Below are 280,810 nucleotides of genomic sequence, written 5' to 3' on the forward strand. Positions count from 1 at the left end.
CTTCTTGGCCCCCCTCCTTTTCTCCAGGGCGTAGAAGTGGGAGCCGCGATCCATCTCCCGAAGGAGGTGGATGCGGGATCGAACAAAAGCACCCCGGGCCCGATGGTCTTCGAGGGCCCGGAGCTCCTCCCGCTTCTCCCGGCATGCTCCGCAGAGAGATGGATCCTCGGGGTTGGCGGCCAGATGCCTCTCCAGCTCCAAGACCTCCCGCTCCAACTGCCTTATCGCCACATCCCGCCGTCGGCTGGCACCCCGAGTGCAGTCATGGCAGAAGAGCCGGGCGCGCACCTTCCCCAGATCCCACCACAGCCGCGCCGAGGAAAAGGCACGCCTCTGCCCTCGCCAGGCCAGCCAGAACTCCCGGAAGGACGCCACAAAGCCCGCATCCTCCAGCAAACTATTATTAAAGTGCCAATAGGCCGGCCCCGGCCTCTCCGCGCAGAGAGAGGCCGTCACGGTGGCAAGATGGTGATCCGAAAAGGGGGCCGGCCGAACGCTGGAGGAGTGGGCCCGTGAAAGGTGGAAACATGACAGGTAAATACGGTCCAGCCGGGAGTGGCGCGACCGATGGGCCTCCACCCGGACGAAGGTGAATGTCGAGACATCGTCAGGGTGGTGGTCACGCCAGACGTCCACCAGGGAGTGGCGGTCGACAATCTCCCGGAGGACGTCCACAGCTGCCGGGCACTGCTCGGTCCCCGAGCGGTCCCGTTCCTCGAGGGTGGTGTTAAAATCCCCTCCCAGGACCACTCATGAGGATCCAGGGAGCCGAGGAAGGCGAACGCCTGCTGATAAAAACGTAGCCTCTCCGGGCCCGATGTCAGGGCGTAAACATTGACGAGATTAAGCACAAGCCCCTCCATGCGGACCCGGAGGTGCAGCAGGTGACCCGGCACAGCCTCGGTGATCCCCAGCACCTTGGGCCATAGGTCGGGGGAGAACAGGGTCGCCACTCCAGCCGCGCAGACCGAAACGTGGCTAAAGTAGGCCCCGTCCCCCCACTCCAGCCGCCAGCTAGCTTCAGCAGCAGGATCCGTATGGGTCTCCTGCAGGAAAACCACAGAGTACCCCCCCTCCCGGAGGAAGGAGAACACCTGGCTCCTGCGGAGACCCATCCTACAGCCTCGGGTGTTTAAGGTGGCAAGGACGATCGGCGCCATGAGGAGGGCTGGAGGTGATCCTCGCTGGCAGACACGCCCACGGCCTCCGGCAGGCCACGCAGCAATCCGTGACCAACCCCGAAGGTGAGTAAGGAGTCACGGAAGACACGGACCCGCAGGTAGGCCGCGGCGGCCTGCTTCCCAGTCCTCTTACCCTCCCCCATGAGGGCCCTCGCGGCCCGGAGGACCTGATGGAAATCCCCCCACCGCTGGAGCGCAAGATGGACTTTGTTCCGGGAGCCACGGACGTCCTCGAGGAACTCCCGCAGCTCTTCCCTCAGCGCATGGGGGGCTGGGGTCACTGATCGATGACTGGCCCCCAGTGGGGCCCCCGTCACAGCCCCGTGGCCCACCAAGGTGGGTAGGCAGGGGGCAGATCCCCAACGTGGCAGCAGATGGACCAACGCCACACGACCCGCCCCGCCCCGCTCCCAGATTCAAGAAGGGGCGGTGGAAGGAGAACAGCAGCCCCTGGGGGGTCGGGACAGAAAAGAACTAGTGAACCCGCTCCCTGGGAGGGATTGCCAGGGGCGGCACTGGCATCACAGGAAGTGGGGGGGACAAGGACAGAGCCAACAGGAGTAGGGCGGGGATCAGGGAGAGAATCCGGGAAGGAGTTAGAGGCAGGATCCGGAGCCTCCATAGTTGAGACGCCGGACAGTGGCTCCTCCTGGCCAGGCTCAAGGATCTGGGAAGTGGGCAGGGGACCCATAACGATGCCGGCTCAGCCTCTGTGGCACGTGCAGCAGCCTCGGCATCCAGAGAGAGATGGTGGTCAATGGAGTCCCCGCTGAGGAAGGAGGGCGGGTCCTCCACACCCAAGAGGGACACCCCCTGGGAAGCGGGGCTCGGCAGCGGGGCACTGGCCGTCGCCCCAAGGGGCTCGGCGGCCGTCAACAGAGTGCCACCCGCAGCCAGGTCGATAGAACATTCCAGGGGACCCTCAGAGGTGGGAGCAGAAACAGCGGGTAGGGGAAGGGAACCCGGGGACAGGGGGGATGTAGGGAGGTCGCCCAGATCGAGGCCCGCTGGCAGAGGGTCGTCCTCCCCCTGCGTGACCGGGGTCAAGCCCAGGGCCTCGATCTCCGCGTAGATGGGAGGGAGATCACCGTCCACCACCCCAGGGCCCTCCCCGCAAGCACCCGAGGCGATACCCACCGCGGCACTCTCAGAGGCGTCAAGTGGGAAGGGGGCGAGAGAGGCTCCCTCGGGGGCTTCCACGGGAAGGGACCCCGGAGGAGGGGCGGTGTTACCTTCCGGTGCTGCCACAGCATCCCCAGCCAGCTCCACACAACGGGAGTCATCAGGGGGCAAGGCAGAAGACTCGTCATCGGTGCCCCCCTTCCTGCTCTTCCGGGGGGCCTCCGAATCCGAAGGATGTAAGGAAACTCGAGCCTTCCGCTTGCCCCGCTTCCCCTGCACTAAGGACCAGCCCTCCATGGCATCATCCGGGGGCCGGCTAACAGGGGTCGGCTCGGGGGGCAAGGGCAATGGCTCAGGGACTCGGGGAGGCAGTGGTGGGACAGCAGAAACCAGAGAGGATTCCCCCTGGGATGAGCCCTCTCCCACGTCCGGCGGTAGCCCCGCCACACCCTCCTCCACAGAGGTGGATCAAGAAGGAGGAGGAGGGGCAGCTTCGGGTGCTGGGCAGCCAGGGGCACCGGCGATGACAGGGCCGGCGCCTTGCCGGGGCTCGGGGGTCCCGGACACTCCTCCGTGCTGGGCCAAGGGACAGTCCCTCCGGACATGCCCCATCGCCCGGCAGAGGTAGCACCGGGCCTCCCCCGTTGAGTAATGCACCCGGTAGTGGGCTCCCTGGTAAGTGACCAGAAAGGACCCCTCGAGCGCCTCTCCGCCACGCGCCGCCGGCAGCAGTTGAAGCTGCACTTGCCGGCGGAATGAGAGAACATGACGGAGGGCGGGGTCCTTGCAGCCCAAGGGGAGAGGGCTGATGACGGAGATAGGGCGTCCCAGGGCAGAAAGGGCGGGCAGCAGGGCGGCATTGGGCAGGAAGGGAGGGACGGAGGTCAAGATTAAGCGGACCTCCAGGTCTTCCAACAGCTCCAGGGGGACGAACACGCCCCCCCACCGCCAGGCCCGTCTCTACCGCCTCCTGGGCGGCGGCCTCTGATGCCAGGAAGACGACCACCTTTCCGTACATTTTGGAGGCCACCACGATGGCCGTGGGCCCCACCACCCTCGCCAACGCCCGCACGTAGGTCTCCACGTGGGGCGAGGCGGGCACCAGGAGGCAACGGACGCCGTGCTTCCTGGTCAAAGTGGGAAAGGGGCCCCGGCCGCTGTAGATGCTGGCGGAAGCTGCAGTCGGAGGAGCAGCGGCAGGCGGGGGGGCCGCCGCCACCTGGGTGTACGCCCTGGGGGCCGGGAGAGGGACATCTGCAGTGCTGGTGGAGGGAACAGTGGGGAGGGATGCCGCAGCCGGTAGTGGGGCTGCGGCAGCAGGGGCAGTCTCTGCCATGGAGGGTCTGGTCTTTTTAGCGGGGCCCTTACCCTTCTTCCCACCCCGACCCTTCCCACCGGCTGGGGGGGCTCCCCCCGAATCAGAAGGGGCGAGAGACGTGGCAGCAACGGAGGTCTCCCCAGTACTCGCCGCCGCCGGTGCCCCAGCAGGGGCGGTGGTAGGTGGATCGGCAGCGGCGGTCGAGGTACAGGCTTGGGTAGTGGACACGGGGGCAGATGGAGGAGGGGCAGTGGGAGCATCGCGAGGGGTCTCCCCCGCCGCGTCCCTCGCCATAACGAGAGCGGGGAGGGGGACAAACAGCGAGGGGAGGGGAAGGAGAGGAGGCAGCCACCCCTCCCCGCTAGGCTGCAGGCAGGGGAGGAGGGCGCCAGAAGGGGAAGGCTCAAGGGGCGTGGGGAGCAACCAAGGACCTAAGGGAGGGAGGGTTTCAGGGCACCAATGCAGAGGGGGGGTTCCAGCTCCTCCAGTTGCGCTAGGAGATCAGGGGGGACAATGGCAGAGGGGGGAGTGCAGTGAACAAGGGGAAACCAAATGGGGAAGGGCACAAGCGCCTGGGAGGGGGCATGGGCACATGGGGGGGAACCGATCAGGGCTGGGGGAGCACTGGGTGGGGGGAAAGGGCGAGCTGGGATTGGGGTAGAGGGACCACGGGGACAGCTGCAGGGCTGGGGCAGAACTATCAGGCGGCAGAGGGAAATAGGTGGGGTGGACAAATGTGGCAAAGGGCAGGGGATCAGTCCAGGAGGAGGGGGGAGGTGGTGCACCCACAGGCACTTGTGCCAAAAAGTCAATGGTTGGCTGCTGCTGCTGCAGGCCCAAACGGTGGAAGTGGGCGTGGTGAGCCAGGCGAGCAGCTCAGACCCAGAGGCAGGAGTCCAAAGCAGAAGGAAAACAGCCAGCGGGATGGTGGAGGGGGCAACGATGGTGGTGGGGGCGAAGCGGGACACGGATGGATCGGGGGCAGGCTCCACGCCACACCCCCGGTGCCCCAGCAGACACAGTCCAAACCCCCACCACAAGAGCACAGTTCGAAAAAGACTCAGTCCAGAAAAGCCCCCTCCACAGTGGTCTTCACACAGTCTCCAGCAGCAGGTGGTTCTCTTCTACTCCTCCTCCTCCAGGCACCAACAGCTCCCCAGCAACAGCCACAGCAGCCCCAGCAGCTCCAGGTGGTGGTGGTCTGGCGTCCAGGCAGAAGGGACCCCACTCAGAGGGTGGTGTCCTCAGCAACAAGAGCCGGGGACCCTCATTCCCCTCCTCTCTGGGAAGCAGGCCAGCAGCCCCCCCCCCCAGGGGCTGTAGGTGGAATAACAGCAGTAACAGGTGGGGGGGAACCACCAGCCAGCCAGCAAACAGACAGCATAGAGAGGGGCTGGTGGTGGTGTCTAGCCCAGCCAGGGGAGCAGCAGGAGCAGGAACAGCAGCAGAAACAGCAGCAGCGAGGGCCCAGTGCCCAGCGGGAACAGCAGCAGCAGCAGCAGCAGCCCTCTCCCTCTTTCCTCTACAGCAGAGCAGTCAAAGGGAGAGCCAGTACTGGCCCCAGGAGAAGCAGGCTTCTGTTCTCTGAGGGACCAGAGCAGGGGCTGCACTAGAGCAATCAGGAACCTGCTAGGACCAATTCAGGCAGACAAGCTGATTAGAACACCTGCAGCCAATCAAGGCAGACTAATCATGGCACCTGGGTTTAAAAAGGAGCTCACTCCAGTTAGGGAGGGGGAAGCCAGAGGAGAGGAAGTGAGTGTGAGTAGCAGGGAGCAAGAGGCACAAGGAGCTGAGTGGGAGTGGTGCTGGAGGACTAAGGAGTACAAGTATTATCAGACACCAGGAGGAAGATCCTGTGGTGAGAATAAAGAAGGTGTTTGGAGGAGGCCATGGGGAAGTAGCCCAGGGAGGTGTAGTTGTCATGCAGCTGTTACAAGAGGTACTATAGACAGCTACAATCCACAGGGCCCTGGGCTGCAACCTGGAGTAGAGGGTGGGCTTGGGTTCCTCCCAACTCCTGATCAGACACAGGAGTTGACCCAGACTGTGGAGATCACTGAGGTGAGCAAATCTGCTAATAAGTGCAGGACCCACCAAGGTAGAGGAGACACTTTGTCACAGTAGCTACATGGGGAACAGAAACTTGATACAACAGCTCATCAATTTAGGAGACAAAGATATAACAGGATCCAATGGCTGGAAGCTGAAGCTAGACAAATTCAGAGTAGAAATAAGGCATACATTTGAAACAGTGAAGGTAATTAACCACAATTAACCATTGGAACAACTTTCAAAGGGTTGTTGCAGGTTCTCCATCATTGGAAATTTTAAAATCAAGATTGGATATTTTTCTAAAAGACATGCTCTAGTTTGGACAACAATCTAGTTCAGACAACAAAGTTTTTCTCTTTTGCCACAAAGGGCAGGACAAGAGGCAATGGGTTCACGCTACAGCAGGGGTTCTCAAACTGGGGGTTGGGACCCCTCAAAGGGTTGTGAGATTATTACATGGGGGGTCATGAGCTGTCAGCCTCCACCCCAAACCCCACTTTGCCTCCAGCATTTAAAATGGTGCTAAATATATATATTTAAAAAAGTGTGTTTAATTCATAAGGGTGGGGGGGTCAAACTCAGGCTTGCTATGTGAAAGGGGTCACCAGTACAAAAGTTTGAGAACCACTGCACTACAGCATAGCAGATTTAGATTAAATCTCAGGAAAAACTTCCTAACTGTAAGAAGAGTAGGACAATGGAACAGATGCCTCAGGAATTTGTAGAAGCTTCTTCAGTGGAGGTTTTCGAAAGGAGGCTGGCTTGCCACCTGTCTTGGATGGTTTAGACACAACAAATCCTGAATCTTGGCAGGGGGTTAGACTAGATGACCCTTGTGGTTCCCTCTAACCCTATAAGTCTGACAAACCCAGGGTGATCCTATGGCCTGTGTCATGCAGGAGGTTAGACTAGATTATCACAATATTCCCTTCTGATTTAATAACCTATGAAATTATGAATATCTGCTTGCCAATCAATCATCTAATGGTGTCCCCTCACTATCTCAGTTCTATTAAAAAAAAAAAAAAGTGCAAAGCCCTTCTATTGGCCATTCAGCTATAATTCCCAATATTTAGTGTGCCTCCAGCCATCTACTCCAGTTGGAGAGGGTCAGTCCCATTCTGGCAGGCATGTACAAGTATGTTTATGGAGGTATTTAAAGGAGGATGGAGGTTTTGGTGTTCCCTAGCTAGGTTGTGGCAGACAGGGAGATAACTGAAGAACACTAGAATAAGGGTATTGCCACAGAGCTCAATCAGCATGAAGCAACTCATGGACTGTGTGATACTGTACAGAAGAAATGATAACCAGCTGTATACTAATGTATCATCACAAATGTATCATTACTGTTACAATTGCTAATGTATCATCATTATGGCAAAATTGCACTAAGTCTGATACAAAGTATGTCTTGTAAGCATCAATAGAAAAGTTATAATTAAGGTTATGATTTTGTCATGGTTATTTTTAGTAAAAGTCAGGGACAGGTCTGGGCAATAAACAAAAATTCACAGGAGCCTGTGACCTGCCTGTGAGTTTCACTAAAAATAACTGGGGGTTCAAGGCTAGGCTAGGTAGGGGGAGGAATGACAGCTGGGATCCCATGAGGGGGACTGACAGGTCAAGCCCCTACACCCCCCCGGGTGAGCACAGCTCCCCCACTCTGGAACTGGCCACAGCTGCAGGGCAAGGGGAACACAGTCCCAGCTCTAACCCCTGGCCACAGCTGTGGGGTGGGGGTCACAGTCCTTGGAAACTGTGGAGCAGGGGCGCAGGGCCCTCGCTGCAGCCCCCTCCACAAGCCGTGGGGGAAGGGCGTACAGTCCCAGCTCCAGCACCCACCACAAGCTGCAGGGCAAGGGCGCATGGTCTTGGTTCCAGCCCCAGCTGTGGGACCGGGGAGCATAGCCCCAGCTCCAGCCCCAAATGCAGGGCAGGGGTGCACAGTCCACCTTCAGCCACTGACAGCTGAAGCCAAAGAAGTCATGGAGGTCTGGTAAAGTCACAGAATCCATGACTGCTGTGACCTCTGTGACAAACTCGTAGCCTTCATTAAGATTTGCTAAGATTTGCTTCATCAAGATTTGTTTACATGCATTATCATCTTTGTATCTGAAGTTATGAAAATTGACTATGTATTTGTATCTCAAACACGTGTTGTGTTCCTGGATGATATCCACCACACCGATTTACATGAGGGTTAGACAGCTATGAGTTGATGGGCCATTGATGACACTAAACACATCCAGTGAGCTTTTCCTAGAGATGTTTCACAAAGCACTGAGGCCCAGTGACTCATCATGGCATGTAAGGACACATGAAGAGGACGTGTGACCTAAGACTCCATCTTTTGCCAGCAATTTTCCATGCACCTGGGCTGAAAGTATAAGAGGAAACTGTGACATCACTACTTTGTCTTCATCATCTGCTTCACATCTTTGGACTGCATTTCTAACAAGAAAGCTTTGAACAAAGGGACTGAATGACCCCTCCAACCAGTCTGGGCAAGCCACAGACTTTTTACAAGCTAGCAGATTTACATCACTGCTATGATACTGACCTGCAATCTCTGAAAATCAACTGTAATGTATATGATCTTTTAACCACTCAATAACCTTTTTCTTTTTATATTAAACCTTTTTAGTTACTAAAGGATTAGTTCCGAGTGTGACTTTTGGGTGGGGGGAGTAAAATCTGAATTATATATTGACCTGGTGAATTGGCTGGTCCTTTGGGATTGGAAGAACTTTACATATGATGAATCTAGTTTTCAGTAACCTCTCATTATCAAGTCCAGTTGTCCAGGTGGTGAGCCCATGGCTGGAATGCCTAAAGAGACTGCATTTATGTAGCCAGAGGAATGGGATGGAAGAAAGGAGCTATAAGAGAGGGGAAATGATTTGAAGGAGGGGCAGGAGCTATGTGGGCGGGGGGGGAGGTACAGGGTTTGTTCAGGCAGGCTGCACAAGCTGCTGCTGTTGGAAAGCCTCCCACTCACACCTCAGGACCAGGGGGAGAGATTTTTTAATCATGACAAATGCAAAGTACTCCACTTTGGAAGGAATACTCAACTGCACAAATACAAAATGGGAAATGACTGCCTAGGAAGGAGTATTGCCAAAAAGGATAGTAGATCACAAACTAAATATCGTCTAACAATGTAACACTGTTAGGGCGGGGGGTGGGGAAGGAAATATCATTCTGGGATGTATTAGCATGAATGTTGTAAGCAAGACATAAGTTACTCTTCCACTCTATTCAGCACTGATAAGGCCTCAACTGGAGTATTCTGTCAAGTTTCTGACACCACACTTTAAGAAAAATGTGGGCAATTGGAGAAAGTCCAGAGGAGAGCAACAACATTACTAAGGGCTGGTCTACACTACAGGGGAAAATCGATCTTAGATACGCAACTTCAGCTACATGAATAACGTAGCTGAAGTCGAAGTATCTAAGATCAAATTACTCACCGTCCTTGGGGCGCGGGATTGATGTCCACGGCTCCCCCTCTCGATTCTGCAACTCCGTTCGGGTTGGTGGAGTTACGGTATCGATATAAGCGCGTTCGGGGATTGATATATCGCGTCTAGATGAGACACTATATCGATCCCCGAGCAATCGATTGCTACCAGCCGATACGGTGGGTAGTGAAGACATACCCTAAGTTCTAGAAAACATGACCTCAAGGAAAGACTGAAAAAAATGGGTTTGTTTAATCTGGAGAAGAGAAGACTGGGAGGGACATAATCTTAGAGTGCATAAAAAAGTGTCCTAAATCGGCTGGTGATCTTATCCACTAAGGACAGGTCAAGAAGTAATGGGCTTAAATTACAGCAGGGAGAGTTGGTGTAGAGATTAGGGAAAAACTTCCTAACTGTAAGGATAGTTAAGCACTGGAAAAAATTACCTGGGGAGGTTGTGGAATCTCCCTCATTTGAGGTTTTTAAGAACAAGTTAGACAAATACCTGTCAGGGATGGTTTAGATGGGGGTGCCCAACTTACAGCCTGTAAACCATGAACAGCCAACCAGAGCATTTCCTAAGGCTCCCGGTCTACTTCTACACAATATACTAACAGCCGATTCATTAGCATTTTGTCATCACATTTACATCATTTTAGTTTACACAAGTGTGTAAATATCCAATACTGTATATAGAAACAACCTAAATGCATACAAAACAAGCTGAACTTAAACTATAAATCAATACGTGTGACTTTAAATCCTATTAAAATATGTTGACTCTGTTTGGCTCACACAAGGTTGTGCTTACGTTTACGTGCCCCTCCTATGTAATAAGGTTGGGCACCAGTGCTCTAGGTAACACTTAGTTCTGCCGCAGTGCAGGGGACCGAACTACCTGACCTACCGCGATCCCTTCCAGGCCTACATTTGTACGATTCCATGATTCTGAGCATGCTGAGTTCCTAACCACACATACTGGAAGCCACCTGCTGACTTTTGACACCTGTCCCCCCACAGGTCTCTCCCTGCTGAACCATGAGGGGAAGGGAGGGGAGAGAAGAGGAGGGGAGTATCTGTGGGAAGGCGATGCTGCACCTGCAAGAAAGGGTGTTGTTTGGTCTCCCACACAGAGGGGCGATGGCGGCGCCTGCGAAGGGGCTTTCTCCAGGCCTAGAGCCGTGGCGGGACCCAACGGTTTAGTGAGATGGGAGCAGGTGGGGCACGGCACAGCTCCTGGGGCCTCGAGACCCTCTCTCCGGTTTCAGGTGCTTCTGTCACGGGTGTCGGGCTGCAGGGCTCCCCAACGGGCTGGGGCCAGCAGGGCTTAGCCCCGGCAGGATTTGGGTTACGGGTGTTTTCCTCCATCGCCTCCTCTCGCCCTTCCGAAAGGAGAACAGCCTGAGATTCCCTGGCGCGTCGGCCCAGCCTCCTGTCCCGCACCGGCCGCGAACAGGAAGGGAGAGGGAGGGGTAACGTCCCCCAGCCTGAGGCGGGCGCCTCCACCACAGGGCACGCAAGACGGTTTTGACGTCACGAAACGCTCGCTCTCGGAATTCACCGGCCCGCCACTCACGAGCGCCGCAAGGAAGGGGCGGGGTTTGTGCAGCCTGTGTCACCCGTTCGCGGAGGCTTGTGGGTAAGGGAGGCCGGCCGCGGAGCGAGAATGGGGGCTGCGGCGGGAGGCAGCGGCTTGCTGCACGAGGCGGCCGCGCCATGGACTGAGTGACACGGGGAGCCTCACGCTGCCAGGAATCGCTTTTCCCGCCCAGCGGCCGCCGGCGTGGGGAGCGGATCACAACGCAGCCGGGCCCTGCCTGCGCCTCCCAGAGGTGTGACGGGAGGCGGCGCTTGCCCAGACATGGAGTCGCAGCTCTAGGTGGGCGGCGGCCTGTAAGCAGCGTCCCGGGCCGCGAGAGGCTTGGCGCCGAGCGCTGGGCGGGGAGGAGAGGGGCCGAGCTAATATGGCCACCCCCGCCAAGGGGAAGAGCCTGAGGCCGCTGTACCCGGACACGCTGCGGGTGAGTGAGGGCGGGAAGTGGCTGGTGGCTGCGCGACGCCCCGGCCCAGTCGCTCTCCTGCTCCCCGACCTGCTGAGAGCGCGGGGCACACCTGAGATGGGGGCGATGTCCGGCTTTTTCCACGCGCAGTAAATGACACCCCCCCCCCAAACACACACCCGGGCCCCTGGAAAAGGAAGGATGCGGCGGCATTGGCGTTAAAAATCTGAGGCCATGTCTACATCTAAAATTTTGCAGCGCTGGTTGTTACAGCTGTATTAGTACAGCTGTATAGGGCCAGCGCTGCAGAGTGGCCACACTTACAGCAACCAGCGCTGCAAGTGGTGTTAGATGGGGCCACACTGCAGCGCTGTTGGGCGGCTTCAAGGGGGGTTCCGGGAACGCTAGAGCAAACCGGGAAAGGAGACCAGCTTCGCCGCGGTTTGCTCTCGCGTTCCCGGAGCCACCCAGCAAACCGCAGGCAAGGAGACCTGCTTGCTCGGGGTTCCGGGAACGAGAGAGCAAACCGGGAAAGGAGACCAGCTTCGCCGCGGTTTGCTCTCGCGTTCCCGGAGCCACCCAGCAAACCGCAGGGAAGGAGACCTGCTTGCTCGGGGTTCCGGGAACGAGAGAGCAAACCGGGAAAGGAGACCAGCTTCGCCGCGGTTTGCTCTCGCGTTCCCGGAGCCACCCAGCAAACCGCAGGGAAGGAGACCTGCTTGCTCGGGGTTCCGGGAACGAGAGAGCAAACCGGGAAAGGAGACCAGCTTCGCCGCGGTTTGCTCTCGCGTTCCCGGAGCCACCCAGCAAACCGCAGGGAAGGAGACCTGCTTGCTCGGGGTTCCGGGAACGAGAGAGCAAACCGGGAAAGGAGACCAGCTTCGCCGCGGTTTGCTCTCGCGTTCCCCGAACCACCCTGCAAACCGCAGGGAAGGAGACCTGCTTGCTCGGGGTTCCAGGAACGAGAGAGCAAACCAGGAAAGGAGACCAGCTTGATTACCAGAGGCTTCCTCCTTCCACGGAGGTCAAGAAAAGCGCTGGTAAGTGTCTACATTGGATTACCAGCGCTGGATTACCAGCGCTGGATTACCAGCGCTGGATCCTCTACACCCGAGACAAAACGGGAGTACGGCCAGCGCTGCAAACAGGGAGTTGCAGCGCTGGTGGTGCCCTGCAGATGTGTACACCTTCAAAGTTGCAGCGCTGTAACTCCCTCACCAGCGCTGCAACTTTCTGATGTAGACAAGCCCTGAGTTCCCCTTAAATGCGGCTTAAATGACGTAGAGGGGTAGGGCGGCTGCCCGCTGCTGAGTGCTCTGCGCTCTCCGGGCGCCTTGGCTGCTGCTGCAGATAAACCGCTTCTTTCTCCCCGGGTTTGCTCTCAAAGGGTCTGCTGCGCTGATGATGTAGTGGGGTACCCGGGAGTGTGATTTAAAAACAAAAACTGTTAATTCGGAAATAAAAAAGCTGTATCTGTTTCAACTGGTGTAGAGCTTTAAAAACTCATTTTTATAAATCCTAAAACTTGGGCTAAATTTGACTCGATGCGTTCTTTTCTGAATTTTTCATGGGTTGGTAGCTGGAAATTTTAGGTGTTTCACTGGGGAAACTTTGATAAATGCCCTTGTTTTGTGGCATTACTTCAAGAGAAGTAGCAGGAAAAAGAGGAAGGCCTTCCAGAATCACTGTTGCAATGCCATTGCTCAGAAAACATCCAGGGTTAATACAAAATCTGCTACTAGCATAATCTACCAGCCTGAGTTGAAGTCAAACTATTTGTGTTGTAATTATATTGACCTGTGTTCTAAATTATATAATCTATGTAATCGGACATCAAGAAGTGAAGGGAGAGATGATCAAGGCATCCATTAATGCTTTCTGTGCAATGACTATGTGAGGAGTGAACCTTTAGCTCAGCTAAGCAGGAACATTCTCTCTCCCACCTGTGTGCTTCATAGCAACTACCTGTGTGGATCACCAGTCCTTTATCACTCCTGATATCTGCAGTTGTGCTTGGAGTTGAGATTTGTGGGGTGTCTAGACTACTCACCCCTTCCACAAGTCTTTATGTTAATCCTACATGGCTCAAGTGCCTGTGTCTGCTATTGGTTGGGAAAGGTTTGAGCTGGAGCACAATGAAAACTAGCCCAGTTATCAGTTTCACTCTACAGAGTTTCAATCCTGGGAGTGAAATCTAACCAGGTGATTAAATTTTCCCTTGGTTACACTTATGTAAAGCTATGAACAGTAGAAAAAACACTGAAGCTGTCTGAAGATTTAAGACAACTTATTTAACAAAAGCTTCCATTCTACAGAAGGAAAGCTAACCTTTACTCAGGAAAGCTTCTTGTTTGCCATATGTATATTTCATGTCTTATACTCACCTTTTTTTGTGTGTGGTTTTGTTTTTTAGCCACCAAAAATCAACCTTAATATGGAAGATGAGGTACAATTTGTGGCAATGAGAAGTAAGTTCCTGAACTTCAGATTTAGAGATTTTTTTTCTCAAGGTTTATGCGGTTAGAGGAGGAGTTTGAATAAACTGCTGCTCTCTTCACAAACTTACTTCATGTATTTACCCAAAGAATGCCAGGCACTGTATACATACTTGCCTCCTTTTTTGTTTATAATCTGTATAAAACAGAGAGAAGGATGGCATGGAGCAAAGTCAGGCAGTTGAGCAAGCAATAATAATCAGCCCATCACTGACCATTTTGTTTTTCACTTCTGATCACTATAAGGAGATGGAGTATAAGTAGGGCCCTACCAAATTCCTGATCCATTTTGGTCAATTTCACAGTCATAGGACTTTTAAAATTGCGAATTTCATTATTTTAGGTATTTAAATCTGAAATGTCATGGTGATACAATTGTAGGGGTCCTGACCCAAAAAGGAGTTGTGGCGGGGATCACGGGGTTATTGTGAGGAGAGTTGGAGTACTGCTACCTTTACTTCTGCGCAGCTGCTGGTGGTGATGCTGCCTTCAGAGTGGGCAGCTGGAGAGTGATGGCTGCTGGCTGGGAGCCAAGCTCTGAAGGGAGAGGCGCCACTAGCAGCTGTGCAGAAGTAAAGATGGCATGGTATGGTATTGCCACCTTTACCTCTGTGCTGCAGCCTGCAGAGCTGGACCCTCTGTCAGCAGCCGCCACTCTTCGGCCGTCGAGCTCTGAAGGCAGCAGCACATAAGTAAGGGTGGCATGGTATAGTATTGCCAGCCGCATTACTTCTGTGCTGCTACTGGCGGGACGCTGCCTTCACAGCTGGGTGCCTGGCCAACAGCCGCCATTCTCCAGTTACCCAGCTCTGAAGGCAGTGCAGAAATAAGGATGGCAATAATGCGAGATGACCCCCCCAAATAACCTTGGGAAACCCCCGCCTTACAGAAGACATGCTGGAATGGAGCAGGGAAATGGGGCTACAGGCATATAAGGCCTGAGAGGAAAGGGATGACCAGTATGATCTGCAGTAGAACCCTGTTTATCCAGTCTAATTGGGACTGAACTGCCCTATCATATAATCAAAATTCCAGATAAACCAAAGAATGGGAAAATGTGATGCTGCAGCGCCATCTAGCCAGCCCTAGTAGAGATCACCTCTTTCTGCTTTATTTTGAAAACTTTGTTACATGCACTGCTTACTCTTTGTAGCAGATATCCCATTAATGTATACTTGGCTTTAAGTCTTGCATGTTTCAAAACAGTATTCTGAATTTATCCAGATAAACATAAGATTGAGTGAATTTTGAGCCTGTTTAGAGGCAGTTTTCACTAGTTATTAATATGAAATGATGCAAACTCCCAATTAATAAATCATCTAGCAAATTTAAGAACATAACGCCCATGCTAGGTCAGACCAATGGTCCACCTAGTCTAGTATCCTGACAGTGGCGAATGCCAAGTGCTTCAAAGGGAATGAACAGAATAGGCAAGCTTGGAGTGACCCAACTCCTGCAATCCACTCCCCACCTTTGGCAGTGAGAGGCTAGGGACACCCACAACTAATAGCAGGGGTGGGCAAATTATGGCCCAGAGGCCGCATCCACTTCTTAAGGCGTTTTAATCCATCTCTCAAACTCCTGCCGAGGAGCAGTCTGGGGCTTGCCTTGCTCTGCGTGTGCTGTGGCTCCCAAAAGAAGCGGCATGTCCCACCTCTGGCTCCTATGCATGGGGCAGATGGGGCTCCATATGCTGCCCATGCCCCAAGCACTGCCCTCACAGCTCCCATTGGCCGGGAACCATGGCCAATGGGAGCTGCAGGGGCGGCACCTGCGGACGGGGCAGTGCACAGAGCCACCTGGCCATGCCTCTGTGTAGGAGCCGGAGTAGAGACATGCTGCTGCTTCCAAGAGCTGCTTTTGAGGTGTGTGCCACCTGGATCTGTCTCCCACTCTCCAAACCCCTTGGTCCTAGCCCGAGCACCCTCCTGCACCTCCAACTCCTCAGCCCTAGCCCCACCCAAGAGCCCACATCTGCAGCAGGAGCCCTCACCCCTATTCCCAATTTCGTGAGCATTCATGACCCACCATACATTTTCCATACCCAGATGCGGTCCTCAGCCAAAAAGTTTGCTCACCCCTGACTAATAGCCATTGATGGATCTGTCCTCTATGAATGTATCTAATTCTTTTTTTTAACCCTGTTATAGTTTTGGCCTTCACATCATCCCTTGGCAATGAGTTCCACAGGTTAGCTGTAATGTGTAACGTAATATTTCCTTTTGTTTGTTTTAAATCTTGTTACCAGATTTGCCCTTTACTTTGAGGTATGCTCATTTATTAGGGCTACTCTTCTGGGGAGGAGGTTTCTATAATTCTATCAATGTACTGCTTGTGTCACGTGTGATTTCATATGGAGCTCTACTTCTCCCTTCTGCAAGTTCCCTCCCAATGGAGCTATCCTGTGTTCCCTAAGGCTTGAGCAAAGTCTGAGCAGACCAGGTCAGTCAGCACTTTCAAGCTGATCCCTTATATGTCCCTGGACTGGGCCAAGCAGCCCTTTCAAGCTGTCACCCTTATATTCCACAAGTACCGCACTGGAGTAGAGTAAGCCTTAGCAGGCTGGGTCAAACAGCACTTCCAGGCTTCCACCCTTATATGCCCCTGTATTCGGCGGACTGGGTCGAGCAGCACTTCCAAGCTGCTACCCTCATATGTCACAGGTTCAGCATGTCCCTATCCCCACTTTTACATCACAATTGTACTGGTAGTAACCCACTTGATAAGCAAACCCCACAGCATTTTTGGGTGCTACAGGGATCTTTGGTGTTGCTGAAGAGTAAATGGGGAAGCTAGAAACACAGAAGAGTTAAGTTCAGAGAGAGAGAGAGAGAGAGAGAGAGAAGCAACCAGCTTAACCATAAAAGTTATTTATTGAATAATAGTGATAACTACACAAGGAGAGCCTAAACCAATATAACAGTTACATTATTAAAGGTTAATACCTGAGGTAGAAAAGAAAACAGAGAGGGATCTCACCGCTTCGTGAAGCTTGAACTGGTTGGGGTTCCCAAGTCATGGTGGTAGCTCAGGGTCCTGAGTGCTGGAGACTGGCAGAGCCCCTAGCACGATCAGTCAGGAGAAGATGAAATCCCAGTGGAACTGATGCAGAGTTGATCCATGCATCAGAACACTTAAACATAGGTAGGGGTTTCTGTAGAGAAACAACAATGGTTCACGGGAGAACACTAGATTTGTTTCTGGGTAAACTGATGACTCTGGTTTTCTTTAGGCTAGACATAGGAGCTGATCACTCTTCACTATGGATGATGTTTTCTTCCAGGGAGCTCACAATGCAATTAGGCAGCATCAGTATTTTGAATATCAATCAAGGATTCATTACTAGAATTGGTCTGATAACTGCTGAGCTGGGTGTATGCAGGTGTGGGTTCGTTAACATCTGGAGCAGAGATCCACCATGATGCAGTGCTTCCCTACTTTTTTCTGGTCCCAGAGTTCAGTGTGGTTCTCTGTTCTCCATTCTGTATGCTAATAGAGATACCTTTCCCATCTTTCATGCAGATGAGTCTGGGAGAGTTGCCTTTGTTCTTGTCATCCTTGTCAGGAGGGGTCTAGGTGTGTCTCCCAACACCCTTTACTGCTCTCTGCAAATCTTTTCTCTGATGAGTTTTGGTTCAAGCAGAGATTGGTCGGGGGAGGCGGGTGTCTTTCATGAGTCAAACAGGCTGGATGCTGCGCCCTGGTTCCCCAAGAACACAAAGCTGACTGGTATCAATCTGTTCCCTATTAATTTCATTGGACGACCCCTGGTTCTTGTGTTATGTGAAGGAATAAATAACACTTCCTTATTCACCTTCTCCACACTATTCATGAGTTTATAGATCTCCATCATGTCCTCCTAAGTAATTTCTTTTCCAGGCTGAAAAGTCCTAGTCTTATTAATATCTCCTTGTATGGAAGCTGTTCCATATCCTTAATAATTTTTGTTGCTCTTCTCTGTACCTTTTCCAGCTTTAATATCTTTGAGATGGGGCAACCAGAACTTCCAGGTGTGGACATACAATGGTTTTATATAGTGACATTACGATATTTTCTGTCTTACTATCTATCCCTTTCCTGGTGGTTCCTAACATTCTGTAATTTTTTTTGACTGCTGCTGCACACTGAATGGATGTTTTCAGAGGACTATCCACAATGACTCCCAAGATCTTTCTTGAGTGGTAATAGCTAATTTAGACCCCATCATTTTATATATAGTTGAGTTTGTTTTCCAATGTGCATTTCTTTGCATTTATCAACACTGAATTTCATCTTGTTGCCCAGTCACCCAGTTTTGTGAGATCTTTGTCACTCTTTGCAGTCTGCTTTGGACTTAACTATCTTAAGTAATTTTGTATCATCTGTCAAATTTGCCACCACTGTTTACTCCTTTTTCCAGATCATTTATGAATATGTTGAACAGCACTGATCCCAGTACAGATCCCTGGTGCATCCCACTACCTGTCTTCATTGTGAAAACTGGCCATTTATTCCTACCCTTTGTTTTCTATCTTTTAACCAGTTACTGATCCATGAGAGGGCCTTCCCTTTTATCCCATGACTGCTTAATTTCCTTAAGAATCTTTAGTGGGAGACTTTGTCAAAGGCTTTGTGAAAGTCCAAGTACACTATAGCCACAGGTTCACTCTTTTCCACATGCCTGTTGACCTCCCCTCAAAGAATTTTAATAGATGGGTGAGATGTGATTTCCCTTTACAAAAGCCATGTTGACTCTTCCCCCAACAAATCATGTTCATCCATGTGCCTCACAATTCTGTTCTTTACTATAGTTTCAACCAATTTGCCTGGTACTGAAGTTGCCTATAATTGTAAGGATCCTTTTCTAAAAATTGGTGTCACATTCGCTATCCTCCAGTCATCTGGTGCAGAAGCTGATTTAAGTGATAGATTACATACCTCAATAGTTCTGCAGTTTCAAATTTGAGTTCCTTCAGAACTCTTGCGTGAATACCATCTGGCCCTGGGGGTTTATTACCATTTAATTTATCAATTTGTTTCAGAACCTCTTCTGACACATCAGCCTGGGACAATTCCTTAGATTTGTCACCTAAAAAGGTGTGGGAATCTCCCTTACGTCCTCTGCAGTGAAGACTGATGCAAATAATTCATTTAGTTTCTCCACAATGACCTTATCTTCCTTGAGTGCTCCCTTAGCACCTTGATCATCCAGTGACCCCACTGATTGTTTGGCAGGCTTTCTGCTTCTGCTGTACTTAAAATTTTTTTGGCTGTTTAGTTTAATTTGATGTGGTGACTGGATCTCTGCCGTTCTGATATATAAGATACACAACCTTACAGGAATGGTATAAATAACATACTATGAAGATGTCATGCAAACTAAAGACAGATGTGTCTCATTAATGCTGGAAAATTTCAGTTAAAAAATCTTAAGATTTATTAAGTCAGACCTGCAGCAGGCATAGTCTTAACTGAATCAGTAACAGACATTGGTAGTTTAATGGTACAAATTAAGGAATATATGGGACAAATTATGGTATGAGTTGCATGGCATGCAACTCAATTGAAGTTAGTGAGCTGTGGGGAATTTAGCCCATAGGTTTTAGTGGTTTGTTTGTTTGTTTTTATCAAATTTCAGATGCTCTTGGGCTGTAAAATCTGGACTGGAGTACACCCTATAGTGGTACAGTATTTGAAACTTCTGAACTATAGAGAGAACCAGTAAGAGAGCCTCTTAGGCCTATGGAGCGCCTTTAGTGTTTTACAGATAGACTGAGGAAGGTCTTGATTCCATATACTCTCAAAGGACTCTTGGGCCCATAGAGTCTCCTGTTGAACTCACTGAGAGTCTTCCTGCATGGATCCAATTACAGGATTGGGGATTTAGTTTGTTAGAATGATTCTGATGAGCCTAGCAAGCATTCTGCTGGGACTCCTTGGTTGTCTGGTTCTCAGTCTTGTAAGGTGTTATGCATCCTGGGGTTCAGAACATGCGGTATTTGAATGGAATATGTACTCTAATATTTCACATTCAAATAAAACATTTCCAGTTAAATTGCAAGGAATTAAAGACAGAGAAATGGCCAAGTATAAGAGTACCTAGCAGTTTCTCAGTGTCAGTCTTCAGAACTTTTGATAGCTGCATGTGCAATATCCTCGAGCTCTGCACTTTTGATGTCTAAACAAAACTTTAAGGGTAAAAACAAGTTCTGCTTGGAAACATATTTATGTGATTAATAACTGAATTGTTTTTAAACCATATTTCTATAAACTTAATCCAAGGATCAGAAATCATCTTAATAGTTTGCATAAGCTGGGTGTACACTAGGAGTGGTTCACTGGTATAGAAGTACTAGTATACTATACCAGCAAAGCACTCCTATTGTGGACACAGTTATACAAGCAAAGCTGTGCTACATATTGGTAATGTGCAATTTTGCTGGTATGGCTGCATCTACACTACAGACTTCTGGCATAAGTGTGACCCCTGACCAATATAGCTGTGCTAACAGTCATCTGCAGTGTAGACATAAGCTTAGTTTAAACAACCTTTCTCACAGTCAGAAGCCAAACATTTCCAAATTAATTCCACTTCCCCTAAACAAACAAACAAACAAAAAAATCACCTGAGAGAGACAGGTGGTTTTTTTTTAAATGCTTTCTGTAGTTTTCTGTGGTCAATGTCTGAATTAATCTTTCTTGAAAGATCAAAAGGCAGATGGAGTTCTTAAAAAGATTTTGTTCCTGATGTTTTGATTAAATGAAATGGAGGCGCAAATTAGCCAGTAATTGAATTTAAGTAAATTGTGGTAATTGATATTCATATAATTACAGCTGTTTGAAAACTGGGTGGTCTAGTTTACATTTTCCTTTGTGAACTTGTTAAATGGCTCCTATATGCAGACATAATAAGCAACTTTTAATTTTGTTATATTTAAGTGAGGGACCAGATGGCATAGGTAGGTGCCATTCAGACAGTCTTTTTATCTCTTGATTACAGGCTCGTAATTGGCAACAGGACTATTTTAAACAAAAGATATCATCATGGCTGTTTAGTAACCCACCAGTTTGTAAAATTACTTATACATATGTTCATATCACAGTTGATATCCTTGTTGGAAGTCTAATGTCAAGAATTTAAAAGGCGTGGAGGTACCTTTTTAACTTTCTAGATAAAACTTCTGCAAAGTAATTAAGGCATATTGGATGGACAGCTTTCTTTATGACTTGTACTGATATAGAACAAAACTCCAACCTCCTGTGCTAATGTAACACTTCTCATAAGCATTGTATATTGGAAAATTATGACAATGCTTTGAACAGAGCTCCAAGGGTTAATATTAAATGATACAATGTCAAACCTTTACAGAAACCCTGAAAGTCACAAAGCCTCGTTTTGATGCATCTCTGGTTTACCTGACCCGAAAATTCATGGATCTTGTCAAAACTGCTCCAGATGGTGTTCTTGATTTGAATGAAGTAGCAACAACTCTGGGGGTACGAAAACGAAGAGTATATGACATCACCAATGTGTTGGATGGAATCCACCTAATTCAGAAAAGATCTAAGAACCTTATCCAGTGGGTGTGAGTTGGCTTTGAAATTTCTAACTTACATTTGCAAAAATAATACGGATGCTTTGTGCGATGTAGTTTGAGCTAACTTTGACCTAATTGTGAACATGTGTTTTAGCTTCATTAGTGTTTTGTAGTAACTTTCATAAATGAGATGGTACGGCCTCTTAAATTGCACTGTATAATTAATACAGTATGCTTTTAACTTTTTAATATCAGGAAATGAAGCAATTGTGAAGATTTTTTTTTAACTGACTACAAGAAACTAAAAATAATAGTTTGACCAAAAAGCTTTCAACATTTTAGCTATGCTTTTTTTTAAAAGTTAGAAAATGTTTAAGTATTTTGCATTACAGTATAGACTTTATTTATAAATATAAGCTTTAAATGTTCTTGATAACTTTCATATTCTTTTAGAGGATCTGATCTCGATCAGATTGCTGGAAAGGCATCAGAGCAACAAAAGCTTAGAGATGAACTTTCTGATTTATCAGCAATGGAAGAAGCTCTGGATGAATTAATTAAAGACTGTGCTCACCAGTTGTTTGAATTAACAGATGATACAGAAAACACAAAATATCCTTTTAACTGCTGCACCAGTTACTTTGGCTACTGGCACCAAGCAGTTAGTGATGGAAATTTAGAATGGTAAGTACGAGGTGGGAGGGATAGCTCAGTGGTTTGAGCATTGGCCTGCTAAACCCAGGCTTGTGATTTCAGTCCCTGAGGGGGCCATTTAGGGATCTGGGGAAAAAATCTGTCTGAGGATTGGTCCTGCTTTGAGCAGGGGGTTGGACTAGATGAGGTCCTTAGGTCCCTTCAAACCCTGATATTCTATGATTCTTTGCCTTTTTCCTCATTCTTTAGTACAGGGCAAGTAAAAGAAACTTACATTTGCAGATATATGTCTATATAGAATAAACTGTAGAGGGTAAAAGTTGAAGGAGCAGTCTGAAAGAAACACTGTCACTATAGTAATTATGAATATTTACATTTAGTAGTCCTATCTCATAGGCAAACTTTGACAAATGACAAGTAGTTTTGTAATTGAGATACAAACACCAAACATGAAAATTGGGAATATCGCCCAAGATTCTCATTCTATGCTTGCCTCTAGGCAGAAGGCTAACTAGAAAAAAATCTGGTGCTTAAATAAATTCATTTTCAGACAATAACCAGTGAAACTTGTCCATTCCTTGAAAGAGATCAGAAAGTAATTATATCACATGTTAACAGCCATACCTTCTTCTTAAAACAGTTAACAGATTTCCTTATGGAATCCTTGACTTATGTGTACACTAGCTTATGTGACGTATCAAGATATTCATAGCATTAAGGCCTTTCAAGAACAGATTGTTATGGCAATCAAAGCTCCAGAAGAAACAAAACTAGAAATACCAGCTCCTAAAGAAGTAAGTATTGCTTTTCATCACTCTAAGGCAATTGCATTTTTAGAATTAGAGTTTGCAAGAAGAGCAGTTGATTTTTCACTTACAGAAATTAATATTGGTATTATATAATACTGGCATTCTTATCTGATACGTTTCATAAAACGAAGGTACTTGCTAAAATGTGTGGGGACAGCGTTTTCGCTTTTAAGATGGTGACTCTTATTGTCTAGACTAGGAAAATACTATATCATAGATTACCACTTGACTTTTGCTGGGGATGGAGGAGCATCTGTAACTGATGCCCAAGCTACCTCATTTGGCACTTGAGTTTGAGGGGGAATTGAATAAAGAAGCTTATACAGTACTTTGCAGGGTTTAGTACAAACTCCTAAGTATAAATAAATTGTAAAATCTAGGCAAGTGAGATCATTCTAGAATTTTGTCAGGAGAGGATTATTATATTTGCTAGTGAAAAGTGCCGGACATTTCACTCTGGTCGTTTACTGTCCTGTTATATAGAAAGTCAGACTAGATGATCATAATGGTTCCTTCTGGCCTAAAAAAGACTTAGTTTATTTTTGTTACAAACTGCAAAAATATTGTGACTTTGGGCATGTGTGTGTTTGCTGATTTCATCTGAAAATCCTTTATTCCAAGTTCTGAATAGAATAGACTATATGAAAGATGCATCTGTTTTTAACGGTGAAAAGGTGTAAAAAAGGAGCATTTGAAGCCCGAGTAGGGGAGAGAAAATTAAGGATGTAAAGTATAACTTGTACACAAAACTATGTTAAAAAAAGATTAAGATGGCAAAATCAAGCATTGTTAAGAATGGTTCCTTATACAGCCAGAATTTGGTCCCCTTGTGCATAAGTATTGTGATCTTTAATTGTATGATCACATACTATTTTTCTCCACAGTGTGTCTATCTCAATCAGTGCAAAGGATAGATGGTATTCACTTAAACCTTGCTCTGGAAACAGAATTATTAATTTTTCTGGGCTTTTCTAAGATGCTCATTGCTAAATTGCCTGAATGCCTCACAAATTAATTTATTTTAACAACATACCTTGAGATGAGGAGTCATAATTAACACCCCCCCCCCATTTTACAGATGGAGACCTGAGGCACAGAGATTAAGTTTACAAGCATACACTACTACCCAATTTGAGATTCCTAGACCTGGTTTAACTTAACACTATATAGATCTTTATATGTTCAAAGCACAGCTCCTGTTGGCTTGGGTTGCAGCTCTGAGTATGCTGCACTTAAGCAAATCAGATCTCAGGGTGTCAAGTCAGGCAATCAAAAAAGAGGAGAACACAGTTAGAGATGATCTCTGACAAGCTTGGTCTCACTAACTTGCTTAGCATCAGGGAGCTACAGCTTCTCAAAGAACGTATTGCTTTGGCTGTATTAAAAGTTTCTGGCAGTGTGTTTTTTCCCTACTTTCATTCTTGGAAACAGCTGTAAACTGCCTTGGCTGAAATTTTCCAAAATGATTCTTCCTGAGGTAGATGCCTAACATGGAAATTTTCAGCCTAAATGGTTGGTTAGGCACAGTTTTATAAGCAACTGAAAATGGGCTTATAATGGAAAGTTTCAGGCAACCTGACTAAGAGGTGCTAACAGCCCTGATTGAAATTGTTTAGAAAGCTAGAACAACATACGGTAAAATTTTCATGCATATTTGATTTTTTTCTATTACAATGCTCTTGTCTCTTTTGGGAAAAAATAGTTCTGGAACTTGTTTCCCTATAATGTTTATGCCTAATTCATTTTTTTGATTGATGTCTTGAGGTGATTTGGTGTCCTCTGCCTTTTGGTTCTTGAAAGCCCACTGCATTGCTGATATTATTTACTGGGGGCGTTGATATAGCAATGTATTAAATTTGTTCTGCCTTACTGATTGTGCTAGAAGTATAATTTGTGCCAGCACTGATTGTTTTGAGCTATTCAATTGTCACATTTACCCTAAACTCATCACTTTGGCGACCTCTGTTTTTAACAGTGTAATAAAATCCAGTCATTTGTCAATATGGCCTGTTGAACACGATCAGCTAAAGTAGTTCTTCACATTGGATAGACCCTTAACAAAACAAAATTCTTCTAATGCACAGAAATGTTCAGTTGCTTAATTACATTATTTAATCGATGTCATTCAATATGGCAGCTTCATAGGTAAACCTATCAATTTACCAGGAACTAAGGAACATTTAAATTGGCTTAATTAAAGTCTTTTAAAATTAAAATGTCCCTTCTATATCTGGACCTGTTCTTGTATGTTAGTTTGTGTTAAAATGTATGCAAAATACTTGAAGTAAAAATTAGTTTGGCTTAATCTATAAATTTCTTCTGATTTTCAATATATTAAATCTGTTTTACAGGATTGTATAGAAGTACGTATAAAGAGCACAAAGGGACCCATTGATGTATATTTATGTGAAGTGGAGCAAGATAACCCGGGTGCCAAAACTTTTGAAGATATGGATACTCTGACATCAGAAACTAAATCATCAGAACCTCTTGATGAAGGTATGAGAAATTTAAATGGAAGAAAGGCATTTATCAACATAAGACAAACTACTGTGAAATATGTATTGTATCATTCTGACAAATTGAGCAGGATAAACACTTCTAATCCCCCTGAAACTTGTGTAATTTTTAAAGTGGGCTAAATTCTCAGCATACAAAAAATATTTCAGAACCAACTTTAACCCTTGTTACTAGAGCTGGGCAAAATCTTTTGGATGAATAGTTTATTTGTTTTTTGTTGACTTGAAACTGTTTTTTCAAACTTGACACACATTAATTGAATAGTTAAGTCCGAAAAAGTTTTGAGCTAGCTTCACAAGGGAACGTAGGTCCCATTCAGAAAACTGCTGGCGGTGAGTTCCTCCTTAAAACTTTTAGCCCAATGCTTAGGCTATAATATATAATATATAATCTGGTGCTCTGTTCTGTGATTAGATGTAAAATGCCCTGCTACAGAATCTTACACAGTTGGCAAAACAGGAAAACTTGACAACTAACTCAATAGTTCACTTCAAGTGAGAGCATATATGTCTGGTCTGGTCTACACTACGCGTTTAAACCGATTTTAGCAGCATTAAACCGATTTAACGCTGCACCCGTCCACACTGAGGCCCTTTATATCGATATAAAGGGCTCTTTAAATCGGTTTCTGTACTCCTCCCCAACGAGAGGAGTAGCGCTAAAATTGGTATTACCATATCGGATTAGGATTAGTGTGGCCGCAAATCGACGGTATTGGCCTCCAGGCGGTATCCTACAGTACACCACTGTGACTGCTCTGGACAGCAATCTGAACTCGGATGCAGTGGCCAGGTAAACAGGAAAAGCCCCGCGAACTTTTGAATTACATTTCCTGTTTGGCCACCGTGGAGCTCTGATCAGCACGGGTGGCGATCCAGTCCCAAATCCAAAAAGAGCTCCAGCATGGACCGTACAGGAGATACTGGATCTAATCGCTGTATGGGGAGACATATCTGTTCTATCACAGCTCTGTTACAGAAGACAAAATGCCAAACCGTTTGAAAAAAATCTCCAGGCTACACAGTGCTGCGTGACAAGCGTAGCGGAAAGCCAAAGAATCAAATGGACGCTCATGGAGGGAGGGAAGGAGGGGGTACTGAGGACTCCAGCTATCCCACAGTCCCCAGCAGTCTCCGAAAAGTATCTGCATTCTTGGCTGAGCTCCCAATGCTTGTAGGTTCAAACGCATTGTCTGGCGTGGTTCAGGGAACAGCTCGTCAATTTACTCCCCCACCCCACGGGAAAGGAAAGGGAAAGAAATCGTTTCTTGACTTCTTTCAATATTACCCTATGTCTACGGAATGCTGCTGGTAGATGCGATGCTGCAGCAGTGAAGAGCAGTATCCACTCCTCTCCCCTGCCTAGTGGCAGATAGTGCAGTAGGACTGGTAGCTGTCCTTGTTATCAACCCGTGAGTGCTCCTGGCTGGTTTCAGGTGAGGCTGGCTGGAGGTGCCTGGGTGAAAATAGGAATGATTCTCAGTCATTCCCAGTAGATGGTACAGAACAGCTGGTAACCGCCCTCATCATAGCAACTGGGGGCTGAGCTCCATCAGCCCTCTCCCTTTCCTGTGTAAAGAAAAGATTCTGTCCTGCCTGGACTATCATAGCAGCAGCATGCTAGGCTCCTCTCCCCCGCACAGCTTAGTGTCCTGCCTGGACTATCATAGCACTTGGAGGCTGCCTCCCGCTCAATTTATCTCACTAACAACTCACTGTTTCTTATTCCTGCATTCTTTATAACTTCATGACACAAATGGGGGGGACACTGCCATGGTAGCCCAGGAAGGTTGGGGGAGGAGGGAAGCAACAGGTGAGGTTGTTGCAGGGGCAACCTTCATGAATGGCATGCAGCTCATCATTTCTGCAGGATCTAGCACAGAGCAGCTGTGCTCTCTGATACACTGGTTCTCTAGCACACTTGCCCCATATTCTAGGCAGGACTGACTCTATTTTTAGAAACCATAAAGGAGAGATTGACTCAGGGAGTCATTCCCATTTTTGCCTTTGCACCCCCAGCCAACCTCAGTCAGGGGAACCCATGATAGTAACAGACAGTACAGAATGACAGATAACCATCATCTTATTGCTAATTTACACTGGCAGCAGATAATACAGAACAACTGATAACCATCTCTGCTATCATGCAAAAGCAAATGAATGCTGCTGTGTAGCGCTGGAGTATCGCCTCTGTCAGCGGCATCCAGTACATATACGGTGACTGTAATTTAAAAAAAAAAAAAAAAGCTGAACGGGCTCCATGGTTGCCGTGCTATGGCGTCTGCCAGGGCAATCCAGGGAAAAAGGGCGCGAAATGATTGTCTGCCGTTGCTTTCCCAGAGGAAGGAATGACTGACATTTACCCAGAACCGCCTGTGACAATGATTTTAGCCCCATCAGCCACTGGGCTCTCAACCCAGAATTCTACGGGGCGGGGAGACTGCGGGAACTATGGGATAGCTACGGAATAGCTACCCACAGTGCAATGCTCCAGAAATCAACGCTAGCCTCGGACCATGGATGCACACCGTTGAATTAATGTGCTTAGTGTGGCCGCATGCACTCGACTTTATACAATCTGTTTTATAAAACCGGTTTATGAAAAATCGGAATAATCCCGTAGTGTAAACGTACCCTCTGTCTTCATCAGTAGAGATGCCAGATAACCAGTCATATGCAGGTTACTGCTGTCTGGAAGGAAACAAAACAGGATATGTAATTTGATGGTCTGGGGAGTAGTTAAGTGACTTATTTTCAGCAGTGCTACTTGAAAAGCAGTAGTTACCCTTCCCCGCTGTACACTTAGATTTTTGTTTTTGTGCCACTTGTGGAATAGCAACATGGTGATGTGATTAGTCCATTTCTGACAGTCTGTGTGTTGACATAATCCTAATGCAATAGTTTTTCCTTATAAAGTTACCTCCTGTGTTTAGTGGAGCTAATACTAGAGGGATGAGTTAACCCTTTCCAAAAGTCGTTGTAAAGAGGACATAAATTTGTAACTTACAGTTTGTAGTTATAGAAAATTAATTGTCTTCCACAGGGAGTGAAAATATTTTTAAAAATAAACGAGCCCAGGATTTCTGTAACTAGTGTGGGTATAAAACTGTGGATGACCCGTTCCTGTTTACTTGCCACAGCAATGCTCAATACAATCACTAACTTCCCTCAAAATTCTCATGTCTTGTACCTTTCTACGTACATTACTCTCAGATTTCTTCTTAGGTGCCAAGGAAAAGAGGAATTGTGGAGTATTTCTATTACAAGATAACTTAAATTATTAATCAGCCATTCAAATTTTTTTTCAATGAGAGAGGATTCTAAAGTACACTTCTGATTTCAACCATGGCAATACTTAGCAACACGTCCTATTAGAACAAAAAGACTAGCAGCAAGGATTTCTGGGCTTAATTCCCTCCTCTGCTACTCATTCAATGTGGTGTTGGGCAAATCATGTAATTGCTACCTTCATTTATCCATCTTGCAAAATGAGTACAATAACTGGTGTGATGAGACTAAATATTTTGAAATCTTTGAATATGACGTTAATATTTCTCTTTCTGTATCAAACATTTCTCAGTGAAGTTTGGGAAACCTCTCTCAGCAGTTTAAGCTGTAAAGCACAGCATGAATTAGTTCATTATTTTACTTACATAAGCAGTCATGCTTCATGTTAGCAGTTCTTGTGTAACTACTGCTTGTCTCTATAAACTGTTCAAATGTAGGAGCAGCTTTAACGAATAACACTTCTTGTATCTGCCTAGTTTGTTTTTCCCCCACTTCCTTGTTTTTGTGCCTATCAAGATTTACATGCTCTTTCATGTCACTTGACCACATCTTTTTTTTTATTTCACTGGTTTAAATACCACTATTCTAACACCTCCCCACTCTTTGTTTTTCAGTATCAAAGGAGTGATCTTAACAGTATGGGGCAGTAGAACCATTTTATACTGTCATTTGGTACCCTGGAAGTCTTACACCTGAATTTTTAAAGGGCATGTGTGTGAAGTTTCTAGATCAGTGAATAGCACAATAAGATCACATGTAGATGCAGTACTTTTTTTTTTTTTTTTTTTTTAATTCTACCATACCTTGGCTTTCATAAATATGAATGTTCCCTAAAAGAGAATAAATGTTTTGGTTATCTTTTTTTCACTTCCTTTCTAGAGTGAGATCCCCTAAATCAACTCGAAGGGTGAAGAACCATTAGAACGCCAAGTCCTGAGCAGATTATCATGAATATCTGTGCTGCAGAATTCCCTAAGAGAGCCACTTGGAACTATGAATATGCTGAACTTGTAATACTCTCAAATGTTTTTCAAACTTAAAATGGGAATAATTCAGTTGTTGAGTGCTTTCACACGATTATCTTCAATTGCTTCAGTCTAAAAGAAGGCAAATCAAGGAGCCGTTTTTAGGAGCTTTGTTTCTACACTTGTGCATAATCTGCAGTGTTTGGGGAAAATGGCCTTGTTTTTACTGTTTTTGTTAAATAATTTGAATGATAATAAATATGGACAAGAAATTACTTCAAAACATGAAGATTCTTTAAAGCTACATCTGGAACAAAACACCAAAACATGATCCTGCAAGAATATAGGTAATAAAGAAATGCACTTTTAATTCTGAAGCTGCACTGTCACTAAACAGGATTGTTAAATATAATATTAGAATCAAGAACTGGAGTACTGCAAGACTTTTCTTACCCATAAGGAGTATAAGACAAGTAAACATGAAAAAGTGAAGCTATGCCTTGCACTGTGTGGATGCTGTTTCTATCTAACTCAGTATGTAACTCTAGTGTGAACAATGAAGTTAAAGGCATGGCTTTTGTGTATGTATCTATATCTTGTTTAGATAGTCACTGATGGAGATTGACAGAATGAATTGCACTTCTGCCTTTGTACAGCAAAAACTGAAATAAACTTGTAAATATAAAAAGTGGTCAGTCTAACAGTGTTAGTTGAACTTCATCTTGGCTTTCTCTTTAACAGTAGAAATTCATTAGGTGACATTTATTAACAGTATGAAATTGTTGTGTAAAAACGACTCGTAAATTGACAAGTATAATATATTGAAACTGGGTCTGTTGATTAATTGCAGTTAACTGACGTGATTAACTCTCAAAGTAGTCATGAATTAAAAAATCACGATTAATCATTTTAATCGCACTGTTAAACAATAGAATACCAGTTGAAATTTATTAAAGATTTTGGATGTTTTTCTACATTTTCATATAGTATTCTGTGTTGTAATTGAGATCAAAGTATATTATTTTTTATTACAAATATTTGCACTGTAAAAATGATGAAAGAAATATTTTTCAATTCACCTCATACAAGTACTATAGTGCAATCTCTTTATTGTGAAAGTGCAACTTACAAATGTAGATTTATTTTTTTGTTCATAACTGCACTCAAACAAAACAATGTAAAACTTTAGAGGCTGTGAGTCCACTCTGCTACTTGTTCAGCCAATCACTAAGACAAACAAGTTTGTTTACATTTACAGGAGATAATGCTGCCTGCTTCTTATTTACAATGTCATCAGAAAGTGAGAACCAGTGTTCTCGTGGCACTTCTGTACATGCCAGATATGCTAAATATGCATATGCTCCTTCATGCTTTAGCCACCATTCCAGAAGACATGCTTCCATGCTGATGACACTCGTTAAAAAAATACTGCATTAATTAAACTTGTGACTGAACTCCTTGGGAGAGAATTGTATGTCCCTTGCTCTGTTTTTCCCCCTTCTGCCATATATTTCATGTTATAGCAATCTTGGATGATGACTCAGCACACGTTCGTTTTAAGAACACTTTCAATGCAGATTTGACAAAACGCAAAGAAGGTACCAATGTGAGATTTCTAAAGATAGTTACAGCACTCGATCCCAGGTTTAAGAATCTGAAGTCCCTTTCAAAATCAGAGGGACGAGGTGTGGAGCATGATTTCAAAAGTTAAAAGAGCAACACTCCGATTTGGAAACTACAGAACCCGAACCAGGAAAAAAAAAAAAAAATCAGCCTTCTGCTGGCGACATCTGACTCAGATAATGAAAATGAACATGCATCAGTCCGCACTGTTTTGGATTGTTATTGAGCAGAATCCATCATCAGCATGGACGCATGTCCTCTGCAATGGTGGTTGAAGCACGGAGGGGCATATGAATCTTTAGCGCATCTGGCAAATATCTTGTGATGCCGGCTACAACAGTGGCATGAGAAGACCTGTTCTCACTTTCAGGTGATATTGTAAACAAGAAGCGGGCAGCATTATCTCCTGCAAATGTAAATAAACCTGTTTGTTTGAGCGATTAGCTAAACAAGAAGTAGGATTGAGTGGACTTGCATTTTACATTGTTTTATTTTTGAATGCAGTTCTCTTTGTACATGATTCTACACTTGTAAGTTCAACTTTCATGATAAAGAGATTGCACTACAGTACTTACATTATGTGAACTGAAAAATACTAGTTCTTGTTTTTCTACAGTGCAGATACTTGTAATCAAAAATAAAGCGAGTACTGTACACTTTGTATTTTGCGCTGCACTTGAAATCAATGTATTTGAAAATATAGAAAACATCAAAATATTTAAATCGTATTCTATTATTGCAATTAATCATGTGATTTTTTTAATCGCTTGACAGCCTAATTGAAACATTTTATTGTACAGGCACACTAATGACATAGCATCTAATATCAGAAGTTATATATTGAGGCATCTTGACAGTGCTACATATCCAGTGATTGATGTGTAAATCTGTCATTAATGGTTGTTGCATATGTCTTGACCTTAACTGTAACATACTGCTTCAAAATAGTAGAGCTGTCTTTTCATAATTTTACCATGCAAAAAGTTGCCTAACTTGGAACTGTTCTTTCAGCTGTAGCTGCAGTTTCTCTTTTTTTCCTAAAACGTTTAACAAGGTACAAAATGTTTTACACTACTGTCCCTCTGGGACTAGTTTTCCAAATGAGTTCATCTGTGCTATCAACAACATAAGTGTGGGACTCCCTATTGTTTTGATATAGGATAGATTGTGCTTGCATATCAAGATTTTTCTTTAAAATTATGCATGGGCAAATTAAACTTCCATCTATGATAGACTTAGTGTAATCAGTTTCTCAATTCAAAGGAAGGTCAAAAATAGAACTACCACTATATTCTAACTGCTGAAATACTTTCCTATAGTTAAGTTCATTAAAACCAATGCAAACTGGAGACTTCAGATAATCAGAAATTTTAAATACTGATGTTTTATACAGCTATTTTTTAAAACAACTCAGCTTTCATTTTGTTAACAAACAGCAGAGAGTAGCCAACTCTAAATAGCTTCAATCCGACTAAATAAAGACCCCAAATTAATCCAACTATATATAGTTCACCTACTGGACAAAGTTATTAAGCAGACCAGTACTTGTTTCAAGCAGCACTCAGATGTGTTGTATGTGATCTATCAACTTCCAGATCTAGGGAGATGGCTTAGTGAATTCCAAACGGGACATCAGCATTATTGGTATCTCATTATCTTTCCTACTTGGTCTTCCTTTAGAACAGTGAACTGTACCATGGACTTCAATAGAAGCATTACTTAGGATTCATCTAAGGTTTAGAAAAAAATTGAGGTAAGCTTGCTGGCTTGGTTATAATATGGATTGGGAAGAAGCTTGTAAAAGGTCCGGAGCAAGCAAGTACTAAATGAGGCAAGAAATCCTAAAGCATCTGTGAGTAGAAAGATCATTATGTGGGTTTGGAGGAAGATATGCATTCTCAAGAAGTTGATCAGTAGACCTTAGATTAAATTGTTTGAGATGCAAGACCTGTGATGACAACTGGCAAAACATCCCTCCCTTTAGGTGGCAGACTTGTTTGCTTTTGGATGGAATAAGCAGTAATTTAATTAGCCTTTTCTAGGATCATTTCAACAGTTTGAACAATAGACTGTTTACTGTGAAATAAACACTTAAGATTTTATTAGCACAAGAGTGAGGTAACCTATATTTTGTGCAGTAGGATAGGGTCTTGAACTGGAGCTGTGCAGTCCTGTAACGTGGAATAATGAGCTGTAGAATATATTAAAGGGACACCATCTTACACACTTGTCAATATCTTTACCTGTTACAAGGAACATTGAAGATCATTATTAAAGGGGAAGTTTAGGAAGTTTTTCTTGTTATGCATTTAACAGCATTTTGTAGGTAGTTTCCTTTTTTCACCTTTTAGTGGGCCTTTCACACAGCAACAGATAGAGAAAAACATTTAAACATAAGAAAATGTGATAAAACAACAAAATTGTGAGGGAAGCCTCGGGCCAGATGTAAATATGAAACCGCTTAATTTGTTTTTACAATGGACTAGACTTGTCCCTGTATACTGACTTTAATGCATATTAAATATTTAAAAATAATGTGCACTCTAACCTCTATTGGTGGTTACACAGTACCTTTTTGTTAGTTGAATCTTTGTAACATTATCTAGTTATGCTAATGGAAGACCTTAACATATTGCAGATAATCATAGAGGTAAGCTAGCTAGTTGAATAAGCTTAGACTTGACAGTGCAGGAATAGATGTTCAATTATGTTCATCTTGAGTATTAGAAACTCTCATAAAAAGTAAATGTGTTGGGATACCTTAATAGAGGAAATAAAACTTTACTCCTGTGAGTATATATAATACAATGCATCTATTTGATTTTTCGTGTGTAAAGTGGTTATTGAAATTACTTTAGTCTTTTTATATAAAAATAAACCATTTTGCAACATGCGTGTCTCCATAATGTTCCTCCCTCAACTGTCTCCAGGTACTCTGCTTTCAATACATTAGGAACAGGTATGAGTTCTTTTACTCTTGCCTAAATTAGAATGATTGAGCATCTCTAATTGAAGTAGTCAGTGATAGCCATAACCAGAATTCATTATTATAAAATGTCCTGCTTCTGACTCCATAATTAGAGGAAGCCACATAACTGGCTAATTCAGACCTTATTTGGCATAATGAGAGAGAAGATAACTCCTGTGGAGTTTTGAATGTTTCAACACTTTTATTCACCAATAGGACCTGGTAGGGGGACAGTGTTTTGGAAGGTCTCTTTAAGGATGCAAGCTCTACATTTTGAATAAACTGTGTTTGCAAGGAGTTTATCCCACTTACAAAAAGGGTTGAGGTCAACTGGTATAAATCATGGCTTAGTTAGTCTATACTTGCAGTTTACAGTGGTGTAGTTATGCTGGGTGCCAGTTGTCAAATGTTCAATTGTGGCTAATCCTGAGTATGAACGAGGTCTGAGTTTCTTAGTAGCTTGAAACAGTTTTAAACTGTTTACATCTGAAATGAAGGTGCCCAGATCTGACACTATTAAAAAGGTATGTACTGTTACCTAAGCCATGATCTGCTATTCCTTTTTGGTCGCATATCTGATGTCTTAGCCAGTAATATATATATATTTTAAAATATGTTGAGGCCTAAATGACACAATATGGTATAGATACTGTATTGTTTCCATGTTGTGTACATAGTTTTCTAAACTTTCTAAGAGAAATCCTCCCTTCAACTGTGTATACTATCAAAATGTGGAACAGGAGGTCCTTTTACTTGCAAGGCATTGAAGTGAGGTAATTATATTTGTCACTTCAATTTAGATGAGAAAAATAGCTACATCTTTTGAAAAAAATGAAATGGCATAGTTCAGTACTTTTTTTAAAGAACTATTTGGGCCTTAGTTTCTACCTTCCTCACTTATAGGGAGAGCTTTAGCCCAAGCGCACACATACAAAGAGCTGTTCTAGCCCTTGGAAGACATACCATCTTACTAAACGCATGCAAATCCTGGAAAAGTGAGAGAGATTTTCAGTGGCACCTACATGAAGGAGGATTTTATGTGTTGGGTTAGGAGAGAGACAGGGATGTAGTAAAACCATTACTTTTAGTATTAGGCACATGAACTGTCGTGCTATAAACTGATAGTTATTTTCTGAAATTCTGGTTCTGAGAGTTGTAAGCTGTACTCTAGCTTTGTTTTCTAATATCTATTCAAAAGTGTCAAATAAATATTGCAAATGAGTTGACAGGATATTTTTTCTTTCTTTATATTTATCTCCCACTAAGGAAATGCTCCACCAAACCTTCCTGATCATTCAGAAGCCATGACAGTACTCATCTACGATGTTAGGCACTGTACAAACCATTGAACTGGCTGTCAGTGTGAGGTCTGTCTCTTAAGACTTGAACCAAAATTTCCATTAGTCATCATCAGTGGTAGCAGAACTTCCTGTTTGTGGGCCTTCAGGCACTAACAAAAGAAAATAACAGCCATACTATAGTTCCATCCGCTTTGCTGAAGAAGCATGCATAGAACTGAAGCCTGTAAGACTCAGGGTTTTTTCTATTTTTGAGTTTTACACTGATGCCACTCACCACAATTGCTATATGCCAAGTTAAAATCCCTGCAATTAATGGTGGTAACAAAGAATGCTGAGAAATAAAACTATTTTCAGCAAGATTCTGTACGCCTGACAGAGTGATTTGATCTTGAAGCTGCGAATCTCAGGAATAATGGTGTATTTCTACTGGAACTGTGTATCTGACATGGTTTCTCCATTGAGTGGCAGGAGATTGCTTTTGAGGCAAGTGCCTGATGTAGTCTCTAACCATTAAAAGATTGTGGCTTCACTACAGGAATAAATATATAACGTGCTCAAAGTGAGAAGTTACTGGAGCTGAAGATGTGCATTCTTAGCACATCTGAAGTTACAACAAGCACTTCTGAAGTAAAACAAACTGATCCTAGTCCAGCAGTCCTTAGGTGGGGAAAATCCCTCTCAAAGTCAATAGGAGGTTTGCCTTAATCCGAAAAGATTGTTTACTGTGACTAGATTAAAAAGTTTATTATAAATAACACAAGAAAACCATTTAGTTTGAAGCTCTGATCTACTTTATTAAATATATTATCAACAAAAAGAATCCTGGTAATGGTCCATTACTAGATGGAAATGTAGAATTATCAGTAGTAGTGCAGAAAAGGCAAAAGTATTCAATAAATATTTCTGTTGTATTTGGGGAGGAGGGGAAAGAGGATATAGTCTCCACATGGCAAAGATAACACTCTTTCCATTCCATTAGTAGCTCTGGAGGATGTTAAACTACTAAAGTTAGTAATTTTTAATTCAGCAGGTCCAGATAACTTGTATCCAAGAGTTTTAAAAGAATTGGCTGAGAATCTCTGTGATTTCCAATAAGTCTTGGAGCACTAAGGAAGTTCTAGAAGACTGGTAGAGAGCTGGTGTTAGCCAATTTTATTAAAACAAGGTAAATAGGCTATAATTACTCAGGTCATCCCATCAGCCTGGCATCCATCCTGGGCAAGATAATGAAGCAGCTGATACAGGACTTAATTAATAAAGAATTAAAGGAGGGTAATATAATTAATGTATATCAACATGGGTTTATGTAAAATGGAGCCTGTCAAACTAACATATCTTTTTTATGAGATTACAAGTTTGTTTGATAAAGGTAACAGTACGACTTCTGAAAGGCATTTGACTTGGTACTTAGTACTTTTTGTCTAAAAAGCTAGAATAATATAAAATTAACATGGCACACATTAAAAATTAAAAACTGGCTAACTGATAGACCTCAAAATGTAATTGTGAACAAGGAATCATTATCAAGCAGGTGTCCCACAGGGATCAGTTCTTGGCCATGTTATTTAACATTTATATCAATAACCTGGAAGAAAACAGAAAATCATCAGTGATAAAGTTTGCAGATGATACAAAAATTAGGGAAGTGGTAAATATTGAAGAGAATAGAACACTGATTCAGAGCAATCTGGATCGCTCAGTAAACTGGGTGCAAGCAAACAATATGTGTTTTAATACTGCTAAATGGAAATGTATACATCTAGGAACAAACAATGTAGGCCACAGTTACGGAATGGAGGACTCTATCCTCAGAAGCAGTGACTAAAAAATATTTGAGTTGAATATTTGAGTGGTGGATAATCAATTGAACATGAGCTCCCAGTGCAATACTGTGGCAAAAAGAGCTAATGCAATCCTGGGATGCATAAACAGGGGAGCTGGAGTAGGAATAGAGAGGTTATTTGGCACTGGTGCAACAGCTGCTGGAATACTGTGTCCAGTTCTGATGCTCACAATTCAAGAAGGATGTTGACAAACTGGAGCAGGTTCACAGAAGAGCCATGAGGATGATTAAACAATTATAAAATATGCCTTATAGTGATAGATTCAAAGAACTCAATCTATTTAGCTTAATAAAGAGAAAATTTCTGTCTATAAGTACCTACAGGGGGAACCAATATTTGATAATGGGCTTTTCAATGTAGCAGAGAAACATATAACAGGAACCAATGGCTGGAAGTTGAAGCTAGACAGATTCAGACTGGAAATAATGCGTAATTTTTTAATAGTAAGGGTAATTAGTTTTTAGAATAATTTAATAAGGGTTTCAGCCATGTTAGAAGAAGTGAGCTGTAGCCCACGAAAGCTTATGCTGAAATAAATGTTAGTCTCTAAGGTGCCACAAGTACTCCTGTTCTTTTTAATAAGGGTTGTGGTGGATTCTCCATCAATGGGAATTTTTCTATGGTCTGTGTTATGCAGGAGGTAGATGATCACAATGGTCCCTTCTAGCTTTGGAGTCTATGAAACTGTGAAGCTATTCTGTAATGACTTTACCATACAGTATTCTGTACCTTTGTGCTCTGTGATTAACTCAAATAACTTCTACTGCCTAGCACATGATCTCCCTCTTCTTTGAGTATCCAGCAAAGGGATATACTGTGCTAAACTCCAATTCAAATAACAGTAACTACAAAGGATATACAGTTCAGTACTCTTATCCTTCCAGTGCAGCCTCCTTCCCCACCCCACCCCACCCCCATTTTGGGTCTCGGTCCATGGGAGTTACAGCTGTAAAGCATCTCTTCGGATCAGACTTTTTGTCATCCCTTCCTTCCCTTCATTTAAGTTGGAGTCTGCTCCTGCAAGATGTGTTCCCTCCAGGTTTTGACTTCAATTACCATCTTGATTTCCATTGAAGACAGCTGTAGAACTCCTATTGACTTCAGTGGATCAGGATTGGGTATTGCAGGCACTCTGTACTTTGCCCAATTTGGCCTTTAAGTAGTAAGCGCCTCAGTACATGGGCCTGTTTTTGATTTGTCTTTAAAGTACCAGGAACACCAGTGGCCCTGCGTAAATAATAAATAGTACAGAATATTTCAAGAAAAATGAATGGTGATTATATGTTTTTGTTTTCCCTATTATGAAACCCTCCCACACTTTATCAGAGATTTATAGCATATTCAGTCTCCTGAAACATTCCACTTCTCCGATTTAGAAAAGTGTGTTGGGGTGGGGGGGAGGGAGAGCTGTATAAAATTTCACATAATTAAAATGGTCACTTAATGGAGTCTTCCAAATAAATTTCCATGTCCGGTGTTATAAATACTGTACCATTGTATATGGAGAAAGTCTAGCCTCCACCTGTATGCTGTTGTGTCTTAATACTATCAGACTCTACAAGGAGGAGAGAGAGGGGCTGTCCTTATGTGCTCCATATTCTATATATATATTTCTGGCATCTGTTGCCTGGAAATAAAAACAAGACCACAATAACTGATTATGTAGGACTGGCCTGAAAACACTGCACACATTTATGCTCCCTCTTCTACCTCTGCAGCAGCAATTAACAGACCCTACACCCAACATTGAAAAGCAGGAGCAATTTATGTGGGACAAGGAGCGGAAATCTGCAGAGCTATCTTCACATGTGGAAAGAAAATGTGATAAAACAGCAAACAAACCCTCTTCTTTTTCCTACCTCTGATATCACAAGTTGGGCAAGTTATCTGGTTTGCATTTAATTAATATTTTTTATCTCAGTTTATGTAAAAGTGATGTTCTTTCACTAAACCCAAATATTAAATCAGAAACGACTGTTCACCAGCGTGCCTGAATCAGAATGGCAATTGGTACTGACAATGACAGAGTAGGGTAGCATGTGAAAAGGGTATTTGGAGAATTGGGAGTGGTACTTGGAAATGGGTTGCTACAGAGTTTGTTTTCTCTAGTAAGTAAAGTCTTGTTTCTCAGGCAGTAAAGAGTCCGGTGAAGTGCTAATGGCAATACTATTAGGAGAGAATAGACTGAGATTCACAGTTTCGTTGCCAGAATAGGTAAGTCTAGGTAGTCCAACTCCATTTAGAGAGGAACCCCAGTGTTGGGGCTTCTGAAGGCGATTTTAAGTGGGGAAAGAGCACTATGCCTGACTCCCTGAAGTGAATCTGCTGGTACAAGAAGAACCAACAATGTGCTCCCTGAAGGCACTGCCATGGTGGATGGCATACCAGTGCATTGCTACCCAAGAAAAGACTGCCTTAGAGTGGCAAGTCTGCCTTAGAGTGGTGCCAGGGTCCCCAGGAAAAGAATTCTGTTCAAGGTACCTGAAATGTCTCCATTGACGTTTACCATTTGGCAAGTGCATGGCATCCTATAACAAATTAACCAGGGATCTAAGTCCAGTGCAACAAACACAAAAATCACCATTAAAATTATTATCTTTGTTCGCAGTCTCTTTGAAAAGCCAGCAAATGGAGGAACCTGAAAACTCATCTACTTTCCCTGGAAATAATTTCTGAACTTTTTTCAGGTCAGGTAGTGGCAGATATGTCATATGTAGTGCCAGAAAGATTACTTGGCTGCCTATGCAATGCCTGCTGTCTGGACAAAGAGTGAGTTCAAGCTCCCCTGTTGTCAGTCTTTTACTAGCACTATATTAGAACATAAATAATAGGTATAGCACAAAGTAAGATCTTGCACACAAGACAGACCAGTGGTACAAAGAAAAGAGTAACCTGCCTCTAGCAGTGACTGATATCTTATGTCCTGAAGCATAAGACCTGACTGGCCATATTCACTTGCAAAGCTGTAGATATTATTAATGGGAACTTACATAGTGAGAGAAATATGTGTTAACTAATGTTCTTATGCTAAACAATTTGTTCCACCTTGTTTTTAGTAGGCACTCTGAGTTAGTTTCTCAGACCTGAAGAAGAGCTCTGTGTACGTTTGAAAGCTTGTCTCTCACCAACAGAAGTTGGTATAATAAAAGATATTACCGCACCCACCTTGTCTCTCTAATAAAGTAATTCAGTTCTTTAAAATTCCTGTTTCAGTATTTGTGTTGATAGCCTTAGGCAGCAGTGACTTCCAAAGGCTGTATATATATGTATTTCCTTTTGTTTATTTTACATTGACTATCTTAGTTTAATTTCATGTCTCCTATTCCTATATCAGGAAGCAGGAACAATGCAGCATCTGATTCATTTTCAATATAACTCTCATAATTTGAATAATCTCAAAATTGTCTCCTCTCCACGCTAAATAATCTCTGGTTGTATGTAAACCTTAATTAGTTCTAATCAGTTTTCCTTCCCTTCTCTGAAGCTCCAGTACATCTTTCTTGTAGCAAGATGATCTCAGTACTGCAGATGAGGGCATGCCATTGTTTTGTACAATATTGTAACACTTTTCATATAATTTACTTCCTCTTTGCTTTTCTGATCACTGCTGTAAACTAGCCCGAAATCTTCATTGTGTGTATTGTCCTGGACATACATTTTGGTTTGGTGCCCTTATAGAACATAGGAATTGCCATACCTATGGGATCACTGGCTGCATCTAGTACAGTATTTTTTCTGATAGCAGATAGTACTCGATACTTAAGAAGAAAGAAACCCTAGCAGTCAACAATTATGGAATGAATGTGGAAACATTTCTTCCTAGTCTCCATTATCTAATGGTTGGCTTATGTCCTTAACATATTTTGTAAAGGCTATACATCTTTCTTATCTAATATGACTCTTCAGATTATCATAGAATCATAGAAATGTAGGGCTGGAAGTGTTCCTCAGGAGGGCATCAAGTACAGTCCCCTGTGCTGAGGCAGGCCCACATATAGGTTGTGTCTTTTGCTCTTTACACAACATATGTAATATGAAGAAATTGTTGGGTCCAAATACACATTGGACTCTGGCAGGATTCTCGTGGCTTTTAAAACATAAAAGATAGTAAGGGCCACCAGAGAGGTCACGAACTACTTAGAGGGACATTATCCAATTCCTATACACTACCTATGTCTAATCCTATTATTGAATCCTACTAAACTCTTCGTCTCAATTATATCTTGTGGCAGTGAGTTTCATATGTTAGCTATATACTGAGTGACAAGAGTATTTATTTTATCAGTTTTAAATTTGCTGCCAGAAGTGTTGGAATCAGAAGATCCTGAAAGATTCAGTTTCATTTTGGAGAAGCAGTTAGAAAAAGGCAGTTGAAAAGAGCAGGAGAAAGGTGTGGTTGCTGCAGGGGCACTTCACTGAAGAGGAAATAGGAATCAGTCAGGGCTGGGAAAACAGACCTTGTGAACAGGCAAAACAGCAGAGTTTATTAAACAGTTTTCAACAGTTTGTTCCAGCTGCATAGATCGGTCAAATCCACATTAATGTGTCAAACAGATTAATACATATGATTTAGATCAGGCAGCCTACTCTCCCCCCGAAACCTAAGATGAAGAACAGCTTTTTAAACTGGTTGAAAGTTGGAATTTCTGTTCAAGGAGGAATTCTAAAATTCTGAAAAAAAAAATTATAATTTCAGAATGAAAAGTCTAAATTTTGATATTTCCTGTGGAGGGGAAAATCTGAATAATTTCATTTAAAAATAATCAAAACATTTCATTTCCAAAATTTTAAAATGCAATTGAGTCTGAGAACCCAAGCTTCAAGACTCATAGCTAAGATGTGGCTAGCAGACTGATGGTGAACCAAGAGCTCTAATCCTAGAGCAGTTTGTATTGTGGGATTGACCCAGGGACATAAATCCTGAAAGCCAAGGCATCCCTATGATAGAGCTGCCTAGAAGCTTGGGATCCCCAACAGCTCATCCAGTGAGCTGGCAAGAAATCAGGCAAAAAACCATCAGAACCTTGCCTGGGTTTGGTGGAAGTTCACAGAAATCAATATGTTTCTGTGAAACATTTAGCTTAAGATGAATTCTCATTTTCTGACAAAAAACTATTCAGCCAGGAAATTCTTGACAGTCATATTTAGTAACAATTGTCAAGATTGATTGTTCAGGCTGCAGCCATAGGAACAGTGTAAGGGAAGTGTAAGTGTGCTGAAGGAAGAAAGAGGCAAAACAAAGAAAGCAGTACAACTAGAGAAAGTGGGAACTGAGAAAGAAAATCAGACTCAGAAATCCATGTAAAAAGAAAAACAGGATCTTAGTTATTCCATCTCTCTCTCTTTCTCTCTCTCTCTGTCGACTGTTCGAATTGCAGCCTGACTGGTCTGTTTAAATATAAATGGCATCATTCCTCGCAGTGAGTAAATTCTTATCTCTAAAGCCATGCAGACACTCAAACTTTTCAAGAACTCTGACTTAAAGCTATCCCTAACCCCACTCTCCAGGATGTGCTTTCCTCCTTAGAGGTGCAGCACAGAATCTGGCACATCAGCACCAGAAGAGGATTTACCATGAAACAAACCGTGCGGTGGCAAAGGACCCCCAATGACGGGGGGAGGGCGCCCAAAATGCAGGACAAATATCTGACAACCTGCTCGAGTCTAGGCCGGCGGCACAGCAGGACTCAGACAGGCAGGCTTCCTGCATGCCATGGACAGTGGCCCCACACTGCTCCCAGAAGCGGCTGGCTGCTGGCACATCTCTGTGTGCCCCTGATGGTGGTGGGCAGGGGCAGTGCACGGTGACCTGCTGTCCCAGCGCCCGAAAGGGTGTGCAGAGACGTGCCAGAAGTAGAGCTAAGGTGTCTCCCTGTCTGCTCTGCCTCCCTCCCTCCACACCGCTTCGCTTAAGAAAGTGGCTGGCATGTCCCTGAGGCCTCTGGGTGGGTGTGTCTCTGCACGCTGCCCCTGCTCTGAGCACCGACTCCACAGCTCCCATTGGCTGGGAACTGTGGCCAATGGGAGCTGTGGGGGTGGTGCCTGTGGGCAGCAGCACATGGAGACCCCCCCCTAATCCCCCCATCTAGGAGCTGCTGCCGCAGGGGTGTGTGTGCCAGTTGCTTTGGGGGCCTTGCCACCTGAGGTAAGCACCAGCTCCCTTCCCCCCAACCCCAGCCCAAAGCCTGCACCCTGCACCCAAACTTCCACCCAGAGATTTCACTCCTCAGCCCCTCCCATACCCCAACCCCCTGCCCCAGCCAAGAGCCCACCCCCCGTACTGCCTATTGCACCCCAACCCCCTGCCCCAAACAAGATACCTCACTTTATTTTCATTTACTTCCCATAACTCACAATATAAGAGGAGGATGAAGAAAAAAAGAATTAAAAACAGGGGGCAGATAAGAAAGAATGTTCTTTTTCTTGGGTGGGTCCTGATGGGGCCCCCAAAAATGAAGCTGCGCACAGGGCCCCACTAACTCTAAATCTGCCACTGACCAGCACTATGGATCCTTTTCAAGTAACCCAGGTATATATTTTTGCCACCTTCCCAGTGCCCCAAAGAAGCCAGCAGTGGCAATGTTGAGAGGCAGCTGGGGATATTTTATATATCTAATTAAATCAAATGCACAGAGAGAACCAGCCTCGCATTATCAAAAAATGTCCAGTCATCACCTAGACCACTTTGTGTGTTTTACCTCCTTTCATCTATCCTTTGGCATTTGTCTTTATAGATTGTAAACTTTTGCATAGCAGGGACTGTACCCTCCTATACGTATGTATACATCATATAGCACATTGTGGGTGCTACTAGAAACAGTAAGAAGAAATAATAACAAATCATACCTGTTCCAGATCCTGGAATGTCCTCTTTTACCTATATAGTTTAAAGTATAAAGCTAATTTATTTTGCTTAACATGTATTTGTTTGGGGTTGTATTTAACTATATATTTGATTTGCATGGTTTAATATTTTTATATCTGGCCTGTGTTAGTGATTGATAGTATTGGCACTCTTACTGAGGGTTGCTTTGGAAATGTATGGGTTTTGAAAATTATGTTGTCTTTAAGGCACCTTGGTGCAAAGCGACAGATGCTGTATAAATTAATGAAATAATACAGCATCAGGAAATTGTTTCTTCAGATCCTACCCAGCTATAACATTCAACCAACTAACACTGGAATAGGAAAATCACTGATTACTGACTTTGGCTAATTTTTTAACTTAATCATTTTAACATACTGAGCTCCTTTATTACCATCCAGAATATGGAGGTCCATAGCATATTCCTTCCTTTATGTGTTTGTGTTTTATTACCCAGGGCTGCCCGGGGGGCGGGGGGCGGAGTGTGGCAATTTGCCCCAGGCCCCAGGTCCCACAGAGGCCCCCACAAGAATATAGTATTCTATAGTATTGCAACTTTTTTTTTTATGGAAGGGGCCCCCAAAATTGCTTTCCCCAAGCCCCCTGAATCCTCTGGGAGGCCCTGTTATTACCTGGCACGTGTAAAATAGATCTTCATTAACCATGAAAATGAATTAAAATACCAACATATGCCAAAAGGAAAATAAGAAACAAACCTTTATTTCTGATTTTTCTGCATTTAGTATTTATGTATCTAAAAATAAAAATAGTCTGTTATGCTAATAAAGTAAAATTAAATGACTTATTTTTGGATAAAGAGTGTTGGTAATAATCTTTAAACCCCTGAATGGTCTGGGGCCTGTTTATCTTAGAAACCACCTCTTACCTTATTCTCCATCACAGCATGTAAGAGCTATCAGTTCCTAGGACTGAACTCTCCACGAGCATAGGGGGCCCGCAGCTTTTGACTTCATTAGCCTTGGTAATCCAACATGGATTGTGTTCGGTAGCTTTTGAGGCACAATACAAGGAATATTTATTTGGTTTAGCTTTTTGTTTTATTGTTTTTGCTTGCTTTATTGCCACTACTCATTTTTCAGTGTTGGTTGGAGGGGAATGATGTCTTAATTCAGACTTCCTCTGTGATCTGGGGCAAGTCACTTAACATTTCTGTGCCTCAGTGTCCCCATATATTAAATAAATATACTAATACTTCTCTACTGCATAGAGGTATTGTGAAGCTTAATTCATTAATGTTTTCAAAGAACTCTGAAATCCTTGGATTTCACCCTACAAAAAGTGATAAGAATGAACTAATCTATAATTGCAGTGAATCAGACTCCAAAACTGCCAGAAACAGGATAACACCAGAATTGTTCTTTCCTAGATAGTTGCCTCCCAGTAATTATTCACAGATCACTGCTACTTAATTAATGATCTATTTAGAAAAGAGAAGATCAGCTGCCAATTAGGCAAAATTTAAATTAAAACAGAGATGTGATGATATTGATTGAAACCTGACAATATTAAATTGCAGTATGCTATTAAAAAAACCACTATGTTCTGCCAACTGCATAGTTAGATCCTGATCTTGCAAATATGCACATAAGAAGACTTATTGAGCTAAGGATTGGCCACCTATCCCCTTACCAATGTATTATCAATGTAAACAAACAAATAGTATGTATATATAATTTTGCAATAAAACTATTGCAAAAGTATTTAAAATTGCATCGAAAAAAGAGTTAAAAGTTCATTCTCTACTTCTTACCAACAATAATGTTTCTGCTAAATTTCAGGAAAATTGCATGCAAAGGTTGTTTTATTGTTTGCAGCCTCAATAAAATATAAGATATAGATCAAGGAGAATAACCCAGTTGTTGTTTAGGGCACTGTACCACTGGAAGTGTTAATTTTTGTAAGAAAGATAAAACACAGGCTTTGACCACGCATATTTCTCAAGATATGGGTATTACCATTTAGCTTTGACTCCAGCTTTGACCAAGGAAAGTTCTTTCTCTTAACCTGTGTTCAAATCTGCAGCATCACTTGCCACACCACTGGAATCCACTTTTAATTCTCAATGTTACCAACAGTAGCTGACAATCTGATCCTCTACATATCTCCACTCACAGGGGTATCTGACCTATTCATTACTGCACTTAACACCATCCTTTCTGAGCCCCCAAATTAAGGAAATCAGGGCTAGGTGTATGCATGCTTATTGGAAAGGGCATAGTGAGCACAAGGCCTGGTTTTGTTAGCAGTGGATGTAAAATTTTCATGGGTGACTCAGTGTGGGCATCCATGGGGATTCTAGGTTGGGAATGCTGAGAACTGCTAGCCCAGAAAAACTGAAATTATAGTTAGTTATATAGATGCTATTGTATGATCACTAATTCATGTCTGTATCACACTTCCACTTTACATGTTCTGCATTTGCTGAACACACTATGGATCACCTTTCTCCTTCACTTCTGCTTTCTTCTTCTGTCAGTTTCTTCCCCTCCCTCTCTTTCATTCTGGGGACATGCATTCCCTCTTCTTTAATTATTTGTATAATTGTGTATCTATGGAAAATGCATTGCAAACTATTAATTAAAAATATAGTTTCTTTCTATACTGATTCAGTTTTGTGGGACGTGACAAGAGTGCATAAGTTGCTGTACTTAAGAGGACACTGTTGACTTGTAATATATTATAAAGAAATGTCTTTTTCCAGTTTACTAATAACACCTTAAATTAGTAAAAGTAAAATAACTTTTAAAAGTCTATTTATTTATCCCTATGCGCTTTGTTTACTTTTTCATATTTATCTTAGTGTGAACAATGAAAATTAGTGAAGTCAGTTTCAATTTTGTTACAACTGGTTTCACTTTCAGTTTCTCAGCGCTGCAATGTTTGGGTTTCAAGTAGTGCAGGTGAATGTTTTTAAATATTTGAAAAAATGTTTCATGACAAACGTTTCTACTTTATTTGTAAATGTTTGTTTTTATAAAATCTAAATTTTAGGCCAAATTATTTTCCCCTGTGTCCATTTAAAATGGGATAGAGCACTGGACTGGAACTTAGAAGACCTAGGTTCTATTCCCAACTCTGTCACCTCTGTGACCTTGGACAAGTCACTTTGCCTCCTTGTGCCTCAATTTCCCCACCTCTAAAATGGGGGTAATACCTCCTTTGTAAAGTATTTTGAGATCTATGGCTGAAAAGCACTATATACCTAATAAGTCTTATTATTTTAGTTAGAAAAGTAGAAAAAGCAGAATACACTTTTTTTCTTAATTCATATCACATTTGTTCCACTTACATGTCAAAAGAAAAATTTTCTGATTGCCAGCCCTGCAAACTCATGCTGGGATCTGACAGTCAAACTATGTCCTTTCTGTCACTTATAATCAAGAATAAATATTCTGCAGTTGGAACTTAGGTGATGATTTTGTTGATTCGTGAGCCAGAAGAGAGTTCAGATCACTCTACTATTGCTACATTGGCTCTACAATTTATTTTGTCAGTAAACAGATATGACAGATGGAACAGATGTATTGAGTAAGAACTTCAAGGAGGTACCGTTTCTACACAGTCACTTTTCAGACTAGAAATAAACTATATTCAAAAGTGGCTTTGTCATGCTTTGCTAATAATTTGTTATGAGTTTAAATGTTACCTTAAATGTCACAGAATCATAAAATCAGAGGGATAGCTGTGTTAGTCTGGGTCTGTAAAAAGTGACATAGAGTCCTGTGGCACCTTATAGACTAACAGAAGTATTGGAGCATAAGCTATTACGGTGACCAGATGTCCTGATTTCATAGGGACAGTCCTGATTTTTGGGTCTTTTTCTTATATAGGCTCCTATTACCCCCTACCGCCCTCATTTTTTACATTTGCTGTCTGGTCACCCTATAAGCTATTCACCCATGAAAGCTTATGCTCCAATACTTCTGTTAGTCTATAAGGTGCCATAGGACTCTTTGCCACTTTTTACACAATCATAAAAGTTAGAGGAAGTGATAAGAAGACTTAGCATTTATAAAGTGCTTTTCATCTGTAGATCTCAAAGTTCTTTACAAAAATTAATAAGTATAATGAAACAGAGGCACAGATACCCACCTTGACAAGTGGTATATGTCTACATAGCAAGCAGCAGCCTGTGGCAGTGAGTCTCACAGCCTGGGTCTACAGATTTGGGTTCACACTAGGGGGCTAAAAATATCTGGGCAGACATTTGGGCTTGGGTCCTGAAGCCTACTGAGGGGACTGGGCTTCAAAAGCCAACCTGAGCCTGAACAGATACAGTTGTTTTTAGTGCCATAATGTGAGCCCTGCAACCTGAGTCTATAGAGCCAGGCTCCGAGACTCACTGCTGTGGGCTGCAGCTTGCTGTGTAGACATACCCTGTGAATGCTCAGAATAGAGTCCAGGCTCTTGACTCTCAGTCTGGGGCATGATTCAAAGGCCACTGAAGTCAATAGAAATATTCCCACTGAATTTAATGGGCTCTGGATCAGACTTCTGATGTTCTAGACCAGGGGTAGGCAACCTATGGCACTTGTGCCAAAGGTGGCACGTGAGATTATTTTCAGTGGCACTCACACTGCCCGGGTCCTGGCCACCGGTCCGGGGGGTTCTGCATTTTAATTTAATTTTAAATGAAGTTTCTTAAACATTTAAAAAACTTTATTTACCTTACATACAACAATAGTTTAAGTTATATATTACAGACTTATAGAAAGAGACCTTTAAAAAATGTTACAATGTATTACTGGCACACGAAACCTTAGAGTGAATAAATGAAGACTTGGCACACCACTTCTGAAAAGTTGCCGACACCTGCTCTAGACTAACTGTTACAGACTTGTTCCCTACAATACATTTTTTAGTTATTTGTTCAACTAATTTTAAATCCCTTCTTAAAATACATTTCTGATGTGATGCCTACAGGAAGTCAGTCAACCAATTATGACTAGGCTGTGTAGTAGTTGGGAATGGCAGATTTATTTATTAAAAAAATCTTTCAGATGATTTATTGAACAGCTAACCTAGGTAACTTATTATTGTTACCCCATTATCCCTCCAACCCCTTCAGTCCTACTTTTCACACCTACTTGTTGTATCTTGTCTCAGATTAGATTTAAAGCTCTTTAAGCTAGAGACTATATCTTCACATGTGTTTCTGAACAGTACCCAGAACAATGGCTCTGGAGCCTAACTGCGGAGTGGGCATTACTCTAATATATTATTAAATAATAAATAATAAAATAATAAATTTCAATAAATATTTTTTCATGGATTTTGTCAAGGAGTTCTTTCACAATATTATAAAGGTGTTACAATTACATATGGGCTTGAACCATGAGATTTGGATTTTGATCTTCCACAAAGTTCAGAGGTTTTTTGTGTGAGAGATTCAGGATTTGGATCAGATTACTATAGAATCTATCAGTGAAATTCAGATCTGAACTTCCCCATAATCTGGGATTGTTTGGCTCCAGGGCTCTGACTTAGAATATTGTATAGGGTGATCTTATTCAAAACCATGCAAGTGACTCACAGATCTACTTGTCCATTCTGGGCCTGTCTCCTTCTGTCTAAATTAAAATATTACCCTGTCTTTCTGACATCATTTCATGGATACCCAGCTGTCAACCAAGCTCAGCATGACCAAAACTAGACTCTTGATCTTTCCCCACTAAGTTCTTCGACCTTTCTCAGTCACTGTGACCACTGACACTCATGACAGTAATATCAGCTTAGTCTTTATTTTGTCCCTTCCTCTAGATCTAATGCATCCAGGCTGTGTCTCAATCTTACCACTTCTTCCTACACATCATCTGTAAGATCCAATATTTCCTTTCTACCCACATAGCTAAAATTCTTACCCAGGCCCTCATTATCTCGCTTCCTGACTATAACCTCTTCTTTTCTTTTCTCCTCTAATGCCTTCTTAAATTCATACAAAATGCTGCTGCAAAAATCATCTTTCTGACTTGCTACATCACTTCCCTCTTTGTACCCGTCCATTGCTTCCCCTTATAGTACATCAAACACAGGCTACTGGTCTTCAATTTTAAGGCTCCTTACCGGCTATTCCATCCCTTACTTTAATCTCTTATTTAACACACTATGGAAATAACAACCTCTGCCTTTGTTTTGTCCAGGATGCCAGTCTGGAGTGTCCATCTGTCAAATTTCACCTTCGTGCTTTCTCCCACACTCACTCTTATATATGGGGAGAAGCTCCCTGTAAAAATCTGCAAGGCCACAACCATTTTTAAAACCCACCGATGCCATGATGATTACGCACCTGGTCTGCTGTGACCACCGCTTATATGATTGATCACAATTATCTTACTGTTATCTTGTGCTCCCCTCTCTATTTGTTTACTCTCATCTTATACATAGATTGACGGGGCATGGGCTGTCATTTTATGTGTATGCAGTGCCTGCCTAGTGCAATGGGGACAATCCTTGATTGGTGGCCTCAAGATCAGGGACAGTTCCAGGCACCAGCACAGCAAGCGTGTGCCTGGGGCGGCAAGCTGCAGGGGCGGCCTGCCGGTTGCCGTGAGGGTGGCAGTCAGGCTGCCTTTGGTGGCATGCCAGTGGGAGGTCCGCCAGTTCTGCGGCTTTGGCAGCAGGTACGCCGCAGGCGCGGGACTGGTGGACCTCCCGCAGGCATGCCGCCGAATCCGCATTACTGGCGGACCTACCGCAAGTATGCCACCGAAAGTCGCCTGACTGCCGTGCTTGGGGTGGCAAAATACTTAGAGCCATCCCTGCTCAGGATGCTAACACAATACAAATAAACAATAGGCCAGCTGTCCCAAACTTCCCCCTAGTTTGTGGTTGTTCAGTTCCCAACACATTCTGGCTCAGCCTACTCTATTCTCTTTAGATTTTTATACTATGTTCATTATTGCAGTATTTAAGAACCTTCCAATACTGCATTAAGCAACATGTTTACACATCTGTCACATTTGTTCTCTTATCCTTCCCTTGTGGAAGAAGTGTATGGAGAGGAGTATCTTGTTTTGATAAGGTTTTTTTGTGTGTTTTGGTTACATATACCTGTTGCTAGGAGTTTATAATAGAGAAGGCAAGGTAAAAGAAATGTGCCTTGCACATAGAAATGGAAAGTGGTGAGGGTTGTGATAGTTAGTTCCTAAGGAAGTTCATTCCACAATCTCAGATCAACTCTGGAGAAGTTTCCGTCTCTCACATAGAAGAGATTTACACTACAGCTACACTACAGCTTAAGTCGAGATAAATTATATCGCTCAGGGGTGTGAATTAGTCACCCCGCTGAGCGACATAATTTACGCTGACTTAAGCACTGGTGCGGACAGCATTATGTCGGCAGGGCAGCTTTTCCTGCTGACATAGCTACTGTCACTTGTGGGGATTGGAGTAATTAAGCTGACAGGAGGGCTCTCTCCCATCGGCTTAGAGCAGCTGCACAGAGTTTATAGCAGTGCAGCTGCATTAGTTAAACTGCGCCTCTGTAAGCTCTCTAGTGTAGCCATGGCCATATTGTTGACAGTTCCACTGTGCCAGATGAACAAAGTTATCAATTCTGGTCTTTGTCCTGGAGCAGGGGTGTGTGCCGGGGGGGCAAGCAGAGGCATCTCCCCTCAGTAATCATTGGGAGCACAGAACTTCTCAGGCCCCTGCATAGGCGCAGACTTCCCCTCTTTCCTCTGGGTGCTCGACACCCTCCTCTACTCCACCCCTTCCATGAGGCCCCCATTCCAACCCCTTTCCAAAGTCCCCGCCCCCTCCCTGCCTCTATTCCAACTCCTTCCCCAATTCCCCACCTCAGCCCCTCCTCCTCCCAAGCACGCCATGTTTCTGCTCCTCCCCTTCCCCCCTCCAGCATGCTAACCCTGCCAAACAACTGTTTGGCAGCGGCAGCTGGGTGGGAAGCACTGGGAGATAGGTGGAGGAGTGGGGACGCGGCGCACTCAGGGAAGGGGGGGGTGAGGAGCGGCGGGGCGGGGCAGGGCAGGGGGTGAGAGGAGGTTGTCTGCCAGGGCTGTGGGGAGGGGAGGGTGGTGGAGAAAGCGAGACAGTGAGCTTCTGTGCCCCCCAAAAGTGTTCATATTTAAATTCCTGCTCATGCCCCTCCCAGAGCTTTAACAGTCATTTAGGTATTGTGGGCCTGGGCCAGACAGTGCTTTGAAGATCAGGACTGAAATCTTAAACTTGATTGAAATTTAGATGGGAAGCCAGCATAGAGAGGACAGGTTTGATGCACTCACAATAGCCTGTGTTACTGAGGATATGCGCTGCTGACTTTTGTACTAGTTGGAGTTTCTTAAATATATGATTAGTTCTACACTAGGGATGAACTTCCATATGAGGAGAGATTAAAGATTGAGACTGTTCATTTTAGAAAAGAGATGACTAACGGGGGATATGAGAGAGGTCTATAAAATCATGACTGGTATGAACAAATTCATAGGGAAGTGTTATTTATCCCTTCACATAACACAAGAACTAAGGGTTACCTGATGAAATTGATAGACAACAGCTTTAAAACAAACAAACGGAAGTACTTCTTCACACAACACATGGTCAGCCTGTGGAACTTGCTACGATGGGATACTGTGAAGGCCAAAAGTATGGGTTAAAAAAAGAATTAGATAAATTCGCAGAAGATAGGTCCATCAATGGTTACTAGTCAAGATGGCCAGGGATGTAACTGCATGCTCTGCATGCGCTAGCCTGTTTGCTAGGAACTGGAAGTGGGTGACAGAGGATGGATCACTTGATAATTACCTGGTCTGTTAATTCCTTCTGAAGCACCTGATACTGGCCACTGTAGGAAAACAGGATACTGGGCTAGATGGACCATTGGTCCGAACCACTACACCTGCTCTTGGGTTCTTAACATCCATGAAATTTGGGAGCCGTCAGCTCCAGGTCAACCCCTTGCAGGGATGGCACCAGGTGCACAGTGGGCTCTTGAGCTGCACCTTGGGTGGGGGGGAGTTGGTTTGGAGTCACCACCCAACTATTATACAACACGTCTAGGGCTTTATAGTACCAAATGGTACATACACATACACGCCACCGAGGATGGGAAGCTTGTGCCCCCCTCACCGACCCCTCCACGTGCTAGGTTCGCCGCTTCCTTCACAAGCTGACTCAGCAGGAGGCGATGACGACACGGCGGGTCACCCTGCTATTTTGGCCGGGCTGAGGGCAGCCGGAGGCGGCCAGGCAACCTGCTCAGTGCCCGCTTTTGGGGGTGACCCAGCGCTGTCCCCGGGCTGCCTCTCGGCGCCACCCCCCGCCCCGCCAGCTGAGCCGAGGGGTATAGTTAGGCAATGAGCGAGCGCGGAGCTATGTGTCCTCTGCGCCGGGCGCCGTGTCCGGCCGCTCGGAGCGGAGGCTTGTGGGTAAGGGAGGCCGGCTGCTGGGTGTCAGGCTGAGGGGCGGGAGCCGGAGAATGGGGGCGGCGGGAGGCAGCGGCAGGGACAGTGACTCGCTGCGGGCGGCGGCCGCCCCGCGGACTGAGTGACACGGCGAGAGAGGGACAGCAGCGAGCCTCACGCCGCCGCCGGGAGTCGCTTCTCCCGCCCAGCCGCCGCCGCCGGAGGAGGAGGAGGAGGAGAGGAGCCGGCCTCGAGCGCCGCCCGCCGCTTTCCCTCCGCCGCGGCGGGTGTTTGGTTGGTGCAATGGCCAGGCCGGTGCCGGAGACCCGGCAGTGACTCGGTGCCCGCCCAGAGCCGTCCTGAGCGGGGTGGGGGAGTCGGGGCCGCCGCGGGAATCTCTCTCCCCCCGCCCCGGCCGCCGCTCCGCGCTGTTCATGCCTTTGCAGCTGAGAGGTGCCCAGGGGCGGAGCAGCCTCAGCAGCGCCCAGTCGGGGAGCTTCCCCTCTGCTCCCCGCCCTGCGCCTGAGACAGGGCCCAGACCCGGCCGGGAGCACCCAGCTTCTCCGCAGCGCTAGGCCCCGGAGCGGATACCGGGGCCGGCATCAGCGTGATATCCTCCTGCCCGGCCGCTCGCGGGGAGGGGGAGGATGAGCCAGCTTCAGACAGCGAAGATGTCCGCTCCCACCCCGCCTGCGCCCCTGGAGCCCGGGGAGGGGGTGACCACGAGCCGCCAGAGGAAGCTGGAGTCCATGATCCGAGACCCTCGGTCCCCAGTCAATGTGGAAAGTTTGCTGGTGAGTTAGACCCACCCCAGGCACAATAGGGGCCGCGGGAGCCTCCGCCTCCCAGGGATGGATGATCGATCGATGGACGGACAGACTGGCTGGGCGGGGTGATAAACGGCGCTCCCCTTGGCTTGTTCGGAGGGCAACGGTTCACTCAAACGTGGACGGGTTTTTGGTAGATGTCCCCTCTTAGCGGGGTGCATACTCACAGCCCCCTTGGCTGAGGGGTTGTGTGTGTGTGTTGGGGGAAGGAATGGGAACAGAGAGAGAGTAATTCTCCATGGGTGGGTTGAGGGGAGCTCTCACTTGATGTCTTTGAAAGGGATGGTGAGTGTTTTCCCTTTGAATGAATTTGGGAGGGTGTTGGTGCGATTCCCCCCTTGGGATCATGAGGGAAGACCATGATGGTGAAAATGTGCTCTTGATGGCTGGCTGGCGTTGGGCATGAGCGGGATGGGATAGTAGAGAGCTACCCCCCCCCCCCGGTGAACTTTGCCTATGTGTGTTGGAGGGGGTAGGGGCTGTGGAGTGCTTCCTGCTTGACTGGCTGGGGGTTGGCTGAGAGGGCTTCTTTCTTGGATGATGAGGGAAATGCCTTTGGACGGGGGCAGAGCGATCTTTTCCATTAGCTTTATTTGCACTTAAGTTACTCAATTGGTATTAAGCATGGACTCTTCACATTATTTTGAGACTTGGAAGCAAATACGTTTTCCCCCTATGTAGTGTCCAGGTGTGTGCTACCTCCTCCTCAGGGCCCCCAAACTAAACCACACTTAATTACTCTGAAGTTAAAAGATGAGACTTGCGGCCTGGAGCATGATGTAGAAACAGTGCAGGAAAAGAACACGCCTAGGAAAGAAATATATCTTGGGGATATAACAGGGACACTTATTTCCCGTTAGGGTGAATAAATGAATAAATGTCTCTCTGCCTTTTGTAATAGAGCATTTTTTTTTCCCTATCTGAGTATGAAGTGGTGTTTCTTTTCCGGGGAAACCCATGCCTCCAAGAAGGAGTGGAAAGGGAGTGTGATCTCCCCATTTGAAACATGTAAGCCTTATAAAGGTGGTGAGGGGGAGTCTCAGTGCTTTTACAGGCATCAGCTCTCCTCTGTCAGAACAGTGTTCTGAGGCAGAGAAGTCCTAGTGCCTGCAGCCTGAGTGAAAGGTTTGGATTTTTTGTTTCTTCTCTGTTCCAAGAGTTGTTCATTGCAGGCACTTATTCTGAGAGGCCATGGGAGTAGTTTGCAAAAAATGACTCAGCCCTGTTTGGCAAAAGTACAGGAACTGAGTGAACAGTGTGTGTGTGTATGTGTGTGTGTCTGTGCTGGGGGGTGGTGAGGGCGAGGATGCAGGGATCTCCTGTAATGTGTATTAAGTTCTTTTCATGCCTCTAGTTGTGCTATTCCTGTCATGGATACTCAGAGCCGGTGTACTGTCATCCATGATACTTGGTGGAGAGGGTGGGAAATACTGCTGCTGATTTCCCTGGGCTCTGATAGGGTTTAACCTAGGCCAAAGCAAAGAGAGCTGCCTCTGGGCTTCACTCCTAGCATTTTCATGTCGGTATTTCATTCGGAAAACTTTGACCTATGGCCAGAAAGAGTAGTTTAAAATAGTACCACAGATCTGAAAAACTCATCAGATTAATACTTAATGCTGGCTGATTTTTTTTTTCTTCTTCACACTTTTTCAGCTTTTAAACTCATTATTTTTTATCCTTGGACTTGGGAGGGTATATATTGTAAAAGTGCAGTTCTTAATGTGATCTTGAATAAAAATTGCGTGATGCAAAATTAAGACCAGTGTCTGCTTGACAATAGTTTAGCATAGTTTATACATTTTGTAACCTTACACCAGTATAATGTTAGATCAGCTTATGCAATAAATGAGACATCACCAGAACAAGGTAAGAGGTTTATTGAATAGACTATTAGGGCTTATTTTTTATAGTAAAGGGCATAATTTTTTCACATACATGCCCTCTTTCTAGAATAGATACAACTTAAATATTGTTTGGAATGAATAACAATGGATGAAATGGTATAATGCTTATACACAAAACAGTAAAATTTGATCGTCTCAGTTTCATACATCTGAAATAATCAGTTATTAAAGAATTTTGTTGTTGTATGTGAAAGCTGTAGTAATTTTCCTACAGATAGTTCCACTCTTAGAGTTTGATAGTGTAGCTTTGTGAAGTTTGGCCCGGTGTTCCATGCTTGTTTTCTCCTAGATTGAATATGATGTACTACATATGGAAACCTCACATTTAAGTAGAGAGGAAGGTTTCTTTATAAACAGCTGAGTTAAGGCAATTTATGCTGAAAGTAGAAATGTACTTAAAGTGGAAATACAGCGGCAGATATTGGAGATGGGGAAACAGTCTTTAAAAGACTAGTTACATTACAAAAAAGAATGTTACATTATTTTTAGGTTTTGAAATGGTAACTGATCATTGTCTGACTAGGAAGAGTTTAAAGCACAAACTATAGAATGGAATCTGAAGTGGAATCTGTTTCCTAATACAGTACATCTAATAAGTCATAAAACAGCTGCTGATCTGCATTTGTGAGAGTATTTTATTTTCGGTAAGCTGTAGAGAGGGAAAAATTGTTTTAATCTGCAGCACGTGGTGCAAATTTGAAAGAATTGAAAAGATGTGGTAAGAATGATCTTTCTCTGGATATCAGTTCCATTGCTTAGCACAGGCTATGCTATTCAGTAATTACTAAATGAAGAGATTTTTGCTCTTTGCAGTCTGGAACATGGCTAAATATTGATCGGTAGAGTCTAAGGAGCCCAGTACACAGATGCATAGAGTTTAAGGCCATCTAGTCTGGCCTCTTGTACATAAGAGGCCGTTACATTTCAACCAGCTACCTTTTATTGAGCTCAGTATCTTGTTTGATGGTAGCATATCTTCCACAAAGACATCCAGTTTTGATCTGAAGATATCAAGAGATGGAGAATTCACCACTTCCCTTGATAATTTGTTCTAAAGGTTAATCACCCTCACTGTTTTTGTTTGTAAAATGTGCCTTATTTCTAATTTGTCTGGCTTTAGCTTCCAGCCGTTGGTTCTTGTTATGCCTTTGTCTGCAATACTGAAGAGTCTTATAGTACCCATATTTTTTCCCTGTGAAGATACTTACATACTGCAATTAAGTCACCTTTGCCTTCTTTGTGATAAACTGAATACACTGAGCTCTTTAAATCTCATGTTTAAGGCATTTTCTCCAGCCATCATATTATTGCTGTGCCTCTTTTCTGCACCACTCCAATTTTTCAAGGTCCTTTTTAAAATATGCACCCCAGAAATGTATGCAGTATTGGTATTGGTCTCAGTGATGCCACAGACAGGCATAAAAACCCCAACGAGTTCGGTGGCACCTTAAAGGCTAATGAATTTATTTGGGCATAAGCTTTCATGGGTAAAAAAAACATGAACCTGAAGAAGTGGGTTTTTTACCCATGAAAATTTATGCTGAAATAAATCTGTTAGTGCCACCGGACTCCTCATGGTTTTTGTGAATACAGGCTAACACGGCTACCCCTCTGATAACAGACAGACATAAATTGCTTTCCTATTCTTACCTACTACTCCTCTTGTATATCTAAAGATTGCATTAGTTCTTTTTGCCACAGCATCACTCTTCAGTGGGAGCTCATGTTGACTTGCTTGTCCATTGTGATCCCTAATTCTTTTTCAGAATCACTGTTTTCCAGGACATAGTCATCTATTCTATAGGTACGGCCTGCATTTTCCCCCTTTAGATGTATGACCTAATGTTTGAGTGTATTAAAACATGTTTTGTTTGAGTGGGCCCAGCTTACTAAGTGATGCAGATTGCTCTGTAGGTCTCATCATTGTTTACCATTCTGTCAGTCTGTCATTCTCAAATTTATTGGAAGTGATTTTATATTTACTTCCAGATCATTGATTAAAATGTTGAATACACCGACCTAAGCACCAGTGTGGACAGTGTTATGTCCCCAGGAGAAAATCTCTACTGCCTCTTGTGGAGTTGGATTATTACGTAGAGCGTCTCTCCAGATGCGCTACAGCAGTTCATCTGCACCAGTGTAGCACGTCTAGTGTAGACTAGCCCTTAGTCAACGTCAGGGTTCCTAAATAATTCTGGTTTATCCCTCTCCATCTGCCTTTTTTTTTTTTTTTTTTTTTTGAATCTTTATAATTCCAGAAGTTTGATTAAGGAGCAAAAGTAGCTGAAAATATGAGCTTTTATAGCAGTAGAACTGCTTGACTTTTGTTGCTTGTTCATCATTTGCAAACAGTCTTAATAGTAGTCTTCCTAGTAGAGCTGACCAGAGGATGACAATTCTGTTTCATTGCAGATTTCTTGGTTTGAAAATCTGTTTCTATTCTGCATTGGAACAGAAACAAAACTTTTCATTTTGGCAAAAACGTTCCAATAAGTTCTTCTTCTTTAGGTCTTGTTGCTGCAAACTCATCCATGTGGGTGGACCCCTGTGCAGCCCCATTGACTTCTGCATAGGGACTGTCTGCTGTAAAGATCAGCATGAATCAGTGTACAAAATTGAGTCCTTAATTAGCACCTTTTCTCTTATCAGTAGCTGCAGTGATTTAAGGGAAAATGAACTATACAGTTTTGTGAATTAACTGTTTTTTCTAATTTAAAAAATGTAGATTGAAATAAATGTAGGGTGACTTGGTTAACCTTTCTCCCACCAAGTGGAGGATGAATGTATGTATTCATTAAAAAAAACTGTCTATAGTAAATCTAACTTCATGTTTTGAATTATGGAATATTCTTCTCTTAGCTACTATTATACTATACTATTATACTATACTATTTACTATTATAAATACAATCTGTATCAAAAATAATTGGTCTAATTGTTAGCTGAAGGTTTCCAGTCTATTGAATTCAAAACTTTGGTTACATTAAAAAAAAAAAAGACTTATCTCCACTGTTCTCTTAATACATATTGGGGCTTGCCAGTGTTTCATCTGTAGAAAGTAACAGTGACCATATCGCTTGCATGGAGAAGCTGTGTGTATATTTTAAGAATGTAAGTGATTGAGTCCTAAGAAATAGATTACATGGTAAAGAAAAAAAAATGGATTAAATTTTATTCTTACTCAAACTTTGCTTAAGCTGTTACCAAAACCACCAAATGTTTTTAGTAACAGATTTATTTAAAATACTTTTTTCAGTGGCATACAGCTTTAGTTAAGAACAAGAGTACTGTGTTTATTCTGGCAACCTTTATGAGGAATAAACCTTTTTAATTAGTCTGTAACTGTGTAAACAAAACACTGAAGTTAGTGCTTAGTTCCTAAGTCACATGTACTGTGTGTCAGGCCTTCCCTACACTAGGGAAATGTTAAAAAAAATTCCCACTATTATTTGGAGTCCTAGTGTAGATGGGATGTCAACTGCTTGTCCTGTTCCAAGCACTATATTCATTAGAACTGCCATGAGCAAGGTTATGTGACACAGTTCTTAAAATGGTGGAAGTGGCCACTAATGAATCTATACCATGGCTGGAATTTTACTAACAACATTGTTGCTATTTTGAGAAATTTTGGACAGAATTCTCTAGTGTAGGCAGGGCCTTATTCAATTACAGATGCTTGTTGGAAGCAGCTCTAACACTCTGGTTTTATATGTTCATGTGCTGTTGTGACAGTTACTGAAATAGTTTACATATTCAAAATATTTTTTCATAAAATGACATGCAACTAAAATGAAAATCATTCCGATTTTGACTTGGCTATTGCTATTACTATATTGTACTCCATGTCTCTTTCACATAGAAAACATAATTTACCATATATATATAGAGAGAGAGAGAGAGTAGGTGATTTATGCCTATTTAATTGGTGACTGACAGTTTAGTGCTGTTTTGATGCTGTAATGATCTCTGGTTAACATAACAGGAAAACAGAAAATTGCAATATCTTCAAGTTACTGCACATTAATATAAACATCTTAGGGGGTGGAGGGAGGGGGTTAGTACCAGTTCCCGCTATATTTAGCTTGTCTAATGCTTTTCCGTATGAAAAATTCTTGCAACTTTTATTTGAGATTCTCTACCATTTCCATTTCTTTTGTGGGGGGGAGGAAGGGGGAAACAATCCTTTGAAATTTGGCAGGGAGAAAACTCTGAGCCAGCCTCTCTCCCACCATGAAATTTGTTCAGGGTTTAGCTGAAAGAGAAACTTCTGAAAATTGCCATTTCTCTTCTGTTGCTTGTAGTGTTGCCAGAATAATAACCGAACGTAAACATTCTGATATAAGCCTGGACCCCTACTGTAGCAGCATTTAGACACTGCACTGGGATGGGAATCCTGGGAGTGGACATCCTCTCTGGAAGTGGGAGGATAGCTGAGCCAAGCTCCTCTCAACCCCTTCCCCGAAAATATAGCATATAGCCTTAGTGGTCCTTCTTTTCCCTCAAGATCCCCCCCGCCCCCAATCTATGTTGGCACCACGTGGGGAAGGAGCTCCGGCTACTGCTTTGGCAGGAGAGAAAGAGAGCTGGATTCCCACCGCCCTCCTATATATATATATACACCTTTTCTCTAACTTTTGAGTGCTTAACTTTTCAACTTAAATAATAATCTTGTAACTTGAGCTTTTAAAAAGTCTAATTTCTGAGAAATAATGTGTGATTGTGTAATACAACCCTATCATAGCAGTTCTGTCCAAGGGAGCAGAATTAATGTTGCACACACAGTCTAAACTTTTGAATTCTTTAGTATGGAACTTTAATGTTCACTTAATGCAATTTTTTTAGTGGAATATGTCTTCAGTTTGTAAAAAAAGTGTTTTGGGATGGAATCATTCACATTGACAGTGAAAAGTGATAGCTAAGAAAAATGAAGAGACTCTCAGGTAATCAAATGTTGTTTAAAGCTGCTGGCTTAGTGAAAATAAGGAGAGCATTTTAATGAACATTGTATACATACAACCCACTAATTCGTAGAGGCATTTTTGGGGTCCTGATCTTGCAGTGAATTCACCCATGTGGATCAGGGCGTTAACTTAAATATCTTAATATCAAGTCAGTTTGGCTTGGTAATTTATTTAGGCACGTATAAATTTGGACTGTAGGTTACTGACTCCCTTTTCTCCTTCTTTGACTGAAGACAACAACTCCTCGAATTACTCATGTATCAAGGTGGTGCTGACAGCTTGTTCTTGTAGTATAGTCACCAACATTTACTTTTTTGTTGTTCTTTAGTTAATAGTGTCTCCTGGAACCTCAGATCATTATGAAAATTTTTTTTTTGAGCGATACCCATATCAATGTGATAGTCACTTGAAACAGACCGGGGGTGAACTAGAAATAGAATGCTAGACAGTAAAGTTCTACCATACAAAAATATGGCAATGTGAAAATATGCAAACCCCAATAATATTTTCCTAGAAAGCCACAGTTACATTGAACTGTTGCTAAGGACTGGCATAGTGTTATTGTGAGGAGACTTCAGGACTGAATTTACTTATATTATGAATTATTAGCCTAAAAAACTAAAACCACAAAGCCTTTGTATTCTGCGTTCCTTGAACTTGCTGCAAAAACCACCCATTGATACAGAATCTTCTTCCAGAACTCAAACTTGTTTCTAGCTGTTATGTTTGCAAAGAAAATCTTCAAAATGTAAACTGAGTTATGCAGTGCTGTCTGCCTGAGTGTTTTGGTAGCCTGAAACGATAGGTTTGAGAGATGTGAATCGCTCAGTCCCTCTTTATGATGTGTTATCTCTGAAACCCAAAGAAGACCATTTAAATGTCAGCATTAACTATTTCACTTCTGTTCATTTTAGCAGAAATATCCGCTTACTATGCTTATCTCATGTGTGCTTTTCATGTTTTTTGGGGTGGCAGGTGCCCCAGTTATTTCCTCCTTAGCTGCCAGTGTCTAGCCAACAGTGCAGTTATGTATTATCAATACTAAAAACCTGTAACACGACAAACTGAAAATATGGAGACTGCAAAATAAACTGATGTTGTATAAATGTATTGTCATTTTTCTTATTCAATAAACTGTATTTTTAAAATGTACATTAATTTGCTCTCAGGCTTAGTTTACTATGTCAGAACAACACAGAATCCATGATGCCTTGTTAAAGGGCAGGCAGCTGACATTGTTTATGAATATGTTGAATAGCACTGGTTTCAGTACAGATCCTTGGGGGACCCTCTATTTACCTCTCTCCACTGTGAAAACTAACCATTTGCTTTTATCCTTTGTTTCTTATCTTTTAACCACTTACTGATCTGTGAGAGGACCTTTCCTCTTATCCATGACTGCTTAGCTTGCTTAAGTGCAGTGTAGTTGTGGTCTTGTTGGTCCCAGGATATTAGAAAGAAAAGGTGGGTGAGGTAATGTTTTATTAGATCAACTTCTGTTGGTGAGAGAGACAATCTTTTAAGCTTCTCCAGGGCTGGGAAAGGAACTCCCAGTGTCACGGCAAAATGTAAGGTGGATCACATTATTTAGCATTAGTAGTTAGAACGTATTGTAAGGACCTTTCCAGGTAGAGTGGACTGTTACACCTCTGCAGTCATAGGACAAAAAGAGGGAGTTTAGTGGGTTACAGATTATTGTAATAAGCCATAAATCCAGTGTCTCTGTTCAGTCCATGATTTTTGGTGTCTAGCAGAGTAATGAATTTAAGCTCCCAGGCTCATCTTTTTAAAGTGTTGTGCATGTTTCCTTTGAGGTTGAGGACTAATAGGTCAGATATAGAGTGATCACTTTGTGATAGGGTGTTTTTGTCTTTTATCATCTTCCTGTGTGAGTTCATTTGAGGACGTAGTGATTGTCTGGTTTCTCCCAAATAGTTGTTGTTGAGGCATTTAGTGTGCTGGATCAGATATACCACATTTGTAGTAGGCATGTGTAGGATCCGTAGATGTTAAAAGGTATGTTATGGAGGGTGTTGATCATTGTATCAGTGGAGATATGTCTGCAGGTTTTGTATGTGGTGTTCTGGCAGGGTCTGGTGCCGCTTTGAGTTGGTATAGCCTGGTCTGTGGGGGGCTTGCTTCTGATGATGAGCTTGGAGAGACTGGGGGGTTGTTTGAAGGTCAGAAGTGGGGGTTCAGAGAAGATTTCTTTCAGGATGAGGTCCCCATCAAATATGGGTTGTAGTTGTTTGATGATATCCCATATGGATTCTAAAGGTGTTAGAGGGGTTTTCATTTTTGTATCGAAGCAGGTTCTCTCAGGGTATTTGGGTGGCCTGTTCCATAATGTTATCTACTCTTCTTGCGGAGAGTTCTTGTTTGGTGAAGATGGTTTTAAGCATGTTAAGATATTTATCGCAGACTTTCTCCTTGAAGCATATTCTGTGGTATCTGAGTGCCAGGCTATAGATAACAGCTTTCTTGGTATGTTTGGGGTTGTCAATGGATTTTTGAAGGTAAGTGGTGTGATCTGTATGTTTCTTGTCTATGGCTGTCTGTCTCTAAGGTTCCATTGTTGAAGCTGATTGTGGTGAGCAGGAAGTTGATGCTAGTGTGGGAGTGTTCCAGAGAGAGTTCTGTGGAGGGGTGGTGGTGGTTGTGGAAATCTATGAGGGAGTTTAAGCTGTCAGTCCAGAGGATGAAAATATCGGCAATGTATCTCAGGTATATCATTGGTTTTGTGATACATTTGTCCAGACATTCTTCTTCAAGTCAGCCTGTCAAGGTTCCTTCCCCACTCTGAACTTTAGGGTACAGATGTGGGGACGTGCATGGACACTTCTAACTTAACTAAGCTTAACTACCAGCTTAGATCTGGTATTGCTGCCACCATTTACAAGCACTCCCTTCCTTGGGTAGCCTTGAGAAACTTCCCCAATTCCCTGGTGAACACAGATCCAAACCCCTTGGATCTTAAAACAAGGAGAAATTAACCATCCCCCTTCCTTTCTCCCACCAACTCCTGGTGGATTCAGATCCAAACCCCTTGGATCTAAAAAACAAGGAAAAATCAATCAGATATTAAGAAAAAAGGCTTTTACTTAAAAAAAAAGAAAGGTAAAAGAAAACCCTCTGGGAGAGATTAGCATACCAGCTACTCTCATGGACAACAGATTCAAAACACAGAGGATGTTCCTCTGGGCAAAAACTTTAATACACACAAGAATACCCAAATTTGATAATTCCCTTAATGGTACCAAGACAAGTTACAAAGAAAATAAACATAAAACTATTTATCCCTTTCTAAATCTTACTACTCTGATAAGAGGCTGGTTCCTTGATCTTTTCTACTCCAGCTGAAACTGAAACTGACTAAACAAAGGAAAACTTCCCTCCTTCCTTTTGAAACATCTTGTTCCCCCATTGGTTTCTCTGGTCAGGTGTCAGCTAGGTTAGGTGAACTTCTTAACCCTTTACAGGTAAAAGAGGCATTAACCCTTAACTATCTGTTTATGACACAGCCTGTGAAGAGATTGGCATATTGAGGAGCCATAGAATGATAGAATCATATGACTGGAAGGGATCCCGAGAGGTCATTGTAAGGTGAGTGCATAACTTACTGGATAACCGTATTCAGAGAGTAGTTATTAATGGAAAGGTATAACAAGTGGGGTTCCGCAGGGGTCTGTTTTGGAACTGGCTCTGTTCAATATCTTCATCAACGACTTAAATATTGGCATAGAAAGTATACTTATTTAAGTTTGCAGATGATACCAAACTGGGAGGGATTGCAACTGCTTTGAAGGATAGAGTCATAATTCAAAATGATCTGGACAAATTGGAGAAATGTTCTGAGGTAAACAGGATGAAGTTTCACAAAGACAAATGAAAGTGCTCCACTTAGGAAGGAACAAGACTGTGAAGGAAGGCTGAAAGAATTGGGTTTGTTTAGTTTGGAAAAGAGAAGACTGAGAAGGGACATGATAGCAGTTTTCAGGTATCTAAAAGGGTGTTATAAGGAGGAGGAGGGAGAAAACAACTTGTTCACCTTACCCTCTAAGGATAGAACAAGGATCAGTGAGCTTAAACTGCAGCAAAGGAGGTTTAGGTTGGACATTAGGAAAAAGTTCCTAACTGTCAGGGTGGTTAAACACTGGAATAAATTGCCTAGGGAGGTTGTGGAATCTCCATCTCTGGAGATATTTAAGAGTAGGTTAGATAAATGTCTATTAGGGATGGTCTAGACAGTATTTGGCCCTGCCAGGAGGGCAGGATTCTGGACTCGATGACCTCTCGACGTCCCTTCCAGTCCTAGAATCTATGAATCTAGTCCAGTCCCCTGCCCTCATGGCAGGACTAAGTAGACCATTTAGACCATCCGTGACAGGTGTTGGTCTAACTTGCGCTTAAAAATCTCCAATGGTGCAGATTCCACAACCTCCCTAGGCAATTTAGTCCAGTGTTTAACCACTGAGACATTTAGGAAATTTTCCCTAATGTCCAGCCTAAACTGCATTTCCTGCAATTTAAGCCCATTGCTTCTTATAGACTCATAGACTCTAGGACTGGAAGGGACCTCGAGAGGTCATCGAGTCCAGTCCCTTGCCTTCATGGCAGGACCAAATACTGTCTAGACCATCCCTAATAGACATTTATCTAACCTACTCTTAAATATCTCCAGAGATGGAGATTCCACAACCTCCCTAGGCAATTTATTCCAGTGTTTAACTACCCTGACAGTTAGGAACTTTTTCCTAATGTCCAGCCTAAATCTCCCTTGCTGCAGTTTAAGCCCGTTGCTTCTTGTTCTATCATTGGAGGCTAAGGTGAACAAGTTTTCTCCCTCCTCCTGATGACACTCTTTTAGATACCTGAAAACTGCTATCAGGTCCCCTCTCAGTCTTCTCTTTTCCAAACTAAACAAACCCAATTCCTTCAGCCTTCCTTCATAGGTCATGTTCTCAAGACCTTTAATCATTCTTGTTGCTCTTCTCTGGACCCTCTCCAATTTCTCCACATCTTTCTTGAAATGCGGTGCCCAGAACTGGACACAATACTCCAGTTGAGGCCTAACCAGCGCAGAGTAAAGCGGAAGAATGACTTCTCGTGTCTTATTCACAACACACCTGTTAATGCATCCCAGAATCACGTTTGCTTTTTTTGCAACAGTATCACACTGTTGACTCATATTAAGCTTGCAGTCTACTATGACCCCTAGATCTCTTTCTGCCATACTCCTTCCTAGACAGTCTGTTCCCATTCTGTATGTGCGAAACTGATTGTTCCTTCCTAGGTGGAGCACTTTGCATTTATCTTTATTGAACTTCATCCTGTTTACCTCAGACCATTTCTCCAATTTGTCCAGATCATTTTGAATTATGACCCTGTCCTCCAAAGCAGTTGCAATCCCTCCCAGTTTGGTATCGTCCGCAAACTTAATAAGCGTACTCTCTATGCCAACATCTAAATCGTTGATGAAGATATTGAACAGAACCGGTCCCAAAACAGACCCGTGCGGAACCCCACTTGTTATACCTTTCCAGCAGGATTGGGAGCCATTAACAACTACTCTCTGAGTACGGTTATCCAGCCAGTTGTGCACCCACCTTATAGTAGCCCCATCTACTTGTCCTATCCTCAGAGATTAAGGAGAACAATTTTTCTCCCTCCTCCTTGTAACCACCTTTTATGTACTTGAAAACTGTTTCAGGTCCCCTCTGTCTTCTCTTCTCCAGACTAAACAAACCCAATTTTTTCAATTTTCCCTCATACATCATGTTTTCTAGACCGTTATTTTTGTGTGCACGCTCCTTTCTGGACTTTCTTCAATTTTTTCACATCTTTCCTGAAATGTGGCACCCAGGGCTGAATACAATACTCCAGTTGAGGCCTAATCAGCCCAGAGTAGACCAGTAGAATTACTTCTTGTATCTTGGTTACAGTACTCTTGTTCATACATCAGAGAATGTGTTTTTTTTTGTTTGTTTTTTTGTTTTTTGCAACAGTGTTACCAGTTGACTTCTATTTAGCTTGTGATCCACTATGATCCCCCAAATCCCTTTCTGCAGTACTACTTCTTATGCAGTGATTTCCCATTTTGTATATATGCAACTGATTGATCCTTCCTAAGTGGAGTACATTGCATTTGTCCTTATTGCATTTCATCCTCTTTACTTCAGACCACTTTTCCAGTTTGTCCAGATCATTCTGAATTTTAATCAAAATCATTGATAAAGATACGGAACAGAACCAGACCCAGAACTGATCCCTCTGAGACTCCACTCGTTATGCTGTTCTACATGACCATGAACCACTGATAATTACTCTCTGGGAACAGTTTTCCAACCAGTTATGCACCCACCTTATGCATCCACAAGGCTTGTTACGCTGTCAAAGAAAGCTATTGGGTTGGTTTGACATGATTTGTTCATGACAAATCCATGCTGACTTTTACTTATCACCTTATTATCTTCTAGATGTTTGCAAATTAATTGTTTAATTATTTGCTCCATTATCTTTCTGGGTACAGAAGTTAAGCTGGCTGGACTGTAATTCCTCAGGTTGTCCTTGTTTCTCTTTTTATAGATTGGCACTATATTTGCCCTTGTCCAGTCTTCTGGGCTCTCTCCTGTCTTTCATGGCTTAAAAAAAAAAATTGTTAATAGCTCAGATATCTTCTCAATGAGTTCCTTGAGTATTCTAGTTTGCTTTTCATCAGCCTTAGTGACTTGAAGACATCTAATTTGTCTAAGTAATTTTTATGATGTTCTTTTCCTATTTTAGCCTCTGATCCTACCTCATTTTCATTGGCATTCGCTATGTTAGACGTCCAATCATCACCAACCTTCGTGGTGAAAACCGAAACAAAGAAGTCATTAAGCACCTCTGCCATTTCCACATCTTCTGTTATTGTCTCTCTCCTGCCTCCCCCCCCATTGAGTAATGGACCTACTCTGTTCTTAGTCTTCTCTCTTGCTTCTAATGTATTTGTAGAATGTTTTCTTGTTACCTATTATGTCTCTAGTTAGTTTAATCTCATTTTGTGACTTGGCCTTTCCGATTTTATTCATACATACTTAAGTTATTTGTTTATATTCATTCTTTGTAATTTGACGTAGTTTCCACTATTTTTGTAGGACTCTCTTTTGTGCTTCAGATATTTGAAGATCTCCTGGTTAAGCCTGTGTAGTCTCTTACCATACTTCCTATCTTTGGCATGAAGTGGGACAGTTTGCACTTGTGTCCTTAATAATGTCTCTTTGAAAAACTGCCAGCTGTTTTGAACTGTTTTTCCTCTTAACCTTGCTTCCTGTGGGATTTTACCTACCAATTACTGAAGTCTGCCCTCTTGAAATCCATTATTTTTATTGTGCTGTCTTCCCCTCCTACCATTCCTTCCAATCATGAACATTATCAGTTCATGATCTCTTTCACCTAAACTGCTTTCCAGTTTCCTATTCTTAACCAGTTCCTCCCTATTTAATCCTAATACCCAGGCCTGTTCCCATGTGTGGACAACGTGTATGTTGTTGAATGTAAAATTGTTATGGGTGAAGATGAAATGGATGAGTTTGGCAATATTTTGGGGGTAGATATCTGACGGTTGTCTTGCCTCAAAGATATTTGTGTCCTGGAGGAAGCTACTTCTTTGTGTGGTGAGTGATTTGAGGATGGTTTCTATAATTCCCAGTATTCCTTCACTAACAATGCTGTGGCCAGATATGATGTGTCTGCCCTGGTTTTCTTGTTTGTGTATCTTATGAAGAATGTAGAAGGTCTTTGGATGAGTTCATGGGGTATGAGTTTGTAGACTCTCTAGGAGTGGTTTGGGGAAGGATATGATACCCTTAAGTAACTGGGTAAATTGTGATGTGGGGTCTTCTTTGAATTCTTTATAGTAAGTGGTGTCAGAGAATTGTTGATTTGTCTCGTTAACTTAGTCATCACAGTTGATGACTACAATGAACTACTCTCTTGAATGAACTCACACAGGAAATTGGTAAAAGATAAAACTAGGGCTTTGGAGCAGAGTCTGGAGCTGGAGCACGGAACAGCTCCGGAGCAGTGGAGCTGCAGGTTTTTGCCTGGAGCTGGAGTGGAGCTGGAGTACAGCTCCAAAGCCCTGGATAAAACACCCTATCAGTCCTCATTCTTAAAGGAAACCTGCACAGTACTTTAAAAAGTCAAGCCTGGGAGTTAAATTCATTATTCTGCTAGATACCAAAATCATGTACTGAACAGAGATACTGGATTTTATGGTTTATTACAATAATCTTTAACCCATTAACCTCTCTTTTTGTCCTATGACTTCAGAGATGTTAATGGGCCACTGTACACCTCTTGATATAACGCGACCCGATATAACACGAATTCAGATATAACGCGGTAAAGCAGTACTCTGAGGGGGTGGGGTTGCGCGCTCCAGTGGATCAAAGCAAGTTCGATATAACGCAGTTTCACCTATAACACAGTAAGATTTCTTGGCTCTGGAGGACAGCGTTATATCGAGGTAGAGGTGTAGCTTGAATGGTCACTTAAAATATGCTAAACAATGTGTTCCACCTTGCATTTTGCTCTGACACTGGACATTCCTTTCCCAGACTTGAAGATGAACTCTGTGTGCTTTGAAAGTTTCTCACCAACAGAAGTTGGTCAAATAAAAGATACTACCTCACCGTCTTTATCTCTCTAGTTTGCTTAATAGCTTTTGGTGAGGGACTTGTTAAAGGCTTTCTGAAAGTCCAAGTATGCTGTATCCACTTGATCACCCTTCTCCATGTTTGTTGAAGGTCCTCACCCAAAATAATTCTAACAGATTGGTGAGGCATAATTTCCCTTTAAAAAAGCCATGTTGACTCTTCCCCAGCATATCATGTTCATCTGTGTGGCTGATAATTTTATTCTTTAGTATAGTTTCAACCAATTTGCCTGTTTAGAAGTTAGACTTACTGGCTTGTAATTGCCAGGATTGCCTCTGGAGCCTTTTTTTTTTTAAAATTGGCGCCTCATTAGCTATCCTCCAGTCATCTGGTACAGTGGCTGACTTAACAGGTTACATACTACAGTTAGCAATTTTGCAGTTTCATATTTGAGTTCCTTCAGAACTCTTGGGTGAATACCATCTGATCCTGGTGACTTATTACTGTTTAATTCATCAGTTTGTTCCAAAAGCTCCTCTATTGACACCTCATTGTGGGACAGTTTGTCAGATTTATAACCTGAAAAGAATGCCTTAAGTGTGGGAGTATCCCTCACATCCTCAGCCGTGAAGATTGGTGCAAAGAATTCATTGAGCTTCTTTGCAATGGTCTTCTTGGAGGGCTCCTTTAGCATCTCAGTCATCCAGTGGCCCCACTGATTGTTTTTCAGGCTTCCTACTTCTGGTGCACTTACAAAAATTAACATAAATTTTTTCAAATAATTTGCTAATTGATTTTCCAGTGCTTTTTTGGCCTGTGTAATTATACTTTTACAATTGACTTGCCAGAATCTATGCTCCTGTCTATTTTCCTCTGTTAGATTTGACTTCCAATTTTAAAAAGATGCCTTTTTGCCTCTAATGGCTTTCTTTACTCTGGTGTTTAGCCATGGTGGCATTTTTTGGGTCCTATTACTGTTTTTTAAAATTTAGGATATACATTTAATTTGAGCATCTATTGTGGTGTTTTTAAATAGCTTCCATGCAGTTTGCAGGCATTTCACTCAGGTGACTGTTCCTTTTAATTTCCATTTAAGTAGTCTCCTCATTTTTTGTGCAGTTCTCCCTTTTTGAAGTTAAATGCCACTGTGGTGGGTTTCTTTGGTATGTTTGCCGCCTGCAAGGGTGTTAAATTTAATTACATTGTGATAGCTATTACCGAGCAATTCATCTACATTCACCTCTTGGACCTGTGCGCCACTTAGAATTACATCAAGAATTACCTCTTCTGTTGTGAGTTCCAGGACTAGTTGCTCCAAAAAATCAGTCATTAATAATGTGTAGAAATTATCTCTGCACACTGTTCTGAGGTGAAATGTATGTTCCCAGTCAATATGGGGATAGTTGAAATCCCTCATTATTATTGAGTTTTCTGTTTTTGTAGCCTTTTTAAGCTTCCTGAGGATTTCACAATCACGATTACCATCACTGTCTTGGTCAGATGGTCAGTAGTTTATTTCCATTGCTGTACTCTTTTATTTTGCGAGCGTGAAATTTCTGTCCATAGAGATTGTGTGGTACAGTTTGATTTATTTAAGATTTTTACTATAATTAATGGTATGATTTCTATCACGTATAGTGCCACAGCCCCATCAGTGCAACCTACTCTGTCATTCCTGTGTATTTTGTACTCTGGTATTACCGTGTCCCATTGATTGTCATCGTTCTACCAAGTTTCTGTGATGTCTATTGTATCAGTATCCTTACTTAATACTAGGTTGTCAGAGTTCACTCATATTGCTATTTAAACTCCTACCTTGAAAGAGGAATGAAAGAAATAAAAACTAGGTCGGAAAGAATGAAATATACTACTTCTAAGAACTTGAAGGACATGGTGACCAGAAACAATCAGTTCAATACTATAAATCCAGATAATACTACTTTTGTTTAATAAATCAGGTAATTTTAAATGCAAAACATATTTTGAAGTGTTCTGGATACATAAGAAAAACATTTTTATTTAATTAAAGAACAATTTTAAAATACTGTTTTTGTGCATTTGGAATTGAATTTCAGTTTCCATCACATGTAAAAAAAAAAAAAATCTACAATTTACCATTTTTGTACCAAAAATGTAGAAATTAAAAATCTGAATAAATGTCTGTTAAGCTATAGAATGATTTAAATAAATGTATGTAGATAGTGTATATCCCCCTGCTTAGTAAAAAGAAGAACCAAAGATAGTATAAAGTAGATGTTTAGTTGCAAATTAACATGTTTTAATGGTAAGCAACCAATGAGAATCAAGACTTCTTTAGGAAAATAACTAAAAAGGACAAATGCAAAATAATATTAAATAAATAATTTAAATTAAAGTTTCCTGCTTGCTGATTTAAGTTATGATTAAAATAAGTAATTTAAGTCACTCCAACCTCCTCATTTATGAAATCAAATAATCCACAATGAGTCTTCCAGTCACAAGTGCAAATTAGTAAGTTACTACTGTACTAAAACAAAAAACAAAAAAACAAACCACCCAGATGTGAGCATCCTACCAATTAAGTAATGTACAAATAAAGTTTATATTTCTGACTGTCAACATGTTGCACAGAATGGATGCTGACTTTTAAGATTACATTATATGCAAACTATTGGACTTTTTCCAAGATAAAGTACTGTGCTGGGGTGCAGGATTGAAGAAGCAGAAAGCCTTATTTGTGCATTCTACCCCAGGATGTGACACCTAATCTTTTTCTATCTTGCTGCCAAGTCTGATTCCTAGGGCAAAAATATCCAGAAATAAAGTTTATGTGCATTATTGCTCTCTCCCCACCTCTGTTTTCTTGGAGTAAGGAAAATCTGCTGTCCTTGGAGTGTTTTTAATACAAAACAGAGAATGTTCTGTAGTACAGAATCAAATGAGGATTATTTTTACTATTGTATTTTTTTGTTAGAGATGAACAAAACTGGGGAGATTCTGTCCTAACATTATTTGTTTCATAGAAGAGGAAAATGCATTAGCAATATTGATACTGTGGTGACTGTTTTACTGGACCTGATGCAATGACATTGGAAGTATGTGAGGGATCAAGTGAGGATCGCTTTATTTTTTTCCCCCTCTTCAAAATATGGTTGATTATATATCAAGTATTGGGGAAAGTGATGTCCCTTAGAATGTAAAAAACAGAATGCAGTTTGGGTATAGCAGAGGGTAGGGCTTTGAAACATATATTTCCAATCTGTTAGGTCAGTTTTTGCTAGATTATCAGGCTAGTATCAGCTCTGTCAGAACAGGCCAGACTTCGCTGTGGGTTAGAATGTGGACAAATATATGGGAGGTAGGAACCAGAGGCTTATTTTTAAGATAGAAAGAGGCAGCCTGAAATCCCAGTGAAGGGGACCTGTTTTATCTGGGTTTCTACTGATTTAACATGCATATGTATGCATGTTAATATGCTGTCAAGACCAGAGTTTAATTATTTTGTTTTAAAAATATGTATTGCAGTTTAGGGTAGGGGTTGTTAAAAGTTTGACGTAGTGGACCATGTCTAAATCTCAAAATTAGTTGGTGTATCAGTATAATTGTGATGAATACTGTTCCTGATACTATGCTTTCAGCCAGGTCACAATCCGCTGGTGATTTGTATGGCACAGTTTGACAAACTTCTGGTGTAGAGGATTTCAACAAGAGTTAACTAGCTTGAGGTACCTTCTGGGTTTTTGCTGGATAAGAGAGGCAGAAAAAAAGAGAGGGAAATCTCCTGACAACAGAAGTTTTTGATACAGAAAAGGAAACCTAGGAAGCTTTTTATTTAAAGAATTTTGAACATAAGAATGGCCATATAGGGTCAGACCATTGGTACATCTAGCCTAGTATCATGTCTTCTGACAGTGGCCCATGCCCAGTATTTCAGAGGGAATAAACAGAACAGGTGATCAACAAGCAATCCATCACGTGTTGTCCATTCCCTGCTTCTGGCAAACAGAGGCTGAGGACGCTTCAGAGCATGGTTCTGCATCCTTGCCCTTCCTGGCTAATAGCCATTGATGGATCTATCCTCCATGAATTTATCTAGTTCTTTTTTTAACCCTGTTATAGTCTTGGCCTTCACAACATCCAGGGACTGCGGTGGGGAGAGAGGACCCTCCCTCCCGACCTCTTTCACTGCTGCAGCTTGGGGATGGGGGAGAGGCACCTCTCCCTGCTGGGGAAGCTCCGGGGCCAATGGGGAGGCGCATCTCCCTGGTTGCAGCAGCTCTGGGGCTGGAGCAGAGGCGTCTCTCCCCACCTGTGCGGCCCTTGAGACCCTGCTGTGTAGCTGCGCAGCTTAGAGGGACTGCTCCAAGAAGCAGTAATTTAAGGTGTCAAGAAACTTTAACTCTGTATCCCATCCCGAGGTGACATATACTCAGTCAATGTGGGGGTAGTTGAAATCCCTCATTATTATTACTCAGGGGTTTTGTGTTTTTTTTGTTTGTTTTTATATAGCCTCTCTAATCTTCCTGAGCATTTCACAGTCACTGTCACCATCCTATTCAGGTGGTCGGTAGTATATCCCTACTGCAATGTTCTTAGTATTCAAGCATGGCATTACTACCCATAGAGATTCTGTGGTACAGTTTGTTTCATTTAAGGTTTTTACTTCATTTGATTCTACACTTTCTTTCACATATAGTGCTACTCTTTCACCAGCATGACCTATTCTGTCCTTCTGATATATTTTGTACTCTGGTATTTGCTGTCCCATTGATGATCCTCATTCCACCAAGTTTCTGTGATGCCTATATTATCAATATCCTTATTTAATATGAGGCATTCAAGTTCAGCTGTCTTAGTATTTGGACGTATAGCATTAGTGTATATGAGCACTTAAAAAAATTGTCACTCTTTAGCTGTTTGCCATTATGTGATGTAATAACGTGTAATGTTATGTGAATGGAACTCCTTTTCATTTGACTGTTTCTCATCAGATCCTTCCCATATTTTATCATGTTCCATCTTCTCCTCCTTATTAAAATATAGAGAATCTCCATTAATAGATCTTCCCCTAAGGGATATCTCTATCTGAACCACTTGCTCCATTGCACCTGTTGGCTTTTCCCCCTCCCCAGCCCTTAATTTAAAAACTGCTCCACAACCTTCTTAATTTTATATGCCCGCAAACCGGTTCCACTTTGGTTTTGATGGAGCCCATCCTTCATGTATAAGCTCCCCCTTTCCCAAAAGTTTGCTCAGTTCTTAACAAAATGTAAGTGTGGCTCTTATATTATCTGACCCCTCTTCCCTCACACACACACAAAATTGCCCCATTTCATTGGTTGCCAGAAATAATTACTTTGGTTAAATATAAAGTTGGTTTCTTTGTCCTTGCCTCAAGGACAAATTGCTGATTTGATTTTGCATTTAAAATTCCGACTGTCAGCATGCTAAGGCTATGTCTACACTACAACATATGTTGACATAACTTATGTTGTTCAGGAGTGTGAATAAAGCACCCTTCTGAGCAACATAAGTTACACCGACATAAGCACAGGTGTGGACAGTGTTATGTTGGCGGGAGAACTTCTCCCGCTGACATAGCTACTGTAGCTCACAGGAGCTGGAGTAGTTAAACCAATGAGAGAGCTCTCTCCCAGTGGCTTAGAGCAGCTACGTTGGAGCTGCACCATTTTAAGGTCTCTAGTATAGCCATAGCCTCAAAAACAAACCTGAGAACTGGCATGTTATATCAGTTACTTTGGGAACATCACTGAATGATAGGAAAAGATGAAGGATTATGTACCTGCCCTATTTCTTTGCTCAATTCCTCCTCAATTCTACTTTCTGGGATTATGAGGTACACTTGGCTAATTATGTATACATTCTCAATGAAAGATAGTATGGTGCCTATTGCTGTTTGGTATTTACAAGGAACCTATGGTGGCTAGGCAGTGCTGCTGAATATGCAGCTGCAGGGAGCCCCAGCTCAGGAGGGCATCACTCCACCAGGAAGAGCTGAAATGCTAAGAAACTGGTCATATTCCATTGCTCTGTAATGGGGCATGTGAGCTCCTTTGAGTTAATTGAAAACTCTGTATCAGTACTTGAGCCTTCTGGGGAAATGGTGTACAAACAGAGTGTCCTCCTGTTTTAAAGGAAACGCAGTTATCTCCATTCACTGATGCCTTAACTCTTTCCAGAAATACTTCAGTTTTGATCACACACATCTGGCATGGCAGGGAAGTTTTGAGGTGGGTAAAGTAAAGATAGTTGCATACTGAATCTTTGAGTCTTGGAATTGGGTGAGGGGGATAGTAGCAGTGATGATTTCATAGAGGCTCCAGATATGCTTTATTTGGCGTGTTGTTCAGCCTGAATGGAGACTGAGGGGGTAAAAAACCTAGAAACTGGGACAAACTGAAGGATGGTCCATAGGAGACTAAGGCATGCTCTTTCAGGAGATATGTCTGCATTCTTATACCCCTAAATAACCAGTTGGTGCACATGGACTAACCACAGTGTACTCGATGCAAACGAGTTTGCTCTTTAAATGTAGGAGCTCTGGTACTCAACCACACACTTGAATAAATTGATTCCTGTGCCTTTTTTGGAACTGATCTGCTTGCCTGTGGACAGGCGAATAAAATTCGTCTTTGCCTACTAGAGAGCAGCTATGGCCAAATTAAAAAGAAGTTTAGATGTGATTGTATTTTCCCCTGGGAATGCTAATATTTTGCACTTACAGGGACGCAGCTTGACATCTAAACCTTTTTTTTTGTCAATTAAAGTAGTTTCAGATTCTACATCTGTATCTCCATTCCTGCCTTTTATTTTTTTGCTTTTACAATCACATTTTTTTTCCATTTAAAGATACATATTCCTTATATCACAGTTTCCCTGTGAAAAAACCTACAAAATCAACAGATGAAATTGACTATGAAGGGAGAAACACAAAGTAAACAAAATGAAAAAAAAAGTTTTTTTTATTTGCCTTTAGTTATGATAACTTTAGGAATTATTTATAACAATAAGTAAAGTAAATTTTAAACAAAAGTATGATTTTATTTTTTTAAAAAACTTCACTGTGTCCCATTAAAGGCATGCATACATGTCCCTTTATGAATAATCTAGTAACTGAGATGAGTTTTTGTTCGCAGTTGCTTCAGTCCAGTACTAAAACCTTCAAAACATCACCCCAGCTCACAACCTGCAGTGCTAGAATGCCTTTCCTTGTTGTATCTTTATCTCAAGAAAGATGATCGAAGATATATTAAACTATAGCAGTCTACTATCTTTTTTTGATGAGATTACAAGTTTGTTTAATAAAGTTAATTGTGTTAATGTAATCTAGTTAGATGTCTATAAGGCATTTGACTTGTTACTGCATGAAGTTTTGATTAAAAAACCTAGAACAATATACAATTAACATGTCATAGTAAATGGATTAAAAGTTGGTGACTGATAGGTCTCAATGTGTAATTGTAAACAAGGAATCATCACTGAGTGGGTCTGTTTCTAAGGGGATCCCATAGGGATTGGTTCTTGGCCCTACACTGTTTAACATTTTTAGCAATGAACTTTATGAAAACATAAAATTATTGCTGATAGAGTTTGCAGATGGCCCAAAAATTGTAGGAGTGATAAATAATGAAGAGGACAGGTCACTGATGCAGAGTGATCTGGATCACTTGGTAAACTGAGTGCAAGCAAACGATATACATTTAGCTGTATTAAAATGCATATGATGTAGGAACAAAGAATGTAGGCCATACTTATAGGATCAGGGACTTTATCCTGGGAAGCTGTGACTTCGAAAAAAGATTTGAAGGTTGTGGTGGATAATCAGCTGAACATGAGCTTCCTGTGTGGTGCTATGGCCAAAAGGGTTAATGTGATTGTTGAATGTATAAACAGGGGAATCTGTAGGAGGAGAAAAGTTATTTTACCTCTGTTTTTGGCACTGGTGGGACTTGTGCTGGAATATTGTGTCCAGTTCTGGTGTCCACAATTCAAGAAGGATGTTGATAAATTGGAGAAAATTCTGAGATCAGCCATGAAAATGATTAAAGAAAACGCCTTGTAGTGATAGATTCATAGTACATATCTACACTGCAATAACAGCTGTGGCATGGCTGCAGCTGGCCTGGGTCAGCTGACTTTAGCTCAATTTGTGGGGCTAAAAATTGCAGAATAGATGTTTGGGTTTCAGCTGGAGCCTGGGCTCTGAAACCCCATGAGGGGATAGGTCCTCAGATCCCAGGCTCCAATTGGAGCCCAAATGTCTACACTACAATTTTTAGCCCCACAACCTGAGCCCGAGTCGATCTGGTCTCTGAGACTCAGTGCCATATTTGTTTTTTTTTTAATATGCATTGTGGACATTTCCAAGGAGCTCAATCTGTTTAGCTTAAAAAAGAGGTTTAAGGGGTGATGATCACAGTCTGTAGATACATACATGGGGTAAACATATTTGATAATGGGATGTGCAATCTAGTAGACAAAATTGTAAAATGATCCAGTGGCTGGAAGTTGAAGCTAGACAAATTCAGTCTGGAAATAAGATGCGAGTTTTCAACAGTGAGGATCATTAACCATTGGGACACCTTATCTAGGGTTGTGGTGGATTCTCCATCACTGGGCATTTTAAAATCAAGACTGGATGTTTTTCTAAAATATATGTTCTAGGAATTATTTTGGTGAAGTTCTGTGGTCTGTGTTATGCAATAGATCAGACTAAATCAGTGGTTCTCAACCTATTTGTCATTGTGGGCCCAAAATGTGTTACCTGGGCTGCAGGTTGAGAACCACAGTGTGCCCTCCCATTGCCCCTCACAAACCCCTATGCCCAGCGCCTCCCGTCCAGAGACCCCTCCACAGGGTGGGACCAGGAGCAGAGCCCTGGGCAGGGGATCAGCAGCCCCGAACCTGGATCTGGTTGTGCAACCGGGTGGAAGTGTGGACCTTGACGCCAAGGGGCTGGTCAGCAGCCCTGGAATCCCGCCACACGGGGCTGACCGGCAGCCCTAGACCCTGTGGAATTGGCCGGAAGCCCAAACCCCTGACCCCATTTGGGCTGGGCATGCTGAGCCCCATGGCCTGGTAGCCTTTAACACATAGATGGGCTACAGTTATGTGCTAATTGGGTTGCATGAAGCCCGTGGGCCGCGGGTTCAGAACCGCTGGACTAGTTAATCAGAATGGTCCCTTGTGGCCTTGGAATTCTATGAAAAACCTGTAGAACTTCTTATCAAGTTCCTGAAAATGCTTGTCTATGAAAATCTTTTCATATGAGCCGTACAAAGGACCTTCAAAATTTCCTGCTATCTCTCTGGAACAGTTTATCCTAGATCCTAGACACGAATGAAAATACTAGCTTGAGATTTAAGAGCATCCTTAGAGTGGAGGAGTATATAAAACCCTCTTTTTTTTTTTTCTTTTTTTTTTTTTTTTTGCAGAGATGACTCCTAGAACTAGAAAGGCTGATTAATTGCAGACAGAAGCTTATTTGTGTCAAATGACTCTGGGACAGTGAAGCAGAAGTCAATACTGAAGCAGTATAAACTAGTTGGAGCAGAGAGCAATTGGACTAATCCTAAAACATGTCCAGTACCTTAAAAGGAAATAATACATGCTCACAAGGACAGAAAATGTGCTATGTCATGTACAAAAAAAGGTGTGCGTGAGATCTCCAAACCTACATAAGGAAGCAATATAGATTCTATCAAAGGCATAGAACCCAGATGATAAACGGAACTGTCAATCTGATTGGGTGTATAGTCATGTGCACACATCTTTGAAAATAGACAAGGTATATGAACGTAGAAGAATATAGACCAAAAGCTCCACCGTATATATATGCAAGTTTTTATTTTTGTAATGGACCAGATTGGCTACTTCATGGCTTAATGCCTTACAAATTTAGGAGAGAAACAACAGTTAGGTTCATGACTTAAAAAAATTAATATGTTGAAGCCATTCTTATTATTCTTGATAAATAGTCATTGCCAACTTCTACTGAATCTCTTTTGGGAGGCTAGTATATTTTGGTAAAGATGAGTGTTTCATTTTTGGTATAAATGCCAATTTATTAAAAATACATACAACACTGACAAAATGTACTTGCTTCTCAAAAAAGTATTACAGAAGTTGCAAAAGTTTAATTAATTATTACAGAGAAGCCAGAATGTTTTCAAGTTTTTTTTTTTAAAAAAAGTTTAGTGTTTCAGAGGAGTTCTGAAAAAGCCCTTACAAAATTTGTGTGCATGAAACTGAGTTTGGAAATCCTCAGACTTGTTATAAAAATATTTGTTAAATCACTCTAAATGTTACTCCTGTTTCAGAACTGGTTTTTAAACTACTAATGTTACAGGTAACACCTAAATTTTAGGGATATTAAAGATGTCTATATACTAAGGCTGTCAAATTATTAAAAAACTAATTGTGATTAATCATGAGATCAAAAATAATTGTGATTAATCACAGTTTTAATTGCACTGTTAATAGAATGCCATTTATTTAAATATTTTTGGGTGTTTTCTACATTTTCAAATTGATTTCAATTACAACACGGAATACAAAGTGCAATGCTCACTTTATATTATTTTTTATTACAGATATTTGTACTGTAAAAAAGATAAATGAAACAGTTTTCAATTCACCTCATGCAAGTACTGTAGTGCAATCTCTTTATCGTGAAAGTACAACTTACAAATGTAGAATTTTTTTATATAACTACACTCAAAACCAAAACAATGTAAAACTTTAGAGCCTGCAAGTCCACTCAGTCCTACTTCTTGTTCAGCCAATCACTAAGAAAAACAAGTATGTTTACATTTACGGGAGATAATGTTGCTCGCTTCTTATTTACAATGTCAGTGAAAGTGAGACCAGGCATTCGCATGGCACTTTTGTAGCCAGTATTGCAAAATATTTACGTGCCAGCTATGTTAAACATTCATATGCCCCTTCATGCTTTGGCCAGCATTCCAGAGGACATACTTCAATGCACACTGACGAATGTTCATTTTCATCATCTGAGTCAGATGCCACCAACAGAAGGTTGATTTTCTTTTTTGGTGGTTTGAGTTATGTAGTTTCTGCATGTTCCACCCTTCATTCGTCTCAGATTTTGGAAGGCAGTTCAGATTTTTAAACCTTGGGTTGAGTGATGTAGCTTGATTTAGAAATATCACATTAGTACCTTTTTTGCTTTTTGTTTAATCCATGGGTCCCCAACACGGTGCCCACAGGCGCCATGCACCCGTGTCCTGGCCGGTAGTCGAGCATCCGCTGAAATGCCGCCAAAATTTGGCGGCATTTCGGTGGCGACGCCTCTCGGTGACGCTGCTTGCCGCCAACAAGTGACGTCATTGAGAGGTGCCGCTGCCGAAATTTTGCGGCATTTCATTGGATGCTTGACCGCCACCACGGTCCTTCGTCTGGCGCCCACTGATCTAATCTGTAATTAAAGTGTTCTTAAATCAAACAACATGTCCTGGGTCATCATGCAAGTAAAACCACCGAGCAGGAGACATACAATTTTCCCCCAAGGAGTTCAGTCACAAATATAATTAACACTTTTTTTTTAATAAGCATCATCAGCATGGAAGCGTGTCCTCTGGAATGGTAGCTAAAGCAAGAAGGGACATATGAATATTTAGTATAGCTGGCATGTAAATAACTTGCAAAACTGGCTACAAAAGTGCCATGTGAAAGCCTGTTCTCACTTTCATTGATATTTTAAATAAGAAGCTAGCAGCATTATCTCCCAAAAAACCCTACTGCTGCCCAAGACCTCAGTCAGCTTTTGCGGATTTACATCATTCATCCTTCTTACTATTTGTCTTTCTTTCTGGGATGGGAAATAATGGAGTCGATTCAGTAAAGAGACTATTTGAAATGGAAAAGGGATGCTTATGCACATTTAAAGAACATGATAGTAAATGTAGAAACATTGGCATTATAATTTGAAATGCTACCCCACAGTATGATATGCTGTGTCTAATATTCGGCCGTGACTATGCTCAAAACTTCAAAGCGCTGCCGCGGGAGCGCTCCCGCAGCAGTGCTTTGAAGTGCAAGTGTGGTCGTGGTGCTAGCGCTGGTAGAGAGCTCTCCCAGCGCTGTGGGTATTCCACCTCCACGAGGGGATTAGCTTACAGCACTGGGAGCACGGCTCCCAACCACTGGGGTACTGTTTACACTGGCGCTTTACAGCTCTGTAACTTGCTACGCTCAGGGAGGTGTTTTTTCACACCCTTGAGCGAGAAAGTTGCAGTGTTGTAAAGCGCCAGTGTAGCCATAGCCTTAGGTCCAGTCTACATTAAGGAAATTCACACTGGTGTTACTTTGATACAGTTAGACCAGTGTAGACCCCCTAATGTAGGCTCATTGCACTAGCAGAAAATGGGGCTAATTTCATTGCAGCTTGATTTGGTATTTTACTGCATGAGGATGCACCAGTATTAGCTCCATTTCGTGCCAGTGCAGGACCATCTACAGCAATGCTGTTATAGTGAGTACTGATTTAGAATTCAAAGACGCAAATGAGAGAGCCTGTTTCTAGGCCCTTAAAGGGAAAGATGGATGCACATACCAAAAAACTGCAAGTCTGATATAACTATTTCCAATGTTTTATTGAAAATTCACTTTTAAATATGGTGTTTGGATTACTTTTTTATGGATGGTAAAAGAATAGTCCATTTTGAGTGGATAGAATATTTAAATTACTAAGGGAATATTTTGGTTACCTCTGTGATATCGTTTGTCTTTTTAAGCAGCGGTGGTGGGAAATATAATGAAGCATTTACTAAAGCTAAAGTGGAACTGGTACTCTCAATTCCTCACTTTAATAATCTTTCCAAAGTATGTCAAGTATGCTGTATAGAGGGAATTAGAGAGCTTTTTCAGTTGTACCACAATCTGTTTTACATTAATTTATTTCCTATTTGTAGCTTGGCATTAAACATTAAGCAATTCTGAGCACTGTTTTAATAAAAAAAAACCATGCAGATAAAAATACAAAGACAAAATATTTTTGAAGTATCAGAGTTCATGAGATGACAAAGCTTCACTGTCTATAGATACAGGATCTTGTGGTCAGACATACCAAAGAAAATAGTCATTCTCAGAAATATGTATACTAAGAAAATTCAAGGAGTTTAACAGATTCTTTTTAATAAATGTTACTTTTTAAAAACAAACATCAATGTAAAAATGGGAACAAATATAAAATATTCTACTTTCTATGTGTTCCCTAAACTTTCATTCTGTATCCATTTTAGAATATGAACTTGAAAAACATTTTTAAAAAGTGTGTGTGTGTGGGGGGGAAGCCGTTCATTCTGTCATACAGGCGCTTCCTATTGCTTCTCTGTGGGTTCTACCATATTTCTCATTACAAATTCCTGTCTAAGTATCCTTAGTCCTGCAGACACTTGCAAATATGCTTAACTTTAACCATGAGAGTAGTCCTGTCTACTTCATTGGGACTACTCATATATTTAAAGTCAAGCACATTCTTGTGTGTGTGTTTGCAGGATTGGGAATTTAGACAGCAGTTGGTGGCAAAATTTGCTATATGCAAAGATGTGACCTTTTGGTTTATGTCATCTTCTTGATTTGTGTGATGCTTCTAATAGCTATTCATTTAATAATAGATATTTTATATAATTTCTGTTTTTTTTAAATCTTCCTTGCCGCTGTTTAGAGCATGAAGGAGTAATTTAAGCAACAGTTGAGAAGCAACAACTAAGACCTATTATCCAATAAAAGTGTATGCTTTAATTGTTTTCCTGAAGTTTGGGTCTTAAAGTTTGGACGTTTTGTTTTCTTGTAATTGTGTAAGAGTCAGTTGTCTTGGATCCCTCCTCTTCCTTATCACTATTTTGAAATGAACAATTTTTCTTCTCTAGACCTTGGAACTACATTCATGCTGTTTCACTGGATTTCCTCACCTTGTTTCTCAGTTCTTTGGTTGCACTTGAGATTAGTATAGTAAATATCGGTTAAAACAGTTAACTGGTTAAACGATTAAAATTGTTTAAATGGTTAATTGTTAACCAGAGTTCCCTTGACTGGCCTGGCGCGGCTGGGGCTGGGGTTCCTCCGGCACACTGGTGCGGGACTGTAGGGGCTGGGGTACCGCTGATGCTGGGTCCACTCCAGCCACCCAGCTGGGCATGCCCCGGGCTGGGGTCCCTCTGGCCGGCCCAGCCTGACGCGGCCGGGGCTGCTTTGGCTGGCCTGGCCAGGGTTAATGGTTAAGGTCCAGTTAATGGTAAACCTAATGCTTACCAATTCAACCGTTTAACCTTTTACATCCCTATATAGTACATCTATGTCATGCTATATGAGGGAAAACTAAAGGTGGAGCAGATGTCCTGGACCTAGGCTGTAACACAGTGGTGGGCAACCTGTGGCCCATCAGGGTAATCCTCTGGCAGGCCGTGAGACAGTTTGTTTACACTGACCATCTGCAGGCACGACTGCCCGTAGCTCCCATTGTCCGAAAACAACAAACCATGGCCACTGGTTGCTGTTGGCGGCTGTGCCTGCGGATGGTCATGGTAAACAAAGTATCAGAGGGGTAGCTCTGTTAATCTGTATCCACAAAAGCAATGAGGAGTCCGGTGGCACTTTAAAGACTAACAGATTTATTTGGGCATAAGCTCTTGTAGGTAAAATAAAATAAAATAAACCTCACTTCTTCAGATGCATGGAGTGAAAATTACAGATACAGGCATAAATATATATTGGCACAGGAAGAGAAGGGAGTTACCTTACAAGTGGAGAACCAATGCTGAAGGCCAATTCAGTCAGGGTGGATGTGGTCCACACTCAATAATTGAGGAGGAGGTATCAATACCAAGAGAGGGAAAATTGTTTTTGTAGTGAGCCAGCAACTTCTAGTCCCTATTCAAGCCCAAATTGATGGTGTTAAGTTTGCAAATGAATTGTAGCTCAGCAGTTTCTCTTTGAAGTCTGTTTCTGAAGTCTTTTTTGTTGAAGAATGGCTACTTTAAAATCTGTTATTGAGTGTCCAGGGAGACTGAAGTATTCTTCAACTGATTTTTGAACGTTATAATTCTTGATGTCTGATTTGTGTCCATTTATTCTTTTGCGTAGAGACTGTCCGGTTTGGCCAATGTACATGGCAGAGGGGCATTGCTGGCACATGATGGCATATATCACAACAGCAGATGTGCAGGTGAATGAGCCGTAGTAGATGTGCAAGCATGGCTGGTGTGGTTGGGTCCTATGATGGTGGTGTTAGAGTAGATATGGGGACAGAGAAGGCAACAGGGATTGTTACAGGGATTGGTTCCTGGGTTAGTGTTTCTGTAGTGTGGTGTGTAGTTGATGGTTAGTATTTGCTTCAAGTTGGGGGGGCTATCTGTAAGCGAGGATTGGCCTGTGAGAGTGGGAGTCGTTTTCCAGGATAATCTGTAGACTGTGAGGCTCTGGAGAGGTTTGAGCTAGGGGTTATACGTGTTGGCCAGTGGTGTTCTGTTGTTTTCTTTGTTGGCCCTGTCCTGTAATAGGTGACTTCTGCGTACCTGTCTCACTCTGTCAGTCTGTTTCCTCACTTCCTGAAGTAGATATTGTAGTTGTAAGAATGCTTGATAGAGATCTTGTAGGCGTTTGTTTCTGTCTGAGGGATTGGGGCAAATGCAGTTGTATCTTAGAGCTTGGCTGTAGACAGTGGATTGTGTGATATGTCCTAGATGGAAGCTGAAGGCATGTAGGTAAGTATAGTGGTCAGTAGGTTTCTGGTATAGGATGGCGTTATGTGACCAACACTGTAGTGTCCAGGAAGTGGATCTCTTGTGTGGACTGGTCCAGGCTGAGGTTGATGGTGGGGTGGAAATTGTTGAAATCCAGGTGGAATTCTTCAAGGGCCTCCTTCCCGTGGATCCATGTGTTGAAGATGTCATTAATGTAGTATTAAGTACAGGAGGGGTGCTAGGGGACGAGAGCTGAGGAAGCATTGTTTTAAGTCAGCCATAAAAATGTTGGCATACTATGGGGCTGTGCGGGTACCCCTAGCAGTTCTGTTGACTTGAAGGTATAAGTTATCCCCAAATCTGAAATGGTTGTGGGTGAGGACAAAGTCACAAAACTCAGCCACTAGGTGTGCTCTGGCCTCATCGGGATACTGTTCCTGACAGCTTGTAGTCCATCCTCATGAGGAATGTTATTGTAAGGAGCTTCTATATTCATGGTGTCCAGGATGGTTGTAGAGGAGACTCACCCCTGCAGGCGCCTCCTGCTGGTCGTCCTTGGGAATTAGCTCACTTCCAGCCAGGAGTGCCCTCTGCAGGTCCTCTTGGCCCCCTGTGTCCCTCCCTGGACCCTGGTGCCCTTTTAACTGGGGTGCTGCCCCCTGGCAGTACCCCACCAATCTGGGTATTCCCTCCCTGGGGAACCCCCAACCCAGTATCTCCACTTTGCCTCAGTTTTAGCTATTGTCCTGTCTCCATCTAGCCCCCATTCACTGGGGCAGACTGCAGTATCAGCCACTCATCATAGGCAAAGGGGTTTGGACCTGCTGCCTTTGTCTACCACTGGGCTGCTCCCTGCAACCCCCAGTACCTGTTGGCCTTACCCTAGGCCGCGGCCTGGGGCTTTCTAGACAGGAGCTCCCCAGCTCCTCTGCCTTTCCCCAGCCCTGCTCCACTCTGGTACACTATGTCTAGCTCCCTGCAGCCAGGCCTTTCTCCCTCTACAACCAGAGAGAGACTGTTTGGGTTCCTGGCTCACAGCCTTTTATAGGGGCCAGCTGGGCCCGATTGGGACCTGGCTACAGCTGAGCCTGCTTTCTCCCAATCAGTCCATATTAACTGTAGTAAATGAATTGAACTAATTGTTTCTGGCCATTATATTCTTCAAGTTTCTACAACTAGCAGATTTCATCCTCTCCCACCTCACTTTTTTTCATAGATCAGAAGAGGAAAAAAAGTTTTCTGCTGTTTCTCCTCCCACTCAGTTTCTCAACTTTGGATGAACTAGTTGTGTCGGGTTGTCCCCCCTGCATCCCCCCGGGGTGCCACCTGATGTACTGGAGTCCCACTGAGCCTGCCTGTTCCACCAGCCTGGGCTCCCTCACCATATCCTGCTGTGCCAGGTTCTCAAACCTCCTCTAGTGCACGCACAGGTAGGGACACACCCAACTGCAGAGAGACAGAACTGAGATCAGTATTTGGATGGGAAGGCTTTCAGCTAAGGAATTGCCCAGCACTCAAGTGCACTCCCCTGCTGGAGAGTAAACCCAAAATTGTATTGTCTTCCCCTGCACCAGAACTGTAGAGTGTGAGCTAATTGAAATTCGTCCTCTCCTTCACTGTGGAGAGAGATGCAGAGCTTCCTCCGCCCCCCCAGTTATGAATTACACAAACTGGATTTAAAACAAAAACAAGTTTATTAAGTACAGGAGGTATATTTTAAGTGATTATAAGGGATAGCCAACAGATCAAGGCAGATTACCTTAGAAAATAAACAAAACTGCAAACTGATCTTAACACACTAAATAGGTAGGATATACATTAGCAAATTCTCACCCTCAGTGATAAAAAGGCTGGCAGACTCTTAAGGCACAAGTTACCTTGGCTTTCCCAGGTTTTCATACTCAGGCTGGGACCATCACTTCCCATTCTCAGGTGTTTCCAAGTGTGGTGTCGCAGGGAGAGTGAAGTTCCCCTTTTATATCTTCTTCCCACTTGCTGGAAATCTCTCTTGATGTAATCTGGGTCAAACAGTTCCTAGTGTGTAGTGTTATCTCTGAGAGGTTTCTGGTGTACACAGTTCCTGGGGTAATCCTTGTGTGTATTTCCTCAATATGCCAGTAGCATTGTTTGGCCTTTTTACTAATGCACCTAAAAGACTGTTTGTGGTTGCCTTCAACCTCACAGCATGTTTCAGTAACACACACACACACACACACACACACACACACACACACACACACACACACACACACACACACACACACTCTTCATAATTTCACATATGACAATGACACAGTCCAATGAGATATTAATGTCTAGCAGTTCAGGTCTTTTAGACTGATACCTCACAAAGCATACTTTGTGCAAAACTTATCCTAATAACATGACGGTGTTGAATATTGGGGTCCTATTGGCATCCAGTGGGGGTGGGCGGGCGAAGCCTGCCCACTTCTAAAGGACCTCCCCCCAGCCTAAGGGGAGGACCAACAGGTCTGGGACACCAAGTAATTACGGGGGACAACTAATGAAAAAACAGGATCGGGAGTGAGGTCATAGGGCTAAACGAAGGGAACCTGATGAGGACACGGAGCAGAGAACCCCGGACAACGCCCACTGCTCCTCGAAGGCGTCAAGGGAGCCAGTGGACACCGCCCAGAGGAACTCTGCCCGGATGCGTGAATATTGAGGTGTCAGGGTATCACACTAGTCCAAATAAAGAAAATATTCTCTTATCACCTGCACAAGAGGCTTCTGCTGTCAAAAGTTGTTCCAGGAGCTTAATCAGAGACTTCCCTCATTTCAATGGTTTGACTTTCTTTTAAAACTTCAGCAGCAAAAACATATCCTGCTTGAATGATTTACTCTTTAACCCTTCAATTTATTATGGTTGGCTCGGTTGTTGTCTGATTTTGATGTCCCTGACATAACAGTATCCTTTTCAGCAGTCAGATGTCTACCCTGGCAGTTTGTTGAGAAGATTGACAAGTAAATGAGGTGGACTAAGTGTTTGATCCATCCATTTCTTCACTGCCAGCAGTTTAACTTTGTTGTTGGATACTTCTCCAGTGTGTCTTGATGTTCTTTTAAAATTTGAGCAGCATCAGCAGTAGAGCAGCTTCTTGTTCTTCTCCTTCAATTTGTACAAAGCTGTAGAAATAATTCACAGTATTTTCAGAATGTCGTCTGTTTCTCCTCAGTCCAATGTCGACTGCTTTGGCTATAATAATTGCATTTATTTTGTCAGGATTTTCTACAAAAATTGTCATCAGGATAGGCCAGTCTTGAATAAATAGCTCAAAACAATCAGCCACTGAATTCAGTGGCTATATTGGGGGAGAACTAATTTTGATCATCCTTTCTTAATTGAAACTAAAGAAAAGTGGTTGTTACTGAAGTGCAGTAACTCCTCACTTAAAGTTGTCCCCGTTAATGTTGTTTCATTGTTAGTTGCTGATCAGTTAGGGAACATGATCATTTAAAGTTGTGCAATGCTCCCTTATAACATCGGTCGCCTGCTTTGTCAGCAGGTCCCTCCCCCCACTGCCATGTGCTGGTCCTGCACTCTGCCTTGGAGCTGCTCCTAAGAGCCTCCTGCTTACTGTGCAGCCAAGGGAGAGAGGGAGGCTAATGTCAGAGTATCCTGCTCCTGTACCCCACTTACCCCATCTCCATGGTGAGGAGGAAGACAGAACAGGGCTCAGGATGGAGGGAGCTTCTTGGGAGCAGCTGTTGTTTCAAATTGCTGATAAACTCAATAAGGCAGTTTACTCAGAGCCATGGTTCCCAAACTTTAACAACCTGTGAACCCCTTTCACTAAAATGTCAAGTCTTGTGGACGCACTCCTAAAAATTAATATTTGCAGGGATATTCTCCTTGACCTGGGTATAAATTATAAAAGCAATGATCCTTGGAAACATAAATGTTGTTTTTATGACATGCTTATTACACATTATTTATTATTAATTATCATTTATCGTGACAGTATTTTTATTACATTATGAAAATGGCAACACACTTTCAAGCTCTCACTTTCGTAGCTTGTGTAACTTTGAATAAGCTCTTGGAAGTCCAGGAGCTCTGCACTGCTGACCCCATGCTGCCCAGAGTCCCTACGGACAGCTCTGTCTGCCATTAGGGAATTTTTTCCCGAGAACCCCCCGCAACATTTTGCGAATCCTCAGGGGTTCATGAACCCCAGTTTGGGAACCACTGACTTAGAGTGAAGTCAGCATACTTAAAAGGGCAATGTGCATCTCTTCCTCTCACACAGGGTGTATGTCTCTGTCTGCCATGCTGTCTCCCCTCCCTCCATTCATGCTGCCTTGTAGAGTGTGAGGCAACACTGACAACAGTGGGTTAACCCTTGAGGGTTCAGCCAAAATCTAGTTCATCATTTAACAGTAAGGCATTCCTTGGGAAATATCCCACCCTCTTCCATCCTCTGACCTCACCACCTCAACAAAGCTTCACAATCATCATTGCTGTGTACAGTATTAAATTTTGTTTAAAACTTATACTCTGTGTGTGTGTGTGTGTGTGTGTGTGTGTGTAAAGAGAGAGAGAGAGAGTCTTTTATCTGATGAAAAAAAAATTTCCTGGATCCTAACCCTCCCCGTCTCCCCATTTACATTAATTCTCACGGGGAAATTGGATTCGCTTAACATCATTTCGCTTAAAGTCATGTTTTTCAGGAACTTAACTACAGTATTAAGCTAGGAATTACTGTGTTTTATAATTTCAGCAACATTTTCCTTTATTCCTGGAGTGCCTAAGTCTGTGGCCAAAAGATATATCAATGGAGCACTGTGTGCCCATGTTATAAGTTTTGGGTATACCTCGTTATCCTCGTCCTGAGTTCTTCTCATCTTAATTTCAGCATGTTGTTGGGGGTTTTTTATTTAAATGATTTTAAGAGATTATAAGAAGTTTTAAAGCTTTATGATAGGTTGTCATAATTTGAAATGTAATTTTAAAGAGCTTCATAGATTTTAAGGCCAGAAGGGACCATCATGATAATCTAGTCCAGTGGTTCCCAAACTGGGGTTTGTGAACCCCTGGGGGTTTATGAAATGTTACAGGGAGTTCTCGGAGAAAATATTCCCTAATGTCGTACAGAGCTGTCCCTGGGACCCCGGGCATCATGGGGCCAGCAGCCCGGAGCCCCTGGACTTCCAAGAGCTAAGAAGATCAAAGAAAGCGTATCTATCACACTGAGGAGATTTAAACTTCAAGACTCCTTATAAGAAATGAAAAGGGAGGTGGATATTTTTTGCTGTTTTTAAAATTAAATAGGCAGCTAGTATTGTTTTAAAAATTATTATGAAGAACAAGTTTAAGCTTTGTTGTAACGTGCGTTGTTTGCCTGGACTGTTCAAGACCTGAATACTTGTGTAGGAGGAACTCTTTGAGTTGGCTTCTTAAATACCTTCCTGCTGTTTCACATCTGATACTCTTTGATGAAACCTAGGAGCCTTGTCGTATAACAGGCTTATTCAAAGGGATACAAGCTATGAAAGTGAGATCTTGGAAGAGTGTTGCTGTTTTCAAAATGTAATAAAAATATTGTAATAATAAATAGTGTGTAATAAGCTTGTCATAAAAACAAACGTTATATTCCCCAGATCACTACTTTTTATAATTTATACTCAGGTAAAGGAGAAAATCCCTGGAAATATTCATTTTTAGGAGGAGGTTCATGAGACTTGACATTTTAGTGAAAGGGGTTTACAGTTTGGGACCACTGATCTAGTTGTTCAGGTTGTTACAGTTTGGGACCACTGATCTAGTTGACCTCATGCACATTGTGGGCCACAACTATTTCACATTTGGGGACAATGTATACCTTCATGTCAGCAGCACTGCTGTGGGTACCTGCATGGCCCCACAGTATGCCAACATTTTTATGGCTGACTTAGAATAATACTTCGTCAGCTCTTGTCCCCTAACGCTCCTACTCTACTTGGGCTACATTGACGACATCTTCATCATCTGGATTCATGGAAAAGAAGCCGTTGAGGAATTTCACTATGCTTTCAACCGTTTCCATCCCATCATCAGCCTCAGCCTAGACCAGTCCACACAAGAGATCCACTTCCTGGATACTAGAGTGCTAATAAGCGATGGTCACATAAACACCACCCTATCCTGGAAACCTGCTGATCACTGTACTTACCTATATGCCTCCAGCTTTCTTCCAGACCACATCACACGATCCATTGTCTACAGCCAAGCTCCAAGATACAACCACATTTGCTCCAATCCCTCAGACAGAGACAAACACCTACAAGATCTCTACCAAGCATTCTTACAACTAGAATACCCACCTGCTAAAGTGAAGAAACGGATTGACAGAGCCAGAAGAGTACCCAGAAGTCACTACAGGACCGGCCCAACAAATAAAGTAACAGAACGCCAGTAGCCGTCACCTTCAGCTTCCAGCTAAAACTGCTCCCAAGCATCTATGAAGATCTACAACCTATCCTGAAGAACGATCCATCACTCTCACAGATCTTGGGAGACAGGCCAGTCCTCACTGACAGACAGCCCCTTGTTTTTTTTTCTTTCCTCCTGCTGATAATAGCCCACCTTAATTGATTAGTCTTGTTATAGCTGGTATGGCAACACCCATTTTTTTGTGTTCTCTGTGTGTAAATATATCTTCTTACTGTATTTTCCACTGCATTCATCTGATAAAGTGAGTTTTAGCCCATGAAACTTATGCCCAAATAAATTTGTTAGTTTCGAAGGTGCCACAAGTACTCCTTGTTCTTTTTCCTCTGGCTGAGTTACTGTAGTTCTCAAATCATGATTTAAAGACTTCAAGTTACAGGAAATCTTCCATTTACTGTAGTTTAAACCTGCAAGTGACCCGTGCTGCAGAGGAGAGCAACCTTGCCCTCCCCCCCCCCGGCAGGTCTCTGCTAATCTGACCTGGGAGAAAATTCCTTCCTAATCCCAAATATGGCCATCAGTTGGACCCTGGGCATATCAGCAAGACCTACTAGTCAGATACCTGGAAAAGAATTTTCAGTAGTAACTCAGTGCCCTCCCTGTCTAGTGTCTCATCTTCAGCCATTGGGGATATTTGCTACTAGCAGTCACAGATGGATTACGTGCCATTGTAGGCAGTCTCATCATATCATCTCCTCCATAAATATACCAATTTCAGTCTTGAAACCAGTTTTTTGTCCCTACTGTCTAAACTTGTTGATGACCAGGTGATATCCATTTGTTCTTAAATAGGTTTATTTTTAAAAAAGAAAACCTATTTAATTTAAATTGGGAAATTATTTAAAAAAAAATTCAAATTTTACCCCCCCCATCTAGTAAAATATGTGCCTTATGTGCTATGAATTGTTTGTATTGGCACTCCAAATATTTTTTGGGTGTGGGTAGGGTCAGGGGATGTATTTGAGTGTGAAGCTCTCAATAAAAGAGAGTGCAATAACAGAGGAGTAATGTCACTGATGTCATCTTTTAAATAAGCTTTTGTTGAAAGAAAATAACTGGGTACCTTGAGTATGGAGCTGATGCTATTGAATAAAAACTACAGAGGTAAACAAAGTTGCACAGATAAAACTTTCAATATAAAATTCCAGCCCCCTCCTGGCTCTCTCCTCTCCCCACCCCCTTCAAAAAATCATTCAAATAACCCTAAAACAACATATGAACTGAATTCCAAAACCATGGAAATAACAGTGATACACAATGAGGTGCATATAGCATAAGGCTGCTCAGTCACCTGTTAAGAGTCGGTGTTCCAAAATCTCATCTCCCAATTTAGCTCACCAAATATCCATTGTTTCCATAAGAACAGAGTAGAAGAGCTTTTAACCAAGAGGCATCTAGCAAAGTTAATACAACCCATGTCAAGGATATTTTATCAACCCCACACTCGGCAAATGGGAGTTAACCAGTCATGTTGAGCCCAAGAGACCCCTACCCCCTCGTTACTGTTGCACCTGCTCCAAGTGCAGGGAGCAAATAAAAGGAAGATGAGTCAGCTCAGTCTGAGCTGGCTGAGGAGGATGATGTATGTATGCTGCTGGCTCCTGCTGAAGAACTGTCAGCCCTTCAGACTGCTGAGGTGGGTATTCGTGATTACACTATGGAGAACCCACTGGCTGTGGGGACACCAGGGTGCTGCCCAGAGAAGGCAGATCCGAAGTGAACTTAAGGGTTGGAAGTGACCAAGGGAATGTATTGGGAGCCAATACTTGAATCCCAGACAAGGAGGTTGCTGGCTTCACAGGTCCCTGGGTTGGAATCTGGTGGAGTAGTGTGGGACCAGATTCCCCTACCTTCCACCCCATGCTGGCGACCCTACATGGAGACTGTTAGTTTGCTCTGCTCTGCCTAGGGGGCTGGAGTCCCTGACTGTCTGGCTCAGCGGAGTGTCTTGAGGACTCTGTGACAGGATGTATCAAGCCTGCTCTGGGCTGCCGGGTGCACCCTTCCCTCTCCGCTCCCCAAATGCGCAGAGCCTTATGACAGTCCTCAATAGCACTTCTGTCAAATGTGCATTCATTTACTGAGTCTCTCAGCAAGTTGTTTATGCTTTGAATTTCACTCAGCAGTACTGCTTACTTGAAAATTTTCATTTTTCAGCTACTGAAACAAGAAATGTCTTTAAAGCTTACTGAAAATGAGATTAGCGTCACAAGCTTGATATTTTCAAATCAAAATAAAGTAGCAATATCATTCAAAGCGATGGATTTTTAAAATCTGTCACATTATGTGAGAATTAACAAAGTTGCTTTAGAGTTTGGCTCTTCAGTTTATCATGCACCTTGTCAAAACTATTACAGTCATATTACCAAGACATTAAATAGACTTAACTATGTAAAAAAAACAAAAACAAAAACACCTTCAGAGACACCTAACCTGTAAATAAGATGCTTATTGTTAAGGATGTTTCTCCCTCTCATCCCCTCAAGCCAGATTTAGACAGTAAAGTTGTGACATTTTGTTCATTGGAGAAAGCGGAAAAATAGCTAAAATGGGTGTTGACTCAGTTGGCTAAATAAGGCTAGTGATCTTCTAAAAAAAAAAAGATTGGGTAAGTGTTAACCAGTGGGATATCTGATGTGGATCAAGCATAGTGTATGGTCTTAAATGGTAGCCCTGACCCATGGATAATTAAAAATGTAATTTGATGCTCTCCATGGAATTAAGTTAACATGTCAACTTAATATAATGTAGCTAAAATTTTGTAGCAGTGGACTGTTCTGATCTGGCATTGCAGTCATGTATTTCATCTAGCATTGCAGTCAAACACTTGATGTTAATATTGTCCATTTAAACATTTTTTTTAAGCTACTGAGATGGTTTGAAATGACAGCAAGTTCACAGGAATACAATAGGGTCTTTTGATATCCAGGAGTTTTATTTGAAATGGAATGAAATTATGACTTTTCCATTCAGCAAAAAATGTCAATTGCGTTTCAACCTGAACCAATTACTTTTTTTGGAACTACCAGGGAACTGAAAAATCAGTTCTTTTCGAAGCCCAAAATCAAGGCTGTGCTTGATATTAGAAGAATAGGGATTCTGCATCTGTGATTTTTATTGATGTGATAAAGGCAACTTTCTATGCAACTCCTCTTTTGAATGGAGGAAAAGTTGGAAGATCTTGGAAAGTATTGTAGGAGAGAGCTGAAGGGAGACTTTTTTTTTTTTTTTAAAGGTTTTCTGCCCTGTGTTGAAAGATTAGGGAACACAAACAGGAGAAATTGACTTACACAATGATTCAAGAAGTACATATGCACATAACTGTAAGCACACGTATAGTTTCATGGAAGTCAGTGGAACTACTCATACTTAAAATCATATACCTTCCTAATCAGAGCCTTATTAGTTGTGCAGGAGGAAAATAGGAAAACTAACTACAGCCAAAGTACTGTATGTCAAAATTGAAAAATACAGCAAGGAATAAATTTCCCTATTTATCTTTTCAGTTAAAGTAATCTTAGGTGTTGAGGGTTGTGGGCAAAGTTTCATGAGTGTGTGCAAACGTGTGTCAGTGTCGAAGGGAGACAAGGTTAAAGTTAATTATGTCCCTTAATTCAGCGATTAATCTGATATGTAACCATTTTCTTTAGGGGTATTGTGCCCTCCCTCACAATACTCCCTTATATGGCCCATTCAAACCGTATGAAATAGTTCCAGGCCTGGAGAGTTTGCAAACAAAGATTTCCAAGGAATTTCCAGGTAGTTCAGGAAATGTTCACCTCTGTAGCCAGGGTGTGATTTGATGGATCTTGGAGCAGTGGGGACACCTCTCCCTTCCAAAACAGGGAGAGGGAAATATATCAAGTGGGAGTGGCTGAAACAGTGTTACGCACACTCCCCCAGATTTCCCCCTTGCTCTGCCAATGGCCTGCTCTGTGTGTGTGTGTGTGTATGATAGAGGGGGAAGGAGCTGCTGTTTTCTTGTCTCTTCCTCCCCTCCTATGCTGTATGTGTGGTGTTCTGTCTCTCATGGCATCCAGATACAGTCCTGGCATCTATCCTGCCCGCTTTGGTTGCCATGGAACAGCAGGCATCAGGATGGTTGGCTGTCACCTGCAAGGGGGCTGTGTTTCTGTTGACTACTAGTGAGTAACTGTTTTGGTTTCTGTTCCGAATTCTGTCCTTTCCCACCCGTATGTTGTATTCTGGATCTCTTACGATGTCGGGCTAGACTAATTGCCAAACTTGGTTTGGGGTCTGGAAGAGATTTTTCTCATATGCCAGAATTGGCAAACTACTGGGGTGGGGAAGGATTCATCTTCCACTTGGCATCCCAGAGGCCTGTTTTGGGGGGGTTAAATTGCATGTCTCAAGGTGGTGGATTTCAGTGTAGTTGATGGGTTAAAAAGGATCCAATGTGAGGTCCCTGCACATCCTGCTTGGGCATGAGCCCTGAGTATGATATGGTATGGGGAGGAGTACACCTCCCTGTCTTGTGCAGTATGTAGTTCCCCATATTTCATCTCTCGTGTGGAAGAGTGGAATGGATTGGGTCTCTGGCTTCCAGCCAGAGTCCCTGGGCAGGACTGAGACTGTAGTGAGGGTATTGCCTCATGCCTGCCCTCAGTTTTGAAGAACCTGGGACAGCGGTGAAATCCACACTGGAGTTGCCCTGCCAGGCAATTTGGGTAGTGGTTCCTCATTGGTTAATAATTTTAATGACATTGTGGACTCCACATTTACCAAACTATGGTGTATATTTCTCATTCTTTCTGTATCTGGATCAATGGTAATGACTGTGTTTGAGTCCTATAAACTATTCAGTTTGGGCTAATGTTGTTAGCAGGATTGCTTTATAGCTCAGATTCTGAAATACACATGTCTTTGCTTTGCTTTTCCAGGTCCCAGTTTACTGAGGAAAAAGTTTTAAAGAAAAAAGTTAATTTTCTTTTCCATCTTGACATAGACACACACAATAACAAACATAACATGCATTCCTTAGTCATGCTATTTTTCATCTCAGTTCAGATAATGTAAAATCTGGCTTCTACTCGTTTGAGAAAGTCTTTCTAAAGCTGTCTTTCAGTGAGTCTATTTGATGAGGCTTTCTTAAAGATTATTTGTCTGGGAGAAGTCTTTAGAGGTATTCATATTATCAGTCTGCCTCAGGTCAATTGCATTCTACTATATTTAATGATTGGCTATTGAAAGCACATTCAAAAATGAAAGCAGATTTTACAGTCATATGAAAAGTCAAAGAGGTTTTCTCAGTCTAGTTGGTGGCACAGAAAGGGATCCCTAGAACACAGCCGGTCTCTCCTTCATCTACATTTAGGTAAGTAAATGTCTCACCTTAATAAATGAAGTCTGTTGCAGATGAAAGGTTTTCCTCTTTTTTGCTGAAGATGAATCTTTGGTGGCTTGCAGTGAGTGGGCTGGAACTGGGGCCAGTAACCCAGAAAAACCAGAGACACATCAGGTTGAGATAATCATTGTAGATGGCTTCTGGTTAAGGAGAGATTGGCTCCTTTGTTTTCTAGTTATGTCTAGACCAGCATGGATACAAAAATTTGTATCTGCATCTGATTTGCGATCTGCAAAAATTGTTTGTGGATATCCATGGATTTGCAAAGCTGTACTAACAGCTCCACAGGTCTCTGTGCACCAGTGATGCAGGGCTGTGCCAAGCCCCCAAACATCCTCCAACTTCTCCCCAGAGACCTCCTGCCCTGCTGCCCGTTCCATCCCCACGTACCTCCTTTCCCGCTCTGGGTAGGGAGGATACAGTCCTGCACCCTTGTACGCAGCACTGCCCTCCCAATGCAGGGCTCAGACACCCCTGAGCAGCTGTGGCAGCTCTACCACACACACATCTGACTGGGACAGACAGCGGCAACAGCCACTTTTTTTTACAGCACCCACTGGTGCTGTCCACTAGTTTAAAGTGTAACCACACTTCTTTCAAAATGTCACTTGGCTTACTCCCTTATGGGAGATATAGTTTGCCTTCTCCATCCGAGCAAACTGGGGGACTGCAACTCCCAGAATGCCCAGTGGGCTATTTCCACATACCACAGCCTGCTGATTTGTGATTCAAAGAGCCAAGCTGGAGCCTGAGGGCTAAATGACAGCCACTCCATTCAGGTGAGAGTGTGAGCCAGACTCCTGCATGGATGCAAAACTTGTATCTGCATCCGAGCCACAAAAATGGTCGGCAGATAGCCACAGATTTGCAGAGGTCTAGTCATATCCTCACTGTGGACTGTTTCTCTCCCCCTTTACTTACTATATCAAGATCTCATCTGGCATCCAAGTATATCTAGTTTAAAAGTCACTGTTTAGAGGCTCAGCAACTAAAACTGTAACTTTGTGGTTATTCATTGGAACCTGCTCAAGTTCTTTTAAAATTTAGGAAAGTTTCTGTTTATGTTCCTCCAGTGCCTCCAGTGCTTTAATAACAAAAGTATCAATAGCTGTAGTTTTTGTGTGTCCTCAATTGCAGATGACATGTAATTTCCATAACTTAATTTTTATAAATGGAGTACTGAGCTGCCATAGCAATAGATGTAATACTGATGAAATAAGAAATGTAGACATTTTCTGTTTTGTGGTCACTAATGAATCTAGACTACATAGGAACTTTCTTTTTCTTCCTGACTGAGCTGACAAATTTCAACCAAGGCTGGTGAATGTTTTGGATTGTTTCTAATACTTTTAGTTCTGTTGACTTTCTTAAATACTCCCATCTGATTAATTGCTCTGAATTATGGTGTGAAAGATCTGCTCTTCCTCATCCATCTTGTAACCTGCACTCTACATATTGCCTGAAACCCATAGCTAGTAGAGAGTTGAATGCTTGATAAATGATAGATTAATTCTCTTGCCTCCTTTTTAGTTTATGGAAATTAATCACTGACCTTTGCATGCTGTGCAGCCATTACTGAAATGAAGTATACAAAACGTTGCAACCTCAATATTGAGGTTGAGCTAGAGGTCCTCAGAGCACAAAAAATGGAACAGCTAAATTTCCACGTGGACTTTAAACGTTTTGGTAATCTCCTTTTTGTAATGGAGCACAATGGACAGCATGGCCTTCATATAAGCTAGTGGAATACTCCTTGTTTGACCTCTGAGCAGTCCTGTGAATTGTACTTTGGTACAAATCCCACTTTGTTTTTCACCTTCCTCCCAACCCCATTGTATCAGCTTTGGCCCACCTCCCTATCCAGTGAAGGGGATGGATCTGTAAGTGAAGCACAAGTTCATATCATACTCTGAAGTGGCTGTATAACACAGTTTATGATGTATCAGCCATTTGAAGGGTCTTTTTGAATCCATGTGGTTGACCATTCTTGATCTGTAGTTTGCTATTTGGACAGTGCTGTGATAGAATGAATCTTCCTGGGACAGTTGTATGACCTTAAAGTCTATGATTGCATTAGATTGACTACTAGTTTGATGAATACACTTGCAGTTAGTTGCAAGGTGTTATAATGCATGCAGAGTTGATCAGAAAGTGATTTTATTTTAGAATAATGCAATTTAACAACAGCCACAGGACATATCTTCACATGTAAGGGTCTTGTAAAGAAATTGATTTTGATTTTGTAATTTGAGTGTTCTGAACAACTGCAATATTTCCGTTGTGTATATTGGAGTCTATTTTGCATAATATCTGCAGAATAATTGATACATTAAAGCAGTTCGTCTCTCACTAGGTGGATGATGCAGACAATCTGCTGAAAATAAGACGACTATTTATGCAACTCTTTTCAATTTAAGTATGATCAGGAAATGAAAAACCATGAAGAAATTCACTTTTTTAACTAGTCATGTATTCAGCACAGTCAAGTGTTGTAGCAATAGTTCTTAGGGGTGGACAGATTCTCTTTTCTCCTCCACCCATTGCCACATAGCAAGTGGAAGATTGAGAAAATTTCATGTTGACTGTGCTTGTATTTAGTAAAATCTTTTTTTTGTTTTTGTTTTTTGTTTTCTAATAATTATGTATACCAAAGACCACTGAATGGTTATGACAACTAAGGTTGGGTGGATATCGAGGTTGGTTTAGAGTAGGTGGGGTGTGCTGTTTGCTGGATTTTCAGCTTTGGAACTTGAGCCCACCGATATAACATAGTCCTACTTTTTTTATTTTTGGAGCACACTGCAAGGCACATTTGCTTTTCCCTACTTGAGAGAGACTAGTAGGACTCTGGTGCTAGGTCATAAGGATTGGAAATTGATATTTAGTTGCTGAGTTATGATTTATGCTCCCTGAGTAGTTGTTTTTATAACTATTTTTAAAATGTCAAGGAATGCCTGGAGCAAGAGAGAGACTGTTTTTATACTGAATTAATATGTAAACTGAAAAAGTAAATACTTTCAGAAAATTAATTCACATTTCTAAACTAAGATGATCAGACTCCGCTCCAAATAAACAAAACCCTCAGTCGTTGTCCTAGAATAATCTGGAATGACTTCAACAGTAGTTTCTGTTGGTTTGAAAACTTAAAGTGAGGCTGATTCCTTTTTCACAAGTATTAACATATAAGGACTTCTAGTTTCTTCCGCTCCCCTTTGCTGACACAATGCTTGGGCTTTAAGGTAACTTTAAAACAGGGTAGAAATCATAGACATGTAGGGTTGGAAGGGACCTCAAGAGATCATCAAGTCTAGCCCTCTGTGCTGAGGCAAGACCAAATAAACCTAGATCATCCTGGATAGGTGTTTGTCTAACCTGTTCTTAAACGTCTCTAATGATGGGGTTCCACAGCTTCCCTTGGAAGTCTATTCCTGAGGTTACTACCCTTGTTGTTAGACAGTTTTTCCAAATATCTGACCTAAATCTCCTTTGCTGCCCATCAAGCCAATAACTTCTTTGTCCTATCTTCAGTGGTCATGGAGAACAATTGATCACTCTATTCCAGTGGTTCTTAAACTTTAGCAACCTGAGGACCCCGCCTTTTTGATTAAAAAATTTTCAGATCCCTAATTTTCCCCAGGGGTGCTCAAGCCTAGGCCCTGCCCCCACTCCACCCCTTCCCTCAAGGCCCCACTCCCGCCCCACCTCTTCCAACCCCCACTCTACTGCTGCCCCTCCTCTTCCCCACCTCTTTCTGCCCCGCCCCTTGCACTTCCAACTCCCATCCCCATTCCTCCCCCTCCTCCCAGCATCTCCTGCATGCTGCTGAACAGCTGTTCTGTGTCGTGCAGGAGGCACTGGGAGGTAGTGGGAGGAGTTGACCGCAAGGCTGGCAGTCCCAGACATGAGTGGCAGACTCCAGCTTGAGAACCGCTGTTCTATTCCTATAACATATTTGAAGACTGTTATCAGATTCTCCCTCAGTCGTCTTTTCTTAAGACTAAACATGCCAAATTCTTTTAACCTTTCCTCAGAGATCAGGTTTTCTAAACCCTTTAATCCAGGGCTTTGAAGCGGAGCCCGGAGCTGGAGCGTGGAGCAGCTCCGGAGCAGTGGAGCTACAGGTTTTTGCCTGGAGCTGGAGCAGAGCTGGAGCACAGCTCCAAAGCCCTGCTTTAATCATTTTTGTTGCTCTCCTCTTGACTCTCCAGTTAGTCCACATTTTTCCTAAAGTGTGGTGGCCAGAATTGGATATGGTGCTCCAACCGAGGCCTTGCCAGTGCTGCATAGAGTGGGAAAATTGCCTCCCATGTTTTAACTATGACGTTACCCAGGATATTCGCCTTTTTTGCAATTTCATCACATTGTTAGTCAAATTCTGTTTGTGATCCACTATAACTCCCAGATCCTTTTCAGCAGTATTATCACCTAAGCAGATATTCTCCATTTTGTATTACACGTTTGCTTTTTGCTTCCCAAGTGTGAACTTGTCTTTATTTAATCTCATCTTGTTTATTTCAGACCAGTTCTCTAATTTCTCAAGGTCATTTTGAATTCTAATCCTGTCTTCCAAAGTGCTTACAATTTGTCCCAGGTTGGTGTCATCTGCACATTTTATAAGCATACTCTTCACTCTATTCTCCAAGTCGTTAATGAAAATGTTGAATATTGACATACCCAGGACAGAGCCAGCGGGACTCCACTAGATACTTCTTTCCAGCTTGACAATGAACTATTGATAACTACTCTGAGTGTTCATCTTTCAACCAGTTACGCACCCCTCTTATAGTAATTTCATGTAGATCACATTTTCCTAATTTGCTTATGAGAATGTCATGTGAAACTGTGTCAAAAGCCTTATACTAAATGTTGATTAACAAGTTAGTTTAAATTGCTAAGTGGTCTCATGAAATTGTTCAGATTGCAGTTAAGGGTCAGATGACAAGATTTATTGGTTAGATGCACAAAATACAAGATCAAAATGAAAGTTTCTTCTGTTTCTCCCAATCTCTCAGTTCAAATCTATCGCCATGTTAACAATATTCATAGACTGTAAACTGTTTGTGGCAAGGACCATCTTTTTGTTGTCTTTGTACAGCATCAGGGTCCAGGTCTTTGACTATGGCTCCTAGGTACTATAGTAATACAAATGATAGTTTCTCTCAAATCATCTCTGGGGTGGCCTTTGGCATTCCCCCACATGATCCTAGTCTTTCCTTTTGTCCGTTCATCTTTCATTTCCTCTTCTTGCGTTGTTTTTGTTGATGACCTACTATAAATCCCAGTCTTAGGTGACACTTCACTGTGGAACTTCACTCTCCAAAATGCTTTACTTTGCTAGTGTTTGACTCACATAGATCTTTGGCTGAAATTCAGAGTTATCTATGTTACAGCCATTTAGTTTTGTGTACATGGTTAGTAGTAATTCCTCTGAGGCAATCAAATCCTTTTATTTACTCTTTTGCAGCAGGGTTTATTGGTTTATTTTTCCCACCCCTTTGGTTAAAGAGGCAGTGGTAATAGGGTTACCATACATCCGTATTTTCCTAGACATGTCCAGATTTTTGGTTCTGAAATGGCTGTCCAGGAGGAATTTCCAAAAAGCTGAACATGTCTGGGATAATAGGGAGGCATGGTAAGCCTAGAGTTACCCGCAGGAACTGTGTCTGAGATGCTCACCCAGCCCTGGCTAAACATGTAACCTGCTTCCCCCTACTGTGCGAGGGGGCGCTGCGGCTTTGATGGGCTCTGGCTGGCCAGGAAGTGATGTCATTCCTCTTCCGGCCCCACCCTGGCTGGGGGCACGATGCTGTGGGCCATGGCCCGTACCCAGGTTAGACACCTGTTCCTGTACTGCTCCCCTGGCCCTGGGGATCCCACTGCTGCTGCTGCCTGGGGGGTCCCCGGCTGCTCTGCTGGCCTGGGCTGAGTCCTGCTGCTCAGCATGGGCTGCTCCATGTGCTGCTGCCCTGAGTTGCTCTTCCCGTGAGTAACTGCCACCCTGCCCGCAGCCAGCCCCTGTCTCCAGCCCTGCCACACCTCCTGCTCACATCCAGCCAACCCCACACCCCCTGGCCCTGCCTCCAGCTAGTCCCTGACGCACCCCCTGCCCTACCTCTAGCCCTGCCTCATTGGTGCCCTGCAGTTCCCAGGCCAGTAACCCTGCACATCTGCTTCAATGAGGGGGAAGCACCCCCGCCCCATATGGAGTGTCCTCTTTTTTGAATGTTCAAATACGGTAATTCTAAATGGTAATGCATTCTCATCATTTTTAACACTTTTTTTTTAAAGACCTTTTATTATTCAAATCGAACCCAGATTATCACAATTCTTTCAAGAAGCATTTATCATACATTCTCTCAAGAAGCAGAGGAAGTGACAATAGTTACCGTAATATGATTGTACTGTAGTTTATAAATTAATTTCTATTGCAAGGAAGGCAGAATAAGAGATTGACTCTGGTTAGTGAAGTTTAAATATGTGTAATTCCTTACTATTCTTAATCAGTTCACAATTTTTGATTATTTTTACTAAAAATAACCCCTTGATTTGATCATGATTTTTAATTTTACAGATTTAAGAAATACTAGTGTTTGAGCATGCATAAAAAATAGATGCATACTTTCAAAGAAATTTAAATTATATTTTCAGATAGTGAGTCAGCTAAAGCAAGAATTAATGTTTCTATGACTCCTATTTTGAGTATCTAGTGAAAAGAATTTCCACTGAGAGTAATGGCTTTCTAAATGAAGAGATGTAGTCATAAATATAGAATTGCATTAGTTTGTAGGACAGGGTGATGTCAGAAGCTAGAAAAAGGTTTTACAAAATATGAATTATTGCATACATTATGGTATGACTCGTTTATATTTATTGGCTATATAGTACGTTAGCTTTTTACCTTTAAATGGTGGGCTCTGTGGTAGTTTTCTAAATTTTACTTGTGACTTTCAAGGTAAACTATAACATTTCCCCCTCACTTCCTCAGTCACAGGTTTGTCATGAGAGGGAAGTGAATGCTGCTTTCTGCAGCAACCTTCCCCTGCTGAGTCTACTGCTTGTGGTTAGCAGTAAAGGAGCAGGGGTTTTCTTCTGGGACAATAAGAAAGTGATGAAATTTGTCTACTCCCCCCAAAAGTACAATGGGGGAAAATATTTTTAAATCAGGTTTGATCCAGAAATCATAGTGGTACCTCTCTCTCTTTCTGTTTTTTTGTTGAAAAAAGTTAAGTGGTTTTAACATGGAAGTGCAACCCATATAGCTAGAGAGAGCGAGAGAGCGTGTGTGTGAGTACAGAAAATCCACCCCCCCCTTTTTTTTTTTTTTTTTTGCAGTTCACTTTCAACATGGGGAAGTGGGGGAGGAGGAGAGGCTTCTGGAATGTGGTTTGAATATGAGGCTATTTCACCATGTTTTTTTTTTACTGTGAAGCAAGAAATATGGTGTCAGCCCACTACTTCTGCTTTCATAAATGTTAGGAGCAAAGTCCAATTTGTGTAAGTGATGAGAGACCCATCTTATTTAGCATCTGAGTTTATTAGTAAACTTCTAAAGCAGTGCTACTTAGTTCTAAGGTGATAGTTGTGTAACTAACCTTAAAAATAATAATGTGTATTGTGCATAGTTTCCCTTTTTAAACATAAAAACAAGTATTTAAATTTTATATCTGAATTTTCTCTTTTAACAATATGTTAAACAGATTATTCAGTTTTCAACCTGAGCAATAAAAGGCTGGGAATTTTATTTTGATATTGAGCCTTCATTAAATGCTCCAGTTATCCTGCTATTGTTTTAAATGTCACTGCTTAAAAACATACAGGGAATATTTTGGTGCATACACAAGTACACCCAAATGTTTAATTTGTTCCAAGAGCTCAGACTCCAGCACTGCTGAAAAATAATTAGGATGGAAGAGCATTCTGGGTATTGTTCATGCAAATGACAGATCAGGTATTCCAGTTTTGCTTCAGAATGACTTTATACAGTATTATTGCAATAAATAGCTTTTTAAACGAGAGTATGGTTTAACCAGATGTAAAACTGGTGATTAGTCATGGTATTTCAGAGAGTGCAGTGAGAGTGATTTCAGTCAGCTCAAGAACATTGAGTTACCTGAAGTGGACTACTTTCACAAAATATCCAAAGAGAAATATATGCTGTATTCAGTGCAGAATTTGGATTGTTTGCAGTGAATGAGGCATGGCACCATGCACAATTTAGATGATAAATAATGTGGTACAGCTACTATCATTCTTCATTCAGTGCTGATCCCAGTGCGTATGCTAATGTGGGTATGCATGTGCTCCATGTTCCTGAGACTAGAAAATTTTTGCTAGCAGTGTCCATTGATCGGCGCCTGTTCTCTTCCTCGCCTTGTGCCCTAGATCAAGGGGATAAGAGGCGGTACAGATCAATCACCTCTCCAGTTACTTTCTATCACCACATGGTCGGAGACCCTCCAATGTCCACAGAGCTGATCCTCTGACTTCAACCTGTAAATATTGTTGTGACATTACCCAGGGTACAGTCTGGACTGTTGGACAGCTGTGTCCCCTCAGTTCTCCAACCTGGGTGCCTTTCGCGCTGCTTCACTGTGAGAACCACTGCTCCTAGCCTGCTCTTACACAGCCTCAAGCATATGAATGCTCTTAGCTAGCCATTCCTGAATTATATTGCAGAGTGACACCGGCAAATTCCCAGTCTCAGAAATGTGAATCTTGCACTGCCCAGCTCTTTCCTTCTGGACAATACAAGCTCATAGAAAGTGTCATTTTATTAAATGAAGATGATATACACACATTTTGTAATCCCAAATGAAGGTTCCCAAACACACACACAGACTGGTTTAGATAAAACAATAAAACAAGTTTAACAACTACAGAAAGATAGATATTAAGTGATTACAAGTAATGAGTAAGGTTACAAGTCCGTCATGAATTTTGTGACTTTACTAGACGTCTGTGACTTCTTTGGCTTCAGCCTGCCGCACTGGCAGGACTGGAGCTGGTGTCAGCAGCCTGGGGCTGCCATATCAGTGTCCACCACTGCCGGAGTGGTCAGTCTCTGCTTGCAAGGGCAATGGCCTGGGGCTGGAGCAGCGGTCCAGGGCTGGTGGCCAGTCCCCAGCAGGGCTCCCATTGTCAGTTATGTCCCCCCTACTCCTAAGGTATTTTTCATAAAAGTCACGGAAAGGTCGCAGGTTTCCATTATTTTTTGTTTATTGCCTGCGACCTGTCTATGACTTTTACTAACGATACCCATGAAAAAAATCTTAACTTTTTAGTAATGAGGCATAAAAGTCAGAATTAGTTACAAAGAAATAAAAGGTAAAACAGAAGCTAATACTTAATTTAGCAAACTAGGTGAATTTAAAGCAAAAAGGTTTCCACATTCTCACAGGAATTTGGCTGGTTCTCTTCAGCCAGGACCCTTCCCCCAGTTCAATGATGCTTCCTTTGTCTTTCAAATGTTGATGTTGTGAGTAGAAATGAGGGGAGAAAAGTGATTTGGGGCCTCTGTTACTCATTTTTATATCTCTTCCTCCTCTGAAAATCATCTCCAGCTGAGGTTCAAGTGACAGCAGGTCTGTTTACATGGGAACTACCAGCTCTTCCATTGCCAAGACATAAATTTCTTGCTGTCATCTTTTTTTCTGCGAAAGCATGGCCGCTTAAGTAGCTGATAGTCAATTTGATTTTGTTGACACGTGGCTGAGGTGTCAGTATACCTTTTGTCCTGAGGAACTGGTTTGTCTGCTTTTTCTAAACTTGGAGCATATCTCAGTAAAGTCAAACAGTAGAATCTTATAAACTTACATACAACATTACCACTCATTTTACTAGGACAATAATGTTCAGCAGATTGTGAGTTTTCAAGTGATACCTCACAAGGCAAACTTTGTATAAGATTTATGATAGTTTGAAAAGTGGTGAACATAAGGGTACAGATTGGCACACTTGTAAATATAAAAATTTTATAGGTGTTTAGATATCATTTAGTTAGTTGTCTGAGGATAACCCTCTTCACACACGCCCACCCTCCCCCGCCATGGGACTCATATTATGCCCAGGACACTGGCCTTCAAGAACTTTCTTCTGCCAGTCAGTAATGACTCAGAGGTGTGCCTATCCTGCTTGAAGAAGCTCTTGTCTCTGATCAGTGCAGTATGTACTGCTCCTTCCCCAGCCAAACCAGCGAACTTGGGAATTGAAACTTTGGAAGCATCTTATGGAGAGTGTTATGAGGCCCCAGTATTATCCAGGCTGGACAGACCCTCCTGTGTATTGGGCAGAGGTGTCAAAGAATACGCCATCCAGCACAGTTACCTCTGATACGGGGCAAAAAAAGGTGGAGCTAAGGACTTCTCTTCCCATGAGGATAGAAAGTCCTTTCGAAAACCTAAAGAGAAATCCACCTCGAAGAGGAGAGATCTTCCCTAACACCAAAGTTGGGTGATCATTCATGCTTGGTTCCGGGAAGCTCAAGAGCCCATCGGGATCACAATATCAGCCCACAGGCTCTGAAGAATAAATGTACCTCCACGTCGGCGTTGTTGGTACTGAGCAAAGAGCGACATGAGGCAAGGCTGGGACAACTATCAGTACTGACACCAGAAAATGCCATGCACTGCTGGTATCGACGTGAGCACATAAGGAAACACCAGCTTTCAAGAGCATTTCTACACCAGCTCTGAAAGTGCACAGGGAGAAAACTCTTCTCTGCAATGAGGACTGAAAGAAACACCACTCTGGAGGATATCTTTATCCTTCTGGACCCAGAATCCCCCCCTTCTATTGGATCCAGTCCTTACAAGGGAGATCCTATCAGTGTTGGACCATGAATACTATGAGAGAGATTGATCCCCTATTCCATGTACTTGTAAGACCACTGAGGGCACTACCATTGGAACTGGAGTGCACATTTTCCTCTTCGGAGGAATCTGATATAGAGGAGGAACTGATGTTACCTCTTCTGAGAGATGTGAGCCCAGATAGAGGATCCAGAATCTCTGGGGCCCTGTCATGACCTCGTAAAGATGGTCCCCAGGGATCACTTATATTATGTACATTACAGTGGACTGTGGGACCCCTACATGCGATATCAAGAATTGGTACATTTTCATGGGAAATTACACCATCCCTCCCCACCCCAGGGAACAGCTAGAGCTTCCTCAGCAGCCTGTGAAAGAGGAGGAAAAAGAGCCAGATCTAGTGGTACTGCTCCAACACGAGTATCATCATCATCTGATGAGATAGTTGCTCTAGCCTCGCCATTCCCACCAGATGACCATAAACAGTTTCAAGGTCTGCAGAGGAAAGTTGTGGATGAGCTCCAGGTTCCTCTGCAGGAAATTCAGGAAACGTGGATATTTTACAGAGTGCAGGGCCTAGTGGAGTGATGCTCTTTGTTAACAAGGCTGTCCTGGAATCATGTGGCATACTCCAGGAACGTGTGCACATACTTCCAAGAGCACAGAAAAGAGAATCGTTGTCCCAGACAAGGGGGCAGAATTTTTATTTATGCATCCTGGCCCAAACTTTTTGATGGCTCAGGTGTCCACTGAAAGGGCAAAAGCACCTGAGGTACACTCCCTCAGATAAAGATGCCAAACATTCATGTCCAACAGCCTGAAATTCGTAATAGCCAATACGACCCCTTGCTGTCCAAGTATGATTTTGTCAACTATTCAATGATTTCAGAATTCAGAGAGGAGCTGTCCCTCCAGAGAACAGGGCACAATTTCAGACTCTTATTGAGGAGGGTAGATTGGTGGCTAGAACATCTCTACAGGCTGCAGTTGATGTAGCTAACACAGTCTCTAGGTCAATGGCTATTGGTTATTTGTTGAAATAGCTGACTTACAAATGTATAACTTTAGCGTAAATATAATATCACTTGTGTTTTACATGTCCAGGGCACTTACTACCTAAGGGCGAAGAGACCAGGATGCACATAAACCTCCTAGAGTCCACAGCTGTCCAAAAGGCCTGGAAGTAATTCTTACTGCTCATACAATCCTAATATATTCAGGTGCTGTCCAACAACATGACAACCGTGTTCTACATTAACAAGCAAAGGAGAATGAGATGTACACCCCTGTAAATAGTGCCAGTCAGTCTGTGGAACTGGTGTTTTCGTCACCAGATCACTTTATCAGCTGTACATGTTTTGGGATTACACAGTACGTCAGTGGAGAATCTTAAGACACTTCATGATCAACCACAAATGGGAGTTTCACAATTCTGTGGTAAAGAACATACACAGGCAATGTGCATTCCCCTCTTGAGACCTGTTTGTGTCACAAGAAAACAGGAAATCCAAAATATACTGCTTCAGAGAAGTGCAAGGTTAGGACTCGAAAGGGGATGCCCTCCTAATCGTGTGGGATGGACCCTTAATATTGTATGCCTTTCCGCCCCCATGTCTTTCTTACCTTCAGTTCTCAGGAAAATCTAGCAGAATGGGCGGTGATCATCCTCGTTGCTCCCAGGTGGCCCAGACAGTTTTGATTTTACAATACCTTCTTCAGCTGTCAACCCATCCATCCACCAATCTCTGGTCTTTCTCAGACCTCTTGACATAGGAACAGGGTAAGATCAGACATTCCAATCGGACTCCCTCCACCTCTCAGCTTGGTATTTGAATGGGAATCAAATCTAAAGTGGACATATTCAATAGTAGTTCAAGCCATCCCTAACAATAGTAGGAAGGAATCCACCACAAAGTGTGTTTTGGCTAAGCAGAAGAGATTTTCTTTTTGAGTTCAGCATCTCCGGTTGCCCCCAGAAAAATCAAACATTACCACTATATTCTAGACCAGTGGTCCCCAACCTTTTTGGCTGGCGGGCGCTAGCTGAAGGACTATTTAAAATATTTGGCTGGCGGGCGCTAGCTGAATTTCAGCGGCATTTCAGTGGCAATGCCTCTCGATGACGTCGCTTGCCGTTGGCAAGCGACGTCATCGAGAGGCGTCCCCAACGAAATTTGGGAGTGATGCCTCTCGATGCCGTCGCTTGTCGACGGCAAGCGGTGACATCGCGAGGCGTCCCTGCCAAAATGCCGCTGCGTCATTTCGGAGGGTGCTCTCACGGGAGCATTAAGATGCCCCCACAGACGGCATGGCGCCTGCGGGCACCGCATTAATCTAGAAAAGGGGTTCCCGTGTGCTCACTTTGAAGACTGCATATCTTTCCTATGGCTCTCTACAAGTGCACATTGAGGTGATTAGCACCTGCTACCCTTCAGTTGACAATATTCAACGATTCCATTATCACTCATCCAGTGACTGTATGTTTCCTAAAGGATGTAGTTAGAATCTTCCCTCCAGTAACTAAACCTGCTCTGACACAGGATCTTAACTTGGTGCTGTCAGCGTTAACCAAGTCACCATTGAACTGTTAGTGATCTGCTTGCTGTTCCATTTATCTGTGAAGGTTGCCTTTCTAGTGGCTGTCACTTTGGCTAGAAGTGTTGGAGACCTGGGAGCCCTTATGGGTGATCCATCCTACACAGTTTTCCCATAAAGATGATAAGGTTTTGTTGAAAAAATCAAAAATTCACCCCCAAAATAATCTCAGCCTTTCTCCTAAACAAAACAATATACCTACCTGTCTTTTTTCTGAAGCCATGTACCACTAATGAGGAGAGGAGACTCCATTCCCTGGATATTCACCAAGTGTTGGCATTCTACGTACAAAGAACAGTCATTTAGGAAATCACCTAGACCAGCGGTCCCCAACCTTTTTCGTCTGGCAGGGGCAGCATCGAGAGGCATTGCCACTGAAATACCGCCGACAAGCAGCGTAATTGGCGGTGACGCCTCTGGATGACGCTGCTTGTTGGTGGTATTTTGGTGGATGCTCCTCCGCCAGCCGGTATGTGGATGCACTTAGACGCACCGGCAGGCACCATGGCGCCCGTGGGCACTGCCTTGGGGACCCCTGACCTCTGACCCAGACTGTGCATTTCATTGCTTGTCCCTTCATCTCTTCTGCCAATCTCTGCTCAGAGACTTTTGGATTTCAGGTTGCATCCTCCTCTGTTGTTAGTAAGCTGATTCCTTTCCTCTGAAAGGTGTGAAGGACCATTCTACCGGAGCCAAGGTAGCTTCAACAACCTCGATTTATGAAATGCCGCTAGTTGACATCTGTGAAACTTCAATATGGAGCTCTGTACGTACATTCACAAAACATTGCACATGGGTCCAAGCCTCTGCAACTGATGCATCTTTTGGATCGGTGGTCCTTCATTCATCTGTACTGCATGGGTCCTCGCACCCTAGTCTTCAGTGATTACAGCTTTTCAGTCACCCACAGTGGAGTACACATAGGAAGGAAGAAGGAAGAGACATTATTTACCCTGTATGATAACTGGAATTCTTCAGGATGTGTGATTCCTATCTGTCTTGCCCTCCCTGCCCTCTTCTGGTTTGCATTCTTCACTCATCATTCATGGTAGAGAAGGAACTGGAGAGGCAGTCTGTCTGCACCACCCTTTATACCAGGAGAAGAGCAGCACAGGTGTGGATCAGTGGACACTGCTTGCAAAAATCTTCCATTTTCAGGTACATGGAGTGAATGCATATTTATCCGCAGTGGAATGCGTATATATACATGTGGGTACAACACATCTTGAATAACGTCTGTTACTATGCAAGTAAGTAACCTCTTTTTCAGTGGATATCATCCATCCTACCTCATTCAGAGCACAGGATGGGGATTCCTGTGGGGAAAAATAGTCTGCAATCATGTAATTAAAGACTCTCAGAATACATATGCACAAGGGGGCCAAAATAAGATTTCACAGGCAACTGTAATTCTGGCATTTCCTAAATTTTGAGTATGCAGTCTTAATGTTCTTTTAATGAAGTTTCTGTGTGTGTAACATTATAAAGGTTGGAGGTATTGCAATTGGCTTTAAAACCCAGCATTACTCACAAGGCCTTTATTCCTATTCATTTCTGCCTCTTCAGAGATTATTTTTACAATACTTTATTGAGCTGTGTGTCATTCTGAGAAAAAAATCAATGGCATGATAAGTTGAGCTGGTCACAATAGTAGTTCACCAAATATTTGTTTACCTAACACTTAAAAATGGGGGATAATTGTGGAAGGATCCCCCATAATTAACTGTCATTTGCTAGACATGCTCTTCATAAAGGAAAAATACAAATCTATCTCCAACTAGGTTCAAATGTAGATTTGCAGTTTTATTTCCATAATACCAATGTAGATCTAAATACTCCCCAATATTTTAAAATAAGGTACCTAAAGTTCACGTACGTTGACATAGTAAAATATTACAATCTTCGTCTGGTCTTTTGTATCAGAGGACAGCAACATACAGTATTTTATAACAACCTAAAGTGAAATCAGATGCTAAAAATCAATTCCCTCATGGATTTTTCTATGGGGTTTATCACTATAGTATCTGAATATGTCATGAACATTAATGAAATTATTTCACAACACCCCTCAGAAGTGAAATGATAGTATTTCCCACATTTTACAGATGAGAAACTGATGCCCAAAGTTAAGGCCAAAACTGTAAAGAGTGTTAGTTAATTTTGGGTGCCTAGCTTAGGGTCTCTAAGGCTTAAATTTGTCAAAGTACTTAGCATGATATAGCATTTCAGATGTTGAAAGCATAACTCCCATTGACTTCAGTTATAGTTGGGAGAGCTCAGCACATCTTCAGATCAGACCCTGGTGTGGTATCTAGAAATGAGGAACACGCATAGAATGGCCCATAAAAAGTTTGGTTTAAGTGACTTGCCCAGTGTCACATAAGAACTCTTTGGCAGAGGCAGGGATAGAATCCAGATAATCATGAGACTGCCTCATTGACTGCATCTTTTAGTTTCTTTTAATAAATAAAGCAGGAGTCCAACAGACAACAGCCTCATTTTGTTATACAGTTCAGATTCATTTCAGGAGCACTATCCATCCTGGGCACTGAATGAGGCTGGAGTGCTGTGAAAAGAATAGTTTCTGATTATATAATTAAAGACTGCGTGACAAAACATTATGCACAGGGAGCCTTAATTGCACAGGTAATCTTAATTCTGGCATTTCCTAAATGTTGAGTTCCTCACTTTGAAATCTTAATGTTCTTTTAAACTATTTTTTAATGTATTTCCCTAACCTTTGAAAAAACACACATTCTGCCATATAAAGTGATATTGACTCTCACGTGGGTTATGAGTAGCGTTGGAACTCTTAAACCCACAGCACTGACCTCTGCACTTAGAGCTGACAGAGTAAATTATAGCAGTAGTAGGCTGTTATCCTTCACATCAGCCCCTGTTGTGTGTTGAGAGAGATTATGCAAATAGATTTCACAGTTAGCAGAAAAATGTTGAGACTTGGTAATCATAAATTCAAGTCCATATTCTGGAAGGAAGAGTGTTCTAATGGCTAGCATTTCTTCTGCCCGTGTCCCTTAGTAGTACATCTCATACAACCTGTCTCTTTTGCGTCTATCTCCTCTCACCCCTCCTCTCCCCTTGCCCCTGCTGCTATTGTGTCTAACCCCTGCCTGTGTCCCTGGTTCCCCTCTGCATCTGAGTCAGACTGCTTCCTTCTCCTCCTCACCACTTTGTGGACACCAACAAAAGGAGCATCAGGAGCACATAAAAGGCAGTCCCACCAATGCCACAGTGTGTTCAAGTGCAGAGGGAAGGCCTGTGCCCAGTTTGACACCGGGATGCAAGACTCATTTGTTTTGTTTGTGTTTTGGACTTGGGGGTCTATCTGGAAAAAGTAGAGTTTTCTTTTATGATTTAGCGAGAGAGGCGAAGTCACTGTAGCAACTGAACAAGGTTGAAATGTTGGAAGGTTCAACCTGTGTGAGGAGAATTGAGGCAGCAGCTATCCAGAAGCCAGACTGGATAGGTAGCACTGTTTCAAATGTGTTTAGCATGAACAAATACATTTTTTAATTGCTAGGTTACATAATTCTCTCAAATTTATGATTGGAAAGGAGTATGTGTGTGTTGGTAGATGTGTTTTGAAATTCTAGTCTGTTTTTTTTAAAGCATCCTTAATTGGCACTCCTGTTCTTGCTCTTCTTTGGGAGTTCCTTCAGTGTTTCATAGGAAACTTTCCACCAATGCTCATTAGTGCCTTCTGTATAATTTGCTGTTGACACTGTTGTGGTTATGTTGGGTTTATAAATTCTTCTGGTATCTAAATCTCTCCTGAGGCAGATTTGAGAATGTGTCTCTATTTTACTTCCAGCAACGTCATAAACTTGAGCAAAATATGCATCTGACAATATAGGAAATTCTCCACTCCCATGATCAATTATGGAATTAATTCAGAATGGGAGCAATTATAAAAAGACATAATTCTTCCCTCTCCAAAACAAAACAACCCCTCCCCCCCCAAAAAAAAACAACCCTAGAAGTTTTATGCTGTAGTCAGGTCAAAGACAGACTGCTAATCTCCTCCAAATTGGGGCTCTTTAGTGAACAAATAGATCACCCACTTCTATAATATCAGCTACAAATAGAAGAATTGGAACCTCCCTCAGAAGAAGTGATCTGTGACCCTCTGCACCTCTGTGGTTTCTTCTACTTTGGCATGGACTGGCTTCTAATTGGAGGACCCTTCAGGGAAAGTTAAAGACCTTAAATCTACCCCATGTTTAACTTCCATTGCCTGCAGCTTTTGTTTCCAATGTCTCATACATGCCCTGTTCTTCGTGGCTAAATGTATGGGAACATCCGTTTTTTCAAGACAACTTTGACTGCTGTTTTGGGCAATGCGTCTAATGGACTCGTCCAAATGCAAAGGGAAAAGTTTTAGTTAGCCACTGGATAAAGCAATAATCAAAGCAAGGAGTAAAGAAAAGCTGCTGGCTTTATCTAGTTGTCGGAGTTAAGCCTACAGAAATTAACAGAGGGCAAGCAGCTCTTTTGTCGATTCTACTCCTCTACTAGATTTAACAAGAAAGAGAGAGCAGTTCCTCTCAAGATGTCTGGAACAGTTTACAGCTGAGAATAAGCAGCCTTTTGGATCCTTTATTATGTACAAAACTGGCCCCTAACAGTGCTTTCCTCATTGAAGGCAACTTAATGTCCAAGATGAATAGCTGATCCTGTCTCTGAAGGAGTGGGAGTTTAACAGCAGAGCTTTTCAGGCAATGTTCCAGTAATGGGAGATTCCACAGATTGATTTGTTTCAAACAACAACAGGAAGTTGGATCTTTTTTGCTCCAGAAAGGAGACCATGGAAAAATGAAACCTTTTTTTAGTGTGATTGTTTTATGATATGATGTGTTCTCTTCCCTTTGTAACTCCAGTAGGCACGAAGATGAAGGTCAGGATCAATGTCCTCTTAATTGCCTTGCCTGAAGCTATTGACTGTTGGAAATGCCAATTTGACTTCCTTGGAGGCAGGGCCGGCTTTAGGAAGTGCGGGGCCCAATTCGTGGGGCTTGTATTCACTGGGCAGCACTCAGAGTCTTCGCGGCGGGTCCTTCACTTGCTTTGGGTCTTCGGCGGCACGTGAAGGACCCACCCCCGAAGTGCCGCCGAAGACCTGGAGCGAGTGAAGGACCCACTGTCGAAGTGCCGCTGAAGACCCGGAGTGGCGCTGTGTGACTAAAAATTAAAAAGGCCACTGGGCGCAGGGCCCTCTTAGGCACGGGGCCCGATTCGGGGGAATCAGCCTAAAGCTGGCCCTGCTTGGAGGTTATCTCTTCGCAGAGTCCTTCTGGTTTATACTTAGGAAGCAGGGATCAGTATTGTCCGTCCCCAAAAATGTGCCGTCCATTGGTACTGGAGCAGGAGTAGTGTTCTGCAGAAGGTCTCCTTTGTTCCTTAGGCCTACGATGTTACATTGCAGCACATGTCAGAAGGATTCAGATGCTGGAGTGTTTCTGTTACACTTACAACTGAAGCAGTCCCGGTGTGGAGTTTGGCATATAAAATATGTCTGTTGGACTTCTCTAGTAAGATAAATTATCTTTTTAAAATGCCTGAATATTTATAGGAATATGTATTGTTAAACATATATTCACATGCATGTACTTGAATAACGTATGCTTTTTCTGCTTGAGAGAGAAAATTAGCAGTAAATCTAACTGCAGGACTAAGGTTCCTAGGGAAGTTTGATACTTTCTTGAAAACATGTTGAACCAAGGGATGTAATGTAGTCCCAGTTAATTTTCCTTAAATTACTAATGTAGTAGATACTTAGTATAAAATGAGAATCTTTGTGAATGCACTTTTATCTTTTCGAAAAACACTTTCTTACAATCTAACACTTGACATTTGCAAGGTATATGTGGTTTCTATTTTAAATGGAAATTTAGAAATATTGTGTGATTTATATTTATGAACAGTGTAATTACTTTTGATACCAGTTACTCAAAAAAGTGACATTCATTTAAATAGAGTTGTTAAAACATACTTTGTAAACCAAGTTCCTATCTAAAATCTTGTAAATAAAATCTTATACATGTTTCTATCAGTAAATGTGTCATAATTATTGTAAAGTACTGAGGATTAAAGGAATTTTCTGCTTCTTAGCTGATAATGCTTCCATGTTAGTGCAGAAATAAAATGTGTTTTTTATTTCCTGCTGCTGCTAATCTGTTCATTTTCTAATTTAAAACAGGTAGTGGCATATACTTTTGTTTAAACTACCCTCTTTTGCTTCTTGTAAAATGTATTGGTAGGTATTTATTCATACTACTCTAAGCTAATTGTTTAGACCATAATGGTTTACTTAAGTTTACCGTTTATCTGGGAAACGTTCCAGTTAAAACTCTAGTCTTGTTCTACCAATATTAGTAGGGACTAAAATTACATTGTAGTCTGTGATCTAAAACTTTCCGTATTCACTTGCTATCTTCTGGACCATTGTCAGAAAACTTTACTAAACTGGTGGATCAGTTAAAATTAAAAAAATTTATCAATATCTTCTGACTTGTCAGCATTGGAAAGGAATACTTTGTACAACTTGAAACCTGAACATTAGTTTCTCTTTTTCCAACTCTACTGCTAGTTTTAATTTTTTTTTAATTTTTTACATTTTTTTTTTGTCTACTTAGTAAATTCAGTTTGTTTGTTTCGGAAGTGTTCAACAGAGTTAATACAACCAGTTACCTGTGTGGGAGAGTAATAATCAGCTTTCCTGTGTCCATCTGCTGAAGTCTGTTGTATGATATGCTATTGGAAACCTCGGAGAAACCAAATTAACAGGAAAGAAATTACCCTTAATACTGTTTACTTATTTATTTAAGGCTTTTAATTTAGGACTGAGTGCATCTTTATGCTTGTCAACTCTTTTGAGGGCAATGCCAAATGAAAAATTAAAACCAACTAAGGAATTTATAAATATAGTGACATTTGGCTCAGGACAGGTTATACTAGATGACTGAATCTTCTGTGATTGCACTGTCACAGCAAAAGTAGACATAGAATTTGTTATATATTGCTGGAGTCTGAGGACAAAAATGGCAGCAGATGAGCTGTGGGAGGAGACAAATGATGACATTTAGTAGAATTGAAAATAATATTTAATAGAAGTATTTCTGGCTAAAGTACGTATATAATTTTTTAGAGTCTTTATTGCTAACTAACACTGTAATATGGGAAATATGAATTATCTATAAAACCTGTGTTCAGCAAATAAGTTATAAATCTACTGTTGCCTCTCTTTCTTCTCGGCCTTCTCCTCCAGTTTGTTTACCTTGTTCACCTGTTAAATTCCATTTTAAACTAGATTGTAAGCTCTTTAGGGCAGAGGCTGTATCTCTTTATGTGTACACTGCCTAAGAGGATGCTAATCCCTGAGTGGTGACCGTATGTGCTACTGTACTATGAATGGTAATCAAGATGTTTTTCCCCAATAGTCAAATAAATAAATACAAATCCCTGAAAAAATGTTTTAAATATTGTCCAATTGGAAAATCTGCTAGAAGAACCATATATAATGCCATGATATAACGCGACCCGATATAACACAAATTTGGATATAACACGGTAAAGCAGCGGGGAGCCCCGGGCCCGGTAAAGCGCGACCCGAGCCCCGCAGCTTTACCGCGTTATATCTGAATTCATGTGGGGCACTGGGCCCTTTAAGTCCCTGCCCGAGCCCAGCTGCCGGCTCCGGCAACTGGGCTCAGGCAGAGATTTAAAGGGCCAGAGGCTCCAGCCACAGCAGAGAGCCCCAGGCCCTTTAAAGCGCTGCCTGAGCCCCGCTGCTGGAGCTCTGGTGGTGATTTAAAGGGCCCGGGGCTCCTCGCAATGACTGGAGCACCAGGCCCTTTAAATTAGAAAGCTGATCCAGTCCGGCACAGCGTAACGTCCAGTATCCGATATAACACAGTTTCACCTATAAGGTAGTGAGATTTTTTTGGCTCCCAAGGACTGCATTATATCGTGGAAGAGGTGTATCTACGTTACATGGTATAAATGTCTAAATATATATTTACTTGTTGATGATGACTACATTCAGATATATTTAAACACATTTATTTTTAGTCACAAGTTTAAACTACCAGATTCCATACTTAAAACTCAAATAATGTAATCTGTAAACAATTATTAACATTTCAAATAGTCTTCCAAAACAGTAAATCCTCCCAACAGTACATGTTGCTGGTATTAGAGCCCCCTCCATCATTTCCTTCACGTACCTCTACTTACTATTTTGCTTCAGAAAAATCCTAAAACAGGGATGGGCAAACTTTTTGGCTCGAGGTCCACATCTGAATATGTAAATTGTGTGATGGGCCATGAGTGCTCCCAAAATTGCGGGTCGGGGTGTAGGAGGGGATGAGGGCTCCGGCTGGGGTGCAGGCTTTGGGGTGCAGGAGGAGGCTCTGGGCTGGGATCGAGGGGTTTGGACCATGGGATGAGGATCACGGCTGGTGCAGGGGGTTGGGGCATGGGAAGGGGTCAGGAGTGCAGGCTCCGGGTGGCGCTTACTTCAAGTAGCTTCCAGAAGCAGCGGCACATGTCCCTCCACCTCCTACTCAGAGGCATTGCGCGCCGCCCCATCCGCAGGCGCCGCCCCTGCAGTTCCCAGCCAATGGGAGTTGTGGGAGCCGCGCAGTGGGGCAAACCCCTGACCCCGCTCCCCAGCAGGAGCTCGAGGGCCTGATTAAAATATCATTAGGGCCAGATGCGGGCCCTGGAGCCCACCCTGTCCTAGAAGAACAAATAAGTCTTCCAGAATGTCCTGATAGCAGGGCCGGCTCCAGGCCCCAGCGTGCCAAGCGCGTACTTGGGGCGGCACGCCGTGGGGGGCGCTCTGCTGGTTGCTGGGAGGGCGGCAGGCGGCTCTGGGGCACCAGCCGCAGGCGTGGCTGCGGAGGGTCCGCTGGTCCCACGGCTTCAGTAGACCTGCTGCAGGCGTTCCTGAGGACGGTCCGCTGGTCCCGCGGCTCCGGTGGACCTCCCGCAGACACGCCTGCGGCAGCTCCACCAGAGCCGCGGGACCATCGGACCCTCCGCAGCAACGCCTGCGGCAGCTCCACCTGGAGCTGCAGGATCATCGGACCCTCCGCAGCAACGCCTGCAGCAACTCCACTGGAGCCGCGGGACCGGCGAGCGGCAGAGTGCCCCCCGCGGCGTGCTGCCGTGCTTGGGGTGGCGAAATTGCTAGAGCCGGCCCTGCCTGATAGTAATTTAAAATCAGGTTTTGGTGAGCCAAGTTGTGAAATTAATTCTAGAGCTCAGGGTCCCGCATAAATACTTGACCACCTTTCCTTTCCTGTCCTGTTGCTGCTATATGGCTGTTAGCCAGCTTTCTAATAGTAGTTGCCACAACATGGAGAGAAGTAATCACTCCAGCAGGTCCAAAACCATTGAAAAGTCTGTTAAGTATGTTGTGGTCTCATGTATAAATCCATACCGGGAAATATTGTAAGGTTTTAATCAGTTAAAAAGCCGTTGGATTGTTAGTTCAAGTATACATACATTTAAAAAGTGCATATTCTATTTTTAGGAGTTTATAGTTTCAGTAGTTGTGCTTCTAAGTCACCTAGATGATTTTGTTTTCTAGATTAGTTATGAATTGAAAACACTAAAAATGTAATTGATATTGTACATGGTGGCACTATGAAAAGCTGTTTTGGCATCTGCCAACTCTTGTTCTGGTTTAATCAGGTAAACTATTATATGATTTTTTTTTCCTTTGGGGCAGTATACCACTTAACAGACAAAATTCTTTGTTCATAAAGTTAGATTCATTATGGTGAAAATAATGCAGAAGTCTAATTCTTGGTTTAAAATTGTCTTCCACAAACAAAGGCAAAAATATATAAAAGATGTCATTTCTCACTAACACTTTCTTTACAGTTCTGTTTTTTTCCCCAACCTTTTCTGGTTCCTGGTATTGTTTTCTGTTGTGTCCACAATTCAGGTTAGGGATGTGGGAGTATGGAATCTGTTTTTGTGTACCCCATTTTTTTATGCAGTTTAAATTCAGCCGGTTTAAATTGAAGCCAGTCTACATTCACCTGCTAATATGTATTTAATCTGTCTCTGTTGAGTTTGATGTTTGCCCAAATAGTGTTGTGGTTTGTTTTTTTGGAGGGACATTATTGCTCATAGAGTGGCGGGGCATAAATCTGAGTAGGCCAGGCCATTCAGCTGAACAGGGTTGATGTAGGCATAAACCTTAAACAGGCTCAGCCAGCCATTATAACTTTAGAATTAAGTGCCAACACAGTGGGGACAGATTCTGTGCTCATTTCAATGAGATTATTTGAAATATATAGTAGCAGAGAATTTGACTGGCTGTTTTGTGGCTTCTGTTTTCTCCCCAGTTGTCTTTGTTAGAGTGAACAACACATGTATTTAGCTCTTTCTTTTGTTTCCAAGGCTTTCCCTTAGTTAGTTTTTCCCTCTATGTATTTAGGTCTTCAAACTGTACAAGATGCCTGCTTAGAAGGCAAAATTGAGGGCTGCTTTCAAAGTGGATTCCTAGGGGCTAACTGTTCTGGGAAATACTTTCTTCTGATGCAGGAGAATGTTGAAAAAAACCTTTTAATTTAGATTTGTCTGCTGGAGAAATGCAATATAAAGAGTGTTTAAGCGAATTTATACAAGTAGATCTTTTTTGATAGGACTGGGCTTGCCTTTGCTTTTGCCAACAGTGTGTGTATTTGGTTCCTGCTATTTTTAGTTCTGATGGCTTTAAACCTTTTGTAATAACAGAAAGAGGAAGTGAACAGTGAAATCACTTTAATAACATATTTCCTGGTAGGAATGACTTATCTATGAGGCCTAGACAGAGGATGTCATTTCCTGGATTACTTATCTTCAGTTTGGATGGTCTGTTTTACTGTATAATCTTTTGACCCAGGCATGTTCATCAAGGTTCATAAATGTAATATAAATGTAATGCTCTTAGGTGAAAGATGCCTTTCAGCAACAGTTTAGAGCTTAAAACATCTGTTGGTCAAGTATTAAAATTTTGAGAGGTCTTTTATACTATAAAACATGTATTTGAAATGTCTCATATTTGTTTAATGTTTTTGTGAACCTTAATATTTGCTTCCTTTGAAAGAACTTTTACAAGACTCTTTCTACCACTTCTCCCGGGAATAAAGCGAAAACACAGAAATATTGGCCTTTGGGTTTGTTTTTAGCTTCTACTTTTATTTAAAAAAAAAATACCTAAAACAAACATGCAACTTCAAGGATAAACTTTAGACTTTGAAATGCTGCTTGTTTTCACCAGGCCTGATTTTGTTGTTGCACTTTTGGATGATAGACATCAGAAATTAGTAAGATTTCTAGTGATCTGGATGGACCTAGGTGGCATAATTTTCATCTCAATTTCTATGACTGTTCATTGGCAGCTACATGTAAAAGCTGTTTAAATTTTTATGAACAGAATTTGTGGAAAGCTGGGAGAAGAAAGAGCTAATCATTGTACATTTGCCATAATTAAAGTGATACAATTTTACAATCTTCATAAAATATAGGAATTGGTGGGTTGAAGAGAAGGCTCCTTGTCATAAGTGTAAAAGTGTGGCCACTCACGAGCACCTCTTGCTGGCCGGGTGCATGCCTGTTTTTTTGGTGCCCTCTGCTGGCAGTTTCTCTTTTTAGATGGATTTTCAGTGACTCAGCCCTAAAGCCAAGTCAATTGCAGTCTGTTCGTGAAACAAATGGAAAACAAACCTCTTCCAGGGTAGCATAGTCCAACAAAAGGTTGGCCCCTCCCCGAAGTCCTGAGTCCTGTCTCTGGGCCTGTTTAAGCACTTGCCTTCTTCTTGATTGCCAACCAAAACTTGTCTCCTTGACCACTCTGCCTGTTGGGGGACCCAGGCCCGCCCATTACTCTGGATCCCAACCCAGGGACCCTACAGCTAGCAGCCATCTGGTGCTTCCTTCACTTTTGTCTATTGCTGCAGAGTGGTTGCTTCCCACTCTGTCCCATCAGCTTCTTGGGTCCTCTGCCTGTTCTTCGTTTAAGCAGCGTCTCTCCCAGGCCTCCTTGCCTAGAGATTCGGTAATAATCTCTGTCCTCTTCTCTCAGGGTTCTTTCTCACAGGCTCCTTTACTTGGTGAGCTTACAACAAGTTTCGTGCCCTTGTTGGGGTTCTTTCTCCCAGGCCTCTGTGCCTGGAGAGCTTCAGAGTCTATCTCTGGTAAGGTAGGGTTTCTCCGCAGTGTCTGTACCTGTGGAGTCTCCCAGCCTTCCACTCCTCCTGGTCCCAACCAGCTACTGCTCTGTCCAGCTGCTGCAGTTTCCTCAGTCACTCAGGAACAGGGTCCTTCCTTGAGCCTTTTAGGCTCTGATTGGCTGCCTCCCCTGCAACCTCTTTAGGTCGTGAGGAGGACCCTACTCTACTGCCTTTTTTCTTGGGTGGAGTGTTGTAGGAGCGCAGGGCTGTCTGGAGGACCTGAAAGGGCCTGGTACAGCCCATCACCGTAAGACATTGTTAAAATGTCATGGTGTGATGTTGATAACTTACGTTCAACTGTTACAATTGTGTGGACCTTCTGGTACAGTGTCACTAAAATGTATAATTTGATGACTTTTTCCCCCTGTATCTATAAATAGGATATAGATTGAACGTACTAATCCATTCATTTAAAAAAAACCATTATGCAAAAAGACTTTGCAGTTCATAAATAGCCAGAAGTAATTTTCAGTTCTCTTCCAGCTTGTACAGATTCTGGAGTAGTAGTTTTAAAAAAGCCAACAAATTACAGTGACTGTGACAGACTGACAATATCCTGGTTATACCTTATGGAATTAAGAGAAACTTCTTAAATTAAACCTTATTGAATTAGGGTTAATATCTTTAGGGGCCCATTGTATTAAAAATTTAATTGTGTATGTGTTGTTATGGAATTATATGTACCTTCTCTAGTTGGAAGGGGTTGCTAATATACTTTCTCTGTTATCAGCCCTTTGAAGCCAACTCCCGGAGGGGTATGCATATGCTAGTGCAAACTCGATTCTCCAGGAACCAGCAGATAAAGAAAAGATTTTTGGATAAATAGCCTGGTCTTAAAGTGGCTCAGGCCCTTCTTCCTGATCCAGCAAATGGACAGGACCTCTGGTCCATGGAGGACCCCAATCCTTAGAGTAGAATGGAAAGACTGGGGCTACTGAAGCCCCATAAGACTGTGTGCTTGTTCTGAGCTGGAGCTGTGATGAACTTGTGATCACAAAGGAAAATCCTTGGGTGAGGTTTTGAAGGACCACTTCTGCCAGAGCCCATGGTAAAGTTGGGATGTTCTCTGGTAAGCTTATTAGCATGAATGTAGGTTCTTTTATTGTTTTTGATGTGTTGTCTCTGTCATGCTTTTACCTTAAGGATAAAATAGGCTTGTATAAGAAGTGCTTTGTGGGTAACTTATAATTGTAGCAATTCAGCCTTTTAATTGTCTCTGAAGAGAAAGCAAGCAGGTATGCTTGAACAACCCAGCCTGTCTCTCCTGGCAATAACACAGTGAAGCCAGGGAACAGTGTAGCCTACAAATACCCCAGTCAAATGAGAGTGAGATGCCAATCTCCACAAAGGAGAGGCTATGACTGTGGAATTGGAAACCTGCGAGTGGGTGCCTTTGGTGGACTACTGAAGGGAAATACAGGTGCAGTTACCGTGAACTGGGACAGTGACAATAAATGGAGAGCAAGTAGGAGATATGGGTCCATACAGGGAGCAGTGGAGTTAGGAGGACTGTTGGTGTTTGGGAAAAGAACCAGTTTTACTGTTGAATCTATGCAGGTACATATAGTAACTAACATCCCTGTTCTGTATCTAAGATAAATTCAGGCTCAATTATGGACTGTGGTCAATTGAGGGGTTCTGAGGGATGACAAAATCAGATGATGATTGAGGTTTACAGCATCATCAGAGCCTCCTTATGGAGTTGTAGCCCTGTTATTTGTGTGGTTGATAGTCCTTAATAGCCAATCACCGTGGTACACAATTGCAGTTGGGGCCCCATTGTGCTGGATTCTATAAAATGGTAGTGACAGTCCCCCATCTGCACTTAGATCATCAGTTCCACTCCTTAACCTCACCTGTCTCCCTTTCACATTATGCATTCTAAACAGCCTTAAATCTGACTGTTTACTGGTTGTTTTTGTTTTGCTAAGTTTAAGGTTTAAGGTTTTTGTTTTATAAACTACATTGCACATAGTTCTGTACATGGTTAATGTTGATTCATATAAGTAAGTGAGTTATTGTGCCAGATTACAAATAGTGTCTGTGAGGTATTTGTGAGTAATGTTCGGAAAAACTTATCTAAGTGGATTATCTAAATTTTTAGTGAACATACCACATGCTGCCAACTACAGAGTTTCTTGTGCTTTCCTCTGAACCATCTGATGCTGGCCACTATTGGAGATAGAATGCTAGACTGGATGTATTAAGGGTATGATCTGGTATAGCAATTCCTATGATAGTATATTTATAAAGATAGAAATTACAGAATTGAAATCTGCATGTTTGTGGTGATATATTATATATTTATGGTCAGTTAAGGCTTCTCATAAGTGTTTCACAGGGAGACTACATCTAAGAGTCTGGCTTCAGTTGTGTCTGTAGTTCCTTCAAAAAGTACATACATCATGGTGTCAAACTTCTGGAAGATAGCGGTGACAGCTTTTAACAGTGTGTTAGGAGCAAGCAAACGGATCAGGAGTTATTTCTCCTCTTTCTTTGGGGAAACTGGTGTGGTACCCTGGCTCCCCCTTATTCACCACTGTCATATAATTAGGATAGATTTTTGTATGAAGTATGTGTTGTGAGGTTTCAGTCTAAAAGTCTTGAGCTGCAAAACATTAATATCTCATTGGATCGTATGTGCTGTCATTGTATGTGAAGTTACGAAGTTTGACCATGTATGTGTTACTGAAATATGTGAAAACAAGCACAAGCAGCCTTTCAAGTACAACAGTAAAAAGGCCAAACAATGTTTAATGGTTTATTGAGGAAATGCACACAAGCACAACAAATTGTGTATAATAGAAACCTCTCAGAGGTAGCACTACACAATGGGAACTGTTTGACCCAGGTCACAGCAGAAGAGCTTTCCAGCAAGTGAGAAGAAGATATAAAAGGGGGAAATGACATCATGATGGTACCTCATTCCCCCTACAACAACACACCTGGAAACACCTTAGGAACAAAGACTGAACTGGAGGAAGTGATGATCCCAGACTAAACGGATTTCTAGCCTTTGTATGAAAATCTGGGAAGTCCAAGCTGCAAAGGAAAGGCAGCTTGTGCTTTAAGAATCTGCCAACCTATTTATCACTCATTGTGAGAATTTGCTAATTCATATCTAACTTATTTAGTATGTTAAACGTAGTTTGTTTCAGAGTGGTAGCCGTGATAGTCTGTATCAGCAAAAACAATGAGGTGTCCTTGTGGCATCTTAGAGACTAACAAATTTATTTGGGCACAAACTTTCGTGGCTAGAACCCACTTCATCAGATGCATGGAGTGGAAAATACAGAAGCAGGTATAAATACATGAAAAGATGTGAATTGTCTTACCCAGTGTGAGGTTAGTCTAACGAGACAATTCAATTGACAGCAGGATACCAAGGGAGGAAAAATAACTTTTTTGAAGTGGTAATGAGAGTGGCCCATTTCAGACAGTTGACAGGAAGATGTGAATAACAGTGGGGGGAAATTAGGTTTAGATTTTGTAATGACCCAACCACTCCCAGTATTTATTCAGGCCTAATCTGAGGGAGTCCAGTTTGCAAATTAATTCCAGTTCTGCAGTTTCACATTGGAGTCTGTTTTTGAAGTTTTTTTGTTGAAGAATTGCCTTTTTTAGGTCTGTTATTGAGTGACCAGTGGGATTGAAGTGTTCTCCTATTGGTTTTTTAATGTTATGATTCCTAATGCCAGATTCGTGTCCATTTATTCTTTTGCGCAGAGACTGTCCGGTTTGGCCAATGTACATGGCGGAGGGGCATTGCTGGCACATGATGGCATATATTACATTGATAGATGTGCAGTTGAATGAGCCCCTGATGGTGTGGCTGATATGATTAGGTTCTATGATAGTGTCCCTTGAACAGATAAGTGGACAGAGTTGGCGCCGGGGTTTGTTGCAGCGTTTGTTCCGGGGTTGGTGTTTTTGTTGTGTGGTGTGTGGTTGCTGGTGAGTATTTGCTTCAGGTTGGGGGGGCTGTCTGTAAGCGAGGACTGGCCTCTCCTGCAAGATCTGTGAGAGTGGGGGGTCATCCTTCAGGTGAGGTTGTAGATCCTTGATGATGCACTGGAGAGGTTTTAGTTGAGGGCTGTAGGTGACGATTAGTGGCCTTCTGTTACTTTCTTTGTTGGGCCTGTCTTGTAGTAGGTGACTTCTGGGTACCCTTCTGACTCTGTCAGTCTGTTTCTTCACTTTACCAGATGGATATTGTAGCTTAATTTCCCCTATGTTCTTTTGACATAGCAGGTCAGTTTTGTACAAACTCCTTTTTCCTTAATGCACTTTCATTAGTCTTGTTTCAAAGAAGACTGTATCAAAGCACACTAATGAACTACTAATGCACCTCAGCAGGGTCCACAGGGACAGTTAGTCCATGGCAAACTAGGGTGGGGTAGATTCACACCCCATTTTGGCTCAAATGAAATGATCATGAAGACAAGCCCTTAGTTTCATAGCATCTAAGGCCAGTGCTATACTACAGACCTATATGGTATAACTACGTCACTCAGGGGTGTGAAAAATCCACATCCTTGAGCAACGTAGTTATACTGACCTAACCCCCCATGTTAAATTAAATTTTGGAATTTAAGAAGTGTGTTGTCAGTACATTTAAACACAAGATAGTGGTTCTGGTGCTGGTATTCTCCAGAGCAGTGGTGGGCAGCGAACTGCTGCCACTGGGAATTGCAGGCGGACATGCCTGCAGATGGTCAATATAAACAAACTGTCTCACATCCAACAGGTTGCCCACCACTGCTCTGGAGTGGACATAATTTTTTTCATGATAAAGTCATTGCACTATAGTACTAGTATTAGGTGAATTGAAAAATACTATTTCTTTTGTTTTTTACAGTGCAAATATTTATAATAAAAATAAATATAGAGTACTGTGCACTTTGTATTCTGTGTTGTAATTGAAATCAATATATTAGAAAATGTAGAAAACATCCAAAATATTTAAATAAAATGGTATTCTCTTATTGTTTAACAGCATGATTAATCGTGTGATTAATTTTTTTAATCAATGATTAATCACAATTATTTTTTTTAATCACTGGACAGCCCTAATAATCACATTTTCTGGACCAAAAATCTGGCCTAACTCTTGAATTTATGCTAATGAGAAGGAATACGTGTTCTTTTTTTATATGTATCTGTGTTGTAGCACAAATCTTTCATTATGCTTATCTTGAGGACCATATTGATTCTACCTTTTGGCTGTTTCCCACCTGATAAACATTTCCCCTCAGCTCTCCTGCCTGCTTCTGTAGATGGGGGATTTGGATGACCTCTGATTCTTCTGAATACATGAAACTTCCTTTAGCGGTCTCTTTGTTTCTTCATGATTGGACAATTTATGTATTTTGGGAGACAGCCTTTTGAACTTTTGTTTCTAAGAGGAGGAATCCAGTTAATATGGTTTATTTAGAGGATAAATTTTTTCATTTTTCCTTCTCTGAAGATATCATTGGACTAGATTCTCAATCACCTGTCCTACTTTCCGTCTGTGTTGATAAGGGAAAGAAATATTTTCAATAACTAAACTTTTTTTAATAGCCTCTTTCTGTTCTATAAATATTTTTTGGACTTCTATTATACTTTAACTTTGGGGAACTCTTTGCTTCCCGTTTATAAAAGTTACTGAAACTAGTTATTCTGTACAGAGGCATTGGCAATTGATATCAGAATGAGGATTGCCTTACTGTGCCTCAAAGAACGAAAATGTTTTAAGATGTAGGGAAGTTCTGGCTTGTCTTGTCCTAGGGAGTCCGGATTCAAGATCAGAAATCCAGTGAAATGGTATCTTCAGTGAGGGAGAATTCTAAAACACATGCTGCTGCCTTATACCTGTGCAATCCTTTTGTGTTCATTAAGATAACTATATTTGCATAATGGAATTGTAGTCTGTGCTTGAGTAATATAGAACCATACTTATTATGATAGTTTTAAGACAGAGGTTAATTTTGTAATTCTAGAAGCATGTTTACAATTAAGTTATTTTTATTTCTTTACAGGATGGCCTGAATTCTTTGGTTCTTGATCTGGATTTTCCAGCACTGAGGAAAAACAAGAACATAGATAATTTCTTAAATAGATGTAAGTTGCACTTAAACATGTTTGATGTCATGCTTGCACTATAACGGTCTTGGAAGCTGAATACATGGAAATACTATACATTACTTATGTGCACTTTGCTGATCACCACAAAACAGAGCCTGCAGTCTAAAAACAGCATTCCCTCTCAGTAGATACTTGAGAGCACATGGCTGTTGTGATGTTTCATTACTAAAATTTAATTACTCTTACAAATGTATTGCAAAGTATTTATTAGTATACTGATCGATACTAAAGTATTATCAATAATTAAAACAATGCTAGTCAAATGAGTATTTTTTTGATGTTATCCTTCCTTTATCTTTTGCTTAAGTATCAATTTCAAAATTCAGTAATTCACAAGTCTTGCAGTTGTTAGTGAGGTTCTATTGTAATCTGCAGAAAAAGAGTATGCCACTTTGAGTAATTACATACTTAGTCATGTACATTTTTAATAAAACTATGCTTTTAATTCAGAAAAGTCCTTCTACCACATCTTAAGTGGATTTTAAAGTAGGGTCGTCTAGTTGTAATGTTTGTTTTAGGTGCATATTTGCCATGTAAATAACAAATTTAATACGACTCTGTTAAGCCATGTCAAAACATAGCTGTTGTCTATGCAAGGAGAATTTTCCCCAAAATTCAGTCTTGTTTTAAAACCAATTGGAGCTGCTGTATAGATAAAGCTGTGCTAGCTGGTGCAGTTTTTATAACTAGCTTAGTTAAAACTGATTCTAAACTAGAACTCAAGCTTGTTTGAGGGTGGGGGGGAATTTGCAACTAATCAGGGGATACCCACTCCTTTCAAATGTTAAAGTGTCCTGTAAAAGCATGCGTAAGCCAGGGAATAAAAGGAGGAACCATAACTCCGGTCTGGAGAGCAAAAATTCTTTTGGTTATCTGTCCCTTAAGGGTAGTATGGCCTAATGGTCTGCCTACCCCATTATGTGGCCTGACCCTTTAAGAGACTGAAAGATCTGATTATATATACAAGGATCTGGGAGACACTTGGAGAGAGGAAGCAGTCCTGGGGGTAAGAAGCATTCAGGAGGAAATCACATTACTGTTTCTTTAAGGACTTATGGCTCGGAGCTTTGCAGAGAGGGTGGGGCAAGGCTCCCCTCTCACACAACCTATTGAGAATGACCTGGGAGAAAGAGACTAGCATAAAGGTGGCCGCCTCTCTCACAGCAGAACAGACGCCAGGAGATACTAGCAATGAAAGGCTGGCTTGTGGAGCAACATGAATGCTAATTAAGAAAAAGGGACTAGCTGGGGTAGAAGCTGTAAAGGCCCCCAAGTTGCCTAATATAGAACTCATTTCCAGAGGAGACCTGAGAGCTCCTAGAAAAATCTGACTAACAGAACCCAGCTCCATGGAGGAGAGCTGGGGAGACTCCTGGGTAGGGAGAAAGTAGTACAGCCCCATTCCAAAAATAAGAGCTGGGGATTCCTGCTTAAGGAAGGACTGGAAAGGGGCAACCCCAAGAAAGAACCACAAAGGGTTCCTGGTCCTGTTGTGAAAGAAACATACTCAGTAGTATGCTTAACCACTTGATGGCTATTGAACCTCACAGGTACATCCTAGCAGATTGTACCTGCTATGCTGCTGAATGTGCAAGGTACACCTCTACCTTCATATAACGCTGTCCTCGGGAGCCAAAAAGTCTTACCGTGTTATAGGTGAAACCGCGTTATATTGAACTTGCTTTGATACACCGGAGTGCACAGCTGCTCCCCCACCTCGAACAGTGCTTTACCGTGTTATATCCAAATTAGTGTTATATCAGGTCGCATTATATCGAGGTAGAGGTGTACTTTAATATTTCACCCTTATCAAAAAATGTTAGTGGATGGTGGCAGCACAGCAAGTGGCAGAGGAGTGAACGTTTGAAAGGTTTAAGCTTGTCATGTTGGGTCTTTAACTGCAAAAATGTTTCTGGAGGCTTGAAAAGTGTATGTCTTTAAGGAATTAGGTAAAATACAACTGAAATCAGAATAGTACTAATTTTCACAGATAAGAGATGATAATTCAACTGTTTACGAAGAAGTACAAAAAGACTGCAATTATGGCTTTTAATTCTGAGCAAATGGTTTAAAGACAATGTAGAAGTTAGTTGAAAATTTTAACATTTGTTTTTAAACGGCTTGTTTTTATTGTCTGGATGACAAATATTACCAGAGCTATTCTCACACTGCTACAGATCTGTCTTTATGACATCATTCTTTAAACTTGTTTTAGATGAGAAAATTGTGGAAAAAATTCGAGCTTTACAAATGAAAGCTGAAGACTATGATGTTGTTAAGGTGATTGGAAGAGGTGCTTTTGGAGAAGTACAGTTGGTAAGAATGTCTACTCATCATCTGATTACTACTTGTCAGCTAGATTTATGCACCAACTAGATATTCTGTTAGTGCCACACTTTTAATGGAAAGTATGCACATTTTTAAACATGGATATAGTTTTTTTAATTCTTTGCTTATTGTAATTTAGTATCAAATTCCTTGTTAAATATAAATTTGTGGCATAAAGAAATCCAAAGGAATTAAATGTTCACAATATGTCCTTAACACTCTTTCTTGTGCTGAAGCGTAGTAGTGTACTGAAGATCATAAAATGAGACCTCTAAAATAGTTAACCATAATTGTGCGTTGCAAGAGAGAATTGAAAAGCTGTTTCCCTTACCTAGGGCAGCTTCAGAGTATTTAGCTTGTGCAAAGTATGTTTTTTCTTGGCCACAAATGGTCACTATAGTGTAATAGTATCAGGAAACCTCCTTTGTTGGTAAACTGTCAATAGTGCAACAAGAAGGCTTTCCCCACAGTTCTCTCTTGCTCTTGGTACATGGGACAACAGTTTTATAATGCATTCAATTAATATTATTTACATACAAGGTTTTTAGTCCAAATTTCTATTATTAATTTTTGTTTCCAATTTAAAAATCCAAATAGTTTGTTTTCAAGATATATTACCCAATGTAAATACCTATTTAGGAATTTATGTAAAGATGAGATTACAGAACACTCCATCTGCTGATTTGGGTCATCCATAGTTTCCTTTGCAATTGAATTTGATGTGACCAAGGCTGCCAAGTGCTGTTGTAGGATAAATCAACAATTTTAAAATTAAAAGTAGGTGTGTGTGTGTGTGTGTGCATGCGTGTGTGTGTGTGTGTGTAATATATATAAAATACCTACTTTACATTTTATACATATGTTTTCACAGACTTCTCATTTTAAAAATTTATTGTAAATATAATAGATGTAGGACCAGCTGGGATCTGTGTTGGAAAGTGCCTATGCATTTCACAGCTTTGTGATAGCATAGAAAAAAAAAACGTTTGCTCTTTGCCAAGAAGCACTGCTGTAAGTAGTTACAAAATAACACTTCAAAAAAGGATGTAGAAATACTTAGAGAAGCTGCAATGAAATTAGACACTTACAGTCCATTTATAAAACTGCTAGCAGTTCCCAAGGCTGGTGAAATAATAAAAACTGAGCCAAGAAAACTATCCAGAGTATTTTAACAAACAGAATGTTGAAGAAAAAACAGGGCATGCACATAAGTTTCATGACAACTTTTGTTATTTGTATTGCTGGTTTCCCTTGCAGCAAGCTTGGTTAATTTTCAAAGAGAAATATTGTAGATTTGATATGTCTTGACTAGTAAATACACATTTGGCCTGGTTAAAATAATTAGAAAAAGTTTTCATCCCCTATCTCTATACTTAATAATACATGTATTGCTGTCTTAATTAGATACTGGATTCCTCATTAAAATTACTGTAACTAAAAAAAAATTGTGTCGCAGTTTAAATATAATAAAGTTTTTTGGATAATGTCTTACATGCAAAATATGCCAAAAATGCTTTCCAAAGTGAAATAATAGTTTGGAAGATAAATGGGAGAGAGAAAATAGCAACTGTAACAACATTTGTATGACTCATGGATAAGGCTAAGATTTTGTCACGGATATTTTTAGTAAAAGTCATGGACAGGTCACGGGCAAAACAGAAAAATTCATGGAGCCAGTGACCTGTCTCTAACTTTTCCTAAAAATATCCATGGCAAAATGGGGATCTGCAGATCCCCACACTACTTCAAGCAGGGCAGCTGCAGGGACTAGGAGCTGCCACTAGCAGCTGGGGGCTGCGGGGTACCCTTGTATGCAGCTCTGGGCATCCCCCACTGCCTGCAGGGGCTGGGAGCTCACCCACTGGGGCCAGGAGCTTGGATTCCTCTGCAGCAGCCCAGAACTGTTTGCCATCTCTCGTGGTCGGGAGCTCGGGGGTTCCCTGCCACTACTGGCAGTTAGGAACTCAGGGGTTCCCTAGCTGCCACCCTCTGGGAGCTTGGGGTTCCTCTGCCATGATGCCCCTGGTGGCAAGGAGATGGAGGTTGCTGGCTATGGTGGCAGAGGTACCCCACAGCTTACTGTCTCAGCGGGCGGTGAGGGGACCCTGCAGCTCCTGACCACTGCAAGCTGAAGTAATGGAGGTTGCTGGAAGTCATGGATTCCGTGACTTCCAGGACCTCTGTGACTAAATTGCGGCCTTACTAATGGATAACTTGCAAGTTTGGATGTGATTCATGTAAGCAGTGTGGAAAAAGCAATGATTTTTTGGCAAGGTCATCACTGTGTGACAATGTGAGAGTGCAGCTCTTGCACACTCTACCTCTAGGTGAGCTCTGCTTGGGTTCAGCAGAGTTAATGGAGAGCCCGCAAAATACAGGCATTGTCTATCATCAGGTCTTTAAAGATGCACTATTAGTATTGAGTAATCTGTCTGCGCTCAATGGTAAAAGGAGAGCAACTATATCTTAAGGCCCACTTGACAGAAGATGAGCTGCTGCAAATAATTTTATAAGGAGGAAACTCTCCCGGTAGGCCTCCATTCAGTCTGTCTTCCGCTACCGATTCCCATATCAAGTGTTATTTTGCAATACTTCTAATAGAGATTTTTTTGTTTTGCTTGACCGTAGAAACGGGAAGTGCTTAGGAGAGGTGCTGTAGATATGTACTTGATTCATGGGCTAGCGGAGAAAGCCAAAGTGCAAATGGGCTAGTGTGGAGTACAGTCCTACCTCCATCAGACAGGAGGAAGAGGGTAATGAATGTTATAATGTGTGTTAACATTCATAATATGTTCAGATAAAAATACATGTGTTTTTGACCTGGCATTGGTTTCAGCAAATGCACCAGAAGAAGGCCTAAAATAATTGTTTAGGGGTGGAAGGAGGGAATTTTAACACACTCAGATTTACATAGATCTTTTTATAATTTCATTCCAACTTGAAATGATACATCCCAAGTCATTATTTTTAAATGATATAATTTAGACTTTATATTTGCTCTACTATAAGGGTGTTTATAAACTGCCCAAAAGGCTATGAATTCTATATATCTAATTTTTTAAAAATCACTCAATTTTGTAGATATTAGCCTAATCTATAAAAACCATAATGTTCTGTGCTCCTATTGCTGAGTCTAGAATAGCAATGAACTGAAAAATACTATTTGTGGCTCTGTGCTAACATTAGTCATGATGAGGGCCTACATAGACATTTTGACTTCAGAAGATTCAATACAAGTTGAAATTGTTGAACTCTAAGCCCCATCACTTTCTGTTGCATTCAGAATATTATCATAAGTCTTTTCAAACAGTCATGGATGATGATTTGCAATAATTAAAACATATAGTTCAGTTTACAACCAAGATAGGAATTTGCTTTGACAGGCTCTAAAATCAGAGGGCACCATAATAACATAAGAATGGCCACATTCGGTCAGGCCAGTGGTTCATCTAGTCTAGTATCTTGTCTTGTGTCAGTGGCCTATGCCAGATGCTTCAGAGGGAGTAAACAGAGCAGGGCATTTTATCCAGTGGTCCGTTCTGTCATCCAGTCCCAGCGTTTAGCAATCAGAGGTTTAGGGACACCCAGAACATGGGGTTGCATCCCTGAGCATCTTTGCTAATAGCCATTGATGGACCTGTCCTCCATGAACTTACCTAATTCTTTTTTTGAACTCAGTTGTACTTTTGGCCTTCGCAACATCCCCTGGCAGTGAGTTGTGTGAAGAATTTTGTTTGTTGGTTTGTTTTTAAACTTGTTGCCTATTAATTTCATTGGGTGACTTCTGATTGTTGTATTATGTGAAAGGGTAAACAACACTTCTTTATTCACTGTCTCCACATCATTCTGGATTTTGTAGATTTCTATCTCATTCCCCCTCTGCCATCACTTTTCCAAGTTGAATAGTGAGAGTGTTTTTGATTTCTCCACCATAAGTAAAATAAGGTTGAAGATCTGAATTAAATCAACAAAATCCAGAACATTTACATTTTGTCTGAACAGTGCATACCGTTCTGCATCATAAATATATTTCTGTACTAAAGCAAGCCAAAAAGATGGCACGTTGACCTGTCTAGCAGAAGGGTTATCCTGCAGTGAAAGCCAAATCCCTCCAAAATTGCAGCTCCTATGTGAAGCCTCCCCAAGAAAGGAGAGCTAATGGGGATTAGTTTCCCCAATTTCCATGTTCTGCCTACTCAGCTGGGGACAACACATTTTGTGGTATTTAGTCTTGTGCATAGATTAACAAATCTCCCGTACTCAGATGTCAGCCCTTCAGAGTGAGCCCAGAGCCAATTGGTCTCCGTCTCTGACTTTGGTGGAAAAACAATTTTCTGATACTCCAAAAGAAATAAAACTCCACTCTTGGATTCTAGCTTTGGGTGTAGAGAGACCAAAAGCTGATGGGCAAGCTCAGAATGTAGAAGTCACATGATGGGAGGGTGAATAGGATTCATCTATCTTCAACTGCCAATTTTTTTTATTACGCATTGAGTGAGGAGTAGTTACTGTACTGTATGTTTGGATTATGACCAATAGTTTATACGAAGGAGGGTAATGTGTATTCAGTATGTGTTTTGCATATTGTTTTCTCTTGGAGGGGAAATCTGATTGATTGAAATTCAAATATAAGTGGTTTCCTGTGTTTCTTTTCTTGTGCCTTATCACAAAGTACTGGATTATGGTCCAGCGATATTGCTGACTGGCATAATCCTTTACCGTAAGAGCTCCCGGAGTGCACAGTAGGGAAAGGCCTACCCCTAGTTGCAGAGTATGTTAGGTCCATTTACCATACCTTCGGGCAGTCAGTGTCTCTGGATAGCATATCTGTATTATACAATTTCACTGTTAAATCTCTGCAGTCTTATGGAGTTCCTGAAGACCACACTGGTCAAGATGTGTGTAAATGGGCTACCACTTAATTGTTATCATTAAACATGTAGTGCATTGTCTATAGCATCTGCTCTGCCTGCTGGCAGGGTGCATGTTTCAATGCTAGCCTAGATAAAAGGAGCAGATGTGTCTTTTGTCTCTACGAGCTGAAACCTCCTCCATTAGGAGACTAACTCTGGCTCCATCTCTGTAGCAGCTTTAACTAAGTTTACCTCTTTATTGCATCAGCAGCACATCTTGTGATATTTTAGGTAGGGTGACCAGATGTCCTGATTTTATAGGGACAGTCTCAATTTTTGGGTCTTTTTCTTATATAGGCTCCTATTACCCCTCATCCCTGTCCCGATTTTTTACATTTGCTGTCTGGTCACCCTAATTTTAGGTTACTTTCAAAACCTTTCTGCACCCTAGGATTTTAAGTTTATCTCTCCATGACAAGACTTGGCACCATTATCAGTACTAGATTTGATGCATGGAGAAAGCTATTTAGAACAGCCACAAAATTTCCTCAATATGCAGATTGCCTTTTGATATAGTGATTGGGAGGGTCTTCAGTGCACCTCTTATGTGATGGCAGAATGTGTCTCGGAGAGACATGTCTTTTAAAACACCATTAATTTGTTTTACATTTCATTAATGAAGCAGGGACCAGGCTATAGAGTAATTGTGATGCTTTAAGGAAGCATAGATGAATCAAAGTAGCTTTAGTACTTGGTGGCAACATGAAGGAAATTTGACAGCTTTTCCCCCTATATTTTGATATAAGTTTCCTTTCAACTTTGGCATCTCATTTCAGTGCATTTGGATGCAGTTTACAGCATAAGACAATTTCACGGGTGCCTAGAAAAACGTTAGCACCTCAGTGAACATACATATATACATGCTCACACATACACACTGCTTTGATTAAATGACTTGATAATTCTTTATCTTAGATGCCTCTAAATTAGTTGCTTCACTGGTGGCCATATTGATACTACAAGACAGATCTCCCCTAGGTCCTTTCACACACATGGCCTGCTCAGGACACAGCAAATCTATGGATATGTCATTGCCACAGTTATTCATTGTCCTGAGGTACTTCTGTTCCTCAGTGCTGACTGAGATAATGGATGTATTCTGCAGTTTTCTCAGGAAATGTTTTTAGCCACCTGATAATTTGACACCCCCAGCCCAGTCAGTGACACAGATTCTTGTCTCCATTGGCACTGCTTTGCACTCCACATGTGCTACGTAGAATTTGGTTTCTTCCTGTAACTGGCCAGTGGAAAATTTCTCTAGTGGCAGGAAACTTTCCTTTGGCGTAAAGTCAGCTGTGCATGCCACACCAACTGCAGAACTGCTACTCTGATTCCCCAGTAGTGAGTGTTTGCTTAGGGATCATAAACTGGTGGCATGACATAGGGCTGACCCTAGGCAACTTTGTCCCAATTCCTCTGATGAGTAGGTTTTTCTCTGAGGGCCTCTGTGCCAATATTTCTTCTGCAATTGAGCAAAAGGATTTATGGAAGCTCTGGTGTATGTAATACAGCTTTCAGTGCATTCAACAGTTCTATGCACGATGTTGATATTTGGAATGGGAAAAGAATTAGTTCTCCAAGTAATCTTATGTGAGGACATTTCCTTAATGCCTTATATTGTATATGCTTTAGAGGTATTGCAGCATATGGGTAATTTCTTTAAATCTACAGTTCCCATGAGCTAACCATCTAGAAAGTTGTTGCCTAGTAACAGGCTGTGTAAGAGGCTGATCCCTAAAATGTGCATACCTGTCTAGGCAGCACAAAGCTCATGTGTTCAAGAACATAGTATATACATACCTAATGATGTTTCTAGACATGTTTTGGCTGCTTTCCAGAGTGTCTTGTGCCTTGATTATTTTTCTGCTCCTACAACGCTTATTGTCTCAAGGAATTGTAATGTCTGCAGCTCCTCAGAATGAGGTGGTTGTTTGAGGTTTCCATGGTTACAGACGGGGCAAGAGGCTGTGCACATTTTAAAGACTTTACTATGAGATCAATAGGACCATAAGATATATGCTGTTATGCAAATTGATACATCCTTAAAATAAACAATGTTTAATTGCATAACTTAATTGGTCACTAGCTGATCAATAGTTTTCTAGTTGATTTTACTAAATAGTCTGTCCTGGAATACACCAATCAAATCTCTAACCTTCTGATATTGGTTTTACCAGTTTAGGTTATTTACTATGTAAAAGAGAGCTGAATCCCTTTTGTAAAACCAAAAAGGGAGATGCAGGCATATATCTAAAATGCAATACATTTGTATTCTGTATGATTCAGATATCTGTTTTAGTCATCAAAAGAAGCTTTAGGAGAATTCAGACATCTGTCCTTTGAATATTTGTTTCACTTCAATACTATATTGTGTCATAATGTCTGAATCCATCCCTTTAAGAACACTAAAAGCCTTTAATGGGTCCCTAAAGTTCCAGTTAGTCTCTTTTATGTCACAGGGATTATCAGATGTCTCCACAGGGTTGTGTGTCCAGATTCTGCCTACTGTAGAGTTTTCCTGAACTATTCCAGATTTTGTGAGTTCTCATTTAGACTGTAATACAAGTTTTAGACCATTTCTTCAGTTTGAGCTTTAATGGACTGAGGAACTGATTAGGAGCACAAATAGGAATAAATGGTCAATTGAAGGAGACTAAAGTGGATTGCCCGAAGGGTTTGTAGTGAGACGTTGTTTTAATACTTTAATGAACTGGAAAAGAGGGCGAACATTGAGGTGATAAAATTTCAAATGACACAGTTTAGGCTACTCAAGACTAATGTTATGAGGAACAAGATAGACAATTGGGCAAGACTGGCAGGTGAAATTAAATGTAGACAAATGTAAAGTAACACACTGGAAGGAACAAGTGGAGTTACTCGTAAATATTGGGTTCTAAATTAGTTGCAATAAACGCAGGAAAATGTTTAGGATATAACTGTGAATAGTTCAATGAAAGCATTTCCTCAGCACTGGCTTTTAAAAAAAAAAAAAAAAAAAGGCAAACAAATGTTAGCTTGCTATAGGAATAGGATAGAACAGCAGTCTCCAAAGTGGGATGGGTGCACCCCAAGGGGTGTGCAAGAGGATCCTTGGTGGTGTGTGGCAGGAGGAGCATGGTGGTTTTTTTTTTTTTTTTGCTTTGGCAAAAATGGTAGAGCTGGCGCAGGAGGGGGTGTGTGCTCAATTTTTTTATGGATAGGGTTGTGCAATCAAAAAAGTTTGGAGACCACTGAGATAGAGAATAACACTGTAATGTTACCATACTATTATTGATAGATGAGATGTTTTGAATGCAGTTCTTGCTGTTCCATTTCAAAAAGAATATAACAGAATTAGAAGAGGTCTAGAGAAGGGCAAGTAAAATGATTACAGACATGGAAATATTGAGACAGTTTATATACGCTGTGACATAAGGATATATAAAATAATGAAATCTGTAGAAAAGGTCAGTCAAGTGTTCTTATTTACCTTTTATTGTGGTAGAACAACAAGATGATATCTTATAAAGTTAAAAATCAACACATTTTAAAATGAAAGGCAATATATTTTGAACAATGTATAATTAAGCTTTGAAATTACTGCTCCAAGTACTATTGAAACAAAAAGCTCAATAGTGTTAAAAAGAGACATTTGTGAATATTAAAATCTGCAATTAAACTTGTTAGAATAAAAATGTACAAGGGATTGCAACCATTATTCTTTAAGATGTAAAAATATGTTTTTCCTCTACCCTTGTTCCACATGCCCTGATGGCTTTCAGGTATTGGTTTATTTTGTTGTCTCAGTGTGGGCCGTGTGTGTTCTAAATGGGTGGATGAAAATGACTCGTCAATGTTTGCTAGATTTCAGTGTCACTGCTTACATGTGTGAATTTGCAGTAAAAGTATATTTCAGTAATTACATCTTATTTTTAGCCTGTTCTAGATCTGGATGCCTTTTCAAAAAGTATTGTGAAGTTTGATCTGAGCAGTGCTAATTCAAGGATGTGGCTGTCCCTAGTATATGGTTATATCTCTGTCATCTGTCAGTCATTTTCATGCCCTTTTCCTGCTAGCTGTCATTCTTGCTGGAGTAGATAGACTGTTCCGGTTGAATTTTGGGAAATCCCAAAGTTCTAAGACTAATTTCAGGAACCTCTCTCCAAGTGCTTTGTTGCAGTAATAGTCTCAATCAGTTGACACAGGAATCCATTTGACTAGATGTTGGCTTCCTGGGGTTGTCTGTCTTAAACCAGTGAGTCTTTTGGGAAGGAGGAGCATATCAGCTAACTTTGATCTTATCTCCATTCTTATTAAGAGCTCTAGACTATTTGGATGTTCTGTACTCAAGGAGCAGTTTCAAAAGAAATCTCTGTCAGTACCAACCTCCCAGCTGAATCTCAAGCTTGGTGCATGTCTCATTAAAGGCAGTGTCTCTCTTGAGTAAGGTCAGGTCACTGCTGTGCCAACCCATTGTTTATAAAGGTGGCAGCATATCAGTGAAGAACAAATTACTCTTGCCTGTTTGTTTCTTTCATATGGTGACTCCAGTGTAGACACCCTCTAAATTACCCTATTTGATTAACAGACTCTGGCAGAATGGCTAGAAGTAAGTATAAGGTTTTTTCCTCTGGCTTTGGAAGGTCTCAACTAGTTACAGATTTCCTGACTGCCTAGAAATTGCAGACATAGAAATCTGGATTAGTGACCACCTGATGTAGGGGACTTGCCACCCCATCACAGAAAACAATTAACAGGTAAGAAATTAGCTTTATTTTGTTTTTTTTAAAGCTCTGTTTTTAAAAACACAATTTTTCCCCTCATTTTTAACCAACAGGTTCGCCATAAAACGTCACAGAAGGTTTATGCAATGAAGCTTCTTAGTAAATTTGAAATGATAAAAAGATCAGATTCAGCCTTTTTCTGGGAAGAAAGAGATATCATGGCCTTTGCCAACAGTCCCTGGGTGGTTCAAGTAAGGAGTGTTTTTCTCTAGTTTTTAAATTTAAGTTAAATGTGTTTAATTTGGGGGTCAGTTTTGAATATGCATATAAATTCAAATAATGGGTCAGATTCTGATCTCAATTTAGAAGTCACACCAGTGTAACTGAGTTGAGAATCAGGATCAATGATTTTTTTTTTTTAGTTTATGTTTGTCCATATTGATAGGTTAACTTTTAGCTTGATCACTTCTGCTGCAGTATAAAATGAATTGGAATTTTAAAACAGCCTCAAATGTGTACTCTACTTGAAATTGTAATAATTTTTGTGTAAAGGGAAAATTGTGAGACAGATTTCAGTTAGAAAAATATCTGAGCGAACTGAATTTTTTTCTACTAATCTGTTTTACCAGATTAATTTTATTAGTGTTTATAATATGGCTCAATCACGAGGTCACAAACATTGCATTGTGTCATTATGTAATATATTAGGGAGGAGGAAAGTGGATTTAAGTATAAAGTATCTATTTATGCACCCATGTACCTCAATAATCTGTAACAATGAAAACCTAAATGCAGGAAAAAATTCTTGGCACTTTTAATTTAAGAATTAAATAGTTATAATTAAAAGATTTTCAAGTGTGTAGATGTGATTCTCTGTATGTAAAAGGTAAATACAGCCGTCTCATTTTAATACTGACCACTGACCAATTACATAATAATGGCATGGCCTGCCTTGGGCTGTTTTCAGATGGATGGGATCTAGAGGTGAAAGTCCTAGAGTGCATTCAGTGAAACCCTCTAAAATTAAACTTACTTTCAATACACCAGTAACCTAAAATATTAACTGTAATATATACCAAGCTATATTTAATTATTAGTAAAGTTAATCACTTTGTGCATCTCTGCTTCACAGACACATTAACTTGCATTTATCATTTCTACTTTTGCTTGGTGATGTTAGAGGAAAACTGCAGTAATTAGTTCCAAATAATAATTATGTAATTATTTAGGAGCTATAACATAATACAGAAATGAAATTTCAAAGCAATTTTAGAGACACCAACCTCTGTTTTAGCTATTTCCATACTCTGAATTGTACTTGTATTTCAGAGGGAGCTGACATTTCGATGATGCCTCATTTCACTGGGTTTCATGCTGAGAAACAGAATGAGATGCACTTAATAAATGGAATGAATAAGAAATTAGTAGTTTTTTAAGATTGTGAGAAGGCAGTTTTAAGGGTTAGCAGATGTTAGATTACTGTTAAATTAAACAAAGTCTTTATTAGAAACTTTAAAAAAAAATTGAACTTGCCTTACAACAATCTTGAAAATCTCTGGTTATCTAAGAACAGAGTTTTATGAAACCATAATAGAAAAATGGTTGCTTTTTCAAACATCCCTCGAGTAATTTTCCTTCTTTTCTGCTTTAGCTCTTTTGTGCCTTTCAAGATGACCGATACTTGTACATGGTAATGGAATACATGCCAGGTGGAGATCTTGTAAACCTTATGAGCAATTATGATGTGCCTGAAAAATGGGCCAAATTTTACACAGCTGAAGTTGTCCTTGCTCTGGATGCAATTCACTCCATGGGCTTGATACACAGAGATGTGAAGCCTGACAATATGCTTTTGGATAAACATGGGCATCTGAAGTTGGCAGATTTTGGCACCTGTATGAAAATGGATGAAGTAAGTATGCAAATTAAATATTTTGTCTACCACAAAGATAGAGAATGTTCTGGTTTTATTTTATTGTAAATTACTCAGGGATGTAAGGAATAAAGGAATGTTCAGCTAATTGAGCTTCTTGATTGGCAGAATATTCCTTGCTATCTAATTTTTAAGTAGAGGGAGAGACATTCTGTGTTTTGTAACATTGGCTCATAATAAACTATTCTGGGATGGTGACAAAGGAAAGAGACCTACTTTGTGTTATTTCTGGGAGCATGTATGTTTATGAATTTCTCTGTGTTCATTCTTTAACCGAATGTTTGAACAGCTCATGAGACAACTCCTAATTTCAACATTAGTAATCTTGGAGCAGTTTATAAACTGACACTTTGGTATAAATGAAATTGTTACTGATGGGGTAACAATTTACATAGTCCTGTATATTCATTACTGTATACAATTGCTCCGACAGCACCACCTAGTGGTTTTCAACTTAAAAATTTAGGTAAAAGTAAAGTGACTGATGAAGTGTGATGCACTGATTGGGACTGCTTATTGCTAGTATTCAAAATATTCTATTTTTTCATTGCCCACATGTTAAAATGTTCTGCCTAATGGACTACATTCTTTAATATGATAGTTTCAAGATAAACTCATATGGCTATAAAAAAGCCTTATTTGGACTACTAATAACATTTTAAAGCAGACTTTTAAAATCATCTGTATTTTTCAGTTTACACTTTGTTCTTGTTAAGGGAAGAGTAAAAAGTAAACCGTGAAATTATTCTGTAATTACACATATTTTCCCTCCTCCCGTTGTGTTTTACTTTACAAAGGTACCATAAGTTGTCATGAACTTTGCGTGAATGCACAAGTGTTATGTTCATTACCCTTCATTTTAAAATGTCTCTCTCACATTTTAGTATTGGTGTTCCTTTGTTTTATCGGCTTTGACTTAACAGGAGTTTATTTTGGCCTGAAGGATGCTACTTTACTGCTTTCTTCTGCTATGTTGTGCTAGAATTTGCATATATTTGCATACACAATTTGTGTATACATACAAAATATGTTCTACTTCCTTTGCAACCTATTTAACTTCTTTTCTCCAGTATTTTTTTTGTAATATATTTTTGAGTAATATCTTTTTATAGTAACTGCAAATGTACCCTGAAGTACTGTTTTCCTCATATGGTATTTTATAAGCTTATTGAGAAGTATAATAGTCTTCATTTCTAGCATCATTTAGTTACTTCATTTTGTTAATGCCACAGTGATTCTATTCCACAGGTAAATGGGTTGTCTATCTTAATTTGATTATTTGGGAGACAAGATGACTGAGGTAATATCTTTTAGTGGACCAACTTCAGCAGTTGGTCCATTAAAAGATATTACCTCACCCACCTTGTCTCTCTAATATCCTGGGACCGGCATGGCTTATGTACACTTAATTTGATTATGTAAGGCTGCTGACTGGCAGAGTTAATTTATTTTTATATTAGTTATATATGTTGCCAGGTTGTTACTGTAAGTCTGATTATTTTCAGGGTGCTTTTGAATAAGTGTTCTTTTAAATGTTAAATCCAAATAAATAAATAAAATATAATGGAACCTTGTAGCTGTAAATGTCCGATTGGACCACCCTATCTGTACTGATATTATTAGGCTACATATTAGGTGTCTTATGCCTTCAGGATTTGCATCTTTCATTGTACAAATTCCATAAGGCTTTCCAGGTTCCCATTCTCTGAACAGATTCTCTGATCCTTTCCCTGTATAGATATTCAGAACCCTGACTGACACTTTGCTTGCAGTAAGCCAAATTTGTTTAGTCGTCTGGGACTAAACTTAATGTGATAATGGGCCTCGTTTTACTTTTAATTGAAATAAGGTAAAAATAGCATTTGATCTGCTTAATATGAACCCTTAACTTCTTTTTCTTTTTCAAGTGCTTGCTCATACCCATACCATGTTAGGTGCATGCGCACAGCATGGACTATTGCTGGAGATTTTTCCCTCAGTGGTATCCATCGTGTTGACTCCAGCACCCTCTGTGTGGCGGTATATGGGGTGCCACTGGCCCCACACCCACTCAGTTCCTTGTTACTGTCCCTGATGGTTGCTGGACTAACTCCTCTTGCCTGAGCCACTGGTCTCCGGACCTTCGGCACCAGATGGCGGAAGTGAGGAGATCCATTCCCCTTGGTCATCTCCGGAGGACTCGTTGTCTGAGTCTTAGGTGGAACCCTACACCCAGCACAAGAGCCACCACTGGTACCTGCCCTATGTGCTGCTGGACCTCAGTGTAAGTGCCCCCACTAGCACCTGGCCAGATGGACAATGGCCTATTCCAGTGTTTCCCAAACTTGGGACACCGCTTGTGTAGGGAAAGCCCCTGGCGGGCCGGGCCAGTTTGTTTACCTGCCACGTCCTCAGGTCCGGTCAATCGCGGCTCCCACTGGCTGTAGTTCGCAGCTCCAGGCCAATAGGGGCTGTGGGAAGCGGTGCAGGCCAAGGGATATGCTGGCCACTGCTTCCCGCAGCCCCCATTGGCCTGGAGCGGTGAATCGCGGCCAGTGGGAGCTGCAATCAGCCGGACCTGAGGACGCGGCAGGTAAGCAAACTATCCCAACCCGCCAGGGGCTTTCCCTACACAAGCGATGACCCCGGTTTAGGAAACATTGGCCTGTGCAATGGCCATTCAGGAACCCATGAGGGTTTCCCTCAGTACCATGTCCGTCTTCTCACTAGTCATACTCAGCTGCTTCTGAGGAGTGGGATCCTGCTTCACTCCGCTTCGCACTGAACACCGACTCCCAGTACTGATGTACAAGACGTGGGCTACATGGAGGTAATTAAAACTGAAGATGAGAAAAAAGCCCTCGCCTTCCAGTAGAGGCCTCTTCTTCCTCCTGCTCCCTCCCAGACAAGAACATATTGGGACCGAGTGGCTCACTGCCGCAAGGTGACTTTAGAGCCCATCAGGAGTTTCTGAAGCGGGTAGCAGCTAATCTGGGGCTAGAGACTGAGGAGCTCTAGGAATTCTCTCTCTCAGCCTCATTGACGTTCTAGATGCAGCAGCACCATTTAAGGCGGCCCTGCCCATTTACAAGTTGGTAATAAGTCTGGTCAGAGCCCTGTGGCAGACCCTGTCTTTTCTCCCTCCCACTTTGGAGAGGTATGGCTTCAACAGCCAGCCCATTTCTTGGCTCCACCACTGAGACAGGACCTGTACAAAAGAAAGGGCAGAGGTTGCAAGCGCTATCAGTTGCTCCCATCCACCTCAATCTCGCTGCCGGGTTGCATAGCTACTCCGTTGGACCCAAGCAGGCTTTTAGAAGGTGCGCCTGAGGGCGCTATACCAGTTTCCACCTTGGATCCTTGCTCCTCCTGTGTTTTTGGACTGACTCTCACTTCAGTTTGGCATGTTCCCACATCACATCAGGCCACTTGGTGCTAAGTACAGTGGTGTATGGTTATACTCTGCAGTTTTCATCCACTCCTCATCCCTGTCTCTCTTTAGTGACCCTTCTCACAAGCAACTCCTACTCCAGGAGCTGCAGATCCTCATATCAGTGGGGGCTATGGAAGGAGTACCTTGAAAACTGAGAGTGAAAATTTTACTCTCGATATTTCCTAATCCTAAAGGCCCAGGCGGGCTTTTTCCCCATCCTGGATCTGCATCGCCTCAAGAATTAACTCAAGAAACTAAGGTTCTGCACGGTCTCCCTGGCCTCAGTCATTCCCTCCCTGGATCCAGGGACCCTCAACTTGAAGGACACTTATTTTCACATTTCTATCTTCCATGGGCACAGAAGATTTGTCAGATTTATTATAAACCAGACTCCTTACCAATTCACCATTTTCCCTTTTGGCCAGTCCTCAGCCTCCTGGGTTTTTACGACAGACATTGTGGTGGTAGCTGCCTTTCTCAGAAGGCGGGGCACTCTAGTCTACCCATATCTCAACAACTGGCTGATCAAGGGTCATTCAGAGGCTCAAGTAAAGAAAAGAAAAGTCCAAGCCACCTTCCAAGCACTGGGCCTGTTAGTAAACAAACAGAAGTTGACTCATTACAGTACAGAGAATAGAGTTTATCATGGCAATGCTTGACTCAACTCAGGCCAGAGCATTCCTTCCAAGGGCGTGATTCCAGACTTTGTCAGGCCTGATATCCAAGGTCATGGCTTAACTGATCACAACATCTTGGGTTTTCCTCAAGCTACTAGGACACATGGCCGCGTGCACTTACATGTTATGGCACGCAAGGCTGTGCCTCAGGCCTCTGCAGACGTGGTTAGCTTCAATGTACTCTCTGAACAGTCACTACTTGGACTCTGTTCTTGCTGTTCAAGCCCCAATCCTTGCCTCGCTTGACTGGTGGAAGGACCCCCAGATGGTAATGGCGGACGTTCCCTTTGTCACACTCCAGCCATCAGTGTCCTTAGTTTCGGACCCTTCAAACCTAGGTTGGGGAGCCCACCTTGATTAACTCAGGGCCTATGGTCCCAGGAAGAACTTTCCTTGCACATAAATGTCTGGAAGCTTGGAGCCATCTGCTTGGCTTGCCAAGTGTTCCTTCCCCAGATCGCATGCAAGGTAGTTTTTTTTTAATTTTTTAAATTTTTTAATGCGGGTACTGACAGCACCATAGCCATGTTCTCCATCAGTAAGCAGGAAGGAGCATGCTCCTCCGCCTTCTGTCAGGAGGCCATCTGTCTATGGGACTTCTGCATGAAGAACTCCATCCACCTCAATGCTTCTCATCTTCTGGAAGCCTGGAATGCCCTGGGAGACTACCTCAGGCAGGTATTTCTCCTCTGACCATGAGTGGTCCCTTTACCCAGAGGTCATCAGGTTCCTCTTTTAAAGGTGGGGAATCTCTCTAGGTTGACCAGTTTGCAGCCAAGCAAAACTGGAAGTGCCATCAGTTTTGCTCACTGCATTGGGCACAGCCTGAACTCTCATGCCTTCCTGCTTCCATGGACAGAGCTCTTATTCTACGCATTTCTATCAGTTCCTCTGGTTCACAAGGTGCTTCTGAAAGTCAATCGAGACAAGGTGAGAGTTATTCTTATAGCCCTGGCATGGCTGCACCAACACTGATTTGGTACACTGCTAGACGTATCCAATCAAAACTCATGGGCCCTCCCTTTGAGCTGCTAGCATTGTGCTCTCTGTTGCTTCTCTCCTGGAAGGTCACCTTCCTGGTAGTGTTTACCTCAGCTAGATGGGTCTCTGAAATCAGGATCCTGACATCAGAACCACAGTACACCTTGTTCTTCAAAAAGAAGGTCCAGCTGCACCCCCATGCAGCCTTTCTGCCAAAGTTTTGCTGTTCCATAGCAACCAGGGCATTTTACTGCTAGTCTTCTTTGCGAAGCCTCACAAGAATTCAGAAGATCAGTGGCTTCACTCATTGGATGTTAGGTATCTCCTTGCCTTCTACCTTGAGAGGACTAAACCATTCCACAGATTCACACAACTCTTTTGTGGCAATCGCAGAGAGAGAATGAAAGGCCTACTAGTTTCAGCCCAGAGACTATCATCCTCGATAACCTCCTGTATTTGAGATTACTGAAAGCAATCCAATCTAAGACATCTGCAGGGCTGCAACCTGGTCATCAATGCATACCTTCTCATCCCACAATGCCATCACCCAACAGTCTCATGACGACGTGAGGTTCAGGAGAGCAGAGTTGCAGTCCTCTTCTGCATGAACTCTGAGCCCACTGCCTTGAGTACTGCTCGAGAGTCACCAAATGTGGAATGGACGTGAGCAGGCACTCGAAGAAGAGAAAACAGTTACTGACCTTCAGTAACTATTGTTCTTTGAGATGTATTGCTCATATTCATTCCATCACCCACCCTCCTACCCCTCTGTCAGAGTTAACTGGCAAGAAGAAACTGAGATGGTGTGGGGTTGGCGGCGCCCCTTATACTGGCGCATAAGTGTGGGGCACCAGAAGGCACTGGAGCTGACTCAATGGATACCACTGAGGGAAAAATCTACAGCAATGGTACACGCAGCGTGTACATACCTAATGTGGAATGGACGTGAGCATCACATCTTGAAGAGCAACAGTTATGGAAGGTCAGTAACCATTTTTATGCTATGCTTATTTTTAAAGGGTTCCTGATTTTGAACCAAAAGAATACTAGTTCAGCAGTATATTTTAAAGGATTGGTGAACAAAGACAGCTGAGAGCATTGTAAAGCTCTATTGTTAATCAGAGCTAATAGTAAAACAGTAATATGTATGAAATTATACTGACCCACAAAGTTGAGGGGACCTATCAGTAATTTCTTTGGGGGGTACAAAAATAGTAACCATAAGATTACTCATATGTTTTTTCTACTAAGGAAATTAAACTGTAATAAGACTTTTAATTCCTTTCTAAAGTCTGAAGTGTTCGCATTCGTGTAAGTAATTGCAGCAGAAACTCCAGGATTGGATTGGGAATCAAGACTGAACTACTATCTGACCCCTAGAAGTTAGGGTGGTTTTTTTTTTTAAATACTTTAAAGTTTAAGTCTTTATTGGCTTAGATGGTCTCAGACTGAATGGAATGGAGGAAATATTTTATATAAGAAGCTGTAGAATCAGACACAGGAACATAGTTCTGGAATGTCTCCAAATCCTGAGGACGTCCCCGTTGTAAAAATATATTGATGTTTGCAGGATGACTTCTGTAAAACATGCCTCCCTAGCACCCATTTTTCTTTTCTAGCTCTGAGTTTCTTTACCAGTAGTGTGTATTCATAGTTCATATATATAAAGAGCCCAGAAAAATAGCGGCATGGATTTGAGGGGGTTGGAAAGGAGGAATCTTATTGTTCTTCTTCGAATGCTTGTTCACATCAATTCCAGTCGGGTGTGCACGCTGCCCTACGGATTTCCTGTATCAGGACCTGGGCAAGGAACGCAGCTGATGAAGCTTGTGCCCTTGTGGAAGAGCCTTAAGAGGGGGGGCTGGGACCTTAGCCACTCATAACATGCAGATACAGGCCATGATCCAGGAAGATAATCTTTGAGATGAGACCAGGAGTCCTTTCATTCGGTCTGCCACTGCCACGAACAGCTGGTTCGACCTCCTGAACAGCTTTGTGCACTTGATGTAGAATGCTAAAACCTGCCAAACATCCAATGACTGCAGCCTTTGCTCTTGGGTACTCTTGTGGGGCTTGGGGTAGAAGACAGGTAGAAAAATGTCTTGGCTACTATGAAATTGTGACACTACCTTAGGGAGAAAGGCCGTGTGAGGTCTGAGTTGTACCTTGTCCTTGTGGAAGACTATGTAGGATGTATCGGAGGTAAAGGCCTTTAACTCTGATACTCTCCTGGCTGATGTGATGGTGACCAGGAAGGCTGCCTTCCATGACAAGTTGAGAAGGGAGCAAGTCACCAGCAGTTCGAACTGGGGATCCCATTAATCTGGAAAAAGAACAGGAGTACTTGTGGCACCTTGGAGACTAACAAATTTATTTGAGCATAAGTTTTTGTGGGCTACAGCCAACTTCATCAGATGCATAGAATGAGGCTAAGTAGGTTGGGCAACTCCCACCTTTTCATGTTCTCTGTATGTATATATATCTCCTCACTATATGTTCCATTCTATGCGTCCGATGAAGGAGTTACCAGGAATAATCATTTTGTCAGAAACCACTTCTAGAATAAGAACTTTTGGAGGCCTTAAATGTTTCCCAAACTACTTACTTTGGGACATGTTTTTCTCAAAATAACATAAATGGGTTAATTTTAATTTTGGTGAAGTACTCTGTTTATTGTATTGTTTCAATTAAATGGATTAATTGCAATTTTTTGCAATTACATAGACTGGTATGGTGCGCTGTGATACAGCTGTTGGAACACCTGACTACATATCACCTGAAGTCTTGAAGTCACAAGGAGGTGATGGCTGCTATGGACGGGAGTGCGATTGGTGGTCTGTAGGAGTTTTTCTCTTTGAGATGCTTGTTGGTAAGTAATAATTTAATTCATTAATTCCCCCCCCGCCCCCCGGAAACTTCTGTTCAAGAACTTTTGAGATTCAATTATCCTTATATAGCAACAAGTAAGACATATGGGTGCATCAAGACAGTTCAGGCTGTGATTGCTTCTGCTTTTGGCTAATTCTTGTACTCTCCAGTCAGGATTTTCCATTGTACATGTAACATGGACCATTAGGACATGTAATGTATTTGAATATTAGAGCCATTATAGAGGACCCTAGCCATCCCAGGTTGTAAACCAGCCTTATAGTCTAGTATCCGAGCACTAGTGAGGAGTCTGGAACTGAGCATGATTCTTCACTATCCATACCAGCATGTTCTGGGAACACTGCAGGAACAAATATATTTCTAAGGTTCTGGGGCAGGAAAGCTCCTTCCACGTCTGCAGTCATTGAAATTTTAGTTCCTCTGAGGATGAAGAGAATTTGACTAATGAAGGCTAATTACTAAGTTGCATCCCAGGAACAATTTAATCAATGTACTTTAATAGTTAATGTGTTAAGTCTGTCCTGTAGTGCCATGACAGAACATCATTTTCATTTCTATTTTGTGGTTGGGACCTCTTTTCTCTCCTCCAGTACACTATCAAATGAAATGTGGGGAACACCAGTATTTTGAGAATCTGAGTTTTTATCGTTGAGGGACTCACTAGCTCATTTTTTTCCTATAATGTGGGGTTTCATTTGGGAGAATTAATGATACTTCATGCTTTGTATATATTTTCCTCTCCTATGGCCCATCTTGTTTGTGATGCTTCTAATTACCACATTTCTCCATCTCTATTAATCCCTCCACCCCCTTAGTCCTCAACCTCATTTCCTTCTCTTCTGCATGCTATTCTCTTTGCTTCTTTCCTGTTTGGTTCAGTGCGTCTTTTGGAACCATGGAAATATAGGGTTGAAAGGGACCTCGAGATTCTCCCTGCACAGAGGCAGGACCAAGTATACCTAGACCATCCATGACAGGCATTTGTCTAACCTGTTATTAAAATCCTCTAATGGCTGAGTTTCAACAACATCCCTTGGTAACCAATTCTAGTACTTAATCACCCTGATAGTGAGAGAGTTTTTCCTAATATCTAACCTAAATCTCCCTTGCTGCAGATTAAGCTGTTTACTTCTTGTCCTACCTTCAGTGGACATGGAGAACAATTGAACACCGTCCTTTATGTAACAGCCCATAACGTATTTGAAGACTGTTATCAGATTCCTCAAAGTCTTATTTTCTAAAGAAGAAAACATGCCAGTTTTTTTTACCCTTTCCTCATAAGTCAGGTTTTATAAACCTTTTATCATTTTTGCTGCTCTCCTCTGGACACTCGAATTTGTCCAAATCCTTCTTTAAGTGTGGCACCCAAAACTGGACACAGTAGTCGTCTGAGGCCTTATCTGTACTAAGTAGAGCAGGACAGTTACCTCCCAGGTCTTCTGTATGACACTCCTATTAATGCATCCAAGAATGATATTAGCCTTCTTTTCATAGCTGCATCATGTTGTTGACTTGTATTCAGTTCCCTGAGATCCTTTTCTGCAGTACAACTGCCTAGCCAATTATTTCCCATTTTGTATTTGTGCATTTGATTATTCCTTCCTAAGTGTAGTAATTTGAATTGTCTTTATTGAATTTCATCTTTTGGTTTCAGACCAATTATCCAATTTATCCAGGTTGTTTGGAGGACAGGATTAGAATTCAAAAGTGCTTGCAACCCTTCCTAGCATGGTGTCTTCTGCAGATTTATAAGCATCCTCTTCACTCCTTTCTCCAATTCATTAATGAAACTATTGAATAGTACTAGACCAGAATACACCCTGTAGGATCCCACTAGATAAGTCCTCCCAGTGTGACAGGAAACCACTGATATCTTGGTCTTTCAACCAGTTGTGCACACACCTTTCAACAATTTGATCTAGACCACATTTCCGTAGTTTGCTTAGAACATAAGAACGGTCGTACTGGGTCAGACCAAAGGTCCATCTAGCCCAGTATCCTGTCTACCGACAGCGGCCAATGCCAGGTGCCCCAGAGGGAGTGAACCTAACAGGCAGTGATCAGGTGATCTCTCTCCTGCCATCCATCTCCATCCTCTGACAAACAGAGGCTAGGGACACCTTTCCTTACCTGTCCTGACTAATAGCCATTTATGGACTTAACCGTCATGAATTTATCCAGTTCTCTTTTAGACGCTGTTATAGTTCTAGCCTTCACAACCTCCTCAGGTAAAGAGTTCCACAGGTTGACTGTGCGCTGCGTGAAGAACTTCCTTTTATTTGTTTTAAACCTACTGCCTATTAATTTCATTTGGTGACACCCTAGTTCTTGTATTATGGGAATAAGTAAATAACTTTTCCTTATCCACTTTCTCCACATCACTCATGATTTTATATACCTCTATCATATCCCCCCCCTCCTCCTCCAAGCTGAAGAATCCTAACCTCTTTAATCTTTCCTCATATGAGACCCTCTCCAAACCCCGAATCATTTTATTTGCTTATAAGACTGTAATATGAGATGGTGTTAAAAGCTTTACTAAAATCCCATCCATCCACTAGCCCTATCAAAGAAGGAAACTTGGTTGGGTTGGTATGATTTGTTCTTGACAAATCCATGTTGGCTATTACTTATCACCTTATTATCCTCTAGCTCAGGGATCCCCAACGTGGTGCCCGCGGGCGCATCTAAATATGCCCGTGTCCTGGCCGGCAGTGGAGCACCCGCCGAAATGCTGCCAAATTTCTGCGGCATTTTGGTGGCGACGCCTCTTGATGACGCTGCTTGCCAGCGACAAGCGGCGTCATCGAGAGGCGTTGCCCCCGAATTTCTGCAGCATTTCGGCAGCAACACCTCTCGATGACGCCACTTGTCGCTGACAAGTGACGTCATCGAGAGGCTGCACCGCCGAAATGCCGCAGAAATTCGGCGACATTTCGGCGGGTGCTCGACCGCCGCCACGGTCCTTTGTCTGGCACCCACCAGACAAAAATGTTGGGGACCACTGCTCTAGGTGCTTATAAATTGTTTAATAAATTGCTCCAGTATCTTTCCAGGTATCAGAGTTAGTTTGGCTGGTCTATTATTACCTGGGTCCTCTTTGTTCTCCTTTTTGAAGATAGTACTATGTTAGTCTTTCTCCAGTCCTCTGGAACCTCACCTTTCCTCTATGGTTATGTCTCCACTGCAACTGAAAACCTGCAGCTGGCCTATGCCAGCTGACTCTGGCTTGCGAGGCTGTTTAATTTCAATGTAGACATCTGGACTTGGGCTGGAACCCAGAGTCCAGGGCCTTGCAGGATCGGAGGGTCCCAGAGCTCGGGCTGCAGCTCAAGCCAGAACGTCTACACCTCAATTAAACAGCTCCATAGCCCAAGTCCTGGGAGCCCTAGTCAACTGACAAGGGCCAGCATCAAGTGTGTAATTACAGTGTAGTCATTCCCTATGAGCACTCCAAGGCAATCACTAATGATTCCGGGATTGCTTCACCTATTACCTTTAAGGCTTGAACCTCTTAGTGTGAATTTTATTAAAGTCTGCCCACTTGAATATATCTGACTTACCTAAATATTCTTTAACTTTTCATTTCCCTATGGTTTGTGCCCCTCCCCACGCTTTGTTAATATTAATTGTATTAAGCATCTGGATACAATTCTCTTCTCTTTCTTAGAGAAGACTGAAACAAAATAGGCATTAAATGTCTCAGCCTTCTTGGTGGTGTCCATTATTATTTCTTCTTCCCTGCTATGTAGTAGACCTTCACTTTCTTTTATCTTTCTCTTTTATTGCCTTACATGGCGCTTGTTAGGTGTAACTCATTTTGTGCCTTAGCCTTTCTGTATTTTGTCCCTTTTTTTTTTTTTTTTGCTATTCTTTTGTGATCATCCTTGGCAATGTGTCCATGTTTCTGTTTCTTGTAGGATTCCTTTTTGAAGAGCTTCTGATGCAGCTGTACTGGCTTTTTAATATCTTTCCTTCATATCAGGATAGTTTGCAGTTCTTCCTTCAGTATTGTCTCCTTGATAAACTGCCAGCTCTTCTGAACTCCTTTTTCCCCTTAGATTTTTTCTGTTCTCCCATCTCCTCTCCTGGGAATGATATAACTGTTTCTGTTTAGGTTTTAACCTGGTTATAGTTCCTCTGCCGTTACTGCTGATATTTCCTTTTCTCTATTCATTCTTCATGACCTTAGTTAAGGCTTTGACAGTGTGGATCATTTTGTCTCCCAGCATTAACTTAATATGGTAGTTACATGAGCCTCCCTTTCCCCCTCCTGTCCTGGATCCACTGTTGTTTGTATAACCAGTTTTTTTTGGTTGCTGATGACTGCTCCATCTCTCTACACTATCGTTCCTGCTCCTTTGTATCTCACAATAGTTTGATTGTCAGTTTGCTTTTTCCATCTACTTTCTCCTCAGACATCTTGTTTCAGCCTTTAACTACTTTACAGTCATGATACTCAACTACGTCTACTTTTTGATACCTTTCAATGACTCCTGCTTGTGCATGCTCTCTCCTTATACTGAGTTGTGGCTCAACTTTATTCAACTAAATGTTTACACATATAAGTGTTTTCTCTTAAATAAGAGCATCATCAATCTGCCTCTTTGACTTGAACCCGACAATACATATAATTGACATCTTGCTTCTCTCTAATTTACTTCTCCTGCATCTATATTATTTGTAAATGTTCTTCTCAACATTTCAGCAACATTGCCCATGTACAATACTGACTGAAGTCCAACTTCACTGAAGTCCGCATCCATACTTTCCTCTCTTCTTGCCTGGACTATTGCAGATTGCTTCTTTTCACCGCCAAGTCCCGTCAAGGATATGCAGACTATAGCTGTTTGCCTTCTCACGCACACAAAGTTCAGCTATATCATCCCCATCTTAAAACCACTCTAGTGCTACCTCATTAATTTTAGGATCCAGTTCAAAATTACATTTTCTGTTTTAAATACCTCAGTAGACCTAAGTTCTCTGTAAACTGTGCAGCAGCGCAGCAGCCTATTTAGTGCCGCGCAGGTGCTCCGGGAACCTTCCCAGCCGGGACCTGCCACAGCACGGGGAGAGGTGCCTCTCCCTCAGCCCCAACCCAGCCCTGGACATGCTGAGGCTAGGGAAGAGATGCCTCTCACGTAGCCCCAACCTAGCCCGGCCCCCAACCTGCTGCACCCCCACCCCCGCAGATGCTATGAGGAGAGAGAACTGGGGAGAATCCTCTCTCCCCGCCATAGCCCCGGAGCACCCTCTTGCACCCCAAACCCTTCATCCCTGGCCCCATCCCAGAGCCTGCACCCCAGCCCTGAGCCCCTTATCCCTGGACCCAGCCCTGAGCCCCCTCCCACATGCTAAACCCCTTGGCCCCACCCCCACCACAAGAATTTTGTTATGTGCACCAATATAAAGGTGACATGTCACACATCACTTCCATATTGGTGCACATAACAAAATTCATTCTGCACATGGGTGAGGAAAAATTAGAGGGAACACTGCAGCAGACTTGCTTTAGTTTGTCAAACTATCCTTCTTTCTATTGCTCTCCATTCTTTCTGCTAATATAACTCTGGACACTTTTTTTTTTAACACAATCCTTTGCAGCTCTTGCAGTCAGGAACAGCTGTTGAATCTCCTGGCCTTGTTGATTTCCTTATTTCAAATTTCAGCTGAAAATATCTGTTCTCTCTTGGCTCTATTTCTTCATAGCTCTGCTTCTGAGTTCATCAATTTTAATTTATATTTAAAATAAGGCTGTGGAGCATTTTGGGTTACAGTTTATATGAAAGGTGCTACACCAAATGAAATCGTATTACATTTTATTGTACATTAGATGCAAAGCTGAAGTAGTAGTTGGAAAGCAGAGAATTGAGCTGCCAAGAGAGGGATTGCCTTAGTTGAGGGGTTACTAGGGTTGTGATGAATGGCCTTGATAGGAGCCTTTTATGATGGTGCTGAAGAGAAAAGAGGAGAAAAGACCCTTTTAGAGTGAAGGAGGAGGGAGCATTGGTAGACCATGGAATCTGTGCATCTGATAGATGATTTCTGTAGGAACCAAATGAGGACTAGTTGGGAGGTCACAGCAGAGTCTGAGGGCTTGTCTACATCAGAAAGTTGCAGCGCTGGTGAGGGAGTTAGAGCGCTGCAACTTAGGAGGTGTACACATCTGCAGGGCACCACCAGCGCTGCAACTCCCTGTTTGCAGCGCTGGCCGTACTCCCGTTTTGTCTCGGATGTAGAGGATCCAGCGCTGGTGATCCAGCGCGTAATCAAGTATAGACACTTACCAGCGCTTTTCTTGACCTCCGTGGAATAAGCAGGTATCCCAGCATACCTGAGGAAGCCTCTGGTAATCAAGCTGGTCTCCTTCCCCGGCTTGCTCTCTCGTTCCCCGAACCCCCGAGCAAGCAGGTCTCCTTCCCTGCGGTTTGCTGGGTGGTTCGGGGAACGCGAGAGCAAACCGCGGCGAAGCTGGTCTCCTTTCCTGGTTTGCTCTCTCGTTCTCCGAACCCCCGAGCAAGCAGGTCTCCTTCCCTGCGGTTTGCAGGGTGGTTCGGGGAACGCGAGAGCAAACCGCGGCGAAGCTGGTCTCCTTTCCCGGTTTGCTCTCTCGTTCCCCGAACCCCCATTGAAGCCGTCCAACAGCGCTGCAGTGTGGCCACATCTAACACCACTTGCAGCGCTGGTTGCTGTAAGTGTGGCCACTCTGCAGCGCTGGCCCTATACAGCTGTACTAATACAGCTGTAACAACCAGCGCTGCAAAATTTTAGATGTAGACATGGCCTGAGAGTTTAGCATGTACATTAGTGTCAATTAATTTGTTTTCTTTCTTGAAGCCTACTTGTATTGGTTCTCTTTTATATCCTCCTCAAGAGCAAAATGGCTTCTGTGTATTAGTTTGTAGAGACTAATACACCTTCCACATGGTGAAAATGTTCTAATTGCTGATAATTTATTGAGTCTGTTAAATCAGAATGCTTTTTTTTTCTGCTGAATGTTTTTCTGCTGAGGGACAAAATAGGTAACTTAGTCACTAAACATATTCCTCAGGTTTCTTTTTCATTAAAGTGTGTTTCAACTCTGAAAGAGAATTATGTAAAAATGGCCACTTCTTGGTCAATGGATCTGTTCTTTTTGCATATTCAGAGTGTTAGCTGATCACTTTGGTGACAAATACATTTTGAGTGCTGTTTGTTCTTGTTAGGCCATGGCTACACTGGCACTTTACAGCGCTGCAACTTTCGCGCTCAGGGGTGTGAAAAAACACCCCCCTGAGCATTGCAAGATACAGCGCTGTAAAGCCTCAGTGTAATCAGTACTGCAGCGCTGGGAGCGCGGCTCCCAGTGCTGCAAGCTACACCCGTAAGGGATGTGGTTTACGTGCAGCGCTGGGAGAGCTCTCTCTCTCAGCGCTGGCGCTCTGACTACACTCACGCTTCAAAGCGCTGCCACGGCAGCGCCCCCGCATGGCAGCGCTTTGAAATTTCAAGTGTAGCCATACCCTTAGAAGTGAAGAACTGACCCCACTAAGAATTAATTGTGAATTCTATTCCATAATATGCATCAACTGAACTGTTTAATGGTTCCAATCAATTACTCCTATCCAAGTCCCTTGAAATTAGTGGATTTACAAAGGTGTCACTGATGGCATAATTGAAAGACACTGTATGAGTATGACAGATCTGTTTTGGTGTGCAGAAACTTCAGTAATGATGGTAGAAATATCCTAGCTTGATTCCCCTGGGCATAGGCTTGGTTTGTAGTGCGGGTATTTAGGGTGAAAAAAGTTTTTGTTGTAAACAGAGTACATGTGATTTAAAAAAAAAAAAGAGATACAGTGAGCATGGATCAACCAATCCCATTTTTATAGAGCTACTTTTCAGAATAAGCCTGAACTTTATAATTTATAGGTCTGCTTTCCTCTTTCTCTGTTTTATCTTAAAATACTTAAATTTTAAATTTAAAATCTTAACATTTATGCATGTTTTATTTTAGGGGACACTCCATTTTATGCAGACTCCTTGGTAGGAACGTATAGTAAAATCATGGATCACAAGAATTCATTAAGCTTCCCAGATGATGTGGAAATCTCTAAGCATGCAAAGAACCTCATCTGTGACTTTTTAACTGACAGGTAGGTGCGTCTACTATATTTGTACAATCTCTCTTATAGTGAGTACAAACACACGGTATCCTAGAACAATGGATTCCTTTCCCTTAATTGTGCTATCTAAATCATTCTCATTTTGTGAGACATTAACATTATCTCCTGCTTTCTAGTGGCTGACTGTTTTGCAAGCTCTATGTTATGTTTAACTAAAACTAGTGTTTTTATGCGTACTTATGTAACAATAACTACATTGTCCACACTCTTCCTAAGAATTCAAAATTGCCGCAAAGAAAATCTTCCCTAGTGCTATACAAACAAGATCCAAAATACAGTAACAATGTTTGAAATACATTGTAAGTTCCTTGAGAGTCAGGGACCGATTTGTCTTGCATTCATTAAGCACTGAGCATGTCGTTAGCGCTCAGTAAATAATTATAAAAACAATACATTATCACAAATAGAGAATTTTATGCAGAGAGTTATTCCAGTTTTCTTAGAAGAGATTCATATGCTTATTTAAATCCATTTTTTAGGTAAGAATTTACAAGTATAGCTAATTCCCCAGAAAGGGGAATGATTCTGGATGTAAACTGCTAGGCCATGTCCATGCTACAGAGTAAAATCGAAATTAATAAAATCGATTTTATAAAACAGGTTTTGTAAAATCGATTTTACGCGTCCACACTAGGGCACATTACTTCGGTGGTGTGCGTCCATGGTCCCAGGCTACCATCGATTTCCGGAGCGGTGCACTGTGGGTAGCTCAGTAAAAGAATGGGACCAATAACTTCGATTTCCGTCCACACTAACCCTAAATCGATATAGTAATATCGATTTTAGGGTTACTCCTCTCGTTGAGCAGGAGCACAGAAATCGATTTTAAGACCCCTTAAAATTGATTTTAAGTGCCTTGTAGTGTGGACGGGTACAGCGTTAAATCGATTTAACGCTGTTTAAATCGATTTAACGCTGTAGTGTGGACCAGGCCCTAGATGAGATTTCCTCTTGTGTAGTAGAACTCCTCACTGGTATTAAGCTGATGTAGCTTGTTCTTGCTCCTCAGCCACCTCCACCTCCCTCTCACCTATGCTCTGTTATGCTCATCCTCCAGTGCCATGTACTAGGACAGTCTAGGAGATGCTGTAATGACCACAAGAGCTACACAGTACAGAATTAGAAGGATAACTAATTCCCTGGTGCCCTCATACTCCCTAGTGCTGAACAGAACTTGGTCACAGTGGAGAATCTAGCCCAGTAACTGACTGTGTAGAATGATTGATTTAAAAAACAACACCTAAATAAAGAAATATGTGTCTGGTGGTATATACTAGTTCTGTATTTCAAAGAGGGGACTGTGTGGTCTGTTGAGCAAGATCTCATGCAGCTAAAGAAATATCATTCATGAAAGAGCTGCTTTAGTAGGGATTTGTCTTGTTCAAGACCTAGGATGACTGAAAGGTGGAGAGGAGGTATATGAGAAGAGTTTAATAATATAAAAGTGTCTAGGAGTACTTCCCCCATGTGTGTACATCTTCCTGTTTATATTAAATATGTGCTTCGGGGATTTATTTAAAACAGATGCCCTCTTTCTGTATACATGATCGCTACTGAAGCACTTAAAGTGACAAGAAGGAATGAGCATCTATCATGTGACTTATTTGTTCAAGTCCATAAGCTGTTTTTATGTTCTGAGAGCTATCTTAAAAGATAGTCTTATATAAAGAATAAGTTTGTTGTCCCTTCTAAAACTTGCCACCTGATGACTTCATTGCAAATTTAAGCAAATGGCATGTAAGGGTTATTTTTTAGGGGAGGAGGATAGAAGTTTTGAAATATTTATTTCACTGGGATTTTGAATAACCGTTCTGTGTACTAAGCCAGACTTCCCTTCATTTGCGTCCTAAGGTTTGTCATGTGGTTTGGCAGACTTTCTAAGTTTGCAGTTATTTTTTTTTTATTTAAAACTTGTGCCTGTGTGCTCCCTTTCTACACAAAATCTAGATGGAAAAATGTTTTACTCCACACGTGGCAGATTCAGAATTCTAGCCATTTTCGAACGTGCAGAGAGAGTGCCTGCTAAGAAACTGGGAGCATTTTTAATATGAAAAACGACAGATGAGTTGATTTTAATCAAAGTTAGCCTGAATTACATTGACTGTCCACATCTCTTTGAACCTTAATTTTGTTTAAAGTCTCTGTGCACTTAAGTGCAAGTCAGAAGTTACTTAACAAAAATGGAGTACTGATTTTTCTAATGTGAATTTGGGTTAATTGCTATGTTTAGGGAGGTGCGACTTGGGAGAAGTGGGGTAGAAGAAATTAAACAGCACCCTTTCTTTAAGAGCGATCAATGGAACTGGGATAACATTCGAGAGAGTAAGTGAACTGTAGTTTATATTTTTAACGTGTTCAATATTTGCATAAACAGCTACTGTTGATTAACTGTGTGAAATGAAAAATGTAAAACACTTAAAATATTTTTTACTGTACAAAACTGTTAAGTGAATTTTTTCTCTCTCAAGGAGTCTTGTGTCTCAAGCTGTTTTTCTTACTATTTTTCTTGTTTATAGTAAAATATATTTCAATATGGGTTCATAAATACCCCTTTTTGTCTTTTTGCCATGCTGTAAATATATAGAGAGAGCATTTGTTTGAACAGCAGAGTTTGATGATATTATTTTAACACATGACTACATAGTCAGTTGTACTTTCCTAACTTACTTACCTCCTGAAGTTGTATAAGTTTGTATGAGTACAGTCTAGCCTACCACTTTGAATAGTTTAAGTTCATAGAATTTGATTGCCCCTGGCAAAAATGTAGCTTCTTTCAGTTTACCATTTAGTCAAAACTTCTGTAATCAGATGCACTTATTGAAGCTTCTTAATATAGTTAAGCTAAAATTGGGATTAAATATCTGACCTAAATCCGGATGCTTTAGAAAATGTATGTTTTGTGCAGTAAAAACTGCCTGCCTCAGCAAACTGATTTTTTTTTTTTTTGTTATTTTCTTTGTATTGCATGGTAACAGATCATTTCAAAATATTTACTTTGTCAGATGTGGGTATAGAAAGAAAATTATTTTATTAATCTAGAGATATTAATGAATCTGCTATGTGATAAATAATATAAATTAAATGATGAAATTACTGTATGCCATATCTGCCTTTCATTATATAGTGTGTTGAGATATCCATAACAGGATATTGACTCTTACCATGAAGCTGACCATTTTTTCCTTTGTAGCTGCTGCTCCTGTTGTACCTGAGCTTAGCAGTGACATAGACAGCAGTAATTTTGATGACGTTGAGGATGACAAAGGAGACGTGGAAACCTTTCCAATCCCCAAAGCCTTTGTGGGAAACCAGCTGCCTTTTATAGGATTTACCTACTATCGAGAGAATCTGTATGTGATGTATTTTAATGTGCATCTTGTCAAATATAGTTAAAAATTATTTTATTACATTCCTCTCCTTTTGCTGAAACACACATCTAATTTTACACTTGATACAGTTCTGTCCCTTGTTGAATATTTGAAAAGTGGAGTTTAAGTTGGATTTATCAAAATATGCCATTTTTTGGATATTTCTAATTTTTGTGTAGTAACATAAAATTGCTGTTGTACTCTAGCATATATACTGGATTTTTGGGTTAGCTATTATTAGAAAAAAGTGTACAACTAGGGCATACATTGTGTTAAGGCTGTTTCTTTTCATTACTATTTATGTTGAATTTGCATTATTAGTCATGTGTATTGTATCTAAATAATTACAGAACTATTGTAAGTATTCATTTAAACATTAGAAACTTGTATTGAACTGAAAAAGTCAGAACTTGCACTTTGGCCAAGAGAACATTCAAATGAAAACTCGTACTGAATAAAAATGGCTTCATTCAGAGAATAGCCTAGCAGAGATTAAGACTTGAGAGAATTGATTAAAATGAGTTGATTGGCGTGGTTGCTAGAGTTGTTGAAAACTTGAATAAGAGTTGGGTTTTTTCCGACAGGTTGCTAAGTGACTCTCCTCAGTCTTGCAGAGAAAATGAATCCATGCAATCCAGGAAAAATGAGGTAAGTACTTTTTAAAAAATAAACATTAATGTATGTTTACATTATTTTGCTATGTCTGTTAAGACTTGCACAGTGGATTTAAACAATATCCAGTTATGAATAGCTAGTTTATATTACTTAATGTTAGAATATTTATGTATATTTACTGACAGAGATTCTATCCGTAAACATGAAAATGTCAAACTACTACATGAAATTGTGCAGTACAAATTTTAGATGAAAGGATTGTGTTTATATAGTATTAGTTTCATTTAGAAATGAAAAAAAGTTGTATTAACATTTGTATAAATTTTTGCAACCACTGAAAAGTAATAAAACAAATATTTGTAAATTCTTTAACATTTTGTAATTAAAACATGATTAGATTCCGCGATAACCTTCAAAGTATAAAATATTCTAAGTCTGAAATTTTAGTAAGAATGGTGAGACCATTTAAAAAAAAAAAGATTTGTAGGAAATGTTTACTGTACTTTTCCTTTTTTAATACTCACAATTAAAACAATGTTTTCTTCTTTTTATAGGACAGCAAAGAGGTAGGTGCATTATTTTGAATCATGAAAGAAATTAAGATAATTGGGATTTTTTGTCAGCACTAAGTAATATCTTAAAGGTTTATCTCAGTAAACTGTTAACAATAGATTAATTTGTTTATGAATAAAAGAACTTGTAAATTGCTTTTAAGAAGAGAGCCTGTAGTTAGTTATCAGTGAAATGAGGTTAATATTAATTCAGATTTATACTACAGTTACCTTTAATTCCTATTTGGCAACCAGAATTTATTTTGCAAATAAATGTGTAAGGCTTTATTCACCACAAAAGATTTTGCTCCAGGGAACGTTGTAGATTTTGGCTCCACATCTAAGTGATTCATCGCTAATTTGTCCAGGGCATGAAAAGTAAATTTTCACACAGTACTGATGAAGGAATGGTTATAAGCATAAAACTGACCCTCAGTAGGGGAGTGAGTGTTTGAAGCAGGAAGGTTTATTCAGTATTTGTGGTTTGCCAACTGAGTTCATGCACTAAGATGGCAGAAAGTCTGATAGGATTTTTGTGTATATCAAAATAAATAAATATATTAACCGCTATTGACCTTAGCCCTCCCTTAGTAAATCAAGGGGATTGTGCCATTAATTAAAAATTGTGAGGATTTGCTAATTTTTAAACCTTTGAAAACAGCTGAGGAAAAAGCTCATGCAAACATGAAAATAAATACATCCTGTGCTTCTGTACTTCCTTTCCATCATACTGTGCAGCTTAGGAGTTTCTAGTGTTCTTTAAAAGGAAGCTATTGCTGTTTAAAATTGCATGCAGTATCTGCTGAATTCTTCCAGTGGTTTTAGAGCCGAGCATAGAATATCAGGGTTGGAAGTGACCTCAGGAGGTCATCTAGTCCAACCCCCTGCTCAAAGCAGGACCAACACCAGCTAAATCATCCCAGCCAGAGCTTTGTCAAGGCGGGCCTGAAAAACTTCTAAGGATGGAGATTCCACCACCTCCCTAGATAACCCATTCCAGTGTTTGACCACCCTCCTAACAGTAGGTGTTTCCTAATATCCAGCCTAGACCACCCCACTGCAACTTGAGACCATTGCTCCTTGTTCTATCTTCTGCCAACAATGAGAACAGCCTCGCTCCATCCTTTTTGGAACCCCCCTTCAGCCAGCTATGAAATCCCTCCTCACTCTTCTCTTCTGCAGACTAAACAAGCCCAATTCTCTCAGCTTCTCCTCGTAAGTCACATGCCCCAGCCCCCTGATCATTTTCGTTGCCCTCTGCTGGACTCTCTCTCCAATTTGTCCACATCTTTTCTGTAGTCGGGTCCCAGAACTGGATGTAATACTCCAGATGTGGCCTCACCAGTGCCGAATAGAGGGGAATAATCACTTCCCTCGTTCTGCTGGCAATGTTCCTACTAATGCTATTAGCCTTCTTGGCAACAAGGGCACACTGCTGACTCATCCGGCTTCTCATCCACTGTAATCCCTAGGTCCTTTGCTGTGGAACTGCTGGTTAGCCAGTTGGTCCCCAGCCTGTAGCGGTGCGTGGGATTCTTCCGTCCTAAGTGCAGGACTCTGCACTTGTCCTTGTTGAACCTGATCAAATTTCTTTTGGCCCAATCCTCCAATTTGTCTGGTCACTCTGGACCCTATCCCTGCCCTCCAGTTTATCTACCTCTCCCCACAGCTTAGTGTCATCTGCAGACTTGCTAAGGGTGCAATCCATCCCATCATCCAGATCATTAATAAAGATGTTGTACAAAACTGGCCCCAGGACTGACCCTATGTGACATACTAACTTCAATTGTACATTTCAATAGCAAATCTTTTTTATTTTCTATATTTCTGATTTGTAAAATACAAAGGACTGATAAAATGCTATATTTGTGTTGCCAACTCTTGTAATTTTTATCACGAATCTCACAATATTTCATGTTTTTCTTAATGCCCCAGCTCCTCGAGTCATATAATTGTTGCCATCTCAAATTTTGTTTTTTAAAAAATGTTTTTGCCCCCCATTGGTTGCAGAAAAAAGTTTGAAAACATGAAACCTGTAGACTCAGAAGCCCAAAAGGCATTTAAAAACTCCCAAATTTATGATTTTTAACCCAGTTTCATGAATTCTTGTGTATTGACTTACAGTTTTAGAATGTTGGGAATTGGCGATATGGTGTTTTCCAAAATGTAATGGGGACAAGTTAGGTTCTGTGCAAGTGTTAGACTAAGAAATTCTCACCTTCTTTCATCATGTGTTCTACCTGAGCATGCTTAGAGGCATTCTTAAAATATCATCCATTTTGGTCATATGCCTGATAGATTTTTTTTTAATTGTATTTATTTATTTATTTATTTATTTATTTATTGAACGACTAATCCAAAGAATCTGCTCTCGAGGGTTGGGTTTAGAGAAGATAAAGGAGAGGGCCAGAAACAACATTCTATTCCTGTGGAGCTTTTGTGGCTCACCATATGCAGCACATAATACTGTGATGGCTAGATTTATTTTACTACTATATGCAACAAGTTTTGTTTCTATGGATATCTTCATGAAGAATCTTCATGAGCATTAATATCTTGCAGAGATGTAACTTTAATTCCCAATAATCCAGTGGTGGGGACTGGCTGAGAAATAATTTTGTGTTCCTATCAAATTGAAAGATTATATTGATTTTGATCGCTCATCTGTCTTGGCTATTTAACTGAACTACACACATTTTTATGTGCTAGTATTTTATATGTGGACCATACTTTTTCTGACAGTTTGCACAGTTTCAGAAAAAACTGAGCAAGTTAGAAGAACAACTCAGTAATGAAATACAAGCCAAAGATGAACTAGAACAGAAGTGCAGGTAAGAGATAGCGGTTTATATTTGGCATATTTATGCCAAACCTTTTTTTAATTTTCGATTTTAAAAACTTAAAATACAATTAAAAGTATACTTAAGGGACCCCAGTTCCTCTACAGAGATCCTATTTTATACAGCCAATTTGTTAGCCCCCTATGATTACCACTACCTTTAGAAGATAACAGTGGCCATGCTGGGTCAGACCAATGGTCCATCTAGCCCAGTAGCCTGTCTTCCACCAGTGGTCAGTGACATATGCGTCAGATCGAATGAGCAAAACAGGGCAATTACCGAGTGATCCATCCCATGTAGTCCAGTCCCAGCTTCTGGCAGTCGGAGGTTTAGGGATACCCAGAGCATGGAGTTGCATCCCTGACCAACATTTTGTTTCGTCTTTAAAGAAGACCACCTCTACTGGACAAATTATTTTTTTTCTCAGTGGTTGTGTGTTTGCTTAAAGCAGGATTCACAAGACACATCCGCATTATTCTGTTTTTCATTATAACCAATGTTTGCCTTTTTTCTAATATTTGTTTTCATATTTTTCAGGTCTGTTAATGCTCGTTTAGAGAAGACCGTGAAAGAACTAGATGAAGAGGTAAATCAGTGTATTTTCTGTTGTACTTATAGCTTAAGTGTTCTTATATGTGTTAGGTATGTTTACTTTTCTCAGGATACACCAACTTTTAAGTAATAATGGAACTATGGCACAAGAACATGAGTTTATGTTCTCACAGTATACCTTAGTATAAATGTGCTGCCGCTACTGCAATATCTTGGCAAGAGGAGGGTAGAGTGATTCTTATATTATTTAATTGATTCCAGAATCATGTTTACTATGTCCTGTGCCTTAGTTAATAGTTTGTAGAGAAATAGCATTTAAATAAAATGTGTGTGAATTGAATTCCAGTTAAAGATGCAGGGTTGATAGTATTGAAGGCTGAAATACTCCCTCCATAGAGCAGAGAACAGGAAGTGGCAGTTCAAGCATCTCTCTATTGCCCCATCCTTGTGCCTCAACCCTTATATTCAGGAACCACCACTGGAGGGAATGAATATAGCTTAGTTGTCATGCCCATTTAATCATTGGTTTTGCTGATGAGTCTGCCAGTTTTGCTGATACTGCTTGTTCATTGCATACTTCATCACTGGAAACTAGACATAAGCCCCCACAGTCATTTAACATAGACCATCAACAGAGCTTTCATATGATAACAGCTTTCAGGCACTGCCAGTCTGAGGTGGATTTGAACCGGCCTTACGTCCATTGCTGATCTCCTGACTATCCAGATTCCTTAGAAATAGAACTTTATGACTATACAGTTATTTGCCAATTGTATATTGTTCTGCAGTTATATACGAACACAGCTGTTAAGTGTTACGGTGTGTGTATACAGCAAACAGATGGAATACATTTTTGTGTATTTGTAAGTTAATTGGAATCCATGAGTTATCCTTTATATCTTTAAAGTAATACCATGGTTCTGTGTATTTTATTTGAACTTAACTATAATTATCTCCAGGTAACATCAAGGAAGAATGTAGAATCTGCATTAAGGCAATTAGAAAGAGAGAAGGCTCTTCTTCAGCACAAAAATGCAGAATACCAGCGGAAAGCAGAACATGAAGCAGATAAAAAACGCAATTTGGAAAATGATGGTATGTGGAACAGAACCTTAAACGTGATACACGGGGATTTTAACATAAGATAACAGAACTGTTATTTTGTTGGTAAGATCTGTTTAAAAATTGTGAATCAGTGTGTGATGGAGGTAACATATGATTATTTTATTATAGTTAACAGTTTGAAAGACCAGCTTGAAGATTTAAAAAGGAGAAATCAGAACTCTCAGATATCAAATGAGAAAATTAATCAGCTACAAAGACAGGCAAGTTGTATTTCTGTGTGTGTGTGTGTGTGTGTGTGTGTGTGTGTGTGTGTGTGTGTGTGTGTGTGTTAATATAAAGTCATTGTTATAATGGGCTATTGAAGTTCAGGCTTCCTACTTAGCGGAAGAAAATTGCAAGTAATTACAGAAGTTGCTTTTTAATATGAAGTGTTGGTTTACTAATGTAATGTTAGAAAATATTTCCATGTTTTTCTTTTTCCTTCAGTCCATAAATTGTTGATTAATTTGTAATGGAGATGGTCATTTTGCATTTTAATTGTTTAAAATCTGCATTTATTAATCAATAGCTGGATGAAGCCAATGCTTTACTACGCACAGAGTCTGATACTGCAGCCAGGTTAAGGAAGAACCAGACTGAAAGTACAAAGCAAATCCAGCAGTTGGAAGCTAATAATCGAGAATTACAAGATAAAAACTGCATGCTAGAGAATGCTAAACTCAAACTTGAGAAGGACTTCATCAATCTTCAGTCAGCCCTAGAATCTGAAAGAAGAGATCGAAGTCATGGGTCAGAGATTATCAGCGATCTACAAGGTATTACAGTAAATATGTCTACATTGATTCATGTTTCAGAAATACAAAAGAGTATAGTGTAATTATTTGATCTGGGAATTGTAACTAATTTTAATACGTTGGCCAAGTCAATTGTATCTTTCCTTAATAAAATTTTATCAGTAGATGTAAAATGTTGCTAACAGCTCTGAATCACCTATTAAATGTGAATGTATTTGTTCTAAGTTTTGTAGCTAACTTTTTTTTCTTGCTAACTTTTTTTCTGACTGGTTGATATTTTGGACATTTTTAGGTCGAATATCTAGCCTAGAGGAAGAAGTAAAAAATGGGAAGAGTACATTAGCCAAAGCAGAAGTGGAGAAGAGACAATTACAAGAGAAGTTCACAGATTTGGAAAAGGTAACTACACATGTTAAAGTAGAATGTATACTTGGTTTTCAGTATAAAAGGTAGAATATAAAATGATATTATTAATGGAAACTAAACTTGAGTCAGATTGAAGCTCCATGGTACTTACTTGAATTGGTCACTTTTTCCCCTAAATGTTCTCTTTAAATAATTTTCAGCATGTGTAGGAAATGCATAAATGTATTTTTAAGATAGAGGAATATCTTAGACTAGTGGTTTTCAATCTTTTTTCATTTGTGACCCCCTAAAAATTTTTGAATGGAGGTGTGGACCTCTTCAGAAATCTTAGATGTAGTCTGTGGAGGTGTGGACCCCTTCGGAAATCTTAGATGTAGTCTGTAGTAATTATTAGAGGAATTAATTCTTGGTGTGTTACACAGATTGCTTGGAAAGCTCCCTGTGCAACATGTTAAAGATTGCTCATAACAGATTAGATGTTATAGGGATGCTCTATTGTGTAGGCAGTATTGTGCACAAAGTCCCCATTAAAAATCAGAACTTGCTGAAGTGTAGAGCTTTTTTACTTGCTGCATTCTAGAATGCAATTTGCACTATGTTATTTGCTTTAACATTTGCCACATTTTCTCTATTTGTATGTTTGATGTTTTTCTCACTTAGATTATAAAATCTGCTAGTCAGGAACGATGTTTTTTTCTTTCTCTGTAAAGTACCATGTAAAGCTACAGTTCTGTACAAATTTATTTTTACTATATTAAACTTATTCGTAGCATTTAATCAAATCTATGAAAATTTTTCTGTTGGTATTATGTTTTATAAAACCTTGCTTTCACAAATTCTAAATTTTGAACCATATTTAACTTGACATAGTACTCCCTTTTTAGGCCTCAATCCAATAATTTTCTACACACAGGAGTACCATTGCAGCCATGCAGTGCCTCTTTGTGCCCACACTAAATCAATTGCAGGACAGATGTCTTAATTTGTAAGCTACTTGGCACATGGACTATGTCTTCTTCTATCAATGTATTGCCTTTTAGTCATGCTCCATAGTACTACTATTCATAACTATTTTAGCCTTAGTTTGCAGTCAGGAATAATTGTTTTGTCACGGAAGTCAATTTCCTTTTTCCTCTAACTTCAACAGGAGAAGAGCAACATGGAAATAGACATGACATATAAACTCAAGGTTATGCAGCAGAACCTGGAACAAGAAGAAGCTGAACATAAAGCCACAAAAGCACGATTAGCAGACAAAAATAAAATCTATGAATCTATTGAAGAAGCCAAGTCTGAAGCCATGAAAGGTATGCATACAATGTTAATTTTAAAATTATGTAATCTAGATAATATAAGTTTCATAATGCTAATTATGAAGTTGAAATTTATAAGATTATACACTTCTGAATCACATTAGGAAGCTGATTCAGGAGTTTTGTATATAAATTAAAAATTCTGGAGTTGTTCAGATCACGTAAAGTAATCACATTTGGCACAGTTTTTCCCCTACGTTGACCATCCCAAGAGTGGCCAAGGTTTGAATGCGGATGCTGTTTGAATGATCCTCTCCTGCATGTTAGAGTTAAGGTACTTTGGTGGAATAATTTAAGGCAGGCCTGCACAACTCGTAAAGCAGCAGGGGCCACATTACTCCAAAGAAAACAGCTTAGGGTCGAAACCTCCTGGTCCCGCGGAACCCCCCCCCCCAGCACCTCCTAATCCCGCGGGAACACCCCGCCCCAGCGCCGCCCAGCCCTGTGGAAACAAACCCTCCTTCCCCAGCACCACCCCACCAAAACAGCTGTGGGCCAAAAAGGAAGGTTGGAGGTGGGGAGGTAATACTTTATTTTAAATCAGCCAGGGGCTCCCAGCTGAAGAGGTGGCTGGGAGCCCTCAGGGGCAAATTAAAGGGACCGGGACTCCGGCGGCTGGGGGAACCCAGAGCTTTGCGGGGCTGGGGCAGGGATTTAAAGGGCCCAGAGCTCCTGCCGCTGAGGGGAGCCCGAGCCCTTTAAATCCCAGGCTCAGCCCAGCTGCCAGAGCCGTGGCCGGGATTCAAAGGGCTCTAGGCTGCCCGCAAACTCCACCAGAGAGGTCCTTTGGGGCCATCTGCCTGTCCCAAGTCAGGATAAAGGAGGAGGGTTGGGCGTGGGGCTAGCAACTCCACCTCATAAAAAAATCAACCTGCTACAGAAACACCAACAATAGAGACAACAGAGACTTTTACCCTGGAAAAAGAATGGTCTTCAACTCGAAGATGCATGATGCTGGGTTGTAAAAGCCGTGAGGAAGCCACTAAGCCAATTACCCTTCTTGCAACCAGGAGGATTACCATAGGCACATGGAACGTGAGGACCATGTACGAGTCAGGAAAGATGGTGCAGGTTGCAGCAGAGATGAGGAGCAACAACCTGACCCTATTAGGCGTTAGCGAGACAAGATGGACGCAAGCGGGACAGAGACGACTGTTGACAGGAGAGCTGTTGCTGTATTGAGGACATGAAGAGAGCGACGCACGTCACACACAGGGAGTAGGCTTCATGTTGTCCAAGCAGGCACAGAGAGCACTGATTGGTTGGGAGGCATATGGTCCCAGGATCATCACAGCATCCTTCAGAACTAAAATGAAGAGGATTAAGATGAATGTTGTTCAGTGCTACGTTCCAACTAATGACAGCGAAGAGGAGGACAAAGATTATTTTTACAACAGACTCCAGAAAATATTAGAGATTCTCTCAGACAAAGACATCATCACCCTTATGGGAGACTTTAATGCCAAAACTGGACCTGACAACACAGGATACGAACAAGTCATGGGGACCCATGCTCTGGGAGAGATGAGTGAGAATGGAGAGAGATTTGTGGATCTGTGTGCACTTAACAATCTGGTCATAGGAGGTAGCATCTTTCCTCACAAGCGGATCCACCAGAGTACCTGGGTATCACCAGCAGGCATGACAGAAAATCAGATCTATCATGTCTGCATTAGCAAGAAGTTCAGAAGATCCTTGCAGGACGTTAGAGTTAGAAGAGGAGCAGATGCGGCGTCCGACTATCACTTAGTGGTGGCCAGATTGAAGCTGAAGCTGAAAAAGAATTGGATAGACGCGTCAGACAGAAGAGTGAAGTACAACGTCAGCCTTCTGAAGGACCATAAGACCAAGGAAGATTTTGGACTGAGGCTGAAGAATAAGTTTTCAGTATTACAGGATCGGTCTGAGGAAGAGGAAGACAGTGTACTAAACAGATGGCAGAAAGTGAGAGAGACACTTAGGTCAGTATGCCAGGAAGTGCTTGGAATTAAGAAACACCAGCAGAAAGAGTGGATCACAGCAGAGACCTTGATCAAGATAGAAGACAGAAAGAAGAAGAAGGCAGCAGTCAATAACAGCAGGACTAGAGCAGCAAAGGCCAAAGCTCAAAAAGAGTATGTTGAAGCCCATAGAGCAGTGAAGAGGAATATCAGGAAGGACAAGAGAGAGTATGTGGATGAACTGGCAGTAGAAGCGCAGCAGGCAGCATACAGCGGTAATATGAAACAGCTGTATGATACTACCAAACGACTGTCTGGAAAGTACAGCAAGCCAGAACGTCCTGTTAAAGACAAGCAGGGAAAGTCTATAACAGGAATAGAACAACAGATGGGCGGAGCACTTTGAGGAACTCCTGAACAGACCAGCACCACCAAATCCACCAGATATCAACCCAGCCAATGAGGACCTCCCAATTAATTGCGATAAACCAACCAGAGATGAGATCAGAAAAGCCATCACCATGATGAAGAATAGGAATGCAGCTGGACCTGATGACATCCCAGCAGAGGCCCTGAAAGCAGACCTGGATGCTTCAGTGGAAATGCTGTACCCCCTCTTTGAGAAGATATGGGAAGAAGAAGTGATTCCGGTAGACTGGAAAGAGGGATATCTCATCAAAATCCCCAAGAAAGGAGATCTTAGCAACTGTACCAATTATAGAGGAATCACACTCCTGTCAGTGCCAGGGAAGGTCTTCTTCAACCGAGTCCTCTTAGAGAGAATGAAGGATGCCGTCGATCCACAGCTACGAGATGAACAGGCAGGTTTCCGGCAGAATAGATCATGCACGGACCACATAGCAACACTTCGCATCATAATCGAGCAGTCTATGGAGTGGAACTCCTCATTGTACATCAACTTTGTTGATTATGAGAAAGCGTTCAATAGCGTGGATCAAGAGACCCTCTGGAAGCTCCTTCGGCACTACGGCATCCCAGCAAAGGTGGTCAACCTGATCAAGAACTCATATGACAGTATACACTGTAGAGTGATCCATGGAGGGCAGCTTACTAACAGCTTCCAGGTGCAAACTGGAGTCAGGCAAGGATGCTTGTTGTCACCACTTCTCTTTCTCCTCGTCATCGATGGGATTATGAAGACATTCACTTACGAGCGTAGGAACGGAATCCAGTGGACGTTGTGGACCCAGCTTGATGACCTGGACTTTGCTGACGACTTTGCACTCCTTTCGCACATAAACAGCAGATGCAAGAGAAGACCAACGTAGTGGCAGCCACGTCATCACAGGTTGACCTCAACATTCACAAGGACAAGACCAAGATCCTTAGGATTAACTCCATCAGCAATGACCCAGTTGCACTTCTTCCAGGGGCCTTCCATTCAGTGTAGTCCTTCACCTACATATGTAGCATCATCAACCAGCAGGGTGGCACAGACGCAGACATCAAAGTAAGGATTGGTAAGGCAAGAGCAGCCTTCTTACAGCTTAAGAACATCTGGAGCTCCAGAGAGCTGTCTTTGGCAATAAAAATTTGACTGTTCAACTCCAATGTGAAATCAGTCCTACTGTATGGAGCTGAAACCTGGAGGACAATCAAAACAACCATCAGGAAGATCCAGACCTTCATTAATAGCTGCCTCAGAAGGATTCTCCAGATCCGCTGGCCAGACACCATCAGTAACATCCACCTCTTAGAGAGGACCTGTCAACTCCCAGCAGAGGAAGAAATCAGAAGGAGAAGGTGGGGTTGGATAGGACATACACTACGTAAACAGCCAACTAACATCACCAGACAGGCAGTGAGGTGGAACCCCCAAGGCAAGCGGAAAAGAGGCCATCCAAGAAACACCTGGTGACGTGACCGTCAGGCTGATAGCAAAAAAATGGGCTATACCTGGAACCAGCTAGAGCGAATGGCCCAGGATAGAGGACTCTGGAGATCTGTGGTTGGCGGCCCATACCCCGATTGGGGTGACGGGCATGAGTGAGTGAGTGAGGCTGCCCGCAGCCGCAGGAGCCCTGAGCCCTTTAAATCTCAGCCGCGGCCAGGATTCAAAGGACTCTGGGCTGCCCGTAGTGGCAGGAGCCTGAGACCTCTATATCCCAGCCGCGGGCTGGGATTCAAAGGGCTCTGGGCTGCCTGCAGCCACGGGGAGCCCTGAGCCCTTTAAATCCCAGCCACGGGCCGGGATTCAAAGGGCTCTGGGCTGCCCGCAGAGCGCCCTGTGCCCAGGATTTAGAATCCTCCCGCGGGCCACACAGTGAGCCTCTGAGGGCCACATGCGGCCTGCGGGCCGTATGTTGTGCAGGCCTGATTTAAGGATTCTTGTACTGCCCTATTGGTAGCTATTCTGGAGATAAATAAAAGGATTTTAGTCCAGGCAGTCACTGCATGTCATGTACATTAACCTCTTCCAATGGCTCTGTGTATTCCCACTTATGGGTATTTCACTGCCTGGTGGTGCCTAGCAGTAGGACCTTCTCCAAGCAGTATTCATTGGAACAGTTGTGCGCCCTCTCCTATACTTCCCCTCAGTGTTTTTGAACATTCTGAGCACGAGGCCATATAAGGGAGTGCTGGGGGTCCTCTACCACCTCAGTTTCTTTCAACTGCTATGCTGAATGGAAATTAACTGCTCTGATCCATTCTGATCCAGGGTTTTTTCTCCATTGATAGTACATTTGATAGTTTTTGTGGTGTTTGTTTTTAGTGTGTAGTGTAATTTAAGTATAATAATAAGTGTAGATGCTTTTGTAGAGTTGGTAGGTTTGGTTCTGTGTTATGGCAGAACCAAAGAAATGGGATTTAAAAGACATGCTTGATGCTCATCTGTCTTCCCAATGTCGGGCAACCATATTAGGTGCCCGAAGTCCTTGGAGGAAGGTCATTCTCCTTGTGTGTGTTTCATTTGCTGGACGTTGGTGCCCAGAGCATTCAAAGAGGGGCAGAATAGATGCAAGTACTCTGGTCCTTGGGTGGTCATCAGATGTGAAGCCTAAGAGACTAGGTTTGGTGCCTGTGGCTTTCTCCAGTAAGCAAGCTGCCTATAAGTTCCAGGATGTCGGGCTCTTCATCAATTCTAACTCCAGATCCTTCTGTTAAAGTTGTCAAGGCTTTGAAGCATTGTTGGTGGGAAAATGGCTGTCTGCTTTCTAAGGATCCTAGACCATTGGCTCTGGCTCTATCAGTTCCAAGAAAGAAGGTGAAGAAGATGGTCACTGTTAGCGGTGCCAGATCCTGTAAATTAGACTTATTGGATCGGTCTGACTCTGATGTGGCCTCTGTGGTTCCAACTCTAAAATCCAGATCAGTTCTGGGTTCAACTTTGAAGACCAGAGCTGCAGAGTTGAGTATTTATCTGGCTATGGTACTTCCCAGGTCTGTGGGACAGGCTTCAAAGAGCCTGTGATCCGAAAAGGACTTCTACAGTGGTGACTGAAATGTACCTTCCCTTGTCTTAGCATTCCTTGGATCTGAGCAAGCCAGATTCATAGATTCCAGGACTGGAAGGGACCTCGAGAGGTCATCAAGTCCAGTCCCTTGCCCTCATGGCAGGACCAAATACTGGCTAGACCACCCTGATAGACATTTATCTAACCTACTCTTAAATATCTCCAGAGATGGAGATTCCACAACCTCCCTAGGCAGTTTATTCCAGTGTTTAACCACCCTGACAGTTAGGAACTTTTTCCTAATGTCCAACCTAAAGCTCCCTTGCTTGTAGTTTAAGCCCATTGCTTCTTGTTCTATCATTAGAGGCTAAGGTGAACAAGTTTTCTCCCTCCTCCTCCTTATGACACCCTTTTAGATACTTGAAAGATGGCAATGAGGAAGAGACATGCATCATCAGTTGTGCAGTCTATGTCTTCTTCACTTGAAAAAAGAGAAGAGCAGACGAGAGTATTTCTCAGTATACCTCTCTGCTTCCTCTCCTAAGTCTAGTACAGGATTCCCCTAGCAGATCTTTCTCACCTTTTATCTCTCTCCGCTTTCCAGTTCCATTGTTCTCTCAGAAGTGTTCATTAGTGATCCAAGATCAGGTCCTCATTTAGAGGAGGATAAAGGAAGAATTAAGAAACCTGATTCATCCCAGTTCGTGCCTCTTCAGCCTGTGTCCCCTATCTCCTTTGCTCCTCCTCCTATGGGCAGTTCTTGTCTCCATTAAATCATTCTCCTTTTGGATGGAGAAGTGATTTTTCTTCTGATAAGGATGCAGTGGCTCAGCAGTCCTTTGATCTGGCAGCTCTGGTTGAAGAGAGAGTGCCTATTTTTGAACAAGAGCAAATGACTTTGATCTTGATTTGTCACCTGAGGTAGATGTGACTTTTGCTTCTTCCCCCTTCTGAGAATGCTTTGCAGTTTCATCACTTGGTGCATTGCATGGAATCTACACTGAACCTACTTTCTGTGGCTGTGGAGGAAACCTCCCATCCAGTATTCAACATACTTGGGACTACCTCCAGGAATAGCTTATCGCTGTCAAATCTGGATGGTCTTTTACAGCTTGGTAAGATTGTTTGGTCAGCTCCTGCTTCCTGTCAGCCTGTTTCCAAAAAAGCTGGCAAACTGTATTGGATCCCTCATTAGGAGTTTTCTTGTTTTCATAGATCCTGTGCTGATTGTGGCTGCTGCCAAAAACAGACTTAGGTCTGGCCAAGTCCTCTCCAGTCTGTCTGACAGGAAAGGGAAAAGATTGATACCTTTGGGGGAGAGGTGTTTTTTTCCCTCTTCCCTTGTTATTAAGGTGGTTCATTGCCATATGATGATGGCCTATTATCAGTTCCATCTATGGGAGAAGGTGATTCTGTATGTTCAAGATTTGCCAGATGATAAAAAGAAGGCTGGCAAATGCTATTTTGACTGAGGGACAAAATGTGGCAAAGCATGCTCTCAGGGTGGTGTTTGATGTTTTAGACTCTTCCGCCAGAGCATTGGCATCTGGCTTTTGTCCCTTCTGCATTCAAATTGATCATTTTTTTTCAAATTGATCGTTTTCCTCTTCCATGCTGCCTGGGTACCAGCAGAGGAATAACTGAGGGTACAGGCGCTGACTTTTCCTTTTCCCCAGGGGTGCTCCATCCTGCTCCGCCCTGTGGCCCTGCCCCCACTCTGCCTCTTCCTGCTGTTGCTCTGCCCTCTCCCCCGAGTCCCTGTCCTCACTCTGCCTCTTCCCATCCCCCACCCGGCCCCCTCCCCATGGCCCCCGTCCACTGTCTGCTCTCCACTCTCCCCCAGGCCCCTCCCTGAGCTGCCAAACTGCTGTTTGATGGTGGCACCTGCCTCCATCAGCTGTTTGGCAGCAGCACCGTCCCCCCCACCCCCATCAGCTGATGAGCGGGGGGTGGCAGACAGCTGTGGTTGGTGAGTGCTGAGCACCCACTATTTTTTTCAGCACTTATGACTGAGAGTTCAGGAGAGACAGGCTCCCTGATCTCAGTTCCAGCCTGGACCAGAGTAGCTGGGAAAAGCCATTCGAAGGAAGTCTGGCATCTCCTTTGTAGTCCTGAGCTGGAGCACACTCAGTTGCTCTGTGGAGATGGAGCATATGCAGTCTGATTTACATTAGAAGCTGTGAGATGCTCAAGCACACTCATTCAGGATGGACTCTTTTGGAGATTTTAGCTGCCAGAATTGAAGTCTTTACTGAGTATATATGAGCTGTGATTTTTCAAAGGCTTATTATGTGGCCAAATTTGGGTAGATTTTCACAGGAATGGCACGTAGAATAGGATGGCAAAAGTTCAAGTTGTTCAGCCAGCTGATGCGCCAGCTGAACCATCTGGTATTATTGAATCACCATTGTGCTGACTGCTCATGTTAAAAATAGTCTAGTGAGTGTGTTTTTGAACTGCTCTAGTACCTCCATGCTTTTGAACTGTGATTTGAAATTGTCAGGGGCACTGCCTGTGTGGCCCAGACCTGAAGAAGAGCTCTATATAAGCCCAAAAGCATGTCTCTCTCAGTAACAGAAGTTGGTCCTGTAAAAGATATTAAGTCACTCACCTTTGTATGTCTCATAATTTTATCATCAGTTTCAGTCATGCCATCTAGTACCTTTCATCCCACAGTAATCCAAAGTTTGTTAAATTCTAGGCACCCAAGTTTAAAATTTTGGCCATAGCTAGGCACTTAAATAGATGTCCTTATTTTAAGTAGGGCTGAGCATCTACAACTCTTACTGACTTCACATTTAAATTCTCTTATTTCACAGAAATGGAAAAGAAGCTGTTGGAGGAGAGAGCTTCAAAGCAAAAAGTAGAAAACGGCTTGTTAGAAATTGAAAAGCGGTGTTCTATGTTGGACTGTGATCTCAAACAGTCTCAACAGAAAATAAATGAGCTGCTTAAACAAAAGGATAAACTAAATGAAGATGTAAGTAGCAATTATATAAGTAGTCTGAATTGGAATCTTTTGGATATTGTAAAATTTGTTCCAGTTTTAAAAGTATTTATAAAATCATAGAATATCAAGGGTTGGAAGGGACCTCAGGAAGTCATCTAGTCCAACCCCCTGCTTAAAGCAGGACTTAATCCCCAGACAGATTTTTGTCTCAGATCCATAAATGGCCTCCTCAAGGATTGAACTCACAACCCTGGGTTTAGCAGGCCAATGCTCAAACCACTGAGCTATCCCTCACCCCCGGTTATGAGCAGTATCTGTAAATCTTTACAAATGAAAATAATATTAAGTATATCTCCTCACTTCTGTAGGTTGCTGGAATGCTTCCTTACAGTGTAATGTTTCATTTTCTGAAGTTTTTCAACATTGTGACAAACTTAGAAAAATTTGATATGTGGAATGTAAAATTCTCTAATATTAGGGTGAAAAACTTGCTTATTCTACTTATAGATAATTTTAGCTATAGAATAATCTTTACATCCAAATAAGACATGTTTGTGCTATACAGTAGTTCATAGTTAATACAATAAAAACAACAGAGAATCAGTGAAAGTGTAAATTTTGTTCTGAGAGTTCCTTACTGTACGTGTCTGTAAAATTCCTCTGATGTAACACACACCCTTCCCCCCTCCCACCAAAAAAAAAAAAAGAGAGAGAGACAGACATTTATTTATTTTTCAGGTTAAAAACTTGACATTAAAAATAGAACAGGAAACACAAAAGCGCTGCCTCACACAGAATGACCTGAAAATGCAAACACAACAAGTCAACACATTGAAAATGTCAGAGAAACAGCTAAAACAAGAGAATAACCATCTCCTGGAAATCAAACTGAGCTTGGAAAAGCAAAATAATGAACTCCGCAAGTAAGTAGAGCTGCATCACATATTTATTTAATTCTTTAATTTTAAAAATTCAATTGTATTTTTATCTATCTTATGCAAAATTTGAGAGCCATGTGTACATAAAATCCTGACTATACAAAATCAACCATATCATAGGCACTCCTGATTGTTGTTTGCTGTTGTTTATACTGTAGTAGTATCTAATGGTCCTGGCAGAGATTGAGGCTTTATTGTAATAGGCTCTGTACAAACACATACTAAGAGATGGTTGCTTCCCCAAAGAGCTTACAAGAAAGAAAAAAAAAATCCTGACCACATGAGTTACACCTGTAGATTCAATAGAAAGCTACTCTGAAATGCTGTTTTCCAAAAAAAAAAAAAAAAAGATTGAGTGAAGGCATAAAGGAACATGTTAGGATTTGAGATAAATTAAAAGCTGATAAGAATTAGCTTTCCCTGAGAGTCTACATTGGAATCGGACTAAAATGATTGCACACCTGTAAATTTGCAGCTAAAAATGAGATGATAGTCTTAGCGCTTAGTAACTTCATCTTCAATGTGACTTACAAAAACTAATCAGTTACCACTAATTAAAAGAAATATTTTATTATACTAAAAAAAAATGGGAAGGGAAGTTTGTTTCATATGAGATTTGTTGTTCTCTGTAATTATCAATTTGTCTTCTGCAGCAAGAATGGTCTTGTGGCTGAAAAGGCAAGACTAATATAGCTGTTAGAAAGATCATTTTTGTTCCATCTGTAAAATGACAGTTACATGGAGGCTCTTTTGGTCTCATTCACTACCATTGGCAAAGCACTCTTGAGATTCTCTGATGGAAGAAGTGCAAAGTATTACTGTTATCATTCATATGTGCTGACTAGTGATTGAATGATAATGGGTGTGTTTAAAAATATCTACACTACGAAGAGCACTAAATTAAGGTTCAAGGTCTATCTTGCGACTCAGACTGCCTGAGGTTCTAGAGCTCGAATTGTCACTTTACTGATGTCCTGCATGGAGATGAGAGAAAAGGCCAAAGACTGTTTGCTTTAGTAATGTCTCTTGTTGGCTAGCCCATGTAACAGTATTGTCAGTTTAAACGGTTGTTCACTAACCTTTCCAGCTCGGAAGAGAGCATAGTATTCATAGCTGTCCAGGCAGAATACCTGACCTTGAGGGACTGAGGATCCCTCAGGATTTGGTATAGAAGACCATACTTTGATCAGGGAATGCTAAGATATAAGATAGTTTTACAGATGTGTGTGCATGCACACAGCCTTCTGTGCTTGTGTAGTTGTTTGGAATATCTTCACAAATTTTGCTTACGAGCACTGTTTTATGACTTTACAGAGAACGTCAGGATGCAGATGGACAAATGAAAGAGCTGCAAGACCAGCTTGAAGCTGAACAATATTTCTCAGTATGTATTTGTTTTTGTTTTACCAATCCAGTCTTTAAGGAGCAGAAACAGTGCCATCTAAGTTAGATGAACAGTTGCATCTCAGATAGTGACTTTCAAATACTTTTTAATGAACAGTCTGCAAACATTCATGCAGTCTGAAATTGTTCACATAAACTACCCTGCAGATACTTGTGGAAAAGTAGGATCTATCACAACAATGCATAAACAGAAAGAAAAGGATTCAATTTGTCATGTAATTAAATGACTTATTTGCCAGCTTAAAATTTATAAAAAGATGTATTTCTATGGGAGATCAACTTTGTATGTGAACAAATAAATAATTCTTGATTGTTGGTTACGTTTCCATCAAATGGACATGATAGCATGCAGCATTGTCTTAATAGTTATAGATTTGGAAAGAGTGCTTTTCCAAAACCTCTCTAAAAACAAATTTCTAAAGTATTTTTAATGAGTTATGTTGCAATACAAAAAAAAACACTTTGAAAAAGCATGTACGTATGTATGTGGGTTTATAAATTGTACGTGCATACATACTTTCGAACTTCTAATCATTGCATGAGGACAGCACACCACATTTATGGAGGAATGTATCGGTGACTGGGGGGGATTTCGGTGGTTTCGCTTTTCCCCACTAGCTGGGTATCAGGAGGGTGACGATGATGGAGGTTCTTTGAGAGGGTGCATGCATTGAAGGTGAAAGAAACGGTTTTGTGAAGTATTGCTGCCTTAAGTCACGTCTAGGAGAGACAAGACACTGCTGTGCTTGGCCTCTTGCTGTGTTAAAGGATTTTTGATTTAACATGGTCTTGTCTCATTCATTCAGATACCCCATAAGCTAGAATATGCAAATCCTTTTTCTTTCCTTTTTTTGTTTAAAATTCTAGACTTTGTACAAGACCCAAGTTCGTGAGCTTAAAGAGGAATGTGAAGAAAAGACCAAACTTTGTAAAGAAATGCAGCAAAAGATACAAGAGTTACAAGATGAGAGGTGAGGGTTTGCCACTTACTTGTATACGTACAGAAAATCAGGTTATTTACTTCAGTTGGAAAAGATTTTCATTTAGTTCTGAACTAATTATTTTTCAATAATTTGCAGAGACTCCTTGGCTGCACAACTTGAGATAACTTTGACAAAAGCTGATTCAGAGCAACTTGCTCGCTCCATTGCTGAAGAACAGTACTCTGATTTGGAAAAAGAGAAGATCATGAAAGAATTGGAGATTAAAGAGATGATGGCTAGGCATAAGCAAGAACTTACCGAGAAAGATGCTACCATAGGATCTGTGAGTAATCTGCATCATAATTCCTGTGGTATATTTTTGTGCATTCTAAAAGTTTTTTAATCATTATAACGAAGATACATTTGGAGGCTTACAGAAATATGCAGCTTGAAAGATTTTTGGATTTTTATTAAAGTGGACTAGTGGAAAGCAGTATGAGATCATGAATTTTCTTTTTTTAAAAGCCATTACATGGTTAATATTGTTTTAGTTGAAATTTAGAAATCATTACAAATACTGAGAAACATTTTCGGTTTACGTGTTTTTCACATCTGGATGAAAAAATAGTTATTTCCATACTTTGGACCTATGGAAACAAAACTTAGAATGTATGTATATTCAGTTGTATATAAAAATCTGTGCATGATGGTACAGTTTATGTTGCTGTAATCAAGGTTATGTCACTTTTTCCATTCTAAATCATACTTTTTCAGATGTGTGTAGTTCAGCCATAAAAATTCGTAGTCTTTCTGAAACATGACGTCCTAGGAGATGGTTCCTTTGGCTGGAAGGGGTTTGTGGCTGGAGGGATTCTGCAGCAGTTGGCTCCAGGGCTGCCCGGGCAGCTCGGGCAGCCTCTTGGCCAGCCACACTGACCGTTGCTCGGGCGCTCTCAAGTCACCATGTCCCCATCCCCTACAGCAACAGTAGTTTGGGTTTGGGAGGGGCTCAGGGCTGTGGCAGGGGGTGGGGGTGCGGGGCGGTGCTTACCTTGGCAGGACTCCGCGGAAGCTGCCAGCAAGTCCCTGCAGCTCCTAGGCGGAGGGGTCAGGGGGCTCTGTGCGCTGCCCCTGCCTGCAGGCACTGCCCGCGCAGCTCTCATTGGAGCCATGCAGGGAGCCTGCCTGCCCTACCAACCCTCCCGCCCAGCACCCATGACACCCCTGGGCTGCTTCTCCTCCCTTGCCCCCCCCTTCCCCCCCCCCCCCAGCACCTACAGCCCCCTGTCTCAAGTTTTTTTTAGGGGTATGTAGTATAAGTCATGGACAGGTCACAGGCCTTAATTTTTGTTTACTGTCTGTGACCTGTCCATGACTTTTACTAAAAATACCAGTGATTAAAACGTAGGCTGAAAACTAGGAAGAATTCAGATCTATTAGCTAGTTCCAGAGAAAAGATCCAGGCCTGCCAATTCTATATCTCCTGATCCTAATGTGCTAAACTTATAGGTATAGGTCACCCTGTCTGCCCTTCGGGCCCTCGAGAAAGCAAGAAGCAGCTGGAGTTGCCAGCACTCTCAGTTAACAACTGGCTTTCTTGGAGTGTCTCATTAATTCTTAGTCACATCCCAAAATGTGGAGCTATGACCCACTTAATCTCTGTTAATCAGTAGGCATGTGGTCTGCATTTTCCATCAACTGCTGTTTATTCCATCATTAACTGGATGGAATAAACTTGAGATAACTACCTCTTTTCCTTCCTTGAAATGTTTCTTCAGTTTCAACACCTGGGCTTCCAAACACATCTTCTGGATCTTCACCTCCACTGTGTCCCTCACAGGGGTCTCTCCTTTCCCCTCACCTGCCCTTCATATTACACAAACCTTCTGTACTTCAGTTCCATCACCTCTCTCCAGCTCTCACAGATCATTATCTAAAATCTGCCTCCTCCTCCTCCACATCTCTGAAATCTGAATTAACCCTGATTATTCATAACCATATGCTCTTCTGTCCCTACCAATTAAACGTAACCCTCTCCTTCAATTGTCTATGGAATGCCTGCTCTGTCTTGCAAGAAATACATGTTGGTATATGATTATCTTCAGCTCTGTGCTCGTGCTTCTCTGACTCGGCTTATATTCCTGCTCTCCCTTTCAGCAGACTCTTCTTTAGTTTCTTTTCATTCTAAATATTTGCTGCAGTGAGCTCCTTTCCCCCTCTTCAGTCCCAAGTTTCTCAGCTCCATATAGCACTTAAACCTGCACATTCTCTCTTTTGAAGTCTCCCGCCTCCAGATGGCTGTAATTTTTCATGTATTCTGCCAAGTCCTGAGCTTGTTAGTGTCTTGATTTTGATGGCAGACTCTTCCTGTTCTTTTTGTACATATCTCCCGATCTTTACAACATTTTTCATTTAGCTCCCCTCTCTCTCCTCCACACCTCTGGTCACTCACATACCTTTGCTTGGTCACTCTCTCCTCTGTGCCTCCCATTTCTCTTCCTACGCCAAATCCTCTATTCTTTTACCGTGGTCTCATTCTGATGTATTTTCCTTTTAAGTAATCAAGTAAATCTGTTGCATTACTTTTTGTTGTGTGGTAACATATACTTTAATTTTTTTTTTTTAAGCTGGAGGAAGCCAATAGGACACTAACTAGTGATGTGGCTAATCTTGCTAATGAGAAAGAGGAACTGAATAACAAACTGAAAGAAGTCCAAGAACGTGAGTGTTCGCTGCACAACTTGAATTTAATTTGAAAATGCTTTCGTTCTCAAAAAGTGTACCACTTAATTCTCTAATTAGCCATTACAGATTTCTTATTACATTGTTGCAGAAATTGCAAGGCTAAAAGAGGAAGAAACAAATACAACAATTATTAAAACTCAGTTTGAGAAGCAGTTGTTGAATGAGAGAACACTGAAAACCCAGGTAAGTATAAAAGAATGAGCAGATGATCATGATAATTGGAATAATATAGAGTTCATGCAGTGGATTTTTTAATGGAATGGTTGCTTTCGGTTATAAACCAGCTATATGCACTCATTGAAGCCTGGATGCAATTTTTATATCCTCAGAGCTTTTTGCTAAATCACATTACTTTAGGGAAACTTGCTCATCTGCAGACTGCAGACCTGTAATGTAGATATATGGTGCTTGAATAAAACAGTTTGTCCAACTGTGATTTAGCCCAGTATAAATCCCTAATTCCGCTAAATCCTTTATTTTGATTCAGAGAAGCTAGTTTTGACATGTACTTTGCTTATGATATAGTTTGATTGAAATTATATTGTTAGCAACTCTGAATTACCTTCCTCTGTATTTTTCATCTTTCCCTGAAGCATCTGGTAATAAACTCTGCCAAAGTTTGGATACTAGACTTCGTGTCAGATTTGATGCTCCTGCATTGTGCTCTAGGCATCCTAGAGGCATATTAGACATTCCAATTCAAAGTTGTATTTGGCTTCTAACTAACTGGGCTATTGAAAGAAAGTATGTAAAAGAACTAAAGTACTTTGTTCCAGAGTGAAATGTCATTGTCGTTTTTATAATACTTGATTCATCCACAGAATTAAATTGGTATTTTATTTAGATGGAAATGCACAAATATGTTTGAATTCATGGGTAAAGTATTTTAATAGAGGCTAATCGTGGGTTGGAGAGATGACAGTATTTGTACTTGTTGTTTACCTGTGGGGGCTTTATTATGTGTTCTGTGTTTTGTTTTGTTTTAAGGCGGTAAACAAGTTGGCTGAGATCATGAATCGGAAAGATCCAGTCAAACGTGGAGCTGACACTGATGTGCGGAGGAAAGAAAAGGAGAATAGGAAACTGCATATGGAACTGAAATCTGAACGTGAAAAGTTAACCCAGATGATGATTAAATATCAGAAGGAGATCAATGAAATGCAGGCAGTAAGAAGTGAATTTACAGCAATAAATAGCAATAAAAATGTTCTTAAATTTGTTTAAGCAATGGAAACAGTTTAAAATTATTCCAAGATGTCATATTTATTATGCATACATTTTCCATATCTTAGGGATGACACAGCTAAAGAAATTAAATAGTTGTGTATTTCAAGATTGGTTGTAAAGTCCTCATTCCACCAAGAAAATACTATAAATAAGAAATTATAGAGTACAACAGTAATACTAACAGGCAAACCGTTTCAAATCATTTTCAAAGCAAATAGCAGAAGAGAGCCAGATACGAATCGAACTGCAGATGACACTTGACAGCAAGGATAGTGACATTGAACAACTTCGCTCACAGCTCCAGTCAATACATATTGGCTTAGACTGCAGCAGCATAGGCAGTGGACCTGGGGATGCTGAGGCAGATGATGGATTCCCTGGTATGATTTTTTTTATTAATATTCCTGTCTTTATCAGTTTCATAGTGTGTTTTTTTTTCATGGAAATCCAAGTATTAAATGGCATTCTTATGCTTCCGTGACTTCCTTGCTTTTTCTGTAATTCCTTAGACCTTTTCAGTAATCTGATAGCATTTAATATCCATGCACTGACACACTATCTTTATTTTGACTACACTTAATTCTTTCTTCTTAAATTGTTTTTAAAAAGTTAATTTCAGTTGTTTAAGAATTAAAAGATTACATTTTGTTTCTCATTCAAACTACTTTTTCTCTTTATTGATGTGTTCATTTTGTAAATACTGTATTAAATGATAAAATGTAAAAACTAATATTCTGTTTTTAGTGATTCTGTTTTAACTCTTCTGTCCTTTTTCCTCCTTTTGTGCTGGGTGTTTAGTCCATATCACTCAATCCCACACTATGGAGTCCATGTCTCTTACCTACCAGCATTCTTCTACCTCTGTCAGTATTGCCACTAAGCCTTCCAGTTCTCACATGCTTCTCGACTCTGATTCTGACTCAGAGGAAGAACCATTGTCTTGTGTACACATCCCTTCAGAACCTGATAGCACAGGTGACATCCCTGAAACCATTTGGTGCACTTACGTTTTGTTTTAACTTTGTCCTTTTGGCCTTTTTTTAATAACTAACACCATTAATATAATTTTGTCAAAAGCACTGGAAGTTCAAGTTGTAATCCAGAACATACTAAAGAGAATGTTGCATGAACAAAGAATTGGCCTGTTTTTTTTCTAAATGTTCAATGTTTGCAACCAAATCAGACGTACAGTTTTAAAACAATCATTTTGTAGAAATATTTTGTAAGGTGATTTTATTGCTCTATGTCCAAAGTAGTCTCTATCCAGTGTCTGTGCTTAACTTTATGCACCTCAAAGTTTTTGGGTATCCAAAACCTTATCTATTTGTTCCGGCTGAGCAGTTAACTACTTCAGTTAAATAATTGAATATCTAGCCATTCACTTTGTGAATACAGATACTACTTGCCTGTGCAAATCCAATTTTGGCCTGCCCAAATTCTTTGCGTAAAGTTAGATGTCACATGACTCAGACACAAAAAACTTGGAGGCTGTTTTTGAAAAATTGGTCCCTAATACATAAGATTTGTGTTTCATTATGGATCTTTGTCAGCATAAAAGGCAGTACCAAGTTATCAAAATTTACTTTTCCAGCAGCAAGAAGAAAATAATTATTTGCAGCTTTGGTTAAAGATAGCTCTTTTTATAAACATAGATTATATATTTTGAACTAATTGTATGTGAATATACTCATATTCTATGAATCAGCCCTCCTAGTACTAAAGTGAGGGTTTTTTTTACCATGGTGACATCTAATATTTGACTAAAGATTTATTTGATTATGGAGCTGTTTATTTGATTAACTATCAACATAAGGATAAATATTAGTTTGGAATATTGTCAGCACACTGAGATAAGGACGAAAGTAGATTCTTTATGTTCTAGTGCTCCTTATAAAAGAAACACAAACTAGATTTTGGTCTCTTTCTAGCTGCTGTTATAATCACTATACTTTTATCTTGGGACCCATGTCAGATCAGTAGGGCTTTCAGAGTTCAGGCCAAATTAGGTGGTCTTTAAGAAATGTTTAATTACTTATTGACTTCAGTAAATCACATCCTGTTGTCTTTCTGATAAGAAGGCAGGGCTGGGACATTTCCCTGTTGAGATAAAACATTATTCATATCCATTGAATATACAGACAAATCTAAGCTGCTGGCAGGAGGATTTCCTAGGAAATATGTTCTCTTCTCTCTTGTCTCTGCCCCCAGACAAAGGATGCAGTTTGAGGGGAAAGAGACTAGATTCTCATATTTCTGCTACTGGGAAACATGCTATAGGGATACACAACAACAGAAGCAGGTGAATGTTTATGCAGCTCCACTGACAGAGATTTTTTAAACACCTTGAGCAGTTTTTGTTGGGACCTAGCCAAACCTAGCTTCTCCTCCCAATTCCTTTCCCTGGAGGTGGCTGAATATTTTTCAGCAGCGGCTTTTCTCCTATCCCTGTATGTGGAAAAACTTATGGAGGGAGAGCATTTAGCCGTTGTTGGGGTGGAGCCAGTTTTAGCAGCAAATCCAATGAGGAGTATTTAAACTATGCAGCTGCATTGACAGTGGGTAAGGGACAACTGCATGTCACTTCTTCTGTTCTCTTAGTAGAGAATAACCCCTAGAAGCAGTAAAATGGGAGGAATCACCTTCCCACCCATCCCCACCCCCCAGCTGAATTCTTGAAGGTTGGAGAGTAGTATGTGAATGTTTCTTCTTAGTGAATACATTCTTTTCACATGGGGGAGTATTCTTTTCAGTAGCATTCTGCTTGCTCTGTCTGATATCAGGCAGAGTAAGAGTAGCTCCAGGCAAACCCACTGAGACTATTAAAAGTCATATACTGGGCCCTGAAGAGCCACATGTGATGCTAGAGCAGGGGTAGGCAACCTATGGCATGGGTGCCAAAGGCAGCACGTGAGCTGATTTTCAGTGGCACTCATGCTGCCCGGGGGGTCTTGACCACCAGTCCAGGGGGCTGTGCATTTTAATTTAATTTTAAATGAAGCTTCTTAAACATTTTAAAAACCTTATTTACTTTACATACAACAATAGTTCAGTTTATATATTATAAACTTATAGAAAGAGACCTTTTAAAACATTAAAATGTATTACTGGCACGCGGAACCTTAAATTAGAGTGAATAAAAGAAAACTCGGCACACCACTTCCAAAAGGTTGCCGACCTCTGTGCTAGAGGCATGAGTTGTCCATCACTAAGCTGATTGCTGAAGATTTAAATTGTTTCATTGCTACCTAACAGACATATGGGGCAAACATATGTGCAGTGCTTCCCATGTACTTGGTGTGTGTATTAAAATATGCATCCTCATTAAGGGTACCAGCAAACAAACCAATAAACTCTGACAATAGTGTACACATCACACTAGATAATCTCTCTCCCACCTTTCTCTCCACGATGTTGAGGGTTCTGTAAAGTTTATCTCTTTGTTATTCAGTTCCCATTTGTACACATAGGAATGATTTCACCACCTGTTTAAAAGGAACTGGTGGTTACAGGGCCAGAGGATTTTACATTCCATGCATAGGCTGCTGGAATAAGATGCCCCTGTTAAAATCAAATGCATTAGAACTCTGAATGTAGAGTTCCTATGCAGAGGCAGAGATCTACGAGTATGATGATCTCTTCTGATATAGATAATCAGAAAGCAACTGTTGCAGGTAAGCAGTTCTGCTTAATACTACTTACCTCACAAATAAGACACATTCTTATCTTCAACTAGTTTGTAAGCAGGGGCCGGGGGATCTTGTGTGTTGATACAGTGCCTAGCACAGTAGGAGCATGATCCTGATTGATCTTTGGCTTTTACCACAAAACAAATATTAAATTACAGTTGAGATTTTGAGGCTTAATGTATATTAAGCCACTTTGAAATCTTCAGAGAAAAGGTGGTTTAAAATATTCCTATTGTGTGAAACTAGCAGCAAAAGTTATTTCTTATTAAGCGGTTCAGTGAGAGTATACTGAATGAATTAAAGGCAAAAGGGTTAGCCAAAGGTTGACTTCTAGTTACTGGTGAGAAAGCTGTAGTGATTTACCCAGGTTCTGAGGAAAGATGTAGAGCAAGAAGTTCCAATTATAATATCAAAACTCTTGTGATTTAGCTATTGCTGTTACTCAGGAAAATAGTTAATTTTATTTATAACCCATCACAACTCCCACAGAAAATCAATACATTTCCTCAAATATTAAACTTGTATAATAAAAGTATATATGTAGTGTATATTAAATACAAACTTTAATATTCAGGCTTTAAAATATGTATATGCCTATGTGTATTCATATTTAGAAGTTTTTTTTCCCCTAAAACTGAATGTTGTGTATTGTGTACTAACGTCTTCACACAAGCAATTTTAGTGGCTGGAAGCTGATAGTTAAATAATTATAGGCATTAAAAATCATAAATGTCTTTGTCTTATTTTTACTAAAGAGAATGTATGTGTGATAGTATACTTTTACAGTGAGACATTGGCTCTTTTTTTTTAGTCTGAATTACTAGTTTTTGAGTGGCATTATTTGCTAGTATTGGCTGTGCAATACAGCTTTTTGTCCCTGAAAAATCTGCTGTGATAATTGTTGCAAGGCATTTTGCTTATCAGGTTATGGTATTTGTATGTCTGCCTTATTCTTTTTAAATAAGGGCTTTTTATATGCAGGGTGGTCTCAGATAAATGTGTGTTGTTTAAATACTTACTTAATATTTATTTGCAGAATCGAGATTAGAGGGTTGGTTATCACTACCTGTCCGAAATAACACTAAGAAATTTGGATGGGTGAAAAAGGTGAGAAATATAAATCGTTGACCTCTACTTAACAGATTTGCTGGATTTTGTATTAGTTGCATCTTTTTAAAGATGTGTGACTTCTTTCCTACATATATGTTCTCTAATCAGTCTTGAAGATAGTACATGCACAGATCACTACTGACGAGTCGGAGTCTGTTAGGTCAGGGTACAGGTGGGAGTAGATATTTTTTACACATCTGCGGCTTACTGTTTGGTTATCTAGCAGTGAGGAGTCTGACCAGGATCCTAAATCTATAAACTGACATAATCGAAGGGCAGATACCCTTGATAAGGGAGGAAGAGGTGAGTTCAGATGCTTCCCTCTTCTTACCAGCTTCACCTCCATTTTGCCTTGGTTCAACTTTAGTCAGCTGCTCATCATCTAGGTAAGGGGTAGGCAACCTATGGCATGCGTGCCGAAGGCAGCACACGAGCTGATTGTTGTGGCACTCACACTGCCGGGGTCCTGACCACTGGTCTGGGGGGCTCTGCATTTTAATTTAATTTTAAATGAAGCTTCTTAAACATTTTGAAACCTTATTTACTTTACATACAACAATAGTTCAGTTATGTATTATAGACTTATAGAAAGAGACCTTCTAAAAAGGTTAAAATGTATTACTGGCACATGAAACCTTAGATTAAAGTGAATAAATGAAGACTCGGCACACCACTTCTGAAAGGTTGCTGACCCCTTATCTAGGTTCTGATTGCAACAACACACTAGGATAGGTAGGAGATAAAGAACTGGATGTCTTCCCTGAACTGCTGGTGTGTCAGCCTGTGGTGTATTTCAAGCTTCCATGATGTCTTTTTTTAAAACACAGAACAGGTATAGCATAGTTGATGGTGGTGTCAGCTCTCTCTATCTACTTTACTTTACCAACGTGCCTATTCTGGACAACTTTTTGGGTGGGAGGTTCTCTTATCTACTCAGACTTTGGCTCCTTTATTGAGACTACCAACAAATGTGCTAACTGTGGTGATTTTTGTGAAGGGGACACCTGTTCACTGTGTACAGAACCAATCGGAGTCAAAATTAAGCTATTAACATAGAAACCAAAGGCTTTGTATCCTGTTAGCAGATCTATTGCGTTCCATTCCTTTCATCTTTTTAAAATAGGTGTTTAAAAATATAAAAGTTGTTACGAAATATCACAATTTTATGTCATTGTGATGTAAAGTATGACTTACTTTGTGCTCAAACTGTAGACCCAAACTACCATGCTATTATTGACTATTAATAAAATTATGAAATAATATTATGAAATTATTTGACTTGACAGAAGTAAATACTTGAGATAAAGCCTGTATTTTAAGAACTATGTTAATACCTGTGTATCTTTTTTAACAGTATGTAATTGTAAGCAGTAAGAAGATTCTGTTCTATGATAGTGAACAAGATAAAGAACATTCTAACCCCTACATGGTGTTAGATATTGAGTAAGTATTATTACAGGAGATTATGGTATCATTACTTTGTTAACTTTCAGGTGAAAATTAGTAGATGGCTTGAAAAGAAAACAACTTTAGAAAATATTTTTGAGAGCTGATAATGACTCTGCTGTCATATGTTATTTAAACTATGGTTTGAGGTCAATCAGTGTGTGTCTTGCTGCCCTCTTGGCTGACACACTGGGCACTGATCTAGAGACCTCCAGAACTAAGAGCTTGAGGAGCTATAGCTTGAACTAAAGAGCCAAAATTTTATAGCTGGGGGCTGTAACAACTCATGTCCTCTGCAGTTTGGCACAGAGTGGGGAAACTGTATTACACACTCAGCTGTGGGTTACAAGTGCGGTACATAAACATAGGGATGGCCATACTGGGTCAGACCAGTGGTCCATCTAGCCCAGTATCCTATCTTCCAACAATGGCCAATGCCAGATGCTCCATAAGGAATGAAGAGAACAGGCAATCATTGATTGATTCATCCCCTGTTGTCCATTCCCAGCTTCTGACAGACAGTAGCAAGCAACACTAAGAGCATAGGGTTAAATCCCTGATCATCTTGGCTAATAGCCTTTGATGGACCTATCTTCCATGAACTTACCTATTTCTTTTCGAACCTCATTATAATTTTGGCCTTCACCACCTCCCCTGGCAACGAATTACACAGATTGACTGTCCATTATGTGAAGAAATACTCCTTTTGTTTGTTTTAAACCTGCTGCCTATTAATTTCATTGTGTGACCCCTGGTTCTTGTGTTATGTGAAGGAGTAAATAACACTTCGTTATTCACTTTCTCCATGCCAGTCAAGATTTTATAGACCTCTATCATATCGCCTCTTTCCAAGCTGAAAAATCTCAGTCTTTTTAATCTCTCCTCATATGGAAGCTGTTCCATACCCCTAATCATTTTTGTTGCCCTTTTCTCTACCTTTTCCTATTCTAATACATCGTTTTGAGATCAGTGACCAGAACTGCACAGTATTCTAGGTGTGGGTGTACCGTCAGTGTATACAGAGGCAATATGACTTTTTCAGTCCTATTATCTAATTCTTTTTAGTGGTTCCTAACATTCTGTTTAACAGTACAGAATGCAGCTATTCAGATTTAATTTGGCTCTTGTTGCTATGCGGTTTAAGGTTTGGGGATTGATATGTAGAGTTGGGAATAGGAGTTGAATAAAGTGGATTTAGAATTTTGTTTGCTGGCAATCTTTACATCACACTGATGTACCTTATTAGCTAAGGTACAATACAATTCCTTAATTAATTGTATATATTAAATCAGTACATTTAATTAGATAATACTCTAATAACAAATTTTTATTATTATTGTTTTTTTTCTTTGAAATCTGCTTCTACAGCAAATTGTTCCACGTCCGGCCAGTCACACAGACTGATGTCTACAGAGCAGATTCCAAAGAGATTCCTAGGATATTCCAGGTATGTAGTTATAAATTAGTATTTTTAGAAAAACAAACTGGTAAAATTCCTTATGCAAATAAATGCAAGATGCTTCAAAATATTTTAATTTTTTATTAAAGAAGACAAGTATAAGTGAGAAAAGTAGGATCATATAAATTGTCAGAAGATCTATTCTAACCTACTCTAATTTGTATTCCTGAATTTTTGCTAACTAAATAATTGCCCTTTACCTACACCCGTTGTGTATGAATGTTGTGTTTATTTTGCTTTAACTCTAGATTCTGTATGCTAATGAAGGAGAAAGCAAGAAGGAACCAGAATTTCCTGTGGAGCCTATGGGAGAGAAATCAAATTACATTTGCCACAAGGGACATGAATTTATACCCACTCTCTATCATTTTCCAACCAACTGTGAGGCTTGTATGAAGCCACTGTGGCACATGTTTAAACCTCCTCCTGCTCTAGAGTGCCGCCGCTGCCATATCAAATGTCACAAAGATCACATGGATAAAAAGGAAGAGATTATAGCACCTTGCAAAGGTAAGTAGTGAATAATTGAATAAATGTATAGTTGCCAATTAACTACAGGGGATAATTCAGATACAGGTTTCTCATAATGTGATCTCAGATGAGCTCAAGGTAAAAGGTAGCAACTGCTGGAGTGACAGATCCTTGGGTGCATATCAGGATTCTGTTAGGGAAGATCAGCTCACTGCAATACAGTGACATTTAGCCAGCACAGGGACATGTATGCCACATACTTTCAGTGCTGTCAACATCATAGGGAAGGGTTATCCAAAACAGCTACTTACTCAGTGGATTGTGATGCATTTCAGTATGGGACAGAGATGTCAGTGTATGTGGCAATACAGATTATGACACTCAGAAAAGTTACTCCCTCTGGGCTGAGTTCCACAGTTCTCTATGCTCAATATCTCTTATGGGCATATGAAATGGCTGTAACAGGATATGTTTGTTTCCCTGTATACCTGCTTCCTTAGTAACATGGAGAATAATCATCCCCTTATCCTCCAAATGGAAGAAATAAGAAGGGGTTGCAGTCTGTGGATAGATTGGAAAGTCTCCTCTGTCGGGAACGTTAAAGGTGCTGTGGCATAATCTATACCCAAAGTAGCATTGTGATCATGGCAGCCCAAGTGGTAGCTTTATATTGGGTTTGTATAGCACCACTTGACTTCTACTCTGTGCAATTTATGAGAACCCAAGGATCTGGTCATTAGTTTTTAAGGTGAGCTCATGTAAAAAATTTAATAATGAGATTTTGTTTTTAAATTTATCTTACAGTATATTATGATATTTCAACTGCAAAGAATCTACTACTGTTAGCTAATTCTACAGAGGAACAACAGAAATGGGTGAGCCGATTGGTGAAAAAGATTCCAAAAAAGCCTCCAGCACCTGACCCCTTTGCTCGATCTTCTCCTAGAACTTCCATGAAGGTACAGCCAAATCAGTCTATGAGACGGCCAAGCCGACAGCTTCCTCCAAACAAACCAAGGTAACACAAAAATTGCTATTAAAGAATGATGATTTTAAACAGTTTCCCACTGCGATACATTGTATTATATAAGTGTTATGGGCAATTCACAAAGATACCTTTTGTTTGTTTGTTTCCTTTTGTATTTATATTATGACTAATGAAATGTGAGACCATCTTGTCATCTTTTGTGAATTTCAGTATACAAAATATTAAGAAAGCTGTGTGAGGAAGCATGTTTCATTTCCTTATTTAAATGAGCCTGTCTCTGAATTAAATCTACTGTATGTGTTATATAATAGGCAGAATTGGTAGCACTCATCTACGTGTAAGGTTGCTTGACGCTTCACATTATAAGATCCTGTTTTCAGTTGCTTATAACTTTGTGAAACTTTAACCATTTGGGCTGAAATTTCCTATGCCACGTGTCTTGGGATCATTGAAGCAAAAATAGTTCTTCTGTTTCAGAGAGTGAGATTAGGGGAAAATATGTTGTTTTTTCTCATGTTAAAAAAGTTCTTACAGGTATTTCATTAAGAGGTAATAGTGCCTCCATGCTTTGGAGCAGGGAATTTAAATCTGTCAATGTTGGTTGCCTTTGTGTCAGGAACGTGCTTTTTGCTGTTCTGAGGGAGACCCAAATTTGGCAAATTTACAAGCCTTTGAAAATTCTTAGTTCACACATGCTCAGTAGAGACTTGTTAGAGTTTGGCATCTAAATTCTCTGAAGATTCTGTGTGCACTGAACATGCTCTAGGGTTGCAGACGCTAAGTAAGATTTTCCCTGCAGGTGCTCCTATAGGCAATTGTGGTTCTTCTGTGTTCTCATTGCTTCTGTGGAGGCAACCAGAAACTAGGGTTAGTGTAGGGGAGGAGCAGTCTGACTTGAATGCAGAGGGAACAAGAGCCAGACTTCAGGGGAGACGTGGGGTAGTAGAAGGAATAGATTGGGGCAAGGAGCTATGTGGGAAGGAAAGGCTGGGGGATAGTTGGGGCTGGAAATGAACTGGCAGACTGGTGGAGAAGACTAGTACTGGCTAGGGAAGGAGACTGAGAGCCAGGATGGAAACAGAGGGATGCCAGCGCACAGTAGGATGGGAGACTGGGACTAGCTGGACAGTGAGACAGTGACAGTGAGCCATGGGAGGTGAGATGGGACTGGTTGAGCTGAGAGACTGGGAGTCATGGAGGGGAGGGGGAGACTGGTACTTGGACATGGAGCCTGGAGGGTGAGTTTAGGACTGGCTGGGTAAGGAGACAGGGATTGGCTTGAGCAATCCAGGGCTGTAAAGACTGGGGCTGGCTAAGTGAGGAGATTGGGGCAATGGGGAATGGAATCCGAGATTCCAGAATCTCGCCATTCCTGTGCTGTCTACAAATATCTGTGAAAATCCACTGACAAAAGTCTCTCTCCTCCCTCTACTCTAGTTCTAGAGGATGACAACATACAACTCTTATCAGTTACTCTGTTAGGTCAAATGACAGAGATCTGTGCAGTGGATCTAAAGGTTCCAACCCTGCTAATTACCCTTGTGGGTGTCAGTGTGATTCCACTGGATGGAATTTGTGCTTTTTCAGTTTGCTTTTTTGAAAAATCTAGGACAGTGGACACACAGACACACTTACTTTAAAAGTTGCAATGTCTGCACTTCTTCAAATCATACCTCAAGGTTTCAGGTTGGGGAGCCAATTAATGATCATCTGTGAAAAGTTTGGTATAAGTGACTTGCCCGTCATCACACAGGAACTTTGTGGCAGAGACAAGGATAGAATCCATTTTCTCCAGGGCAGGGTTCACCTGCCTTCACCATGAAACCATCCTTTCTCTTCTTGGAGTCGTCTGCCTCATTCACCCCACACATTCCAACTTCTGCAAAAAAATGAAGTAAGGATCTGACAGACAACAACCTTATTCATTACACAACACTGATTCATTGTCTGTGCACTGAATGAGGCAGGAGTTCTGTGGGGAAAAAAGAGCAGGTATTTGTGTAATTCAAGTCCCTATAATAATGCCAGTTCACAAGAGGGCTGAATTAAGGCAACCTTAATTCTGGAATTGCCTAACTTCTGAGTGCTTGACTTTGCAACCTTAACAATGTTTTCCATGTGTGCGTTTGTGTGCGCGCGCGCAAGTAATGTGTATATACTGTTACACGAGCCCTTTGAACATGTAAAGTGCTAAGTGCTGGGTATTCCTGTTAAAGCTCACCCAGTGTTTAAGTAAATAGGCTACTTCTACCTTCTCTATTGTCCATCTACATGTGAGGAAAAATTGGCATCAGGACTATTCCTGTCCTCAGAACCCTCAGTGTCAATCTTACATAACTTCCTAAAGGACACAAAAGATATTTCTCTTTAGGCAACTTTTCATCCTGTGTTTCCAGGCACAAGTACTATTATTTACCCACTCACCACCCAGCCATCCTAAAGTTTTGCCACAGTTTGGGGGCAGTGAATCTTTAGGATTCAAGGGTGGTAGTTGGCCCATTTCCCACCCACTGTCAGCCCGTCCATTGGACAGCTGCATGGACAAATTTCTATATCTCTTACCCTTTATATCACTCTTCTCAGTGCAGAATAAATGGAGTTGTCAAGCTGTTTCCCACCACAGTTCCCTCTCCTCCAGATATAGCACCGCAAGAGCCAGTCTCCTGCATCTTCAGTGCCCTGAGAAAGGAGTCCCACTTAAAGGGATGGTCTCTTCATCTCTAGCATCTAATTGCTGAAAAACTAGGAGTCTTGACACTTAAGAAGTGTTCCTTCCAGAGAAGAAGAGAACATACTCCTCAATAGGGACTGTACTTTCTTTTATTTTCCTTCTCCAGAACACAGGGGCTGATGTAAATAAAAAAGATTCTTCTGACTCAAAGAGCACAGAACTCAGCCAAGTTCTCAGAGTTCTTTGTGAGAACAAAGAGAAGTTTCTGATAAAGAGCAGCAGGACTCCCCATCCTTTTTTTATCAGTTGATAGCCATCATAGATAACAAAAAGGTGTTTTCAACAAATGTGCTTTTCAGAATAAAAGACCCTGCTAAGCAGTAAGGTGATGGTAGAACACAGATGCCAGGAAGTCAGTAAAGTCTTATAGAATTATAGAGCTATAAGGCTGAAATGGACCTTAAGTGGTCATCTAGTACAACCCTCCGTGCTGAGGCAGGAATCAAGTATACCTAGACCATCCCTGACAGGTGTTGGTCTAACCTCTTCTTAAAAACCTCCAATGACAAGAATTCCACAACCTCCCACAGAAGCATATTCAAGTGCTTAACTATCCTTATAATTAGAGATTTTTCTCCTAATACCTAACCTAAATCTCCTTTGCTGGAGATTAAGCTGATTACTATTTGTCCTATCTTCAGTGGACATAGAGAACAATCAATCAGCATTCTCTTTATAATAGCCTTAATATATTTGAAAACTGCTCATAGATTCGTAGGCCAGAAGGGACCATTGTGATCATCTACTCTGACCTCCTGGATAACACAGGGCCATAGAACTTCCCCAAAATAATTCTTGAGCATTATTTCCAATCTCAATTTGTATGGCTTCAACTTCCAAACACTGGATTGTGTTATACCTTTCTCTGCTACACTGAAGAGCCCATTATTAAATATTTGTTCCCCATGTAGGTATTTATAGACTGATCAAGTCACTCCTTAACCTTCTCTTTGTTAAGCTAAATAGATTGAACTCCTTGATTCTGTCTCTATAAGATACGTTTTCTAATTGTTTACATGTTCTCTTGGCTCTTCTCTGAACCATCTTCAGTTTATCAACATCTGTAATTGGCACTGGTGCAACTGCTGCTGGACCACTGTGTCCAGTTCTGGTGTCCTCAATTCAGACAGAAGTAAAATAACCTCTCTGTGCTTACTCTAGATTACCCTGTTTATGCGTCCAAGAATTGCATTAGCCCTTTTGGCTGTGGTAATGTACTGGGAGCTCATGTTCAGGTAACTGTCCTCCAACCTAAAATCTATTTCAGAGTCTGCTTCCCAGGATAGAGTCCCCCTTGTCTGTAAGTGTAGCCTATGTTCTTTGTTCCTAGATGTATACATTTATATTTAGGCATATTAAAACTCGTATGTTTTCGTGTACCCAGTTTACCAAGTGATCCAGATTGCTGTGTATCAGTGATCTGTCCTCTTTATTATTTACCACTTCTCCAATTCTTGTGTTATCTACAAACTTCCTCAGTGAGGATTTTGTTTTTTTCCAGATCACTGATAAAATGTTAAATGGCATAGAGCCAAGAAGGAGACCCTTGTGGGACTGCACTAGAAACACACCTGCTCGATGATTCTCCATTTATAATTACATTCCAAGACCCATTACTGTTTCTTCACATGATTGGTCCCTATGTATATTTCAGATGTGGGTACAGATGTGCCTCATGCATCTCAGTCTGGAGATTTTTATTAAACTGTGTCCACTGGGCTGCACATGCACAGTTCTTTTCATGTTCTGAACCGAGGGCATAAGGGGCAAGGCAGACTGGCCCCTTTCTAGTTCCTTCTTACTGCTGCATGGCCTAAGTTAGAATCTTCTGTGTCCACAGCTTCTTCCCTTGACTCCTTTGGTCTATAAATATATTATAAATAGTTTTGGTATTTTATTCTTTTAGTGTTAACTACTAGTGTAGTTAGTTATTTTTCCCTGCCTCCTGGAAATCCTCCCAGGGAAGTTAGGATTATGCCCAGAGTCCCAGCGTTCAAGAATTGCATTTTCTGCTGCCACTCCTTTTCAATGGATGACGAACACCAATGCTGCCTTTACTGCCTAGGTGGGGTTCACATTTCATCTAAGTGCAATATTGGCCTCTCCTTCCTTCTCAGAACTCATGAAAGTTGAGAGCTAAGGTTTAGAAAATATCTGATGGAGAAGACCATGAGACCCCATCAGATCTGGGCCATGGAAATGCACACCATGCCTCCCCTCTCCCCCCCGAAGTAGATTGGCCCCAGTCAACAAGAAGTGCTCCTCTGAACACAAGCTCAGGAGTCAAAGCTAAGACTTCCAAGTCTAAGGAGAAGGCTTCTCATGAGTGCAAGTGGCTTCTCACAAGCATAGAAACAAATCTTTTCCCAAAGCTTCCCTGAAGACAAGAGATCCCTCTCTGTCTGCATTCTTCAAAGTTGGGAGAGTCTTTGTGCATGGGTTCTGAAGATTTAGACCTAAGTAAACCACCTCAGCAGGAGGAAGTGGTGCAGAGGAGCATGGATACGTCAGTTCTGGTATTGGTTCCAATGTGTAAACTGAAAGACAGACATCCCTTCGACATCCAAGCAGTGGACAAAGCAGACGGCTGCCACACAATGTTATAAGAGAGCATTGCGCAACTTTAAACTTCTAATGTTCTTTAGTTGATCTGCAACAAAACAACGTTTACTGGGACGACTTCAAGTGTGGAGTTACTGTACTAATTTTTCTTTCACTGATGTTCTAGCCTCTTTCTGTTGGTCTTCTTATTTCTATCACAGGCACACAGATTAATCATGTACACATGATTTCTCTCTCTATCCCATCTACCTTTGACGGTGATGGAGAAGTCTGTTAGTTTCAGATCATAGGAGCTACCTGCTGAAATCCAGTGTAGAGGCAGGAAAAGCCATATTTCCTTCTATCTTAGTTTTTAATCCCGAATGCACTAAAGATAAATTTACTCCAAAAGCAAAACAATAAACTGATCTCATTTTTAATATCCTTTTAGGTTAGTTCTAAAGGTACTTACTACTTTGCTATCCAATAGCTTATTAGAATCACAGTCTAATTAGCAGTTTTCCTGGACTAAAAATGCTTCAGCAGTACAGTTACTTTTTTGAAGATGAGATTCCACTCCGCCCCAACCTTCTAGAAATGAAACTTCATATATTTATATTGTGTGATTTAGAACTTCAGCTATACCAAAATATTGAAAGCCTTAGTGGGAAAGTGCAGGCAACTTACTGCCTGTCTGGTATTTCTACTGAAAACCCAGTTCTTACACTTAATATTTTGTGTGTGTTGAGCTGGGCTGCAGGAAAATGTAGGTAAGTTACATGTTTAAGAGAAGCTATTCCTGGAGAGAAGGGATAGTTCAGTGGTTTGAGCATTGGCCTGCTAAACCCAGGGTTGTGAGTTCAATCCTTGGGGCCATTTAGGGATCTGGGGCAAAAATCTGTCTGGGGATTGGTCCTGCTTTGAGCACGATTTGGACTAGATGACCTTCTGAGGCCCCTTCCAACCCTGATATTCTATGATTGGTATCTTTCCATTTACTTCACTGGGATTTGGGTCAGGCCCTACATATATTCCCAGTTAAAAAAAATGTTTAAAATTGAGTTAAAGTTTGAGGTGATATAGAGTAATTTAAGAGTAAAAAACATTAGAGAGATGTTGCAATTATCACAAAACCAAGTATTACACATGCAAAATTCAGAGTCAAGGTTACACTTTAAAGGAATCCAGGTATTTTAAAGTACGGAAATACATAGTTCAGGGCCACAAACCACCTTAACTTCTCTACCCTTTAGTGATGCCATGCAATAACAATACACTTACTATACTTCTAATGTCCATAATCCTCTTGCTTGTTAGTAAATGCTACAGAACACTAAGGAGGGCCTGCACTGTTCAAACTGGACCCTTTCCTTATCTCAGATATGTGTTATCATCTATGTAATTTGTAAAATCAGCAGCTGAGCAAGCATACAGAACTGCAAGAATCTGCCTTAAGAAGATAGCTAGTGATATGTGAATATATAACTAAAATTGGCCCCGTAGTATTTTGGAATGTGATGAGACAACAGAGTATAATTGTTTAATTTAACCCTTTGAATTTTAGGACTGAATGGTAGATCTAAATTAATTAATTAAATCAGCCACAGACTGATTTTCCCTCTGTGATATACCAGTTTTAAATTATCTCAAATTTCAGACCTAATCAGATTATAGGTTAATTTTAATACAATTCAATTTTTAATGCCATTTTTCACTAGCATAAGAACAGCCATGCTGAGTCAGACCAAAGGTCCATCTAGACCAGTATCCTTTCTTCCGACAGTGGCCAATGTCAGGTGCCCCAGAGAGAATGAACAGAACAGATAATCAGCAAGTGATCCAACCCTCTGTTGCCCATTCCCAGCTTCTGGCAAACAGTGTCTAGGGACACCATCCCTGCCCATCCTGGCTAATAGCTATTGATGGATCTATCCTCCATGAATTTATCGAGTTATTTTTTGAACCCTGTTATAGTCTTGGCCTTCACAACATCCTCTGGCAAGGAGTTCCACAGGCTGACTCTGTTCTGTGAAAAAATACTTCCTTTCATTTATTTTAAATGTGCTGCCTATTAATTTCATTTGGTGGCCCCTAGTTCTTGTGTTATGAGAAGGAGTAAATAAGACTTCCTTATTTACTTTCTCCATACCTGTCATGATTTTGTAGACCTCTGTCATATCCCCCTTAGTCAGCTCTTTTCCAAGCTGAAAAGTCCCCGTTTTATTAATCTCTCCTCATACAGCAGCTGTTCCATACCCCTAATAATTTTTGTTTCCCTTTTCTGAACCTTTTCCAAGTCCAATATATCTTTTTTTAGATGGGGCAACCACATCTGCACGCAGTAGTCAAGATGTGGGCGTACCATGGATTTAAACAGAGGCAATATGATATTTCCTGCCTTATTATCTATCCCTTTCTTAATGATTCCCAATGTTCTGTTCGCTTTTTTGACCGCCACTGCACATTGAGTGGATATTTTCAGAGAACTATCCACAATGATTCCAAGATCTTTCTTGAGGGGTAACAGCTAATTTAGACCCCATCATTTTATATGTATAGTTGGGATTATGTTTTCCCATATGCATTACTTTGCATTTATCAACACTGAATTTCATCTTCCAATTTTTTGCCCATTCACCCGGTTTTGAGAGATCCTTTTATCGCTCTTCTCAGTCTGCCTGGGACTTAACTATCTTGAGTATCATCTGCAAATTTTGCCACCTCACAGTTTACACCTTTTTCCAGATCATTTATGAATATGTGAAATAGGACTAGGCCCAGTACAGACCCCTAGGAGACACCACTATTTAACTCTGTCCATTCTGAAAACTGACCATTTATTCCTACGCCTTGTTTCCTACATTTAACCAGTTACCAATCCATGAGAGAACCTTCCTTCTCATCCCATGACTGCTTACTTTGCTTAAGAGCCTTTGGTGAGGGACCTTGTCAAAGGCTTTCTGAAAATCTAAATACACTACATCCACTGTATCCTCTTTGTCCACATGCTTGTTGACCACTTCAAAGAATTCTAGTAGATTGGTGAGGCTTGATTTCCCTTTACAAAAACAATGTTGACTATTCCCCCAACAAATTATGTTCATCTATGTGTCCAACAATTTTGTTCTTTACTATAGTTTCAACCAGTTTGCCTGGTACTGAAGTCAGGCTTCCTGGCCTGTAATTGCCAGGATTTCCTCTGGAGCCCTTTTTAAAAATTGGCATCACATTAGCTATCATCCAGTGACATCTCAATCTGGGACAATTCCTCAGTTTTGTCACCTAAAAATAATGGCTTGGATCTGGGAATCTCTCTCACATCCTCAACCATGAAGACTGATGCAAAGAATTCATTTAGTTTCTCCTCAATGCCTTATTGTCCTTGAGTGCTCCTTTATCATCTCGATTGTCCAGTGGCCCCACGGCTTCTGATGTACTTAAAAAAAAATTTTTGCTACTACTTTTTGCATCTTTGGCTAGCTGTTCTTCAGATTCTTTTTTGGCCTTCCTAATTACATTTTTATGCTTCATTTGCCAGAGTTTATGCTCCTTTCTATTTTTCTCATTAGGATTTAACTTCCACTTTTTAAAGGATGCCTTTTTGCCTCTCACTGCTTCTTTTACTTTGTTGTTTAGCCACGGTGGTTCCTTTTTTGGTTCTCTTACTATGTTTTTTAATGTGGGGTATACATTTAAGTTGAGCCTCTATTATAGTGTCTTTAAACAGTTTCCATGCAGCTTGCAGGAATTTCACTTTTGGTGTTGTACCTTTTCATTTCAGTTTAACTAACCTCCTCATTTTTATGTAGTGCTCCTTTCTGAAATTAAATGCTACAATGTAGGGTCGTTGTGATGTTTTCACTGCCACAGGGATGTTAAATTTAATTATATTATTGTCACTATTACTAAGCGGTCCAGCTATGTTCACCTCTTGGACCTGATCCTGTTCTGCACTTAGGAATAAATCAAGAATTGTCTCTCCTCTTGTGTGTTCCAGGACTAGCTACTCCAAGAAGAAGTCATTTAAGGTGTCAAGAAACTTTATCTTTGCATCCTGTCCTGAGGTGACATGTACCCAGTCATATGGGGATAGTTGAAATCCCCCCATATTATTGAGTTTTTTTATTTTTATAGCCTCTCTAATCTCCCTGAGTGTTTCATAGTCACTAGCACCATCCTGGTCAGGTGGTCGGTAATCTATCCCTACTGCTATATACTTATTATTAGAGCATGGAATTACTATCCATAGAGATTCTGTGGTACAGTTTGGTTCATTTAAGGTTTTTACTTCATTTGATTCTACTCTTTCTTTCACATATAGTGCCACTCCCCCACCAGCACGAACTGTTCTGTCCTTCCGATGTACTTTATACCCTGGTATTACTTTTCAGAGGGTATTACTGTGTCCCATTGATTATCCTCATTCCGCCAAGTGTCTGTGATACCTATTATGTCAATATCCTCATTTAATACAAGGCACCAATCTTATTATTTAGACTTCTAGCATTGGTATATAAGCACTTTAAAAACTTGTGACTGTTTAGCTGCCTGCCATTAGATGATGTAATTGAATGGGACTTTTTTTCATTTGATGTTTCTCATCAGATCTTACCTGTATTTTATCATTTTCCATCCTCTCTCTTTATTAGGACAGGAGATCTCCATTTATAGATCCTCCCCTAAAGGATGTCCGAACCACATGCTCCTCTGCACCTGTCGGCTTTCCCCCAGCCCTTAATTTAAAAACTGTTTTACAACCTTTTTAATGTTAAGTGCCAGCAATCTGGTTCCATTTTGGTTTAGGTGGAGCCGATCCTTCCTGTATAGGCTCCCCTTTTCCCAAACGTTTCCCGAGTTTCTAATAAAGCTGTACCCCTCCTCCCTACACCATCGTCTCATCCATGCTTTGAGACTCTCCAGTTCTGCCTGTCTGACTGGCCATGCGCGTGGAACTGGAAGCATTTCAGAGAATGTTACTATGGAGGTCATGGACTTCAGTCTCTTACCTAGCAGCCCCAATTTGGCCTCTAGGACCTCTCTCCTATCCTTCCCTATGTCATTGGTACCTACATGTACCATGACTATTGGCTCCTACCCAGCACTACACATAAGCCTATCTAGATGTCTCATGTGAAGGTTGCAGATCTCTCCAAACAGGCAAGTCACTGTGTGGTTCTCTGGGTCATCACAGCTGAATAATTCTGATGTATTTTTGACCTGTACTAACAAAGGTGTTTGTTTCTCTGAAAACCACAGCTCCCATTAACACAGACTGTCCTCTGATAGGATGTAGTGGAATGAGAGCTACCCTATCTGATTGGGTTATACACCCATATTCATTCTCTTCAGCTTTACATTACTGATATGCAAATTATATTCTGAGAAAAAGCTTCTGGAACTTACTTGTATATAATACTGTACAAGAAACCCCTGTGTTAATAGAACATTAAGATTGAATAGAACGTTGAAAGTTTAAAATAAAACACTAAAGTCAGGAAATATAAAAGTTACAGTTGAATGTTAACTCTTAACTCTGCCCTTTTTTGTGTATGCACCTCACTGATCTTTATATACAGATCACATTGTATTTCTGAAAGACAATTTTATTTTACAATCCTAGATAACTATGTGTAACATCTTGTAGCCCTATTGTATGGGATTCTCTCTGCTGTCCATTATTTATAGGAAAAGTTCACATTAAATTTTACTTGTATAACATGGGAGAAAAAAATCATGATTTATGCCCATATACAGCAAGTGGATTTGTTACAGAGACATTGATACATGTAAAAAGAGAAGGGACAAAATTTGTTAAATCTTATAGTCCCCAAAAAACTTTTACGGTAATAGCCATCAGAGGATTAAACCTTGCCTGCTCTTGCAGTAACTGAGTTCCCCCACTCTTAACCAACTTGTTTCTTTCAAATGAATGGTCACTGACTTGCTTTTCAGTGCTTTGGCCGAGTGTGGTGCCAGGACCATTCTTGCACCCCAAAACAACAAAATCGTAACCATGGTAACAACTTGTAAATAATTTACTTTTGGATCCATCAGTGATGATACAAAAGGTAGGCTCCAGTAGTTCTATTTCAGAGTTAAATTTGTATTATTATTGCAAAGCCAGTCAAACTGTGTGAGTATATCAGCAAAATACATAGAGTACGTCAGTTGCCAACCATCCACTAAGGAATTATTCTAATAGAGAAAAGTCCTTGGAAGAATATCCTTTGCTAAAGCACTAGTTTTTCCAAAGTTGATGTCGGTAGGATTTTCATGTATTTATAATCAGTTGAGTATCTCTAGTAAAACATGTTTGTTAATGAATTTTCCTCCCATGTCCTTAAAGCTAACAGTTAGAAAACTATGCCCCAAAAACCCTTCACTAAACCTGAACATTTTAGTAGCCTTCTGATGGTCATGTCTAGTCCATATTTGCCCAATTTATTAAACTGATATTGACTATGTTGAAGTGAACATCAAGCTTTATTGACATGAGAAGTAAATATTGACACAGGTGAAGCTTAAAACAATATATAATTTGAGTGGCAATAAATCTGGATGTTCATCCCAGGAAGACTTTCTTACATTCTGGCATACTTTCAGAATATCTAGAATGCTTTCCATTGTAGTCATGAAATAAATTCCATGGTATTTAAATTTACATTCTAACTGGTAGACAAAGTTAGAAGTTAAAAAAAAAAAAAAATTCATCCTGAACCAATCAGGCAGTAGAAGTTTGTAATCAGATTGAATCATGAATCCTGCCAGTACTGTCTTCTGACTGTTCAGGAGCAAAGCAGGATGCACTTATGTGCATATTAATTGTAGTCTAGTTGAGCAATCACTTGCAGAAGAATGTTAAGTCAATTCCAAGTAGGTGTGTGCGTGCTGCTTGCACAATCATCAGAAAGTTTTCCCCTAGCGGTACCCATCGGGTTGGCTGTGGAGCCCCCTGAAGTGGCGCCCTTATGGTGGTGAATATAGGTCTCTGCTGATCCGCCGCCTCTTCAGTTCCTTCTTACCACCAGTGACGGTCGTTGGAGCTACTTTGTTCTCTTGCCTCGGGCAAGCTCTTCTCCTAGCGAACAGTTGTTCTTGTATTGTATATAGTTATACTTAGTGTAGGTTTTCTAGTGTTTTAGTTAGTTAGTTCGCAGATAAGTTTCTGTTGGGGGTTCTCTCTCCCCCCACTCCCCATTTTCTTACTCCCCTCTGGGGACCAGGGTATGCCTCGGTCTCAAGGCTTCAAACCCTGCCGGTCTTGCCAGAAGCCTGTGCCTGGAGGAGATCTTCATGACTCATGCTTAAAGTGCTTGAGAGAAGCCCACCAGACCAACAAGTGCAAGCTCTGCAGGAGCTTCTGCCCAAGGGCTAATAAGGAGAGAGACTTTAGACTTAAGCTCCTCCTTATGGAGTTGGCTCTCTGTCCCTAGCCAGCTCAGACCACATCGGGATCCATGCCCAGCACTTCAGTAAGGGAGGCCGTGGTGCCAGTGAAGAACTCTGGGTCCAGAGACCCGCAGCACCAGCACTCTCTGGCACTGAAGACAAGTTTGGCGACTGCTTGGCACCGATCTCACTCGCAAGTGCTGCATAAGAAATGGAGAAGAGCCAAAAAGGAACGCTCGCCAACTGTCTGAGCAGTGGAACATGAGGATGCCTGCAAAGTGCGTCCAACGTTGGGACACTCAGCTCCTGCTCAGGGACAGCCGGTACCATTGATTCCGGCTGCCCAGGGGGAACCGTTGAGTCCAGTCCCGTTGAACTCCCCATGATGAGAGAGCCAAATTGGGGAGTTGGACATGCTGTCCACTCCTGACATGTTTGAGACTGCCAGGGACCTCAGAGAGAGCACTCCCCGGAGCTGTCAGAGCCAAAATACTGGCAGCTCCAGCACGGCACAGGGGGGCTAGACTATCCAAGGGCAAACGGGCCATGCTATGGCACCGGTCGTCCTCACCTTGACACCAATCACCAGCACCATCCCTCATGGCACTGCAGTGGAGACTGAGATCAGACTTGTCCTCAGAGTCGGAGCTGAAGTCAGATGTTTCCAGATGCTGCGGGCACCAGTCTCGTCACTCCAGGCATAACAAGATGCAGCAACGTCCGATGATGCCTTGGCCACCATAGTGGAAGGCACCTGCTCAGTGGACGTTTTGAACCCCATGGGCATATCATCAAGCCCCAGGTCCCTTTCAGTTGCCTTGGACAGATGGGGACTTCCATCTGCTTCCATGGTGAGGGAACCTCCAAGGGATTACAAGCCCAGCACCTGGGCCAGCACTGGACCCAGCACCAATTTGCATCCGGTACCGCATCTGCCACTGCACAGGATGCTCCTGCACAGGAGGACCTCTGTGAGTTGGAAGGTCAGGAGGACCCCGTGCCTATGAGGGCTTCTTCATCCTCCTCCCTGGACGAGGTACTAGTGAGCTCATCTGTCTCCTTACCGGCTTTGGACAATAGAGCCCACCAGGAACTGCTCAGAAGAGTAGCCCAAAATCTGGGCCTGCAAACAGAGGCAGCGTCAGAAGAAATGGACCCTACACTGGACATTCTGACGCCAGAAGGTCTTTCCAGCATGGCCTTGCCATGGACCAAGACCATCCACACTACTACCAAGTCCCTCTGGCACACTCCCGCTTCCATTTTTCCCGCAGCTAAAGGGCTGGAAAGGAAGTACTTTGTACCTTCTAAGGGGGGTTGAATAACTTTTCACCCACTCTCAGCTGGGTCTACTGGTCGTGTATGCAGCCAATGCAAAAGAAAGGCAGGGTCACTGGGGCCCCAGTCCAAACTTTAAAGAGGCAAAGAAGCTGGACCTCTTTGGAGCGGGGGGCTCCAGCTTTGAATTGCCAATCAGCAGGCAATTCTTAGCTGCTACAGTTTTAACTCTTGGAATTCCCTGTCCAACTTTAAGGAGCTACTTCCATCTGACTACCACTCTGATTTTGGGGCGGCTCTGGAGGAAGGCAGGACTATTGCAAGGACTTCCTTGCAGGCTGCATTAGACTCTGCAGACTCGACCACCTGTACAATGTCCACGGCCATTGTCATGTGGTACAGCTTGTAGCTACAAGTCTCGGGCCCAACCCTGGTGGTCCAACAGACTATCCAGGACCTGCCATTCAATGGTGCAGGTCTCTTCGCTGAGCAGACAAACTCTAGGCTCCATAGCTTCAAGGACTCTAGAGCAATCTTAAAGTCTTTGGGGCTTCATATGCCAGCCCCACGAAGAGAGCATTTTAAGCCTCAGCCCCCGCCTTGCTTCTACCTCTCTCAGCTGAGGCAAGACTATAACAGGAGACGGGGTAGAAATGGAGGACCATGTAACCCTGGTGCACATGACATTCCTCAGGCTCGGTCTCATTCTAAATGTGGAAAAGTCTACTATAACCCCTACACAGAGGAATAGAGTTCATCGGAGCCCTCCTGGACTCGACCCAGGCCAGGGTTTTTCTCCTCGAAGCTCGTTTCCTCACAGTGAGCGCTGTCATAGAGGATCTTGAGAGATTTCCCCACTATGATGGCACAAACTTGTCTGAAGTTGCTCGGGGATATGACTGCCTGCATGGATGTGGTACAGTGTGCCAGGCTGTGGCCATATCCTCTTCAGGCATGGCTAGCCCAAGTTTACAGGCCAAACCAAGACCACGTAGACAGACTGGTCCCTTTTACTCCTAGGGTTCTTGAATCTTTCCAAGGGTGGCTCAACCCACAAGTGGTATGTGCAGGAATGCCCTTCTCCATGCCTCAGCTGTCGCTGTCTCCAGTCACAGATGCGTCGGCGATGGGATGGGGGGGGTGCACCTGGGTGAACACAGGACACAAGGCCTCTGGTCCCAGGCAGAACTTTCGCTGCACATCAACGTCAGGGGGCTGCGGGCGGTTCTCCTCTCTTGCCAGATGTTTCAAATCAATCTACAGGGTAGATGTGTATCTGTACTGACAGAAAATACCACAGCAATGTTTTATATAAACAGACAGGGTGGTGCTCGCTCCTCTACCCTGTGCCAGGAAGCCCTCAAGCTGTGGACTTGATACAGTTGGAGGCCTCGTACCAGCATGGCCATGTCAGCACCCGTTCACCATGCTGCTGGACCTGTCATTGGATACACCCATGACTTTGCCCTTGGTTCCAGACTTGATCACACAGGACCATAGCCGCCACCTCCAGCACCCCAACCTACAGTCTCTCCATCGCATAGCATGGAAACTCCATGGCTGACTCCTCCAGAACTTACCTGCTCAGACTTGGTTAGGGAGGGTCTCCACAGCAGCAGGAAGCTTTGCACTCATGCCACTTATCTGGCAAAGTATAAGAGATTTTTCATTTGGTCCCTCCATAAAGGTTGTAGTCTGTTGCAGTCTTTGATTCCCTTTATCTTGGACTACTTGCTTTACCTGAAGCAACAGGGGCTGGCAGTTTCGTCAGTAGAGATGCATGTGGCAGAAATCTCGGCTTTCCATCCAAGCTCAACGGGACGCTCAATGTTTGCTAACCCTGTGGTGGGCCATTTCCTCAAGGGGCTGGATGGACTGTACCCCCAGGTAAAACAACCGATCCCTCCATGGGGTCTTAACCTGGTGCTCTCAAGGCTCATGTGCCCTCCATTTGAGCCCCTAGCAACGTGGTTGTTGCTCTACCTGTCTTGGGAAGTGGCATTCCTAGTGACTATAACATCAGTCAGAGGGGTGTCTGAGCTCAAGGCTTTGATGTCCGAGCTCCCTTATACCTTATAAGGACAAGGTACAATTGCAGCCGCACCCAGCTTTCCTCCCAAAGGTAGTTTTGCAATTTTACATGAATCAGGACATCTTTCTGCCAGTGTTCTATCCTAAGCCATTCCCTGGATGTTGACAGGCTTTGCCTTTTACATCGAGCGAACAAAGCCATTTAGGGAGTCGGCGCAGCTCTTCATCGCTATTGCCAAAAGAATGAAGGGTCTCCCTGTTTTGTCTCAGATAATCTCTTCTTCTGTCATGGCCTACATCAGAATGTGCTATGACCTAGCAAAGATTCCAGCCCCAGCATTGACAGCACACTCCACAAGAGCACAAGCTTCATCTGCAGCATTCCTGGTGCAGGTCCCCATTCAGGACATCTGCAGGGCGGAGACATGGTTGTCTGTTCACCCTTTTATGTCGCACTACACCATCACTCAGCAGGCTAGAGATGATGCTGTGTTTGGTGGAGCCATGCTACAATCAGCAGCTTGGTGAACTCCGACCCCTCCTCTGGGGTACTGCTTGGGAGTCACCTACTTGGAATTGACATGAGCAATCACTCGAAGAAAAAAATAGTTACCTACCTTTCATAACTGTTGAGCAACACATCTCGAAGAACATGTCCATTCCAAGGCCCACCTGCCTCTCCTCTGTCCGAGTATCTGGCAAGAAGGAACTGAAGAGGCAGCGGGTCAGCAGGGACCTATATTCATAGACTCTAGGACTGGAAGGGACCTCGAGAGGTCATCGAGTCCAGTCCCCTGCCCTCATGGCAGGACCAAATACTGTCTAGACCATCCCTGATAGACATTTATCTAACCTACTCTTAAATATCTCCAGAGATGGAGATTCCACAACTTCCCTAGGCAATCTGTTCCAGTATTTAACTACCCTGACAGTTAGGAACTTTTTCCTAATGTCCAACCTAAATCTCCCTTGCTGCAGTTTAAGCCCATTGCTTCTTATTCTATCATTGGAGGCTAAGGTGAAAAAGTTTTCTCCCTCCTCCTGATGACACCCTTTTAGATACCTGAAAACTGCTATCATGTCCCCTCTCAGTCTTCTCTTTTCCAAACTAAACAAACCCAATTCCTTCAGCCTTCCTTCATAGGTCATGTTCTCAAGACCTTTAATCATTCTTGTTGCTCTTCTCTGGACCCTCTCCAATTTCTCCACATCTTTCTTGAAATGCGGTGCCCAGAACTGGACACAATACTCCAGTTGAGGCCTAACCAGCGCAGAGTAAAGCGGAAGAATGACTTCTCGTGTCTTGTTTACAACACACCTGTTAATGCATCCCAGAATCATGTTTGCTTTTTTTGCAACAGTATCACACTGTTGACTCATATTAAGCTTGTGGTCCACTATGACCCCTAGATCTCTTTCTGCCATACTCCTTCCTAGACAATCTCTTCCCATTCTGTATGTGTGAAACTGATTGTTCCTTCCTAAGTGGAGCACTTTGCATTTATCTTTATTGAACTTCATCCTGTTTACCTCAGACCATTTCTCCAATTTGTCCAGATCATTTTGAATTTTGACCCTGTCCTCCAGAGCAGTTGCAATCCCTCCCAGTTTGGTATCGTCCGCAAACTTAATAAGCGTACTTTCTATGCCAACATCTAAATCGTTGATGAAGATATTGAACAGAACCGGTCCCAAAACAGACCCCTGCGGAACCCCACTTGTTATACCTTTCCAGCAGGATTGGGAGCCATTAACAACTACTTTCTGAGTACGGTTATCCAGCCAGTTATGCACCCACCTTATAGTAGCCCCATCTAAATTGTACTTTCCTAGCTTATCTATAAGAATATCATGCAAAACTGTATCAAATGCCTTACTAAAGTCTAGGTATATCACATCCACCGCTTCTCCCTTATCCACAAGGCTCGTTATCCTATCAAAGAACGCTATCAGATTAGTTTGACATGATTTGTTCTTTACAAATCCATGCTGGCTATTCCCTATCACCTTACCACCTTCCAAGTGTTTGCAGATGATTTCTTTGATTACCTGCTCCATTATCTTCCCTGGCACAGAAGTTAAACTAACTGGTCTGTAGTTTCCTGGGTTGTTTTTATTTCCCTTTTTATAGATGGGCACTATATTTGCCCCCTTCCAGTCTTCTGGAATCTCCCCCGTCTCCCATGATTTCCCAAAGATAATAGCTAGAGGCTCAGATACCTCTTCCATTAACTCCTTGAGTATTCTAGGATGCATTCCATCAGGCCCTGGTGACTTGCAGGCATCTAACTTTTCTAAGTGATTTTTTACTTGCTCTTTTTTTATTTTCTCTTCTAAACCTACCCTCTTCCCGTAAGCATTCACTATACTAGACATTCCTTCAGACTTCTCAGTGAAGACCGAAACAAAGAAGTCATTAAGCATCTCTGCCATTTCCAAGTCTCCCGTTACTGTTTCCCCCTCCTCATTGAGCAGTGGGCCTACCCTGTCCTTAGTCTTCCTCTTGCTTCTAATGTATTGATAAAAAGTCTTCTTGTTTCCCTTTATTCCCATAGCTAGTTTGAGTTCATTTTGTGCCTTTGCTTTTCTAATCTTGCCTCTGCATTCCTGTGTTATTTGCCTATATTCATCCTTCGTGATCTGACCTAGTTTCCATTTTTTATATGACGCCTTTTTATTTTGTAGGTCACGCAAGATCTCAAGGGTAAGCCAAGGTGGTCTTTTGCCACATTTTTTATTTTTCCTAACCATCGGAATAACTTGCTTTTGGGCCCTTAATAGCGTCCCTTTGAAAAACTGCCAACTTTCCTCAGTTGTTTTTCCCCTCAGTCTTAATTCCCATGGGACCTTGCCTATCAGCTCTCTGAGCTTACCAAAATCCGCCTTCCTGAAATCCATTGTCTCTATTCTGCTGTACTCCCTTCTACCTTTCCTTAGAATTGCAAATTCTATGATTTCATGATCACTTTCACCCAAGCTTCCTTCTACTTTTAAATTCTCAACAAGTTCCTCCCTATTGGTTAAAATCAAGTCTAGAACAGCTTCCCCCCTAGTAGCTTTTTCAACTTTCTGAAATAAAAAGTTGTCTGCAATGCAGTCCAGGAACTTATTGGATAGTCTGTGCCCCGCGGTGTTATTTTCCCAACATATATCTGGATAGTTGAAGTCCCCCATCACCACCAAATCTTGGGCTTTGGATGATTTTGTTAGTTGTTTGAAAAAAGCCTCATCCACCTCTTCCGCCTGATTAGGTGGCCTGTAGTAGACTCCCAGCACGACATCACCTGTGTTTTTTACCCCTTTTAGCCTAACCCAGAGACTCTCCACCCTTCCGTCTCCTATGTCCATCTCCACCTCAGTCCAAGTGTGTACATTTTTAATATATAAGGCAACACCTCCTCCCTTTTTCCCCTGTCTATCCTTCCTGAGCAAACTATACCCATCCACACCAACATTCCAGTCGTGTGTATTATCCCACCAAGTTTCAGTAATGCCAATAATGTCATAGTTGTATTTATTTATTAGCACTTCCAGTTCTTCCTGCTTATTACCCATACTTCTTGCATTTGTATATAGGCATCTAAGATACTGGTTTGATCTTGCCTCCCAGCTTTGCCCTGACCCTCCTTCCTCTCTGCCATTATAGCCCGTGCTCCCTCCTGTTTCCAACCCATCTCCCAGGTCTTGTTCCCCACTTACCTGTGGGCTTTGCTCACCTGTCCCCGTCGAACCTAGTTTAAAGCCCTCCTTACTAGGTTAGCCAGTCTGTGCGCAAATAAGGCCTTTCCCTGCTTCGAAAGGTGAACGCCATCTGTTCCTAGCAGTCCTTCCTCAAATAGCATCCCGTGGTCGAGGAAGCCAAAGCCCTCTGGTATAAGAGTGCCACTCCAGCGGGCTCCACAGCCAACCTGATGGGTACCGCTAGGAGAAAACCTTCCAGTGATCATGCATGCGGTGCACACACACCTACTTGGAATTGACATGAGCAACACATCTCGAAGAACAACAGTAACAAAAGGTAGGTAACTGTTTTTTATTCCAGCCTGTATTACTGAGCTCTAAAGAAGCAAACCATAGACTTTGCATTGTCAACATCAATTTTCAGTTAAGATTTTCACGTATGTAACAGTCTACTTTCATCGTCATGATTTTTTTAACAAAATCTTCATGTAGCATAGTACATAACTTCTACATTTTATTACTAATTTTTTTTAGCTCTGGCCCTGTCCTTCGAATCATTCTTCACTGATTTTTTTCTATACTGTGTATTTTGCCATAGCAACAGTAAGTAATAGGGACCTGTGTCTCATCCTGTGAGCATGCTGACCATACTAACCATGAGAATTCACTTAAAATCTGTAAATGACAATATTTTGAAATATATATATTTATATATATATCAATCAATCACATTTGGTAATCTAGTTTTTGAAAAAAAAAACAAATTTATATAAGTATATGTATTTTCTGAATGACAGGCCCATATGTTAAACATATTTGTCATTTTTGGATTTTATATATTGCTTGTGTATTGCTGTTTTAAATCTTTCTCCTTCATAACCTGTATACACTGTTTCTGTATCCTAGTACAGATGTGTTTTTTTAAAAAAATTAAGTCTGGTGCTATTTTCACCTAAGGTAACTGCATAATTGCTCAAATTAATCCCTCGTGTAACTCTGACTTCAACAGAGCTGCACCAGGGATGAATTTGGCCAGAATATCAGAATTAAATATACTGTGGGAAATCTGAAGTATGTCAGAGTAACAACAAAAAAATGTATTCTGCGTATCTTTTTTTCTCTTACACATTTTATTCCTGCAGCTGCACTGTCGAGATTATGGCTTTTTGTTAATGTATTTAGTGTTGAATTATGTTGTAAAATCATGGGAGTTATAGATGGAAATGGCCTGAGAGGTCATCACATCCATCTTACTATAGCATGCTTCGTTGTCAAATCAATTCAGTTCAGTTTATTTTTGGTGTGTTTATCAGATAGTCAACACATTTTTTTGTGAATTAGTGTGAATGCTATGGCCAGTTTGTGTTTTGACGTGTGTTTCTGTAAAGGTTCTTACTGCAAGAGTTTACAATATGGAATGTATATTTTTCTTTTGTATTCTTCATTAAGAATGAGGATTCTTCCCTCATACGACTTGAATATCCTGATAGTTTCTTTTAAGTTTCTCACAGCTGTTCTTTTTAATAATTTAAAAGAAAGCAAACCATTTCCACATATACTATGTGTAGTTTCTGATTATCAGTTTCATTGAGACACTGAATCATGGCAAGAAAGATTAACCTTAGCTTCCCCACATAAATGACAACTTATTTTTTTCTTGATATCTAATATTTGCTATAAATAAGGTGCCACAAGTACTCCTGTTCTTATATCAGGAATGACAGCACTTACAGCTCATAGAATAAATAAATATCAAAACTTCAGTGAGAAATCATTTTTTGAAAGTTAAAGAAATTAAAAAAAACCTCAAAACCCATCATATTTAATACACATAAACTAATTAGAATAAATACATGCTTTATTTTAAACACTATGCCAGAGTGGATTCATTTACGCACTTATTTAGGTTAGTATTTTTCCTCCATCCTCGCTTTGTCATGTTTAAAGGCCTGAAGCAATATCCATTGAAGTCAATGGAAAGACCCCTATTGACTTTATTGGGCTTTCGATGAAGTCCTAAATGTTGGATGGTAAAATCTACATTAATTTATTTGGAAATCCAGACAGACCAATCCCTTTAGTGCTTTAGTATTAATTAATCTTGACTTGCATAAGATATCAGCTTTTTAGATGAGCTGAAACAATTGTTAGTGGCTCACATATTGTTTCATGGAAGGTTTAGCAGATGAGCATAAAATTGCAGCTCAGTCAAGAACTGCAACATCAAGACAAGATGGCAGTTAGCCCTTATGAAGCTTTAGAGTTTTGTTTTGTTTTAAATAACTTTATGAAATGTTACAAAAATAAGGGTTCCTGACTTTAGTCTGAAAGAGTCATATGAATTATTAAAATGGAATCTAGTGATTTATGTGTCAAATTTCCAGTGTATAAAATATACTAATCTACATGAGCATTAAATTCATCTAGTTGATTAAAACAGATTACACACACAGACACACATTTAGCATGGCCATGGACTATGTATAGAGAAATGAAAACTCTTGTTTAAAGATTAATCCTCATTTATAACCCACTTTTTGTTATTCCACGTCATGAAATGTTAAATCAGAAGACTGTGTACACAAAGCAATATTGTAATAGATAGTGATAATTTTAATAACATTGGACTTTAGAATATTTTAATAAAGAGTAGTCCATTTTAAACATCAAAACCTCCTATTGCAGATTGCTTGATTTGGCATTTAAAGGCTGGGATTGGTCATTTGATGATGTTGATGATATTGATGGTGATGACGATGTTTTTGATTTCTGAAGATGTAAAAGGGTAAATCAAAGTAGTGAGGAATGCATTGTTTGAATAGAGCATGCTCGTTGGGTTTTGTTTTTCAAAGCAGAAGTAGTATGAGAGATCTCATTTTTAATATTATGCATTCAAAAATGAGATTTCATTCAGTTTGGAAAAGATCAATTTTCAGAGGAGTCACTTTAACTAAAAATGTGTATTTGCCTTTTATGTATGTACGTTTAATTATAGTTTTCTGTTCAGAAATCATGTCTATCTGCCCCAGTTGAGTGGAAAAAGAGAGAACTGCTAGCGTCAAAGAATATACTTATAGGAGTGGTAGTACTGCTAGCCTGTACAAACAAACCATTTTTGAGATGTAAAAATAATTGTCACATTTTAAACTTTGACATACTGAAGATATGTCAGTTTGCAGTAAAAATGCCTTTTTAAAGTGTAAAGTGACTTGTCTATGTCTAGCAGACTTGAAACAAGAGCTTTGCATTGTGTATTTCCTACTAGTGCTATGAAATACAGATTTATGACTTGGCTTTGCTCTGTAGTGTTGTGCTTTTTGAATTTCTAACAATGCACTTGAAAAAATTCTAAGTAAAATTGCATTGCTAATGCACCGAGGAATTCCTTGAATGCTATTGTAAATATAAAGCAGTTCTGTTTATAATTAAGTAAAACTAGTTTAACTGAAAATGTTCTAATTAGTTTGCAAAGCTCCCCAAGCCCTACACCCCTCTTCCCTGCTTCCTGCCTCCATTGCTTCTTAACTATGGGGGGCGGGGTCACTGTATGTGGAGCTGCTGTCCCATCCATCCAACCCCCATGTGTCTGGACTTCCGTCCCCCATACCCAGACCCCCTTCTGAACCTCACATCCTCCCCCACACACACCTGGACTCCCCACCAAGTCCCATGCCCCTGAACCCAGACCACTCCCTGCTCATTGAAACTCCACCCCAATAAGCCCCACTCCCTGTGCAACTGGACCATCCCAATGAGCCATCCAGACCCCCACCCCACCAAGCTCCACTCCCTCAACACCTGGACCCCTTGATGAGCCCCCTACAACCAGACCCCTTCCCCCCCCACGAGTGCCAGACTCCCTCTGCCAAGCCCCAGCTACCTTCATCTGGACCCCTCCTGCAGAGTCCCATTGTCCCTGCACTTGAAACCCCTCTCCCCAATGAGCCCCTATGTATTCAGATTGTACCTAGACCCCACCTTTGAGCCATGTTCACCCACATTGCCCCACACAGAATCCTCTCAACCCCAGGCTTGGATCCCCTCACACTAAGCCCCTCCACACTTGAATCCTGCTGGTCTGAACCTGCTTGCCCACACCCAGTGTGCCAGGCGTGGCGGGGCAGGGCTCCAAGGTGTTTCTGGAGCAGTTCCAGCCCTTGCGCTGTGTCATGGTCAGGTGCAGCCTCTCCGCTGAGGATGTGCCCTGGCGGGGGAGGGGAGCTGCAGGGCGACCTCCCACTTCCATGCAGCCTGTGGCCTGTGCTCTCAGCTGCCATGCTGAAGCATCCACAATTATTTATTGACAAATAACATTTGCAGAATTTTAAAATATTTTGCACAGAATTTGTATTTTTTGGCACAGAATTCCCTCAGGAGAATGCTCAACTAAATGGATTATTAGTATCAGTAAAAGGTAATTGTCTTAATCTCAGAATAAGTTTGAAATTGTGGTGCATAGGATACAGTGGGTTTAAATAACATAATGCTATTTAGTGCAAATAAATAGCATTTGTTGCAAGTGTGCAGAAGTGCATATTTAAAATAAAAATCTGGAGCAAATTTCTCTTTTCAGAAGAGGAGGGTGCATTGCCTTTACTAACCAAACCTTTCTTCTTTTTCAGCTAACTGCCTTCTGTGAATGCAGTCACTATTCAAGGTGATAATTTTCTTCTCATTAAAACAAGACTGAAACATGATATCCCAAAATTTATTAAAATATATATATTTTCCTGAAAGACTGTGCTATATATATCAGAGGTTTACAATTTTTGCTGCAATATAAATTACTAATCTCTGAGGGGTTTTTTATAATTCCTTGGGGTAACTGATCAAATGAGGACTGTTGGTAATAGTATAAGAATACTTTAGGTAACCTTTTAGAGTCTTGTTCCAAAAAAGTTTATCTTGGCAAGACACACACACTACATTTCACAAAAGAACTGAGAAGAGTGAAAAGTAAAACTGAAGAAATCCATCCTTCAACTTTGATAGAGAGATGCCACCAGCATGCTTGCTGGAATTGAAGGCGGGAAAGATCCACCACAGTGGTATAGACTGCATCTTTAAGAAGTGACCATTATACTGTGTATATATATTGTACTGTAATACTGCAAAAGGGTTTTAAAAAAACTTTCCACTTTATTTTTTTATGCATATTAATCAGATACCATTACTTACTGCAGTTGCAACTATGCACTTGTGTAAAGCCATAATGTTGAAGTTAATATCTTTCATACATGTTTATCAAAAGCTGCATGTCATTGTTGAGCAGCTAGTATAATGAGATGTTTGAAGTACATACTCATTTCAATTATTTCATAATGGGCAGTCCTATTTTACCTATCTGAATGCCTTAATTTAATTTTTTCAAGGTCTATGCCCATTCTCTGTATTTAAGGAAAAATGAATGTTTACCAGCTCTTAGGATACAAATTTACTTTGTGGCAGAAAAAAATAGTGCACTATTTTTACACACAGTTATATCAATGTCAGCCTATTTTGAATGTATATTGATTGGGTTTTGGGTGGGAGGGAGTATTGGTTACAGAAACAATAACTGATAGTATTGAAACTAATATAACTTTCATGTGTACATGTAACTTTTCATCCAGTCCTTTTTACAAACCTCAGTATTAGTCATTGACTTTATATTACCCTTAAGTGCTATGAAACTTCATTTTGCCTTGTTTTGCATACTCTCCTAGATGTGTTTTTATTTCTGGAAAAAAAAAAGTCTGTGGCTGTTTTTACATTTTCACAGTACAATATCCAAGGACTGTCACAAACTTTAAAGAAAACTAAAACAGACTAGATGTATTTTAAATTTTTGAATCCAGTTCTCTAGCACATAGCCTAGGCATAGAAAAATATTTCAGTAGTGTGTTTTGAGAACCTATAGCTGGGAATAAAGGGCCTCAGAGGCACTTAATCTGATTTTTTTTTTTTTATCTTGGACTTGTACAAAATTATAATTTATGTGGGCTCATTCATGCTGTGTTCATAATTATCCCAGAAAATGCATGTTTTATACAACTACAGGATGCTATGTTATATTGACAGTAAAACAAAAAAAATATTTAGCCTCCTACTTGGTCTCCTTTTTTTATATATATATATTTATATATTGTGCGGTAGTGTGATAATTAAAAATATGATCTAACATTTCAAGGAAGGAAGACATTTCACTTGATCTTTCCTTTGGGAACAGTGTTGAGATGTTCAAAGGATAGGACCATGACTTGTATAACACTATCATGAAGAGTGGACTTAGGACCACAGAAGTATTGAAAATGAATATAGCTACATTGTATTAGCGATAATAAAATGTAACTGACCCAGTCTGCATTCAGTTTTATATTTATGCATTCTCAACCTAAAATGTTTGTGCATTCTTAAACTTAAAACTAAAATGTGTATATCATTTTAGTTAAAGTATTAGCCCAATGCACAGTAAAAGCTGTGTATCCTTTCCCTGCTTGTTGTGATTTACTGAAATAAAGCATATTTTAGGTAATGCATATTTGCGTACAAAACAAAAATTTTGAAATGTATACAGTAAAACGGTTTCCATTCACTGAAAGCATAAATATTTTATATAAAAGATTTTGTTACATTGTGGGAAGTTCTATCCTGTTCTGAATTGGAGAATATATATAAAATAAACTATCTGAGTAAGGTAAAATAGTTCCTGATGTTGACAAAGCTGGTAATTAATTGAAATATTTATATATAAAAGGCAGCAATTGTCATGATCATGTGAAAATGAAATCTGTCATTTAAGGGGAAAGTGTAAAGAAATCTGTCTAAGACCGGAAGGAGGTCCCTGGCAGCACAACTCCCATGACAACATGCCAAGCAAGACCTAGGAGCTGCTTGAGGCCAGAGCCACTGTGGTGTCTCCATGTGGATGGCCTTGACCTCCCAAGAATCCCTAGGGATCTGCCAAGTTTGGAGTGGCTTTTCTGTGGAAGGAACACCACCCCACTCCAAGCATCCTGTTACAGGGAATCTCCACAAAGAAATCATCCTGGGGGTTTCCTCATAAGAAGTTACTTCATGTGGCTTTTCATATAGGAAGGGATAATATGGCCTCTGAGAGCCAGTATTTTTATAACCAAGTTTAACCTTAAAAATCATTTGTGAAATATCCATCCTCCAAAGAGAGAATATACTGTGATTACCAGCCTCATCTTTGGGATGTGTATGTGTTTGTATGTACAGCACACAATAGTTGCTTGTTACATAGACAGTAAATTGTACTTAGTTTTGCCATTGCAAGTAACTGATGTTACTGTGGAACTCCCAAATTATCCCCTGTACTAAGGAATAACACTAAGTATCAGGGATCCTAGAAATCCGTTTGCCATGGAAAAATGTGGTATTTACATTTTTACAAAGACTCTTTAGTTTTTACATTTTGTGAAAAATAAAAACATAGAGTGAACTCCATTTATCTAAGTCTCCATTATCCAGCTCTCTGTATTAACAGAACCACCACGGGCTGACAACATCAGGCAGCTGATGGTTTGGTTAATACACAGCTGGGTAGTGGAGGTTTGGATAAACAGGGTTCTACTGTATATCAGTAAAACATTGTGTTCAACTGCTACCCATATGTATTGTGGCTAGGGAAACTGAAGTTCAGCGTCTCATTTTAATTGCAAAAAAATAGATTTTGGGTTTTTTATTGGAGAATTTTGTTTTTTATCATGGAAAACTAGGATGCCTGCTAAAAATGTAAACTGGAATGCAAAATTATAAAGATTTTAATTACAATTACTGTAGATGTACCTGTATATCAGCTTCCTTTTCCTTTGGAAGCTTGCTTTATACAAACCATTACCTTAACCTATTGACCTAATTACATTCTGTTCACAGTCACACTTCTCCATAACCCATGTCGCGTCTATTTTATTCAGAATTGGGAAAGCTCATCCTTTAGTTAGTTTCAGAAGTACGTGCCAAGACTATGTTGTTTGTTCTACTAATTCTGACAGTCACTGCAAACTTGACTTTCTTTTAAAAGCATTTCTCTATGAAGATGATTAAGTGATTAAGACACAACATACAGCAGTCGCTTATTAATTTAATAAAGGCTACTGCCATTGGCATAATGTAAAGGGGAGCTATGGTGGGTTATATTTGTTTGTTTGGAAAGTTTGTTTTGCCATTGTTTAAATTCTTTCTGGTGAACTCCTACATCAGGCTCTCAAGAACATTGCTGGGAATAAAAGGACCTGGGTAGTCTGTGAAATTAAAGACCAGTCCCACTGAGGGTATGTCTGTACTGTAATCACAGGTCTGACTGCAGCTCCAGCCAACATACCCGTACTAATGTTAATCTAGCTAGTTCGGGTCCCAGAAGAGCGAAGTCGCAGCAGTCCGTACACGGTGCGCAAACCCATTTATAACCCTGGTAATTTCTCAGAGGGCTAGCCCACACTGAAGCTTGTACGGCCATGGCTGTGCTGCTCCAGGACCTGGGTTAGTTAGATTACAGCTAGCTCAGGTATGTTGCCTCAAGCGGCGATCATGCCTAGTAACTGCAGTCTAGATGTACCCTCAGATTCCCTGTGTGACCTCCAGTGGCTGGCTATTCTTCCTGATTTAAGTACAGGCAGGTAATTGGCAGGATTTCTGGAAATGTTTCTTTTGGCTTTGGGTAAATACTGGCAGCCAACAGTCTACAGATTACAGGGAATCTTGATTGTCACAATTCAGGACAACAGCACATGTAACTCCCCTCAATGGTCAAGCAAGCGCACCCACTTTCAGGCTCCTAACACCCCAGTCATTGCCCCTCTTGGGTGAACTGCGTCTCTCTCTTCTGACTAGGGTATTTCCAGGCTGCAGTGTTCCTGGCTTTCACTGTTTTAATCCCAGCAGGCTGCCCAAGTGCACCTGCTTGCTTTCTCTTGAGAGACTGATGAGAGAGAGTCAGCAATTATAAATTACCACACAATAACTTTTATTTGATTCTTTCAGATAAAACCACTACAGAATAAATAGTAAAAGAACCTACAGACATGCTACCAATCTTACCAGAGATCAGCTCTACCCCAGCATGGGCTCTTGCTGGAGCAGTCCTTCCAAACCTCACCTAAGGGGTTTCTTTTGTGATCACAAGTTCATCACAGCTTCAGCTCCGAACAAGCACACTCATAAGTTTTGTTCACCCTTTATTCTGTTCAGGGGACTTTTGATCTGGAGTTTCCAGGACTAGCTAATTCATTTTCATCCTAGGGGCACAGTTTCAAAAAGGGGGATTCAAAGTGGGTCATTTGCATTCCCTCACACTCAGGTATTTCCTAGGAAATCTGCTTCACATGTATTATTTCAAAAAGCCCTTGGAAGTTCCTAATACCTGCCAGAGATTGCATTAGTCAGTCTCCTACAGAAGTTAAATACATATAATTCCACAATAACACATATGCAATTGCATTTTTAATACAATGAACCCCAAAAGTATTAAAGCTTGTTATATAAAGTGCAACTCAATTCAGTAAGGTTTATTCAGGATGTTGCAGGAATGTCAGCCTGTCACACTGATTATCTTGGCAAAATCTCAATACCTCCAATTTATGGAGGTGCTTCATATATTTGGAGCTACCTCTTTGCATTCTAAAGTCCAGTGTCCCTGGGGACAAAAGTGGGGGGATTATTAACACCATGTGTCACCTGCTAAAGTTTGTCTACATAGTACAGCAAAGTGCGGTAGAGGAGTGTGATAGGTAGAGTGCTCTAAGTCCCCTGCGTAAATACTACTGGTGTGCTCTAACAGATACCTAGTTCACATTAACATAAATGGGTCTACACTGGGTAATCAGCGCAACACATTTGCATACTCTACAAAAACACCCCTCAGGCGTACTCTGCCACAACATGTAGATAAGCTCTTCGAGATTAAAAGCTGCAAATTCCAGTTTACCTGCTTAGATTTACAGGAATCTGTTGTTACATGTAGCTCTCAAGAAGCTGGGAGGAGATGGAACAGCACATAACAAAGAAAATAATTAAAATGGTAGTTACCAGCATAGCAAGTATAATGGTGGAACTGGGAGACTACCTCACTTCCACTGACCTCCATATCCTCATGGTCCGTCACAAGAAGTAAGTGACATTCAGTGTAGTGGCTCCAAATCTTCAATACATTTTTTTTTCTTTAGCTCCATATGCATTGGCAGGAAGGATGACTGGATAGTAATGTTCTTTCTGAAAAGGGATAGTAATCATGCCTTGTGCAGAGGACTAGTTAAATGGAGGCTCCTCTCAACTTGCAGTCGCATCCAGCTCTGGAACTTTTTCAAATCTTGGACTGATTGTGATGTATCAAAGAACCTAAGAGTTGATCTTAACAGTGGATAAGTAAGTTTTATCAGGTGAAATTCCTCGAATGTGAATCTGTGATATCCTGCAGAAAGCCTGTTGTGTCCTGTGAGAATGCTTTTTTCTATCTTCTTCAGAGCTCATCTCCCTGTTTTGAAAAGAGTCTCAGTACTCAGCAATCACTGTTGCCACAGTGGTCAGGGAAGGAGAAGACATCTTGGGACATTGTGTGGCTCAAGGAGAATAGTCTGTATCTCTCTTACAGATACTTTCAAACTTGGAGACCTCCACAGTCAAATAAAGGTTGGTTTGTTTTTTTAACTGACTCAGGACATTAGAGTTTGGATGGTTTTGTGACCTTATTCATCTACATAGTTTTGTGTAATTATATAATCCAATCTAAATTGGGTTTTTAAGACTATAATTTGAAAATACGGATTCTTTGTCATGTTTGGACATAGCCTAAGATTTTTGTAAGCAGAATGGGCCTGTTTTGAACTGCACGCTTGCTTGATGTTTCTGAATCTCTGATAGTGCCAGATGTGAGTCATTTTCCAAGTTTAAACGATTTTGGTGATTAGTTTGAAAACCCAGACTTGCCCAGGTAACTAGAAGTGTATGAAAGCAGCACTTCATAGCTTCATCAGGGAGTTCTTTGTACACTTTAACAGAAACAGAACTCCTGGTTGGGCAGATTTGCAAACTTGGCTTTCAGCATGTGATGACTTCACAACTCCAAGAGATTTTCTTGAGCTGAGATATTTATTTGGAACAGAGTCAGTTATTCCCAAGAATGGGTTTTGAATCTAATTGGTAGCTGGAGATTCATGTTCAACTGCAGGGAATACAATCCAGACAAATGTGTTAATATGTGGTCATTAATAACATGTTGATCAATGTGGCATCTCCAAAGACAAAGTTTCATGAATCCCCACCGTGTTTTTCTCTTTCATATTTAGTATATTTGTATTTCGGGGTGGGCAAACTCTTTGGCCTGAGGGCCACATCTGGGTATGGAAATTGTATGGTGTGCAATGAATGCTCACAAAATTTGGGGCTGGGGTGCAGGAGGGGGTGAGGGCTCTGGCTGCGGGTACGGGCTCTGGGGTGGGGCCAGAAATGAGGAGTTCAGGGTGTCGGAGGGGCTCTGGGCTGGGGCGAGGGGTTGAGGTATGTGGGGGGGGTGAGGGCTGCAGCTGGGGGTGCGGGCTCTGGGGTGCAGGAGGAGGCTGGGACTGAGGGGTTCGGAGGGCAGGACGGGGATCAGAACTGGGGCAGGGTGTTGGGGTGTGGGAAGGGATTAGGGTGCAGGCTCTGGGTGGTGTTTACTTCAAGTAGCTCCCAGAAGCAGCGGCATGTCCACCCTCCAGCTCCTATGCAGAGGTGAGGCCAGGTGGCGTGGTGCGCTGCCCCTGTAGCTCCCATTGGCCATGGCTGCCAGCCAATGAGAGCTGCACGGAGCAGGGCAAGCCCCCCTGACCCTTCCCCCCGGCAGGAGCTGGAAGGCCTGATTAAAATGTCTGAAGGGACGGACTAGTGTAGTCTGTTAATTAGAAAAATTATTTAAAAAAACAAAAACAGGCATATTGATTCAATTTTTCCTTCCAAACACTCATGGCTCCCCCATGAACCCTTCGTAGCTCCCTAAGGGGGACCCATGACCCACACTGACCTAGGAGATAACTTCTCTTCATTATGGAGGTGGAGGAAGTTTTTCCCCAGAAAAACAAATGCTTCTACAAATAATCCATTACTAATCCCCAAATCATCCCATATCATAGTGAGCTAGTGGTGGAAGTTCCAAAACATCTGATTGTGGGAGCTCTCTAATGAACCGCTGTTGAAGGAAAAAAGAGACAGCATGATGCTTCCAACACTAAGGTGTTAAACATGTAGATAAATATGTATGTATAATAAATGTTCAGTTTTCCCTCTGTGTATGATGGCAAGATCAAGACAAATGTCATAAAAGTTGCTTTTTTTATTGCAGAAATGGGACATTTTATTAAAAATCCAGTGTAAGATATCTAATATATTAACAAAAATAGCTGAAAATGACATTTTTCATGTGCCACTATAGAACAGGAAAACTGATGCTTCTTTACACATTTAAGTTTGTTTTATGCAGTTTTTACCTAGTAGGAAAAGATTTTTTAAATGCTTTTTTAAATAGTCACACTTTGCACAGCCAACAGAGAAACTTTTTAAAATTTGTACAGACTGTTTAAAGCTAAAAATCTACCTTTGCATTTGCTCCATTAAGTCAATGCCAAGTAATTGATTTTGAAATATAATGAAAGGCATTAAAAATACCTGTAGGGTTGGCAAAAAATACTTTAATATTATGAATTTACTGTAATTTATGGAACTGGGGGTCCTGATCCTGCAATCTGATCTGTGAAGCAGACCCTCAGGCTCACATTGAAGGTACATGGGTCTACTTCTGTGGATATAATTGCTGGATTAATGCCTATGATTTCACACACTGGGGTGAAATCCTGATCTTGTTGAATTAAATGGAAGTTTTGCCATGGGACCAGGCCTTCATCCCCTAGTGATCGATAGACTAAATCAATAACGGTGTAGAAGCTCTTTTGAAAAGAGGATGCTTTTCTACCTGAAGAATGTAATTTTGGGAGAAAACAAGGCAAGCTACATGTCAGAATAATATATAACAATTGCTGGTTGGAAACATTGTAGTATTAATTCCCACCAGACAAATGTCACAAGTCACTGCTAATAATTATGCAAACATCTCTCTTTTAATAAACCTGATATTTTGCTGTACTACAAAGCACATTATGAGTGGAATGTAAAAGTAAAACCTCAAGTACATCATTTGCATCTTACAACCCAGAAAACTTGCAGAACCATGTAACAGAAGGAGTTACGTCAGATTCTATTAGAAAGTAGGTGAGCCCATATGAGAGACAGTTTGCCTGTGGTTGTGTAATGTCCTGCACCGAGGTGAGTCATCAGCAGTGGCGATCGAACCTGGCATCATTGGGATCTTAAAGCAGAAGCCTCTAGTGCCTGAGCTCTATGTTCGCTAAGACTGTAGCAGGCTCCTTGAGCTGGAGTACTGGCCCTTTAAAAAGGAGCAGGCCTAATCCACCTGTGCCTGGATAACTGCCTTCTAATGGGACTGGAGAGACGACACCTGGTCTATAAAATGGGTCTAGCAGAAGTTTGGAAAAGGAGACAATAAGAGGCAGCTGGTAGAAAGTCCCTACAGTGAGAGTGAGCTGCTGCAGTTCCCCAAGGAAGCAGTAGTGAAGAGCTGATGAAGGAAGGGAGCTGGTAACAGCTCAGGGCCAGAGAGGAGCAGAAAAAATTTACCCGCTGAGTTTGAGCCAAGGGAGAAGGTAAATCCAGACAGGCCAGTGTTCCAGTCAAGGAGCTGGGAAAGCTCTGGGCCAGGAGAGCAGTAGAAGGAAGTTTGCTTGCTGACTCTTTGAGCTTGGTGGGGAGGAAGGGTCAAGGGACTAATCCTGAGCTGGGGGAAAACCCAGGGTTGGACTCAGAATTTAAGCCCAGGATGGGTGGTCCTTAGTTATCTTGCACTTTCATTAAGCCAAGGGTGGGTGGATACTTCATTTGTGGTGGGAGGAAGGGAGAGGGTTAGCTAGAGGACAATGGGGAGAATGCTGAGCACCCCCTTCTCTGATCAAAGAGGGAGGCTGAAGAAGAGCCTAGCTGTTGTATTCTGGTGATGGATTATACTTTGTGACTTTGGGGGTATTTTGAAGCATTTACACTAATAAATTAGATTACAACCAGGGCATTATTGGACTAAAGAGTGAAGGTAGAGTTTGAAGAACCTTAGGATGGAGAAACTGATGTTGGTGCACCTGCGGGGCCACTGCTAACCAGGAGAGGACATCCCAGGGGAACCTGATTTGTTACGCATTAACCTCTCTGTGTAGTCCAGCCATTACTAGAGGGCAGCTGAACATCCACCGAATGAGTATGGGTTAGAGCTGAAGGACTGAAAGGTCCATAAAAGGTTAATAGGTGCACTTCTGCTTTTATCTCAATAAAGATGGGTTAGTCAGAAACAGCTGACTTATGAGTGTTTTGCATGATGATATAAGCTTTTTAATTGGATGAAAGGAGCATTTGATATATTCACTATAGGTGTGGCAAACCTAGCTTGCTCTGATACTACAGATGAATTACAAATTTAGGGCCAGATTTTCAGTTGGCTTCCTTCTTTGCAGACTCCATTGGTAGTTAGATATCTAACTACAGACCTGTTTGTAAAAAAAGATAGGCATCTACTAATGAGTTGTAATCATACAGTTGCAAAAAGAAAATCAAAATAATTTGGAGATACAAAACTATGCCTTTATAAGTGAAGAAAACTGCTGAAAAGATTACTCTTAATCTGTAAAGAACTGGAGTGTTACAAGAACTACTCCTGGGGGAATACTGTACCACTGCGCAATGCAGAATTTGCGTAGAATTTCTGTTCTATGCAGAATTTCTTTCCCCTGCAGAATTAGCACTGCAGAGCCCCACTAGACCTGGCAGAGCCCAGCTCACAAATAAAGGACACTGCCAGGGGGACAGGAATGGAGCTGGAGGGTTCTCAGCAGCTGCAGTTCCCAGCATGCTCTGAAGGAAGGAGGTGGTGTATGGAGTTTCTTGTATGAGTCTGGAATCCAGCATCAAGCTGTTTCTCTCTGGATCTCTGGAGGGTAGGAAGTGTGGGTGTCTGGATTGGGGGCCCTGCGACTGGACTCTGGGGAGAGAGATGTGAGTGTCTGGGTCATGCATGTCTGGCCCTGCAGCTGGGTCCTGGGGGGGATAGGGAGTGCAAGTGTCTGGATCAGGGTGGTGCCCTGGCCCTGGGGGGGGTGGTGGTGCGGGTTTCTGGCTCTGGGGGTGGGGAAGGTTGATATTTGGGCTGGTGGGTGCCCCCACTGGGCTCTGGTGGAGAGGAGTGCAGATGTCTGGGCTGAGGGGAGTTGTATGGGGGTGTCTGGCCCTGTGGCTGGGCTCGGAGGTGGAGGGGGCAGAGAAACGGAAACTGGGTTGTCATAGGGGTTTTTTAACTCTCTACTCCTGGGAGAATCTTTTTTGTCATCTGTATTGGTACTGACATAGTTGCTGACAGGCATTTTGAAATAAATTACCAAAATAATTGAAACCGGCGTGATTATATAATGTTATTTTAACAAATAAAATATGCAGAATTTTAAAATATTGTGCACAGAATTTTTAGGCACAGAATTCCCCCAGGAATAAAAACCATAGGAATCTACATAGTACAAAATATGGAAGAAGAAGAAGAAGGGGAAAAAAAAAAAGCCCAGAGAAAATATCAGGTACCACTGAAACCCATTTTAAATGACCAATAAAATTTACTTCTAATAAAATATGCTTTGTTAAGTAGTAGTAATAGTAATAAAACATAAGCAACATTGTACTTAATCTTTTAAGGGATAATATGAGGCAGGTGGCAAACAGAAGGCTGCCTGGACATGGAAGTCTCTTGTTCAGGTTCTACTGTATTTTTTGGTCCAAAGTGTTTGACATATGTTGCAGCTGGAGAGAAGCTGTCATCTAATCAGTCTTTTCAGTCTTCCGGTAACGCAATATTGTGGCTGTGACCCATATATTAAGAACCAGCATGATTATGAAACGGACTAGAACTAAGAAGGAGAAAAACATTCAATTAATAAAATGTCGTAAGCAGGAATGCTAACATTAACTGGTGCCATTTCCACAGGATACAATAACTTGTTCACAAAGTTTTACTAATGTACATTCTGAACAGTTTACCTTCCACAGCTCCTTAATGGACTGCCTCAAAATACTGTGTTAAGGAACCTGTTTGTCAGACATCAGAAATTCTGAAAATAATTTCTAGGTTTGTGTTTTGTTGGGGGGGGAGGGGAGAGGGGAAATGAATTCGGCAGCTGTATCCTCACCTGCTGAATGGTGATTTGTTAAGTAATACCCAGAAGTATTTAAAAAATAAATACATCTATATTCCTTAATGTAAATCTGCTTCTTTGAATTACTTTGATATTAAAAATGAACTTGCCCTGTATGGCAAGCTTAATAAATCTGGTTTAAATTCACACAATGTATACCTTTTTTTTTCATCATCTGCATCTAACAGGAGCATATAAACATATGTAATATTCTATTTAAATAACTCTATTAAATTCAGGCTTGTGAGGTATTTTTTTCTAACAGTAAACATTTATTGGTAATTGACAGAGTTTAATAGGCAAAAATCTGACACAAACTTGAAAGAAACAATGAGATTTTCTCAATGTCTTGATTACCTTAAGATTTTTTTTTTGAAGTAAGGCTACAAAAACTATTTGAAAAATCGAAGAAGCAGTTTTTATTCACCCAACACTGCACATGTGTATTTATCCCATTTGTTCCATTTTAGGAAATGAAACAATATACTGAAATATACAAAAAAAAAAACTTTTCTAAAAGCTGGTGATATTTATAAATACACTATACCGCATACCACTAAATATGGAGTAACCAAGAACAATAAGGGAAAAAACAGTGTGAGCTTTCAACCCTCAAACAGTTGACAGGCCACATTTCTGTTTTAAGTCCAAATGTCACTGCTCCCATCTGTTTTTCATTGCGCTACATTTTGGTGCAGTTTATGGGTACTAATGTCCTTTTAAAATTCACTCTGGTTAATACGATGGAGCAGTTTTCCTTAGCTCATTCTAGTAAAACATCGAAAATACTGACTTACTCATTTCCATTGTCTAAAACTGCTTTCTACCATGTGAAAATTTAGTCATTTTCCACTGACATTTTGGATTCTACTACTTTGAGCAGTTGAAATGCCAACAACAGGCAGGGTCAGTTTCCCAAATGCACTGTTTTTTGTCGTGTCTGTCTCTTCTCCCACCCCCCCACAGTAAAAGGCTAATTTTAAACATCCCTTAGTTTTATAATGAATTTATTCTGTCTAACATGCCCATCACATGGTATCTGAATTCCAGGTGTTGTCAGCCAGTCTCTTACTTGACTGCACTTGTTGGTGACAGCATGACAGCAATCTACAATACTTTCAGCCAAATGTAAGTTTCATTATTCATGTACCTCCTTCAAATTTTAAGCTAGTACAAATAATTTAAATAGTTTTACAGTTCTTGAATAGGGGTAGTTTTTTCTAAATACACGTCTACCAGTGAGAGAGAAGCAGCTGTTTCTGATATCTAATCCATTTGGGAAAAGTCACTACTCAATTACCATGTGTTCCAACAGAAAAGGGATTTTTGTTTTTCCTTTACGCAGGCATTTCCAAATCTATTTTTTCTCTGAGGAAAAGCTGCCATTTAAACTGCCAACATTCTCTATGATGAACACATCGATTTTTCTTCCCATCGTCTTCCCCATGGGTGTTAAATTCCTAGCCATAATAATAGCCCTGTGCTGTTTCCTCAGCAGTAATCCAGTTCCCTTGCTAGAATAACCACTCAGCTACATAGTTTATTCTACTGAGAACCAGATATCTGCTCACAAAACAAGACAGGCTGCTGTTATCTTTGGATAGCGAGGCAGTGAAGAAATGAAGACAATTTCATATATTACTCACCCATAAGATCATTTGTGGTCATTAAAGTTGTAACTATTCTTGCTATAAATTAAAGGAATTGTGGTTAGTACGCCAGGGAAGATCTGCTGATGCATCCAACTACAAAAAACAATGAAACCTCTGCTTTGCAGTTAAGAGAAAAATCAAGCAAAAAAATACCATACAAATATCCACATCTTAAATGTACCCTCCACTTACTTTAGCCTCAACAATGAAGCCCCAACCCTGAGCTCGCTTTTTCTTTTCTCTTTTTTTCTTTTTAAGAGTTCATTTGAAAGTAATAAAACAAAATGATGATATAGTTGGAACTTTTCTAAATCTTCAAATGGAAAAATGTTGCCACCAGGTAAGCCGTAGCAAAAGCTTATTGCCTTTCTTACTACTTATTTACCATTTTCTTCTCTCTTTTGGTGGCTGATCTCAGTCGGTCAGCTAAGCTATGAATTTCTATATCAAATTGCCAGTTAAAAACTAGAGCAAAATTTCACCAGTTTACAGTATTGGAGAATTTATATATGCCCATATGTCTCTGTCCATGTCTCACGCTATCCACAAGATAAATTCCCTCCACTGCAGGAATTTCTGAGTGAAATTCCATGGGCCTGTATAATGCTTGAGGTCAGACTAGATGATCATAATGGTCTCTTCTGGCCTTAAATCTTTTGATCAATATCGTGTCTCACAATGGAAGTGATTTGACACGATATCTCTATTATAAAATATTTTAGTAAGTTAAAAACAAATTGAGTAAAGATCAGAAGCTATAGCAGTAATTTTCTAAAAGAGTTAAATACAAGACATAATTGCAAAAGACAATTCTAATTAACAGTTGTAGCAGGCCCTTTTGTATGAACTGCTACCAGGAGTTGGCTAGAATAACTAACCTACACACCAGAACCTTATACAAGTTATTGCCTGGATTTAGGAACATGCTTAAGTTCATTCCTATTCATGACATGACTTAATGTTTAACAAATGTTTCTAAATGTTTTCCTGAATTAGTGCTATGTCTTTAAGATTATTGGTGAAAAATGGCTTGAGATCCTTTAAGACAAGAGAGCTTTTTTTCTAATGAAATACAGAATTATAGGTAAATCATGTATTTAAATGAAGAAAAAAGTGTGATTTTTGGCTCCATATTATGTTTGATCAGTGATGTTCCAATACTGTCAATTATCTGGTATTACAGTAATTAACTAATGGAAAGTACTAGGATATTAAGTTGTGAGGACAAAATAAGAAGACAATTGCAATGCACATCAGCTACAAATTTTGATATTTTTCTAGCCTGGATTTTCATTATTTTTAAGGACTGAGACCCTTTCTGCATAAAAGTAACAGATGAAATATCATGCATAAAAGAACCTGTTCTCTTAAAGAAAGATAACATTCAAATCTGGTCAAACAATTAAACATAGGGCAATGTCCTGACTAGGCTGAAGTCAATGGCAAAACTCCCATTGGTTTCAATAGGGTCAGGATTTCACCCTCACTTTTAGACAATACACTGGACCCTCGCTAGACGCAGGATTTCGGATCCATGCACGGTACCACATTAAAGCAGGGACCGCATTAAAATGAATTGCAATTAAAATACACTGCTACCTCAATACAAAGCCACCCAATATAACACGAATTTGGATATAACGCGGTAAAGCAGCAATCCGGGGGGCAGGGCTGCACGCTCCGGTGGATCAAAGCAAGTTCAATATAACACAGTTTCACCTATAACATGGTAAGATTTTTTTGGCTCCCAAGGACAGCGTTATATCGAGGTAGAGGTGCATTTAAATTTGGCATCTATGGCCGCAACCACGTTATATGCGAATTTGCGCTATATAGATGCATATTCTAGAGAGGATCCGGTGTAATATAGAAAGCTACCCTGGGGAAGATTCAGATTTACTATGGGTTTGACAAGGCCTCTTGCTGCAGATATAGATACGTTAGGAATAGTAATGGCTTTGCAGCAGTCACTTTATTATACAAAGCCCAATGCATGTTGCTTACTTGCACATGTGTATGCAGACATACTCCAGGTCAAGGCACTCACTTGTCCGGAATCTCTTGTCTGCCACAGACACCGCAGCTGAGCAAATTTACTTGCTGCACTGATTAACGTACACAAATTCTGCAGAAAAGGATACCAAAAAAAGAAAAGGCAACTGTTTCTAGTTCCATCTAATAAAGTATTTAGCTTAGGCCTAAAAGGTATACTTTAAAAAAAAAAAAGTAAAGTAGAAATACTTTTGACATTTAAAAAAATGCCTTCATTGGTTGCATCCCAAACATTACAGAATCTTACTAAGAAACTATGAAACAAAGTGAAACCGACCAGAAACCAATTGGTCTAGTTTTGTGGTACAGGCTCTAAGCAAAATATAAAACGTGAACTGTAACAATTACTGCATTTGGTGACTGCAACTTAAAAAACAAAAGTTACTTTTAAACTATGTGTGCTCCATGGGGTAGTGGAATGTTCTCAAACTATTAATAGAGATGAGAGACAAAGCAGTACTTGGAAACTGCTCATTCACAGCTCATAAGAGTTCATTTTCAAAACACCTTCCAGAATAAATTATAAAATACAGTGGAACCCTGTTTACCTGATCTAACTGGGACTGGGGCCAGATCGGATCATCAAAAATTCAGCTAATCAGGAGAATGGACAAAGAGCTTTCTATCCATTATTTTAGGATGCAGAGTTGCTTTTAAACTAGCTGACCCCTCTGGGAAAAGCATCTTATCTACTTACAAAATACATAAACCCTTATTTCTTGTAAACAATGTTTTGTTCATTTATTAACAAGAAAACTAACATGAGTTTTTAACAAGCTGTCAGCCTGAGCCCTGCCAGCCGGGCTGAAGCATCAATTTCCCATATTCCTCTGCATGTGCTGGTGGTTATACGGAGAGCCGGATAAATGGGATTCTACTGTATATAAAAAGAACTAAAATTGTTTTTCACTGATAAATGGAGCTATGAATGGGATGACACATATATGGGGACTCTTGCAACTTAAGAGCTACCACTTACCATGGCCAGGTCTATTATCCATTTCTGTAGAGTTAGAAAGTACCATCCTCCCACAAATCTTACCTTGGGTTAAGTTTCATAATGCTTAGAATTATGTGGACACCTGAAAACTTACGAATCTTCAGGTCAGGATATTAGCTATGTTTTCCTAATCTCACTGAAAATAGAAGATACTCTTGCTCAAACAGTTTCTATAGAGAAAATATAATGCTGTAAAACAGTTTTGAGTAAAACAAAGTTAATCGGATCAGCAGTGGTCCCAGGATAGCTCTAGAAGGAAGCAGAGGTGTGAAGCATGTCAGCACTTTACTAGCAATCACTGTACCTCCCAGAGGCTAATTCGAAAGATGGAGCCCTTGTGGCAGGGTCCTGGAGACAACAGAGCGGTCCTCATACACTCCCCTTCCCGGGGGGATGTTGGAACTGAGGGCTGAATTTTCACCAATGCCTTGTCAGCTCTAGGAAATTGATTGGAATAGCTATTTAAGAATAAACTAGTCTGTAATAGCGATTGTAAAATAGCTCCCTGTGTGGACATTACTCTGGAATAAAAGTCACTCTATTCTGGAATAATTACTTCCGTCACAAACCTGGAACTTTGATTCTGCAAACATTTAGGCACATGCTTAACTTTAAACACAGTGGTAGTCCTCTTGAAATCAATCAGGCTATTCATGTGAATAAAGTCACATACACCTCTACCCCGATATAACGCTGTCCTCGGGAGCCAAAAAATCTTACCGTGTTATATCGAACTTGCTTTGAACCGCTGGAGCACGCAGCTCCCCCTCCCCCCGGAGCACTGCTTTACCACATTATATCCGAATTCGTGTTATATCGGGGTAGAGGTGTACCTGGTTAAGGTTCAGGACCATAATTTCCAATATTTTATAGCAGTTTTGTAAAATTCAAATAAGTTGCTCTATCAGTAGCAGCATCTTAAAAATCCACTGTTGTAATTTATTTATTACAAATTTTAATCTAATGTTGCAATAGCACAAGTCTGCAAGTTGCAGCAGGGAGAAATTAACAAGACTGTTTTACTGCTGCTATTCAAAACCCTAGGAATAGTAGTGAAATTGTCAAGAATAATGTCCAGCCTTAAAGCAGCAGCAAGTGGCAGCACTGGTTACCTACGTGTGAGGAGGAGCCAAACAACAACGAAAAATGGGAGGTGCAGGGTAGCAGAAACTCACCCATCCGCTGCCCTGCAGGATCCTGCCAGGAGACTCAGAGAGGAGCACTACAGAGCTTCCCCAACAGCAGCAGCCAGAAGACTTGGAGCTCTTGGCGGGGAAGATAATAAAAACCCAGGACTAAACCACCTCTCTTTCTGCCCTCCAGAAAATAGAGTGGGTGGATTTTCACATGTAGCACATACCTGCAGACTGAAGCTGTTAGGAAAGATGGAGCCCAAAGACAGTATGCTGGTGTAAATCCCAGCCCTCTCCCCTTCTGCAGCAGCAGAAATGGCAGGGTAGTCACCTTCTCAGCAGTCACGACTGCCGGTGGTTCCCCCACCCTCATTTTTCACGTTATCACTGGTGGGTGTCTGATAATTTTCTCAAGCCCTGCTCCAAAGCGTCCAGTGCCAAATGTAAACTCAAAGCTGTACATCTTTTCAAAGGAGCTTCTAAAAGTCACTGTGTGTATGAGCCACAGTTGACGTAATGTGTGTAAAAGAGTTACAAGAAGCTTCATATTTTCCATTGTACGTATCTGACACAAATGTAAATTATGAATTAGTCTCATTCCTCCTCAGTTGTGGGGTCAGTAAAATCAGTTATCAATGTAGTTTATGCTGGATAAAGGGTTTTACTGGGATCTAAGAAAGTTGCATGAAAATAAGAAATGCACATTAAAAGGTAGCTGAATATGGTTTTCAATGGCACTAGGAGATAAAATGCTTAGTCTTCTAAGAACTGCCAGAAGTGCCGTGTAAACAGAAACAAGTAGACATCAAAGGATACATGACTATGTAAGGCAAAGTTTGCTTCATGTTGCAACTGTAATGCAGAACAAAGAGCAGGAGAATGACATCTGAAAGAAAAGTTCAGTCATTACAGATAGGAAGTCAGCAACAAGGTAGAATATAAAACAAGAAAAAAGTATTACCTTGTGCAATTAGGATGGGGTACTCCAGATAAGTCTCTAGGGGGTAACTGTAGTAACTCTGGTATCTTAGAAACACAAGGAAGCTAAAAGAGAACAAAATTGAACAGTTTGTTTGCCCACAGAGACTATAACAAAATAGGTTCATTGACAATTTCATTTTAAATACCTGTCTGTTGTGGGAGTGCCCAAATGCCACAAGCAGAATTCGGGTCCCATTGTGCAAACTGTACAGTCAGGTAGACAAAGTCCTAGGCCTGAAGATCTTACAGTCTATTTCAATATATACGTGAACTGACAACATGTATAGATTGGCCAACACTTTCACACAAAGATCTCAACGACCATGTCTGAAAGGTTTAGTTCAAACAGTTGCTATTTACAAGAGAAGGAAAAGAAGTTCTCAATTTTTTATAATAATCCTACCTACGATGTTCCAAATTTAAAAAGAGGTAATAACATTTGTTTAAAAAAGCTGAATAACTGCAGACTCCTAGTACCTTGAAGTGGAAAATATATACTAAACCAGCCAGAGCATCTCACTGTCAGTGCAGGATTGTGCATTTCATTTCCTACTGGATCTTTATGAGTGTGGTAAAAAATCTATTTTTAAATGTCCCAAGCAAGGGTACTTCTACTACTTCCCTTGCAAGACTACACCATACCGTAACAGATCTTTGTCAGAAAGTTTTCCCTGACATCAGGTTAAACTTTCACAAAAAAATATCATATTAACTCCCGGGCCTCCTGTAAATATCTAAACTCTGGCCCACCAAGAAGAAATCAAATGCCATAGTCAAGGAGAGGAACTGTAGGACAGAGCTCCAGCTTCAGTACCTCCTGATCTCAAATGGAGCAGGGAGAGAGGCAGTTCCCTGGGTAACTGGCTCCTAAACCATTTAAGACTTAACACTAACACCTGAACTCCAGCTGAAAGTTTATTAGACACTAGGGCAACTTTCTGGAGTATTTGTGTCATATACTCTTGCATGATAACGGCATTCAGAGAGTCGGGTATACGGAGGGGCCTCACATACAGCTAGAGCAGCGTATCTCAAACTGGAGTCTGTGGACCCCTGGGGGTCTGCAAGGGTACTCCAGGGGGTCCATGGGCCCTGCTGATCAACTCCTCCCCCTCCCTCCCAGCGCCTCCTGCATACTGGGGGAACAGCTGTTCCCTGATGTACAGGAGGCACTGGGAGGGAGAGGGAGGAGCAGGGATGGGATGTGCTCGGGAGGGGGCAGAATTATGTCCAGGGCCAGTGGCCCTGCTGATCAGCTCCTCCTCCTCCTTCCTCTCAGTGCCTCCTGCATGCCATAGAACAGCTGTTCAGGGGCACACAGGAGGTGCTAAGAGGGAGGGGGCAGGGCCTGGGGCTAAGCGGGGGAGGTTTGGGGGGTCTGCACAAATGTTTAAATTAAAATGGGGGTCCTTGGGTTGCTAAAGTTTGAGAACTGCTAAGCTAGGGTATTCTAGTACTGAAGTGAGTTCTGTACAACTAGAGTCAAGGTAATTAAATCAGGTGACTTTACAGGTAGAAGGACACAAGAAACAGTGCCAATGAACTTTCAAAATAAAAAACTGTTTAAAACATTCCCAAAATAATTTACCTGTAAAACACATGGAAGGAGCAGAATCTATGTTGTGGTGGTATGTGGTATAAAATGTATTGGCATTTGTTTGAACTCGCATGTGTGGCTTCTCCAGGCCAATACCAAATGTTGCCCATAAAACCTTAATACCACACAACATCATGTATTCCTTGTACGCGTAATGTTTTAAATTTTGGCACCACCTTCTCATTGGTATTGACAGCTAATGCAAGGTTCTATTCTGAAAAGTACCACTGTGAGATGGCATTGTGTAGCTTTGTGTGTGTTTCTGACTTGCTGATCATATCTGCTCAGTTCACAAATAAATGATATTTTCTAATTGCCAGTCCTGCTAACTCACCCAAGGCTGGCTGGCTAGGATGTTTCCATATAATTCATGCATCAGTACCAGTAATAATTCTGTAGGTCAAACAATCTCTTAGTCATATGCTAGGAGAAAGAGGTGAGAGGACATACATTTGATCCTGCAATTGGTATCTAATTAACTTAATTGTTCTAAGCTATATTAGATCTGCAGGGCTAATGAGTAAAAAGCAGTGCTTACTCCTCCAGAAAGACCCTGATCCTGGGGATACTGAAGTGAGTGTGTAGCATGAAGTCAACAAGGATTGTGCAAGTGCATAAAGTTACATGCGTGCTTACAGCTTTGCAAAACTGGACCGGTCAGCAACTATGACCCTGAACAGACCAAGATGTGTAAAGAGAAAAGATGCCATTTTTACATAGTTAATCTTCAAACTAAAACTACATTTCTAGCAAAGTTGGGAGAGTTGGCAATGTATATGCAGTCAGCTGTTCCTAGCAACTTCACACAAGGGGAACACTTCATACTTTGCAAATGAAAGTCACCATAGTTTTTCTCTCTACCACGCACTGACATGCAGGAACACACACCATTTGTTTTGGTTAGAAACAAACCTATTTATAGGAGGGGTTCCTAACAAGTAAGGATTAATTTACTGCAGGGTTACTAGAGCTTAACAGTTGAACTGTTCATTTGATAGGCGTTGTGTTTTTCTTTAAGAGGACTAAATATGACACCTCTGGGGTGGGGAGAAGCCTGTTTAAGTAGTATGGTTACTTATGACACAGCAAGCAGATAATACTATTTATATAATGACCCAGTATACAGCTCAAGTCAAACAATGCCTCTTCTTAATTCCTTTGGATAGGAAGAAATAGTAGCAGGTGAGTGAACAGTCATTAACTCAAGCAAAGCAGCAACACTCATCTTGTAATGCACAAAATATAATTCAGCATGCTAATATGGTGCATCTGATTAAAAATAACTTGGGTGCATTCAGTTATAACCAACCACAAGATAGGATACAATACCACTGTCAGTTCTAAAAGGGTGTATTGTACAAACCTGTGTTTTTAATATTTGAAATGTTAGTTAGTTCCTTTTTATTCAACATATTTAAAATAGATTTATATTTTTTAATTATAATTTGTTTTAATAGCTGCGACTGCATAATACTTTGCATTCCCACAGCTCTTTCTACACAATACTCTTTAAAAAGATGCTCTACAAACTTTTTGAGGATGGTCCTGTGAGATAGGTAAGGAATTTTATCCCCATTCTAGATGAGAAAACTGAGGAGAGAAATCAGGTTGCACGAAGCTACAGGTGAAGCCAGGGAGAGAGCAATGAACTGAACTGTGGTCTTGTGACATCAAGCCTTCTGTCTTAATAACAGCACCATTCTTCCATTCAAGCCTACAACATGCTGATAAATATTTTACTGAATGCTGTCTATGATTTACATCCAAATAACAGTTATTCTATTATGGAATTCTCAGCTAGCCACTTAGGGACAGATGCTGCAAATTGGTGCCATCCAAGACATACAAAGTGGCCAATTCAGGAGACAATTGAGGCTACTCTGGACAGGTCTACATTGCAAAGGAGGCAAATAATGTCCTTTATTATTTGTAGTGCAACTGCAGCAGTGGCTGATGCCTCTCACAAGAGATAGAGACAGATCCTGTCACAAGGAGTTCACAAGCCAGAGTTCAGACACCACACAAATGAGGATGAGAACAGCTGAGAGGGTAGAACAGGGTGTAGTTGGGCAGGATTACATATATAAGATCAGTTTTTTTAAGATTCCTCTTTAAGAGCTGCATAACACTCCAGTCCTACTCTGAACTTTAATAATAATAATACATTTGATTCTTGTAGGTTTCATAGCAGAAGTGAGTTTCTAAGAGTGATTGGATTGAAGGTAGAGGCTTGGTTCAGAGATCTTTATGTAGGCTGCAATTTACCAATGACTTTACTCTCAAACATAATCCAAAAATTGTGACTCTAGTTCAGCAGGTCTGAACATCAGTGCATTAATTCCTTCTATATAAAGCACTGGCAGTAAAGAGCAGTAGCACCTGTACGACTGAGTCTGTCAGCTTGGAGATCATTATTACTTCTTGCAAGTGCTTGTGATGAGAATAGCACTAGAGCAGCTGCATGCACTTTACAAAGTTGAGCAAACTTATTGCAAAAAGGGAACATACAATTTCTCTGCTTATTATTTGTATGATAGTAGCACCCAGAGGTGCCAGTCAGGATTGGGGGCATCACTGTGCTGTGTAAACACAAATCAAAAAGACAGTTTCTGCCCCAAAGAGTTTACAGTCTAAATTAAGACAGGATGCAACAGCTGCTGGAGAAAGATAATTGAGTGAGTGGGGGATAGTGGATAAAGGCGACAACAGTAGGAAGGTCGGCTACACTCACACTTTACAGCGCTGCAACTGGGGTGTGAAAAAACACCCCCCTGAGCGCTGCAAGATACAGCGCTGTAAAGCGTCAGTGTAATCAGGGCAGCACCGCTCCCAGTGCTGCACGCTATACCCGTAAGGGATGTGGTTTACATGCAGCGCTGGGAGAGCTCTCTCCCAGCGCTGCCGCTCTGACTACACTCACACTTCAAAGCGCTGCCGGGGCAGCGCTCTGAAATTCCAAATGTAGCCATACCCGTACTAACTCCATAAATACATAGGTTTTCAAGTCAAGGCTTTTTAAAATAAGCTTGCAAGGATGAATCAATAACCCTGATTGATTACCATTCCCTGGGGGAATCTTGGCATTACCAGGAGGTCAAAACTGCTATCCCTGAGCACTAACTGTTGACTAACATTTAACGTAAGTCATATGATCCTGGGCCAAAACTGATTTACTTTTAAGCACACACACATACAACGTCTATTGGATCTTTGTCACAGCAAATAATGTATTTCATAAGAAGTTAATTGTTTGAATATTCTTGTCTTCCTACAAGTACAGATTTTTAATTTAAGAAAGCAGCATTCCATTTCCAACTGAAGTCGGGCAAGCTTAGGGCAGCCAGCCTCCTGTGCTGGGGCCTATTTTAAGAATGAAACCAAGGTCAAGGACTATCCCATTTCACTTACAACAGGCTTTCTGGGGAATGGAAACTTCTAAAACATTTGCTGAAAGTACATGAGGTACCAGCCCGTTCTGCGGCCTGGAGGCGAAGGAGCAGCGTTTCTCCGCCAGGGGGGCTGGAAAGTTGCTGCACGTTGAAGCTGGGGGGAGCGATGCTAGTTCTCGGTGGGCTACGGGAAGGCGCCGCCTTTTCCACAAGGGTTCACGAGCTGGGCGCGCATCCCTCCCTGTGCTCACAGCCAGGACCCGCCCTCAGTAAACTTCAGCCTGGGGAGTAACCCGTCCTCAGGCGTGTGAAGCCGGCCGGGCACAAGGGGAGCGGGCAAAGCGTGGCGAGCTCCCCGTGCTAAGGAGTCCCGCGGGCCCAGGCCGGCAGCAAAGGCGGGGCCTGGCCCCCCGGCTCCGTCTTACCCGCTCAGCTCCAGCAGCAGGCTCTCCGGGCTGACGCCGCGCGCCGAGCGGGCAGCCAGCACGGCCACCACCTGCGGCAGCTTGATCACCATGCACACGAGCAGCGTGCTCCAGTTGGCCAGGGCCAGCAGCGCCTCCATCGCGCCGCGCTCGGCCCCCGGGGCGCTTCCCTTCCCTTCCCTTCCCTTCCCTTCCGCTGGCAGGCGCCGCGGGCCAGCCCGAGCCCGGCCGGGGCGGGGAGCCACGCCGCAAATCCGGAACGGGAGCGGGGAGCTGTGAGACGGGGGACGGCACTCCCTGGGGGGGGGGGGAGGGTTGCTGTGGGACTGGGGGGACGGCACTCCCTTGGGGGGGGTTGCTGTGGGACTGGGGGGACGGCACTCCCTGGGGGGGGTTGCTGTGAGACTGGGGGGACGGCACTCCCGGGGGGGGGTTGCTGTGGGACTGGGGGGACGGCACTCCCGGGGGGGGATTGCTGTGGTACTAGGGGAGGGCGGCACTGCCTCGGGGGGGAGGTGCTGTGGGACTGAGGGGACGGCACTCCCTCGGGGGGGGCTGTGGGACTGCGGGGGACAGCAATGCCTGGGGGGGGCCTGTGGGATTGGGGAGCCCCATCTCCCAGCCCTGGCACGGACTGGGTGAGAGGGCCTATGGCATAGGGCGGAGGCGGCTCCAGGCCCTAGCACACCAAGCACGTGCTTAGGGTGGCAAGCTGCGGGGGGCACTCTGCCGGTCACGACAGGGGCAACAGCCAGGCTGCCTTCGGCGGCTTGCCTGCAGGAGGTCTGCTGGTCCCGCAACTTCAGCGGATCTCCCGCAGTCCTGCCTGCGGGAGGTCCAGAAGCCGCAGGACCAGCGGACCCTCTGCAGGCAAGCCGCCGAAGGCAGCCTGCCTGCCGTGCTTGGGGCAGCGAAATGCCTAGAGCCGCCCCTGGGCACAGGGGAGCTCTCTGGGACAGATGCTGGCAGGGACGTTGCACTTGAGGGCTTCCCTCCCACCTAGGGTTGCCAACTTTCCTTGCACAAAGGGAACACCACAGCCCTGCCCCTTCTCCGAGGCCCTGCTCCCTCCACCCCCCTGCCTTTGTCACTCTTCACCCCGATCACTCACTTTCACTGGGCTGGCTCAGAGGTCTGGGAGGGGGTGAGGGCTCCAGCTAGGGGTGCAGGCTCTGGGGTGGGGTCAGAAATGAGAGTTTCAGTGTGGGAGGGGGCTCCGGGATAGGGCAGGGGGTTGGGATAGGAGAGAGGGTGATGGCTCCGGCTGGCGGTGTGGGCTGTGGAGTGAGACCAGGGATGAGGGATTTGGGATGCAAGAGGGGGCTCTGGGCTGAGGGGTTCAGTGTATAGGAGGCGGCTCTGGGCTGAGGCAGGCAGTTGGAGTGTGGGTTCCACGGTGGGGACAGAAATGCAGGGTTCAGAGTGTAGGAGGTGGTTCTGGGCTGGAGGAGGGGTTAGGATGTGTGTGTGGAGGGGGGCTCTGATGTGGGGCCAGGGATAAGGGCTTTGGGGTGCCAGAGGATACTCGGGGCACGGATAGAGGGGTTTGGAGGGCGAGGGGAGTTAGGGGTGCAGGCTCTGGGTGGTGCTTATCTCAAACAGCTCCCAGAAGCAGTGACATGTCCTTTCTCTGGCTCCTAGGCGAAGGCTTGACCAGGTGGCTCTGCATGCTGACCCATCTGTAGGCGCCTCCCCCACAGCTCCCATTGGCCGCTGCTTCCCGGGAGCTGTGTGGAGCAGAGGCTAGCAGGGAGCCTGCCAGTGCCGCAGTTAGAGTGACCAGATGTCCTGATAAAATTGGGACTGTCCCAATATTTAGTTGTTTGTCCCATGTCGGTCTGGATGCCATTTGTCCCGATATTTTGCACTCCGTTTTTGTTTTTTGCTTCAGCAGCGGCCCCCCTCCACATGCTCTGGACCTCCCAGGCCTCCTCACTCCCCAAGGGATTGATGCAACCCTGTTCTCTAGACCGGAGCAACTCTCAGCCAGCATAAAACAGGAGGGTTTTTTGAGAGTTGAACACAGCACAGGAAACTCTCAGGGCCTCAGGCCTGGCCTTCCTCAGCACAGCACATCCCAGTCTCCCTGCATCCAGGTGGGCTCTGCCTGCTCCCCCTCTCCAGCCCAGAGCTCCCCTGCTTCCCAGCTGGGCCTCTGATATCCCCGGCTCCAAGCCCCCCCCTCTGTCCATTGTCTTCTCTCCAGGTAAACAGGGTTGTAAACAGGAAGGCCTGGGTCTCTTCTCCTCTCAGCCCACCTCTGGCTGGAACTAGCTGGTCAGGTCACCGAGGTCCTCTCTCTGCAGCCCATTGTCCTCCCACTGGCCAGAACCAGCTGTGACTCCTGAGCTGGGCCTCCGGGTCACCAGTCGCTGGGGTCTCCATCCTCCATCGGCCGGGGTCCCAAGTTCCCTCTCTGATCCTCTGTAACAAACTCCCTCTCCCCTCACCTCGTTAAACCAGTAACACCATAGTGCCATGTCTGTGGCATTTCAGATAATCTGAGAATGGCAGGAAGACATTTAAGGTATCATCTGCCTCACCCTAAAAATGCAGCTTATGGTCTCAAAAATATCATGTCAAAGAATACCATGACTGATATTATCCAATGCTGCTGTGAAGGCTACCAAATGTAAAGTGATCAAGGATGTGAACTGAACTCATTAAATTATATATGCACCTTCACCAGCATATTTTTATTTGAATCTATTATATGAGTTCTTGTATCCATTTACCTTTAAAACAGATTAATGTGTCAGTTCTGCAGATTTTTTAAAAATATACCTTGTCTTCCAGGACAGGAAATCAAACAAGTAAAATGATTTACTGCCTTTCCTTGTCCTGTTGATATGATGACATTGCTTTGCATCTGTTTACAGGTCACTTTTATCTAAGCTCCCAGCACAGCTTAGAAGAACATGCATCACAAGACCAGAGTGCTCTACTGTAGGACAAACCATTTTTAATTCAAATTCTAATATGACAATGACTTTTTGTTCATGTCGTTGACTCTGGACTGCCTGCCATTCTGGCCAAACTGTTCTACTTTGTACCAAATATAGGATTCTCCCAATCAATACTTTGCAGAAAAGGAGAGTATCCCTTTAAATTACAATTAATGTTTCAAGTCTTTACATTTTTCTAATCTTCAGCGGGTGGATTGCCTGTTTTGTAGCAGATGACCCACACTACTGCACTGGAAATAAGAATGCCAAGAGCATTCTTCAATGCTGATTGTGATCTTAAAAATAAATAGAAAAAAGAAAATAAGCTTTCAATAGTAAACCATTTTTTCTGATAATGGCCTAGAATTATCTTTAGTGTGTCTGAAACCAGAATGATGATCTGAGTCACTATTTTTTTTCACCAGGAACTCAACCTGCTTTTTATTTCCATTTGTTCTCTTAACCTAGCATGGTAACAGAGAGGGCTCCAACTTCAAAAACAGCCTTTAATTTTGCCGGTGGGTGAAAATAAAGAAAATTGGCCTGAAATCTGTGCAAAATATATAGTTATTACCTTATTCAAACTACAAATTCAGAGCCACATTCTGTCATTGAATGCTTGTATCTGGTTTCCCCGGTGTTTAAATAGAAACCACACATGCACCAGAGAGCAGTAGTTGCCTCTCATGTGACTGGGTCAGGACTTTTTCCAGGTTTGCTGTGATGTTTCAATAGTTTCTGACCCAGGCTCTACTGGCCCTTTGAGTGCACCATTTTCATGTAAGCAGCTTCACTTATCCTGAGGCATAACATTTTAAGGTACAAGAGCCTGATCATACTTCCATGGAAGTTTTGCCACTGACTTCAGTGGGGAGTAGGACTGGCCTAGAATTCCCACTTGAAGCCTGTCCGAGACAAGGGTGAATGAGCTTCAGCTGCACAACCTCCTGTTGCAAAGTAGTACAGATTCATCACTAGTGTAATGAATCTCCGCTGCAGATCCCTATCCTGTGCAGTAATGAGTGCACCTTGGAAGGCATTGAGTTCAGTGAGAGCTGAGGACTTGGGGGAGAGGGGCTCCTGTTATCCTAGCAGGGGAGTTTGGTGGGATAACAGAGAAAGAAGCACCTCCTTCAAGCATAGTGTCCTCTGCCTGAGGAGATGGTGTTGGAAACTCCCACCCAAGACCCATCTATTGCTGGGGTGGCAGGCAGGGGTCATGCACTGGTGGTCTTTAGGGTGGCAGGGCTTCTTTCCTCAGCCTCCTCTCCTTTCTTCAGGTTGGCAGGTGTCTAGCCAGGGAGAAGGTAAGCCTCAGACTCTGCCATTCCTCAGGATTCTGTGAGTGATGCCTCACCAAGCCAACCTCAGAGAGCCCTCTGCAGATATAGTGTCAAGTAAGCAGGACTATCTGCTGGGGTGCCAGGAGATCCTTCTCCCACACACAGGGCCCTCTGCACCACGGGCTGGGGTGTGTCTCAAAGAGCAGGAACAGCACCAGTCAAACCCTCCACCTCAGCTTGCCAGAGAGCAATAGTAGCAGTTACACTGGCTCTGGTGCACCAGCGTGGAAGAAATCCCAGCCTGCCTGCTGCAGCAGGAGCAACAGTAGCAGCTGGAAGCTCCCTCCTTTCCTGCTGTCCAAACACATGGTCCACCCCGCCCATACATCTGCTACCCAAAAGAGGAAAAATCCAAGACAATCTGTATGTAAGGGGACTGTTGCCCCCTTACTAACATTCAGTGGGGGTGTTTTGGTTGGCTAGCTCCCAGTACTAAAAGAATGGGGAGAGGCCAATTCTCCAGGTCAGCCTCGGTGCCTGATTGACAGGGCGGGCAGGCTAATCAGGAAGTCAGGAGGCCGAGGGAGTCCTGGCCTCCATATGAGCTGGAATTGCCTGGGTCAGAAGAGTGGGACTGAACTAAGCAGAAAGCAGGGGCCCAAGTTGAGCTGGGGAGCAGAGCTGTGCCAGATCCAGAGGGGCCAGAGACAGCCCAGGGAAAGCAGATCCTGTGCTGGGAGCATAGCTGCAGGCACAGACCCAGATACAGCCCAGGGAGAGAGCAGATCCTGTGCTGGGAGCAGAGCTACAGCCACAGAGCCAGGTGTGGTGAGCAACTGGGACCAGCCAAGGGGGGACCTTGGGCAAAGGACCCAGCGCAGAAAGACACCCCAGCCAAGGGTCCTTGCAGGCCTGACTGGGAGGGGGATCTTAACCCAACGGTGCAGAACCCAGAGGTGTGTGACCAAGTGTCCAACCCGCAGCATCCCTGAAGCGCTGCCAGGCCCTGAGAAGGAGACCTGGGACTTACAAGGAACAGAGTGTGAAGTGCCGTAATGTCCAGAGACACTGTTTGTAATATTCCCTGCCACAGAACAGGGTGATGTTTTCCTTTAATCTTTCCCATTTTTCCTTATTCTTTTTTAAAATTAATTGTTAAACAACTTGTATTTGCTTTAAATTGTATGAAATGATCAGTGGGTCAGGGAGGAAGCCAGTGCAGAGAGAGTACCCTGGAGTGGGGACACCCTAGCCCCTGTCCTAGGTTACCACAGCAGGGTTGGGGGTCAAGCCCCCCAGGAATCCTGGGCCCAGCCTTGTTGGGGTTATGACGACTCTGCCAGACAGGAGAGTCCTCAAGGGCAGGGAGGCCTCTGGGTAAAGGAAGTGGAAGCGAGGACTCAGATCCTTTCTCTAGCCCATTTCACCAAGGTAGTGGAGAAGCCAGGAAAGTTCCCCCCAAGAGTGGAACCATTCTCCTGCTTACGTGTAGCTGGAGTACCTCTGGCACCTCTGGGCTTGCTGCACCTGTTATGAAAGTAAAACAAAAAAATATTGCTTCAGCCCTGGCACCTCTTTCATTACAAATAAAGCACTATATAGCAGGCTGAGCAGAGGAGGCCCTATCAGTCCCATCCACACATACACCAGCTACCTGAAGAGGAAAGGCACAATAGGTAAGAGGCCCCTTACCCCAGCTCCACCTGGCTGTGGTGGTTTGGCCAATTTGCTCTTCCAGCGTAAATTGAGCTAGTTGGGACAGGGCTGGTAGTATTATATGGCAGGGCAATGTGGAAGTATTTGGTCTGGGCAGGGCAGTTTCTTCCCTCCTCCACTCTAGAAGCTGTGGGTGAAGTTGCTGCTGCTGTCTCTGCCCGTCTTGTGGAGCAGATGGCTTTGTGGTGACAGTCTATTCCCTGTTGCAGTGCTGGTAACTCAATATTTGGTGGTTCTTGAAGCATGTAGAGCTGTGTCAGTGTGTGAGACTCTCAACTTTCATTTTAAAACAAGAGTAACGTTCTACTCCTCATGGTTGTGGAGAAAAGTTTGAAAGCAAGCGTGCTATGTCTCAAAACCTAGAAGCAAATATAAAATTTATTATTAAAAAAAACATTTTTAAAGCCAATCTTGCTTTTTAGGAGTCTGCCTTTTTAAGTGCTTTGGTATGGCAATACTGCCTCCAAACATGTGAATGATGATCTCCTACTGATCGTATTTTCCCCTTTTCAACCCAAGCAGCTAGTCGAATTTCAGGGCCGTGGTGATGTGCCAGTTGGAAGTGAAAATTGATGCATTCTTGTGTGCTAGAAATGTGCAAAGTACTGCTTCTCTAAATGCAGGATAAAACAAGAAAAAAGGAGCAATTTCTTAGCTTACAGCAGGGGTCGGCAACCTTTCAGAAATCTGACTCTCTCTCTCTTCCCAAAGTAATGCAGTGCTCACAGGCCGCTGATTGACTTTCTTGCTTTTTGCCTCTGCATCTCTCTCTCTCTGTTCTTGTCTGTTCTCTGTTGTGTGTTCTGTCTTCTCTAATCTTTTGCCTTCCCTCAAGCACATAAACAGAGAACAATACTCAGCACAACCTCTCCAACCACTCAGTCCAAGGTCCTGGGTGAGGTCACAACCCCCGTTTTTGTCTTATTTGTGGGGGGCTTCTGATTAACAGTTTTATGTTAATTGAAGTGAATGTTCACACAAAGGTTTGTGAGCCAAGCATAACAGCATAACAGGATCAGATGAGCTCTGGGGCCCTAAACACATACCTTTTGAAGTGTTGGCCTTTAGTTGCGGGTGGGGAGAAGCAGATCTGACAGGGAAGCTGCTATTTACTCCCTGCCGGCTGACAACGCCTGCCAGAGGCAGAAGCTGCACTGCAGTCACTGGGAGTGCAGTGTGTGACAGCAGAGCTAGAGGAGGCAGAGGAAGTGGACAGGCCCGGCAGGCAAATAACCATTATCTCAGGCCAGCTAGGGTTTAGCAAAAACTGCAAAACAAAACAAAAAGAAAATGTTTTGCTCTCCCTATTGGAAAGTCAGAACACCTAAAACAAGACATTCCTGGAAAACCAGGAGACTTGGGCACATGATTTATTTTAGTTCTCCACTTTTTAATAGTCTTCTCAGCTTGTTTGCAATTCAGCCAAATACTTTTTTACTTGGCATCCTTTGCATTTGGTGGCTTGTCCTGCAGATTCCTATTTGTTCCATATGTAGATGATATTGTGAAAGAAAAATGTCGAAAGCTGCATGCCAATTAAGTGGTTTTACGTGTACTATGTGCCGTATAATTTTTAGAGGCAGAACGAGAATATTGCTGTGCTTACAAAAGGCCTGCTGAATGTTAGGCTGAATAGAAGCTTCACAGAATTTTGAATGGAAGTACTGTAAGCAAAAATACAACTTGTTGACTCAGGATTTGCTTTGTGAACTAGCTTATTCAGTAACAGCAGAGCAGTTGTATTGGCGTCTGTAAGCCACTCTGGGGATTGGCATATTATTTAAAATAATATGGTTAGCTGAGCTAGCTAAGAAGTAGGTTATTAAGATCCTAACATAGAAAAACATCAAAGGATTAAAAAATAGAAATAAGACACATAAGGTGAGTAGTTTGCACTGAATCCCTTTAAATGGGTTTTTATATTAAATTAGGACATTGTCCCTTTTATGTAGAAAGTTCATTTGCCATTCATAAAAACAGCCATCTTGGGTCAGACCAAAGTTCAGTCTAGCCCAGCATCCTGTCTTCCAACAGTGGCCAATGCCAGGTGTCCCAGAGGGAAAGAACAGAACAAGTAATCGTCAAGTGATCCATCCCCTGTCTCCCATTCCCAGCTTCTGGCAAACAGGCTAGGGGCACTATCCCTGCCCATCCTGGCTAATAGCCGTGTCATAACTTTAGTCCCAGATTTGGACCTTAGCGTCCAAAATATGGGGGTTAGCATGAAAACCTCCAAGCTTAGTTACCAGCTTGGACCTGGTACTTGCTGCCACCACCCAAAAAATTAGAGTGTTTTGGGGCACTCTGGTCCCCCTGAAAAACCTTCCCTGGGGACCCCAAGACCCAAATCCCTTGAGTCTCACAACAAAGGGAAATAATCCTTTTTCCCTTCCCCCCTCCAGGTGCTCCTGGAGAGATACACAGACACAAGCTCTGTGAATCCAAACAGAGTGACTCCCCCTCTCCGTTCCCAGTCCTGGAAACAAAAGCACTTTCCTCTTCACCCAGAGGGAATGCAAAATCAGGCTAGCAAATCCAACACACACAGATCTCCCCCTGATTTCTTCCTCCCACCAATTCCCTGGTGAGTACAGACTCAATTTCCCTGAAATTTCCCAGAAAAGAAAACTCCAACAGGTCTCAAAAGAAAGCTTTATATAAAAAGAAAGAAAATACATACAAATGGTCTCTCTGTATTAAGGTGACAAAATACAGGGTCAATTGCTTAAAAGAATATTGAATAAACAGCCTTATTCAAAAAGAATACAAATCAAAGCACTCCAGCACTTATATTCATGCAAATACCAAAGAAAAGAAACCATATAACTTACTATCTGATCTCTTTGTCCTTACACTTAGAAACAGAAGAGTAGAAAGCAGAAACTACATCTCCAAAGCTCAGAGAAAGCAGGCAGACAGACAAAAGACTCAGACACAAACTTCCCTCCACCCAGAGTTGAAAAAAATCCGGTTTCCTGATTGGTCTTCTGGTCAGGTGCTTCAGGTGAAAGAGACATTAACCCTTAGCTATCTGTTTATGACACGCCCCCCAAATTGCAGACAGTGGGGAAGCTCACTGGTGGCGATTTCCTTCTAGAACTTTAAAATAAACAGATTACTACAACACATGCACCTTTACATATACTACTAAGTATATAACTAACAGACTTTTACATTTTAAGAACACTTTTTAACTACTGAATTCTGGGAAACTCTCACGGGAGAGTGCATCAGCAACTTTGTTAGAAGCTCCTGTGATGTGTTGAATTTCAAAATCAAAATCTTGGAGAGCTAAACTCCAACGAAGAAGTTTCTTGTTGTTCCCCTTGGCAGTATGAAGCCACTTTAGTGCGGCATGGTCAGTTTTTAGTTGGAACCGCCGTCCCCAAACATATGGGCGTAGCTTTTCCAGGGCGTACACAATGGCATAGCATTCCTTTTCACTGACTGACCAGTGACTTTCCCTCTCAGACAGTTTCTTGCTGAGAAACACGACAGGATGGAAGTTGTGATCTGTTGCTTCCTGCATGAGCACTGCTCCTATACCACGCTCAGATGCATCTGTGGTTACTAGGAATGGCTTGTCAAAGTCCGGGGCCCTGAGCACAGGGTCAGACATGAGCATCGCCTTAAGCTGGGTAAAGGCCTTTTGGCACTCATCAGTCCACTTAACGGCATTTGGCTGGGTCTTTTTGGTCAGGTCGGTCAATGGGGCAGCGATTTGGCTGTAGTGTGGTACAAATCGCCTGTAGTATCCGGCCAAGCCTAAGAAGGATTGGACCTGCTTCTTGGACCGTGGGACAGGCCACTTTTGGATAGCATCCACCTTGGCCTGTAGGGGGTTTATGGTTCCTCGACCTACCTGGTGCCCCAGGTAAGTCACTCTGTTTTGGCCTATTTGACACTTTTTGGCCTTAACAGTTAGTCCGGCCTGCCTGATGCGCTCAAAGACCTTTTCCAGGTGTAGTAGGTGTTTGGGCCAGGAGTCTGAAAAAATGGCCACATCATCGAGGTAGGCAACTGCAAATTCTCCCAGTCCAGCTAGTAGACCATCTACCAGCCTCTGGAAGGTGGCGGGTGCATTTCGAAGGCCGAAAGGAAGGACATTGAATTCATACACCCCCGCATGGGTGACGAATGCTGACCTCTCCTTGGCAGGTTCATCTAGCGGTACTTGCCAGTACCCCTTGGTTAAGTCTATTGTAGAGATGAACTGGGCACGTCCCAACTTCTCCAATAGCTCATCGGTGCGTGGCATTGGATAGTTGTCCGGACGAGTTACCGCATTTAGCTTATGGTAGTCCACGCAAAAGCATATTTCCCCATCTGGTTTGGGTACCAGAACCACTGGAGATGCCCATGCACTGGTAGATGAGCGGATTATACCCATCTGTAGCATGTTCTGGATCTCCCGTTCTATAGCAGCTTGGGCATGAGGAGACACCCGGTAGGGTGGGGTTCTGATTGGGTGAGCCTTACCTGTATCAATGGAGTGGTATGCCCGTTCAGTCCGTCCTGGGGTGGCTGAGAACAATGGGGCGAAGCTAGTGCACAGCTCCTTGATTTGTCGCCGCTGCAGACGTTCCAGGGTGGTTGAGAGGTTCACCTCTTCCACGCCACCGTCTTTTTTCCCGTCGTACTAGACACCGTCAGGCCACTCAGCCTCATCTCCCTGGACTGTAAACTGACAAACCTGTAAATCTCTGGAATAGAAAGGCTTGAGAGAATTAACATGGTACACTTTAGGCTTTAGTGAGGAATTGGGAAATGCTATGAGGTAGTTTACAGTTCCCAGGCGCTCTTGGACCATGAATGGCCCTTCCCATGATGCTTCCATCTTATGGGCCTGTTGCGCCTTCAAGACCATAACCTGGTCTCCTACCTTGAAGGAACGTTCTTTGGCATGTCTGTCATACCAGGCCTTTTGCTCTTCTTGAGCATCCTTTAGGTTCTCTCTAGCAAGGGCTAAAGAGTGTCGGAGGGTGCTTTGTAGGTTGCTTACAAAGTTCAGAATGTTAGTTCCTGGAGAAGGCGTAAACCCCTCCCATTGCTGCTTCACCAACTGTAATGGTCCCTTAACCTTGTGACCATACACCAGTTCAAATGGTGAAAACCCTAAACTGGGATGTGGTACAGCCCTGTAGGCAAACAGCAACTGCTGCAACACTAGGTCCCAATTATTGGAGAATTCGTTGATGAATTTTCGTATCATGGCCCCCAAAGTTCCATTAAACCTTTCCACCAGGCCATTGGTTTGATGGTGGTACGGGGTGGCAACCAAGTGATTCACCCCATGAATTTCCCACAGTTTTTCCATGGTCCCTGCCAGGAAATTAGACCCTGAATCTGTAAGGATGTCGGAGGGCCAACCTACCCTGGCAAAGATGTCTGTTAGGGCCAGGCACACAGTGTTAGCCCTGGTGTTGCCTAGAGCTACTGCTTCCGGCCATCGGGTAGCAAAGTCCACTAAAGTCAGTACGTACTGCTTTCCTCTGGGTGTCTTTTTTGGGAAAGGACCCAGAATATCCACAGCTACTCGCTGAAATGGGACCTCAATTATGGGGAGTGGCTGGAGAGGGGCCTTGACCTGGTCTTGAGGCTTTCCCACTCTTTGGCACACCTCACAAGACCGGACATACTTGGCAACGTCCTTGCCCATCCCCTCCCAGTGGAAGGACTTCCCCAACCGGTCCTTGGTTCTGTTCACCCCAGCATGGCCACTGGGATGATCATGGGCTAAGCTTAAGAGCTTCCCCCGGTACTTAGTTGGAACCACCAATTGTTTTTGCGGCTGCCATTCTTCCCGGTGTCCACCAGAAAGAATTTCCTTGTATAAAAGTCCTTGGTCTATAACAAACCGGGATCGATTAGAAGAGCTGAGAGGCGGTGGGGTGCTCCGTGCCGCCGCCCAAGCTTTCTGAAGGCTGTCATCTGCTTCCTGCTCAGTCTGGAACTGTTCCCTTGAGGCTGGGGTCACCAGTTCTTCCTCAGACTGTGGACTTGGGCTTGGTCCCTCTGGAAGCGATGTAGGTGATGGGGTTGTTTCCGTTGCTGGTGTACCGCTCTCCGCTGGTGCACCTGAGGGTATTTCAGGCTCTGGCTGAGCCTTTTGGGTATGGCTGTCTGTTGCTTCTGCCAGTTTTGGCTCGCTGGCGCCCTCTGGCGTTGAGTTTGAAGATGGGGTTGCAATTGCTGGTGCTGGTTGCTGTTCCAGTTCCGGGCCTGGGACTGGAGGTGCTGTGGCTGTTTCAGTGGTTGGCATGGAATCTGGATCCACTACCTCTGTCTGGGTCTCTGTTAACACAGATGGGGCCTCTGTGGACGGCTCAGGAACAGGAATAGGTCTGGAAGCTTGCCTGGTTTGGCTACGTGTAACCATTCCCACTCTCTTGGCCCGCTTCACCTGGTTGGCCAAGTCTTCTCCCAGTAGCATGGGGATAGGATAATTGTCATAGACTGCAAAAGTCCACATTCCTGACCAGCCTTTGTACTGGACAGGCAGTTGAGCTGTAGGCAAGGCTACAGCTTGTGACATGAAGGGGTAAATTGTAACTTTGGTCTTTGGGTTGATGAATTTGGGGTCAACGAAGGATTGGTGGATAGCTGACACTTGTGCCCCCGTGTCTCTCCACGCAGTAACCTTCTTTCCGCCCACTCTCAAATTTTCCCTTCGCTCCAAGGGTATTTGAGAGGCATCCGGGCCTGGGGATCTTTGGTGTGATGGTGGTGTAATGAATTACACTCGCATGGTGTTCTTGGGACAGTTGGCCTTGATATGTCCCAGTTCATTACACTTAAAGCATCTTCCATCTGATGGGTCACTGGGCCGAGGTGAATTACTGGAGACTGGTGAGGTGGAAGAGTAGGGCGTCTGTGGCTTTACTTGGGTTGTATGTGGGGTCTTTGGCTGTCCTCGGTTGTAGGGTTTATGGTCAGTGTGCCCCCTGGGGTATTCGTTCCCCTTGACAGTAGCTTTCTTGCTTTCTGCCACTTCCATCCATTTGGCTCCAATCTCCCCCGCCTCAGCGAGATCTTTGGGTTTTCCATCTTGTATGTACCGTGTGATGTCTTCAGGAACACCATCCAAGAACTGCTCCATTTGTATGAGGAGGTGCAGTTCTTCCAAGGTTTGAACGTTGTGTCCTGTTATCCAGGCCTCATAGTTTTTTGCAACGTAGTAGGCGTGTTTGGGAAATGACACATCTGGTTTCCACTTTTGGGTTCTGAAGCGCCGACGGGCATGATCTGGGGTTATCCCCATTCTGTATCTGGCCTTGGTTTGAAAAAGTTTATAGTCATTCATTTGCTGCTTAGGCATTTCAGCTGCCACCTCTGCTAAAGGTCCACTGAGCTGTGACCTTAATTCTACTATGTACTGGTCTTCAGGGATGCTGTACCCAAGACAGACTCTTTCAAAATTTTCCAAGAAGGCCTCGGTGTCATCCCCTGCCTTGTAGGTGGGAAATTTCCTGTGCTGTGGAGCAATAATTGGCGCCGGGTTGTTAGGGTTGGCTGGCACATGCAGCCCAGCTTTTGCCAAGTCCAGTTCATGTTTTCTCTGTTTTTCCTTCTCTTCATTCTCTTTTTGTTGTTTTTCCATTTCTTTTTGTTGTTTTTCCATTTCTTTTTGGTGTTTTTCCATGTCTCGGCGGTGGGCCGCCTCCTCTTCTTCTTGCTTCCTTCTGTGGGCCAACTCATCTTCTGGTTTTCTTTTGTGTGCTGCCTGTTTGATTTGTTCTTCTCTTTCTTTCATCTCCATCTCTTTTTGTTTTATTTCCAGTTGTCGCCTGTGTTCAGCTTCTTTGATTTGTTCTTCGGCCTCAATTTTTGCCTTAGAAGTCATGGTTCCTGTTTTCTTGGGTTGGGGTGCCCTCCGGTGTTTATCTTCTGCACTGCAGGCTCTGTTGCCTCCTAGAGTCTGCCTAGCAACAGTGCCTTTAGCTAATCTTCAATGTTAAGTAAACCTGAAAAACCACTTTATTTGCATGTATATAGTGCTGGTAATGACTCTCAATGGGAGTGCTATTGTTTGACAAAAGACTCTTAATAGCACCTTAATGGTTTCTTGCTTATTATGCAAGCCACAAACTGCCAGAGAGAGCAGAAAAAAAAATTCTCTCTGGTTCCCTTTTAAAACCAAACTGTTTCTCTCTGCTAAAAAGCCCTTAGCAGAGAAAAGAAAAATATAATATTCCTACTGGCTTCTGGATTCTGTCTATCCCGTAACCGCTGCACACCATGTCATAACTTTAGTCCCAGATTTGGACCTTAGCGTCCAAAATATGGGGGTTAGCATGAAAACCTCCAAGCTTAGTTACCAGTTTGGACCTGGTACTTGCTGCCACCACCCAAAAAATTAGAGTGTTTTGGGGCACTCTGGTCCCCCTGAAAAACCTTCCCTGGGGACCCCAAGACCCAAATCCCTTGAGTCTCACAACAAAGGGAAATAATCCTTTTTCCCTTCCCCCCTCCAGGTGCTCCTGGAGAGATACACAGACACAAGCTCTGTGAATCCAAACAGAGTGACTCCCCCTCTCCGTTCCCAGTCCTGGAAACAAAAGCACTTTCCTCTTCACCCAGAGGGAATGCAAAATCAGGCTAGCAAATCCAACACACACAGATCTCCCCCTGATTTCTTCCTCCCACCAATTCCCTGGTGAGTACAGACTCAATTTCCCTGAAATTTCCCAGAAAAGAAAACTCCAACAGGTCTCAAAAAGAAAGCTTTATATAAAAAGAAAGAAAATACATACAAATGGTCTCTCTGTATTAAGGTGACAAAATACAGGGTCAATTGCTTAAAAGAATATTGAATAAACAGCCTTATTCAAAAAGAATACAAATCAAAGCACTCCAGCACTTATATTCATGCAAATACCAAAGAAAAGAAACCATATAACTTACTATCTGATCTCTTTGTCCTTACACTTAGAAACAGAAGAGTAGAAAGCAGAAACTACTTCTCCAAAGCTCAGAGAAAGCAGGCAGACAGACAAAAGACTCAGACACAAACTTCCCTCCACCCAGAGTTGAAAAAAATCCGGTTTCCTGATTGGTCCTCTGGTCAGGTGCTTCAGGTGAAAGAGACATTAACCCTTAGCTATCTGTTTATGACAAGCCATTGGTTCCCCTATGCTCCATTAACTATCTAGTTCTTTTTTGAACCCTGTTATAGTCTTGGCCTTCGCAACATCCTCTGGTAAGGAGTTCTACAGGTTGACTGTGCGTTGTGTGTAAAAATACTTCCTTTTGTTTGTTTTAAACCTGCTGCCTATTAATTTCATTTGGAGACCCCTAGTTCTTATGTTATGAGAAGGAGTAAATAACACTTCCTTATTTAATTCCTTTGCACCAGTCATGATTTTATATACCTCTATCATATTCCCCCCAGTTGTCTCTTTTCCAAGCTGAAAAGTCCTCATTTTATTAATCTTTCCTCATATGGCAGCCATTCCATACCTCTAATCATTTTTGTTGCCATTTTCTGAATCTCTTCCAATTCCTATATATTTTCTCTGAAATGGAGCGACCACATCTGCACACAGTATTCAAGATGTGGGCATGTCATGGATTTATATAGAGGCAATATGATATTTTTTCTGTCTTACTACCTATCCCTTTCTTAATGATTCCCAACATTCTGTTCGCTTTTTTGACTGCCGCTGCACATTGAGTGGATGTTTTCAGAGAACTATCCACAGTGATTCAAGATCTCTTTCTTGAGGGGTAACAGCTAATTTAGACCCTATCATTTTATAAGTATAAATTGGGATTATGTTTTCCAGTGTGTATTACTTTGCATTTATCAACATTGAATTTAATCTGCCATTTTGTTGCCCAGTCACCCAGTTTTGTGAGATCCTTCTTCACAGTCTGATTGGGACTTTACTATATTGCGTAGTTTTGTATCATTTGCAAATTTTGCCACCTTACTGTTTACCCTTTTTTCGAGGTCATTTATGTATATGTTGTATAGGACTGGGCCCAGTACAGACCTCGGGGGGGACACCACTATTTACCTCTCCATTCTGAAAACTGACCATTTATTCCTACCCTTTGTTTCTATCTTTTAGCCAGTTACCAATCCATGAGAGGACCTTCCCTCTTATCCCGTGACAGCTTACTTTTCTTAAGAGCTTTTGGTGAGGGACCTTGTCAAAGGCTTTCTGAAAATCTAAATACACTACATCCACTGGATCCCCCTTATGCACATGCTTGTTGACCTCCCTCAATGAATTCTAGTAGATTGGTGAGGCATGATTTCCCTTTAGAAAAAACCATGTTGACTCTTCACCAACAAATCATGTTCAGATATGTATCTTGATAAGTCTGTTCATTGCTATAGTTTCAACCAATTTTCCTGGTACTGAAGTTAGGTGTCCCACCCTGAAATTGCTGGGATCACATCTGGAGTCCTTTTTCAAAATTGGCATTACATTAGCTAGCCTCTAGTCATTTGGTACAGAAGCAGGTTTAAATTATAGGTTACAAACTAAGGTTAGTAATTCTGCAATTTCACATTTGAGTTCCTTCAGAACTCTTGGGTGAATACTGTCTGGTCCTGGTGACTTATTACTGCTTAGTTTATCCATTTGTTCCAAAACCTCCTCCAGAGACACCTCAATTTGGGACAGTTCCTCAGATTTGTCACCTAAAAAGAATGGCTCAGGTTTGGGAATCTCCCTCACCTTCTCAGCCATGAAGACCAATGCAAAGAATTAATTTAGTTTCTCTGCAATGGCCTTATCATCCTGGAGTGCTCCTTTAGCGTCTCAATTATCCAGTGGCCTCACTGGTTGTTTAGCAGGCTTCCTGCTTCTGATGCACTTAAAAACACTTTTTTGCTATTCCTTTTTGAGTCTTTGGCTAACTGTTCTTAAAATTCTTTTTTGGCCTTCCTAACTATATTTTTACACGTCATTTGCCAGAGTTTATGTACCTTTCCATTTTCCTCAATAGGATTAAACTTCCACTTTTTAAAGGATGCCTTTTTGTCTCTTACTGCTTCTTTTACTTTGTTGTTTAGCCAGGGTGGCACTTCTTTGGTTCTCTTACTATGTTTTTTAATTTGGGGTATACATTTAAGTTGAGCCTCTATTATGGTGTCTTTAAAAGGTTTCCATGCAGCTTGCAGGAATTTCACTTTATGGGCTGTAGCTTTTAATTTCAGTTTAACTTCCTTGTTTTTGTGTAGTTCCCCTTTCTGAAATTAAATATTACAGTGTTGGGCTGCTGTGGTGTTTTCCCTGCCACAGGGATGTTAAATGTAATTATATGATCACTATTATCAAGCGATCCAACTATATTCACCTCTTGGACTAGATCCTGTTCTCCACTTAGGACTAAATCAAGAATTGCCCCTCCTCTTGTATGTTCCAGGACTAGCTATTCCAAGAAGCAGTCATTTAAAGGGTCCAGAAACTTTATCTCTGCATCCCATCCTGAGGTGATATGTACCCAGTCAATATGGGGATAGTTGAAATCCCCCCTTATTATTATTTTTATAGCCTCTCTAATCTCCCTAAACATTACACAGTCACCATCACCATTCTGGTCAGGTAGTCGGTAATCTATCCCTGCTGCTATATTCTTATTATTAGAGCATGGAATTAGACCACAGAGATTCTATTGTACAGTTTGTTTCATTTAAGGTTTTTCCTTCATTTGATTCTAAGCTTTCTTTCACATATAGTGCCACTCCCCCACCAGCACGATCCGTTCTGTCCTCCAATATATTTTGTACCCTGGTATTACTGTGTCCCATTGATTATCCTCATTCCACTAAGTTTCTGTGATGCGTATATTGTATCAATGTCCTCATTTAATATGATGCACTCGAGTGCATCCATCTTATTATTTAGACTTCTAGCATGTGTATATAAGCACTTTAAAAACTTTTCACTTTTTAGCTGTCTGCGATTATGTGATGTAATTGAATGGGACTCTTTTTCATTTGACTGTTTCTCATTAGATCCCACCCGTTTTATCTTCCATCCTCTCCTCCTTACTAGGACGTAGAGAATCTCCATTAATAGAGCCTTCCCTAAGGGGTGTCTTTGTCCGAACCCTGTGCTTCTCCACACCTGTCGGCTTTCCCCCAGCCCTTAGTTTAAAAACTGCTCAACAAGCTTTTTAATGTTAAGTGCCAGCAATCTGGTTCCTTTTGGTTTAGGTGGAGCTGATCCTTCCTGTATAGGCTCCCCTTTCCCAAAAGTTTCCCCAGTTCCTAATAAATCTAAACTGCTCCTCCCTACACCATTGTCTCATCCACGCATTGAGACCGTGTAGTTCTGCCTGTCTAAGTGGGCCTGCACGTGGAACTGGAAGCATTTCATAGAATGCTACTATGGAGATCCTAGACTTCAATCTCTTATTTAGCAGCCTAAATTTGGCCTCCAGGACCTCTCTATTATTCTTTCCTATATCATTGGTACCTACATGTACCATGACCACTGGCTGCTCCGCAGCAATGCACATAAGTCTATCTAGATGTCTTGAGAGATCTGCAACCTTCGCACCAGGGAGGCAAGTCACCATTCAGTTCTCCTGGTCATCAAAAACCCAGCTATCTGTGTTTCTAATGATTGAATTGCCCATTACTAATATCTGTCTCTTTCTAATTACTGGAGTTCCCTCCCCCAGAGAGGTATCCTCAGTGCGAGAGGATACTGTGATGACATCTGGAAGGAGGGTCCCAACAATGGGATCATTTGCACCTGTTCTAGTTGGATGTTTCTCCCTTCCCTGGGACTTTCAGCCTCCTCAACAGCACAGCTTGAGTTCTCAGATGTATTTTCTTTTTTCTTTTAGTAATAAAAATTACCTTTTCAAGAACAGAATTGGATTTTTGTGTCTTAAGAGATTTGTGCACATGTTGTTTAATTAGCTGGGGCCAACAGCTGATTTCCTTTTTCTTTCTCAGCTCTTCCCTGGATGGGGGCTGAAAGGGCTCGAGGGTACCCTACAGGAAGGAATTCCCAAGTGTGCCTTCCTGGGCTCTCAAAGGGATTCTGCACTTGGATGTTGACAGCATCTACCAAGCCAAGGTCAAAGAAAAGCTGTAACCTTGGGAGTTTAACACAAGCCTGTAGTGGCCAGTATTAATCTGTAGAATCCTTGCAGGCCCCCACCTTCTGCACTCGAAGTGCAAGAGTGGGGAATCAACCTTGACAGAAGCTCTGAGCCTTGCCTAGCAGGCAGCTAGGCTCAGCACATGGTCCCCTAAACGAACAGACCACACAGTGTATTTCAGTCAAGCAGCAAGCACACCACAAACACACTACAGCCAACAAACTTACCCTAAGAGTCACTTAATCGCTTCTCCTTCACCTGAAGAACTCTCTCGCAAAACTGAATAGCAAAAGCCTGCTACAGAAGTTGGGTTTGAATCCAAGCTAAAGATGTTTGGGTCTGTGGTTCTGTGGCTGGCTTATCTCTAACTGGTAGAATACTGCTAGTGCCAAGGCATTGTGTAATACAGCAATTTTGCTTCACAGGGATTCTTGTCAACATTTTCACTTCATGTAGATTCTAAGAAAAATAACCATCTTATAGCTATTAAACATTATAACAGTTGCTGATGTTCATAAAATAAATTGTTAGGTTGGATTGTCTTTGTTTCTGTATTATGTCAGTAATTATTACCTATTTTACTTATATAGCAGCACCTTTAAATTCATAGACCTGACAAAGTAGTTGTATTACAAAGGCAGATAATCAGGGAGTCGATAGATGAGAAACCAGAGGCAGGGAGAGTTTCAGTGACTTGCCCAAGATCACACAGGAGTTCAGTAGCAAACCCAGGAAGAGAACCCAGGTGTCCTGATTCTGTACCTCCTCTGCTGAATTAAGCTGTCTCCCATGATAATTGGTTTAATATTTTCTTCTCTGCGTTCACACACTACATTTTAATGTTATGTATCAATCCATTTATGCCATCTGCGGGATTCCCCTACTCAAGACCATTCTCCTGGAAGCTGAGTACGTTAACTTTGCAACTATTTTGCATCACTAGAGGAGCACAAAGGGGCTGTATTGAGGCATGGATCTCATCTCAATTTTTACATAACTTTCATACACAACTTCTGTGGGTGGTTTTGTGGATGCTTATAACTTTCCTGAGAGATTTTGAGAGTTAAGATAAAAGTCAGATGAAGCATGTCTGGCATTTGTTTTCTCTGGGAAAGAGAGATCTGTGATTTACAGAACTATACAATTCCACAGTTGCAGTTGCAGAGCTTGTGAGGTCCTTGAAAGAAAGTCAGGATTCAAGGAATTCAGCCAGCTGATCCACGTACATTTCATAAGTGCTAGAGTTACTGTTCATGTCTTTTTAAGGAGTCAATAGAGCCTTTATGTTAGAAACCCTTAGGAAAGTTGTACTGCTTGGTTCTGGGTGGAACCAGGATGTTTGGGCCCGCCCACCTCTTAAGAGGTTATGGCAAATTACCACTAATTTAAAAACATATATTGGTCTTGGCATGAATATTTGAGTTAGTGTGCCTAACTGAGAGTGATTGTTGATTCAGATCTTTATGCTGTATACACATTACTGTATATAAGTGGAAGGAAAACCAGAGTAGCTAGCTATATATAAAGCCCAGTCCAGTTCTGTTACAGATTGGCATCTAATTGTTCATATGTAACTTTTGTGTGTGTTTATTTCAGAGATCTTATTACCTTTTTATTGTTCATGCAGGACTGGTGCCCGTATTGACCTACTGAAATGACTTCTACACAATGAAGTTTTATTTTATAATATGTTTTTAAAAGGCAGAAAATGTGGAATTTAAATGTAGACATTTCCAAGCTACATGATTGGATTTACGTCATCATCAGGTTCACTATATTTTGAACTATATGGGAGATAAACCCCACAAACTAAATCTTTTTAGTGTTAAAAAAATTAACAAAACCCGTTTGAGAATTATATTCCTGACTTTATCAAAGTGGTAATACCAAATACTTTTGGTGTTTTGCTGTATAAATACTGTAGATTCCACACTGATGTTTTCTTTACATTTTATGAGCAGGGCTTCAAATGAGAACACACAAAATATGTAATTTTTGGAGCATTAGAATCTACCGAGTGCATTCAGTTAGCACTAATGTTAAAGTGCTCCAAAATCCACCAGGGAAAACACTTTATCAAGCTGAGGAAAGAGTAATATTCTTACTGGAACATGTTCTCTAACTATAGGAAATATGAAAAATGAATTGTCTTAACATGTTAAATCTCTTGTTTTGGATCTGGCAACAAATGCAGCAAAGCTTATAAAACTGAAGAACATAACTATATACTATAAGAACACTTACAAAAATTTACAATACAATTGGCACCTAATATTCAAATCTCATTTATCTCCATCAGTATCAGTTCTTCAAGATCTATTAATCACATTGAATTTCTATTGATTATGTATACATTTTAAGGCCAGAAAGGGCCATTATGATAATCTAGTCTGATCTTCAATATATAACAATCTCCATTACTATGAATGAGGGCTAGCTAGCTAAAGTTACTCCTGGGGGAATTGTGTGCCCCTTGTGCATGCGCAGAATTCATGTCTGGGGCAGAATTTTTTCCCCACAGAAAATACATTCTGCTTGAGAAGTGCTGCAGTTCTACCTTTCATCCACCAGAGGCCACTGTGGCACCAGAACAGCCAGCAGCAGGCTGCCTCCATCACAACGCCCTGACCTGCCCACCAAGCCAGGTTAGGACAGACAGAGTGGCACACACCATGGGGCTTCTGGGGTGGGGGTAGTGGTGGTGGTCACAAACGGGGGTTCAGAAGGGCTATTGGTGGTACAAGCTGGAGCACAATCTCAGGAGCTAGTGGGCGGACAGCACTGAACCAGGGGCTGACTGGGAGGAGTGCTGCCGGGCAACACGGCAATGGAGGAAGCGGGATTCACGAACACCTGGGGACAGCAGATAGGGGGTGCAGAGACACACAGGAACAGGGGTAGATGTGCCAGGGTCTGCATGGGGGAGACACCCCAACTCCCTAACAATCTTTTCCCTCCCAATAAAAAAATCTGTTCTATACTTCTCCCACCCACACCCAACCACCTTCCAGGTTCACTCCTAGGCTCCTTCCCTCTCCCTCAGCTCCTCCATTTCTCCTGATTCCCCCAAGCCTTTGTACTGCTTTAGAAGGTGTGGAAAATGTTTCTGTATTGTAGTTTCAATGAGTTATTACTCAAGAGTTTTGTATTGATATGCCTAGTAAGGAATCTATTTGTCCAAAAAAAAATATAATCCTCTGAATCTTTTTATTTTTTTTGTCTATATTGTTACAGACATACTTGCTGACAGGTATTTTGAAATAAATTACCAAAATAATTGAAACTGGCATGATGATATTGACTTATTTTGACAAATAAAATATGCAAAATTTAAAATATTGCGTGCAGAATTAAAAAAAAATTTTGGCACAGAATTCGCCCAGGAGTATAATGTTTACTTGAGATGTGACAGAAATGATGCTTTTGGATTCAGGGAAGCAAATGGTGGATAGGGTGAGGATTATATCTACCCTTGCGATGAGAGTTTCTGTCTGTCTTTTCTCGATTGTTAACTCAGTTTGCAGTTTTGGTTAGATCCCCAGCTACTCTTGGAGTACATCTACACTGCAAGTGCATACCTGCATTAGTTTTAATCTAGCTGGCTCAGGTAACAGTGGCAATAATGATGTGACCTCATGGATTAGCTGCCCCACTATAAGCCCACCAGGGACTCTGGGTATTGTGACAGACCCAGGCCAGTGAGGTGCAGGAGTCTGGTAGAGGGCAAATATACTAGTCACTGGGTGAGTAGTTTTCTGTTCCCTGAGTGACCAGAGCAGGGTCTGCACTAGAGTAGTCAGGAACTTACTAGAACCAATTAAGGCAGACAGGCTGATTAGGACACCTGCAGCCAATCAAGGCAGGCTAATCAGGGCACCTGGGTTTTAAAAGGAGCTCTCTCCAGTCAGATGGGAAGGAGCCAGAGGAGAGGAACTGCGTGTGAGGAGCTGGGAGCAAGAGGCACCAAGAGCTGAGAGTGAGAGGGTGTGCTGCTGGAGGATTAAGGAGTACAAGCGTTATCAGACACCAGGAGGAAGGTCCTGTGGTGAGGATAAAGAAGATGTTTGGAGGAGGCCTTGGGGAAGTAGTCCAGGGAGGTGTAGCTGTCACATAGCTGTTACAAGAGGCACTATAGACAGCTGTAAATCCATAGGGCCCTGGGCTGGAACCCAGAATAGAAGCCAGGCCTGGGTTCCCCACAAACCTCTCAACTCCTGATGACACAGCAGGAGTTGATTCAGACTGGTCCTGCTAATGCTTACTGATGTACTTCATGCGCATAAAGTTAGTAGTCACATTGAAATCAATAGGCCTATGCACAGTAGAATTTCTGTACATAAATGTTTGCAGGATTAGGACCTTGTTTTGTACTGCATAAACATGCTTTGATCAGTACAAGTACTTAGTGGAAGACCCCATCTGACACTTCAATGGGAGCTTTGCCTGTGTAAAGACTGCAGAATTAGGATCACTATTTGTAAGCAAAACCATTTTAAAATATGCTGAAAGAGGATTTCAGTGATTTGTGAGCATACCTATGACATGAAGGCATAAGTGTGAAATTTCATAGTATTTTTATTTCTTGCTAGTCTCAGCTGCTGAGGGGACATTGGCACAAACTTCTCTGAATAAGGATGTAGTTATTGACCACAAGGGGACTAGATGAATAAGTGTAACATAATTAAGCTCTTAGAAAAACTTTTGTTACATTTGCAACTAGATAGGCTTAAAATATAATTGAAAAAAATATGGAGATGATTAATATGTAGAAATAGGGATAAAATCCATGCAGAAAAAATGTGGATATTTTATTTAAATTATCATTTATTTAACTTTAAATTATCAACATTTCAAATATTCAAAGAATTTCAACTAATGTAAACCCAGCAATACTAGTTTACAGCATTTTTTTGACCAGCTCTAATTTCAACCCTCTCAAGTATAAATCTCCTATGCACCAGTCTTTCCTTTAGACACACAGATCTAATTTCTGTGTGCTTGTGCACAGAATTTCAATGAGAGTTGCAACTATGTATCTAAGAGGACATCTGCTTTGCAAGCAGAGGCAATATTGGTGCTCAGGTAGGTATATTCCTGCTAGCTTTAAACTAGCTAGGCTTGACAGGCTGATTTCAGGTGGGTTTGTATAGCCTGTGCCAGAGTATGTTTTTTAGCCATGCTAGCTAGATTAAAGCCAGAGTGGGTAAGTCTACCTGAGCTACAATCACACCCCCAACTGCAGTGTAGACATATACCCTAAGGCAGAATTGGGCCCTTAGAGTTAAAATCTAACTTCTACCCAAATTCCACATCCTCATTGACACTACACAGTTCTGAAACGAAGCCATTTCCGTTACTTGACCCAAAGAACTTCCATTGCCAAGTAGCAAAGATGTGAAATGTTCCTTCTCTCATTTCCATCATGGCAAAACCTCTGCACAGAATAGCCTGATTTAACACTGATGATGCACAGCAACTCATTCCAGCAATAAATCAAAATAGTTGCGCAAAATAAATGATTTTTTTCATCAGTTAAAGCCAAGACATTTTAATTAAAAAGACAAACCAGTATGATATTTCACTGGGACCTCCTCACACCCCACCCCTCTGAAATTACTGTGGCATTATTTTGCTTGATGCTTTTAATCCAATTTAAAAAAGAGAGAGAATGTACTCAGCTACCCCAGTGTAAATCTGGAGTAATTCTTCAGTGGAGTTACTCTGGATTTACACAGGGGTAACCACGCTGGGAATCTGGCATGCTGCCAATAGGAATGTTAATTTTTAAAATAATTGTGTAACGTTGCTTTCCCTTAGTTTTCTTTCCAAGGGATTGTTTGGTCTGGAGTGCCACCTGCTGGTTGCTAGATATGTAACCTCATGTGTTTTCAGTGCTCTTTGCTGAATGAGTTATAAATAGGGCCCTACCAAATTCACAGTCCATTTTGGTCAATTTCATGATCATAGGATTTTAAAAATAGTAAATTTCATGATTTCAGTTGTTTAAATCTGAAATTTCATGGTGTTGTAATTGTAGGGGTCCTGACCCGAAAAGGAGTTGTGTATGGAGGGGAGGGGAGGTGATAAGGTTATTGGGGGGGCAGTTGCAGTACTGCTACTCTTACTTCTGTGCTGCTGCTGGCAGTGGCACTGCCTTCAGAGCTGAGCAGCTGGAGAGTGGCGGCTGCTGGGTGGGAGCCCATCTCTGAAGGCAGAGCTGCTGCCAGCAGCAGCGCAGAAGTAAGGATGGCATGTTATGGTATTGCCACCCTTCTGCACTGCTGCCTGCAGAGCTGGGCCCTCAGTCAGCAGCCTCACAGCTCCGAAGGCAGCAGCGCAGAAGCAAGGGTGGCATGGTATGGTATTGCCAGCCTTACTTCTGCACTGCTCTGGCAGGGTGCTGCCTTCACAACTGGGCGTCCGTCCAACAGCAGCCACTCTCCAGCCTCCCAGCTCTAAAGGCAGCGCAGAAGTAAGGGTGGCAATACTGTAACACCCCTAAAATAACCTTGTGACCCCCCCCTTGCAACTCCCTTTTGGGTCAGGACCCCCAACTAGAGAAATGCTGGTCTTTGTGAAATCTGTATAGTATAGAGTAAAAGCACATGAAAGACCAGATTTCATGGTAGGGGAGACCAGATTTCATCCATGACGCCTTTTTCGTGGCTGTGAATTTGGTAGGGCCCTAGTTATAAATGAGCTGCTCTTACAGGATGCTGGGTAAGAGCTTGATCCTGAGAGGTACGGACCACCTGCATCTCAGCATGTAACTCCTACCATAATGGGAGTTCGGGCTGCACAGTCTCTCTCAGGATCAGGAATCTTATTACAGCCCAGAACTGAATGTTAATTTCCCAGGAGATAATGTAAATTGCAAGTTGCACAGGCTAGTCTTGGATGCAGTGCTGGACTTTCTAGCACACAGAGTGAGCACATCTCTGTGTGCTTAAGTGGGGTAGCATTCACTCCCCTTTGTAGCCAGTAAGCTCCACTGATCAATGTAGAGATGGGGGAACACCTGGTCTCTTCTCTACCTCTTTTAGATGCTGTGGTGGGAAGCAGTCCTTGGCCCCAGGAGAGAGCATGGACTGTCAGGATGATGGCTATGTCATGCCTGCTTTGTGCAACTCTTTACAGTTTTGAGACCATTTACTATAGAAGACTACTGCATCTCCTCTAGGGTCAACAGCAAAGCACTGAAATGGAGCCAGTCCTCCTTTCAGGCTGCTTGCAGATTGTGGTGTTCCTCCATCTCCAGAGAGCTCAGCTGTTGCAACCTAAAAGGATCAATTCTCTCCCCAGCCTTTAAAACATAGGTGAAACCATTAGGGAAACTGTGTGTTGCCATGGTCTTAAATGGCAGCAGGTGGCACCTACCTCTACATCTCCTTTACTCCCCAGCACAGAGAACACCAGCTCCAAACTGTCCCTTTGCCTTGCTGAAATCCCATCACCTCACCTTCTATTGAGGGTGGCTAGCTCTCAGTTGTCAAATTGGTCCCCACCTTTTGAGTGCGTTTGGGCTGCCCCCTGCTGCTGGAGTCTGAAATAGCTGCAACTACAGAAAAATGCCTTTTCACTGACTAGAGCATTGTGCCCTGTTGTATTTGGGTGGTAACTTTGCTACAGTGATCCATACTTTCAGGATCTTCAAGCTGGATTGCTAAAGCCCTCTTTACCTTAGTCTGAGCTCTCCCACCTTAAACAGCTAAAATTAGTGGAGAAAACAGCCATCCTTTTCGCATTGTCTCAGTACTCTGCGTTATACTCCCATTCCCTGGTCAAACCAAAGTCTTCATCCTTGCCTTCAAGCCCCTCCATAGAATTGATTCTAGATATCTTAAAGAATGCTCCCTCTCTCACTGTGATGATGATCTTCCTGGGCAACTACATTCTTCAGGAGCTATGCATCTGTTAAACTCAAGGGTGAAGCTTATAAGAATGGGAGACCAGGTTTTCTGGGCAACAGAACCTTGGAACTAATCACTGACGGAGATCAGAATGATTACCAGTGCCTCCAGAGCAGAGTGTAAAACCCTCTTCTTTGTGTTGTTGTTCCCCCAGACTAAACTAAATCAGACAAAGAGAGGAGAGGAGAAAGAGGAAGGAAGTAGTAGTAGTAAAAGGAAGGAAAAGGGAAAAAGCAAATTAAAAACGTGGAAAATTGCATCCATTTCCACAGAAGTAGGAAGAAAAATTAGAACAGAGGTTTTCATCATCTTGGTTTTTACTTTCAGTGATGAGGTTAGACACTGAGGTGATGGGGAGTGTGATTTAAAAACCTAGCTAGATAAACAGAACACAAGGGACTGCTGCTATCTAGTGCACTGATTACTTTGAAATTAAAAATATTATATCTTGCATCTGGCAAGATCTTGTGACCAATCTTAGATAAGTTAGGGTTTCTTTTCTGGTGACCCTGTTCCATCTGAAGTTAATGCCATTTTCTTTGATGGGAGCATGATTGGATCCTGTGATCTAAACAGCACATGTTTATATCCACTCTAATCTGATCACTCCAAATATTAAGAGGATCTCCCCAGAAGATTTTTAAGCACAAGGTCCACCTTTGCTCATGAAAAAATGCCATGCAAGACAGTGATATCAGGAAAGGATTTGATGCTTTGTAACTTCATTACTGTGCGACTCTAAAAAGATTGTTAGCTTGAATCCTGCCACATATCTTGTTAGGGATATTTTCTTTCTAACACTAGGAGGGCTGGAACTCATGCTCAAGTTTCTTCTTTTGTCTTCCACGGCTGAGGAAGTAATCCATGTTTACTAGAGTTTTGCCAATTTCAGTGTTCATTCTACTGCCGATAGTCTGGTTGGTGGTGTTGGGAATTTTGTCTGAGAACACAGGCATATACTCGGGCAGTTGCTCCTGCTCCTTTTTCTTACCCTGGAAAAAATAAATGGAAAGACCGTTGCTTAAGATTATGGGTAAATTTTCTACAGCCTCTAATTCCTAGTTTCAAAAAAGAAAATGAAAGTCAATGAGACCTAAGATCCGAAGTCACTCAGATGTTTTGAAAAATTTTACCTGACGTTTTATATATTGAATGTATGTGAAAATGCTCTGTAGAGACAGTAAACTTAATCATTTATTAAGCTAACTGAAATTGGTGACACCCCATCAGCTTCCAAGAAGACACAGCTTAGTTTGCTCTTGAAAAGTGGTATACCATCTTATTCACCAAGGGTCAGCAGTCTTTAAAGAAATGGCATCCAAGAAGGTAGCTCTCTGAACCAATCAAAGAACAGTCTGAGCACATGGTAATTTAATGCACCAACTTTCATCAGGATAAAGTGGTTTCAGATTGGCTGGTTGAATCATACCTTTTAACATTTTTTTGCAGTCATTTGGTATTTTAAAATATAAATGGTTTAGTCCTGTGTCCTTACACAGGCAAATGTCCAGTTACTTCAAGGGGGAGTTTTGCCTGAGTATGAGCTGCAGGATTGGATTCAAAGTCATTGGTGTACATTCTTGTGATAAGATAACACTCCCCCTCTTAGAATATAGGTACCTGGAGGGGAAATTCTGCTTCAAGCAATGACCCAATACTACTCCCATTCGCAGTGAATGTGAAATTTATCATTGGGAGCATGACTTCCCATGCAAACCCGTTGACTTCAACAGCATTACATGGGCTGTCAGTCAGGACCAACTGTGGTGGTTGGTGATGGCAAGAACATAAAATGGAAGATATCCTCCCCCTGCTCCCCAAGTCATCAAGTCCAGTATCCTGCTATTATAGGCAACCACATCAGATAATCCCATTTATAAACTTGTCGAGCAAGATGATGATGTGGTGGTGGTGGTGTTTTTGTTTTTTATTTTTTCAATAAATGACTCAGATTCTATTGTGCTGACAATATTTCTTAAATTCCTTCCTAGGCTGATTCTTCAAGCACCCTTTAAAAATGTCAATCCTTCTGTGACATTTGTACTTTAATCAAAATTGAGGTGAAATACACACACACAGTGCATTCCATCTGCTTAGAACAAGAATAGCAGATGAGTGGCACTTCAGATTCCTTGGGCATATTTTCCTGCAGTTTTTAATCTTAAACAATTTGACAAATTACTTTCAAGGATGGCTCAATTTAGAATATTAGCCTGCTAGAAATCCTGTTGTAAATCAAAAAGAGCCTGGACTACAGTTAGTAAATTTATGTGTAACCTACCATTGGATCATAGTCCTTCATGAAGCCCCAATTCTGGTACCTTGGAAAAGAAGAAAAAAAATTTTTAACTTAAATGACTCATTCCTATTCTGTACTTTAGTTTAATAAGTTTTCTATGATTTAAAGTAAACCTGATTCGCTATCATAGAATAAAGCTTCAAAAGTCAAGAATAGTGATTCCAAGCGATCAGTTAATTTTAGGTTTCTTTTCTTTTTAAAAGAGAAAATGAGCAGGCTCAGCCCCGATTTAAGAAATTATTTTGACCTGTTTTAAATGTATAAATATTTGCAATGACTATAGATGTCCCTTTGAGCAGAAGTGGGTATTAATGGAAGACCCCTCTCACAATTGGGATCACACTATGCTAGGCAGTATACAAACACATCATAAGACACCAGTCCCTGTAACAAATAATAAATTAAAGGTTTTCACTCACATTTTCTCAGGATGAACTCTTTCCTCTTAACAGAAGTAGTCAGATAATTACAATAGTGATTTTGCCTTTTAATATAGATCAGGGTTTCGTGGGTCTCTACTGTACCGATCTCTCTCTTGCCAGATAATTTTTACCTCAATCGTATGACTAGAATATCTTGGTACAGTCATTATTTGGTTATTTTAGAACCAAGCTGTACATTCTTCTCAGAATGAATCCAGCTCTGAATTTGAACACAACTGGGCCACAAGTTGTTAGTTCACGTTCTTATATCATGCTCATCGCCGTGGCATCTGAACAATTAGAATCGCACACACACAGTGGATACACAGAATGGTTTCACGTGGTGTAGACATGTTGATCTGCTCTTAGCAGGAGTTGCAAACATCTCCATTTACAGAATTGGCTAAAAGTTCAAGAGTGTCAGCTCCAAAACATGTGGATGAGCTCTTGTGTTTCAAAGACATCTGCGTTATGGTTGCTGGCAAGCGATCCCTTGCCAGCAATCTCTCCTATCATGCCAATAATAGATGCTGCTCTGATGCATGTCTTTGCATGCTTTTTTCTCGCAATGAAAATTCCATTTCCAGCAACCCACAACCCAGAGATCAGCTAGTGTCAATTAAAAATTATTACTAACAATACCCAAACTTTGACAGAGAGTAATCCCCAGGCTTAGCCAGAATTCTAGGTATTCTACCTTCATTTTTCTAGCTAATAACCATGTTAATAGAAATAAATTCCTCCTAACAAGAACAAACATAGCGATATTCTCTTTGATTTTCACAGCCCTACAGACTATTATCTACTTTAAAAATAACAGGCAGGCAGAAGCACCTGAAGTATGTGCTCTCCTTAGAAAAGTAACTCAATAAAGAGAAGTTTGTTTGCTGACCTGCCACTATTGTGTCTGCTGCCATATGAGAGTCTATTTAAGTTCCAAATCCGACATTTACAATCCATAAATTTCATGCTGCTCAGACTAGTTTAATAGGAGAACAGTTTCTTACAGTCATAAAGCTCTCTGTGCTTAACACTTCCTTCCTGCAATGGTTTTCTTTGTCATGCTAAGCTTTATTTGCAGGTATGGGAGCAGCCAGCTGCTACAGTGTTTTGTGCAAATGGACAAACTGGAAGCTGTGGCATGATCGCAGGATTATGAGTCAGGAGACCTGAGTTCTATTCCTGGCTCTGCCACTAATTTGCTTTGTGAGTCTGGGCAAATCTCTTCACTTTCCCCATCTGTAAAATGGGGCTAATGACAGTATAGCCATCTTTGTAAAGTGCTTTGGTACCTGTAGAGAGAAGGTGCTATCTAAGGGCTTGCCTTCCTGGTGAGTTACTGCACGGCAAACCACGGTGTAAATCTACATCTCACTAGATTGCTGTGCTGGAACTCACCATGTGGACACTGCTACTGTGGTGTGAAAGTCCTGCAGTGCAGTTTAGCATATAATAATAATTAATAATAAATTGGCATTGTATTTATTATTATATTTTCATCTCAGTGTCTAGAGGCCTCAGCCAAGATCAGGGTCCCATTGTGCTAGGCGCTGTACAAATATATCCGATCTGGATAATACTATATTTGTATTCTGAAGTACTAGTAATCGGGGAATGCCTGGGCTTCATCATATGAAAATCCACCCACTGGTCCCATTTCCTTACACTCTCTTTTATTCCTAGGCTACCAGACTGGAGAGGACTTCTCCCATCCCAAGCTCTGTGCAGGGATGTGGGGCTGCTTCGGAGCTTTGTTCCTCTCACCTGGAGGCTGAGTTAAAGAGGCAAAGACAGAAGTTAAAAATGTGTCCCGGAGGAAAGAAGCAATCACTGCTAGGGTTGGTGCCATCTGCAGGAGGGAGAAGAGGAGCTACCAAAAGATCGTCTCTTCCCTCCTTCCCACTGAATCCAAGGAGAGATCATGGTAGCTGATCGCCTACTTATTACCTTGCTTCCCTGGTGTCTGGCTGGATGAGGCTGGCATACAGTCAGAACTCAAGCTAACCTTGCTTTTAACAAAGATATTCTTCTACCGGCCATGCTTATATTGTAAATTGGAGAATCACCACAAATAGAGTGTGTTTGAGAGAGAGAGATCTTAATGCCTGGTTCCATCAGCTCAGCTGTGTATGTATCCAGTCAAAGCATAATTTATGCCCTGGGCATGCTGTACACCCTGCTAATATATTAGTAACAATGGGATTTTCCCTGTGTGTGTATCTATATATGCAGGGTTAGGGGCACTCAAGAGATTTGCAGGGTTGAAGTACAAATAATATTTTTGGCAGAACACTCTGTCCAATCTCTACTTCAGCCACTTCCAAGAATTTGAGAACAGGCAATAATATCAGCATCTGTGCAATCAATTACAGATGCTGTCACATTTGTATCCTCACAGTGTGGACATAATACAGCTGAGCAGTATTAAGCCTGGGATTCTTTAGTGTCTGTTTCTGCTCAAGCATGACTTGCCAGGAGATCCGCTCCAATAGAGTATTGCGCAAAAAAAAAAAAGAGGAGAATAGAGATAGTGTTTACTCTCAGCAGTTGCAGGATTAGGGCCTGATCCAAAGTCCATTCAGTGTAAGTCTTTCCAGTGACTTAATGGGTTTTGGATCAGGCCATCAGGGTATGTCCGCACTGAGCATAGGTGCGACTTCCAGCTCAAGTCGACATACCCACAGGAGCTCAATCAGAGTAAGCACTAAATACAGAGTGTAGCCACAGCAGTGCAAACATCAGGCTGGGCTAGCTACTCTGAGTGTGATCCCATCTGAGACCCTAGGCACATACTGGCATGGCTAGCCCATCCTGCCACTCATACCACCACAGCAACACTTCTGTCTTTATTATGCTAGTTTGATCAGAGCTAGTGCAGGCATATCTAGTTGAGCTGGAAATTACCCCTTCCAGCTACAGTGTAGATATAGCCTACGTCTCTGAGCAGTGGCAGTGTTACAATGAGGACATGAAATTGGAATTGGGGTACTTACCAATATTTTCTTCCCCTCCACTCGGCATCCATAAATTCCCTCCAGATCTTGTCCTGCTGAACCGGGTCCCTCCGCAGTACTGCCTGCTCCTTCTCCCTGGCCCGGGCTGCCTGTTGTGCTAAGACCCGATTGGCAGGCAGAGCTTTCCCATGCTGGGTGGTGCTGAGAGAAGGAGACGAGGATGAGACGAGTTCCACCAAAGGTCTGGCTGCTGGTAACCGGTACCCAGCGGAGGTGGTTCTCTTGAATCCAGTTGATCTGCTTCCCATCTGTGTCTCCCTGTGATGCGATGTGTTGTCACCACTAGGAAGGCTAAGAGGAGATGCTCTCCAAGACCCTCCAATTCCACAGCTCGCTCTCCTGCATCCCTTTCTCTCCCAGCACTTTCTTTCAGGATTTGGCAAGGAATCTGCACTAAGAACCCAACCTCCAACAGGCGACCTATGTGCTTTTTGTTTCCCCTTTACTTAATAACCCACTTCTACTAGGCAGCTAGTTTGTGTTGCCCCATTGGGTGACTTCTAAGAGAAGCTTCACTGTAATAATAATCTTAAAAGAACAATCCTTACCAAAGGCTAAAGATACCAGCTGCAGCCAGCAAGTTCTTCTGAGACACCAGCTGCTGCTCTGTGCAAGCAAGACCACTTGACATTGATCTCAAAGTCCCTAGAACAGCGGCTGTGTTTGTAGCAAAGCCTGGTGTGAAATATGCTGCCGAGTTTCCCAGGGTTAGTTTTATTCTGTGTGTACAACTGAAACAGAACCCCCTGATAGTTACTGGCTTCCCCAGTGTGTTTACTGTCTCCATTGGAAACCAGGCTGGCTCATGAATATTTATCCCAGAGGGAGTGGAAGCCAAGGCAGACAGCTGCTGGGGACTTGGCTTTGAACTCTTATCAGGAGGGAATTTCTGTTTGTTTAGAATAAGGTCTTTCCAGGGATCAATATTAGTTTCACACTTTGAAAGCCTCTTAATTTTAGGCCTGACTAAGAAAATTCCCATTGAAAACTTCTGCAGGCCTGAACAATCAATAATTGGTTCAAAAGGAGAGACCTTTAATTGCTTACTGCTCTCTAGACAAGGAGCTGACCATCTGCTAAAAGTTCCTGAGCGCACTGTGACAGACTCACTAAACACATCCAGCTGGAGGCTGAACAGTAAAACTGTCCTCCAGCCTCATCTTCCTTGTAAATGCCACTGAACTGAAAAAACGAGCCATTTCCCAGTCCACCCTGCCACTTTGCTAGATTCCTTCTCTGGGTCTGCTCAGTGACTTGCATCCCAGATTGCTCTTCAGGGTACAGTACATGAGGCTGATTAGCCATATGAGGTGAGATTGGCATTTACAAGCAAGCTGAAGCAGGAGGCCATTTTGAACTTTGAGCCTAAGGTCCCATATGTTTCAGTCAGTGCACTCTGGACTTCAGTTCCTGGTAGATCAGCAGTGGGGTCTCTGAGGGAGGGGAGAGATCTATATCTCTATTTAGATCTGAATCTATATGTAAACTTACAGTGATTGCCTGTAAAAGGTCAGAATTTGCCAAGAGACACCACCTACTTACCACAATTGCTTCTTATTTTGAATATAAGAAAAGAGTTTGGAATCCCAGATGTCTCATTACAATCTTCAAGCCACCTCCTGTATGTAGAATACTCCCCAGTTTTGGTTCACCAAGCCCCTGCCAGTCTTTATTTACATCCCTCTCTAAGACCCATTTCTTCGGTGATGTCCACAAGAAGTGAATCAATAATAATTTAAAATTTATATAAAAATCATCCAGGTGGGTACATAGCTAAACTGGAACCCCTACTAATTATAACTCATTCTCAGATGCCTTTGTCTGGACTCTGTCTAAGGTGACATTCTAAGGCTCCAATCCTGAATTGAGATGCACAAGTCTGGATTCTTGCACCTTTTCAGTGCTCCATTTAAGTGAGTGCATTCTTGATGCAGGATCAGGGCCTACGTGTCCATCTCAGAGACAGACACGCATCTATATGTTAAAACAGATCTTTCTGACTCTGACCCCACTAACTGAGAAGAGAGGGGAGTGTTTATCAAATTGGGAATTTTGATCTTAAACCAAGGTAGGCTAGGTAGGAGTCTACACATGGGACTAGGTGTTCTCTTGCTGCTTCTCTGGACACAGTTTGCACTGAGATGGTGGTTGTGACATGCCTGTAAAATAAAAGGACTTCAGAAAACATTACAATACTGTGATTTTCTGACATACCTACTGCTTCAGAAACAAGGCAATCGAGCTAAAGATGGAACTTTATGCTTTAAATTACTCCACTTTCCTTAGGGATTAGATGTCATCAAGCAGCGCTTCTACCATACCATTAACACACAGCAGGGTGAGTTTAAGGGTGATGTATTGGACATTGCTGTGAAATTCCTTACTGTATGTTCAAATCATCATTAATATTATTAAATAAAAAGATGGTTTAAGGGATGCTTTTAGATAATGCACTACTTTCCCCTCTTATCATGTACCTGTAAACATTTCTGGTTACCCAGAAAGGATATTATAGTGGGGGGCTCATTTGAAATTATGATGGTTTTTGTTTCACACTAATAAAAAGAGAGCAGCATATGTTGATGCTTAATAGGACTTGACGTAGGTATCCACATAGTCCAATTCTAATGTACCAATAGGCCTTTTGGGAGGAGGGGGAGGGAGGGAGGGACTGTATCTGGGACACTTTTTAAAAGGGACACTGTAAGTGGCAGAAACTCTGGTTAGGAGTTTGCTGTGTGTAGTTTGCTCTGCAGGCCTGTGTTTATGTAATGGCAGCATCCAGAACTCTCAGGTAGAGTTTTAATGATGTTCTTGATTTACAATGGTGATACGAACTGTAAACTTTTATTTGAAAAAATCATATCATTTCTTTCTTTTCTACACGTGTATAATTAGCTTTTTTTCTCCCTAAGAAAATAATGTTTTAAGATTTTTTTTCTGTGGGGGGAAAAAACACTCAGATGTTTAGATATTAATTTTACTTGACCACAAGAGGAGGTTGTAGTTTAAGCTATGCAAAACTTGACTGGATGGCTGAGGATAACATGCATTGCTTTTTAAAAAAACATTAGATTTTGGAGAAATTATGTAGTTTAAAATAAACTATTTAAACTATGCAATAATTAGAAATATCAGACTGTGTAAGTCAATATCAACTGTATTTTTTCTTATCTGGAACCAATGTCTGCTTTGCCTTTAGTGGAAATTATTTTAGTTGGTAAATTAGTTGCTAGAACTCCCATCCCAATCCCATAATGAGCTCCATGAGGTGCTGGGGTGAGCCTGTGTTAATCTCATTGAAGGATCGGGATTATGAGTCTTCTCCTTAAACACTGTATTGTGGTTTTATTGTTTCATGGAAATGGTTTGGAAAATTCAGAGAATGCATTTTCATCTATCAGCAGAGAATTTTGTCTTTGGAGGTGGGGAAGGAGGGAAGACTGTGATGAAGTCAACATGGTAGAAAAGTCAGTATGTATTGGCACATGGCAGAAAATATCTGTTTCCTTCCAGTCTAAGGCACTCTGGTTCTGCCCATGGGATTTGGTTTCAGAATTAAGGGTCTGGAATTCTTTCCAATGTGTTTGTTTTTCAGAAGTCTCTTTTATATTTATGTTTCCATACATTGCAGAATGTTACAATAACATGCAGTGTTATTTTCCTCTCCCCCAACTCACTAATGTATTGGGATTTTTTCCCTTTAATAAATAGACTTTTTTTTAATATTGCATTAAATATGCATTCTTCTAAACTCTCAGGGTTGTCACATGTTTGCTGTGGTGTTTTGTGAAGGTGAGAGCAGAGGAGTGGGGTAGGGCTGCCAACCCTCCAGGATTGGCCTGGAGTCTCCTGGAATCAGCACCTATCTCCCAGTGACTATTGCAAGCAATCCGTGAGATTTTAATAGGATCAGTCAGCATTGGCCACACTAGAATGGAGGAAGGAAGAAGTCTGGGTTCTTCCATTCTTGGGCCTGTTGCTGAATTGCAATGTAGCTGTGGTCAGGCATGTCATGTAACCTTTTTTTGCCTTTTATATTGTATACAGCACTGTGCACAAACTATCCATTAAAACTGTAGGTGAGAAAACTACAAAAAGACCATTTAAAGTGTTTGTCGACTTGCCAGGAAGATTGCCATAGATATTCCATGGTTTAGGTTGAGATTCAAAGAATTTAAGGCCAGAAGGGATCATTATGACCATCTCCTCTGGCCTCCTGTATAACACAGGCCAGAGAGTTTGAGGAGAGAGCATTACAGAGAAGAGTTATGGCACTTGAAGGAGAAAACCATCCATCCTACCACCATTTTGAGATTATATCTGGGGACAGTAGGCCTTCGGTCATCATTGCCCTTAATTACCATAGGGGGTGTAAATTAAGATACAGTTGACTAGGTCCCATGTTACTAAAATAGATTATATATAAAATCTTGGAGTATACTTGTGAGATAACAGGCAGCAGGGGCAGTTTGGAACGTACTGGCCTCATAAACTCTTGTAGACAAAGTATCAGAGGGGTAGCCGTGTTAGTCTGTATCCACAAAAACAACGAGGAGTCCAGTGGCACTTTAAAGGCTAACAGATTTATTTGGGCATACGCTTTCATGGGTAAAACTTCTTCAGATGCTAAAGAGTGGGATTTTTACCCATGAAAGCGTATGCCCAAATAAATCTGTTAGTCTTTAAGGTGCCACCGGACTCCTCGTTCTTGTAGACAAAGGCCCTAGAGCAGTTGTGCTGCTGTGTTCTTCAGTGGCTGAAATTTATAAATAGTTTTCAGTTGGAGTCCCAGATAAAGCACATCACAATAATCCAGCCAAGAGCCAGGAAGGCATAGA

At 41.9% G+C, this 280,810-nt stretch overlaps 4 protein-coding genes across 13 annotated transcripts; 2 read left to right on the forward strand and 2 right to left on the reverse strand.

The window, feature by feature from the left end:
• Positions 1-10,788: 10,788 nt before the first annotated feature.
• Positions 10,789-30,082, forward strand: E2F6 (E2F transcription factor 6). Of its 5 annotated transcripts, none has more exons than XM_030555421.1 (7): positions 10,789-10,969; positions 13,551-13,605; positions 20,981-21,197; positions 21,603-21,761; positions 22,483-22,597; positions 24,964-25,111; positions 29,299-30,082. In XM_030555421.1, exons 2-7 carry the CDS (start codon positions 13,572-13,574, stop codon positions 29,301-29,303), a joined length of 678 nt encoding a protein of 225 aa, XP_030411281.1. In that variant the 5' UTR covers positions 10,789-10,969; positions 13,551-13,571; the 3' UTR covers positions 29,304-30,082. The 5 variants fall into 5 exon arrangements, with proteins under 5 accessions (XP_030411281.1, XP_030411277.1, XP_030411278.1 ...); XM_030555417.1 differs by having other exon boundaries at positions 10,923-11,158; XM_030555418.1 differs by having other exon boundaries at positions 10,923-11,158; positions 20,981-21,191.
• Positions 30,083-53,430: 23,348 nt separating this feature from the next.
• ROCK2 (Rho associated coiled-coil containing protein kinase 2) lies at positions 53,431-220,900 on the forward strand. 6 transcript variants are annotated; one of them, XR_003999485.1, is made up of 36 exons: positions 53,431-54,159; positions 128,888-128,969; positions 131,209-131,309; positions 141,051-141,188; positions 142,589-142,849; positions 150,665-150,809; positions 158,826-158,964; positions 161,225-161,316; positions 162,185-162,344; positions 162,947-163,010; positions 163,532-163,543; positions 166,271-166,359; positions 166,906-166,954; positions 167,880-168,015; positions 168,154-168,245; positions 168,554-168,800; positions 169,072-169,178; positions 170,293-170,452; positions 178,634-178,794; positions 179,503-179,687; positions 181,017-181,086; positions 181,974-182,077; positions 182,186-182,372; positions 184,657-184,750; positions 184,863-184,957; positions 185,762-185,941; positions 186,213-186,381; positions 186,800-186,976; positions 190,724-190,794; positions 192,152-192,240; positions 193,612-193,690; positions 193,951-194,212; positions 194,978-195,191; positions 217,498-217,597; positions 219,176-219,226; positions 219,435-220,900. XR_003999485.1 is itself a non-coding variant. In XM_030555424.1 (35 exons), exons 1-34 carry the CDS (start codon positions 54,013-54,015, stop codon positions 215,378-215,380), a joined length of 4,392 nt encoding a protein of 1,463 aa, XP_030411284.1. In that variant the 5' UTR covers positions 53,431-54,012; the 3' UTR covers positions 215,381-215,415; positions 219,435-220,900. The 6 variants fall into 6 exon arrangements, 5 of the variants coding, with proteins under 5 accessions (XP_030411284.1, XP_030411283.1, XP_030411285.1 ...); XM_030555424.1 differs by lacking the exons at positions 217,498-217,597; positions 219,176-219,226 and adding an exon at positions 215,347-215,415; XM_030555423.1 differs by lacking the exon at positions 219,176-219,226.
• Positions 220,901-227,101: 6,201 nt separating this feature from the next.
• SLC66A3 (solute carrier family 66 member 3) lies at positions 227,102-243,451 on the reverse strand. Its single transcript, XM_030555428.1, has 7 exons — positions 243,310-243,451; positions 237,879-237,961; positions 237,734-237,803; positions 235,764-235,821; positions 234,737-234,857; positions 232,727-232,768; positions 227,102-230,795 (listed from the first exon to the last, which is right to left on the reverse strand). The coding sequence occupies exons 1-7, from the start codon at positions 243,447-243,449 to the stop codon at positions 230,707-230,709; spliced, it is 603 nt and encodes a 200-aa protein (XP_030411288.1). The 5' UTR covers positions 243,450-243,451; the 3' UTR covers positions 227,102-230,706.
• A 25,492-nt stretch (positions 243,452-268,943) lies between these two features.
• On the reverse strand, positions 268,944-276,717 carry C3H2orf50 (chromosome 3 C2orf50 homolog). Its single transcript, XM_030555429.1, has 4 exons — positions 276,518-276,717; positions 275,949-276,260; positions 272,516-272,555; positions 268,944-271,226 (listed from the first exon to the last, which is right to left on the reverse strand). Exons 1-4 carry the CDS (start codon positions 276,598-276,600, stop codon positions 271,035-271,037), a joined length of 627 nt encoding a protein of 208 aa, XP_030411289.1. The 5' UTR covers positions 276,601-276,717; the 3' UTR covers positions 268,944-271,034.
• Positions 276,718-280,810: the final 4,093 nt, after the last annotated feature.

Source organism: Gopherus evgoodei, chromosome 3 (genome assembly GCF_007399415.2).
Source record: "Gopherus evgoodei ecotype Sinaloan lineage chromosome 3, rGopEvg1_v1.p, whole genome shotgun sequence".
Classification (NCBI taxonomy): Eukaryota; Metazoa; Chordata; order Testudines; family Testudinidae; genus Gopherus; species Gopherus evgoodei.

What these genes read in the sequence shown, in the direction of transcription:
- E2F6 (XM_030555417.1), top strand. Translation starts at nt 11,102, where the DNA reads ATGGCCACCCCCGCCAAGGGGAAGAGCCTGAGGCCGCTGTACCCGGAC. An exon ending in TGTACCCGGACACGCTGCGG is followed by an intron (nt 11,159 to 13,550) that starts GTGAGTGAGGGC and finishes TTTGTTTTTTAG; the next exon opens with CCACCAAAAATCAACCTTAA. An exon ending in ACAATTTGTGGCAATGAGAA is followed by an intron (nt 13,606 to 20,980) that starts GTAAGTTCCTGA and finishes AAACCTTTACAG; the next exon opens with AAACCCTGAAAGTCACAAAG.
- ROCK2 (XM_030555423.1), top strand. Translation starts at nt 54,013, where the DNA reads ATGAGCCAGCTTCAGACAGCGAAGATGTCCGCTCCCACCCCGCCTGCG. An exon ending in GATTATAGCACCTTGCAAAG is followed by an intron (nt 194,213 to 194,977) that starts GTAAGTAGTGAA and finishes TTTATCTTACAG; the next exon opens with TATATTATGATATTTCAACT. An exon ending in CTTCCTCCAAACAAACCAAG is followed by an intron (nt 195,192 to 217,497) that starts GTAACACAAAAA and finishes CTCCTATTGCAG; the next exon opens with ATTGCTTGATTTGGCATTTA.
- SLC66A3 (XM_030555428.1), bottom strand. Translation starts at nt 243,449, where the DNA reads ATGGAGGCGCTGCTGGCCCTGGCCAACTGGAGCACGCTGCTCGTGTGC. An exon ending in CCCCATCCTAATTGCACAAG is followed by an intron (nt 237,804 to 237,878) that starts GTAATACTTTTT and finishes CTTTTCTTTCAG; the next exon opens with ATGTCATTCTCCTGCTCTTT. An exon ending in ACTTTGCCTTACATAGTCAT is followed by an intron (nt 235,822 to 237,733) that starts GTATCCTTTGAT and finishes ACCCAAGGTAAG; the next exon opens with ATTTGTGGGAGGATGGTACT.
- C3H2orf50 (XM_030555429.1), bottom strand. Translation starts at nt 276,600, where the DNA reads ATGTCAAGTGGTCTTGCTTGCACAGAGCAGCAGCTGGTGTCTCAGAAG. An exon ending in TGGAGGGGAAGAAAATATTG is followed by an intron (nt 272,556 to 275,948) that starts GTAAGTACCCCA and finishes TTCTTTTCCAAG; the next exon opens with GTACCAGAATTGGGGCTTCA. An exon ending in TGAAGGACTATGATCCAATG is followed by an intron (nt 271,227 to 272,515) that starts GTAGGTTACACA and finishes TATTTTTTCCAG; the next exon opens with GGTAAGAAAAAGGAGCAGGA.